The sequence below is a fragment of the Somniosus microcephalus genome, chromosome 8 (genome assembly GCF_052327205.1).
Source record: "Somniosus microcephalus isolate GS21.2 chromosome 8, FLI_Smic_1.0, whole genome shotgun sequence".
NCBI lineage: Eukaryota > Metazoa > Chordata > Chondrichthyes > Squaliformes > Somniosidae > Somniosus > Somniosus microcephalus.
Window position 1 is genome coordinate 157,463,874 of NC_140994.1, and position 266,004 is coordinate 157,729,877.

General features: G+C 45.5%; 3 protein-coding genes and 2 long non-coding RNA genes across 9 annotated transcripts; 2 read left to right on the forward strand and 3 right to left on the reverse strand.

Annotated features, from left to right (window-relative positions):
• Positions 1-14,335: 14,335 nt before the first annotated feature.
• On the reverse strand, positions 14,336-35,202 carry LOC147113879 (eukaryotic translation initiation factor 4E-1A-like). 3 transcript variants are annotated; one of them, XM_085995263.1, is made up of 7 exons: positions 35,104-35,202; positions 30,779-30,879; positions 22,090-22,185; positions 19,385-19,448; positions 18,253-18,366; positions 17,198-17,337; positions 14,336-15,117 (listed from the first exon to the last, which is right to left on the reverse strand). In XM_085995263.1, the coding sequence occupies exons 1-7, from the start codon at positions 35,152-35,154 to the stop codon at positions 15,003-15,005; spliced, it is 681 nt and encodes a 226-aa protein (XP_085851389.1). In that variant the 5' UTR covers positions 35,155-35,202; the 3' UTR covers positions 14,336-15,002. The 3 variants fall into 3 exon arrangements, with proteins under 3 accessions (XP_085851389.1, XP_085851390.1, XP_085851391.1); XM_085995264.1 differs by lacking the exon at positions 35,104-35,202 and adding an exon at positions 32,734-32,838; XM_085995265.1 differs by lacking the exon at positions 35,104-35,202 and adding an exon at positions 31,623-31,789.
• Positions 35,203-42,711: 7,509 nt separating this feature from the next.
• On the forward strand, positions 42,712-165,042 carry sncb (synuclein, beta). Of its 2 annotated transcripts, none has more exons than XM_085995267.1 (6): positions 42,712-42,919; positions 43,160-43,303; positions 43,835-43,873; positions 46,003-46,154; positions 104,640-104,741; positions 161,216-165,042. In XM_085995267.1, the coding sequence occupies exons 2-6, from the start codon at positions 43,183-43,185 to the stop codon at positions 161,246-161,248; spliced, it is 447 nt and encodes a 148-aa protein (XP_085851393.1). In that variant the 5' UTR covers positions 42,712-42,919; positions 43,160-43,182; the 3' UTR covers positions 161,249-165,042. The 2 variants fall into 2 exon arrangements, with proteins under 2 accessions (XP_085851393.1, XP_085851392.1); XM_085995266.1 differs by having other exon boundaries at positions 42,713-43,042; positions 161,216-165,041.
• Positions 105,160-119,108, reverse strand: LOC147113881 (uncharacterized). Its single transcript, XR_015079300.1, has 2 exons — positions 118,829-119,108; positions 105,160-105,806 (listed from the first exon to the last, which is right to left on the reverse strand). It is a non-coding gene; the product is annotated as an uncharacterized LOC147113881 (long non-coding RNA).
• Positions 143,610-243,490, reverse strand: LOC147113882 (uncharacterized). 2 transcript variants are annotated; one of them, XR_015079299.1, is made up of 3 exons: positions 243,283-243,490; positions 207,167-207,257; positions 143,610-143,687 (listed from the first exon to the last, which is right to left on the reverse strand). It is a non-coding gene; the product is annotated as an uncharacterized LOC147113882 (long non-coding RNA). The 2 variants fall into 2 exon arrangements; XR_015079298.1 differs by lacking the exon at positions 243,283-243,490 and adding an exon at positions 209,546-209,828.
• adirf (adipogenesis regulatory factor) lies at positions 173,480-177,658 on the forward strand. The gene is made up of 3 exons (XM_085994046.1): positions 173,480-173,711; positions 173,816-173,878; positions 175,736-177,658. Exons 1-3 carry the CDS (start codon positions 173,633-173,635, stop codon positions 175,837-175,839), a joined length of 246 nt encoding a protein of 81 aa, XP_085850172.1. The 5' UTR covers positions 173,480-173,632; the 3' UTR covers positions 175,840-177,658.
• Positions 243,491-266,004: the final 22,514 nt, after the last annotated feature.

Genomic DNA, 266,004 nt, shown 5'->3' on the forward strand with positions numbered 1-266,004 from the left:
TCCTTCCCACACCCGTAACAACTGCTGTTGGCTTGGGGAGGGCGATTCCCCTCCTGATGCCATTCCTTTTTAGCAGAAGCTGCGGGCCTTGCCTCATGTACCTTTCCTTTTAAAACAGGCATTTTCCTACCCTTGTTGTTCCTGTAACTGATCGTGAGCTGATCAAGTACTAGTTCCTCCGTGGAGCGGGCGTTAGTGGGGTCAAACCATGCTTTGGCCTGCTCCCTCACTATTGGCAAGCAACCTGCTACCAGGCACCGGAGCCAATGCGCCCTTTGTTCATCATTTAGCGCGTTCCGTTCCGGTCCTCCCGGGCAGCTGCGCCGATACACGGGCCACAACCTTCCGGCGAAAACCCGTGGGGGTTCTCCCTCTAGCTGCACTGTCTTTTCTAAACGGAGGAACGGAGTTCCGTCACCCTCTCCTATAATCTCCAGGATCTCGTCCCGTAACAACTCATATTCCCTGTGCCCTCTCTTGCTCTCGTCAGGGAGACACTGGAGGAGCGAGCTGTCCAGGGAGAACAGCAGCATCTTAGACTGTTCAACCCCGTCGCAGTCATTAACTGCTGCGGTCTGCTCCACGTCCCTAAAATGGACGGAGGGATCTCCTGACTCGGAGAGTTTTGGGATGTGACTTATCATTGCCCTCAGCTGTTGTGCGCTGTGGGGCATTATGATCTGATTCACAAGGGGTCCGTCCTCGCCATTGTCTTCATTCGGACCGAGCCTCCGGTGTCGAGTTGGACACATCGGCGCCGGCCCCAACTCTACTATCTGGTGTTGCTCTACCTCAAGAATCTCTTCATCTACCGTCTCCGTTTCCTTCCCCGGAGTCCAAGACTCATCATAAGCAGGAGGCACAGAGGGTTCGGGGGTTGGTTCCTGAACTATCTCTTGTGGAATCGGTCTTTTGGATTCCTTGGCTAGCAATAGCTGGCTCGCTGGTGGGTTTATGAGACACACCAACCCGTTTGCCTTGGCTAGGGCCGTTCTCAGGTCCTCTTGCTCCCGGCGGCAAGCGCTGTGGTCGGTGCTCTCAGATCTATCCTCCATGGCCACCTTATATGCTGCCCTGGCTCCCAGAAGTTTTTCCTCTTGGGTCTCTATTTGCTTAGCTAGACGGAAACACCTCTCTCTCATTCTACCTTCACAGGCCTTGGCTTCAATGACCTGACATTTTAAATACTCTACCCGGGTTTCGTGGCAGCGAGTTGTGGAATGGCGTTCCTGATTCAGCGCGTTAAGCGATTCAATCAGTTTTTGACCTCCCGCAACCTTTTCCTCTACGTCTGCAAGCAACCCTTTGATCTGGGCTGTTTGTGCTGCAATGACTTGGTCCAAAAGCTGGACTTGCTTCTTGTAGCACATCAGCCAGACCGCCTTTTCTACAGATTTCTTATGCTCTTTACCCTCTGTCCACTTGATGGCTGCGTCTAGCGGGCGCCTATCCCTTAATAGGTCAGATATCCATTGTTTTGTGAGGTTGACTTTTCCAAAAACATAATCCGCTATTCTTTCATCCATCACATTTCATTTATTCAGACCTGGATCTAACACACTACTTTCCTGCTGCCAAGGTCCTGCCGCGGTCGCCATTTCTGTAGGGGGTTTCTCTTGCTCGTTCTGGTCTCCTGCCAGGCTTTGTGCAATAATTACCCTTGAGTGGTTCGACCCACTCTCCCCTACGGTTCTAGACCTTGGACTTAGATGCAGAGAAAGGACTCAATAGGCCAGGTTGAATAGCACGAAATGGATGCTTTTATTTTTAAACAGTTTGAAGCATTACAAAATACATGTCATAGGCACAGATTAAAGTAACTACAATCATGCACAAATTTATGAACTTGACTCTATGGAAATGGGGAACACACGGCACGTCGTAAAAGGGGAAACACATTACGATTTAACCTTACTCCCTCCCCTAAATACCTAAACTAAGTTTCGATTTGAGGAACTCGGGATCATGCTCACCACTATCAGAATCGCAAAAAGGGGTTCGCAATCTTTTAGCACAGCTTTCCGTCGTCACGTGGATCTGGAAACTTCTGGCGCAGTCGATATTCTCTCTCTCTCTCTCTCGGTGGCAGGGTAGACATAGCCTCGATGAGCGCTCGTCAAGGTTGAGATCCACTAGATCTGTTGTGGATTTGGGTTCATGGAACAGAACAACACCTCAATGGGATGTTGAGGCACGGAAGTGTCAGGCCCGGAATGTCCTTTCTCTCCGGCCTGGATCGTCGGTTTTCCTGAGGGTGTCTTCTTCTTCGGCCTGGGTCGTCGATGATCTCCCGACAACGGTACCCGGGCCACCCTCGTTGTCTTCTTGTCGCGGCCGAGCCTTGTCTGGCTGAACACCGACCACGTTGTCCCTTCCGAAATGTCCGTCCGAAACTTCCTGATCGAATTCCGAAGCTACCGAGGTAGAAGAAGCGCTGATGGACTTTTCAAAATCCATATTTATACCCTTTTGGGACAGTCTTATCTCCCGCCAAATCATAGTCCTGTCTTTGTATTAATTTTGGCGGGCAGAAATCTCTGCAGGGGCGCTTTGTCTTGTAACGGAAGCCGGTGATAACTTAACTGGCCTTCCTGGCCGATAATGTCTTTTACATTGTCACCGTGACTCGGTTCGCATATTGATCGGTCTGGAGATTTCCCTTGATGGCTGTTAAATGGTTTCTCCTTTGTACATTAAATGGGTATAAGTGTTCATGCATTGTCCGCCCATATCTTGATGGGCCCCATCCTGTTTGCCTGAAACCGTCCTGTACTTAGAATCCATTGAATATGTATGCTGTTTCCCTGAGTTTCGGTTTCCCGATACTGGCTTTCGCGGGCTTACTGTTTTCAATCCACAAGCCTGTCTGGCTTGCAGTAACAGAAATCAAATGGTCCAGAAACTGATCACGAGGCCCGGCGGCCATTTTGTATGCCCTTTTAGCAAAGGTTTTTCTGTGCAAGCTTACTTTGGTCAATAAACTGTCTTATTTTATCCTGTTTTCTTGCGTGATTATTGCTGAAAATATCGAATCTTACACCTTGAAGGCGCCGAACACTTCGAGTCTCTTCACCGGGAGCAAGCGGAAGCCAAGCACAGGCAGCGCAAGGAGCGCACGTCAACCCAAACACCCCACCCACTCGCCTCTTCAACCACGGTCTGCCCCTCATGTGACAAGAGACTGTAGGTCCCGCATTGGACTCATCAGTCACCTGCGAACTCATTTTTAATGTGAAAGCAAATCATCCTCGGTTCCGAGGAACTGCCTAAGAAGAGTAGAATTGGTGGTATTGATTTCATTTAATTTAATTTGAATTAATTAAATGGTAATTCATGACAGCACAGCTCGGCCCCGTGGCATGCTCCTCCTGCACTATGTGGGAAATCAGGGACACTTCCCGTGTCCCTGACGACCATATGTGCGGGAAGTGTATCCTGCTGCAGCTACTGGCAGACCGCATTGCAGCGCTGGAGCTGCGAATGGATACATACTGGAGCATTCACGATGCTGAGGACATCGTGGATAGCACGTTTAATTAGTTGGTCACACTGCAGGTAAAGGCTGCACAGGCAGGAAGGGAATGGGTGACTACCAGGCAGAGTAGTAGGCACAGGCAGGTAGTGCAGGGGTCCCCTGTGGCCATCCCCCTCTCAAATAGATATACCACTTTGGATATTGTTGAGGGAGATGGCTTATCAGGGGAAGGCAGCAACAGCCAACTTCTTGGCACCATGGGTGGTCCTGCTGCACAGGACGGGAGGAAAAAGAGCAGGAGAGCTATAGTGATAGGGGATTCTATTGTAAGGGGAATAGATAGGCATTCTGCGGCCGCAAATGAGACTCCAGGATGGTTGTTGCCTCCCCAGTGCAAGGGTCAAGGATGTCTCGGGGTGGCTGCAGGGCATTCTGGAGGGGGAGGGTGAACAGCCAGTTGTCGTGGTGCATATAGGTACCAACGATATAGATAAAAAACGGGATGAGGTCCTAAAAGCTGAATATAGGGAGTTAGGAGGTAAATTAAAAAATAGGACCTCAAAAGGTAGCAATGTCAGGATTGTTGACCAGTGCCACATGCTAGTCAGAGTAGAAATAGAAAGATATTTCAGATGAATATGTGGCTAGAGGAATGGTGCAAGGGGGAGGGATTCAAATTCCTGGGACATTGGAACCGGTTCTGGGGAGGTGGGACCAGTACAAACTGGACGGTTTGCACCTGGGCGGGACTGCCACCGATGTCCTAGGGGGAGTGTTTGCTAGTGCTGTTGGGGAGGGTTTCAACTAAAATGGCAGGGGGTTGGGAACCTGTGCAGGGAGACAGAGGAAAGGGAAGCAAGGATAGAAACAAAAGACAGGACGGAGAAAAGCAAAAGTGGAAGGCAGAGAAATCAAGGGTGTAAATCAAACAGGGCTACAGTAAAAATTAATTCTAAAAGGACTAAGTGTGTTAAAAAATCAAGCCTGAAGGCTTTGTGTCTTAATGCGAGGAGCATTCATAATAAGGTGCATGAATTAGCTGCGCAAATAGATGTAAATGGATATGATATAATTGGGATTACGGAGACATGGCTCCAGGGTGACCAAGGCTGGGAATTCAACATTCAAGGGTATTCAATATTCAGGAAGGACAGGAAAAAAGTAAAAGGAGGTGGGGTAGCATTGCTGGTTAAAGAGGAGATTGACACAATAGTAAGGAAGGATATTAGCTCTGATGATGTGGAATCTGTATGGGCAGAGCTGAAAAATACCAAGGGGCAGAAAACGTTACTGGGAGTTGTATACAGACCCCCAAACAGTAATGCTGAGGTTGGGGAAGGCATTAAACGGGAAATTAGAGATGTGTGCAATAATGGCACAGCAGTTATCATGGGTGACTTTAATCTACATATAAATTGGGCTAACCAAATTAGTAACAACACTGTGGAGGAGGAATTCCTAGAGTGTATACGGGATGGTTTCCTGGACCAATATATCGAGGAACCAGCTAGAGATCAGGCCATCTTAGACTGGGTATTATGTAATGCGAAAGGATTAATTAGCAATCTTGTTGTGCGAGGCCCCTTGGGGAGGAGCAATCATAATATGATAGAATTCTTCATTAAGATGGAGAGTGAAGTAGTTGACTCAGAGACTAGGGTCCTGAATTTAAATAAAAGAAACTACGATTGCATGAGGCACGAGTTGGCTAGGATGGATGGGGAACATTACTTAAAGGGTTCACAATGGATAGGAAATGGCAAACATTTAAAGATCGCATGGATGAACTACAGAATTTGTTCATCACTGTTTGATATAAAAATGAAACAAAAAAGGTGACTCAACCGTGGCTAACAAGGGAAATTGGGGATAGCATAAGATTCAAGGAGAGGACATATAATTTGGCCAGAAAAAGCAGCAAACCTGAGGATTGGGAGCAGTTTAGGATTCAGCAAAGGAGGACAAAGGGATTAATTAAGAGGGGGGAAATAAATTGAGAGAGTAAGCTTGCAGGGAACATTAGAACTGACTGTAAAAGCTTCTATAAATATGTGAAGAGAAGAAGATTGGTGAAGTCAAGCGTAGGTCCCTTGCAGTCAGAATCAGGGGAATTTATAATGGGGAACAAAGAAATGGCTGACCAACTAAATACATACTTTGGTTCTGTCTTCACAAAAGAGGACACAAATAACCTCCCAGAAATGTCGGGGAACATAGGGTCTAATGAGAGGGAGGAATTGAATGAAATCAGTATTTGTAGGGAAATGGTGTTAGGGAAATTGACGGGATTGAAGGCCGATAAATCCCAGGGCCTGATAATCTACATCCTAGGGTACTTAAGGAAGTGGCCCTAGAAATAGCAGATGCATTGCTGGTCATCTTCTAAAATTCTATAGACTCTGGAACAGTTCCCATGGATTGGAGGATAGCTAATGTAACCACACTACTTAAAAAAGGTGGTAGAGAGAAAACGGGGAATTATAGACCGGTAAGCCTGACATCGGTAGTGGGGAAAGTGCTCGCATCCATTATAAAAGAAGTAATAGCAGAGCACTTGGAAAACAGTGATGGGATCAGACAAAGTCAACATGGATTTGACTAATCTACTGGAATTTTTCAGGATGTAACTGGTAGAATAGATAAGGGAGAACTAGTGGATGTGGTGTATTTGGACTTTCAGAAGGCTTTCGATAAGGTCCCGCATAAGAGATTAGCGTGCAAAGTTAAAGCACGTGGGATTGGGGGGTAAGGCACTGACTTGGATAGAGAACTGGTTGGCAGACAGGAAGCAAAGAGTTGGAATAAACGGGTCTTTTTCAGAGTGGCAGGCAGTGACTAGTGGGGTACCGCAGGGATCGGTGCTAGGACCCCAGCTATTCATAATATATATTAATGATCTAGACGAGGGAACTAGATGCAATATCTCCAAGTTTGCAGATGTCACAAAGCTGGGTGGGCATGTGTGCTGTGAGGAGGATGCAAAGAAACTCCAGTATGATTTGGACAGGTTGGGTGATTGGGCAGATGCAGTGTAATGTGGATAAATGCGAGGTTATCCACTTCGGTGGCAAAAACAGGAAGACAGATTATTATCTGAACGGCAATAGATTGGGAGAAGGGGAAGTGCAACGAGACCTGGGTGTCCTTGTGCACCAGTCGCTGAAGGTAAGCATGCAGGTGCAGCAGGTGGTTAAGAAGGCAAATGGTATGTTGGCCTTCGTAGCGAGAGGATTTGAGTACAGGAGCAAGGATGTCTTGCTGCAGTTGTACAGGGCCTTGGTGAGACCACATCTTGAGTATTGTGTGCAGTTTTGGTCACCTTATCTGAGGAAGGATGTTCTTGCCATGGAGGGAGTGCAGCGAAGATTCACGAGACTTGATACCTGGGATGGCAGGAATGACGTATGAGGAGAGATTGGTTCGATTAGGCTTATATTCACTAGAGTTTAGAAGAATGAGAGGGGATCTCATTGAAACTTATAAAATTCTAACAGGACTAGACAGACTAGATGCAGGAAGGATGTTCCCGATGGCGGGGGAGTCCAGAACCAGAGGTCACAGTCTAAGGATAAGGGGTAAGCCATTTAGGACAGAGATGAGGAGGAATTTCTTCACCCAAAGAGTGGTGAACCTGTGGAATTCTCTACCACAGAAGGCAGTTGAGGCCAATTCATTAAATATATTCAAGAAGGAGTTAGATATATTTCTTAAGGCTAAAGGGATCAAGGGATATGGGTACTGAATTTGGATGATCAGCCATGATCTCATTAAATGGTGGAACAGGCTCGAGGGGCCAAATGGCCTACTCCTATCTTCAATGTTTCTATGCATCACCTCACTTCTCTGCATTAAATTCCATCTGCCACTTGTCTGCCCATTCTGCTAGCCTTTCTATGCCCTGTTGCAGTTGATTGATATCATCATCACTGTTTGCCACACCCCCAAGTTTGGTGTCATCGGCAAATTTAGAAATACTACTCAGTATTCCAATATCCATGTCATTTATATGTATCAGAAAAAGCAGTGGCCCCAGCACTGACCCTTGGGGAACACCACTGTCTACCATCCTCCAGTCTGAAAAACAGCCATTTACCACAACCTGCTGTTTTCTGTCCTTAAGCCAATTCCTTATCCAAGCTGCCACTGACCCATCTATTCCAAGAGCCTCAATTTTGTTAACCAGCCTTCTATGTGGTACTTTGTCAAATGCCTTGCGAAAATCCATGTAGACAACATCCATTGCATTCCCTTCGTCAATCCTCCCGGTTACTTCATCAAAAAATTAAATTAGATTAGTCAAACACTATTTGCCTTTTACAAATCTGTGTTGACTCTCCTTAATTAGCTTAAACCTCTCCAAGTGCCTGTTAATTTTTTCCTTGATTATGGTTTCTAAAACTTTACCCACCACTGATGTTAAACTGACCGGCCTGTAGTTACTAGGATTGTCCTTACACCCTTTCTTGAACACTGGTGTCACATTTGCCACTTTCCAATCCTCAGGCACCTCCCCCACATCTAGGGAAGATTGGAAAATTATGGCAAGCCCTTCCGCTATCTTCTCCCCCAATTCCCTTAGCAACCTGGGATGCAAACCATCTGGACCAGGCGACTTGTCCATTCTAAGTATACCCAGCCTTTTTAGTACATCCTGTCTATCAATTTTTGCCCCTTCCATTGCTTCTGCCTTTTCCACTTCTACTGATATTTTGTCAGCATCCACCTCCTCATTAAACACCGATACAAAGTACTCATTGTGTATTCTAGCCTTGCCCTGCGCCTCTAAGCATATGTCACCTTATTTGTCTCCAATAGGCCGCACCCCGCCTCTTACTACCCGCTTTCTGTTTACATGCCGGTAGAAGATTTTTGGGTTCCCTTTTATGTTAACCGCCATTCTACTCTCATATTCTCTCTTTGCCAATCTTATTTTCATCTTCACATTCCCTCTCAACTGGTTCTCCCTTGAAGAATTCACCTGACATGCATCATACACCCTTTTTTTTTGTTTCATCATCTTCTCTATCTCCCTCGTCATCCTTGCTTTGGTTCCCTTACCCTTCCCTCTTGTTGGAATGTACCTAGCCTGTATTTGTAACATCTCCTCCTTAAAGATCACCCATTGTTCCATTACAGTTTTTCCTGTCAGTCTTTGGTTCCATTTTACCCTGGCTAGATCCTTTTGCATCCCATTGAAGTTAGCCCTTTTCCAGTTTAGAAGTTCCACTCTGGATTGTTCCTTGCTCTTCTCCATTGCTAATCTAAATCTTATGATACGATGATCACTCATACCCAAGTGTTCTTCCACAGACACTTGGTCGACCTGGCCCACCTCATTCCCCAGCACCTGATCCAGCAATGCCTCCTTCCTAGTTGGACCAAGAACATATTGGTCAAGGAAATTCTCCAGAACACATTTCAGAAATTCCACCCCTCCTTTCCCTTTACCCTAGCATTATCCCAATCAATATTTGGGGTAATTAAAGTCCCCCAATATCACCACTCTATAGCTCTTGCATATCTCTGCGATTTCCCTGCCTATAGAATAGCCCCAATAGCGTGATCATACCCTTTTTGCTCCTCAACTCTAACCAAATGGATTCTGTCCTTGTCCCTTCAAGAACATCCTCCCTTTCCAACACTACGACGTTTTCCTTAATCAGCACCGCCACCCCACCTCCCTTTTTTCCTTCCCTATCTTTTCTGAACACCTTGTACCCTTGAATATTAGGTGCCCAGTCCTCACTGTTTTTAAGCCACTTTTCCGTTATTGCCACAACATCATATTGCCACACGGCTAATTGTGCTTGTAGCTCATCAACCTTATTCAGCACACTTTGAGTGTTTACGTACATGCATTCTAAACCCATTTTTCGTAGTCTTTCTTAGTCTGCTCCTATCTAATGTGGTACTACTTCTGCCTCTAGTACTATCTTCCCTAGTATTATCCAACACATTTACTCTTTTATTCCTCTTTTCTACTCCTATATGCTGGTGCCCATCCCCCTGCCAAGCTAATTTAAACCCTCCTCAACAGCCCTAACAAACCTCCCCGTGAGAATATTAGTCCCGGCTCTGTTGAGGTGCAACCTGTCCAGAAATGGTCCCAATGCCTCAGGAATCTAAAGCCCTCCCTCCTGCGCCATCCCTCCAGCCGCACATTCATCTGTTCTATCCTTCTATATCTGTACTCACTAGCACGTGGCACCGTGAGTAATCCGGAGATTACTACCTTTGAGGTCCTGCTTTTTAATCTTTCTTCTAGCTCCCTAAACTTTGCCTGAAGGACCTCATCCCTCTTTCTGCCTATGTCATTGATACCGATAGGAACAACGACCTCTGGCTGTTCACCCTCCCCCCTCAGAGTGTCCTGCAGCCACTCAGTGACATCCTTGACCCTGGCACCAGGGAGGCAACATATCATCCTGGAGTCACATCTACGGCTGCAGAAATGCCTGTCTGCTCCCCTAACTATCGAATCCCCTACCACTATCGCTCTTCCACTATTTTTCCTCCCCCCTTGTGCAGCTGAGCCACCCGTGGTCTTGACTCTGGCTACACTCCCCAGAGAAACCATTGCCTTCACCAGTACTTAGATCAGAATACTGGTTGGAGAGCACAATGCATTCCAGGGACACCTGCACTACCTGCCTGCTCCTCCTCTTCTGTCTGGCGGTCACCCATTCCCTCTCTGCCTGCATAAACGTGCTATCCACGTAACTCTCAGCCTCGCAGATGCACCGCAGTGACTCAAGCTCCGAAACTAGCTGGCGACACTTACTGCACATGTGGACGTCCAGGCTACACGAGGCAGCCAGGACTTCCCACATGGCACAGGATGTGCACACCACAGGACTGAGCTGCCCTGTCATGCCTCTATTTAATATACAAAGAACTAACCCAGCTGAAATAAATGTATAAACTTAAAAAAAAAATACACTCACCAATCAGCTCCTTCACTTGTGCCGACGTCACTTTTTCAAAAACTGCCTCTGTTGAGTTGCTGCTGCTCGGGACTGCTCCTTCTAACTGCTCTGCGCTCCCTCCAGGTCCGCTCCTTCCGGTCTCAGGCTCCTGCTGCTTGGGATTGCTCCTTTTAACTGCTCCGCTCTGGCTGTGCTCCCTCCAGGTGCGCTCCTTCCAGTCTCCTGCTAGAAGGTGTGTGTATAATTAAATAAAAATTGGTGCAGTACAAACTTTGAGCAGTAGACAACAAGGCATGTTTTTCAGTGAGGGAAGCAGTGTAAATCAAAGGCAGCAGTGATACCTCTTCAATACCACTGGAACCTTCCACATTCCCAAAGGGTAGCATGATTTTTTTTTAACCATCTCTCAGCACCCCCCCCCCCAAATAATTTCTTAACGAGTAAATGTTTCCCCAATCCTAAATTATTTAATTTAAATCCTTTGGTTTATTTACAACTATTTTAAATACTTGTGCTCAGTTTCATTTTGTTATCACTTGTGAAAACCTTAATTTAATCAAACAACAAAAGAAGCGAATGCCATATTACAGTATCTCTAGATAATACAAATATTACATCCGCACACACAATTCCGGTTGATAAAACGTTACTTGTTATGATTTTGTCACACTTTTGTGTCACCGTTTTCCATCATGCATTCCAGAGAATTGTAACAAAAATTGGCAAAGTTATCACACTGCAATTACACTCCCTCACCTGTGTAGAATCCAAGTTTTGTTTCATCCACCTCTATCCCTGTGCAGAGAAATTCCGATGCTCCAACCAACTGTACTTCTCTGGTTCCCAAATTGCTACAAGATTTACAATTTCATTATAAATTGCAATATAGAATTAAAGTATTGCATAAAAATAAGGAGAATGGTAGTTACATGTGTGCATCCTGGTCTAATTATCCCTGCGACACTTGCCCCTGTCGCTGTAATTACATGCTCCGGCCTCTAGGTGACACTGTTCCCCTCCATAAAGTACAAAGCTTTGAAAATTTTTGATCAGCCATTTTCCCCCAGTAATAAACTCTGGCAGATTGATTTCAACTCAGGTATGTGTGAGGTCATCCATTTTGGACCAAAAAAAAGGATAGATCCGAGTATTTTTTTAAATGCTGCACAGCTAGGAACAGTGGCAGTCCAAAGAGATTTAGGAGTTCATTAGGGTTTCCAACCCTCCTAGCATGACAGGGAGCCTCCCGAAATGGGACATGGGTTTCCAGGAAGCTGCCGCTCCCTGGGAGATCATTGGATTTTTATGGAAATTATTTACATGGTGATGATCACTTTAAAGTTCCCACCGCAGTGAGTCGTCTCTCCCTCCCCCCAATTCCATGAGGTCCCTCTTCACCCAGTGACCAGTTGCTGCTCAGAGAAGCCTCCGGCTCGGTGGTATCACACGACCACCATCGCAGAGACGGGAGGCGCCTAGAGAGGTGGTTGTAGAGAGACGGGAGGGACCTAGGGAGGTGGGCGTAGAGAGACGGGAGGGACCTAGGCGTAGAGAGGGGAAGGACCTAGAGAGACGGGAGGGGCCTAGAGAGGTGGTTGTAGAGAGACAGGAGGGGCCTAGGGAGGTCGGCATAGAGGTGGGAGGGGCCTAGAGGTGGGAATTTGGGGGGAGGCGGTACAACCTTCAGGGGTGCCTCAGCAAGCGGGAAGGGTCTCGGCGTTCAAGGATGCTCTGAAATGCGGGGGGGGGCAGAGCCAGGAGCGTCAGCAACAACATGGAGTGGGAGTAGCAATGAGAGAGGAGCAGTCATTAAAGTAGAAGAACCAGGGGCAGGGGTAGGGGGAAAGAAAGGGAAGAGAAAAGGAAGATTCTTGAATGGAGGGCTATTCGACTATGGGATCCTTCGCCCCATGTGGTTATTGAGGTAGAGATTCAAATTTAATATGAAAGGAAAGGGGATAAATATCTGAAAAGGAAGACTGTACAAAGGTCTGGGGCTTAAAAGGAGAGCACATTAGCACCAGGGGCTGAAGGCCTCTTCCTGTGCTGTAATTTCTATGTTTCCTCTCTTCAAATGTGACCTCCTAGATCCGAGAACTTCTAATATAACAGCTGCTGGCACAAAACCAGAGCAAAGATACTCAAAAGCAGGGGAACTCAACCTTAAAGTAAATGCAATAATATTTGTAATACAGGTAGACTATCCTTTATCCGCACTTCTGAAAACCAAAAACCTCTGAAAACTGAAAGTTTTTTTGTGGAGCGTAAGTCGTGCGCACGACATAACCCGAGTGGCGCCAAACATGACCAGACGCGGCCGATGCTTTTCTGACCTGATTTGCGGGCCAGCTTAGCATAGGAGTCAGCCGATATCCGGCTTTGCCACAACTGGCGGCGGCAGTCGAGCCCCAGACCCCCGCTAAGTCAAGGAATTGAGATACGGAGCAGGGGGAGCTGTAAACAGACTGGGAGCGGCAGCAGAGAGAAGCAGGAAGGGGAATGAGACACGCAACAGTCGCAAGAGGTAGCCTGAACTTTTAAAATTTATATTAAATACAAATACTAATTACCAAATTAATGTCGAGTTTCCCAGTCTGAAATAATACCTTCTGAAATCCGAAAATTCCCAAAAACCGGAACAGAGCTGGTCCCAAGGTTTTCGGATAAGGGATAGTCAACCTGTAGTTGTGTGATCAGAACATCCTGTGATTAAACCTCCAACCAGACTTGGGAACCCGAGGGTTCATGTGCACAGATCAATAAAAGTAGCTGTCAGGTATAAAAGAATAATCTAAAGGCGAATGGAATGTTAGCCTTTATATCATGAGGGCTAGAATAGATTACATAAACTAGGCTTGTATTCCCTAAAATACTGAAGGTTAAGGGGGTTTATTAGAGGTTCTTAGGATTAGGTAGGGTGGAGAGAAACCTTTCCCACTGGTGGGTCAAGTCTAGGACAATCAGAGCCAGACCATTCAGGAGAGAAGTTAGGAAACACTTCATGCAAAAGGTGGTGAAAGTGTGGAACACTCCCACTAAAATCAGTAGATGTTAGCTCAATTAATATGTTCTCCCAAATAGCTGGGCACAGTCTAATTTGTGCCCAGAGCTGCACCACCATTAGCTGAATTCAAATTGTGTGGTCTGAACTGCTGCAATGTACCAAAGTTCACAGAATGCATCAGTACTGGTCCGACAGATATACCCTTAGCTTCTAGCAGTTCTTGCTTAGTTGTTTTGCCAATTTATTTGGTATATTTTCAATCTTTATGCAGGTAAAAAAAGCTAATCCTTGAAGTTCTGTCCCCAAGCCTGCTTTCTAACTTTCATTTCCAAGATTTCAGGCCTTTCCTTTCTCATATCAGTGGTTATCAACCGTAATGACTGACTGCCCTCCTTCCCCTTCCATAATCTTCCAATCTTTGCAAAAATGTCCCCTATCCTAGTCCAGATATTGTCTCAACTGCAAAAGATAAAGGTGATCACTTTCAAATTTGCAACCTGGGTAGTAACATGCAAGAGCAGATCACCTGTCCATCATCAAACTTGTCCAATTTTAATCCCAGTCTCCTATTGCCACTGCATTTCTAATGTAATTGCTAATCTCCTCCCACCTCCTGAGCCATCTCTTTATTTGGGTGTGAACATATTATTCAAAGCAGTCACATGCCAAGAGAAGCACCAGAATCAGAATAACTCACATCCACTTTGCACAATTGTAGCACAGCTGCAATTCAAAACATCCCTTCAAATTTAACTAAAATGGTTCTCTACAGTTACACAGTCAGAGGGGAAAAAAATAGGCAAAACATTCAGGGATCATGCAATTAGTTTGTCTTTTGTGCTCAAGTCATCAGCTCCATTGTTACTTGGATTGTATTTCATCAGCCACCAATCTAGTTAGTAAATTTATGCAAAAGATTTTAAAAAAAGATCAGAGAAGTAATGCTTTAATTCAACAAAATTTGTTTACATCTTTTAGAAATAGAATGCAGCACTTAAATACTATACATTGTCAATGATTCACATTCCCACCCATACATTATTCAGTTAAAGCAAACAAAATTGCATTCAAAATGGAAGAGTCGTCACTAGCAATTGTTAGAATTACCATGGAATTTAAGAGGGGAAAGATTAAGCTTCCATTGTATTACGGAATAGCAGGAACTCCCAAGACCAAAAATAATTTCTCAGACAGGAGTTAAAACACAATGTTCCATTTATAGAGGATACTAAATTTGACCAACATAAGAAAGCACAATTAATTGATTGATGTCTATTTGTTGAACATTGAATATTCAACAGAAGCAGGTATAATCAATTCATTATGAAAATTTTGAAATCCCATGATTTAAACAAATAATCATGCACAAATTATTTTGGACAAAAACTAAAGTGAAAAAAGTCATACACTCAAATGTAAACATTGAGACAATTGTTAAATATTTAACAAAAGCAGAAGATTGCAACAGCTGCATTGCAAAAATGCACATCCTCCCAGATTATTTGCAGAAAGTAAAGTGCGATATGGATTAAAGTGCTGCACAGGTTCAGTTTGTCCAGCGTTAAAGTTTGATCCAATTCAACAGGTTTACGTCTTCTCAAACAACAAATTTGTTTTTAACTCCTAATCCACTCTTTGTCGCCGTGTCTGCATGTGCTTGATAACCAATCACGATCTTTACAGGAAGACCAAGCCTTTCTTTGTAGGTTTTTCTAATGCAAAAGGAAAAATTAACTTGTTAAAAAGCTTTAGCCAAATTTAAAGTGCATTCAATATTCCTCCTTTTTGGCAGTCATGTTCCGAACAATGCTGCTTCATCATGGGGACAGTTAGTCTACAATCCATTCATAGTCTGATTAAAGTTACATGTCTAATTGGCGAATCATTTAAATTAACTTAATTCTGAATGTCGGAGTATTTTCCCAATTTGAGAAATATGTACTATTTAAAATAAGCTGCTAAGCAATTCTGAAAGCTGTATTTAACATGAATGGTAATAAACACCTCAATGCTTCCAAGGCAACTAATTTTGCAGTTAATTCTGAATCATTTTTCAATGTAAAAAATTAAAGTTGTTCAAGTTAAAGTTAAGCATTACTTCTGATTTTTTGTCCTTTCTCCCCACCCCACCACCATCCTCCTCCTCAAACACCTCTCCATCATGCAGTTGAGTGGAACTGCCCTTGCCTGGTTCCATTCTTACCTATCCAGTTGTAGCCAGAGAATCACCAGCAATGGATTCGCTTTCCACTCCCACCACCATTACCTCTGGTGTCCCCCAAGGATCTATCGTTTGTCCCAGATTTCTCATCTGCATACTTCCCCTCAGTATCATCCAAAAACACCACATTCCACACATACACTAATGATACTCAGCATCATCTCACCACCACCTCTCTGGACCCTTCCACTGTCTGACTTGTCAGACTGCTTGTCCAACATCCAGTATTGGATGAGCAGAAATTTGCACCAGCTAAGTATTGGGAAGACTGAAGCCATTGCCTTTGATTCCCACTACAAACTCCATCCCTCTCCCTGGCAACCATCGGAAACTGAGCCAGACTGTTCGCAACCTTTGGGTTGTATTTGGCCGAGAGAGGAGCTTCTGACCACATATCCAAGATTACCTACTTCCACCTCCATAACAATCGCCCGACTCCGACCCTACCTGAGCTCATCTGCTGCTGAAACCCTCATCCATGCCTTTGTTACTTCTAGACGTCACTATTCCAATGCTCTCCTAACCCACCTCCCATCTTCCACCCTACATAAACTTACAAGGCTCTGCTGCCCATATCTTAACTCGCACCAAGTCCCATTCACCCATCACCCCTGTGCTTGCTGACCTACACTTGCTCCCGGTCTGGCAATGACTCCGCTTTTAAAATTTTCACCCTCGTCTACAAATCCCTCCATGGCCTCACCCCCTCTATCTCTAACAGCCTCCAGCCCTACAAGCCTTTGATAGCTCTGTGCTTCTCCAATTCTGGCATCTTGCGCATCCCCGATTTTAATCGTTCCACTATTGGCAACTGTGCCTTCAGCTGCCTTGGCCCCAAGCTCTGGAATTCTCTCCACATCTCCACCATCCCGAGATGCTCCTTAAAACCTACCTTTGACCAAGCTTTTGGTCATCTGCCCCAATATCTCCTTCAGTGTCAAATTTTGATCGATAACACTAGTCAAGCACATTGGGACATTTTGCTACATTAAAAAGGAACTATTTAAATGCAAGATTTTTTTCTTTTGCACAAATTCCAATTATTTAAAAAAATATTTAAATAAGTTCAATTACAAAGGATGAAGAGAACAGCTACTGTGCAACAGTTCATTTAACAGATCTACAGTTGAAATGTCACAAATCTCTGAAATTAATCGGATTATGGATCATGCACAAAAATGGTTAACTTAGCTCTCACCCTCAGGTTTGACAATGTTATCCTAGCAAGTGTCTCAATATCAAGCTTTCAAAAAAAAATGCAACTAAGAAATTAAAAGCTAAGGTTACAAATAGTGATACCACCTCAAAACAGGGGAGGGAAATGGAAGGAGTGCACACCACTCTTCAAGCAAGGTCTTAAACTGTGAGAGAGAGACCCACAAGTCAGCGAGATAAAATTGACAGTATGGGAGAGACAGCTAAATGGATACAAATGTTTTAGGCAATTGACTGAAAAAGTCAAACACACAAATCTTCCACAGTTCAATTTTCTAGGGAATGGCCCAAAACAGTGATCAGAAATGGAGACACAATTTTAACAGAGCAAATCCTTCAAAAAAGCATCAACTTACCCTATATGTAAAACTGCTTCTTGGTTTTCAGTGTCACGGGTCCAGATTGCTATTTTATCTCCTTTTGATCGGACATTAATTACTGCACCGCATACATCATTGCTATAGTCATCAAAAGCTTCTCCAATAAGGCACAGCAACTTGCAAAGATATTAATTGCAAAGATATTAATAAAGTCATTTTAAGTAGTTACCTGCACAGTAAAAAGAAATATTGGGAAAATAAAGTAACAGATTCCGAGTGCTTAATTGTTCCACCGACAACTACAGCATACATCTTCGCAGGCTAGAACTTAAGACCAAGTTTAAAGACTTAAGTTCAGTATAACTACAACACCCAGATAAAAATACTTGCATTTATATAGCACCTTTTACAACATCAGGATGTCCCAAATCACTTTACAGGCAATGAAGTATTTTTGAAGTGTAGTCACTGTTGTAATGTAGGAAACGTGGCAATTTGCACACAGCAAACAACTGTAATGTAATAATGACCAAATAATCTGTTTTAGTGATGTTGATTGAGGGATAAATATTGGCCAGGACATCAGGAATAACTCCCTTGCTCTTCTTCAAGTGCAATCTTTTACATCCACTTGAGATCAGACGGGGGCTTGGTTTAACATCTCATCCGAAAGACGGCACCTCAGACAGTGCAGCACTGGACTGTCAGCCTAGATTTGTGTGCTCAAATCACTGGTATGGGACTTAAACCTACAACTTTCCGACTTGAGGAGAGAGTGCTACCCACTGAGCCACAGCTGACAGTGAAAGAGACTCCACAAATGCTGTAAATTGTCACAAAGATTTAAACTCAAGCAACTCTGATATGAAGCAGATTTTACCACAAACATTTCAAATATAACTACAGGTGCAACAACTCATACCACTCTGCATTAGAAAATTAAATGGGGTTTGTCTAGAAGGGCTGCTGCAGTTTGTAACAGTTAGATGAAGCCTTACAAGTATTTTGAAACAGCCTGTAGACTCAACATCACTTGGCTGCACTGCCCAAATCACATACATACTGTAATTGGCTATACTGTATTAACTCACTGTTTCTAGCCAGAATTTATCTAGTTCAAGCATCCTTTGCTGCTTGGACAGCGTGATTAACCATCTTCCACCACACTTGTTTCTGTTGTCCTCCCACATGGGTTCAATACCATCCTACGCAACAGTACAAAATCAAAATTACTAAAAATAAAGTTACAACAAATCCAATTTAAAAGCATTTCAAATCTTAAACCTCTAGAATTCTGTAAAGACTTAAGGTAGTGGAACTATCTTAACTCCTTCCCTAAATCAAGGGAAACCGATGAGGATTTTAAGCTAAATATAAAAAAAGGACTGGTTTACTTTCACTATGTTACAAAAAACAAGAGGTAACGAACCTGCTCTCACTTAGGTCACATTCACACCACCAAGTGAGTGCAGTCCAAGTTTTATCCTACTGTACTATTTTCTTGACTTTGTTGCCCAAAAAGATATAATGTTTTTTTTTAAATAAAAAGGTCACCAATTTCCACAACCATCAGCTAACATGCAGCAAGTACCAAGTAGTAAGATGAGATTTGGCGAGGGAGATGCAGCAACGGAACTTCAAGTCACCCAATCAGGGGAATTTTCAAAACAAAAAAAAATTGAGGGCATCTGGAATTCCCACACCTTGCTCTGCAGATACGTGCTCCTTTTCCTCAGTCAGTTTTTCCAGCTTAAGCAAGAACGACAGCTGGGCTGAAACTTCATTTGGAAATTTTTGCTGCTAATTTGGAAAAAGTGGGGGGTTTTTTTGCAAAAGTTTTGCAACAGAACAGGGAAAAGTGTTTGCTCCAGATCAAAAGGTTTGTGATATTATGGCGTGAAATTCTAGTTTGGGCAATGAAATGTTAGGCACAGGCAGGGCTTTGGGCACTTTGTTCCCAAGTGTCCAATAGACTGAAAACCCTCATTAGCGAGTAAGTAATTCAAGTTTTTCCACACTTGTTCACTTTCACATTACTCCATGGGGCACTGTAGACAAGATCAATCACATTCAGCATTCATTCTTTCAATGAGGTCTTCAAGATTGTGACTATGGGTTACACCACGCAGTGTTTACACAACACAATGTTTAATTTACATGTAAACCCCACATTTTCCTTTGGAACAAATGCTAACTTTGCATAAAAATATCAAATGGACAAACCTTAAAGAGAGAGTAATCACAACCTGACATCAGCCTACTAGCAAGTTGAATGTGATTGTATAATCTATTGAAACAAAAAAAAAGCAAATTTCAGTTAGAGAATATCAATCACCCTTGGATACAAATTTAAAACTGCAACAGCAGCCCTATTTCAACATTGATCTCCAAAGTTGACTGCACAGTAAAGAAAAAAAGCAGTCACACCCAAATGCAGATCAAGTTGTCAAAGAACTGTTGAGGGCCACAGCAACCTGCCCTATCCTATCTGAGCGATCCATGAGCCCCAAGCAAAAGCCATGGCTGACAGACTCAGCAGACACTTTTTACATAGAATTTACAGCACAGAAACAGGCCATTCGGCCCAACAGAACTATGCAGGTCTTTATGCTCCACTCAAGCTTCCTCTCACCCAATCTGCATATCCATATTTTGCTTTTGTATATCCATCTATTCCTTTCTCCCTCATGTACTTATCTAGCTTCCCCTTAAAATGTATCTGTGCCATTTGCCTCAACTATTCCATGTGGTAGCAAGTTCCACATTCTCACTACTCTCAAGTCAGTGTCAGCTGTGGCTCAGTGGGCAGCACGCTCACTTCTGAGTCAGAAGGTTGTGGGTTCAAGTCCCACTCCAGGGAGTTGAGCACATAAAGCTAGGCTGACATGCTAGTGCAGTGCTGCACTGTCGGACGAGACTTTAAACTAAGGCCCCATCTGCTCACTCAGGTGGACGGAAAAGATCCCATGGCATGGGGAGTTATCCCCGGTGTCCTGGCCAATATTTATCCCTCAACCAACATAACAAAAACAGATTATTTGGTCATCATCACATTGCTATTTGTGGGATGCCAAGTGATGTGAGCGCAAATTGGCCACATTTCCTACATTACAACAGTGACTCCACTTCAAAAGTACTTCATTGCCTGTAAACTGCTTTGGAGACATCCAATGGTCATGAAAGGCGCTATATAAATGCAAGTCTTTCTTTTTCTGGATAAAGAAGTTTCATCTGAATTCCCTATTGCATTTATTAGTGACTATCTTATATTTATGGCCGCTAGTTTCCCCACATAGCAACACAAACACATGAACATTTGAACACAGCAGCCTTTCTGAAGTTAGAACAGAGAGTCCGGTACCACAAAGGATCTTCATTGTCGACAGGACAGAAAGAAAGTCTGATTATTACCAATATACAGAAAGGGCCCGGAAAAACCCTGTTGGTCCATCAGCCCTGTACATCCAGACGTGCAATCTCCACATACATTATCAGGCCCCACCACTCCCACAATCCCCTGGGAAAGGCAAATAGCCAAGCAGGAAATCTTACACCAAAATCAGGGAAAAAAAACTGGGAAATTCCACTCTGATTCCACAGGCTGTCAAGCAAGTTCCAAGAGATGGCAGCCACTGATAAACACTCATCCCGGTTAACCCCCACCTTCTGCATTAATGTAATGCTAGATTTCTTGTCACAAGTTTTTCCTTTTATCCCATGGGCCAAGGCCGGGGTGGGAGGGGGGGGGGTGCTGTGGTTAAAATAAGGCACATCAGAAAAAAAATTCAGTCACCATAAATCAGGGACGTGGCCCGTTTCCAGTTGGTGGGAGGGGAAAATGTGCCAGCAGCCTCCTTTTACTGCTGTTCCTTCTCTCCAGTGCCAATGGAAGGGAGTTACTGTAAGGGCCCCAAGGCAGAATCATGGCATTACATCATGCTAGCCTTTGGCCCAGTTGGTAGTCCTCTTAGATACAGGGGGGTGGTGCCACTTTGGTTCAGTAAACTAAATAATAAAGGCGACAGGAAGAAGCAGTGCAAAACAGAAACTATAAAAAAAAGGGACACTGAAAAGGGAAGAGCATTAAAATAGCAAGTAGTAAAGAGTGCAGGAAACAAATCAGAGTGCCAAAGAGTTGAATAAATTGACAAAGGAGATCACTTAGCATCTTGGTGATGGGAGAGAGAGAGAGAGAGAGAGAGAGAGAGAGAGAGAGAGAGAGAGAGAGAGAGAGAGAGGGAGGGAGGGAGAGGGAGAGAGAACTAGCTACACAATCTAAATCTGGTCATTGACATGGAGCCTAAAAATTACAATTTACTGATTTAACTGACAGCTAAAAATAATCTGCATTTCCACATGGTGTACCAAACAATAGCCTTAAAAAAAGGGACAGGCCAGCTTAACAGCTAGACATCACAATTGTGCTCCAGAATAGCCATAAGCAACAACACAGGAGATCTGCCAGCAATTCCCAGGCTCCTTTGTTTTGCATATATAAACCAATATTAAAATAGCATAATTTTCACTATATTCTCTCTGCCAAAAAAATTTTCAGAGTCAAAATTTTATTACAAAAAATTCCCCCCTTCAATAAAAGCCCAATCTCAGTTGAGCAGAGGGAGATGAGGAAACAGTTAAAGTTTGCCCATTCCAAAGACTTCAGATGTTAGCCTTGCATTAATGGAGGTGCTGAGCAAGGCTAGCATCTGATTAGCCAACCAGGTCAGCTGCTAGCCAACAAGATCAGCTGTTGCTGCAACAACTAATCTGCCACACTCAGCTCACCACAGATGATTTCATCCCAAAGCAGATACCTGGCCCAAGAAGCCTATTGTTCAGAATTTTGAAAGATTTCAACTGAAGTTCAAAATTGAACCTCTCGAAATAAACTTATTCATATTCCGTTCATTTAAAATATTAATACTTACGCCCAAAAATCCTCCACCGTGTCAAATTTAGTAACAAGACGAAGATTTGCCTGCCAGGGTTTGCTTTTATCATTTTTGAAAAACCAGAGGGTCCACCTGTATTTGAAGCAAGAATAAAATATACAGAAAAAGGTGATACATTGGACAATTGAGAACCATTTTACAGTTACAAATTCATGATTAGTCAAAAATTATTATTCAGTTACATAAAAAATGCTGCTATCTAGTAACATCACCAATGCAATCTCCATTCCTATAAAATGTCAGAAGATTAAGTACTATTGAAAAAGAAAGTTACTTTAAATGGGCAAGACCATTTAGTTTTCACACAAAAATGGGCAGAATCACAAGATATGATCAACATAATAGAAACCCTGCATTCCAGGTAATAAAAATGAAATTTGACCTAATCAGTACTCCTCGTAGCAATTCTCTTCTCCAAAATTCAAAGCACACATACTACCCAGTGGCCCAGAAAAGATAAAATACTCACCATCTAAGTGTCATGTACAGTCATATTTCTAGGACAATTAAATATAGTACTAGATGTACAGTTCTTGACTTGTGCAAAGACTTGCTTTGGCTGCATCTAGAATACAGTTCCCAGTTTTGGTTTTCTCACATGGCAGGGAAGAGGGGCTCTGGAGATGGTCCAGAGGAGGGCCATTCAACTGATTCTTAGGGCTGGATTTTGCCAATGGGAAGCTATTGGAGGCGGGACTCCCTCTTGTCGGGTTTTAGCCCCGCCTCCATCAACTTCTGGCCAACCCATGCTATTTTCCTTTGATTGACCTCGTTAAGCCTGCCCAACAGGCTTAGCAGGCCAATTAAGGGAAAGCCAGTTAGAGAATGTCAATGTATGACATTTCATCTGCCAAAAATTTGACAGATGAATTGTCATCGTTTGACAGTTCTGTGAAGCTGTCAAACACTTGACATTCTCTGTAGTTTGACGAGTTCTTGAATTCAAGACTTATCAAACCTCTTAGTAGAAATTAGATGGTTGCTGCATTGGAGAATGCAACAGCCATCTGTCATCTCTGCCGCGGAGGTGCGAGACTCTCCGCATACCCACCGATTGAAGCCTGCAGGAAGAAACAAAGGTAAGTAAGCTTTTACTAACACTTTCCACTTACCTCACATACTCACCTCTCCACACTTGCACCTATCACTTACCTTCACAGCGCACTTTTGGACCCCTCCGACCCCCGCAGACCCACTACTCGCCTCGGTGACCCTGACGGGGTTCGCAGCCATCAGGAAGCCCACACTTGTGTGGGTAAAATGGGGATAATCCTCTTATCTGCCTGTTAACTATTTTGTTAACAGGCAGATAAGTGGCACTAATCCCCTTCCTGCCTCCAAGGAGACGGGACCCGGCTACCGCCGCCTGGCAAGATGGCATGGAGGTGAGTTGGGCACCCGCCCCCAGATTCTGCCATTTTCCCAGCAGTCCCGCCACCATAGGGCTGGCAAGATCACGCCCTTCGTTATCAGAGCAGGCTTAGGGAACTGGAGATTTTTACTCTGGAAAAGTATAGACTTCAAGGGAAAATGATTGAGATTTTTTTTTTTTTTTTTTTATAAAAGCATTATTTTCTGGCAAAGTGGACAGGTTATTTGAGTGGCTATGAAAAGTAGTCCTGGGGAGCATCAATACAAGGTACACAAGCACAGTTAGATTAGAGGCCAGGAAGTACTTGTTTATGCAGGAGAGTCATTGATCTCTGGAATAAGCTGCCAGGATTGGTTAACGGACAGAAAACAGAGAGTATGGATAAATGTGTAATTGGTAGGCTGTGGGGTGCCACAAGCTCAGTGCTTGGGCCTCAGCTATTTACAATCTATATTAAATGACTTAGATGAAGGGACCAAGTGCAATGTATCCAGATTTGCTGATGATACAAAACTAGGTGGGAATGTAAGCTGTGAGGAGGACACAGAGCCTGCAAAGGGATATAGACAGATTAAGTGAGTGGGCAATGAGGTGGCAGATGGAGTATAATGTGGGTTATTCACTTTTGTAGGAAGAATAGAAAAACAGAATATTTTTTGTTGGCGTTCAGAGATTTTGGTGTCCTCGTACAGGAAACACAGTAAGTTAGCATGCAGGTACAGCAAGTAATTAGGAAGGTAAATGGCATGCTGGCCTTTATTGCAAGGGGGTTGGAGTACAAGAGTAAGTAAGTCTCACTACAATTGTACAGCATTTGTGAGACCACACCTAGAGTACTGTACACAGTTTTTGTCCCTCATCCGAGGAAGAATATACTTGCCTTAGAGGCGGTGCAACAAAGGTTCACTAGGTTGATTCCTGGCATGAGAGGGCTGTCCCATGATGAGAGATTGTATAGAATGGGCCTATACTCTGGAGTTTAGAAGAATGAGGTGATCTCATTGAAACATGCAAGATTCTGAGGGGGATTGACAAGGTAGATGCCGAGAGGTTGTTTCCCCTGGCTGGTGAGTCTAGAACTAGGGGGGCATAGTCTCAGGATAAGGGAGTCAGCCATTTAAGACTGAGATGAGGAGGAATTTCTTCACTCAGGATTGTTAATATTTGGAATTCTCTACCACAAAGGGCTGTGGATGCTGAGTCGTTGAGTATATTCAAGGCGGAGATAGATACATTTTTGGACTCTAGGGGAATCAAGGGATATGGAGATCGGGCAGGAAAGTGAAGTTGAATTTGAAGATCAGCCATGATCTTATTGAATGGCAAAGCAGGCTCAAGGGGCCATATGGCCTACTCTTGCTATGTTCAGCAAGTGTATATCCACTGCAGACATGGGATGGGGAGAGGCTGAATGAATTTCTGTATGTTGAAGGCAGTTATAAAAAAGGTAGGCAAGCTAGTTGGAACCAGTTACAGTTACAGTCACCCTGCTCACCTGGAGCTTGCTGGATTGCCTTCAGGGGAAAGAGATGAATTTCCCCAGAAGACTGAGTGCTGAAGATGGCCGATGATGCATTAGGTGGCGCCATGTTGGGATAGGATGGGACAAGACAGGCTTGATGTGAGAGGGAATATGCCATATTTCAGAAAGATACATCATAATATGAACAGAATACTGATATTAAATGATATACCGGGTTTAAAAATCTAAAGCCTTGGAGACACAGGCTGTAAACAGAGAACAGGCTTCTGAGATAAAGATCAGTTGTTAAACAAAGTTGTAAAGAACAAAAACTTTGAAATGGGAATTAGTTAAATATACTAAAACAATTACCCCATTGAAATGGCAGTTTGGCACTTCCGAAAGTTCTACAGTTTGGAGGGAACACAATGAAAATGCCCAGTTTAAAGCGTTAAGAACTAACATGTAAAACAGAAACAAACATTAAAAGAACCATGTGCCTTTGAAAAGATGACATCAAGTAAAAGAAAGAAACACCTGCCGGTCAAATAGTTTTTATGTTAAACTTGGATGACAGGAAACACACGATTAAATATGCAGCCAATTGAGATAGCTAAAAATGCATGAAACACTCTAGTTGAAGTGTCTTTAATATATACACATAGTAAATATGATACCAACAAGAACACTTTGAAGATATGACTTCAATAGATACACCAAGCAATTACAATGTGTTTGTATTGAACTTGGAGCAGCACAGAGTCACAATGTCTGCTAAAAACCAGTAAAGCCAATATTAAGAATTGAATGAAAGAATCTTCGATAAGAATGGCATCAAACAGAAACCAAAGCTGTCATATTGTTTCTATGATGGTTTTTGAAACACCTAAAAAAGGTAGAGACATAATTATGCATGCAATAGTTGAATTGACAGTAAGATAGAAAGCATTCAAAAGAGAATCAATAAAGATAATTAGCTGACATCAGCAGAGAACTTCAAAGAATAAACCAATGCCAAAAGGGTATAAAAATAAGAGCTTTTCAAACAGAAAATCAGAACTCGCTGAACAGGCCAAGCGTTTCTCAACTTCATAGGCATGCTCTAAGTTTTTAACTATGAGTCTCAGGTAATCAAAGTAATTTATTTTGGTGGATAATCTGGATTTAGAAATAAGTAAGAAATATAGAAATGTAACAAAGTAAAGAATTGAGAATAAGGATCTCTGAGAAATAAGAAATGTAGGCTATCTGTATTTTGAATTGTTAATGTTGCAACTGATTCAACAGCTGTTAACTGAATGTCGGCTCTTAAATAAAACTATATATTTTTAGAATTGTCTCAGAGTAATTCTGTATAAACTCGCGAACCCAATTTCTGTACACTCTTTTGTAAGGAGTTGCAGAATTCTGGGGATATTCCAGACCCTCATAATATCCAGAAGGTTACAGTCTAGTTCAACTTATTAAAAATAAGCTACGAGACACCGCCAAACAAACAAGGCAATGGAACTACGCTACCTACATGCACACCAAGAACAGGAAGCTTGAGAAACTTGGCATCACCAGCAGCAGCAACCAAGCCTCCCCCGGTACCACGGTTGAAACCACAGGGAAATCCATCGTCAACCTGTCCGACCACACCCTTCAACCAGACGAAATTGAAGTTCTCAGCCGAGGGCTCAATTTCTGCCCCACCACCAAAATGGACCCCATCAGTCTCGCGGCAGACACAGAGGAATTCATCAGGAGAATGAGGCTCCAGGAATTCTTCCACAAATCCCAAGATGTCAGCAGCGAACCCAATGAGACAATCAATGATCCGGAACAGCAGACAGAGGGATCCGCAGTGCAGCAACCGAAGAAGAGTCAAATTGGACCCCTCCAGAGGGTCGATGCCCTAAGCTTGACATGTATGCTCAAGCTGTCAGGAGATGCATCAACGCCAGATTCATCAGCCGCACTCACAAGACAGTCCAGAATGTCACCCGAGCACAACGCAACGCCATCCACGCTCTCAAGACCAACCGCAACATCGTCATCAAACCAGCAGACAAAGGAGGTGCCATCGTCATACAGAACAGAACGGACTATTGCAAAGAAGTATACCGACAACTGGACAACCAGGAACACTACAGACAGTTACCCGCAGATCCGACCAAAGAACACACCCGCCAACTCAACAGACTGATCAAAACCTTCGATCCAGACCTTCAAAGCATCCTACATGCTCTCATCCCACGTACTCCCCACGTGGGAGACTTCTACTGCCTCCCAAAGATACACAAAGCCAACACACCTGGACGTCCTATCGCATCAGGCAGCGGAACCCTGTGTGAGAACCTCTCTGGATATGTCGAGGGCATCCTGAAACCCATCGTACAGGGAACCCCCAGCTTCTGTCGCAACACTACAGACTTCTTACAGAAGCTCAGCACCCACGGACCAGTTGAACCAGGAACACTCCTCGCCACGATGGACGTCTCGGCACTCTACACCAGTATCCCCCACGATGACGGCATCGCTGCGACAGCCTCAGTACTCAACACCAACAACAGCCAATCTCCAGACGCCATCCTACAACTCATCCGCTTCATCCTTGACCACAATGTCTTCACCTTCGACAACCAGTTCTTTACCCAAACACACGGAACAGCCATGGGGACCAAATTCGCACCCCAATACGCAAACATCTTCATGCACAAGTTCGAGCAAGACTTCTTCGCTGCACAGGATCTCCAACCAACGCTATACACCAGATACATCGACGACATTTTCTTCCTATGGACCCACGGCGAAGAATCACTGAAAAGACTACACGATAACATCAACAAGTTCCATCCCACCATCAAACTCACCATGGACTCCTCCTCAGAATCAGTCTCATTCCTGGACACACGAATCTCCATCAAAGACGGACACCTCAGCACTTCACTCTACCGCAAGCCCACGGACAACCTCACGATGCTTCACTTCTCCAGCTTCCACCCTAACCACGTTAAAGAAGCCATCCCCTATGGACAAGCCCTGCGAATACACAGGATCTGCTCAGACGAGGAGGAACGCGATGGACACCTACAGACACTGAAAGACGCCCTTGTAAGAACGGGATATGACGCTCGACTCGTCGATCGACAGTTCTGACGGGCCACAGCGAAAAATCGCATAGACCTCCTCAGAAGACAAACACGGGACACAACCAACAGAGTACCCTTCGTCGTCCAGTACTTCCCCGGAGCGGAGAAACTACGCCATGTTCTTCGCAGCCTTCAACATGTCATCGATGACGACGAACACCTCGCCAAGGCCATCCCCACGCCTCCACTACTCGCTTTCAAACAACCGCCTAACCTCAAACAGACCATCGTTCGCAGCAAATTACCCAGCTTTCAGGAGAACAGCGACCACGACACCACACAACCCTGCCACAGCAACCTCTGCAAGACATGCCAGATCATCAACACAGATACCATCATCACACGTGAGGACACCACCCACCAGGTACATGGTACATACTCATGTGACTCGGCCAACGTTGTCTACCTCATACGTTGCAGGAAAGGATGCCCCGGAGCATGGTACATTGGCGAGACCATGCAGACACTGCGACAACGGATGAATGGACACCGCGCAACAATCACCAGGCAGGAGTGTTCCCTCCCAGTCGGGGAACACTTCAGCAGTCAAGGACATTCAGCCTCCGATCTTCGGGTAAGCATTCTCCAAGGTGGCCTTCGAGACACACGACAACGCAAAATCGTCGAGCAGAAACTGATAGCCAAGTTCCGCACTCATGAGGACGGCCTCAACCGAGATCTTGGGTTCATGTCACGCTACATGTAACCCCACCTGATGCAGGGTCATCCAGACTCGAGTCGACATTGGCTTGTTCTCTCTACACAGATGCGGCCGGACCTGCTGTGATTTCCAGCCAAAAAAAATGTTTTTTGTCTGCTTTTTTGTTTTTCATACAGACCCCAGCATCTGCAATATTTGACCCCTTGTGACCCCACCTCATTGTTCTTTGATGTAATGTTTCCCTGACTGACCTGTTTGGACACCATTCACACCTTTGACTGCTGTGATTATCTCTCTGCCGAGGTGTGACAAATGGCAGTTGGAAAGGTTACCTGTAAACATCTGACATGATTCTCTGACTATATAAGCTGTGTCTTTATGCATTTCTCCACTTCACCTGAAGAAGGAGCAGCGCTCCGAAAGCTTGTGATTTCAAATAAAGCTGTTGGACTATAACCTGGTGTTGTGTGACTTCTTACATTTGTCCACCCCAGTCCAGCTCCGGCATCTCCACACCATTATTAAAAATACTATCTGGAGGACAGTAACATCTTCAGTCATTCCTTTCCTTTAGGGAGAGATAGCCTGAACCTTTAGACCCATTTAAGCATCTTATGGAATTCGGCTATCTCTAACTTAAGTTGAAGGTAAACGTCTGGGGAATACACCTGATCTGGGATAGCCTGGGAAGGGCTAGGACTTGTAATTACCCCTTCAGATGGACCAGTTGGTCATTTCCTTTTTCATATGTTCATAACTACAGACCCTTTCTTCAACTTAGTACATATAGGGACTGAGTCCATTTCTTTATGTACCTTCACAGTTTCTATATTTTCCAAAGAGATAAAACATTGCAATATCCAATTTCAGCCAACTGATATTTTGCTGTACTCAATGATCCACAAAAGGAAATATACAACAACATGCATTTTTTCTCGTTCCCTACTTTCTCTCCAACTGAAACTGCATAAAGTTTCTTCAGAAATTACTCAACCTTTTTTTTTTTTTTTTTTAAGTGCCACAATCTCAAGTTTCCATTTTTAATTACAATCACACCACAGAGCTGGCAAGTTACAGAAAAGGGTCCAAAGAAAGGAGCAGCTTGCCTGTGGAGGGCCAAAGACAACATGCCAAAATACCAAGTCAGCCTTGATCTTATTTGACTAGATAAATAGATCCCTCCGAGATCTCTGCACTCCTCCAATTCTGGCTTCTTGCACAGCCCCAATTACTATCACCCCACCATTGGTGACCGTGCCTTCAGCTGCCTAAGCCCCAAGTTCTGGAATTCCCTCCCTAAACCCCTCCACATCTCTCTCCTCTCAAGACACTCCTTTAAACCTACTTTGGCCAAGCTTTTGGTCACCTGTCCTAATATCTCTTTACGTGGCTCGCTATCACATTTTGTTTCAGAACGCTGCTGTGAAGCGCCTTGTGGCGGTTTGCTACATTAAAAAAAGTGTTATATAAATGCACATTGTTGTTGGATGTGGATCACAATTGGCCCCTAAGCCATATATGGGTAGCACTGGTTTAAAATGGTGGCAAATTTAGTCACTGTCTCAAGTTAGCATGATCAGAAAAGAGCTCATCTACATCATGCACTACAAAGCATTACAGACCAGAAGAGCACAAGTTCCATCCAATGCCATGTCACGACACCAGTTGATGCTACAATTGGCGTTAGCACCCCAGGATGGGGGGAGAAAGGGACAGAAATGCAAGTGCTCTTGATCACTGTTCAGTAACCCATGCTGAAAATCATACATCATGTGGATGTCTGGCAAGGACAAGATTGGGCTGAGCGGTGATGGCCTTCACAATGAACAGCATATTAGCACTCATTGTCTAGGTTTACACTTGAAGGCACCATTTGGTTTGCATTCGTGGAACTATGCCCAGTAAAAGTCCATGTTTAGTGAGAAACAGAAAAATATTCGTAACTGCATTTTATTTTTTTAAGTAACAAATAGCAAACCCCATTTTTCTCTTAAATATTTAAACAGGCAACAGCGTAGCAACTAGAAAGATTATACCTGTTCTGCAAAGGGTGCTTCATATATGGTCGAACAGTTAGATTTTCTTTCCTAGAGGACTTTGTAGTTTCTTCAGACTCTTGAAGAATTGCCAGGTAAACCTCAAGATGCCAATACATAAAAGTGAGTTAGCTACTATTTTGTTAGAATATGAATTGTATGTCTCAATTTATGTTACATTGCAATTATAAAATTGCTTCAAAACAAGATTTTTCTACTTTAAATCAAGCATCCAGGTCAAAATCCTGGAATGCCTTACACAACACCATTGTGGGAGCACCTTCAGCCCAAGCAGTTCAAGGAGGGCCATCACCATATTCTCCAGACAACTAGGAACAGGCAATGAAAACGTTACTTTACCAGCATCACCCATATCCGAGAACAAAGAAAAAATGTGTTCTTCAGACAGCAAGCAAGGATAAGATATAATTGGTGTGTGTGTTGGGGAGGGGAAGGCAAGAAAGGCAGAGCAGGCTCTGATCACTATTGTACATTTACACCATGGACCTGGAATTGAAGCAACAAGAATGATTTCTTTACAAAAAGTGTTTTTTGTTTTTAATTTTAGAGCCAAAACAGAACAGCCCCACATAATTTTGATATCTCACACCATGTGGATGAATAAGCTTTAGGGGAAAGGGGGAACCCATTCAAAGGGCAAATTTGGGACATATATCTTCAGATGGAGTGATAAAACATGACATGTACTTCTGGGTAGGATAACCAAGGCAAAAACCTGAAAACTATTTAATAAATGGAAGACTGGATGGACTGTAGGTTGAGATACATTACATGGCCATCCTCATTCATAGCTAGCTTAGGATATTGAACTAATTTAGCTTACCATCCTTTCCTTCTAGTCTGTGACATGCACTTTCTTCTACAAGCATCTAAATTCCAGCAAGTCTTCAATCTTTGAATTATCTGATACATTCTTCCTTCAGTTCAAGATGATTTCAGGCAAGGTGGTATTTAGAGACCATACAGAAGCCTTATCCAGCAGCTTTTTCATATCCTTGGGTTAGATGTTAAGACTAGTTATTTTTCTTCTGTTATGGTACTGCACGCCTTTCACGCCTTTCAGATCCGGGGTCTATAGTATCACCTGAAGGAAAAACATTTGCAGGGCTACTAGGAAGGGGGGTGGGGGCGGGAAGGAAGAGTGGGACTAGCTGAAGTGCTCTTGCAGAGAGCCGGCACGGACTCGACGGGCCGAATGGCCTCCTTCTGTGCGGTTCTGATTCTACTCTAAGCAAAGATTGAACAAACGCACTTTTCTTGCTTTCAGATCTCAACATTCCCTCAACGTTTTAAATTAGTTTGGGTTTACATTAAAAGTGTAACTACAAACGGAGCAAAATATTTGCTCCCAAGTGAATTAGTTGCATTTGTAACGAGTTTTTAAAACACCAAATGTACCACAAGTTACATGTAGATCGGTGTCTTGTTCTGGTCAACCACAGGAAATAATTTTATCTGTGTTGCTTAAAATCAACAGAAGATAAAGGACTAAAGGGTAAGTTTATTTCAGCGTACCCCATGTTAAATGAGGCCTTTCTATTCTCCAGCTCGCTCCATCAAAGGCTTGCTTTTAGGGAGTTTGAAAGGAGAAAAAGAGGGCGGCTTGGAGAAGCACCATAAAAAAAACCTTTAGTGTAAAATTACATTATCCTAACGAAAACTATGATACATTTGTCCAGTACTCCTTCGTGCATTTCTTCAGCAACGAAAGTTTGATGCAATTAAAATGTCGCGTTGAACAAAATCGTCCAACAAATACAAACGGAAGGGTACATTGCCACATTCTCGAGTGTTTTTCCATGTCGAGCAGGACGCTCATGCACAGCTACCTCCCATCCCACCACTATGCAGCAGCCGCTCGCTAACCAGGCTCTGCCGAACACATTCACCTCCAATTTTTTTCACCACATAACAAACAACGCAAACTCACTCACCGGCTGTGCTGCCGCCATAATGAAGTGTCCAGCCTCCAAATTACCTGATCAATCCCACATTTATGGGGTTAATTGATCACTTGTTAAAAGGTACCCGTTCCAACTGAGATTGCTGATTTGGGAACGACAATAGAATCCTCAAACTCATCTCTAATAAAATTATAGTAAATCCTATGAAGCTTCCATGTTTTTCTGGCTTAACCTGATTTTGCATGATTAACCTCATTTTCATAGTGTGGGAAATCTCCCACCTAAAATGGGCCTGATTTGGGAGTTTATCAAAGGGGGTAAGTTATTGGGGACTTGGCCTGGAGGGTGTTGCATGGGGCAGTCCCGTGCAATAAAGTTTTAAGTTGGATCACAGACTCCCAGGCCACCTGATTTTTTGCAGCCTGGAGGAATCCGTGTTCCACATATAGGTAGAGTGTGAGAGGTTGCAGTTCCTCTTCCATTATTTGAAGGGGCTGCTCCTCAAATTTTGGTTGCACTTCAGTCCCACGCTCTTGATCTACGGTCACCCGGTGCGGAGGGGAGCGGGCAGGTCGGAGGACCTCCTCGTGGGCCTGCTCCTGGGCCTGGCCAAGAAAGCCATTAATTGGTCCAGGCAGCGGGCGGCCGAGGGGGTCGTCCGGCCGGATTGCCTCCCTCTCTTCCGCGGCCATGTTCGCGGCCGGGTGGCCCTGGAGATGGAGCACGCGGTGTCCGCTGGCGAGCTCGAGCTCTTTCGTGACCGGTGGGCGCCGCGGGGACTGGAGTGCGTAATCGATTTAAGAGGCCAAATTTTAATTTGATTAATCGGGTCATTTAAAGGGTTTATTTGTTTAAGGGTTTATTTTTGGGTTTATAAAAAGAGGACAATAGAATCCTCAAACTCATCTCTAATAAAATTATAGTAAATCCTATGAAGCTTCCATGTTTTTCTGGCTTAACCTGATTTTGCATGATTAACCTCATTTTCATAGTGTGGGAAATCTCCCACCTAAAATGGGCCTGATTTGGGAGTTTATCAAAGGGGGTAAGTTATTGGGGACTTGGCCTGGAGGGTGTTGCATGGGGCAGTCCCGTGCAATAAAGTTTTAAGTTGGATCACAGACTCCCAGGCCACCTGATTTTTTGCAGCCTGGAGGAATCCGTGTTCCACATATAGGTAGAGTGTGAGAGGTTGCAGTTCCTCTTCCATTATTTGAAGGGGCTGCTCCTCAATTTTTGGTTGCACTTCAGTCCTACGCTCCTGATCTTTGGTCACCTGGTGCGGGAGGGAAGCAGGCAAGTCAGAGGACCTCCTCGTGGGACTGCTCCTGGGCCTGGCCAAGGTGGTCATTAACAGGTCCAGGCAGCAGACGGTCAAGTGAGTCATTCGGCCCAACTGCCTGTCTCTGCAGCTACATTTGCGCTCAGGTGTCCCTGGAGATGGAGCACGCAGTGTCCACCGGCACGCTCAAGGCCTTCCGCAATCGGTGGGCACCGGAGGGACTGGAGTGCATCATCACCCCGGGGAATAGTATTTTAATTTAATTTGTTAAGTTTCTTTTTAATTTTTGGTTGTTACAGTCCTTAATGGAGGGCACACACTTAACTTTAAATTGGCAATTGCCAGCAAGAAGAAGAAATTGCAAGTAAACAGTTACTTATAAAGGGTGATAGGTAAATTTAATGGGATAAGGTCACTTAAAGGTAAATGTATAAACAGTAATATTAGTTGACTTCACATAGGTTGCTAATATTTTTAATGTATATTTTAGTCTTCAGATTGTTTGGGTAACAAAATTCCTAGCAAAATACAATGATTGGTATAATAAATGTGCAGTCAAGAAACCAAGTCTTTGGCTAATTGTTGGAGCAGTGAGTGCATTTTTGCAGTCCCCATTAAGTGGCTGGCAAAGTGGAAATGGTTCAGATTAGAGATTGCAGCAAGGAGGGCTGCTACCACTCCAAGGCATGCACCCCATAGAACAGCTTTGCTGCATACATTTGAAGATGAGTGTTACTGCCATTGGCATTGCTGACCCTTTTTAGTGCATGATAGCTGCAGGTGTCCATTGGGCAGATTAGACATGCTTTGCATCTGGCTGTCTACTGACACAGAGCCCATGTAGATATTTCTAGTAGGAGGACACCAACAGAAAAACACAGTCTGTCTATAGTGCAGCCTGACCTGCCTGGCATCCCTCCATTGCTCCTCCTCTTCTTCCTCCAAAAAGCATAAGTAAAGGCAAATTCCCATTGAAACTCACTGTATCAGTTTCTTGGATGTTGTAAAACAATGGTAGTGCTAAAGTACTTGACATGAAGGCTCCTGACCAATAAAAAATCAAAATCAAAATCAAAAGTAATTCAGAAATAGGCTTAAAATGGTATTAAAATACTTACTCTGGGGCTCTTTAAAGGCTCTTGCATAAACACCACACATCCGGCAGCCATAGATGCTCATTTTATGTGGACAGGTATCACGACAGAGCACTCTACTGGCATAAACACCACAAAATGTGTGAATGTCAAAATAACAACATTGGAGGCTAATTTTAATATAACTGCAAACTGGTGAGTACTTCTAGAATCAAAACCTTTTTTCCTTGAGACGCGAGCAACACTAGTATTTATTACCCACTCCTAGTTCCGCTGAAGGCATGAAGGATAAACCATATAGGGCTGAATTGTGGCAATGCTCAGAGGGCGGGTTCGGAGGCTGGTCCGCTGTCAAAATCAAAAAGATTGACAGCGGGCCGGTATCCCGCTCTGAACCCGCCTCCTTGTGAGTTTCCCTAGTGCCGGCTCCGCCTGCGCTTTGCAGGCCTGACACTAAGCAATGGGTCATGCAATTGAAATAGTTAAGAGGGTCTTTAGAGCAATTGAATCAGCATTTTACCAGGTACAAAGCATTTTCCCAAGTTTTCCATGAGGTTCCCATCGCTCGGGGATCACGCCAGGTAAGTATGTTGGGTTCTGAACAACTCTCCATTTCTTTGAATAGGTGAAAGCTGCAAAAGTTTAAAATCTGCCATTTCACAGCTGGTCACTTTCCAATCTCAGAAGCTGGAGCATTAATTATTTGGAACCCACTTTTGAGCTTTATGCACTTTTGAAGTGTTTGGTGTAATCTCTCTATCCACTGTCACCTCCTTGGAACAAACTCTCTCACCATTGACAGATTATTTCTGTCATCTCAACCTCACCTGCCATCTATTGCATCAGCACCGGTGCCCTTGAAAAAATCTCACCTTGGTCCTGAGAATCCCAGCACAATCAGCCCCAACACCAGCATTACCGGGCACACCAGCAGCACCAACATCCACACCAACCTTCTCCGCAATCAACTGATGCTGCACTGGAAACAGGGCATCAGTACCCATGCATATTGCTGCCCGGGACGCCAGCAATGGCCTCACCATGTCCAGATTTGTTTCATTAACACGGCACACCCTGGCTGCCACATGGTGCACCAGGTTGGCACCGCCCCACACCAGCACCATAAAGCATTCCTACAATGTCCAAGCCATTCCTTTCACATTCATCACCATCGGAGGGGGCTGGGGGTGGGGGAACGTTATGTCTCACCATTCACTGCAACTCAGTAAGCCACTTCCAAAGGTGCACACAAATCTGTCCAAGAATGCAAAGTGTTGAAAATAAAGATTTCAATGTTTGACAGCACATTACCAGAAACATCACATGACCATTGGCTAAAGCACCCAAGCACCTACCCTTGTGTTTTGTTACTTGGTATGCTTGCAGTAAGATGAGGGTGAGTATGAGGGGTGGCTAGTGAGATGGGGAAGTGGGGTGGAGGTGCAAGGTAAGTTTGTGTGAGTAAAGATGTGCAGGAGTAGGGTAGGCAGAGTGATGGGGATGGGATGAGTGACACAGCAGGATGAGGTTGAGTGTGGCTTGGCAGTAACGTTTCGTGATCTAAGAATTATTGAAAGGTTTGCGCCACTGCAGCCTGGTCCTCCTGACGACATCCCTGCTTGTGCCCTCCTGTGCAATGTGCAACCAGGCTGCTTTGGTCTCCTGGGGAGGTGTCTTCTGCCCATTGGGAGGAAAGAGAACCTCCCTGCATGCTCTGACTCTCTCCATAAGCATATGGAGGGAGTCATGGGAGAGCCTGGGTGCAGCCGTGCACCTTTGTGCAGTGCTTATCAGTGTTTGCAGCACCTCAGTGCTTCAGAACACTGACAGCGCAACTGTCAAAATGAATGTGTACATGGCCCCTTTAAGGAAACTGGCTGATGATGCGTCATCAGATGGCATCGTCATCAGATGACATCATCAAACCGGCTTCCTTTTAATTGGCCGGGAACCTCACAAGCCCAATCAGGGCAAAATCACTTGGAGGAGGCAGGATGAAGACGGGAGTGGAGTTTGAGGCCGCTGTCTGCTCCAGCTGGCGAAATCGTGGCCTTAGTGTGGGACTTAGTCACATGCCGGTCACACCAGGTAGAGATAGTAAGTTTCCTTCCTTGAGGACATTAGTGAGCCACGTTCAGTATTTATGACAATAGCTCTTATAGTCATTTTCTGATGTTAGCCTATAAATTACCAGATGGAATTCAATTTCATAACTTGATGGTATGGTGGGATTTGAACTCCCAACCTTTCTGCGACAGCACCTCCCAAACCTAGAAGGACAAAGGCAGCAGGCGCATGGGAACACCATCACCTCCAAGTTCCCCTCCAAGTCACACGCTATCCTGACTTGGAAATATATCGCCATATCTTCATAGTCGCTGGGTCAAAATCCTGGAACTCCCTCCCTAACAGCACTGTGGAAGTACCTTCACTACACGGACTGCAGCGGTTCAAGAAGGCGGCTCACCACAACCTTATCGAGGGTAATTAGAGATGGGTAATAAATGCTGGTCAGGCCAGCGACGCCCACATCCCAGGAACGAATAAAAAAAACTCTGGCTTGCCTAGTCTAGTACCATATTCACTAGGCTATCATACCCTGTTCCAGTACAAACTCCAACTGAAAAATTGGTTGAGATGTTATAGAGCTCTGCCCATTTTTCCAGTTGGTTAGTTATGCCTACTTCACATGTGCTAATCAAGCATAATTGATTACAAACTCTTCCTCAACATGTCATGTAAGCTCCTTGATGCTTTAAGATAAAACAGAATACCAGCCATGGCTCAGTTGATAGCACTCTCATTTCTGAGTCAGAAGGTTCAAGCCCTACTCCAGAGACTTGAGCACATATTCTAGGCTGCCACTTTAGTGCATTACTGAGGGAATACTGCATTGTTGGAGATGCTGTCTTTCAGATGAGCTGTTAAACCAAGGCCTCATCTACCCTCTCATGTGGACATAAAAGATCCCGTGGCATTGTTTTAAAGAAGAGCAGGAGTGTCCTGGTCCCTCTTCTCTTATTTCAATTGTTTTAATGAGATGTCAAAACCAAAAATATAACCTTATCAATAAAATAATTAACTCTAGATTAAAATTTATAATAATTTTTTCCTACACTGGCATTCACTCCATCCCTCCCAAGCACCAGCACAGTAATTGGCACCACATGGTGAATCACAGAACACAAGTGAGCAAGAGCAGGTGCTCGTGGAGACAACTCACTGGAGAGCGAGTTCGGCTCCTAGCTCTGCTGAAGAGGACAGCAATGCCGACTTTAGGGACCCAGCCTTTAAAAGAAACCTTTCTGTGCACCTGTAATTGTACGAGGTACTGGAAAGTGTGCCTAGGAGCTGCCGCACCATGTCTGAGAGTATAGAGGACTCGGCTTTTAGCTTGTGTGGTGTTCTGTCACAAGACATCAACATTCTGCAATCATGGAGCATGTGGTCACCTCTAGGGATGCTGCAGCCAGCCCCTCACACCAGGAGTCTGTGTCACCTGTTCCTAATAGAACTCCTACAGTTCGCTCTCCCACAGGTCAGTGGGATTGATGAACCACAGCCCCGTGAGAGTGGCAGTGACGCAAAGAGTGGCACATGTTGTCCTTTCTCGCAATGACTGTAGGTCTGCTCCCTCATCAACCCTTCAACCAATGTCCACCATGGTGCCATAAAACCAGCTGGGCCAGACTGCCCTGGCTGCAGTTGAAGTGCTGCAGTCTGCAGCCAGACTCTCTCATGTCTGAGCTCCTAGCGGTCGCTGCCCATGAGCCTCTCAGTGATCCTCATCTGAGCATCAACACTCTTCCACCACCCTTGCTGAAGTCATGGGGGAGCACGTTATAGGAGTGTTAATATGGGCAAGAAATCACTTAAGAAATGCACTTTGGATTAACACTTTGGTGAAAATAGGGGGCCAGATTTTGCTGTCAAAACAATGGTGAGACGAATGGTACAAATGGCACAGCAACTATAGGCGATGGACAGATGCGCGATTAAACTCAAAAATCCAAAAGTTGCTGTCCGAGTTGCGCTACTCCACCATTAGCTTCATAAAAATAGCATCTTGCTGCTGCCTCATTTTTAATACGCATTGAAAGCCGTGAAGTTGCTGTATTTACACAATTGATACAAACTAAACTTACCACAGAAAGTTAAGTCAAGTCATTTCAAGTCTAAGTACCCTTTTAAAGATGTGATAAGTGTTAATTACTGCCAATCAACCTCTCTGACACCGAAAACTAACTATTAAAAATACGTAAGCTCAGCGTAAGTTCGAGGAACAGCACCTCATCTTCCGATTAGGCACTTTACAGCCTTCCGGACTCAATATTGAGTTCAACAATTTCAGATCATAACATCAGCCCCTATTACATTTTTACTTATATTTTTTATCCACTCCTTTGTTTTGGCCCTTTCCTCCCCCCCCCTTTTTTTCTCTCCCACATGGCAGCTGTCTCCCATTCTGCCAGCGCATTTCACACCTAATCTAGAGCCGTCTTTTGTCTCCATTAATCCTATCACCATCTTGTCTCGTTTTGAATACCTCTTAATGTCTCTTTACTTCTCTTTTGTTCTCTCCCAGCCCCCATACTGGCCTTTTAATCTATTTCATTTCCTGTGCTTCTTCAGTCATGACAAAGGGTTTTGACCCAAAACGTTGACTCTATTTTCTCTCCACGGATGTTGCCTGGCCTGCTGAGTTTTTCCAGCATTTTCTGTTGTTATTTCGGATTTCCAGCATCTGCAGTATTTTGCTATTGGATTAAAAATATGGAGTCTTATTCCTTCAGTTTTTAATTGTTATTGGAGATTTTAAAATTTTACATTTTATTTACTTTTCCTTTCTATCTCTTTTCTCACGTGCTCTTAATCCACTCTTTCTTTCCCTCTCTTTATTTCTTTTTCTGTGCTTGATTTGACATTGAATTCACCCACTCTAACTTACACTTCCTTCTCGGTCCTTGTGCTGTTAATTTCACAATCCTTCAATCTGATCGGTTAAGGAGATGCACAGTTGCTTTCCCTGTTCACTCAGGTCCCAGATGCCCCATTTCCCTCGCTGCGACGTTATCAGCTCGCACTTTCAGCAACTTGGCATGCAAAAAAATTGTCCGTCGGCTGAATGTCTAACTAACGGCAGATGCTGTTAGATGCCCTGCCACAGCAAATTATGGCCCATGATGTTATCCTGGTCAGCCATTAAAAAAAATCACAGCTTTTGACATTGTGATTTTGTCTACAGTGTGGTGCCATAGTAGCTACTGAGCCTGCAGTGTCAGATGTCACGTATATTCATGTTGGTCAGAGGTTGGAAGTTCTTTATTGCAGGCTGGAAGATGGTGTTGAGGAGTGTTAATGCTCAGAAGGCATTTGTCTTTTTAAAGCAGGACCTCAGGGATCTGGATCCACTGCCTGTACAGCTGCTGCCAGAGGTGTCCTTTCCCTTTTGCAAGAGGCCCCTTCTTTGCCTGCACCTCCTGCTCCTGCCCATCTGTGATCAGTGAATTCACCTCTGTTATTCTCCCATCAATATAAGATAGTCACCAAGAAATCCAAAAAGGAATTCAGAAGAAACTTCTTTACCCAGAGAGTGGTGAGAATGTGGAACTCGCTACCACAGGGAGTGGTTGAAGTGAATAGTATAGATGCATTTAAGGGGAGGCTGGACAAGCATATGAGGGAGAAGGGAATAGAGGGTTATGCTGATAGATTTAGATGAGGAAAGATGTGAGGAAGCTCGTGTGGAGCATAAACACCGGCATAGACTGGTTGGGCCGAATGGCCTGTTTCTGTGCCGTATATCCTGTGTAATCCTCTGTAATCCTTTGTATACTCTCTATCCAGGTGGAAGTAATGGGCTGCTGCATGCAGAAAGGGAAAATAAGACAGACACACATTACAAATATAAAGCTGTTTGTAAGCCCCTGGGCAACAACAATGTAATGCCCTCGATAATGAAAGCCAGCAGAATACTTGTAAATATCTAATGCATGAGAAACCCTTATGCTGTAGCACTAGCTATTTCACTGAAACTCCTTCTTAATACAAAGGGAGAGGTCTCAGCTACTGCTGGAAGTGTTCTGATCTTAAATATTCTGTCCGTATAAAGGCCTCATAATTTTCTGAAGGAGAAGGTGACTTTTAACAGAAGATAGGTCAATGCCATCAGAGTAGGACTGGGTCCTACTGTTAAGAAATGAATTAAGAAAGAATGATATTTTCTTAGCTCACAGCCAGCTGAGCTGAAGAAAAAAAAGAAAAGAATGTTCCAGCCTGCAGCTGATAACATGTCGAAAAGCCAGCTCAGCCAAAGAGAGAAAACAAATAAACTGGTCCCCACTTGCAACTTGTGGGCAGGCTGTCTGATGGCTGAAGAGAAAATGAAAATGGCCTCAAAGGGGCAAGCGTGCCGGTAGATGCAAAAACAGAGGTGGGTGGATGAGAGGTCACATGGGATGAATCAGCAAACTTAACTGGACCAGCCACATAAATACTGTGGCATCAAGAGCAGTTCAGAGGCTGGGTATTCTGTGGCGAGTGTCTCATCTCCTGACTTCCCAAAGCCTTTCCACCATCTACAAGGCACAAGTAAGGAGAGTGATGGAATACTCTTCACTTGCCTGGAAGAGTTCAGCTCCAACAACAACAAGCTCAACACCATCCAGGACAAAGCAGTCCGCTTGATTGGCACCCCATCCACCACCTTAAACATTCACTCCCTCCACCACCGGCGTACCGTGGCTGCAGTGTGTACCATCTACAAGATGCACTGCAGCAACTTGCCAAGGCTTCTTCAGCAGCACCTCCCAAACCCGCGACCTCTTCCACCTAGAAGGACAAGGGCAGCAGGTGCATGGGAACACCACCACCTCCAAGTTCCCCTCCAAGTCACACACCATCCTGACTTAGAAGTATATCGCCCATCCTTCATCGTCGCGGGGTCAAAATCCTGGAACTCCCGCCCTAACAGCACTGTGGGAGTACCTTCACCACATGGACTGCAGCGGTTCAAGAAGGCCGCTCACCACCACCTTCTCAAGGGCAATTAGGGATGGGCAATAAATGCTGGCCTTGCCAGCGATGCCCACATCCCATAAACGAATATTTTTTAAAAATCGAGTTAAGTTAAGTAGAAAGCTTCATTTAAAACTTTATCAGAGCATTACAAAACGTTACTCCTGGGCGTGAGAAAATGATATAAAAATCACGACACAGGTATAACAGCAGGAAGTGAGCACAATTGCAAAACTTTTAATTTTGGATAAGAAAGATGAATTTTGTAAGTTTCCATAATCACTAATAACCTGCTGTTATAGTGAGTTTCTAATGTGTTGTAAAGTGCCCCCAAATTAAACACATTCCAGAGGCATCTATTTAGCTAAGCAGGCACTATTGTTTTAGTTCTTAACATTGTTATCTATAATGCAAAGTTTATGGAACAGGCTCCGCTATTTCACTATCGTTTTCGTACGTTCTTATTATAATTTTTGTGTGTGTGTGTGTGGGGTGGGGGGGGGGGACCTGCTTAAATATGTTTGAAAAGAGCTGGAGATTCCTCCCTCCCACCATGACACTGAAAGCACTTCTGATATATTGAAAAAGGCAGAGAAGTCGGGGTAGCACAGAGGACAACCGATCACTAGCGAAAATAAAGTAACTTGTCTTCAGGGCATTGCATTCCACGAGGGGGGAGGATGTGCGAGTGTCCGTGTGTGATTGCACGCCACTTTGATGAAATCACACGCTCTTCCTTAAGAGGAATAGGTACAGAAGAGGAGGGAAAGAGCCTTGGAGAGAGCACACTCCAGACAGCACCACAACAGCTTCAGGCTGACAGGTCAGTTAATCGGTGGCATCGTCACTGCCGAACTGGATGATCTCCATTCTCGCTTAATCTGAACACCCCCACATGATGCTTTGATCAAATCTGTTCAATCCATTATTATCCAATTTGACAAAGGTCAGTACTGATGCTTGTCTAATTATCTGTCGGTGCCCGTTATCTTCTTTGCTGATGTTTGGCTGTTCGGGGGGGGGATGGTGAACAAATCAGATTTAGTAGATGTTTGTTCCACAGTGTTCCATTGATCGAGGACCAAAATGGATGTTTTCATGAAAGGATTGTCCAAAGCGAAGGAAGGAGTGGCTGCTGCCGCCGAGAAAACCAAGCAGGGTGTAGCAGAGGCGGCCGAGAAGACTAAAGAGGGAGTGCTATACGTTGGTATGTACAGATTGGGGAATTTAAAGCCGATGAATGTGTAATGTAAGGTCGTGTCGTTCCTTCCAGTTATACAATGAAACGTCCCTTTCGACCGTCACTAGATGGGTGACTTTTACAGTCGTGGCATTATAATGGGCTAAAGCGGCCTTTTTTAGTGAATATTCCAAATACAAATTAACTGTATCAGTTGCTAATAATAAAGGAAAGCCGTTTTATCTCGGGAGAACGACGTCTGGAGCTGCGTTCTGTGTTCGCTGGGGTCTGATTCAGTCTCAAAGGTCGTATTTCCGCTCAGCAGATGGACCAGCCATATGGCACTCTCTTCCAGCCCTGCGAAAAATATCCTCTTTCCAAGGATGTGGCATCCAACACATTCTCAGCCGCACGACTGCCTTTAAAAAAAGCAAAAAAAATAATGCTGGCATGTCGCAAGAAATGTTCAATTCTGAAGGGATCGCGAAATCGTTTGCAAAATTATGGTTACTGCCAATTGCCCTCGAATAATGATCTTTATATTTCACCTTTTCTTAGGGTCCAAAACCAAAGAAGGTGTTTCAAGTGTCGTTTCAGGTAAATTCACACATGTTAGAATAATGAAAATGTGTAGCGGTTCAAAAGTAACATTTTTGTACTTGTTTTAATCAATGGGCCGAAGTCAAACGCTTTCTATGGTTGAAGATGTTGGTTGTGCATTGGTTCGATCGTAAATGTTAATTTCAGAAAGTGATCAATCCATTAACATGTGTGGGGTATACCAGTAATTATAGTTCAACACAGCGTGTCGTGAAAAATGAGCGGATTTACCAGGAGTGTAGCTTACACTTACAGTGTACCTCTAGCTGAATAAAGAACTTGCCATCCTGTACATCCGTTAATTGTAACTGTGTGTTGCAAATGGCGAAGTTAAATGCACGAATTAGTTTCACTGCAATAAGGTAAAACGTTTCTTCGAAAGGTTGCCTTATAGATGAATGTATTGAGTTAACCTGGATTTTACAATGTGAAGTAATAAACACATATCGAAGTTTAGAATTACCATGTGCGATATTAGTGTATGAATACTTAATATATTCATATAACATTACTTTGTGCATTATTTTACGGGAAGTGTTACCCATTTAAAATAAACAGGTTAAAGTCTCCATTTTAAAAAGTGGACACCTTAATGTCACACTAATACTTTAACTGCACGTTTGCTAATAAAGCACACAATAATTTCTAGGCTATTGTCTTCAGGAACAATTTGAATTTGTTTAATATAAGGTTACCAAGAGGTCTGTTAATAATTTAAGGCTGCAGTTATACTGCACATACCGGTCTCAAAGCAGTCTGTGTTCAAATGGTTGTAGAGACCAGAGTTATGCATTAAATATTTCAGGGTTTCCATAGCCAATTCAGGGTGCATACTTGTGTGCATACTATGGATATCAGTGTGATTATGCACATAAGTGCAAAAGATACTAAAAACAAGTGAAAATGCAAAATCAAGGACGAAATTAATGCTATTAATACCAAAAAATAGAATGTTTTTAGTATACTTCATTGCTGAGATGCAGTTTTGGACTCTACGCCTGGAGACCAGAGTTATAATGCCTCCCGCGAACTAAAAAATGGGTTTGAGCCCAAAACTGCCTGGAATTTTACTTCTCCTACTTTAATGCACCATCGACTTAAATTGGACTCCGCAGCTTTGCTGCCACAGAGACATAAAAGTGTCAGTATAACTGCAGCCTAAAAAGACTATAAAGAAACTGCATTCATATAGTGCCTGCAATGTAGCAAAAATTCCCAAATGATCAATCTATTTACATCACTATTTAGCCAAACATCTTGAATAGTGTACCAAACACTGTCTTTAAAGGTATATGAGCTTTCTTTCAGAAATATTCTCATATATTTCTTTTTAAAAATCACAACATCTGTTCCATATCTCATGCTTACCATTTTGACCGGGGAGTAGTCACTCCTAGTCAGAGTGACCAAAAGGAAAGAGTGTGTGATTAAAAAATATGTATTTTTTTTAGAAGGAAGAGCACATGATGATATTGTCAAATAATTTAAGGGACAACAAACATATTCAGTGTACTGAGGAACTGCTAAGCTTTACTTAAAGAAGCATCATTTTCTGAAATTTTAGATTGCAAAATTCCTCTACTCAAACCACAACAGAATTGTTAGGATGATGATCACCTTGCTGTAGTAATATTTACAATCATGGTGTTTTTGAAAAGTTTGAAAGATGTCATATTGACCACCTTGAACTGTTCAAGCTATTGAATTGTTAAAGTTCTTCACATTATTCTAAAATTGATACAGATATGCACGTTCACAGTCCTATCTTTTATGCACTCACATTAATTGGTGTTTAAGGGTAGAACTTTCTGTCCTGCCAGCTAAAAATTATAGCACATAACAGTGGGAGGTCAAACAACTTGGTTAAAATGTTCCTGTCTTCATAAATTAATTCTATTTTTCTCCACACCAAAATTAATTTACATTGAAATGAAACACTTTTCAGTGAATCTAGACTTCTATTGAAGAGATGGATACAGGCTTATTAAAAAGTCCAAAGAAGCTATAGATTCAATTCAAGCAATTCATTTTAAATGGATCAGAAAAGAGGCATTGAGTATAAGGAACAGCAATAAGGAAAGCTCTCTCTGAATGAGAATCAAAGTATGTTGATGCTTGTTTTTTAGTGGCTGAAAAGACAAAGGAGCAGGCCTCTTTGGTGGGTGGTGCTGTTATCACTGGGGTCTCAGCTGTGGCTCAGAAGACAGTGGATGGAGCTGGGAACATCGCAGCAGCCACTGGTCTGGTGAAAAAGGAAGATTTCCCATCTGAAGTAAAGGTCAGCCTTCATCAAGCATGCACACCACACCCTCTGCTGCTGTAATTGTACATCAAACCATTCAGATTGAACTAATGCTGCGTTACATGCTTTAAAAAAATAATGAGGAACGCCCAGCATACAGTAGAGGAAACTAAAAATCTTAATTTTATTTGGACGCTAATACCTTCAAGCTGTTTTATATGTCTCAGGGTTTGAAATAAACTCTTACTAATAATTTCCATTATAGGCAGAAGTTAATGTAGAAATCCAATGGGGGCTAAATTTGGCTCTGTAGCGTCCATTTTTTAGGAACAATGCACCTGCCTAACGCTCGAAAATGGGGTCTGAGATGCACACGCACACTTCCGACAGGAAGTGCATAAGATGCCATCTTGGTAAAGGGGTTTGCACGTGCACGCCTAATGACCGCTAGCAGCATGCTGAACAGGCAAATTATGACATCAATCGGTGGGCAACGCTGATTTGACACCAGCACTGCCACTTTCGAACTCCACACTCCAGCCTACACCCTGTCTTAACTTCGCACAGCTGAACACGACGTTAAATGTAATGAAGGAACCCCCACCAGCGCTATTTAAAGGGATCATGAACTACTTACCAGTTAGTTGCTGGATTATTTGTTCTGGCTGCTGGTGCAATTGTATGTATTTTTGGAGCTTTCTTATACCTGGCTAAAGTTTGAATAGTCTAGAGGGTGCTGTATAGCCTTTGTGTATCTTAGTGCTCTGATGAGGTGCTGCAGCATGAGTGGTGAAAGGCTGCTGACCTTCAATTGAGGAAGCTGCAGATGGCCTTGGAGGGCAACCTCAAGCAGCTCTCCACTCAGAAGGTCCTACTTCAGACTGTACCATCTTGGCCTGGGCTGCAGCAGTCTGGGCTGGCTGGCTGACAGGCAACAGCAAGGGCACTGGTGGAGTGACAGGGATGGGAACAGAAATGCTGTCATCCTGAGAGACAACAACAGGTTTGTGCTCCATGGAGCCACCGCCACTCTCCCAGTGTGTGCCTCAGCAATCCTACTGATCTGTTGAAGAACAGATTGATGGAGTACTGTGATGCCCTGGAAGCCGCTTTGAACAGTGGTACCCAGACCCACGATGGCAGCAATCTGAGCTCGCAAGGCAGCAGTCTGAGCTTCCATTGCAGCACTCAGACCTTTGATGTTAGCTGTTTGCGTTGCAGTGGAAGCTGTTTGTGTTGCAATGCATGCTGAGACATCGGCCATCAGACGCTGCATCATGGTGGGTTCCACAATTGTATGGATAGAGGTGACCACCCGTTCCATGTTGGAAAGGATGGGCTCCAAGCTCTGCGCAAAGCCCTGTGCCAAGTTGGTGCTGCTCTGCTCCCTGCTCCTTGACATTGACCACAGGCTTTCTGGCAGGCTTTCCAATGCACCAAGCATTTGGTTGTGTACACCCATCAAGTACACCCATCAACTTTCATCTGTAGCCCAGCCCATCGAAGTCCTCATCTGACTCCTCTGCAGCAGAACTAGTGCGCGACTTCGCCCTCTGGCGAGCTGGTACCTGGGCTACCTTTCCTCCTGCCCTGGCTCCTGCAAACTTGGGCCTGATGTCTCATCACGTGCAGATCCCTCCTCTATCCTAGCCTCTAAAATATGCACAGTGTCAGTCTCTGAGCTGGTGGCTGTGAGTGTAAGATCAAGTGACGGTGTCTCTTCATCTTCACTCTCTTCTTCCTCTTCCTCCGCTGACTGGGAAGGTTCCAGTTCTTGGGTATCTGAAATGAAAAAGGGACATGGATAGGGTTGTGGTGAGGGAAGAGGAGATAGTAAGAAGTGCATGCTTACACCATCTGAAGCTTGTGAGTCAGAAGATGTTGTGGGATGAGGGAGAAGTGTGACAAGAGGAGAATTAGGTATGTAGGTACCCTCATCATCGATCCCTCCAGCCCTGCCAGTATCCACGGCCTCAGCAATGCCCCTTTCCATGATGGCCAGCACTGTCTCTTCCATGGGTGTTAAAACTTGCAGGCGTGCTTGTCCTCTTCCAGTTCTTTGCTGCTGCCTCCTGTTATGCGCCACCTTTTCCTGCAAGAAAGAGGGAAGTGTGTCAGTGAGTGTCCTGCAATATGTTTGGGTGATGTGGCTGTCATGGTTGAATAGCTGCCAGTGTGTGTGAGCTGTGAGTTGTGAATGTGAGGCTTGCAACAGTGCTAAGTGTGTGAGGGTGAGCTAAAGGATATGAATTTTAGGGTTGAATACTGATTGAGAGAGATTGTTGGTAGATGGGTTATGGGGACTAGTGAATTGAACAGTGGATGAAGCTCATGGTGCAGTTGGCCAGATATGACATTTGAAGATGAACTCACTCACCTTGGCAACTTGTGGGAGATCGTTAAACTTCTTCCTGCACTGCATTGATGTTCTTGGAGCAACACTCCTGGCATTGTCCTCCACCACTACTTCTTCCCACTGCCTCCTGAGCATATGTCTGGTGGGCCTCCTGCCCCCCTGCGGATACATAATGTCTCTCCTTTCCACCTCTTGCACCAAGATCTCCAGTGCATTGTCAGTAAACCTTGGTGCTTGCACTCTCGTATGTTCAGACATTCCTCAAAGTATCACAGCCTAGATTCACTTTTGAAAAAATATCCCACCACTTTTTGCAGCCACAATGCACCTCCCATTTAATACATGTAGGCTGCTTTTAAGTAGCACTAGACCCCTGCTGATGCGTGCAGCCAGTGAACAGCACGGGACTGCTGGGTGCATGCAGCAATCATTTAAAAGAGCAGGCAGCATGAATTTAATGTGCTCCCTGCAACGCAATGAACGGTTGCGGGTTAATCGTGTACCGCGATCCCCACATCCATTTTCTGGGGTTAGCCAATTTAACCCCAATTAGTTTTATTACTTCCTCCCTGAAACTTTTAGTTGCAAAATCTTATTTTAAGCCTAAGACTAGGTCTTTCTGAGTTTTAAATTTATGAAAAAATTATCTAATCTTCTTCAAATTGTGGACTCTAAGGACAGTCTGCTGCACAACACAGTGGTATTCAACATGCTGCACCACAGAGTAATAGAATGTAAGGTTGTGGGTCTGATTATTTACATTGTGGGTTCTCAGTCTTGGCTAGGCTGTCTGGAGATGGGATGAGTTCACACTTTCTAACAGCCGGTTACTGGATTGTGCTTTCTTAGCCAGGCAATGGTGTAAGTGAAAAAGGGGACCTAAAAGTAGGTAGAATTAATAATTTAAAAAATATAAGACTTTGTTAAAGTACACATTGTTACAATTGAAGGGCAACGTACAATGCACATATGCCTTTCCAGTTTATTGGCAACCCATGCAGGAAACAAAAGGACTTTTTAAAAATCTGTATTTGTAGAGTAGCAAGGTGGCCTGATGACCTAGGGTAAAAATAAGTGACTCAAGACCATATTTTAATTTGTCATAAAGAGTTTAAATGCCCTTTATTCATCATCATTCACAACCTACAAATGAAATGGCATATATGAAATGGAACATATGGTATTGAAACCTAAGACTTCATGAATGTCAGTCATGAGTCACCTGTAATTAGGTTCTTTAATCCTTCTCGAACTGTTAAAAGCCACTTAACCAGTTTAAATGATGAAAAGTTTGGTGACCTAATGGTGGGATGCACAACATGTGTGTGAAATGACAGGTCCTTGTTAACAAATGAGATTGAGGGTTATTAGAAATACACAAAGGGAATACTGGGGATAGGTGGGCTAGATCGCCAAAGTATTGCGATGTTATTATTACTACTATGTTAATATCTATCTGCCTGAGCAGAATTTGGAGTCATGTATTATCAGGGAACATGACCTGCCTCATACACTAATAAAATAACCTTTTTTTGTTGTTCAGCAGTGCATTTTGTGTTGACAGGATATCTGATCATTTTTACCTCTTAAAATTAGCATAACTATATAAGAATATCTGAACTACTAAAATGAACATCATTAAAAGAAAAAAAACCTTACAGTATATAGGAGTAGGCCGTCCAGCCTCCCAAGCCTATTCTGCCATTCTATTAGATCATGTCAATAGGTGATATTTCATCCCTCTTGCCTCTTCACAGTTAGTGACTAGGTCTGCCCTGAGGACAGATAAGGAAAAACCATTTATATTAACAGTAGTCCAGAGGCAAATATGTGTTAAATGCAAAACACATAAAATAGGTTTCTGATACCTATTTTAAATAAAATGCTGGTCAGATTATACCTGCATTTATGGAGCTGATCCTATCTGTTCCCACATCCATGAGAGCAACAATATGGGAGTTAGCTGTTTGTTATCTATAACCAACAAATCTATCCTTCAGAACAGGTATCAAAATCCCACAGTAACTGGCAACATTTTTGAGTATACGCTATGTTAGAAAGTCTGGCATATCTCCTCATTACTATACAATAGTGGGCACCTGAAGTGCACCTTCACTATGACACAGTTATTTTATGAGCAGAATAATGTGTTTGATTATACTGGATTTTTGGATTGAGGGGTGGAGTCTAAACTCTGGATTCCAGATCAAAATACAGTCTTTCACCAGCCATCCTTACAACTTGAGTCAGTTTCAAAACTTATATATGGGAAAGGTTGAGGCAGAACAAATGATTCATGACAGGAGTCAGGATGAATCAGCAACAGACACTGATAATATTTTTACAATCTACTGTGCCGAGGGCCTTAGGAAAACCATGAATATTACAAAAAGCCTATGGAGTTTGCTTTTGTTGCTCAGGGATCACAGGAACCAGACATAATGACCTGTAGAGTAGACTGCATCATGCCTATCGTATCATCTTTGAGGCTAATGAAACAATTAGTGGTCTAGAAGCTAAAAGCAGTTTTTACCTTCACGACTGCTGGAATAACTGTGCTAAGGACTGCCTCAAGTAGAAGCAGTTCAATATTGGAGCCTTTGGTGCTGTCGAGTCTGCCCTATTTGCAAGGGTATGGGAAAGAATTCCACAGCACTAATAGTAACAGACAAGGAACTGTGTATATGCAGTTGTTTAAAAGTTGCAATTGCAAATTCAAATTTACAGCTCTGGCTGTGGGCTACCCCAATGGCTGAAGAAACAGCCCAGGAAAACTATCTGGTGAGGTAGTGTGCTGCTCCCCCAACGGTTGTAATGCTATCTCAGTTTCTTTACAGCTCTACCACTGTAATGTGTATTGTGGCACTGTAATGTCTTCAATTCCATGATAAATCACCCATTGACTGCTAACTGCTTGTATCACTGCCAAGCTAAAAGAAAAGGCTTACACAAATGCAAGGACAAGTGGAAATCCAGCAGACAGGGAGAGCTATAAATAGCAACAAAGGGATACAAAGAAAGTAATGAGGTGCAAAAAGAGAATTTGCAAAAAACTTTGCAAGGAATATCAAACCTAACAGCAAATGTTTTTATACATATATTAAGGGAGTAAAGGAAAATATGGGCCCATTAAAGACAGATGCAGGAGAGACTATAATGGATGATAATGAAATGGTAGACTTGTTAAATGAGCACTTGTATCCGTGGTACAAGGGAACTTAAACATAAAACAAGGAGAGGAACTTAGTGGATTTAATATAAGTTAAAAAAGGTGATGGAGAAAATAATGAGACTTAAGACGAATCTGCAGGACTTGATGGTTTCCATCCCTGGGGATTAAAAAACACAGGTGTGGAAATTGTAGGTGCATTAGTCATAATTTTCCAAAGTTGTCGAGATTCAGAAATTGTGCTTTTAGATTGCAAAATTGAAAATGTCATTCTATTATTTAAGAAGGGAGGGAGGGAGTAATCTTATTAGGCCAAGTTTTTACAACATATGAAATGCAATCATATATCCCTCCTTTGGGAAATTATGTGGAAATAGTCTGTCCAAATATTGAGCTGCAACAGTGTTCCAGATTCTTTCAATAATAAGAGGGATATTGCTGAATTTGAATAAATCTGATAAACTAGATTTGATTAAAATCAGGAATGTAAACCTGGTGCTTCCAGGTTATTTGACTAACACGCCAGCAATTTCCTCACCAGTTTCTTTTAATCTCTGGGGGTGTTAACCATCAGCAGCCATTTTATAAATTCAGTATTTCCTTGAAACTTCTTCAACAGCCAGTTTAAAACAAAAAAGAAGAATAGCACCAAAACCTAGCAGATTTGGGGTGCCTAGGTTTTCTGATTACAACACCAATAATGACTCATTTGAATGGGTTATCATCAATGTCACAATCAAAAAACCTTTTTAATGGAGTTTGCCATTTTCTGCCTGTTACAGTGCGAGGATCTAATTTTTCAAATAAACGTGGGCATTTCTAGTTATAGGAGCATTGAATCAATTCTACCCATTCTGGGAGAAATTCATTATAGCCCTGCTTGTGGTGTTAAATTTTAAAAGTTGAGAAAATTAGCGCCATGCACTAATGTTTCAAAAAAAATTTAAATTGTGCCATTTGCACTCCAGGAAGGAAGTGGAGCACTAAATCAAGCGCGCCACTTCCTTCTTTGAGCGCAATCAGCAACAGGCGGGGCGGAGACTTCAGCAGCGCTGCACACTGGGCCGTGCAGCGCTGCCGCGTTCAAAGGCTCCTTCCCTCCCTTAAAGGGAAGGGCCATAGCTACAGGCTCTGCCATATGAAAAGCACCTACCTGGACCACCAAGGCAGTTGTGATCCCACGCGATGAGCCCGGCACTCTGCTTGAGTGCCATACTTGTTTTGGTCAGATTTTGAAAGACCTGAATCTACTACTCAGCTGCCAGGATAAGGAAACTGGATTAAGTGTAAACACAAGAAGCGAGCTGTTGAGTGTTGGTCTTCTGAAATCCACCCAAAACAAGCACCTATATCTAAATAGAGAAGGGGTGATACAGAAGGGAAAGTCACCCCTGACTACACTTACACACTTCCTAAGGTCAGCTCAAATGTGCCATTGGTTGAGGCCTATGATCAGGGAATCTGTCAGAAGATTGGATGGTGTTGAAAGAGCTAAAGAGAATGGAAAGAAAATTGATTGCATTATAAAAAGGAAGGCAGTCAAATACATTTCTGTTTGTAATGACTATTTCCCAGACTGACTGTGACTTGTCTGGACGGTCGCAGTGGCATTCAGTTGTATGAAGCAACAAGAAGACCATATTCACGAGGCAATTTTAATATATGAACAATTCTGAGGCCTATTTTGTTTGTGCCAATTAACATTTTGGCTACATAGGAAAAATAAAGATTAAAGCAATGAAGAAAGTATCTGTTTATTCAGCAACCTATTGCCAAACAGATTGGACCTACAATGCCCAAGCCATTCCTTTCACACTCATCACTATTGGAGGGTGGGGAAAGGTACCGTTATGTCTCACCATTCACTGCAACTCACTAAGCCACTTCCAAAGGTGCACACAAATCTGTCCAAGAATGCAAAGTCTTGAAACTAAAAATTTCAATGTTTGACAGCACATTAATAAAAACTTCACATGAACATTGGTGCCTACCCGTGTGTGCTGTTAGTTGGTATGATTGGACTAGGATGAGGGTGAGTGTGAGGGGTGGCTAGTGAGATGGGGAAGTGATAATAGAGAGGGCTGGTTGGAGGTGCAAGGTAAGTTGGTGTGAGTAAGGATGTGCAGGAGTAGGGTAGGGAAGGCAGAGTGATGGGGATGTGACGAGAAGCACAGCAGGATGAGGTTGAGTGTGGCTTTGCAGTAATGTTTCGTGATCTATTGAGATCATTGAAATGTTTGCGCCACTGCAGCCTGGCCCTCTTGACGACATCCTTGCTTCTGCCCTCCTGTGCAATGTGCAACCAGGCTGCGTTGATCTCCTGGGGAGATCTCTTCCACCCATTGGAAGGGAAGAGAACCTCCCTGCGTGCTGTGACTCCCTCCATAAGCATATGGAAGGAATCATGGGAGAGCCTGTGTGCAGCCGTGTAGTGCTTGTCAGTGTTTTCAGCACCTCAATGCTGTAGAGCACTAACAGCACAAATGTCAAAATGAATTTGCACATTGTCCCTTTAAGGCAACCGGCTGATGACGTGTCACCAAATGATGTCATCAGACCCACTTCCTTCAATTGGACCAGGAAATGCGCCCAATCAGGGGAAAGTCATGTCGGAGGCTGGGATGGAGTCAGCAGCAGGGCAGCGACCCGCCACCGACCTTGCCCGCCACTGACCCGCCAAGGTAGGGAAAATTGCAGCCTTAGAGTTGCAGGTTAACATGACATGATAGCCCAGTTAAAAGACACCTAGATATTGTAAACCAGTGCTTGAAAAGGCCAAGAACTTGGAAGAAGTAATAGAACAAAGAAATATGCTCTAACCATCTTACTTATAACAATGTTCACTACAAGATTAACAGAGAGTTTATACTGGTCTAAGCATTAATAAACATCTCATTACTCATTGTCTCAAACCTGCTTAATGAAGTCTCCTGACTCTTCTACCATTTGAATACATTTAGTATTCCAGCATCATTTTCGATGTCTTTTTGTGCTCCCAGCACCACCAGGACCAAATTTGTGAGATACCTGCTTCCAGTCGCATCCTCCTATGCCACATAGTATACCAAAAATAACCATATTTGCAACACATTTAAGTGGCATTGTGAATTAGTTTACTAGGTTTACATTAGGATACTGGGAAAAAACAGTTTAAGAATGGTAATATTCTATCAAATTACAGAAGCCAACTTTAAAGTTGTAATATTTCTACCTGGTATTTCTCCTGCAGTGTGAATGTGTTGATACCAGAAACATTTGCTGGATTATTATTGAAGTGAAAACTGCAGTGTTTTAATGGCATACAAATGTTTGGTCCAAGAACAAATGTTACAAGTTTTAATATTTATAAGTGTTATCCATAATCTTAACATAATAATTGAGTTTTCCTCACTGAAATAATTAGTATATTATACATATATATATATATTAAAAACAGCATAGATGAGAGCATGTGCAATATGATAAAAACACACCTCCATTTAATGGTTAAACGCAGTGACTGAAAATATATTTTTCATAGGCTCCTAGCATTTACTGAGTATTATATTCTCAGATGTATAATTTAAGACTCAATATATTGCATTTTAGATGTTTTACTTAAAATATACTTTATTAACATAATGTAAAACAAGATTAATATGCAGGAAGAAAAGAAGTGGTATCATGGTAGGTCTCCAAAGAAGCATTAGGAACTTATTAAATTGCTATGAAATCCACAGAAGCGGAATTACAGGCATCGTCCTTGCTAGTGCAGTGGGGACCCGAATCTGCATACTGCTCAACTAAAAGAAAATACAGCAGCCTAGAAATTCATCTCGGGATGTGGCGCAAAATGGGCAGTACCGGATCGGTCAATGGAACTGAATATCAGGTGCTGCGTAACAGGCGGCTGATCTGATACTGCCCGTTTTACATCACCGCCCGAGACGAATTTCTAGCCCATCATGTATAAACTAGAAATATAAACAGGCTGCAATCTATTACCAAAACAGGAATTTCATAGTTGGTAAAGTATGGGTCAGAATTTCCTGTGAATTTGTACCCAAAGACATGTGCAATTGTGTCATAAAAGTCAATTCGCGGCATTAAAGATTGAGGAAATGTGTGCATGTGTTACACACTGAGCCACAATGTGCCCAGGTGCAGGGCTTGATAAACAGGCAGAAAAAAATTTGAGGAAATTTGTGTGTGTGTTACACACTTACTTACGCTATCCAGAATTTTCTCTATTTTCACATTGTGGCTCAGAATAATGGCTCAGCCCCCAAGCTAAACAGCGGTGCATGCAAAATTCCTGCAATTACGCTGGTTCAGGGCGGGTATAAAATTAAGTCCAGAATTTCAGACACACAGGCACCTGATAGGAACATAGGAACAGGAGTAGGACATTCAACCCCTCGAGCTTGTGTCGATGAGATCATGGCTGACCTGTATCTTAACTCCATCCACCTGACTTGGCTCCATATTCTTTTATAACCGTGGCTAGCAAATAATCTATCAATCTCAGATTTAAAATTATTAACTGAGCTGGCATCTACTGCTTTTTGTAGGAGAAGATTCCACACTGTCTACCACCCTTTGCATGAAGAAATGTTTCCTAACTTCTCTCCTGAATGGCCTGGCTCTGATTTTAAGGTTATGCCCCCTTGTCCTAGACACCCCAGCGGAAATAGTTTCTCTCTACCTTATCAATTCCTTTCAAAAGCCTAAAAAACCGCAATCAAATCACCCCTTACCATCTATATTCCAGGGAATACAAGCCTAGTTTATGTAATCTCTCCTCATAATCTAACCCTTGGAGCCCTGGTAACATTCTGGTGAATATACCCTGCACTCCTTCCAAGGCCAATATATCCTTTCTAAGATGTGGTGCCCAGAACTGTACACAGTACTCCACATTTGGTCTAACTAGGGCTTTGTGTAGCTGCAGCAAAACATCCTCCTCTTTATATTCTAGCCCTCTAGTTATAAAGGCTAACATTCCATTCGCCTTTTTGATTTTTGTTTTGTACCTGACTAGGACATTTTAGTGATCATTGTACATGGACTCCTAAATCTCTTTGGACCACCACTGTTCCTAGCTTTTCACCATTTAAATATTACTCTGATCTATCCTTTTTTGGTCCTGAATGGATGACCTCACACTTACCTGTGTTGAAATCCACCTGCCACAGTTTTGCCCACTCACTTAATGTATCAATGTCTGTAATTTTATGCTCCTGTCTACACTACTTACTATGCCACCAATCTTGGTCTCATTGGCAAACTTGGATATATGGCTCTTTATTGTGTTATCTAAGTCATCAATAAATATAGTGAATAGTTGAGGTCTCGGCACAGATCCTTGTGGGACACCACTAGCCACTTTTTCCAATTCAAGTACATACCCATTATCCCTACTTTCTGTCTTCTACCGCCTAACCATTCTCCTAACCAGGTCAATAATTGACTTCAATTCCATGAGCTTTAATTTTAGCTAGCAGTCTCTTATATGGAACCTTATCGAATGCATTCTGTAAGTCCATATAAACTACATCCATAGACATTCCCCTATCTATTGCTTTAGTTACTTCCTCAAAAAATTCAATTAGGTTTGTTAGACATAACCTGCCCTTTAAAAATCTGTGTTGGCTCGCTCTAATCAGCTTAAATTTCTCTAAGAGCTCATCACTCTGTGCTTAATTATAGATTCCAATAACTTCCCCACAACAGATGTTAGCCTAACAGGGCTATAATTTCTTGGTTTCTCTCTCTCACCTTTCTTAAATAATGGAGTTACATTTGTAATTTTACAATCTAAAGGGACAATTCCTGACTCGAGAGAGCTTCAGAAGATTATGGCTAAATCATCTGCAATTTCCTCAGCTACTTCTTTTAAATCCCTGGGATGGAAGCCATCAGGTCCTGGGGATTTGTCAGTCTTCAGTGTCATTATTTTTCTAATACTGTTTTCTTGCTTACGTTAACCTTAGTGAGTTCCAGTCCTTGATTCATTATTAATTTCCCTGGAATGTCAGGTATATTATCCTTTTCCTCGACTGTGAAGTGCTTTGGGGCATCCTGAGGTCATGAAAGGCATTATGTAAATGCAAGTCTTCCTTCCTTTCTTCCTTCCCTCCTTCTTTCCTTCCTTCCTCCCTCCCTCCCTTCCTTCCTCCCTCCCTCCCTTCCTTCCTTCCCCTCCCTTCCTTCCTTCCCCTCCCTTCCTTCCCCTCCCTTCCTTCCTTCCCTCCCTTCCTTCCTTCCTTCCCCTCCCTTCCTTCCTCCCTTCCTTCCTCCCTTCCTTCCTTCCTTCCCCTCCCTTCCTTCCTTCCTTCCCCTCCCTTCCTTCCTTCCTTCCCCTCCCTTCCTTCCTTCCTTCCCCTCCCTTCCTTCTGTTCCCTTCCTTCCTTCCCCTCCCTTCCTTCCCCTCCCTTCCTTCCCCTCCCTTCCTTCCCCTCCCTTCCTTCCTTCCATCCCCTCCCTTCCTTCCTTCCCTTCCCTTCCTTCCTTCCTTCCCCTCCCTTCCTTCCCCTCCCTTCCTTCCTTCCCCTCCCTTCCTTCCTTCCCCTCCCTTCCTTCCTTCCTCCCCCTTCCTTCCTTCCCACCCATCCCTTCCCTCCTTCCTTCCTTCCTTCCTTCCCACCCCTCCCTTCCCTCCTTCCTTCCTTCCCACCACTCCCTTCCCTCCTTCCTTCCTTCCCACCCCTCCCTTCCCTCCTTCCTTCCTTCCTTTCCACCCCCCTTCCTACCTTCCCTCCCACGCCTCCCTTCCCTCCTTCCTTCCTTCCCACCCTTCCCTTCCTTCCTTCCCACCCCTCCATTCCCTCCTTCCTTCCTTCATTCCTTCCCACCCCTCCCCTCCTTCCTTCCTTCCCACCCCTCCCTTCCCTCCTTCCTTCCTTCCTTCTCACCCGTCCCTTCCCTCCTTCCTTCCCATCCCTCCCTTCCCTCCTTCCTTCCTTCCTTCCCAACTCTCCCTTCCCAACCCTCCCTTCCTTCCTTCCTTCCTTCCCACCCCCCCTTCCCTCCTTCCATCCTTCCTTCCCACCCCTCCCTTCCCTCCTTCCTTCCTTCCTTCCTACCCCTCCCTTCCCTCCTTCCTTCCTTCCCACCCCTTCCTTCCTTCCTTCCTTCCCACCCCTCCCTTCCCTTCTTCCTTCCTTCCTTCCTTTCCATCCCTCCCTTCCCTCCTTCCTTCCTTCCTTCCTCCCTTCCCATTCCTCCCTTCCCTCCTTCCTTCCTTCCTTCCTACCTTCCCGCCCCTCCCTTCCTTCCTTCCTTCCTTCCTTCCTCCCCACCCCTTCCTTCCTTCCTTCCCACCCCTCCCTTCCCTCCTTCCTTCCTTCCTTCCCACCCCTCCCTTCCCTCCTTCCTTCCTTCCTTCCCACCCCTCCCTTCGCTCCTTCCTTCCTTACCACCCCTCCCTTCCTTCCGTCCTTCCTTCCTTCCTTCCTTCCTTTCTTCCCAGCCCTCCCTTCCCTCCTTCCTTCCTTCCTTCCCATCCCTCTCTTCCCTCCTTCCTTCCTTCCCATTCCTCCCTTCCCTCCTTCCTTCCTTCCTTCCCACCCCTCCCTCCCTTCCTTCCTTCCCACCCTCCCTTCCTTCTTTCCTTCCTTACCACCCCTCCCTTCCTTCCCACCCTCCCTTCCCTCCTTCCTTCCTTCCTTCCTTCCCACCCCTCCCTTCCCTCCTTCCTTCCTTCCTTCCCACCCCTCCCTTCCTTCCTTCCTACCCCTTCCTTCCTTCCTTCCTTCCTTCCTTCCTTCCTTCCTTCGCACCCCTCCCTTCCCTCCTTCCTTCCTTCCTTCCTTCCTTCCCACACCTCTCTTCCCTCCCTTCCCTCCTTCCTTCCTTCCTTCCTTCCTTCCTTCCTTTCTTCCTTCCCACCCCTCCCTTCCCTCCCTTCCATCCAAGATGAACTGAGCCAAAACGTTCATCATGATGTACAAGGCCCCTTGGGTCGGAGCGATCATAATATGATAGAATTCTTCATTAAGATGGAGAATGAAGTAGTTGACTCAGAGACTAGGGTCCTGAATTTAAATAAAGGAAACCATGATGGTCTGAGGCGCGAGTTGGATAGGATTGATTGGGGAATGTCACTCAAAGGGTTGACGGTGGATAGGCAATGGCAAGCATTCAAAGACTGCATCGATGAACTACAGATATTGTTCATCCCAGTATGGCATAAAAATAAAACAAAAAAGGTGACTCAACCGTGGCTAACAAGGGAAATTAGGGATAGCATAAGATCCAAGGAGAGGTCATATAAATTGGCCAGAAAAAGCAGTAAACCTGAGGATTGGGAGCAGTTTAGGATTCAACAAAGGAGGACAAAGGGATTAATTAAGAAGGGGAAAATAGAATATGAGAGTAAGCTTGCAGGGAACATAAAAACTGACTGTAAAAGCTTTTATAGATATGTAAAGAGAAAAAGATTGGTGAAGTCAAACATAGGTCCCTTGCAGTCAGAATCAGGGGAATTTATAATGGGGAACAAAGAAATGGCAGACCAATTAAATACATATTTTGGTTCTGTCTTCACAAAGGAGGACACAAATAACCTCCCAGAGATGTCGGGGAACATAGGGTCTGATGAAGGGGAGGAACTGAAAGAAATCAGTATTTGTAAGGAAATGGTGTTAAGAAAATTGATGGGACTTGTAGTGTATGTACCCGTCTACCTTTAAGAGAACTATTTTAGGTGTGGCACTACTTTGTTTGGCTTCTGTATACTGTAATACCGACGGTGACCACACCAGTATATAAGTGTTGTGTCAGGATTTATTGGGCAGATTCGCCCTGACCTTCGAATAGTAAAGTCCTGTTTTAAGTTACTCTGGTAGTCTGTGTATTAATTAACTAAACAACCCACAGACTTTACAGTGGCGACGAGTCCGATCGTACCCTGCGGCAACAATACTTCCGAAGCAGTTAACGAGCGTCGAGAAGAGGCAACCGCCCTCGTCATTCTGCTGGGAGAAAACTCGAGTCTGCAGAGCTAGAAAGGAGGAAGAATTCAGAGACAAAGACTTCCATCAGCAACAGGCACTGACTGTCCCTTCTGCCACGGTGAGGAGTGAGCCGATCAGCACGAGAAGCAAGGCGGCCACGGTGACTGTGAGTAAGGGAAAGTAAAAAGAATAACCGGAGGATAAGGGCGGTGCACTCGACCACGGTCGAGGGGGAAAGGAGCCGGACAGAAGTCGGGTCCAGAGGCGCTGAGACTGGGGCAGCGTGGAGCAAGGAAGCCGCGGTACAGACAGGCTGTGGGACGCAACGGCGTCGTGAGACAGCTAGACCGCGACCGGCGAAAAAGGCCGGGCAGCGACCAAAGCCACGAAGCGCTGCGACCGGGAACGTAGGCGCGTGAAGAGATAAACTCAGCCGCAGCCGGGGAGGGAAGCACCGGACTGCGAGAGGGCTGGGAGGCGCGATTGGGAGCCGAGCGAGCGGGAGAGGCAGAGCCGACCAAGGGAGACTGAGCGAGAGCCAGTCCAGCGGCTGAAACTGTTCTCCGTCAACGGGGTGTACCCAGCGCCGGTAGAGCCGAGCGAGCGGGAGAGAGACAGAGCCCGAGCAAGGGAGACTGAGCGAGAGCCAGTCCAGCGGCTGAAACTGTTCTCCGTCAACGGGGGGTACCCAGCGCTGGTAGAGCCGAGCGAGCGGGAGAGAGACAGAGCCCAAGCAAGGGGAACTGAGCGAGAGCCAGCCCAGCGGCTGAAACTGTTCGCTGTCAATGGGGTGTACCCAGTGCTGGTTGCCCTGCCGAGAAAAGGGAAAGCACTGAAGCCGACGCGCAGGCTGTGAACCTGAAAGCCAACGGCCGTCGCCCATGGGGAAAGTGTACCCCTCCCGCCAGGGAAGAAACGCGGGAAGCCGCCATTAGGCGGGGAAGAAGACAGAAGCGGGAAACCGCCATTGAAGTGGGCGGGGAGAGAAGATAAGCGCGGGAAACTGCCATTTTCGCGGGAACCGCCATCTTGAAAAAAAAAAAAATTTTAAAGAAATAATTCGTGGTGTTTATCAGGAAGAGAGGAAGATGCCTAAGCGTGGTAACATCAACGATTTTAATTCCGAGGTAGAAGACTGGGCCACGTATGTGGAACACATTGAGATCTATTGTGAGGCCAATAAAATAGAAGGAGATGACAAAGCTATAACCTTGCTAAACTCGATGGGCGCAAAGACATACGGGCTCTTGAAGCATCTACTATCACCAGCTAAACCGGTGGATCAGACTTTCGATGATATTGTGGCTGTTCTGAAGGATCACTTGAACCCCACACAGTTGATGTTGGCGGAACGATTCAAATTCTATGCGAGAACGCAACGGAAAGATGAAAGCAACGCAGAATACTTGGTCGAACTGCGTAGACTAGCGAAATACTGCCAGTTTGGAGGGAATCTGACAGAGGCATTGCGAGACAAGTTTGTGTGCGGATTGGCAAAGGAAGGAACGCAAAAGCGACTACTCGAAGAGAACGACCTTACACTTGACAGGGCTGTCCTTATTGCAGCATCGCACGAAGCCGCAGCGAAGGGAACTGCGGAAATGCAGCTAAAGACAGCGGCACTCAGTGTGGATCAAATTACCTCGACAACAACAAAATGTTATCATTGTGGGAAGACAACACACGACCAGAGCCAATGCTGGTTTAAGAACCAGGAATGTAGGAAATGTGGCAAACTGGGTCACATAGCTAAGGTATGCCGGTCAGGGAAGAAGACCAACAACCAAAGGACCAACAACCAAAGGAAGCCATCACAGGAAAAGTACAACAAGGTACACAAGGTGGCTGAGAAGAGTTCAGACAAACAGAATTCGGACTCAGACCCAAACGGCCAGGAGCTGAGTAGTCTGAGAATTCACAATGTGAGTAAGGAAGCTGACCTACAAACTATCTGGGTCATGCTAAAAATAGCTGGAGTCCAAGTGAAAATGGAGTTGGACACTGGATCAGCTCTATCAGTCATAAATCGAAGGGATTACCACCAGCTATTCTCACATATACACTTAAGAGATACCAAGTTCATATTGCAGACATACACGGGGCATAAAGTATACCCCATGGGAAAGATAAGAGTCAAGGTGAGAGATAGGGGTAAAGAACACCCAAGAATGAACTTATACGTACTACCTGAGGGAGGACCACCACTTCTAGGATGGGAGTGGATCAAGAAAATAGACATGGAATGGCACTATCTAAAAGCCATAACGAGTGAGGACTCGGTGCAGACAATCAGCTCAGATTCTGAATCGGATGACGATAAGACCAACCCAAATGTGAAAGACAAGGCTAAAATGGACTTGCCGACTAAGGTTGGAAAAACGAAGGCATGCAGAAAGGCTTATGCTCCAGAGAAGAACAAAGTTTCAGAACAGATCTCCACCGAACAACGACAACATAGTTTGACAGAGAATTCTGAGTCTGTTCAGTTTAAGGACATATCCATGACGGAAGAACACCGAGCTCGGACTCAACTTTATTTCAAATTACGACAACAATTAGAACAATTGAGTTACCGTCTCGTACAAGAGACGAAAACAATGAAAAAGTTCTATGACACCGAATGGGAGAATCTGGAAAGACAACAGAAGCAGCTAGCTCAAGCAGAGAGCGACCATAGAGCCATCGTGACCAATCACCGATCACATCTCCCTTATGATGTTCAGGAGTTAGAATATTTGCACAAAGAAGCAAATGAAGAGGAATCTTCAGGAAGCCAGGATTTTATTCCAGTTCTTCTCTACGACTCCTTACAAGCAGAATTTGAGAAGTTGAAGGAACAGTATGAACAGGCCCAGGCTACAATCCTGGAGGGGGTTAACTCGGCAACCTCCGAAAAGCTAGTTTCAGTGGAAGCATATGAGCAACTAAAGGTTGAACATGAGCAAGAAGTCCAAAGGCTGCAGGAAATTCTTGATGAGCTCTAGGCCAAGACAGACTCATCGGTAGAAGTTCCATCCATAGATGAGAAATTAGAGGTGAAAGACATGGCAGAACATGAAAGTCAAGATGTCCAAGAACTCATAAAAATATTGAAGGAAACCCAAGACAAATATGAGGCGGCAATGACCGAGGTTCAACAACTTGAAGAACAGATTCAACTGGGAATTCTTTCAGTGAAAGATAAGGCAACTGTAAGAAACACAGAGACTGTAAGAATGGCCCCTGAACATGAGCGAGAGAGCATCAAGGCGCAACTTCTCCGAGCGCTTAAAGCCAAAGTACAAGAGGAAAAAAAGGTGAAAGCATTGGAGGAAAAGGTGGATGAAATGGAGAAGACTCTGATCCACAGGGTCCCCGTGGAAGAGTTAACGGTCAGCCAACTCCTTCATATGCTGAGAGACAAGACTCTGCAATGGGAACCATTTGAACACGAGCTTCAGTCTTCAAAGGGAAGGGGTTCGGAGCTCTCAAAAGTTTGGGGAATAGTTGAGGTTGCAACACAGATTTTACGGGGCTGCCGAAAGTACGCTGAATCACGTCAATGTGAACTACAGAATGTTGAAACAGCTGCTCCAGTAGAAGGATTGAATAGCCCGATCAATCAATCCCCGATGGAAGGGGAAGTATTGGAATCACAAATGAGGTCATTAGTGAAGGATTGGCAGGAAACCCAGGAAGAGCGGGATGAATATGAACGCATGAAGAAGTCTCTTCAGGAAAGATGTCTAGGGAGGGAACAACAGTCGGCTAACGTCCAGTTGGGTAAGGAAGAAGTAGCAGGCCCTCTCGCTAGACTAGCTCAGGACGACACCGAATATTACCATGACCTGTTGAGTGACACGGAATATTACGATGACTTGGTCTGCCCAGCTTGTGATGAAAACTCCCAAAGTGCAGAAATCAGGATGAAGCACTTAAAGTCTAAGGAACATAGGGAGATGGTGGCGCTACAGCTGGCAGCGGATAAGGGAGCCCCGAGAGTCTCCAAGAAGCAGAAAAGAAAAAGACGAAGCAGAAGACGATAACCATCTAAATCATTATCACTTCTATCAGATCATGCACGGGGGCCCTACGAAGGCGGCCAAATCAGTTGGAAAGTAGGAAAAATTACCAAGGCAGTCCAGCTGTTTGTAAAAGTCAGCACTGCTGGTTCAGCAGGACGGAAGTTCAAGCTGTTAAGCCAAGGGAAAGACTATTGGATGAGTCACACTCGAAATGTGAACCGGCTACACCACAGAGATGTTGTTCGGACCGAGTCAAGACCAGAGACTGAATCTGTGAACTGTTCCCGCAGAGACTGAATCTGTGAACTGTTTCCTGCAGAGACTATATCTGTGAATTGTTTTACATGAAGTTGATTGTATGTTATGTTTAATGGGGAATAAGTATGTTGTAAGCTAAAAAGGGAGGATTGTAGTGTATTTACCCGTCTACCTTTAAGAGAACTATTGTATGTAACCGTTCACCTTTAAGAGAACTATTTTAGGTGTGGCACTACTTTGTTTGGCTTCTGTATACTGTAATACCGACGGTGACCACACCAGTATATAAGTGTTGTGTCAGGATTTATTGGGCAGATTCGCCCTGACCTTCGAATAGTAAAGTCCTGTTTTAAGTTACTCTGGTAGTCTGCGTATTAATTAACTAAACAACCAACAGACTTTACAGGACTGAAGGCCGATAAATCCCCAGGGCCTGGTAATCTACATCCTAGGGTACTTAAGGAAGTGGCCCTAGAAATAGTAGATGCATTGCTGATCATCTTCCAACATTCGATGGAATCTGGAACAGTACCCATGGATTGGAGGGTAGCTAATGTTACCCCACTATTCAAAAAAGGTGTTAGGGAGAAAACGGGGAATTACAGACCGGTAAGCTTGACATCGGTAGTGGGGAAAATGCTATAGAGTCCATTATAAAGGATGTAATAGCTGAGCACTTGGAAAACAGTGACAGGATCGGACAAAGTCAACATGGATTTACAAAAGGTAAATCGTGCTTGACTAATCTACTGGAATTTTTTGAGGATGTAACTGTTAAAATAGATAAGGGAGAACCAGTGGATGTGGTATATTTGGACTTTCACAAGGCTTTCGATAAGGTCCCACATAAGAGGTTAGCGTGTAAAGTTAAGGCACATGGGATTGGGGGCAAGGTATTGACTTGGATAGAAAACTGGTTGGCAGACAGAAAGCAAAGAGTTGGAATAAATGGGTCTTTTTCCGAGTGGCAAGCATTGACTAGTGGGGTACCGCAGGGATCGGTCCTTGAACCCCAGCTATTCACAATATATATTAATGATCTAGACGAGGGAACTAGATGTAATATCTCCAAATTTGCAGATGACACAAAGCTAGGTGGGCATGTGTGCTGTGAGGAGGATGCCGAAAAACTCCAGGATGATTTGGACAGGTTGGGTGATTGGGCAGAAGCATGGCAGATGCAATATAACGTGGATAAATGTGAGGTTATCCACTTTGGTGGCAAAAACAGGAAGGCAGATTATTATCTGAATGGCAATAGATTGGGCGAAGGGGAAGTGCAACGAGACCTGGGTGTACTTGTGCACCAGTCGCTGAAGGTAAGCATGCAGGTGCAGCAGGCGGTTAAGAAGGCAAATGGCATGTTGGCCTTCGTAGCGAGAGGCTTTGAGTACAGGAACAAGGATGTCTTGCTGCAGTTGTACAGGGCCTTGGAGAGACCACATCTTGAGTATTGTGTGCAGTTTTGGTCGCCTTATCTGAGGAAGGATGTTCTTGCCATGGAAGGAGTTCAGCGAAGATTCACCAGGCTGATACCTGGGATGGCAGGAATGACGTATGAGGAGAGATTGGGTCGATTTGGCTTGTACTCACTGGAGTTTAGAAGAATGAGAGGGGATCTCATGGAAACATATAAAATTCTGACAGGACTGGACAGGCTAGATGCAGAAAGGATGTTCCCAATAGTCGGGGAGTCCAGAACCAGGGGTCACAATCTAAGGATAAAGGGTATGCCATTTAGGACAGAAATGAGGAGGAATTTCTTCACCCAGAGAGTGGTGAACCTGTGGAATTCTCTACCACAGAAGGCAGTAGAGGCCAATTCATTAAATATATTCAAGAAGGAGTTGGATATATTTCTTAAGGTTAAAGGGATCAAGGGGTATGGGGAGAAAGCAGGTACCAGGTACTGAATTTGGATGATCAACCATGATCACATTGAATGGCGGAGCAGTCTCGAGGGGCCGAATGGCCTACTCCTGCTCCTATCTTCTATGTTTCTATGCTTTTATGAGCCTTCATATTAACTTATCCAGTTATCAACTATATTTTATGATATAAAATGGCTTTATTTGTGTAAAGTCCGCGCCTCAATAATACACGGACTTCGGGAGAACAGTTTAACAGGTACTTTACTGAACAGGAGGCAACGTCAGACTGAAATACAGAAGCCTGCTAGGGCCTTTTATACAGGGGTGGTCACTGCCGGTACTGCAGTCTAAAACCAGTTATTCCCTTAAAGGTACATACACAACAATTCCTCCCCTTTTAGATAAACAGTACATAACATTCATTTAACAACTAAATAATAACTAATTACAATTACAATTTTCTCGGTACTAAATACATCAACTGAAATAATCATTTATAAGTTCAGTCTTTGAGGAGACTTCCTGATCCTGACTGGATAGCGCCTTTCTCGAGTATCCTGTTCTTGTGGTGGAGTTGATTCAGGCTCATTGTCATTGGTTGGTTCGTTAGCTTCCAATACCACTGCTTCTGAGGTAGACGAAATCTGTACTTCGGGCTCATTACCAGGTGCACATGCTTGTGGTATAGGTTTGGCTTGTTCCTGTGACTCTAGAATCTGGTCAGCATGGCGTCTCACGATGCTCTCTCCAACGTCCACTGTGTACATTAGTGGTCCCTGCTGTGTGCATATCGTTCCTGGCTGCCATTTTTCTGTTCGGTAGTCGCAGGCCAAGACTGGTTGCCCTATCTTGAAGCTCCTGGTTGGCTTCTCATTTATGTGCTGGAACTGCTTATCCTCAACATCTCATCTTATGTTTGGTTTGAGCAAATCCAAGTGACATCTTAGCCTTCGGTTGAAAAACAGTACAGCTGGAGTTTGGTTGGTTACTGCATGTGTCGCATTCCGGTAAGCAAACAAGAAATTATCCACCTTGTGTTGTAGTGGTATGTCGTCATTATACGTTGCCTTTATGGCCTTTTTAAAGGTCTGAACAAACCTCTCAGCCAATCCATTTGTGGCTGGATGATATGGGGCAGATGTGTAATGTTTCACCCCATTATTCTTCAGGAACCTCCGGAAATCCTCAGACACAAACTGTGGCCCATTGTCGGAGCAAATCTGTTCTGGCAACCCATTCCTGGCGAAGATGGTCCTTAGGACTGCAATAGTTTTCTCCGTGGTGGTGGAGTACATTTTAATGACCTCTGGCCATTTCGAATGGGCGTCCACAGCGATTAGAAACATTGAGTCCATAAATGGACCAGCAAAATAAATGTGTACCCGTTGCCATGGAGATGAGGGCCACTCCCATGGATGTAGCGGGGCCTGTGGTAGAGCGTTTTGGACCTTCTGGCATCCTGTGCATCTCTTGGTCATATCCTCGATTTCTTTATCGATTCCCGGCCACCACACAAACACCCTGGCTAGGCTCTTCATTTTTACCCCTCCCAGATGACCCTCATGAAGCTCATTGAGCACTCTATCTCTCAACTTGGGTGGAATTACCACTTGGGATCCACACATCAAGGTCCCCTGGCACACTGACAGTTGTTCTCTCCTTGGCGAGAATGCTGGCAACAGTGAGTCGCCATATGCTGGCCATCCCTTCACCGTCAAATCATAGACCTGAGAGAGTGTCGGGTCATTTCGGGTTTCCTTCTCAATACTTGCGTTTGTAACAGGAAACATTCGACCATGGTCGCATGGAATATCTCCACAGGGTCCACTGCAGGTGCTTCTTCCGCCGTGGGCAACGGTAGGCGCGACAGGCCATCAGCGTTCCCATGCTGTTTCGTACCCTTGCACTCTATGTCGTACTGATGTGCCCCTAGGAAAAGTGACCATCTTTGCAGCCGTTGCGCCATCATCACCGGAACGCCCTTCTTTGGGTTAAAAATGGAAACCAGGGGCTGATGATCAGTCAGTAGGGTGAATTTCTGCCTGTGCAGATAGTGGTTGAACTTCTTCACCCCCCACACCAGGCTGAGGGCCTCCCTGTCAATCTGGGCGTAGTTACGCTCAGCTGAGGTTAGCGAGCGCAATGCAAAGGTTATTGGCCTCTCTGAACCGTCACAGAATTTGTGTGACAGCACCGCTCCAATGCCGTAAGGTGACGCATCACATGCCAACCGAATCGCTAGTGTTGGGTTGTAGTGGGCCAATACTTCTTTTGAAGTGATTAGGCATTTACATTCCTGAGAGGCACGCTTACACTCATCACTCCATTTCCATGTTACTCCAGTTCGAAGCAGGGCGTTCAGTGGGTGCAGAATTGTAGATAAATTCGGCAAGAACTTATGGTAGTAGTTCACCAACCCGAGGAACGACCTCAGTTGCGACACATTTTCCAGTGCTGGAGCCTTGACTACAGCCTCAATCTTGTCCGGCGATTTATGCAACCCTTCCTCATCAATCATGTGGCCACAATACGCGATTTGTCTCCTGAAGAACTCGCATTTGGGGCGGTTGGCTCGTAGCCCATATTCCTGCAATCTCGTGAGCACCTGCTCCAGGTTAGCAAGGTGTTCATTGTCATCTTCGCCCGTAACCAGGATGTCGTCCAAATAACACTGGGTCCCCGGGATCCCTTGCAGGACTTGTTACATTGCCCTCTGCCAAATAGCCGGGGCCGATGCTACCCCGAATACCAGTCGATTGTACTGGTAAAGGCCTTTGTGAGTGTTTGTCGTGAGGTATTTCCTAGATGCTTCTTCCACCTCCATCTGTAGATATGCTTGAACCAGATCAATCTTTGTAAAATGTTTCCCTCCAGATAGTGAGGCGAAAATATCTTCTATCCGCGGAAGTGGATACTGTACTGTGTGCAGGACTGGGTTCACAGTCACCTTGAAGTCCCCACAGATGCGAACCTTCCTTGGCTCCCCAGGCGTGCTGCTCAATGCTTTCTTCATTACAGGAACGATGGGTGTGGCCCACTCGCTCCAGTCCACCTTGGACAGCACACCCGAACGCTCCAGACTCTCCAGTTCAGCTTCAACGGCTGGGCAGATCGCGTATGGCACTGGTATGGCCTTGAAAAATTTTGGGTTTGCGTTATCCTCAATCTTTATGGTTGCCTTTACTCCTTTTAGAGTCCCAAGTCCTTGTTGGAACACCTCTTCCGCGTCAGATAGAATTTGTGACAGACGTCCAGGTGCGACGTCATCATCCTTTTTGTCAGTCACAGTTAGCGCCAGAATGGAATGCCAATCCAATTGTATTTTTCGGATCCATTCACGTCCCAATAATGGTGGTCCTCCATCTCGTAGTATATACATATATAGTTTCTGTGTTTCCTTGCCGTTATATTTAACTGGCACCCTTATTTTTCCTCTGGGGTAGACCTTTTGCCCCGTGTATGTCTTCAATACAATGGACGTGTCCTTTAAGGGTATGTGTGAGAATAGCCGCTCATAGTCTCGTCGATTCATGACAGTTAGGGCTGATCCTGTGTCCAATTCCATCTTTAATGGGGACCCTGCTATCATGAGGGTGACCCAAATGGTTCGGTGATCTTCCTTTGCTATCACGTTGTGTAACTTTAAACAACTTAGTCTCCTGCTCCCGGAGTCCTTATCACTCTCCTGATCTTCCGAACTACTGTCTGTCAGTTTCTTTACTTTCCTGTACTGTTCCTTAGTAGTTCTTGTCGTGTTGGTTTTCTTTCCCGACCTGCAGACTCTTGCTTTATGTCCCATTTTTCTGCATTGCCTGCATACTTTGTCTTTAAACCAGCAGTCCTTCTGCTCATGGGTTGTACTGCCACAGCGATAGCACTTTTCTGCTCCATACGCCATTTCGTTAGCGCTGTATTCTTGTGGTTTCTGTTGTATTTCCGCAGCTCCCCGTGCTGCTGCTTCGTAGGATACTGCCACGCTAAAAGCCTGTTCTAGCATCAGGTCCTTTTTTGAAAGTAGTCGTTTCTGGGTTCCTTCACTCTGGAGCCCGCAGACAAACTTATCCCGTAAGGTGTCTGCCAGTCCTGCTCCGAACTGGCAGTGCTTCGATAACTTGCGTAGTTCCGTAAGATAGTCAGCATTGCTCTCATCTTTGTGCTGGTTTCTTTTATGGAACTTGAATCTTTCTGCTATCAGCAGTGGTGTAGGGCTTAGGTGTTCCTGTAAGATATGAACAATCTCCTCAAAACTTTTCTCCATTGGTTTAGCTGGGGTAATTAAATTCCGCAATAGGCCGTACGTACTCGCACCCATCAGATTTAATAATACCGACGCCCTCTTTCCATCGGCCACCTCATTTGCCTTGCAGTACACTTCAATTCTTTCCACATACATGGTCCAGTCTTCTACCTCGTTGTCGAAAGCAGTGATACTGCCACTTTTCGGCATCTTGGGTGATTTAAAATGGTGCCTCCCACGCTTTTGCTTCTTCCCCAATGGAATAAAATGGCGCCTCCCGCGCTTTTGCTTCTTCCCCAACGGGATAAGATGACGCCTCCCGCGCTTTTGCTTCTTCCCCTTGCTGCCACGCTGCTCCTAGCGTTCTACAGGGTAATGGCGGCGACCCACAGCTTCGGCGCGTCTCGCTTTCCTTCCCCCCATTTATTTTCTCTCCGCTGCCCTGTTCTTGAGCACCGACCGCACCCTGTGCGCTCCACCCTCTCTCTTTTCTTTTCCCGGCGACGCTGTGCGGCCCATTTTGTAGAGCCGCTTGATCGAGCTTGAGCCCGCCGCAGTCCGGAAGGGTCAGCGCGCTACCTGCTACCAGCACGATTTGCTGGATCACCTTAACTGGGGAGCCAAGCACAGCTCTCCACAGTCTCTCCCGCAATTCTCCGAACACCGATGAATTCTTTGGGCGGTTGCCCTCCGTCGACGCCCGTTGCTCAGACTACGACCTCCAAGAATCCTCCTCTCAGGGTGAGATCCCCGTGAGATGATGCCACACTGCAGGTGAGTTCGAACTTACTCATCGCCACTGTAATGTCCGCGCCTCAATAATACACGGACTTCGGGAGAACAGTTTAACAGGTACTTTACTGAACAGGAGGCAACGTCAGACTGAAATACAGAAGCCTGCTAGGGCCTTTTATACAGGGGTGGTCACTGCCGGTACTGCAGTCTAAAACCAGTTATTCCCTTAAAGGTACATACACAACAATTTGTATACAAGATGGCATAACTGTAGTCAGCAGTCAGAGACACTGTAACAGTGAAAATGAATGGCAGGGTGGCCACAGCAAAACGTGTGAGAAAAACATCCAAAATAAAACATTTGAAGAGAGTATAATGTTGATTATTATGTTAAAGTGGTGGCTTTGAGGGTAATGTACACCGTAATGTAATGGGTTGGATGTCTGGAGTCCACCCTCCCGGTATGGGTTGGACCTGGAAATGACACGAAAGTTGGCCGAGATGTTGAAAGGATGGGCAACAGCTCCATGACTGACTTCAGGATCAACATGACAACATGACTGGCCCAGTAATGGGTCCAGCTTACAATAGCATTTCCTGCTGAGTTTTTCCAGCATTTTCTGTTTTTATTATTAATGGCTTCAGCCTGATGCTTTCTCCACTTTCTGTAATTGATCTGAACTCCAGAACCCAGATTTTAATTTATTTTCTTTATTTCTCACCTTTTTACTGATACTATAATATTAGAGGGACAAGAAATAAAGTTAATGCTTTACTAATATTGGACAATGACAAAGTCACTACAAACTTCATAAAGAATGCAGTTAGCTGTAATAATGCTAGCAAGAGATAAATACAGTTTTTTTTTAAATGGATAGTGTTAAGTCTGAAATCTCAATAGGCAGTTAAGTAATGCTTGAATGGAGGAATAATATGTACCTTTCAGATTAAGGGTTAGTTCATTCCAATTAACTGACACCCTTTACTGAGCTGGGAACCCACCTTGAATATGGTAATGATCCTAAACAAGGAAAACAGATGATGTCAGAGCAGGGTCGTACCTGCCGGCAGAAATCCTGCACTGATGATCTTCTGGTGGAAGCACTGGCACAAAGGAAACGCTGGACTGTAGTGCTTAAAATCACCAATTGGGATTCATAATCTAAAACCTGTGGGTTACAAGATCTGAAATCACTTGGTCCTCTCCTTCTGTACACTCTGTGGGGTAGATTATCATCTTCGCCGACTGGGCAGTAATCTTGCAGAGCGATCACCTACCTGCTTAATTTTCATTCCGTTGAGATTAATGGATCTAAAGCAAGCGGGCGATCCGTTCCGCCAGATTACCACCCAAGTGGAAAAGTCGAAAACCTACCCCTGTATTTAACTAGACTTGCATGATGGGAGATACTCTTTTTCACAATGCCTCATTAGTCACTGATAGGTGATGTTGCAACAAAATAAAAATTAATTTTGCTATAGGGATCAATATCCATTTGTCAGAATTGAAATTAATATGCCATATTGAGAGATATAAATCTATGCTGAGGCAGTTAAAAATGAACAAATTGATGTTTGAGTACAGAGTACACTTATAACAGAGGCAAGAATGGGAGACTGAAAACCACACGTCAGGCATATTAGTGAAGGGTGGCCTAAGTATATTCAAGGTATCTCTGATTAATTGAGAAAATATGATACTGTAGGAGAACTCTCAGTAATGAATAACTTGTTACTGTGCTGGGATAGTTATCCCTGCCAAATCAAGGAGCAAGACTCTTGTCTGAATCTATGAAGGCCTTCAGGGTATTATGATATGCCAGGAACAGGCAAGCATGTCCTAGTTGTGGCCATGTTTCAACAAAGATATCTGAGAGGAAATGTCTTTGTGTGAGTTTGGCCACATTAATAAGCCACAACATTACTGCAACAACCTTGTCAGAAGATTGCAGGGGACAAAGGTACCGTGTAATTATTGACTAATAATCCAGATTTTTGGTGGCCAACTCCATCAGCACAATTGTGGACCCAACCATGCTGCAACGTCTGATGGCCAATGTCACAGCTTCCATTGCACAAGCAGTAGCCACCAAACGTCTGAGTGCTGCACTGCACGCTAAGATTCCTGTCATGCAAGGTCAGCTTGCTGCCATGCAAGCTCAGACTTCTGCCATCGTGGTTGTGGATTACAGTGTTCAAAGGGGCTTGCAGGGTGTCACAGCAGTCCAGCAATCTGTCCCCCAACAGATTACTAGAATTGCTGAGGTGCCACCCCGGGGGAGTGGCAGTGGCTCCATGGAACACAAACCTGTTCTCCTCTCTAAGAACAACAGCATTTGTCCTCCCACCACTGCCAGTCCGCCAGTGCCCTTGTTGCTGCCTGTCAGCCAGCCAGCCCAGACTACTGCCACCCATGCCAAGATGGTGTAGTCCGCAGGCAGCTCTTCTAGGCCCAGAGCTGCTCGAGGTCGTCCTTCAAGGCCATCTGTAGTCTCCTGCACTGAAAGTCAGCAGCCTTCCACCAGCCAAGCTGCAACCACTGGGGTAGTACTGCATAGGAGCACTCGGACAGGCAAAGGCACACGAAAGACAGGCACAAAGGGAATGCACAAGAGTGATTAGTTCACATTTGCGTGCAATATGGCATGATTTTATTTATAAATTTGGTTTGGAATGTTCATTTTGTGGTGGCTTTTATTTTTGCATTGTGCCAAGCAGACATTGAGTTGGTCAGTGATAGAGGGGAGGTAAGGTATGGGACTGTTGGTGAATGGGGAATTGGGGTTGCGGTTACTCGTATTGCACTCGGATGAGTTCATCATGGACAGCACGGGCAGAAAGTGGGTGTCTAGGTTTCCTCCTCCCTTCCACCTCCTCCTCCGCCTCAGCTGTTCGCTGTATAGCTGGTGGCAAGGTCTGTGCCCTCATGATGGCGAGGTTGTGCAGCATGCAGCAGACCACAACAAATCTTGACACCTGCTCTGCCGAATGCTGCAGGGCTCCTCCAGAGCGGTCCAGGCAGCAGGAACGTTATTTCAGCAAGCCAATGGTCTGCTCTATCACATTTTGTGTGACAGCATGGCTTTCATTGTATGCATGCTGCAACACGTGTGTTTGGGTTGCGCACTGGAGTCATGAGCCATGTCATCAGCAGATAGCCCTTGTCGCCCAGTAGCCACCCTCTGGTTTGCCATGGTGGCTGAAATGCAGCTGGCACCGTGGACTGGCATAGAATGAAGGCATCATGACTGCTGCCAGGGTACTGGGCATTGACCTGCATGATCCGCTGCCTATGGTCGCACACCAGCTGGACATTGATGGAGTAGAATCCCTTTCGGTTCCGGTATATGGCACAGTTGAGATGTGGTGCCCACAAAGCGATGTGTGTGCAGTCAATGGCACCCTGCACCATGGGGAAGCCTTCAATCCTAGAGAAGCCACATGCTCGCTCCGCCTGCTGGTCTCTGGCAAGAGAGAATGAAATGTAGTCAGCTCTCTTTGAATATAGAGCCTCAGTGACCTCCCTTACACAACAGTGGATGGCAAACTGCGAGATGTTGCAAATATCTCCAGCTCCAGCCTGGAAGGAGCCAGGCGCATAGAAGTTCATTGCCACGGTCACCTTCACAGCCATTGGCAATGCAGTCCTTGCCCTGCTCTGAGGTTGCAGGTGTGGCTGCAGCAGGTGGCAGATTTCAGTGAGGATGCCCTTACTGAAATACCTTACTCACAGTTCCTCACTGAGGTTCAGATAGGAGAATTGCTCACTGAACATCCTGGGTGGAAACGGCCTCCTGCTGAGAGCCCTTCTCCCCCCGCCTCACACCACCCCCTCCCCGCCACCCACCTCCTCCTCCTCCCTCTTCCAGCAGCTTGTCCTGCTCTGTGTGGCCTCTGTTCGTTCTCCAAGTTATGCTGTATTCCAAGGGAAATTCCTACTAGTGCACCCATGTCTGGCAGCAAGTGGTTTGTGCAGAAGCCTTGAAGTCAGCAAAATGTCCTTCAGCGCCAGCCACACCTCCTCCTGAGGTCTCCACCACCACAGAAGCCAGTCTTCAGCCAATTCGATTCACTCCATGTGATATCAAGAAACAGCTGAGCACATGGGATACAGCAAAGGCTATGGGCCCTGACAACATCCAGCTGTCGCACTGAAGACTTGTGATCCAGAATTAGCCGTGCCTCTAGCCAAGCTGTTCCAGTACAGCTGTAACACTGGCATCTATCCGACAATGTGGAAAACTGCCCAGGTATGCCCTGTCAATAAAAAGCAGGACAAATCCAATCTGGCCAATTACTGTCCCATCAGTCTACTCTGAATCATCAGAGGTTTCGTCGACAGTGCTATCCGCAGCACTTACACACCAATAACCTGCTCACTGATGCCCAGTTTGGGTTCTGCCAGGAACACTCGGCTCCAGACCCCATTACATCCTTGGTCCAAATATGGACAAAATAGTCGAATTCCAGAGGTGAGGTGAGAGTGACTGCCCTTGACATCAAGGCAGCATTTGACCAAGTGTGGCATCGAGGAGCCCCAGTAAAACTGAAGTCAATGGGAATCGGGGGTCAAACTCTCCACTGGCTGGAGTCATACCTAGCATAAAGGAAGATGGTTGTGGTGATTTCAGGTCAATCATCACAGCCCCAAGACATCGCTGCAGGAGTTCCTCAGGGCAGTGTCCTAGGTCCAACCAGCTTCAGCTGCTTCATCAATAATCTTCCCTCCATTATAAGGTGAGAAGTGGGGATGTTCCCTGATGACTGCACAGTGTTCAGTGCCATTCGCAACTCCTCAGATAATGAAGTAGTCCATGCCCGCATGCAGCAAGACCTGGAAGACATTCAGGCTTGGGCTGATAAGTGACAGGCAACATTTGCACCACATAAGTGCCAGACAATGACTATCTCCAACAAGCGAGCATCTAACCGCCATCCCTTGACATTCAATGGCATTACTATCGCCGAATCCCCCACCATCAACATCCTGGGGGTCACCATTGACCAGAAACTTAACTGGACCAGCAACATAAATACTGTGGCAACAAGACCAGGTCAGAAGCTGGGTATTCTGCGGCAAGTGTCTCACCTCCTGACTCCCCAAAGCCTTTCCACCATCTACAAGGCACAAGTAAGGAGTGTGATGGAATACTCTCCATTTGGCTGGATGAGTGCAGCTCCAATAACACTCAAGAAGCGCGACACCATCCAAGACAAAGCAGCCCGTTTGTTTGGCACCCATCCACCACCTTAAACATTCACTCCCTCCACCACCAGCGTACCGTGGCTGCAGTGTGTACCGTCTACAAGATGCACTGCAGCAACTCGCCAAGGCTTCTTCGGCAGCACCTCCCAAAGCCACAACCACTACCACCTAGAAGGACAAGGGTAACAGGCACATGGGAACACTACCACCTCCAAGTTCCCCTCCAAGTCACACACCATCCTGACTTGGAAGTATATTGCCGTTCCTTCATTGTTGCTGGGTCAAAATCCTGGAACTCCCTCCCTAACAGCACGGTGGGAGTAACTTCACCACATGGATTGCATGAATGAATAAATAAAAAACACTCCCTGTAGACTTTTGAAATTTGAAACAACTATAGACAGCACCAAACACTTGTAGAATCATAGCAACAGCCAGAAGAAATCAACCAGCAACTAACCTCTAAGTAGATTATGGTCCCTTTAAATAGCACTAGTGGGGGGCCCCTTCCTGCTGCTTAACGCATGTTGAACTGTGTGAGTTTAAGAGAGGGGTTAGCTGGAACGTTGAGCTCCAAAATGGCAGCACAGGCATCAAGTCAGTGTTGAACACTGATTGCCGTCATGATTTGCCTGCTCTGTATGCTGCGTGCCTCGTGCTGAAGCGCATGTTCACTATGCGTGCTCACTAACGCCCTCACCAATATGCAACCGGCACAATTCGCCCCACAACTGTGCACACGTGTCACGGAAGCCATTTTAGAACTCCAAGCGCCCTTGTAGCACTCAAAAAACGGTGCTAACAATCCCAATTTTGCACCCTTCAGCTTCAAAAACTGATGCCTCGCATTTGACAGCGCTGTCAGATGAAAGGCAACCTGCCCTTGCATTCAGTTTGGGTGTGCATGCTTCATTCGCCAAAAGAAGGACAAGGCAAAATATTTGTCAAATATAAAACTAACCAATCTCCTTAAGCATCAGGTTACATAAAAAAGAATTTCTTCGAGATGGTATATAAACTTTTCAAAATGGGGTGCAGTTAAGTTTGCAAGTAAGATTTAAATGTTGCAATAAAATGTGGTGAGTCTAAAAGCAAAACAAGTCTCTGTCCAGTTACATGACACATAGAAACATAGAAACATAGAAGATAGGAGCAGGAGTGGGCCATTCGGCCCCTCGAGCCTACTCCACCATTCAATGAGATCATGGCTGATCATCCAAATTCAGTACCCTGTCCATGCCTTCTCCCCATATCCCTTGATCCCTTTAGCCTTAAGAAATATATCTAACTCCTTCTTGAATATATTTAATGAATGGCCTCAACTGCCTTCTGTGGTAGAGAATTCCACAGGTTCACCACTTTCTGGGTGAAGAAATTCCTCCTCATCTCTGTCCTAAATGGCTTACCCGTTATCCTTAGACTGTGACCCCTGGTTCTGGACTCCCCGACCATCGGGAACATCCTTCCTGCATCTAGTCTGTCTAATCCTGTTAGAATTTTATAAGTTTCAATGAGATCCCCACTCATTCTTCTAAACTCCAGCGAGTATAATCCCAATTGTCCCAATCTCTCCTCATACATCATTCCTGCCATCCCAGGTATCAGTATTGTAGTGTCCGAGGATCAATAATGCTCAGACTGCAGGAGAACAATAAAACAGGTATTTACTGAACAGAGAGTAACTCAAGACTGAAGTACAGAAGCCTGCTATGGCTTTATATACAGGGGTGGTCACTGCTGGTACTGCAATATAGAATCAGTTCTTCTCTTAAAGGTACATACACAACAATTCCTCCCCTTTTAGATAAACAGTACATAACATTCATTTCACAACTAAATAATAACTAATTACAATTACAATTTTCTCTGTACTATATATATATCAACTGAAATAATCATTTATAAGTTCAGTCTTTGAGGAGGCTTCCTGATCCTGACTGGATAGCGCCTTTCTCGAGTATCCTGTTCTTGCGGCGGAGTTGATTCTGGCTCATTGTCATTGGTTGGTTCGTCAGCTTCCAATACCACTGCTTCTGAGGTAGACGCAATCTGTACTTCGGGTTGATTACCAGGTGCACATGCTCGTGGTATGGGTTTGGCTTGTTCCTGTGACTCTAGAATCTGGTCAGCATGGCGTCTCACGATGCTCTCTCCAACGTCCACTGTGTACATTAGTGGTCCCTGCTGTGTGCATATCGTTCCTGGCTGCCATTTTTCTGTTCGGTAGTCGCGGGCCAAGACTGGTTGCCCTATCTTGAAGCTCCTGGTTGGTTTCTCATTTATGTGCTGGAATTGCTTATCCTCAACATCTCATCTTATGTTTGGTTTGAGCAAATCCAGGCGACATCTTAGCCTTCAGTTGAAGAACATTATGGCTGGAGCTTGGTTGGTGACTGCATGTGTCGCATTCCGGTAAGCAAACAAGAAATTATCCACCTTGTGTTGTAGTCGTATGTCGTCGTTATACATTGCCTTTATTGCCTTTTTAAAGGTCTGAACAAACCTCTCAGCCAATCCATTTGTGGCTGGATGATATGGGGCAGATGTGTAATGTTTCATCCCATTATTCCTCAGAAACGTCCGGAAATCCTCGGACACAAACTGTGGCCCATTGTCGGAGCAAATCTGTTCTGGCAAGCCATTCCTGGCGAAGATGGTCCATAGGACTGCAATAGTTTTCTCCGTGGTGGTGGAGGACATTTTGAATACCTCTGGCCATTTCGAATGGGCGTCCACAGCAATTAGGAACATTGAGTCCATAAATGGACCAGCAAAATCAATGTGTACCCGTTGCCATGGAGATGAGGGACACTCCCATGGATGTAGCGGGGTCTGTGGTGGAGCGTTTTGGACCTTCTGGCATCCTGTGCATCTCTTGGTCATATCCTCGATTTCTTTATCGATTCCCGGCCACCACACAAACGCCCTGGCTAGGCTCTTCATTTTTACCCCTCCCAGATGACCGTCATGAAGCTCATTGAGCACTCTATCTCTCAACTTGGGTGGAATTACCACTCGGGATCCACACATCAAGGTCCCCCGGCACACTGACAACTGTTCTCTCCTTGGCGAGAATGCTGGCAACAGTGAGTCGCCATGTGCTGGCCATCCCTTCACCGTCAAATCATAGACCCGAGAGAGTGTCGGATCATTTCGGGTTTCCTTCTCTATACTTGAGTTTGTAACAGGTAGACACTCGACTATGGTCGCATGGAATATCTCAACAGGGTCCACTGCAGGTGCTTCCTCTACCATATGCTGTTTCGTACCCTTGTACTCTATGTCGTACTGATGTGCCCCTAGAAAAAGTGACCATCTTTGCAGCCGTTGCGCCGTCATCACCGGATCGCCCTTCTTCGGGTTAAAAATGGAGACCAGGGGCTGATGATCAGTCAGTAGGGTGAATTTCTGCCCGTGCAGATAGTGATTGAACTTCCTCACCCCCCACGCCAGGCTGAGGGCCTCCCTGTCAATCTGGGCGTAGTTACGCTCGGCTGAGGTTAACGAGCGCAACGCAAAGGCTATTGGCCTCTCTGAACCGTCAAGGAATTTGTGTGACAGCACCGCTCCGATGCCGTAGGGAGACAGATCACATGCTAACCGAATCGGTAGTGTTGGATTGTAGTGGGCCAATACTTCTTTTGAAGTGATTAGGCATTTACATTTCTGAAAGGCACGCTTACACTCATCACTCCCTTTCCATGTTACTCCAGTTTGCAGTAGGGCGTTCAGTGGGTGCAGAATTGTGGATAAATTCGGCAAGAACTTATGGTAGTAGTTCACCAACCCGAGGAACGACCTCAGTTGCGACACATTTTCCGGTGCTGGAGCCTTGACTATAGCCTCAATCTTGTCAGGTGACTTATGCAACCCTTCCTCATCAATCATGTGGCCACAATACGAGATTTGTCTCCTGAAGAACTCGCATTTGGGGCGGTTGGCTCGTAGCCCATATTCCTGTAATCTAGTGAGCACCTGCTCCAGGTTGGCAAGGTGTTCACTGTCATTTTCGCCCGTAACCAGGATGTCGTCCAAATAACACTGGGTCCCCGGGATCCCTTGCAGGACTTGTTCCATCGCCCTCTGCCAAATAGCCGGGGCTGATGCTACCCCGAATACCAGTCGATTGTACTGGTAAAGGCCTTTGTGAGTGTTTATCGTGAGGTATTTCCTAGATGCTTCTTCTACCTCCATTTGTAGATACGCTTGGGCCAGATCAATCTTTGTAAAGCGTTTCCCTCCAGATAGTGAGGCGAAAATATCTTCTATCCGTGGAAGTGTATATTGTATTGTGTGCAGGACTGGGTTCACAGTTACCTTGAAGTCCCCACAGATGCGAACCTTCTTTGGCTCCCCAGGCATGCTGCTCAATGATTTCTACATTACAGGAACGATGGGTGTGGCCCACTCGCTCCAGTCCACCTTGGACAGCACACCCGAACACTCCAGACTCTCCAGCTCTGCCTCAACGGCTGGGCGGATCACGTAAGGTACCGGTCTGGCCTTAAAAAAATTTGGGTTTGCGTTATCTTCGATTTTTATCGTTGCCGTTACTCCTTTTAGAGTCCCAAGTCCTTGTTGGAACACCTCTTTCACGTCAGTTAGAATTTTTGACAGTCGTCCAGGTGTGACGTCATCATCCTTTTTGTCAGTCACAGTTAGCGCCAGAATGGAATGCCAATCCAATTGTATTTTTCGGATCCATTCACATCCCAATAATGGTGGTCCTCCATCTGGTAGTATATATAGATACAGTTTCTGTGTTTCCTTGCCGTTGTATTCAACTGGCACCCTTATTTTTCCTCTGTGGTAGACTTTTTGCCCCGTGTATGTCTTCAATACAATGGACGTGTCCTTCAAGGGTATGTGTGAGAATAGCCGCTCATAGTCTCGTCGATTCATGACAGTTAGGGCTGATCCTGTGTCCAATTCCATATTTACTGGGGACCCTGCTATCGTGAGGGTGACCCAAATGGTTCGGTGATCCTCCTTTGCGATCATGTTGTGTAACTTTAGACAACTTAGTCTCCTGCTCCCGGAGTCCTTATCACTCTCCTGATCTTCCGAACTACTGTCTGTCAATTTCTTTACTTTCTTGTACTTTTCCTTAGTAGTTCTTGTAGTGTTGGTTTTCTTTCCTGACCTGCAGACGCTTCCTATGTGTCCCATTTTCCCACATTGCCTGCATACTTTGTCCTTTTATCCAGCAGTCCTTCTGATCATGTGTTGTTCTGCTGCAGCAATAGCACTTTTCTGCTCCATACGCCATTTCGTTAGCGCTGTATTCTTGTGGTTTCTGTTGTATTTCCGCAGCTCCCCGTGCTGCTGCTTCGTAGGATACTGCCACGCTGAAAGCCTATAAAAAACCTGCATCAGGTCCTTTTTTGAAAGTAGTCGTTTCTGGGTTCCTTCACTCTGGAGCCCGCAGACAAACTTATCCCGTAAGGTGTCTGCCAGTCCTGCTCCGAACTGGCAGTGCTTCGATAACTTGCGTAGTTCCGTAAGATAGTCAGCATTGCTCTCATCTTTGTGCTGGTTTCTTTTATGGAACTTGAATCTTTCTGCTATCAGCAGCGGTGTAGGGTTTAGGTGTTCCTGTAAGATATTAACAATCTCTTCAAAACTTTTCTCCATTGGTTTAGCTGGGGTAATTAAATTCCGCAATAGGCCATACGTTCTCGCGCCCTTCAAATTTAATAATACCAGCGCCTTCTTTCCATCGGCCACCTCATTTGCCTTGCAGTACACTTCAATTCTTTCCACATATGTGGTCCAGTCTTCTACCTCATTGTCGAAAGCAGTGATACTGTCACTCTTCGGCATCTTGAGTGATTTAAAATGGCGCCTCCCGCACTTTTTCTTCTTCCCCAATGGAATAAAATGGCGCCTCCCGCGCTTTTCCTTCTTACCCTTGTTGCCACGCTGCTCCTAGCGTTCTACAGGGTAATGGCGGCGACCCGCGGCTTCGGCGCGTATCACTTTTCCTTCCCCGTGTTCTATACTCTCCACGCTGCCCTGTTCTTGAGCACCGACCGCGCCCTGTGCGCTCCACCCTCTCTCTCTCTCTTCCTCCCGACAACGCTGCATGGCCCCTTTGCAGAGCCGCTCGATCGAGCCCGAGCCTGCCGTAATCCGGAAAGGTCACCGCACCTGCTACCAGCACGACTTGCTGGAACACCTCGACTGGGGAGCCAGGCCCAGCTCTCCACAGCCTCCCCTGCAACTCTCCGATGGATCCCTGGGCGGTTGCCCGCGGTCGACGCCCGCCGTTCTGACTTCGACCTCCAAGAAGCTTCTCTTCAGGTAAAAGATCCCCGTGAGGTGATGCAGTACTGCAGGTGAGTTCGAACCTGCCCGTCGCCAGTGTAGTGTCCGAGGATCAATAATACTCAGACTGCAGGAGAACAATAAAACAGGTATTTACTGAACAGAGAGTAACTCAAGACTGAAGTACAGAAGCCTGCTATGGCTTTTTATACAGGGGTGGTCACTGCCGGTACTGCAGTATAGAATCAGTTCTTCTCTTAAAGGTACATACACAACAATTATGGTGAATCTTCGCTGCATTCCCTCCATGGCAAGAACATCCTTCCTCAGATAAGACGACCAAAACTGCACACAATACTCAAGGTGTGGTCTCACCAAGGCCCTGTACAACTGCAGCAAGACATCCTTGTTCTTGTACTCGAACCCTCTCGCTACGAAGGCCAACATACCATTTGCCTTCTTAACCGCCTGCTGCACCTGCATGCTTACCTTCAGCGACTATTGCACAAGGACACCCAGGTCTCGTTGCACTTCCCCTTCTCCCAATCTATTGCCATTCAGATAATAATCTGCCTTCCTGTTTTTGCCACCAAAGTGGATAACCTCGCATTTATACACATTATACTGCATCTGCCATGCATCTGCCCAATCACCCTACCTGTCCAAATCATACTGGAGTTTCTCGGCATCCTCCTCACAGCGCACACGCCCACCCAACATTGTGTCAGCTGCAAACTTGGAGATATTACATCCAATTCCCTTGTCTAGATCATTAATATATATTGTGAATAGCTGGGGTCCTAGGACCGATCCCTGCGGTACCCCACTAGTCACTGCCTGCCACTCGGAAAAAGACCCGTTTATTCCAACTCTTTGCTTCCTGTCTGCCAACCAGTTCTCTGACCAAGTCAGTACCTTGCCCCCAATCACATGTGCCTTAACTTTACACGCTAATCTCTTATGCGGGACCATATCGAAAGCCTTCTGAAAGTCCAAATACATCACATCCACTGGTTCTCCCTTATCTATTTTACCAGTTATATCCTCAAAAAATTCCAGTAGATTAGTCAAGTACGATTTACCTTTTGTAAATCCATGTTGACTTTGTCTGATCCTGTCACTGTTTTCCAAGTGCTCTGCTACTACATCTTTTATAATGGACTCTAGCATTTTACCCACTACCGATGTCAGGCTTACCGGTCTATAATTCCCCATTTTCTCCCTACCACCTTTTTTGAATAGTGGGGTAACATTAGCTACCCTCCAATCCATGGGAACTGTTCCAGAGTCTATAGAATTTTGGAAGATGACCAGCAATGCATCTACTATTTCCAGGGCCACTTTCTTGAGTACCCTAGGATGTTGATTATCAAGCCCTGGGGATTTATCGGCCTTCAATCCCGTCAATTTCCCTAACACCATTTCCCTACAAATACTGATTTCTTTCAGTTCCTCCCTCTCATTAGATCCTATGTTCCCCGACATCTCTGGGAGGTTATTTGTGTCCTCCTTTGTGAAGACAGAACCAAAGTATGTAATTAATTGGTCTGCCATTTCTTTGTTCCCCATTATAATTTCCCCTGATTCTGACTGCAAGGGACCTACGCTTGACTTCACCAATCTTTTTCTCTTCACATGTCTATAGAAGCTTTTACAGTCAGTTTTTATGTTCCCTGCAAGCTTACTCTCATACTCTATTTCCCCCCTCTTAATTAATCCCTTTGTTCTCCTTTGTTGAATCCTAAACTGCTCCCAATCCCCACGTTTGCTGCTTTTTCTGGCCAATTTATATGTCCTCTCCTTGGATCTTATGCTATCCCTAATTTCCCTTGGTAGCCACGGTTGATTCACCTTTTTTGTCTTATTTTTATGCCAAACAGGGATGAACAAATTCTGTAGTTCATCCATGCGATCTTTAAATGTTTGCCATTGCCTATCCACCGTCAACTCTTTGAGTAACATTCCCCAATTAATCTGACCCAACTCACGCCTCATACCATCATAGTTTCCTTTATTTAAATTCAGGACCCTAGTCTCTGAGTCAAATACTTCACTCTCCATCTTAATGAAGAATTCTATCATATTATGATCGCTATGCCCCAAGGGGCTTCGCACAACAAGATTGTTAATTATTCCTTTCTCATTACATAATACCCAGTCTAAGATGGCCTGATCTCTAGTTGGTTCCTCAAAATATTGGTCCAGGAAACCATCCCGTATACACTCCAGGAATTCCTCCTCCACGGTATTGTTACTAATTTGGTTAGCCCAATCTATATACAGACACCTCAGACTGAACAATAAAATCAGTAAAGAAAGGGATCTAGAAAAAAACCAATTATAGACATTTTGTTGAAACATATTATCTGTCTTACAGACAATGAATTTCCCAGTAATCTGTCATGGGTCAAAACAGGTATTCTTCTACTGTCTGGTACATGATGCTACCACCTTGAGATCCTGTTGCACTATTTATTCATTGCCTTTGTCTGTTTGTCAAGCCTTTCATATAGGGGGGAATTTTTAATCCCAAAAAAACAGGTGGGTTGGGGTCAGGTGGGAGGTTAAAGAATTAAAATTCTGAACCCCGCCCCCAATGCCCCCCACTTCCGGTTTTAACGCAGGCGGGACGGGGGGCGGGCAGCCAATCCACTCGCAGGAGATGGGTTGGCACCATAAATATTATAATGAGGCTGCGTGCCTCATGTTGAAGCTCCATTTTAAATTTAACTCAGGGCAGCCGGGTTTTCCAGGCCACGGGGAACCCGCCAGCTAAAGAAAGGTGAGGACAGCTGGATCCAGGAGTTGTAAGTGTCTTTCCACTTAGCTGCAGGATCCAGCGTTCCAAGTTCGCCAAGTCCCCTGCGATTGGACACCCCTCCAACCCTTCTGATCTCTGCCCAACCTCCCCCGCGAGGTCTCCGACCCACCCACACGAGGCCTCCAGCCTCCAATCCCCCCTCCGGCCTTCATACCCCTGGCCCCCCGATCCCCACACCAGCCTTCTGACCTCCCCCCTCCAGCCTCCAATCCCCGCTCCGGCCTTCCGATCCTTGGCTCCCAATAACCCCTCCGGCCTTCTGATCACCCCCCCTCTGGCCTCTGATCCCCCTCAGGCCTTCCGACTTCACCCTCCAGCTCACGATTCCCCCTCCAGCCTTCCGAATTCTCTACTCTGGCCCCCGAGCTCCCCATCAGCCTTCCGAACTCCCCCCTCAGGCCCCTGCAACCCCCTCCGGCCTTCCCACCTCCTTGCACCGGCCCAAGCTACCCCCTCCGGCCTTCCGACTGAAGGGATATTTACTAGTCCTAGCCCCTTTAGGGCTACCCCGGATCAGACGCATTTCTCAGACGTTCACTTTCAACTAAAGTTTGAGGTAGTCGAATCCTAAAGACGCTTAATTGGGTCTAAAGGTCTGGACTATCTCTCCCTAAAGGAAAGGAACAAGACAGTAATGTTACTGTCCTCCAGATAGGGCTTTTTAATAAGTTTAGCTAGACTGTAACGTCACGGATATTATGAGGGTCTGGAAAACTCCCTCAGAATTCTGCAACACTTCACCAAAGAGTGTACAGAGATTGAGTTTGTGAATTTTTGATACAGAAGACTTATGCAAGACTTAATTCTAAAAATATATAGAGATTTATTAAGGAACCGACATGCAATTTACAGTTCTAAAAAGAGAAAACATATGATCTTATTAACAGAGAATCTTACTTTTAAATCTTAACTTTGCTAAAGTATTACAGTTCATAAAAGTTTCTTATACAGGATGTCCATCAATATCCAATACCTTTCATCCCCGAGGTACAAAGATTGGGAGACTACAGAGTTGCCTCTGAAGCCGAGAATCGCTTTGCCCGATTAAAGTGAGCGTGATGTCCCATAGAAACATAGAAACATAGAAACATAGAAGATAGGAGCAGGAGTAGGCCATTCGGCCCTTCGAGCCTGCTCTGCCATTCAATGAGATCATGGCTGATCATCCAAATTCAGTACCGTGTCCCTGCCTTCTCCCCATAGCCCTTGATCCCTTTAGCCTCAAGAAATATATCCAACTCTTTCTTGAATATATTTAATGAACTGGCCTCCACCGCCCTCTGTGGCAGAGAATTCCACAGGTTCACCACTCTCTGGGTGAAGATATTCCTCCTCATTTCAGTCCTAAATGGCTTACCCCTTATCCTTAGACTATGACCCCTGGTTCTGGACTCCCCGGCCATCAGAAACATCCTTTCTGCATCTAGTCTGTCCAGACCTGACAGAATTTTATAGGTTTCGATGAGATCCCCTCTCAATCTTCTAAACTCCAGTGAGTATAAGCCCAATTGACACAATCTCTCCTCATACGTCATTCCTGCCATCCCAGGTATCAGCCTGGTGAATCTTCGCTGCACTCCCTCCATGGCAAGAACGTCCTTCCTCAGGTAAGGTGACCAAAACTGCACACAATACTCAAGGTGCGGTCTCACCAAGGCCCTGTACAACTGCAGCAAGACATCCTTGTTCTTGTACACGAACCCTCTTGCTACGAAGGCCAACATACCCTTTGCCTTCTTAACCACCTGCTGCACCTGCATGCTTACCTTTAGCGACTGGTGCACAAGAACACCCAGGTCTCTTTGCACTTCCCCTTCTCCCAATCTTTGCCATTCAAATAATAATCTGCCTTCCTGTTTTTGCCACCAAAGTGGATAACCTCACATTTATCCACATTATAGTGCATTTGCCATGTTTCTGCCCAGTCACCCAACCTGTCCAAGTCGTACTGGAGTTTCATGACATCCTCACAGCATACCCTCCCACCCAGCTTTGTGTCGTCTGCAAATTTGGAGATATTACATCCAATTCCCTCGTCCAGATCATTAATATATATTGTGAACAGCTGAGGTCCTAGGACCGATCCTTGCGGTACCCTACTAGTCACTGCCTGCCACTCGGAAAACGAGCCGTTTATTCCAACTCTTTGCTTTCTGTCCGCCAACCAGTTCTCTATCCAAGTCAATACCTTGCCCCCAATCCCATGAGCCTTAATTTTGCACGCTAACCTCTTATGCGGGACCTTATCGAAAGCCTTCTGAAAGTCCAAATACACCACATCCACTGGTTCTCCCTTATCTATTTTACCAGTTACATCCTCAAAAAATTCCAGTAGATTAGTCAAGCATGATTTACCTTTTGTAAATCCATGTTGACTTTGTCCGATCCTGTCACTGCTTTCCAAGTGCTCTGCTATTACATCTTTTATAATGGACTCTAGCATTTCCCCCACTACCGATGTCAGGCTTAGCGGTCTATAATTCCCCGCTTTTTCTCTGCCACCTTTTTTAAATAGTGGGGTAACATTAGCTACCCTCCAATCCATGGGTACTGTTCCAGAGTCTATTGAGTTCTGGAAGATGACCAGCAATGCATCTACTATTTCTAGGGCTACTTCCTTAAGTACCCTGGGATGTAGATTATCAGGCCCTGGGGATTTATCAGCCTTCAGTCCCATCAATTTTCCTAACACCATTTCCCTACAAATACTGATTTCTTTTAGTTCCACCCTTTCATCAGACCCTATGTTCCGCGGTATTTCTGGGAGGTTATTTGTGTCCTCCTTTGTGAAGACAGAACCAAAATATGTATTTAGTTGGTCTGCCATTTCTTTGCTCCCCATTATAAATTCCCCCGATTCTGACTGCAAGGGACCTACACTTGACTTCACCAATCTTTTTCTCTTTACATATCTATAAAAGCTTTTACAGTCAGTTTTTATGTTCCCTGCAAGCTTACTCTCATATTCTATTTTCCCTTTCTTAATTAATTCCTTTCCTCAGGATTATTGCTTTTTCTGGCCAATGTGTATGTCCTCTCCTTGGATCTTATGCTATCCCTAATTTCCCTTGTTAGCCACGGTTGAGTCACCTTTTTTGTTTTATTTTTATGCCAAACTGGGATGAACAACTTCTGTAGTTCATCCATTCAGTCTTTGAATGTTTGCCATTGCCTATCCACCGTCAACCCTTTGAGTGCCATTCCCCAATCAATCCTACCCAACTCGCTCCTCAGACCATCATAATTTCCTTTATTTAAATTGAGGAGCCTAGTTTCTGAGTCAACTACTTCATTCTCCATCTTAATGAAGAATTTGATCATATTATGATCGCTCCGACCCAAGGGGCCTCGTACAACAAGATTGCTAATTAATCCTTTCTCATTATATAATACCCAGTCTAAGATGGCCTGATCTCTGGTTGGTTCCTCGACATATTCGTCCAGGAAACCATCCCGTAAACACTCCAGGAATTCCTCCTCCACAGTATTGTTACTAATTTGGTTGGCCCAATCTATATGTAGATTAAAGTCACCCATGATGACTGCTGTGCCCTTATTGCACGCTTCTTTAATTTCCCTTTTAATGCCATCCCCAACCTCCGCCTTACTGTTTGGAGGTCTATATACCACTCCCACTAATGTTTTTTTCCCCTTAGTATTTCTCAATTCTACCCATACAGATTCCACATCATCAGAGCTAATATCCTTCATTACAATTGTGTTAATCCCTTCTTTAACCAGTAGTGCTACCCCTCCTCCCTTTCCTTTTTGCCTATCTTTTCTGAATATCGAATACCCCTGGATGTTGAGTTCCCAGTCTTGGCCATCCTTGAGCCACGTTTTCGTAATCCCAACCAAATCATATTTGTTTACCTCTATTTGCGCAGCCAATTCATCCACCTTATTACAAATGCTCCTCGCATTAAGACACAAAGCCTTCAGGCTTGTTTTTTTAATGCTCTTAGACCTATTAGAATTATTATTTACTGTGGCCACGTTTGATTTAAACCGTTGATTTCTCTGACTGCCACTTTTGTTTTTCTCCTTCCTATCTTTTGCTTTTATCCTTGTTTCCCTTTCCTCTGTCTCCCTGCTCAGGTTCCCAACCCCCTTCCATTTTAGTTTAAACCCTCCCCCACAGCACTAGCAAACACTCCCCCTAGGACATTGGTTCCAGCCCTGCCCAGGTGCAGACCGTCCGGTTTGAACTGGTCCCACCTCCCCCAGAACCGGTTCCAATGTCCCAGGAACTTGAATCCCTCCCCCTGGCACCATTCCTCTAGCCACGTATTCATCTGAAGTATCCTTCTATTTCTACTCTGACTAGCACGTGGCACTGGTAGCAATCCTGAGATTGCTACCTTTGAGGTCCTGTTTTTTAATTTACCTCCTAACTCCCTATATTCTGCTTTTAGGACCTCATCCCGCTTTTTACCTGTATCGTTGGTGCCTATATGCACCACGACAACTGGCTGTTCACCCTCCCCTTCCAAGATGTTCTGCAGCCGCTCGGTGACATCCTTGACCCTTGCACCAGAGAGGCAACACACCATCCTGGAGTCTCATTTGCGGCCGCAGAAACACCTATCTATTCCCCTTACAATTGAATCCCCCGACCAGTTCGGGGGAGAGCAGCAGCGGAGGAGGTGAGCCCGGTATAAAAACCGGCGCCAAGGCAGAGGCCCGACCAGTTCGGGGGAGAGCAGCAGCGGAGGAGGTGAGCCCGGTATAAAAACCGGCGCCAAGGCAGAGGCCCGACCAGTTCGGGGGAGAGCAGCAGCGGAGGAGGTGAGCCCGGTATAAAAACCGGCGCCAAGGCAGAGGCCCGACCAGTTCGGGGGAGAGCAGCAGCGGAGGAGGTGAGCCCGGTATAAAAACCGGCGCGAAGGCAGAGGCCCGACCAGTTCGGGGGAGAGCAGCAGCGGAGGAGGTGAGCCCGGTATAAAAACCGGCGCCAAGGCAGAGGCCCGACCAGTTCGGGGGAGAGCAGCAGCGGAGGAGGTGAGCCCGGTATAAAAACCGGCGCCAAGGCAGAGGCCCGACCAGTTCGGGGGAGAGCAGCAGCGGAGGAGGTGAGCCCGGTATAAAAACCGGCGCCAAGGCAGAGGCCCGACCAGTTCGGGGGAGAGCAGCAGCGGAGGAGGTGAGCCCGGTATAAAAATCGGCGCCAAGGCAGAGGCCCGACCAGTTCGGGGGAGAGCAGCAGCGGAGGAGGTGAGCCCGGTATAAAAACCGGCGCCAAGGCAGAGGCCCGACCAGTTCGGGGGAGAGCAGCAGCGGAGGAGGTGAGCCCGGTATAAAAACCGGCGCCAAGGCAGAGGCCCGACCAGTTCGGGGGAGAGCAGCAGCGGAGGAGGTGAGCCCGGTATAAAAACCGGCGCCAAGGCAGAGGCCCGACCAGTTCGGGGGAGAGCAGCAGCGGAGGAGGTGAGCCCGGTATAAAAACCGGCGCCAAGGCAGAGGCCTACCAAATCAACAGCAGAGGAGAGAGGTAAAAAGTAATCAGTGTGTGACGTCACCAGGGAGCAGGTAAGTGATTGGTTGGTGAGTATTTCTCTCTTTTCAATACAAGCTTGACTTCTGTGGTGTTAAATTTCCAGGGTCTCTGGTGTAGTGGGGACAGTTGGTAAATAAAGCGCCCTAGAGTATACCTGTAACTGAGGTATTGAATAAATTTTTTAATTAATTAAAGGAGTAAGTCATGGGAGGAGAGCTCAGACCCGTGTTCTGCTCCTCTTGCTCCATGTGGGAAATCAGGGACGCTGCCAGTGTCCCTGACGACCATGTGTGCGGGAAATGCATCCAGCTGCAGCTACTTGCAGACCGCATTGCGGCGCTCGAGCTGCAGGTGGATGAATTTTGGAGCATGCGCGATGCTGAGAGGCTCGTGGATAGCACGTTTAGCGAGTTGTTCACGCCTCAGGGCAGGGCAGCACAGGGGGTGACCATCAGGCGGAGCAACAAAGGCAGGCAGGTAGTGCAGGGAACCCCTGCGGGCATCCCCCTTTCAAACAAGTATACCGCTTTGGATACTGTTGAGGGGGATGACTCACCAGGGGAAGGCAGCAGCAGCCAACTTCCTGGCACTGGGGGTGCTCCTGCTGCCCAGGAAGGGGGGAAAAAGAGTGGGAGAGCAATAGTGGTAGGGGATTCTATAGTAAGGGGAACAGATAGGCGTTTCTGTGGCCGTAGACGTGAATCCAGGATGGTTTGTTGCCTCCCTGGTGCCAGGGTCAAGGATGTCACTGAGCGGCTGCAGGGCATTCTGGAGGGGGAGGGTGAACAGCCAATGGTCGTGGTCCACATTGGTACCAACGACATAGGTAAAAAGAGGGATGAGGTCCTGCATCAAGAATTTAGGGAGCTAGGTAACAGATTAAAGAGCAGGACCTCAAAGGTTGTAATCTCTGGATTACTCCCAGTGCCACGTGCTAGTAAGTATAGGAATGGGAGGATAGAGCAGAGGAATGCGTGGCTAAAGAGTTGGTGTAGGGGGGAGGGTTTTACTTTCCTGGATCACTGGGCCTGCTTCTGGGAAAGGTGGGACTTGTACAAGTCGGACGGGTTGCACCTGAACCAGAGCGGGACAAATATTCTTGCGGGGAGGTTTGCTAGCACTGTTGGGGGGGGTTTAAACTAACTTGGCAGGGGGATGGGATACAGAGGGGAGCTGAAATAGGGGGGGATGTGCTGCCAATTATAGAGAAAAAAACAAGTCAGCTTGGTAGACAGGGCAAATATATAAGGGCAAGGCTGGATGGCATCTATTTTAATGCAAGGAGTCTTGCAAATAAGGTGGATGAACTGAAGGTGTTGATAAACACATGGGAGTATGATATTGTTGCTATCACGGAGACATGGTTGAGGGAAGGGCAAGACTGGCAGCTCAATATTCCGGGGTACAGAATCTTCAGGCGAGACAGAGGGGGAGGTATAAGAGGAGGGGGTGTCGCAATATTAATTAAGGAGTCAATTACTGCAGTAAGGAGGGATGATATATTAGCAGGGTCCTCTAATGAGGCCATATGGGTGGAGCTTAAAAACAAAAAGGGGGCAAGCACTTTGCTGGGAGTGTACTATAGGCCTCCAAACAGTCAGGGGGAGATAGAGGAACAGATATGTAGGCAAATCTCAGAGAAATGTGCAAATAATAGGGTAATAATAATGGGGGATTTCAACTTCCCCAATATTAACTGGGATAGTCAGAATGTGAAAGGCTCAGAGGGTGTAGAATTCTTAAAGTGCATCCAGGAGAGCTTTTTGAGCCAGCATGTAGAAAGTCCTACAAGAGAGGGGGCGGTACTGGACCTAATTCTAGGGAATGTGGCCGGCCAAGTGGAAAAAGTGCTAGTAGGTGAGCACTTTGGTGATAGTGACCATAATATGGTAAGATTTAAGGTGGCCATGGAAAAGGACAGGGATGGGCCGGAAATAAAGGTTCTAAATTGGGGGAAGGCCGATTTTAATAGGATAAGGCAGGATCTGGCCAAAATGGACTGGGATCAGCTACTTGTAGGAAAATCCGCATCGGAGCAATGGGAGGCTTTCAGAAGGGAGATTGAGATCATACAATGGCAACATGTTCCCGTAAAGGTCAAGGGTGGTTCCAAAAACCACAGGGAACCTTGGATGTCAGGGGATATACGAGAATGGATTAGGAAAAAAAGGAGGGCTTTTGGTAGATACAAAAGGCTAAAGACGGAGGAAGCCCTAGAGGAGTACAAAAAGTGCAGGGGGATACTTAAAAAAGAAATTAGGAGATCAAGGACGGGCCATGAAATAACACTGGCAAGCAAAATAAAGGAAAATCCGAAGATGTTTTATAAGTATATTAAGGGTAAGAGGATAACTAGGGAAAAAATAGGGCCCATTAGGGACAAAAGTGGCAATCTGTGTGTGGAGCCGGAAGATGTAGGAGGGGTTCTAAATGAATTTTTTGCATCTGTTTTCACTATGGAGAAGGACAATGTAGACATCGAAATAGGGCGGGGGGACTGTGATATGCTCGAACATATTAACATCGAGAGGGAGGAGGTATTGGCGGTTTTAGCTGGCCTAAAAATGGATAAATCCCCAGGCCCGGATGAAATGTATCCCAGGCTGCTGTGTGAGGCAAAGGAGGAGATTGCGGGGGCTCTAACACATATATTCAGGACCTCTCTGGCCACAGGGGATGTGCCAGAGGACTGGAGAACCGCTAATGTAGTACCATTATTCAAGAAGGGTAGTAGGGAAAAACCGGGGAACTACAGGCCAGTGAGCCTAACATCAGTGGTAGGAAAATTATTGGAAAAAATCCTGAGGGACAAAATTTGTCTCCACTTGGAGAGGCAAGGATTAATCAGGGATAGTCAACATGGCTTTGTCAAGGGAAGATCATGTCTGACTAATTTGATTGAATTTTTTGAGGGGGTGACTAGGTGTGTGGATGAGGGTAACGCAGTGGATGTGGTATACATGGATTTCAGTAAGGCCTTCGATAAAGTCCCGCACAGGAGACTGGTCAAGAAGGTAAGAGCCCATGGAATCCAGGGTGCCTTGGCACATTGGATACAAAACTGGCTTAGTGGCAGAAGGCAGAGGGTGATGGTCGAAGGTTGTTTTTGTGACTGGAAGCCTGTGGCCAGTGGGGTACCACAAGGATCGGTGCTGGGTCCCTTGCTGTTTGTGGTCTACATTAATGACTTGGATATGAATGTAAAGGGTATGATCAGTAAGTTCGCGGATGATACAAAAATTGGTAGGGTGGTAAATAGCGAGGAGGGTAGCCTCAGTCTGCAGGACGATATAGATGGGTTGGTCAGATGGGCGGAACAGTGGCAAATGGAATTTAACCCGGAAAAGTGCGAGGTGATGCACTTTGGGGGGACTAACAAGGCAAAGGAATACACAATGAATGGAAAGACCCTAGGCAAGACGGAGGGTCAGAGGGATCTGGGTGTGCAAGTACACAGATCCCTGAAGGCGGCGGAACAGGTGGATAAGGTGGTAAAAAAGGCAAATGGGATACTTGCCTTCATTAGCCGAGGCATTGAATATAAGAGCAAGGAGGTTATGATGGAGCTGTATAAAACACTGGTTAGGCCACAGCTGGAATATTGTGTGCAGTTCTGGTCGCCACACTACAGGAAGGATGTGATCGCGTTAGAGAGGGTGCAGAGGAGGTTCACCAGGATGTTACCAGGGCTGGAGCGCTTCAGCTATGAAGAGAGACTGGGCAGGTTGGGTTTGTTTTCCTTGGAGCTGAGGAGGCTGAGGGGGGACATGATTGAGGTGTACAAAATTATGAGGGGCATAGATAGGATGGATGCTGAGGAGCTTTTTCCCTTAGTAGAGGGGTCAATAACTAGGGGGCATAGATTCAAGGTAAAGGGCGGGAGGTTTAGAAGGGATTTGAGAAAGAACTTTTTCACCCAGAGGGTGGTTGGAGTCTGGAACTCACTGCCTGAAAGGGTTGTGGAGGCAGAAACCCTCACAACATTTAAGAAGCATTTGGATGTGCACTTGAAATGCCATAGCATACAAGGCTACGGGCCAAATGCTGGAATATGGGATTAGATTAGACAGGGCTTGATGGCCGGCGCGGACACGATGGGCCGAAGGGCCTCTATCCGTGCTGTATTACTCTATGACTCTATGACTCTACTATAGCTCTACCACTCTTTTTCCTCCCATTTTGTGCAGCAGAGCCACCCCTGGTGCCAGGAAGTTGGCTGCTGCTGCCTTCCTCTGATAAGCCCTCACCCCCAACAGTACTCAAAGTGGCATATCTGTTGGAGAGGGGGATGGCCACAGGGGACCACTGCACCACCTGCCTGCGCCTAGTACTCTGCCTGTTGGTCACCTGTTCCCTTTCTTCCTGTCCAACCTCTACCTGTGGTGTGTCCAACTCCCTAAACGTGCTATTCACAATGTCCTGAGCATCGTGAACGCACCAGTATGCATCCAATCGCAGCTCCAGTGCCGCAATGCGGTCTGTCAGTAGCTGCAGCTGGATGCACTTCCTGCACATGTAGTTGTCAGGGACACAGGAGGTGTCCCTGAGTTCCCACATCTCGCAGGAGGAGCAGATCACAGGGCCGGGCTGTCCTGCCATGACTTACCCTTTAATTAATTGAGTTTAAATTAAATCAATCAATCCCACTAATTACACTACAGTTAAATAGTTTACCAACAGTCCCCGCTACACCAGAGAGACCTTAGAAACTATAAAACAGAGTTAAAGTTTAAAAAAGAGAGAAATACTCACCACTTATCTGCTTCCTGCTGATGTCACACTTGGATTACCTTTTACCTCTCTCCCGGAACCTGGATTGGTATGCCTCTGGTGATCCCTCGCTGGTCCGCTGCCTCTCCGGTCTCGGGGCTCTGGCCTCGCTGCCTCGGGCTGCTGTTTAAGCACCTCCACCGCCTCTGGTGATCCCTCACTGGTCCGCTGCCTCTCCGGTCTCGGAGGTCTGGGCCTCGCTGCCTCGGGGCTCTGGGCCTCGCTGCCTCGGGCTGCTCTTTTTATCCTCCGCCGCCTCTGGTGATCCCTCGCAGGTCTGCTGCCTCTCCGGTCTCGGGGCTCTGGGCCTCGCTGCCTCGGGCTGCTCCTTTTATCCTCCGCCGCCTCTGGTGATCCCTCGCAGGTCCGCTGCCTCTCCGGTCTCGGGGCTCTGGGCCTCGCTGCCTCAGGCTGCTCCTTTTATCCTCCGCCGCCTCTGGTGATCCCTCGCAGGTCCGCTGCCTCTCCGGTCTCGGGGCTCTGGGCCTCGCTGCCTCAGGCTGCTCCTTTTATCCTCCGCCGCCTCTGGTGATCCCTCGCAGGTCCGCTGCCTCTCCGGTCTCGGGGCTCTGGGCCTCGCTGCCTCGGGCTGCTCCTTTTATCCTCCGCCGCCTCTGGTGATCCCTCGCAGGTCCACTGCCTCTCCGGTCTCGGGGCTCTGGGCCTCGCAGCCTCGGGCTGCTCCTTTTATCCTCCGCCGCCTCTGGTGCTCCCTCGCAGGTCCGCTGCCTCTCCGGTCTCGGGGCTCTGGGCCTCGCTGCCTCGGGCTGCTCCTTTTATCCTCCGCCGCCTCTGGTGATCCCTCACAGGTCCGCTGCCTCTCCGGTCTCGGAGAGTTCAATATTTATACCCTTCTCCAGTGGTATTTCCTTTAAGGTTTTCTGCTGATGCAAGTTAATTATCTCTATTATCTTTCTGCCGACCTCTGCAACTCTTACTGCCACATCAGCCAGAATCTTATCTCATCTCCAGGTGTTCTGGGTTGACCATATAAAAATGGTGTGATGGCAGGTGTTCCTTATTTTATGTCATCTTTACGAGGGCAGATGTTTCTTATCTTATGTGCCATCTTTACAAAGTTTAAATTAGAGCACTTTATCCAGGGTGAACCATTGTTTTGTTCCCAAAAGGTCAGCTTGTCGGAGCCATGAACCTTCTGTTTCAATAAGGTTATTTATTCAGGGTCAACAACTGTCTTATCTCAATAGCCAGAATGCTTTCACAGCTTTTTCATCGTTAGGTTTCTAAATTTCCAAACCCAGTTTGTCATGTTTTAATAAGGCCAGAACTCCTTCATAAGATAGTGTATTTTTCTGAATAAGTGATATGGCTTATTCCTTCACATGACCTCCCCCCTCTGCCCCCGATCCCCCCTCTGGCCTTCCTACCTCCCCCCTCTTGCCCTCGATCCTCCCTCTGGCCTTCCGTTCCCCCTCTCGCCTCCGATCCCCTCCCCACCACCCCCAGATCCCTCCCTCCTCCATCCAGCCTAGTGCTGCAGGCTTACCTGCCCAACAGCCAGCCTTTCCACCTGGTTGGCTGCAGGTGGGAAACAGAGATTCAAAACATTAATCAGGCCCTGCTGTTAAATTCGGCATAGCCTGAGGGAAACCCATTCTCCTGGGTTTCCTGACCGCGTTGCAGCCCACCTCCCCACCACTCCCCCCTCCAAGTTAAAATTCCGGCCATAGTCTCTGTTAGGCAATGGTAAGAAAAGTAAAAATGGAAATTTATTATAATAAATTAAATCTAAATTGTCCATTTAAACAGAATCTAGTGTTTTCAGGTAGCTAGTCCACGTGCCCCAACATGTATGGTATTGTGCTTATGCAGTGCTTTCATCATTAAAGGCTCTGTCTTATATATCTCTATGTATAAACTTTATTTGGTTGTTTATTTGATTAAAAAGAGTGGCGTTAGTTACCAGAATTTTGTATTGTCTGGGAAATGTTTTAAATGATCAGCTGTAGGTTTGAGAAGTTCTTTCTCTATATAGTCTATTCTCTAGCCAGTCAACAAATGCTGTGTTGTGAAGTAAAAATATAACTGCTACAATACTGAGTTATATTTAAAGAAGATTTGCATTTAATGTACAAAAAAACCACTATTCTGGCCTTCAATGCCCTTTGTGCCCGAGAGAATAATTTCCTCAGGTTAGCAGAGGATGTGCCTGAGAGAATACGGACCACTAACTGTTCAACCAGCTGAATTAGAAGCAGTTCTTGCTGTAGACTAATACTTGCTTTTAACTAGATAGAGGCTGCCAAAATATGCCAATGAATATTATTCACTAGTGGTTCCATTGCCAGGACTGGATTTGAATCCACCATTCTGAGGAAAACAAGGATGACTTAAATAAGTGTCTCAGATGATTATCACCATCTGCTCCCACTAATCACTTCAAATTGTTTCTACGTCATGTCAACCTCAACTCCATGGAAACAAATCCATGTTAACCCTTTTGAGTATTGAGCTTCCTTATAATCTTTCCAACACAAACATGTTTCCGTCAAGTAGCTTCAATCAGTGTTCAGAAAGTGAAATGAGAATAAAGCACTGAACTTAAAAGACATTTGTCATTGCATTACATTAACATTTTATTAACGTGCAAAGCACTACCAGAATGCTGTGAAGTTTAGCTGTCATTGTGATTTTTTAAGGGTTCTCGAGAAATAGCCCAATATAAAATAAATCACATTTAAGCATATAATAGTACTAATTCACAACTCTCTTCTGTATATTGAATAAAATATTGACAGTGTGCTGCCAGAGGCAACTGAAAAAGAGATGACATACATAAATCAACCCTCATGCCTACTGATAGCACAGAAAGACTTTAACCAAAAAAAACCTTCTTTTGGGGGTTACATGCAAATACAGTATTTAGTAATTTAATTGGCACCCATTATTATGGCACAGTAATACAATAGGTATCTCTCACATTAGCAGGACCAGCAGACTCGAGTTACAGCTCTTACATCCCTTTCTGACCAGGGACAACAGAGTTCTGCTCACATTAAAAGATTTAAAATTAAGTTTAGTGAGCGGTCCATTTGGGAACTTTTTAAACTTTGCTTCACACACTAGACTGCAGTTAGACTCCTACTACTGTGAAACCCAAGCAGTGTGAAACTTTATCAATCAGAGTTGGCTTTGTACCACTTGTCTAGAGTGACCACCTACTCAGTTTTGAACTGGACAGTTTGGTTTTAGGACTGAAAAAGCAGGTGGAAATAGGCTGGCTTATGATTGCTGCCTGTTTTTGTTTATTAAAAGAACTGCACAATAGGAACATAGGAATTACTAGACAAAAAACGACCAAGGTCCTTCTAGTTCGTCTTCTACTATCCTGGTAGTCGCATAATACAATGATAATGGAATTGTTGACTAGTCATAGCAATCAATCTGTCTACAACAGATCCAGACAGGAGGCAAGGAAGACCACAGTAGTGGAAAGGTTTGGGAACCATAGGTCTATAGTCATCTCTTACTCCCAAGTATCCCCCCTACCATGTCATGTCTCAAATTACTCATATATTGTCACCTAAAAAATAACTTTCCATACGAAATATACCTAATTTACATTTGAATGAATCAATACTATATGCTTCCACCATCTTCCTAGGCTGCCTGTTCTAATACATTTTTAATTTGCTCTACTTCCCCACCCCATCCAGATTTGGGGCAGGCCAAAGGTTATCACCCTTATCTTTTCATAATGCGATTCACAGATCACTGAGCTCCCTCTTGAGTTATACCACCATTTTTGGATTGATACACATTTAAAACCACTTGGCATTAAAATTAACTGTTAGTATAACTGGTCCACTACATCAGGATATGCAAAATGGTGCAGCGTGTTTTAGTACCTACATGTGTTTCCTGCTTTAAACTCACATATACATCTTTCCTATAGGTAGTAAATGGAAAAAATACAGCCTTGGGTTTTCAATTAAATTTACATACCCCTCCTAGCTAGTGTAAGAAGTCACACAACACCAGGTTATAGTCCAACAGTTTTATTTGAAATCACAAGCATTCGGAGCGCTGCTCCTTCATCAGGCGAAGTGGAGAGATGCATAAAGACACAGCTTATATAGTCAGAGAATAATGCCAGATGATTACAGGTAATCTTTCTAACTGCCATTTATCACACCTCGGCAGAAAGATAATCACAGCAATCAAAGGTGTGAATGGTGTCCAAACAGGTTAGTCAGGAACACATTACATCAAAGAACAATGAGGTGGGGTCACAAGGGTCAAATGTTGCAGATGCTGGGGTCTGTATGAAAAACAAAAAACAGACAAAAAAACATTTTTTTTGCTGGAAATCACAGCAGGTCCGGCCGCATCTGTGTAGAGAGAACAAGCCAATGGTGACTCGAGTCTGGATGACCCTACGTCAGGTGGGGTTACATGTAGTGTGACATGAACCCAAGATCCCGGTTGAGGCCGTCCTCATGAGTGCAGAACTTGGCTATCAGTTTCTGCTCTACGATTTTGCGTTGTCGTGTGTCTCGAAGGCCGCCTTGGAGAATGCTTACCCGAAGATCGCAGGCTGAATGTCCTTGACTGCTGAAGCGTTCCCCGACTGGGAGGGAACATTCCTGCCTGGCGATTGTTGCGCGGTGTCCGTTCATCCGTTGTCGCAGTGTCTGCATGGTCTCGCCGATGTACCATGCTCCGAGGGCATCCTTTCCTGCAATGTATGAGGTAGACAACATTGGCCGAGTCATATGAGTATGTACCATATACCTGGTGGGTGGTGTCCTCATGTGTGATGATGGTATCTGTGTTGATGATCTGGCATGTCTTGCAGAGGTTGCCGTGGCAGGGTTGTGAGGTGTCATGGTCGCTGTTCTCCTGAAAGCTGGGTAATTTGCTGCGAACGATGGTCTGTTTGAGGTTAGGCGGCTGTTTGAAGGCGAGTAGTGGAGGCGTGGGGATGGCCTTAGCGAGGTCTTCGTCGTCATCGATGACATGTTGAAGGCTGCGAAGAACATGGCGTAGTTTCTCCACCTAACCTCAAACAGACCATCGTTTGTAGCAAATTACCCAGCTTTCAGGAGTACAGCGACCATGACACCACACAACCCTGCCACGGCAACCTCTGCAAAACATGCCAGATCATCAACACAGATACCATCATCACACGTGAGGACACCACCCACCAGGTACATGGTACATACTCATGTGACTCGGCCAATGTTGTCTACCTCATACGTTGCAGGAAAGGATGCCCCGGAGCATGGTACATTGGCGAGACCATGCAGACACTGCGACAACGGATGAACGGACACCGCGCAACAATCACCAGGCAGGAGTGTTCCCTCCCAGTTGGGGAACACTTCAGCAGTCAAGGATATTCAGCCTCCGATCTTCGGGTAAGCATTCTCCAAGGCGGCCTTCGAGACACACGACAACGCAAAATCGTAGAGCAGAAACTGATAGCCAAGTTCTGCACTCATGAGGACGGCCTCAACCGGGATCTTGGGTTCATGTCACGCTATATGTAACCCCACCTGACATCGGGTCATCCAGACTCAAGTCGTCGTTGGCTTGTTCTCTCTACACAGATGCAGCCGGACCTGCTGTGATTTCCAGCAAAAAAAATGTTTTTTTGTCTGTTTTTTGTTTTTCATACAGACCCCAGCATCTGCAACATTTGACCCCTTGTGACCCCACCTCATTGTTCTTTGATGTAATGTTTTCCTGACTGACCTGTTTGGACACCATTCACACCTTTGATTGCTGTGATTATCTCTCTGCCGAGGTGTGATAAATGGCAGTTAGAAAGATTACCTGTAATCACCTGGCATTATTCTCTGACTATATAAGCTGTGTCTTTATGCATCTCTCCACTTCACCTGATGAAGGAGCAGTGCTCCAAAAGCTTGTGATTTCAAATAAAACTGTTGGACTATAACCTGGCGTTGTGTGACTTCTTACATTTGTCCACCCCAGTCCAACACCGGCATCTCCACACCATGCCTCCTAGCTAGAATCAGCTTTGAAACTGTAAGTACTCAGCGAGACAATGTGATGTGACAGGAAGAGAAAGTGAAAGCCTGTTTCAGTGGTTTAAAGAAAAGTACATTTGCCTATGTTAAGTTTGGTATCTAATGGATATATCGCAGTGAATAATTATCAGTTTGCATGATATTATGTCCACCGTTCCTTTTTATTGTGCTGTAATGACTGTCAGGGCTGAATCTGTGTGTACAAATTAGCATAAACAGATTTTATTTTAACACAGTTCTGTGTTTAAAACCATAATCCCAGGCCACAGTTTAGAAGAGGATTAAAGAAACATCATGATTCATATATTTAACAGGAGCTCTGAAAAACATTGATATATGTATATTAAGGTTAATCATGAAAGCACAGCATTCACTTTAACATTAAACTGCATTGGGACCTGACACTACAAACTTCTACCTTCAAGTTGCATTATCAACTTGAATAAAGGCATTTTTTCTCATTGAGAATAATCATTAATTAATTGTTATCTATCATTCTATGATTAAAAGTGCAAAACTAATAACATCCAATGATTTTAACACAAAATTAATAACCTGCTTGCTATCTTAATGAAAAATCACAACAGGTCCAAAGCAGTCCCACGCAGAATTTCATTCATCACTGTTCCCCAGATAAAGGCTTTAACCATTCATCAATGCCTTTTGCTTTCAATTGTTAAACCAGTTTTTTAAATTCATCTAGTTCATTGTAATTAATCCCATCAATATTTACCCTCTTTAAAAGTCTTGCATGTGGACCATTATGAAGTGCCTTTTGAAAATCCAAATAAATGTTATCCTCTGGATAATCCTCATCAAGTAGTTTAGTTAGCTCCTGAATGAATTCTAGCTGATCAGTGACATACAACATCACTTCTTGCTTCTAAATCGGCACTGGCCACTCCCAATGGACTCTTTTGCTCCTTAGATAGTACTGATAGTATTATGTATGAATCTTTCAAGCATAGGCTCAAATTTCCCTAAACCGTCAATACAATATTCAAAATTAAATGTCTTTTAGTCTATTTTAATGGAAAGTATTTGAATCTTTCAAAAGTGGCAAAGGAAATTTAGTTGTCAGAATGATTAATTAATAAAAAAAAGAGACTTAAAAATCCTTTGTCACTGATTTTCAGCTCTGGAAGCCTCATGGATGAAGATTGAAGTAATTCTTAAAGCAGACACAAGCAAACTGAGTTTTTAAATTAACAGGCAAGACTATTGAAAATATCTTGTCCTAATTATAAAAATAATAAAAAAAGGTTTTATAAATAGGAGCTAGAAAACCAAAGGGAAGAACCAAAGATACACACAGCTGCCAATCTAAAAACAAATGCCCTTCTGCACAACAGGTGTCCTCTAATTGACTTCAGGATGTGCCTATTCCCTTTCGCACAGGGAATACATTTTGTGGTCTTAAAGTGACAGACCCAATTGAATACTGCTCTATATTAGCATCAGAATCTATGCTCCAGTTGTCTCTTTAAAGTTATTATAAAATAAAAATTAAGATGTAAGCCTGGCCTACATATACAGAGCAAAATGTGCAGAGGGAAATTTGCCCACCTCACCCTCAGCCCATTAGAAATACCGTGGGATAGGGATATATATACCTTGCAAAATGAGTCCTCCCTTTTGATAAAGATTTGGAAGACATTATAGCCGTGATTTGAACTTGAAACGGGAGTCGGATGGGCAGGAGCCGAGGCTGGCAACAAACCATCTCTCACTTGGCAGCAGGAGAATTAAACACCTGGGCGTTTTCTGCATAGTCTCTGTCAGCCCCTCGCCCAAAGTCAGCGAAAAGCGGCAGCAGGCCAGTGGGCGAGAAGCCACTGCTGGGAACCAAAGGAATGGTCCCCGGCACACTGGTACATCACGGGGATGAAGGCAAGCCAGGGCACGGGAGGTCTAAACTTTCCTTGTGGGGCTCGGAGGAACACTCCTACTTCCCCAGGTCCCACAAGGAAAGTTAAAAAAATTATTTTATAAAATCTTAACTGTTTGGGCCTCGTCCGACCCAATTCCTCTTCCCACCATGTTGGCCTGGGGAGAAAGCCACAAAATAGCTTCCCCAGCTGGTATCTGGTAAAGTAATAGTCGGGTCCCAATGCTGTCAGCGGAGCCCGATCAGCATATTTAAAGAAGGACCCCAGTGGTTTCCAGCAGATGCCCTTCTCACCTGCTCAGAAGAGCAGGTTAAAATTGGAACATGTGAGATCGGTGTGGGAGTCCCAGGGGTGATTTTAACTGCCAGTTTCCGCAAAGTGGGCAGCGTTAAAATTGCCCCTTATGGCTATAATCGTATCTTCAAGTGATGTTATTTTGTGTGTAAATTTGTGAGTATATATTTATTTTCTTCTCTTATTGACAGCCTGAAGAGGTTGGGGAAGAAGCTGTTGAAGAAACCATAGGGGAAAATACAGTGGAACCAGAAGGTGAAGTTGAACCTGAAGCTTATGAAGAGGCTCCACAGGTAAAATAGTCACATATTTCACTATAGATGACTGATGTAAACATGTAAAGTAATTATTCTATTGGAACAACTGGCATTGAAAACTTAGGGCAGCTTTTCACTCTTTGAGGAGAAACAGGGTATAACTTGAATCTACATCACATAACACTGCTTTGAGGAGTATCTTTAGCCAAAAGCCCATAGAAAATGATTGATCAGACAAAAGATACTTTGTGGATATTTATGAAACACTATTTATAGCTCTAATAACTGATGATTGACAAGAAGTGACAAAGTCACAACTGATTTAGAAAATCTGCTTCATGAGGGAACTAATAGAAAAATTCCCCAAAAAGTAATTCTGTATTCTACACACAAAAATATAATTAGAATATGAGTAATCAATATATTGTTACTTAAGTGAATGAAAATATGAAAATTCAAGGCATGTAAACAGCTTTATTATGATTATACAATGAAACTAGAGCATAAGACCAGTTGTAATGATATTATACAACAACAGATATATCATAAAGTACTGAAGAATTATACCGCGTGTGTGGTGTTAAATACAGTCGATTATTTGTAGTTGAACATCGTTAACACTGGAAGTAGTATTAGTGGTAACATATGATCTACAGTCAAGTGCATCATTGTCATTTCTAACTATAAAATAATCATTTTAGTATTGCCCTGCACAGAATAAAATTAATACTTTGGAACTAGTTGTATATTCACATTCAGTGTGCAAGTTATACTTATTTTGCTTCACCCTAGAGTTCTTTTAGTAATTATGTACTTATCAAATAGAGGGAAGAAAGAAACAAGCTGCGTTTATATAATGTCGAAACATATCTGTCAGTGCACCCCACGGTGCTTCACAAACAATTACTTTGAATTGCAGTTATTGTTCTGATGTAGGCAAACACGGCAGCCATTTTGCACACAGCAGGGCAGTGCCATGCAATCTTGAATGTTCACTTGATAGGGCCTTGGTCCAAAGGTCAACTTCTCTGACAATGCAGCAGTCCCTTAGTACTGTACTGAAGTGACAGTTCAGATGTTGCGCTGAAGTGGGGTTTGAATCTGTGGATAAATCGAGAAAGTAAAACAAAACGGTAATTTAGAAGAGAGCCATATGATAAGTTAAGGCTAACAATACCAAAGATAATCATGATTACTATTACTCGAGAGCAATTAGGGATGGGCAATAAATGCTGGCCTTGCCAGCGACGCCCACATCCCATAAACGAACTAAAAAAAAGTGTAGTGGGGAGTTGAAGAGGGAGATCAGACGGGATAAAAGGGAATATGAGAAAAAGGCAAGCAGATAATATAAAAGGAAACAAGGGATTTTATTAGCATATAAAAAGTAAAAGAATAGTTAAAGAGAGGGTAGGATCATTCAAGGATGAAGAGGTAGTCTAATTGTGGATGATGGAGATATTAAATAAATATTTTGGTGTGGCAGGACCACTGAATGACTCTGGATAACTGTATATAATTCTCTTTAACGATGTTCTAACACCAGCCTAAACCTGTACCATTGTGTTAGGCATTACTGTGTTTTGTATATAGAGTTTGCATGTACGGGGCGTGGCCCCTTTAAGAGCGCGGGAAAACGCGGGCAAATGCGATGACGTCACGTCGCAAACCACGGGGCTGCCCAGGCAGCCCCTGTGGCATCTCCTTTGAGTAAAGACCTGTTTAATTGCTCTCCTGTGTCGATCTCAGTTATTCGTAGGAATTCGTTAATTCCTACATTGGTGACCCCATTTTTGTGAACGTTTTCACAAAAGAAGAGCACAGCATGGAAGCAAACACCGTTTCACTAAAGCTACCGCAGTTCTGGGAGCAGCAAGCGCCCTCATGGTTTATTCAGGTCGAGGCCCAGTTCGCCCTGAGGAACATCGATGCAGATCAGGCCAAATATCTTTATGTGGTCTCCGCACTCGACAGCTCTACCGCCTCTCGGATCGTCAGCCTCCTCGAAAACCCCCCAACGGAGCGCAAGTATGAAACCCTCAAAGCGCGGTTACTGCAGGTTTTCGGGCTCACAAAATCGGAGCGCGCCCGTCGATTACTCGCTATGCCCGGGCTCGGGGACTCCAAGCCTTCAGAGTTGATGAGCCAAATGCTCACACTCCTGGGCTCAGAATGGGAATGTTTCCTATTCCGCGAGATTTTCCTCAGCCAACTGCCTGAACAGGTACAAGCTGCCCTGGCCAGATCTGAAATAGAAGACTGCGCAACACTCACTGTGGAGGCTGACAAAATTTTCGCTGTAACTCGGCAGTACTGCGCCGCCACGAGGCACCCATCCCCCGCAGACGCCACCCCAGCTCATCAGCCTGCTGGGCTGCATGTCTACCATGCGCAGTTTGGCGCGAAGGCGAAGCGTTGCCGCCCTCCCTGCAGTTTTCCCCAAAAAAAACAACATCTGACACTGCGACCACGGAGGGATGGGTCTAACGGGCACCCCGCTGCCGCGATGGTGGTCGGCAACGCGGGAAAATTGCTGTTCATCACCGATACTCTCTCCGGTTGTCGTTTTCTGTGCGACACCGGAGTGCAGTGCAGCACTTTACCCGCGTCCGCACTCGATGTGCAGACGGGGAATCACGGCCCCGCCCTTGAAGCGGCCAATGGCGGAACTATTCGGACCTTCGGCAGACGGCGAGTGGAATTGTGCCTCGGGGGGCAACATTTTCACTGGGAGTTTGTTGCGGCCAAAGTTTCCCAGCCCCTCCTCGGTGCGGATTTCCTGTGCGCCAACAGCCTCCTGGTCGACGTTAGGAACCGACGGCTGATCAACGCAGCAACTTTTAATTCTCTTCCGTGTTACCGCAGTAACACTACGTCACGCACTGTCTCCTGTGCGTTCCCGACTCCTGATGAGTTCTCTCGCCTGCTCAGCGAATTCCCCGACCTGAGAAGACCCACGTTCTCCTCCACAGCCACGAAACATGGTGTGGAACACCACATCACCACCAACGGCCCCCCAGTCTACGCGCGGGCCCGGCGCCTGGAACCTGGCAAGCTGGCGGTCGCAAAGCCGGTGTTCGCAACCATGGAACGGTTAGGGATTATTCGCCAGTCAAATAGTCCCTGGTCTTCGCCCCTCCATATCGTCCCGAAGCCTGGCGGCGGATGGTGGCCATGTGGCGACTATCGACGCCTAAACGATGCCACCACTCCTGATCGGTACCCGATACCCCATATCCAGGATTTCTCTGCCCATTTGGCAGGGAACAACGTGGTGTTCTCTAAAGTCGACCTCATCCGGGGCTACCACCAGGTCCCAGTTCATCCAGAAGATGTCCAGAAGACCGCAGTCATCACCCCATTTGGCCTCTTCGAGTTTCTACAAATGCCGTTTGGATTAAAGAACGCTACCCAGGCTTTCCAACGCCTGATGGACTCCGTGCTGCGGGACCTCAAGTTCCTCTTCATCTACTTAGATGACATTCTAATTGCCAGTCCTACTAAGGAAGAAGATACCTGTCACCTACGCACCCTTTTTCGATGCCTCAGCCAACACGGCCTGATTATCAACCCGGCCAAGTGTCAGTTTGACCTGCACCAAATTGATTTCCTGGGGAATCGCATCACCTCAGAGGGAGCGGTTCCTGAACCTTCGAAAGTAGAGGCAGTGACATCCTTTCCACGCCCACAGAACATAAAGGCCCTGCAGGAATTCCTAGGCATGGTAAACTTTTACCACCGTTTCGTGCCTAAGACGGCACTACTCATGCAGCCCCTGTACGAGGCCCTCAAGGGCAAGACTGGCGAGAACCTGGTAGACTGGATGGATGACATGGCCCGAGCGTTCGCCGACACCAAAAGCGCCTTAGCCAGCGCGACTATGCTGGCGACCCACTGCCAGGAGCCACCATCGCCCTCGCCACCGACACGTCGGACTATGCAGTCGGTCCCATGCAACAGCAGTGGGTGAACAGGACGTGGCAGCCATTGGCATTCTTCAGCCGTCAACTACGGCAGAACGAGAGAGCATACAGCACATTCAACCGGGAGTTGCTCGACCTTTTTCTGGCCATCCGCCATTTTCGTTTCCTTCTGGAAGGACGCCCTTTCACCGCCTTTGTGGACCATAAGCCGCTGACCTTTGCCATGTCCAAGACCGCCGAACCGTGGTCAGCCCAACAGCAGCGTCAACTGACCTACATATCCGAATTCACCACGGATATACGGCACGTGGCCGGTAAGGACAAACTGGTGGCAGACTGCCTCTCCCGCGCGATCGTCAATACGGTTCATTTGGGCATCGACTACGCCCTCATGACAGCGGACCAAGCCTCAGACCCGGAAGTCCAGGCTTACAGAACGGCCATCACTGGCCTCCAGTTGGCCAACGTCAAGTTCCATTTGGCAGGTACCACGCTGTTGTGTGACGTCTCCGTACAGGATCCTCGCCCTGTCGTGCTGGTCGTCTGGCGCCGCAAAGTGTTCGACGCCATACATGGGTTGTCACACCCTGGAATGAAGGCCTCTCAGAAACTGATGTCAGCGAAATTCGTATGGCATGGCATGCACAAAGATGTCCGCGACTGGGCCAACACCTGCGTGGTCTGCCAAAAGGCTAAGGTACAGCGCCACATCAAAGCTCCGTTGGCCACCTTCACAGTTCCAGAGCAACGTTTTGACCATGTCAACATGGACCTGGTAGGACCACTCCCACCCTCCCATGGTTTTTCACACATCCTGACCATGGTTGACCGCACCACCAGATGGCCAGAGGCGGTCCCCCTATCATCCACTACTTCGGCGGACGTGGCCAGGGCGTTCATTTCCTCCTGGATTGCCCATTTCAGAGTGCCCGCAGATATTTCGTTGGACAGGGGACCGCAGTTCTCCTCCGAACTCTGGAATGCAGTGGCCCAAGGACTCGGTGTCAAATTACACTGCACCACAGCCTACCACCCACAGGCGAATGGCCTCTGCGAACGCTTCCACCGTTCAATGAAAGCCGCCATGAGGGCCAGCCTCCAGGACGCTGGATGGGCAGACAAACTACCGTGGGTCCTGTTGGGCCTTCGCACGCCCCCCAAAGAAGACCTTCGCTCTTCATCAGCGGAGCTTGTCTATGGTCAGCCGCTGTGAGTCCCAGGGGACTTCCTACCAACATCGACAGAGCCATGGTCCACGTCTGCCCAGCTTGCTAGTCACCAAGAGGCGGCCAGATGTTTCGCACCGGTGCCCACTTCGCACCACGGGCCGCAGAGGTCACACGTTCCCACGGAGCTTAACAAGGCGGAGTACATTTTTATTCGCCATGATGCACGTAGGGATCCGCTCAAGGCCCCATATACCGGACCCTTCCGCATGTTGGAAGCAGGGGACAAAACCTTCACGGTAGATGTCGGTGGTAAACCGGACCACATTTCGGTCGACCGCTTAAAACCAATGCATTTAGACCTCGACCGCCCCGTTGAGACAGCACAACCGCCGAGACGGGGTCGGCCACCCATCGTCGTTACGGCAGATCAAGTGCGACCGCCCGCCAAACCGCCAGCCGCCCAGCAGCCTTTGTCTCGAGAGTACAGGAGTCGTTCTGACAGGCTTGTCAGACCCCCTCACCGTTTGACTTTGTCCGTTAAAGCGAATTCTGGGGGGGCACATGTGGCAGAACCACTGAATGACTCTGGATAACTGTATATAATTCTCTTTAACGATATTCTAACACCAGCCTAAACCTGTACCATTGTGTTAGGCATTACTGTGTTTTGTATATAGAGTTTGCATGTACGGGGCGTGGCCCCTTTAAGACCGCGGGAAAACGCGGGCAAACGCGATGACGTCGCGTCGCAAACCACGGGGCTGCCCAGGCAGTCCCTGTGGCATCTCCTTTGAGTAAAGACCTGTTTAATTGCTCTCCTGTGTCGATCTCAGTTGTTCGTAGGAATTCGTTAATTCCTACATTGGAATAGTTTTTATAAATGGTGGTGCAAGTGTGAATGTAGGTGCACTAGAGGAGAATGTAGAACAATTGTTAAACATGACTGTAGAAAAGGAATTGGCTCTGAAATAATTACCAAAAGGCAAGGTGGTTAAGTCATCAGGCTTTGATGCTGTTCATAGAAATCATAGAAGAATTTAAAAAGTCTGGCCACAATTTTTCAATCCTTATAAATATGCAATTGTGCTGTTGTACTGGAGAGGAGTCAATGTAATAATACCTTTATTCAAGGACAGAAAAAATAATAAACTGGATAACTATAGACCAATTACAGGAAACTTTTGATTTACCGGCACCTAAATAACCGGAAATCTCGGTTAACCGGCAAAATTCAGGAGTAGGTTCAGGTAAGTTTAATTACTTGTCTTCCTCGATCTGTTGCTGTGCAAGGGTGTGGCTGCAGCTGTTGCTAAGCTACAGAGATGCTTGGAACTTATGGCCATTGTTCTGAACCTGTTGCTAAGCAACAGGGTTTGTTGCGTTATACGGAGCTCTCAGCTCCGTATCTTTTACTGTAGCTTTCGGTTATCTGGAATTTTTGATGAACCGGCACCACGTCGGTCCCGTCGGTGCCGGATAATAAAAAGTTTCCTGTAGTCTAGCATCAGTTGTGGGCAAACCCTTGGAATTCATAACGTTAGATAAAATGAGTGAACATTTAGAAATGCATAAATTAATCAAGGAGCATGGATCTATAAAAACAAGTTGTATTTGACAAACCTAATAAAACAATTTGAATAAGTGACTGGTTAGATCAAGGGTGGGCAATTATTTGGGCTGGAGTGCCACTTAAAAATGTTCCCCCTAAGGTGGGCGGCCACGCACCAATCGTGAGGTCCCAGCCCCTGCTGCTGGAAGAGATACTGCGCATGTGCTGCCGTGCAGCAAATTTAAAGGGACCGCGCATGGAAAAAAATTAGAGGGAACATTGCATAAACATTACCAAAACTTAAACATAAATTCAGATAGTAGTCAGATACTATCTTAAATACACAAAATGTAGTGTAAAATAGTAAAATCTTCTGTTATTAAATAAATGAAATGATTGATCGATCAATTACATGTTGTACTGAAAGTCGACGTGGCTCGAGTCTACGGGGTCTCCGACGCAAGAGGTGTTCTCTTTTTAGTGTGCTGAGCACGGGAACCTGAGGCTTCGCAAGGCCTGAGCAACAAGCGCGTTACCTGGAGTTCTTATGCTCCGGGATCCACTTCTGTGTCTAAGGCGGCGATGAGAACTCCCCTGTCGTCGTACTCTGAGTACCAGGAGAGGAAAGAATCAGTGCTGGTCTCTTTCTTCGGTAAAAGGTTCGTGGAGATGAGCAGCCATGACTCGACGGAGGAGGAGCGCCCCCACCAGCCAGCGATGAGCGGTGGATTTGGCGGGTTTTAGAAAAGTGGTTCACGGAGCCAGAGCGGGAGCGAGCCGCAGGCAGATGTTAGGCCGGCTCCGAGACACAAAAGGGAAGCAGATCTGCAGCAGACATATGGCAGCAGCCCTGGCAGTTTTATTTTTTTAATTGTCCTGGTTCAGGGTCGCATCCTACTCCCAGGCCGCAGTCACCCTGAGCAAGCACTCCTAGGAGCCCCCCTCACAAGACTCAGACGAATATGCAGCTCGAGGTCAAGTGGGCCGGATAGAATGAACTGGTGGGCCGAATATGGCCCACGGACTGTATTTTGCCCACCGCTGGGTTAGATAGATACAAGGACTGCAGTAGATGTAGGAATTGTTCAAAGGCATTCAATAAGTGGTCTCACATGAGGCTAGTTAGAAAATTCAGGCATACATTATGAAAAAATGTAGCAGCTTGGATCGCAAGTTGATTGTCAGACAAAATAAAGATTTAGGGTCAGTGGGTGTTGCCTGGATTGGAGAAGGGTTAGAAGGGATGACCCCAGGGTCAGTACTGGGCCCACTTTTGTTCTCAGTATATATAGATGATTTGGACTTGGCCAACTAGAGCACATTCTTGAAGTTTGCTGGCAACACAAAACAGCAGTGAGGATGGTGAAATACTTCACAGGCAGACAGGTTAGTAGAATGGGCAGTTGGGGCAGGTGCAATTTAATCTGGGAGGGAAAACAAGAAATGAGAGTATATACTTGACAAAGACATTGAAGGATATGGATGAACAGAGAGACCTTGGTATTCAAATATATAATTCCCTGAGAGTGCAAGTACAGATAGAAAAAGCCTTAAAAAATGGCAACAGCATTTTGGATTTTCTAAATGGGGCATATAGTAGAAATAAATATAATGAAATAATAACACTGTCACATTTGAGAGTTTTGACTATGCAACTAAGGGGCTCCTTAGTGTAATATATGTTAAAAATGCTACTATTGAGCTAAACTTAGCTTGCCAGGGTTAAATTCACAGGACAGCATGGCCAGGAAATGTAGACTTTGATTCACACAGGACTTCTAAACCAAGTTGCTGGAGATAAGATAGTTTAACATTCCAGTGACTGTTCACACTTACTGTTACTACAATTCTATTAATTTTAACTCAGCAGATGTCATTGCCATTTTAATCAGCTGGATTCTGCTCTTGGGTCGGGCGGATCATCAGTTGGACTAAAAGCTGACACTGGAATTTGGCTTCAGACAGGCTCTGGAGATCAGAAATACTGGAGGAACAGTTAGAAAATCTCTTCTTTAAGTCAAGCAAGATAATCCACTGATGTGAGGAAGCATTGGCATGGTCTGTTTGTATCATTGTGCGAAATTAAGTTGCACTGATTGGACTAAGTGAATCTGATCATAACTAATACTCTGTATATTCACTCACTGTGAAATAAAGGAATTTATTGATTCATATTAAGCCTCACATCACAAAATGGTAACTCGGTCTGTCGCTAAATTGAAGAAGCAGACATGCGAAAGACACAAATATCTGATTTTGATCACAAGAGGATGTTACTGTTACATCCCTGAGTTACAATATTGTACAATTAGATATAGGATAGTGTGAGTTAACTCCCGTAAAAGTAAGATGTGCAGATTACAAATGGGAACGACTGACACGACTGAAGCCGAGAAGCTATCTACGGCAAAGCCCAATTTGTAACAGATACATTTGTACAAAACATTGCATTAGGCTATAGCTAGAGCACTTTAGGTATTTTAGGTGCCCTATTATAGAAAGAATATGAAAGTCACAAGGCATCTACAGTGTAGATTCACCAGAATGATGTCAAGAATGGGAAGCTATAGTTATGATGATAGATTTAAAAGAAAGCTAAGAGGAGAGTTCATGGAGGTTTTTAAAGTTATGAAGAGTTTATGAGAGAGTGAATATGTAAAGGCTATTTCCTCTGGTTGTGGAGTCAGTGATGAGGGGTCATCAATTTTAAATTGTAACAGAGAGAGCAAGGAGCTTTGGAGAAATGTCTAAAGTGGCAGGGGGTTGGGAACCTGAGCAGGGAGACAGAGGAAAGGGAAACAAGGAAAAAAGCAAAAGACAGGAAGGAGAAAAACAAAATTAGAAGGCAAAGAACTCAACGGTTTAAATCAAACATGGTCACAGTAAATAATAATTCATGTAGGTCTGAGAGCGTTAAAAAAACAAGCCTGAAGGCTTTGTGTCTTAATGCAAGGAGCATTCGGAACAAGGTGGATTAATTAGCTGCGCAAATAGAGGTAAACGAATATGATTTGATTGGGATTACAGAAACATGGCTCCAGGATGGCCAAGGCTGGGAACTCAACATCCAGGGGTATTCAATATTTAGGAAGGATAGGCAAAAAAGAAAGGGAGGTGGGGTAGCATTGCTGGTTAAAGAGGGGATTAACACAATTGAAAGGAAGGATATCAACTCTGATGATGCGGAATCTGTATGGGTAGAACGGAGAAATATCAAGGGGCAGAAAACGTTAGTGGGAGTGGTATATAGACCTCCAAATAGTAATGCCGAGGTTGGGGATGGCATTAAACGGGAAATTAAAGACGAGTGCAATAAGGGCACAGCAGTCATCATGGGTGACTTTAATTTTCATATAGATTGGGCTAACCAAATTAGTAAAAATACTGTGGAGGAGGAATTCCTAGAATGTTTATGGGATGGTTTTCTGGAACAATATGTCGAGGAACCAACCAGAGATCAGGCCATCTTAGACTGGGTATTATGTAATGAGAGAGGATTAATTAGCAATCTTGTTGTACGAGGCCCATTGGGTCAGAGCGATCATAATATGATAGAATTCTTCATTAGGATGGAGAATGAAGTAGTTGACTCGGAGACTAGGGTCCTGAATTTAAATAAAGGAAACTACGATGGTATGAGGCACGAATTGGGTAGGATTGATTGGGGAATGTCACTCAAAGGGTTGATGGTGGATAGGCAATGGCAAACATTCAAACACCGCATGGATGAACAACAGAAGTTGTTCATCCCAGTTTGGGATAAGAATAAAACAAAAAGGGAGACTCAACCATGGCTAACAAGGGAAATTAGGGATAGCATAAGTTCCAAGGAGAGGGCATATAAATTGGCCAGAAAAAGCAGTAACCCTGAGGATTGGGAGCAGTTTAGGATTCAACAAAGGAGGACAAAGGGATTAATTAAGAAGGGGAAAATAGAATATGAAAGTAAGCTTGCAGGGAACATAAACATTGACTGTTAGAGCTTTTATAGATATGTGAAGAGAAAAAGATTAGTGAAATCAAGTGTAGGTCCCTTGCAGTCAGAAGCAGTTGCAGTCAGAAGCAGGGGAAGTTATAATGGGGAACAAAGAAATGGCAGACCAATTAAATGCATATTTTGGTTCTGTCTTCACAAAGGAGGACACAAATAACCTCCCAGAGATGTTGGAGAGCATAGGATCTGATGAGAGGGAGGAACTGAAAGAAATCAGCATTTGTAGGGAAATGGTGTTGGGGAAATTGATGGGATTGAAGGCCGATAAATCCCCAGGGCCTGATAATCTACATCCTAGGGTACTTAAGGAAGTGGCCCTAGAAATAGTAGATGCATTGCTGATCATCTCCCAACATTCGCTGGAATCTGGAACTGTACCCATGGATTGGAGGGTAGCTCATGTTACCCCACTATTCAAAAAGGGTGGTAGAGAGAAAACGGGGAATTACAGACCGGTAAGCCTGACATCGGTAGTGGGGAAAATGCTAGAGTCCATTATAAAGGATGTAATAGCTGAGCACTTGGAAAACAGTGACAGGATCGGACAAAGTCAACATGGATTTACAAAAGGTAAATCGTGCTTGACTAATCTACTGGAATTTTTTGAGGATGTAACTGGGAAAATAGATAAGGGAGAACCAGTAGATGTGGTGTATTTGGACTTTCAAAAGGCTTTCGATAAGGTCCCGCATAAGAGATTAGCGTGTAAAGTTAAGGCACATGGGATTGGGGGCAAGGTATTGACTTGGATAGAGAACTGGTTGGTGGACAGAAAGCAGAGAGTAGGAATTAACGGGTCTTTTTCCGAGTGGCAGGCAGTGACTAGTGGGGTACCGTAGGGATCGGTCCTTGGACCCCAGCTATTCACAATATACATTAATGATCTAGATAAGGGAACTAGATGTAATATCTCCAAGTTTGCAGATGACACAAAGCTGGGTGGGCGTGTGTGCTGCGAGGAGGATACCGAGAAACTCCAGGATGATCTGGACAGGTTGGGTGATTGGGCAGAAGCGTGGCAGATGCAATATAACGTGGATAAATGCGAGGTTATCCACTTTGGTGTCAAAAACAGAAAGGCAGACTATTATTTGAATGGCAATAGATTGGGAGAAGGGGAAGTGCAATGAGACCTGGGTGTCCTTGTGCACCAGTCGCTGAAGGTAAGCATGCAGGTGCAGCAGGCGGTGAAGAAGGCAAATGGTATGTTGGCCTTCATAGCAAAAGGGTTTGAGTACAGGAGCAAGGATGACCTGCTGCAGTTGTACAGGGCCTTGGTGAGACCACACCTTGAGTACTGTGTGCAGTTTTGGTCACCTTATCTGAGGAAGGATGTTCTTGCCATGGAAGGAGTTCAGCGAAGATTCACAAGGCTGATCCCTGGGATGGCAGGAATGACGTACGAGGAGAGATTGGGTCGATTGGGCTTATACTCGCTGGAGTTTAGAAGAATGAGAGGGGATCTCATCGAAACTTATACAATTCTGACAGGTCTGGACAAACTAGATGCAGGTAGAATGTTCCTGATGGTCGGAGAGTCCAGAACCAGGGGTCATAGTCTAAGGATAAGGGGTAAGCCATTTAGGACAGAGATGAGGAAGAATTTCTTCACCCAGAGAGTGGTTAACCTGTGGAATTCTCTACCACAGAAGGCGGTTGAGACCAAGTCTTTAAATATATTCAAGAAGGAGTTAGATATATTTCTTAGAGCTAAAGGTATCAAGGGATATGGGGAGAAGGCAGGTACGGGGTACTGAGTTTGGATGATCAGCCATGATCTCATCGAATGGCGGAGCAGGCTCGAGGGGCCGAATGGCCTACTCCTGCTCCTATCTTCTATGTTTCTATGTTTCTATGTTTCTGCAGCAGATTGTTGGAATATGGAATGCTTTGCCACATGAACTGATTGAGACAGAGACCATTGCATCTTTTAAGGAAAACAATTGAATAAATATTTGAAGCAGAAGATACAGAGCTATGAAGAGAGAGTGGGGCAGTGGAATTGGTTTTGGATTTCTCTTGCAAAGAGCCAGCACAAACATGGTGGGCCGAATGGCCTCCTTCTGTGGTATAAACTTTTATGGTCTATCCACAACCTTTTGTTGGATCTTGCTATATCTTAGCCATATCATCTTCTGGCTAAATCTGTGTGCTTTATATCAAGGATGTATATTATTAATAAATGTTAAGGATTTTTTCAAATTATACTGATCCTTCTCTGATATATTCCAGTTTAAATAGAGAGAGAGAGAGTGAGACAGACACAGATAGACAAATACAGACAGCGTAGAAGACACTTAGGGCTGGATTTTGCCGATGGGGAGCTTTTGAAGGCGGGACTCCGACTTGTCGGGTTTCAGTCTCGCCTCCATCAACTTTTGGTCAACCCATGCTATTTTCCCTTGATTGGCCAGCGGGCTTAGCAGGCCATTTAAGGGAAAGCCGGTTACAGAGAACTTTTTGACAGATGAATTGTCATCGGTTGACAGCTCTGTTTAGCTGTCAAACACTGACATTATATGTAGTTTGATGAGTTCTTGAATTCAAGACCTTTTGTAGAAATTAGATGGTTGTTGCATTGGAGAATGCAACGGCCATCTGTCATCTCTGCCGCGGAGGTGCGAAACTCTCTGCATCCCCACTGACTGAAGCCTGCAGGAAGAAACAAAGGTAAGTAAACTTTTAATGTCACTTTCTACTTACCTCAGATACTCACCTCTCCACACTTGCACCCATCACTCACCTTCACAGCGCACTTTTGCACCCCACAGACCCCCACAGACCCACTGCTCACCTCGGTGACCCTGGCAGGGTTTGGAGCCTTCGGAAAGCCCGCACTTGTGTGGGTAAAATGGGGATAATCCTCTTATCTGTCTGTTTACTATTTGTTAACAGGCAGATAAGGGACACTAATCCCCTTCCCGCCTCCAAAGAGACGGGACCCGACGCGGGTCGGCTACCCGCCTCCTGGCAAGATGGCATGAAGGCAGGTTGGGGGCAGGTTGGGCACCTGCCCCCAGATTCTGCCATTTTCCCGGCAGTCCCGCCTCCACACTCGCCTCCTCAGGGCTGGCAAGATCGCGCCCTATGTATACAAAGCCACAGTCCAATATCAGCTGTATATTGCCATATGGACATTTTATTATATTGTTCAAATAGACCAAAAATGTAAAATGTTGAGCACTGAAGTCAGTGCCATTACAGTGACATCATCACATTATAATATCATCTGTTTTCTTGCTTGCAAACATGAAAGTAGATAGCAAAAGGGGCTTTAAACCCATTAATATCTCTGGGGACAAAGATTTATTCTTAAGCATTGCATGAGGTCTGGTTACTCTAACCCCCCAAATCTTGTCCAATTGCCAGATAAGAAATGGGCAAAGTTCTCCTTTTAATGTGGTCTTCTGGACCGCCTCCAAGTGAATGACATTGCATACAAATAACCTTAAAAAATTTACATTATGACACAAATCAAGGAGACGTACAGGAGGGAGATGGAGAAATTACACATCGGAAAGGGTGGGTTGATTAGGTCTTCAGAAAGAATTCAGTAGTAATAAATAAGGGAAGCAGACAGATCACGGGGGTGGGACTTTACAGGTAAGCTTGTTGGGCCTGCTGGAAACACTGCTGCTCCTCCTGGCCCGCAAGCAGTGCTGTAAAGGCTTATGGATCCAGCCCTTCTCACCTCCCCAGGTCCAGGAAATCCAAGGTCCAGGAAACCCGGCCAACTGTGGTGAAAAATAGAAAAAACATTAAATTGAAGGTCCACAGCCTCCTTAAAAGATTCAAACATACGACCCGCCTCCTGCGAACGGATCGGTCGCCCGACCCTCATCCCTCCTCTGTTAAAACCAAAAGTGGGCAGGATCAAGGTGGGTTGGGTTCCTGTTTCAGATTTTTAACTTTTTAACCGCTCACCCGAACCAAACCCACCCGTTTTGGGGGATTATAATTAACCCCATAATGTCATGACTCTGAAGGAAATTATAATGCAGGTTACATTTGAGCAACTGAAAAGAGATCTGTACCTGCAAGCAACTGAAGGTTTTGCATCCCATATTTCTTCTATTACCGAGTACACCTCTACTCCAAAATTACAGTCCCCGATTTTAATTCTGTGACGCGCTCGGAGCGTAGTGTCCGATAGCGCGCGGGAAAACGGAAGCGCAGCACGCCTGTCAGTAGCTTTTTAACTCAGCCACCGCATTATAATTTTACTTCTGGGTTTCCCTTTCAATCAACGGCAGTGAGCGTGATGTGATCCCACATGATGCAATCTCAAGTCCAGTATTTAAAGGGACACTCCAAATATACAATTTGAAGTAGTTTGGAGTTGGTAACCAAAGAGAAGGAAGTGCCAGAATGGAGTCCAGACAGGTAACGGCTGCACCTCGTTCCAGTGACACCTCCTTGGATGTGCTGCTGTGGAGCTGTGAGGAGTCAGAGAGAATGATTTCTTTGCTAGCAACGGGAGGAAATAGCCAACTCTGGAGACCAAGAAGGCGTGGTTGGAGGTAGCGGAGGAGATCAGCAGAAGAAGCGTGGTGCCACACTCCTAGATTCAGTGCAAAAAACGCTTTAATGACCTAAACAGGTCAGGAAAAATGACTGCAGTAGCACGTTAACCTACATCCTGCTGTGCACATCACCCCACCCCCTCACTCTGCCTTGTCAAGCCTACTCCAGTACATCACTCCTCACACCTACTTACCTTGCAGGTGCAACCCTCCTTCTCTTTCTATCCCCATCTATCCATCCACCACTTCCACTCACTCTCCTCCTTATGCAATGTCATGCCTCTCCCTCATAGTCACCCTCAATAAATACACTCCATCCGCTGGATGAGCACATGCCATTACACTCATACGTATCTTCTTTCCCTCCTTCCAGGAGAAGAGAGCATGGAACACCAGGGAGAGAGAGAGAACTGGAGGTGGTCCTCCAAACATCTCGCAGCTGACAAGCGCAGAGGATGAGGTGCTGGAAATCAGTGGAGTTTTGGCATCCCTGGCCATTGGAGATGGGGAGATGGGGAGCTCCCACCTGGTGACGCAAATAAATCAAAGCCGCCCACATGTCATACAGCACTTGATTTCAACAGCGAGTGAACTATGATCAGCTTCATATTAATAACTTGCAACATATTCTTACCTTGACTAATTCATGTCTTTTATCTCCCACAGGGTCTTCACGCGTGCAGCAATGGTCGGTGGAGGTTGCTGAGGACAATTCCTCAGAGGAGCTGAGTCCTTCTGGGGATGCACTATCCCAGGACTCATGCAGACCATGCACCAGCTCAGATACTCGCACTTCGGTGGGACCAGTAAGGCAGATATTTGGGTTTCCATCTGGTGACTCACACTTCACAAGTGAACAAGAACAGATGGTGGAGACAGGGACAGTTGTGGAGAGTCTGCATTGGAGGGCACAGCCCTCTCCAAGCTCTGCTCAGCTGGTCACAGATGCTGTACCTCAGGGACCGTCAATGAAAAGGAGAATCAGTGAGGAGCAGCAGAGAATATGCGAAGCACTGACAGACCTTCAAAGTGCAATTCACACAATTGCAGAGAAATTGGAGGAGTCCACCTTAAGCATAAGGGGGGTGATGTCACAGGCCACTGAGAGGATGTGTTCTTCCATGGATAGATTGGCCTGCGGCATGGACTGCCATACGCTCCAATCAAATGAGTCGATGCACGCCTTCAACACCACTGTGCAGACTCCGGATGCCAACATGTCTGCTACCTTAAAAAGGTTGACAGATAACCTAGGCTTGTCCTTACAGGGCTGCTCTGATCTGCACCCAAGTGTTCTCCAGCACAGTGGTAACAATGAAGGGCGGCGGGGCCATGAGAGGGATGATGACGAAAGTGGTCACAGAAGTGGGGACTTCGCTCAAAGTGCTTCCACTTCTCACCCACAGCCCACCTCTCAGTCAGCAGCCCACATGCTGCCTCGTCTCCCGATGGCCGAGTCCATCCCTGCACAGGTGCAGGTGGAGTAGTCTTTGGCGGGGCCCTCATGGGCTCCAAAATGCAGAGGACATCGGCCAAGAGCATCTCAGTGGTCAGAGCAGGGATGTGAGCAGCTGCCTCTACCTCTGCTGAAGCCACACAGGTTGCACCATGTAGGAGTAGCAGAAAAAGGTAGAGTAAGGCTTTGTACTTGCACAAGGGCATGCATATGGGTATCTGATAAAATGTTGTGCTGCTAAGGTTTTGTTATTTATTCAGATCACATAAATGTTATTCTTTTTCACCACTTTCCCGTCTTGTCCATTCTTGGGTGCTTGGTGGTAAGTGGCCTTCTAACTTGTTTGATGATGAATGTGAGAACATGAATTGATGGGGACCAATGGGGAATATTGAAGGGGTGGTTGGTTGGTTGCAGGACAGCGTTGTGTCAGTGACATGGGGGGGTGGGGGGAGAGCGGAAGAGTGGTCGTTGCATTTTCTGGTGACATGGATGCATTGGTACAACCTAAGTGAACCTTGTATTAATAAGGGCATCCCTGGCATCCTGGGCAGCAATGTGAGCAGCAATGTGCATTGCCATCATCCCCCTCCTCCTTTTCTTCTTCTTCCTCCCCCTCCAAATCGCCCGAGGAGGATCTGAGCTCTTCGCCTTGTTCCTCCTGCAGGTCCAAGCCTCACTGTTATGCAATGTTGTGCAGAGCCAGCAAACCACAACCATTCTGGAGACCCTGGCTGGTGCATACTGAAGGGTGCCTTCAGATCTGTCCAGGCACCTGAAGCGCATCTTCAGCATGCCGATGGCCTGTTCAATCACAGATCTGGTGGTGATATGACATTCATTGTAGCGCTGTTAGCCTCAGTGGTCATATTTCTGATGGGTGTCATGAGCCAAGTTTGTAGTGGGTATCCTTTGTCACCTAGCAGCCATCCATTAAATCTGCTTCCAGGTGCGAAGAAATCAGGGAGCTTGGACTGCCGCAGAACAAAAGCATCATGGCAGCTGTCCGGGAATCTTATGCATACCTGACAGGACACCCTTAGCCTCCCAAGACACTGGTGTTCAGACATGTCAAGGAAACTGAGCCTCTGCCTGTAGACCCTGTTTCATGGGTAGTGCCTCCTGCAAGCTGCACCTCTCTGCTGGTCCCCTCTCTGCTGGTCCCCTCTCTGCTGTGCAGTTACAGTTCTGTGAGCAGCAGGCTGCCGCGGGTGCTGTTGCTGGTGCTGTTCATCTTGGTACCCATCTGAGGTCCAATCTAAGGCAGCATAAGCAGCACCCATCCTTATGTGATAGAGCAAACCTCTAAATTGTAAAAAGTAACCTCTCAGCAAAAGTACTGTGAACAAACCCCTTTCCCACTAACAGGTAAGAAAGCAGTTGTGAGTACTGAGTATTTATTGCCATCTTTGAGTGAGATTGCTTCAGCCCCCTCAATTGCTGTTGTGTTCTCACCTTGGTTTCACTGGCAAGTTTCAGGAAGCCCAGGAAACCTGTGGACCTGACGTTAAAGTGAAATCAGTGTGTCAATATCACTCTAATTGAGAGATTAGCATATGGAAATTAACAATGCATCTCTCCCGAGGGGGTTGCATGCAGGCAGCCTAATGCGCTGGAGTCAAATGCGGAAGTTGGCAGGTTGGAGCCGGCTTCGTGACATGCTGTCAATTTCGCCGGTTTTAATCCCCCAACTGCACCCAAGCCCACGCGCTCTTCCACATTAAAATGTGCTAACAGCAAATATGAGAAATCCACATAACATGTTGTTATATTTCACATGTTCTGCTGCGAATTGAATTAGAGCCACAACAGTAATCATTGAGATCCATAAACTACAAATTTAACGAGAACCCGAATTAACAGGAAGTCAGCAGGATTTGATTTCAGTGATAATGACAGCTCTGTGGAATGTTCAGGAGTTTTCCGTGAGGTATACAAAATGGTCTGGGGTAGAATAATATATTTCATATCAAAAAGATTAAAGATTACAAAAGAAAATGCTCCCTACTCCAACAATAAGGATTTAGCAGGATTTACACAACAAAATCTGAGTATAAATCTTGTCAGATTTGACACAGGCTCACAATGATTTTTCACAGATGAGGCAGGATGTGCCTCTCGGGTCTGTTAGATTCCCCAATGTACAGCATGCTTACATTAATTTACTTAATGTGAATTTCAGTTTCCTGTTTTGTGGGGCTGAATCACAGAATCACAGAATCACAGAAACCCCACAGTACAGATAGAGGCCATTTCGGCCCATCGAGCCTGCACCGACACATATCTCACCCGATCCCCGTAACCCCTACACCAACAAATATCCCACCCTATCCTTGTAACCCCACGAATTTAATCCCCCTAACACTAAGGGTCAATTTATCATAGCCAATCAACCTAACCCGCACATCTTTGGATGAAAGGTTTGCAAAGTTTCAATGTGAAATGAAGTCAATATGACAGAAGCCCTGTTTTATGTTATTCCAATAGTCTAGTGATTTTAATTGACTTGCTTCCTTTTTAGTTTATTCTATATATTTTCCAGACTAAGCTGACAGGTGATCTGTTTTTAATCCTCTACTACGCCGCCCAATTCCTGATGGAAAGTGGAGTTGAGGTTGAAGATCAGCCATGATCTTATTGAATGGTGGAGCAGGCTTGAGGGGCCGTATGGCCTAATCCTGATCCTAATTCTTATGTTCTTATGTTAACTGCTCCTTAGATGCAGTATGAGAGCAACTTTGGTTATTTAGATGTCAATCGTCCCTCTCCCCATGGGTGAAATTATGTGGCACCTGGCCCTCAACTCCTGAAACAATACATAATTTGCAAGCTAAGGTCTGCAACTTGCAGGGTAAGAAAAGATGCAAAACTGTAGTATAACATTCCATGATCCATCAACTCATCACTATACTCAGAGCAGGAAGCTCCAGAGAGGATATGAATGGGTCCTGTGGGGTGACAGGAGTGGTGGGAATAGCCTGCAGAATCAATGTGAGAAAAATGCTCAAGTTTCATGAATCATTTACTTAAATATAGAAAGGGGTGAACTAATGGAAGGAAAGTGAAAAAATTGTGAGTAGTTTTTACAAACTTAGTGTTACCCAGCAGGAATGTTACAAAGTTTGGCAGTGCCCTGGAGCTGTGATGTGGCTGTCTGAATAGTGGATGCTATAGGTATAGATATGAGGATGTGCAACTTCTGGAGTTCATGAAGCGCCATCTAGATGTAGAAATAAGTACCTGCAGATTGACTGAGTCACAGGCCGGGATTTTGCTCACCCAGGTGGGACTGGTGCGAGCAATGTCGATGGCGATTTGTAGCCCCGCTGTTGGCTCCAGCCCGCTCTGGAAAATGAACTTACGTTGATTGGGCTTGTTAAGCCCGCCCAGCGCGTTTCCCGGTCCAATTAGTTGAAGCAGGTCTGGTGACGTCAGTCATGACACGTTGCAGCTGGTTTCTTCAAAGGGACCATGGCCAACTTTCTTTTGACATTTGTGCTGTCAGTGTTCTACAACATTGAAATGCTGAAAACACTGACAAGCACTGCACAGAGGCGCAGGGCTGCACCCAGGCTGTCCCATGACTCCCTCCATATGCTTATGGAGGGAGTCAGATCACGCAGGGAGGTCCTCTTCCCTTCTGATAGGTGGAAGACATCCTAGTTGCACATTGCAGATGCGGTCACAAGCAGGGGTGTCATCAGGAGGACCTGCATGCAGTGGTGCAAACCTTTCAATTACCTCATTAGAGCACAAAATGTTTGTACAAAGCCACACTCACCTTCATCCTCCTGTGCCTCTCATCACATCCCCATCACTCTGCCTTCCCTACCCTACTCCTGTACATCCTTACTCACACCAACTTACCTTGCACCTCCACCCATCCCTCTCTATCTACATTATCATATCCCCATCTCACTAGCCACTCCTCACACTCACCCTCATCCTAGTGCAATCATACCAACTTACAACACATAAGGGTAGCCACTTGGGTGCTTTAGCCAATGTTCATGTAAAGTTTCTGGTAATGTGCTGTCAAATATTGAAACCTTTACTTTCAACACTTTGCACTCTTGGACAGATTTGTGTGCACCTTTGGAAGTGGCTTAGTGAGATGCAGTGAATGGTGAGACATAACGGTACCCCCCGCAATGGTGAGGAGTGTGAAAGGAATGGCTTGGACATTGTAGAGATGCTTTATGGTGTTGGTGTAGGGTGATGCCAACCTGGCGCATCATGTGGCAGCCAGGGTATGCAGTGTCAAGTGAAGTAATTCTGGTTATGGTGAGGCCATCCTTGGCCTCCCAGGCAGCAATGTGGTCGGGTGCTGATGCCCTCTGTCCAGTGCAGCATCAGGTGATTGCGGAGAAGGTTGGTGTTGTTGTTGGTGTTGCTGGTGTGCCTGATGCTGCTGGTATTGGGTCTGAACGTGGTTGGATACTGAGGACCAAGGTGAAACAGTATAAAGGGCACCCATGTTGATGGAATAGATGGCAGTTCAGGTGGAGATGACAGAAGCATTGTCAATGGTGAGAGAGCTCTTCCAATGAGGTGACATTGGATGGAGACTTTGCTGGAAACACTTGCAGCCTGCAGAATCTGTGCTGGAAATGGGCTGAGCAACAGCTTCTGCCTGAGGAAAATGATGATCTGTCAAGTCGGAATTTTTACTGTACATTTGATGCTGTCAAGTATTCAGCTGAAGCAATGGCCATTCAACTCCCACCTCAGGTTCACAGATGTGGTCCTAGAGCACCGTGGACCTCGTGGGCAAGCAGTTAAAGTTAAAAGGTAAGGTTAAAAACATTTTTAAGTGTCTGTCAACAACCCAATAATTGGTTTAATTGGGTCACCTGCCTCTGCAGTTCAGGTCGGATCAGAGATCACGCACACGCCATTGGGAAAGTTGTGCTGCAGCGGCTTGTCAGCGGGATCCTGACCCGCTGTCAAAAAAATCAAATTTCCCACCCAACCTGCCACTGATCCCTCAGAAAATTCCAGCCATAGTGTTGATGTCCAAATAAAGATTGTGTGATATACATAGCAAATTTGATATCTTGCTCAAGATCAAGTGTAGTCTTCAGATGGTGGAGGATAATTGGCCCAAGGTATGCAGATTTATTTCATGCATTCTAAAATCATGAATTCTGCCCTTATTTTATGTAATACTTTGAGTTATATATGCAATTACAGCCTAGTGTTTGAGTGGCCAACAATGATCATGGGGAAGGAGTGAAGGAAAAAGAGTGGAGGGTATATGGCTGGACGAGATCACTTAAGATAGGGTGAAGCCATGCAAGCATTTGCAATTGAGGATGAAGCTGCCTCAATTTGCTGGAGCATGGGGAATGAGTGAAGCTTGGAAAGGTGTGATGGGAGTACAGGTCTTTGTGTGGGCAATGATGCAAACCGCAGCATTTTGAATGAGTTGCAATTTAACAAAACTGGAGGCTGGCTAGCAGAGCCTTTGAGCAATCGAGCCTCAAGATAAAAGCGTGGACTAGGATTTTGGTGGTGGGGCAGAGGCACAAGGCAGCAGACTTGGAAACATAAAGAACATAGGGAAGGGACCTTGACTTGACAGTATGCTGAAGTTTTGTGCCTTTTCACCTGGCCTGAGCTGACAACCAAGGAGGTTGATACACATGGGTGATGGGAAATGAAAAAGATAGCTTTGGTTTTGTCAACCTTAAGGCATGCCATACAAAAGCAAGGAAGTTATGGTAAACTTTTATAAATCACTGGTTCGGCCTCAGCTAGAGTATTGTGGTGCCCAGAATTGGACACACTTTAGGAAGGATGTCAAAGCTTTGGAGAGGGCGCAGAGGAGATTTACTAGAATGGTACCAGGGATGAGAGACTTCAGTTATGTGGAGAGATTAGAGAAACTTTATTTTTTCTCCTTTAAAGCAGGGAAGGTTAAGGGGAAATTTTATAGAGTTGTTCAAAATGATGAGGGGTTGTGATAGTAGATAGGGATTTCCAATGGCAGGAGGATCAGTAACCAATGAACACAGACTTAAGATAATTGGCCAAAAATTCAGGGTGGAAATGTGGAGCATTTTTTTTAATGTATCTGGACTGGTCTACCTGAACAGGTGGTGAAAGCAGATCCAATAGTAACTTTCAAAAGTGAACTGGATATATACTTGAAAAGGAGAATTTTGCTGGACTACAGGGAAAGAGCAGGGGTGTGGGACTTCTTGGATAGCTCGTTCAAAGAGATGGCACAGGCACAATGGGCCGAATGGCCTCCTGTGCTGTATGATTCTATGATTAAAGCTTCAGGAATTGCTGGCCTTAATGTCAGACAGGCAACCTGAGGAATATACTCGCAGGTTTTGCATTGATGGAAAAGTCAGTGATATAGAGCTGACTGGCATCAGTCAATGTGTGAAAACTGACCCTGTACTTCTGCATGATATGGCCAAGCGAGGAAGAGAATGGGGCCAAGGAAAGAGCCATGGCATCTCTTCTTTCTGGAGGTTATCTTGGAGGCAGAGGAGGAGAAGCCATTGGGAGCATTATGTCTTTGTTGTGACAGGTATAGCAAAACCAGAAGAGTGTAATGCAATGGAGGTAGACTGCAGAGGAGAGATGTTGGACTCAAAGTAGTGTCAAAGTTGATGAGGTAGATGATAAAGAGAGACAGTGATCCATGGACACAGTGGAATAGTACATATTGAAGATAGTTTTATATTAATGGATGCAGAGCTTATTCATTAATGTTCTTTAGGGGAGGAAATCTGTCATCCTTACCCAATCTGGTCTATGTGTGACTTGAGCCCCACACTAATATGGTTGACTCTTAACTGTCCTCTGAAGTGGTGTAACAAGCCACTCAATCGTATCAAGCCTTGACAGAAGGACCACCACCACCTTCTCAAGGGCAATTACAGATGGGCATTCAATGCTGGCCTTGCCAACTGTGCCCACATACTGAGAATTAATTTTTTTAAAGATTTCGTCAGGTCTCCTGCTTACTATCTAGTGAACTCTGAAGGACAGTGCAATTGGGTGGGCTACAGCTGAGGACAGGATAAGGCTGCCGCAATCAATAGGTTGAAAGCCTGTCAGTACTCTCTGTCTAGGCTGATACATGAAGCGTGAAGACTTGGATGATGCGTTGGAGGTAGACCAGCACCCATAGAGCTGTATCCAACAGGAGACAACTGACCAAACAAGTACTGCTGAATATATACATATGGGCATAGTTTACTTTTTTTTAAATCTAGAGACGGGTGATGGTGAATAGAATTGAAGCATCTCCCAAAAGGAGAGGGGAATTGATAGGCAAGTTGATGTTCATTGATTTCACTCGCCATCTAAACAGAACTGAACTAAATAGATGAATAAAGAATTAAGGGCAAAATTGAAACTAAGGAAAAAAGCATACACTAAATACATAGACAACAAAGGAGAGGATGCCAAAAGGGAATACGAAAAGGTTAGGAAAGAAGTCAAAAAAGCAATTAGGAAGGCAAAGAGGAACTACTAAATTAAATTATCAAGGAATATAAAAATAAATAGTAAAGTATTCTACAGACACATAAATAACAAGAGAAAAATCAGGACAGGGATAGGGCCACTGTAGTGTATGTACCTTTAAGACAGAACTACTATTACAACTCCTGTATACTGTAGTACCGGCAGTGACCACACCTGTATATAAGCCTTGCGCATGCCTCTGTACCCCCAGTCTTGAGACTACCCTCCTCCAGTAAATACCTGTTGATTGTTAAGTTACAGCATCCATGTGGTTATTGAAAAACATCATACTCTCAGAATCACGGATCTAACAGTGGCGACGAGTGTCAATTCGAATCTACCTACAACTCTGCATTTCCCTTCGAGGATTCGCTCCGGGAGGGCGGTGGAAGAAAGCCGAGGCCAGAAACACGGGCGTCGACCACGAGCAACCGCCCAGTCATCAGGCAGAGAGTGAACATCGCAGGGGAGGCTTGGTTCCCCAGCCACGACGATCAGCAAGAGACTGATGACAGGTACAGCGCAGACCCTTCCCGGACAGCGGCGGCTGGAGCCGACCGACGGCGGAGAGAAAGCCGCACAGCATCGACGGGGTAAGATAGAGGGTGAAGCGCACAGGGCGCAGCCGGGGGTTGAAAACCGAGCGGCGTCGAGAAAAAAAAACAAAAAAAAACGGAGAGAGAGAGGGTAAAGCAACAGCCGGGTTCAGGACCGAGCGGCGGAAACGGAAAAAAAAAAAATGCGCAGAGCATGGCCAGGGCTCAAGGGCTCAACAGTGTCCGCGGGGAGAAGAAGGGAGAGCACGGGAGAAGCCATTGAGCCGCGGAGAAGAAGGAAGAGCGCAGGAGACGCCATTTTTAGAAGCCGTAGCAGAGAAGAAGGGCGAGCGTGGGAAGGAAGGAAAGCGCGGGAGACGCCATTTTGTGCAAGCGGAGAAGAAGGGGAAGCATGGGAGACGCCATTTTTGACAGTTAAATCACACCCAGGGATGCCGAAGAGTGGCAGTATCTCTACGTTTGACAATGAAGTCGAAGATTGGGCAACATATGTGGAACGTATTGAGGTGTACTGCAGGGCGAATGAAGTGCCAGATGCTAGGAAAGCACTGGTTTCATTAAATTCCATGGGTGCAAAAACTTATGGGTTACTGCGAAACCTAATAACCCCAGAGAAGCCTGTGAACAAGAATTTCGAAAGCATAGTAGAAATCCTACAGGACCACTTAAACCCCACACCGCTGCTGATAGCAGAACGATTTAAGTTCCATAAAAGGAACCAACACAAAGACGAAAGCAATGCTGAGTACCTAACGGAACTGCGCAAGCTATCGAAACACTGCCAGTTTGGAGCGGGACTAGCAGATACGTTAAGGGACAAGTTTGTGTGTGGGCTGCAAAGTGAAGGAACCCAGAAACGGCTTCTATCAGAAAAGGATCTTACGCTGGACAAGGCTTTCAGTATGGCAGTATCACACGAAGCAGCCACAAGGGGCGCTGCAGAGATACAACGGAGACCGCAAGAATATGGCACCAATGAAATGTCCTATGGAACAGGGAAGTGCTATTGCTGCGGCAGAACAACACATGACCAGAAGGATTGTTGGTTCAAGGACCAAGTGTGCAGACAGTGTGGAAAAGCAGGACACATAGCAAGAGTCTGCAGGTCTGGGAAGAAAACCAACAGTAAGAAATCTCCACAGGAGAAGTACAAAAAGGTACACCAGGTGATGGACAGTAGTTCAGACGAACAGAAAAGTGACACAGACTCTGGAAGCAAGGAGCTGGGTTGTCTGAAACTACATAAGGTAACCAAAATGGAGGATCACCAGACTATCTGGGTTACACGGAGTCCAAGTGAAAATGGAATTGGACATAGGATCAGCCCTAACAGTCATAAACCAAAGGGACTACAAGCGGCTATTTTCACATATACCCTTGAAAGCTACAGAGATTGTCTTGAAGACATACACAGGGCAAAAAGTCTACCCCAAAGGAAAAATAAGGGTGAAAGTGATATATAAAGGCCAGGAAATACCTAAAATGGATATATATGTATTGCCAGCTGGAGGACCACCACTGCTAGGACGTGAATGGATCCGGAAGATACAATTAGATTGGCATTCCATACAGACACTGAAGGTTGAGGCCAAAAAGGATGATGACGTCACACCTGGACGACTGTCAAAAATGCTAACTGACGCAAAAGAAGTGTTCCAGGAGGGACTCGGAACACTAAAAGGCATAACAGCAACAATTAAAATAGAGGAAAATGAAAGCCCAAAGTTTCTTAAGACCAGACCAGTGCCTTATGCAATCAGACCAGCTGTTGAAGCAGAGCTGGAAGGGTTGGAACGTTCAGGAGTACTGTCCAAAGTAGACTGGAGCAAGTGGGCTACACCCATCGTTCCTGTAATAAAGAGGTCGTTGAGTAATACGCCTGGGGAACCAAAGAAGGTCCGCATCTGTGGGGATTTTAAGGTGACAGTGAACCCAGTCCTTCACACGGTACAATATCCGCTTCCACGAATTGAGGATATTTTCGCCTCGCTATCTGGAGGTAAACGCTTCACCAAAATTGATCTAGCCCAGGCGTACTTGCAAATGGAGGTAGAAGAAGCTTCGAAACAATACCTTACAACTAACACTCATAAAGGTCTCTATCAATACAACCGGCTGGTGTTCGGGGTAGCATCGGCTCCGGCTATTTGGCAAAGGGCAATGGATCAAGTCCTGCAAGGGATTCCAGGGACCCAGTGTTATTTGGACGACATCCTGGTCACAGGCGAAAATGACAGTGATCACCTCACCAACTTGGAGAAGGTGCTCACCAGATTAAAGGAGTATGGGCTACGAGCTAATCGCCACAAGTGCGAGATTTTCCAGAAACAGATCTCATATTATGGCCCGTCATCGATGAAGAGGGGTTACATAAGTCCCCTGATAAGATTGAGGCAGTAGTCAAGGCTCCAGCACCGGAAAATGTGTCACAACTGAGGTCGTTCCTCGGGCTGGTAAACTACTGCCACAAGTTCTTACCAAATTTGTCGACGGTATTACACCCACTGAACACCCTACTGCAAACAGGGGTACCATGGAAGTGGAATGACGAACGTAGACGAGCTTTCCAGAAGTGTAAAGAATTGATCACATCAAAAGAGGTGTTGGCCCATTTCAACCCAGCACTACCAATTCATTTGGCATGTGATGCATCACCCTATGGTATTGGAGCGGTGCTGTCACACAAATTCCCAGATGGGTTGGAGAGGCCAGTAGCCTTTGCGTCTCGGTCACTAACCTCAGCCGAACGCAACTACGCCCAGATTGACAGGGAGGCCCTCAGCCTAGTATGGGGAGTAAAAAAATTCAACCACTATCTGCATGGGCAGAAGTTCACCTTGCTGACTGACCACCAACCACTTGTCTCCACCTTTAATCCTAAGAAGGGCGTTCCAGTGATGACTGCACAACGGTTACAAAGATGGTCCCTGTTTCTAGGGGCGAATCAATATGAAATAGAATATAAAGGCACGAAACAGCATGGAAACGCTGATGGGCTATCGCGCCTGCCACTGCCTACTGTGGAGGAAGAACCAGCAGTGGACCCTATCGAGATAGTTTATTCGTCAATAATTGAACGATTGCCAGTAACGAACGCGGATATAGAGAAGGAGACCCGCAATGATCCGACGCTGTCTCGGGTATATGATTTGACGGTGAGGGGATGGCCAACACATGGCGACTCACTGTTGCCAGCATTCTCATCCAGAAGAGAACAGCTGTCAGTATGCCAGGGGACAGTGATGTGTGGATCCAGAGTGGTGATTCCACCCAAGTTAAGGGAGAGAGTGCTAAATGAGCTACATGAAGGTCATCTGGGGGGAGTGAAAATGAAAAGCCTTGCTAGGGCTTATGTGTGGTGGCCGGGAATCGATCAACAAATCGAAGACCTAACCAAGAGCTGCTCAGGATGCCAGAAGGTCCAAAATGCACCACCACATGCCCCTCTACACCCATGGGAGTGGCCCTCCTCTCCATGGCAACGGGTGCATATTGATTTCGCTGGTCCATTCATGGACTCAATGTTCTTAATAGCAGTGGATGCTCATTCAAAATGGCCTGAGGTGATAAAAATGTCCTCAACCACTACAGAGAAAACGATTGCAGTCCTACAGACCATATTTGCCAGAAACGGCTTGCCAGAGCAGATTTGCTCTGATAATGGACCACAGTTTATGTCCGAAGAGTTTCGAAAATTTATGAGAAGGAATGGGGTAAGGCATTACACATCCACCCCGTATCATCCAGCCACAAATGGATTGGCTGAGAGGTTCGTACAAACCTTTAAGAAGGCGATAAAGGCCATGGGTGACGATGAAATTCCACTACAGCATAAGGTGGACAATTTCTTATTAGCCTACTGAAACGCGACATATGCCGTTACCAACCAGACCCCCGCCATGATGTTCTTTAACCGAAGGTTGAGATCTCGTCTGGACTTGCTCAGACCAAATGTGCGAAGAAATGTTGAGGATAAACAATTCCAGCACATCAATGAGAAGCCGACAAGGAGCTTCAATGTAGGACAACCAGTCTTGGCCCGCGACTACCGAACAGAGAAATGGCAACCCGGAACGATATGCACAAGGCAGGGGCCATTAATGTACACAGTGGATGTCGGGGAGAACATTGTGAGACGCCACATCGATCAGATCTTAGCGTCACAGGAACGAGTCAACCCCATGTCTTGAGTACCTGGGGATGAACTCTACATACCAGTAGCATCTACCTCAGAACCAGTAGCAGTGGAAACCGATGAACTACCCAATGAAAAGGGGCCAGAATCACCTCCACACCAAGAACAAGTACCTCAGGAAAGGCGCTATCCCGAAAGGATCAGGAAGCCGCCCCGAAGACTGAATCTATAAATGGACTATTGTTGTTTAATGTACATGTTAAAGTGTTAATTGTTATTTGAATATTAGGGGTACTACTAATCTAAAAGGGGAGGAATTGTAGTGTATGTACCTTTAAGACAGAACTACTTTTACAGCTCCTGTATACTGTAGTACCGGCAGTGACCACACCTGTATATAAGCCTTGCGCATGCCTCTGTACCCCCAGTCTTGAGACTACCCTCCTGCAGTAAATACCTGTTGATTGTTAAGTTACAGCATCCGTGTGGTTATTGAAAAACATCATACTCTCAGAATCACGGATCTAACAGCCACCAAGATAAACACACAGGTAATGACAGCGAAATGGCAGAAATATTAAATAATTATTTTGCCTCGGTATTTACCAGGGAAACTAACATGGTGGACATGACAGTAGAAGAAGAGCTCAAAAAGGATAATGAGACATTTAAGATAGGAAGGGGGTGATAATTGGTAAACTAATCAAACTTAGAGAGGATAAAACCCCTGGTCCAGGTGGAGTGCATCCACAAAATTTAAGAGAGGTTAGGGAAGAGATAGCAGAGGCACTAATGCATATATATAAAAATTTACTAGAAAAAGGAATAGTGCCAGAGAACTGGCAGACAAATAAAGTGATTCCTATATATAAAAAGGGAGATAGGACAAGGCCAGGGACCAATTAGCTTAATGCCACTGGTAGGAAAGATAATGGAATCCTTAATCAAAGATGTAATAGAAAAACATCTAGAAACTGAAAATACAATAAAGAGCAGTCAGCATAGAGTCCAAAAGGGAAGGCCATGCTTGACCAACCTTATTGAATTCTTTGAATATGTACCAGAAATGTAGATAAGGGTAATTCAGTAAACATAATATATTTGGATTTCCAAAAAGCCATTGAAAAGGGGTGACCTGATATAGGTCTTCCTTTCTCCCTCCTGTGCTTGTCTAGCTTCCCCTTGAATGCATCTGTGCTGTTCACCTCGACTACTCCCTGTGGTAGGACGTTCCACATTCTGGCCACTCTCTGGGTGGAGAAGTTTCTCCCGAATTCCCTATTGGATTTATTAGTGACTATCATATATGTATGGTCCCTAGTTCTGGTCTTTACCGCAAGTGGAAACATTTTCTCTATGGCCTAGAAATTCGGTATAGCCGCGTTTGGGGCACTAGTCCTGGCGATGCGCAAAGTTTAGCGCCAGGCGCAATTTAGCGCCACCTAGCGTGATATTGGGTTGCAGCGCTCCTAAAGGTGATTGCGGTGCTAAATCAGGTGCTGCACGCTACTCTTAAGGCGCTAACCCGGCGGCGCAACCCAATTTCGCGGCAGCGGGGCGCAGCGAGGGTGCTGTCAATAATCACTTTCCCTGAGACACACTGGCGCCGGCCAGCTCTTAAAGAGGCAGGTCAATTGGCATCACCAGACACACTCACTGCCTTGTAGGCCTTCAAAGCGGTGGGAGCCTACCTGTGGCGCACCAGCCTAGCAAGACATGGAAAGGGTGAGGCAGAGGGCGGAACGCCTCACTGATGGGGCATTGGATGCTTTGGTTGGCGCAGTGGAATCAAGGCCAAGGAAGACGGTCGGAATGTGATTTATATTTTGGACAGTCTCCCGGGTGTGAGAGGCAGTTATGTGTCAGTGTATTAGTCTTGCTTTCTGTTGCCATAGCTTTCTCATGTTTGAAGGAACCACATTTTGTGTAATGAAACACTTTCTTCATTTACAATGGCCATGTCTGCTATTTACATGCATCTTGCCCTTCACAGGCTTGGGGGTATCAGACCGGTTCCATTCCTGGTCTTGGAATGGCAGCAAGCATTCCGTGAGAGGGGCCTAGAAGCTACTTCTGATCAGCCTCTGATGTGCAGCCTGAGAAGAGCCGCTCGCGTAGAAGTTCAGGCCAGCAGGCATCTTCTCAGCTACCGACAGAGATGTCCTGCACCTTATCTGAGGCTGCAGATCTGGCTGAAGCAGCTGGCACAGCTCAGTCACCACCTCCTTTCTAAATCACAGCCTTCTGACACACTGCTCCTCCGGCATGTTCATGTAGGAAAACTGCTGTCAGAAAACCCTGCCAGCGTAAGGTCTGCTGTGGTGACGTCTGCTGGCCCTCCTCCATCTGGCCATGCCCACCCCATCTCCCAGCGTCTCAGTGCCCTTTCCAGATGATTCAGCAGCAGGACATTCCCCTCCAATGCAGCCCCCATAATAAGTGCCCACAGGAAGGTTCCCCGTTGTCAAGGCTCACCAACAGCAAGGTGATGGTCAGAAGGCTGAAGATCGTCTGCCTGCGCTGGCTCAGTGGTCAAATGGCTCTCAGTGTGCAGCTCAGCAACTCTTTGTAGCTCTTGAGGAAGTTGTGCTCCAAAAATGGCTGCCGCTTTTAAACCACACCAGTCCCCTTTAAATAACGCTCTTCCAGGCCGAGAGCGACTTGGTAAGGTCCAGGTAAGCTGTCACTATTAGCGCCAGGCGTTACGGAGGGGGGCGCCACTGAATTTCCGGTCCGGGGCGCCCAAAAGGCGTTGCACACTCAAATGACGTCATAATCAGCCTGCGCCCATGAGCGGGCGCTAAGATTTAGCACCGGCGCTAAATGCATGCTCAATATGGGGTGAGGAGCTAGGCGCCCTGCGCCCGCCCGGAAATTGGCTAGCGCCCCACTTCTCGGCCTCTTTAGGCATTAATCGGTGGCGCTAACAACCGAATTTCTCCCCCTATGTCTACCATATCAAACCTTTCATAATCTTTAAGACCTCTATCAGGTCACCCCTCAGTCTTCTATTTTCTAGAGAAAAGATCCCCAGCCTGTTCAGTCTTTCCTGATAGGTAAAACATTCTCAGTTCTGGTATCATTCTAGTAAAGGTTTATTGCACCTTCTCCAGTGCCTTTATATCCTTTTTACCCTGCGACAAAATACAGGAAGACATTAATAAACTTGCAGAATGGGCGTGCAATTGGCAATAAACTTCAATATGTTGTGAAGTGGTACATTTTGGCTGGAAGAATAAGGAGGCCACATACTCCCTGGAAAATGGTCTAAATGGGGTAGAGGAATAGAGGGATCTGGGGGTACAGATACACAGATCACTAAAAGTAGCAATGCAGATTAATAAGACTGGGGTTCATTTCTAGAGGGATAGAATTGAAAAGCAGAGAAGTTATGTTAAACTAGTCTAGAACCTTGGTTAGACCACACTCGGAGTACTGTGAACAGTTCTGGTCTCCATATTATAAAAAGGATATAGAGGCACTGGAGAAGGTCCAAAAAAACATTTACTAGAATGATACCAGAACTGAGAGGTTATATCTATCTGGAAAGATTGAACAGGCTGGGGCTCTTTTCTCTAGGCAAGAGAAGACTGAGGTGTTCAAGATCATGCAACAGTTTGATAGGGTAGACGTAGAGAAGATGTTTCCACTTGTGGGCGAGACCAGAACTAGGGGCCATAAATATAAGGTAGTCACTAATAAATCCAGTAAGGAATTCAGGAGAAAATTCTTTGTCTAGAGAGTGTGGAACTCGCTACCACAGGGAGTGGTTGAGGTGAGGAGCATGGATGCATTCAAAGGGAAGTTAGATAAACACATGAGGGAGAAATCATAGAAGGATATGTTGGTGGAGTTAGATGAAGAGGGTGAGAGGAGGATCGTGTGGAGCATAAACACCGGCATGGACCTGTTGGGCCGAATGGCCTGTTTCTGTGCTGTAAATAATTTGTAATACTTTGTATATTGCACCAATTAAAACATTTAAATAAAAAGCTTTGTATGCAGAAGGTTACGAACCTCAATTGACTATTGTTGAGATAGTGGGACTAATTGAATACGCATTTGACTGTACGTCTTGAAAACAAAGTTTATCATAAGGTACATAGGAACAATATGACATAGGAACAAAAGTAGGCCATTCAGCCCCTGAAGCTCATTACGACAGTTGCATGGTGAATTTTATGCTAGGGAGAATATTGTCAAGAAAAATCAAGACATTGCATGAACTGGTCTCGCTGTAGGGTCACATTACCCACATAACTATGTTAGACTTAGCTTTGGAAGATGCTTGAAAGTCTTCCTTAAAAATGTCTAGGAGGAGAGCGACAAAGAGAATCCATTTTTGCACCTTCAATTTACTAAAAGGACTTTCATTGCACTCTAGGCAAAGGAGATATTGTCAGCTCTTACATCTAGGTAGAGTTCAATCCTTTGGTGTATAGTGCAATTCATTTTTCGGGAATTCGACTCAACACCAATTGGACACGTGATACTTTATTTAAGACTTGCAAAACTTAACACATTACAGTACATGAGCGACAGTTTACAGAACCATGCAGAAAGCATATCACCCGCTCTGTCCTAGATAGAAGTGTGCCTCTTGATGTTATGCAATAGGCCTGTTCCCTTCCGTCTTGGATGCTTCCATCACCTCGTGCCTCAAAATCTTCGACACTGCATATAGACTGAAGCACTGTCCTATACACACAGCCTAAACCAATCAGCACATGCCACACTTACTTCCCTTGTTTTCACATCATATGCCTGCACCAGTCAGATTCCTGTACATGTCCTAGCATTGTAACTGAGGTTTGTTCCGGCTTCAATAACAGGATACAACTTGCTGACTCTGCTGTTTTCTACACAATAGCTGCTAACTAAGTTAGTTAGTTACTTATAAATGTTATCGCCAACCTTTAGAGCAAATTAACCCTTTCTTGCATTTTTTTCAAGAGAAAGGGAGGCATTCAAGTGGAGAAGGCATCTACATCTAAGTTAACTAATAAAACCTCAGAACTTTATTTCAATTTCCCAGTAAATTTTAAGGCAGTCAATCAAACAATTAGAATTCCAGAAAGGAGATTATCTGTTTGCTGATGATGTAATAAACAATGAAGAAAGATTATTAAAAGACACTATGGGGGTGATTTTGCCAGTGGGGACTTGTCGGGTTTTAGTCCTGCCTCCATCGACTTGTGGCCAACCCACGCCACTTTCCCTTGATTGACTTTGTTAAGCCCGCCCAGCGGGTTTAGCAGGCCAATTAAGTGAAAGCCAGTGACAGAGAATGTCAGCATATGACGTTTCATCTGTCAAAAAATTGGAGAAAGTCCCACCTCCAAACCCACCTCCCTGGGGCTGGCAAAATCGCCCCGCATGGCTTTAAAAAAATCTGGAAGCTTCCACTGCAAATAATTAATATGCCATTCAAGGAAGCAAGAGCAGTGCTCCTCAGTATTTTCTGAAGGACAATATAATATTGCATTAACAGCTGTGTGGGAACTTACATCATGACAGTAAGATTAATGTAATAAATTACTCATATTTGCTCTGATATGCAAAGCACACACTGATGCTCTGGGGTTTGGACATTCCTTTCAGGGAAATGTTAGTATGCTGAAACTGATCAGAATAGAATTATTCTCATATGTTGTTTCTTTTCAAATTAAAGCCACAACATTAATTTTCAAACAGTGTAAAATGCACAAATTGATATTTGACCCAATTTATCTGTACTTGTTTTTATTAATTTTTATGTCTCTTTGTTTATCAGAAAATCATTGTTTGGTTTGAGGTGATAGTTGCAATAATCCTGTAGCTTTCAACAGAAATAATTTTTATAGACTAAATTTAACTTGCTTATATTTTTCAAATGCACTCAGGCATACTGGGATTTTTCCTTAACTGCTAAGCAAGCTTCTGCCTTGGATATTGTGGTGTATGTAACCGTTCCACCTTTAAGAGAACTATTTTAAGAGATGCACTACTTTATCTTGGCTGCTGTATACTGTAATACCGGTGGTGACCACACCGGTATATAAGTGCTGTGTAATGATTTATTGGGCAGTTCAGCCTGACCTTCGACTAGTAAAGACCTGTTGAATTTATTCTTGTGGTCTGTGTGCAGTGATTCTTATTAACAATAACTAGAACACACAGACTTAACAGATATGTTCATTTCACTATGGGCTACCAGGGAGCTGGAAAAAGGAGGAGTTATTTAAACCAGCCTGATTTGAATTCCTTTATATAGGAAACAGTTTTTAAATGAAAAAGGAAAGACAGAAAGACTTGTATTTATATAGCACTTTTCACAATCTCAGGATGTCCCAAAGCACCTTACAACCAGTGAAGTACTTTTGCAGTGTAGTCACTGTTGTAATGCAGGTAATGTCACAGCCAATTTGGACACAGCAAGCCCCCACAAACAGCAATGAAATAAATGACCAGACAATCAGCTTTAGTTTAGTGATGTTGGTTGAGGGATAAATGTTGGCCATGACACTGGGAGAATTTCCCTGTCTTCTTTGAATAGTGCTATGGGATTGTTTGTATCTATCTGAGAGGACAGTCGTGGCCGCAGTTTAAAGTCTCATTCAAAAGACAACACCTCTCCCTCAGTAGTGCACTGAAGTGTCAGCCTAGGCTATATGCTCATGTCTCTGAAATGGGCTTTGAACCCATAACCTTTCGACTGAGAGGCGAATGTGCCACCACTAAGCCATGGCTAAGGTGGCATATTGCACTTGCCTTCCATTAGCACTTCTTGGGGGAAAAATTTGGTTGCTTTGCGCCTCCCATTAGTGCCCTCTTAGGGCGCTAATGGGGCACAAAGCAACTAGCTCCCGGGCACGGCACCGCCAACGCCTCCCGCAAAATTCAGCGGGAGGTTAGCAGCAGCGGTAACCGTTAACGCCCCGTGGCGCTGCAGGCAATGACATCATCGCCGTGCACAGTGCCCCGCTCGCGTCCCGGCTCCGATCTTCGGTAGCGCCCCCTGACTTACCGCTGGGCACTATGTCCGACGGGGTCAGGGGGGCCTACCTGCGGCCGGGGCAGCGCTAATTAAAGGCAACGTGCCGGGCGGCCATTTTTGTTGCTGGCCGCCTGCCAGCACCTGCCCCCATTGCTGTCCCCAGCCTCCTCTGCAGCCCCCCCCATGGAGTGCCGGCTGCGCTCCGTGAGCCCGGCACTTCTCTTGAGTGCTGGGCTCTTTTGCTGGCACTCTGATCCCTGGTGGCCCAGCTGGGCCCCGGGTTACGCTGCACTAGGCCCCTCCCCTTTAAGAAGGGGAGGAAGGCCTGCAGTACCACGGCGCAACGCACGTAGCACCGCGATATTCCCTCACAGTGCCCCATGAGGGAGGCAGAGCGCTTCCAGTAGCGCCCTGCTTCCCTCTTGGGGCGCTACTGATGAATTTCGGCCGTGTTGGTGCTAATTTTTTGGGGGCGCTAAAAGTAGCGCACCAGTGAAGTTAGCGCCCCAAAGGACGCCCGACTCAATTTTTCCCCCCTTAACTTCACAGTGAAAGTACATTAATGGCAATGTCAGTGAATTCTATGTGTACAACCTAATAGTATTGTCTTCAAAACAGCAAAAAAAACAGCCATCTACTTGACCTTATCATGCTCTCAAGTCAATTTGATTTATAAATAGTACTGTACCATATTCAGAAAGTGCTGTTAATGGTTCATTCTTCTTTATTTGTTATTCACTGGGCTATTATTCAATAGTTGTGGAAAGCATAACTTTATAGCCTAATACTGACATACTTCACAAGCGGAATAGAAGCACGCTCACAAAAGGGAGAGCAAAATAATAAGGCAGTACATGTTCTCCACTTTCAGATGTATCCAATATAGATTATTCCATGGGGATGAGTGCCTGCTGCCAAAGGTGACTTCCCTACCTTGCCGGATCACATTGTTGAGATCACGCACTCACTGTGCAGGAAATTACAAGCCCAAATTCACATTTTACAATTTTATCATAGACCTCCTTTCATCTTTGTTTCATATGAACATACGAAAATGATAGGCAGGAAAAGACCGGCTGGTCCATCAAGCCTACCCCACACTACGATGGCTGGGCCATCATGGCTAAACACACCTTCCCTCCCTTGAAACTCCCTCCCCCCACCTCACACCCACCCCCGCAGCCATGTAATCTCTGGGAAGAAGCAAAAAAAACAGAAAAAACCCAGGCCAATAAGAGAAGAAATACTCTGTAAAATTCCTCTCCGACCCCCTCAGGCGATCAAAAACATTCCAAGAGATCACATGGACCAAGTGTTACTTTCTATACAACGCAATCTCCGCCCCAGTCAGGAACTGGCCCAGCTCCCTGTTTAAGACATGCAGAGAGTCAGCACCCATCACACCAGCCGGCAATGTATTCCAGAGGCTCACTGCTCTCTGGCAAAAGAAAAACCACCTAATATCCAGTCTATTCATTCTCTTACATAGTTTAAACGCACGACCCCTGATCCTCCCCAATCTGTTAAACTGGAATAATCTAACAATAGGGACATGATTCGGACCTTTAATTATTTTATAGACCTCTATTAGGTCACCTCTATGCTGCTGTAAAGTAGATAGGCTGAGATCTTTGCACCTATCTGAGTAGCTGAGGCTCTTTAAGCTAGGAATCATTATTGTAGCTCTCCTCTGGACCTTTTCCATGGCCACTTTTTGGGGGACCGAAACTGGGTACAGTATTCCAGAGATGGTCTGACCAGCGACCTGTACAGTGTCAAAATGGTGTCCTTTGATTTATACTGAATGGTTCTATTAATACAACCCAACATCTACCGTTTCTCTACATTGGTCATGAGCCTTCAGTGATCTAGGCACAATAACATCAAGATATTTTTCTCTCTCGATCTCTCTCCGTATTGTTCCCTGCAAATGATACGTGCATTCTGTGTTGGCCCGACCAACATGCATGACACTACATTTACCTAAATTAAATGCCATTTGCCAATGTGTGGCCCACTTCCCTAGCATATCTAAATCTTTCTAGATTTGATTGCACTCTTCTACCGACTTAACCCTTGCACAGATTTTGATGTCATCCGCAAGCTTACTTACCATACTCCCAACACCGCTGTCCAGGTCATTAATAAAGACCATGAAGAGTAGCAGGCCTATGACCAATCCCTGGGGGACCCCCACTAGTAACATGTCTCCAAGCTGAACCACATCCGTTTACATCTTTTTGGCATCGGGGTGAAGCCAATTCCTAATCCAGTTTTTCAAATTTCTACTCATTTCACAAGATTCCATCTTGTGAAATAACCTAGTGCGAGGTACCTTCTCAAAGGCTTTCTGAAAGTCCAGGTAGACAATGTCTACCAAATTTCTCTCATCCACTACCCTAGTGACTTCCTCAAAAAACTCTATCAAACTTGTTAGGCACAGCCTATTTTTTTGGAAGCCATGTTATGAATTTCTAATGTCCCCTTCCCTTTCCCAGTGATCATAAAGGGACATCTCTTATGATCCCTTCTAGCATCTTCCCAATAATGGATGTCAGGCTGCTAGGCCTGTAGTTCCCTGGCTCTTAATTTATTTCAGACGTTTCTATTTTCTTTCTTTCACCCTGTAGGTCTGTTTGTTCCTAGTTTTATCTGCTTATGTTGCTGTGCTTCTTCTTCTTTGTAGCCCTTTATCCCTTCCTCTATACTTCTTTAGCTTCATAATTGTTTATTTCGCAGTCCCTCTGGCATTTTTCTTTCTCTCTTACTGTTTCCTTTACTTCACAACCTTTTGTTTCTACCTGTGTTGTTCTATGTGTAAGATCTCCTGGACTGGTTTGGATCACCTGGAGAGGAATTTTACAGAGTATTTATTCCCTTGTTGGACCTAGGATTTTTCTGATTTTTTGCCTTTCCCAGGAGATTACAGGGCTTTGAGGGTGGGTTTGATGTGATGGGGGGTGGCGGGGGGGCTAGGGAAAGGATTGATTAGCCATGATGGTCCAGCCATCGTGGTGGGGTGTACTTATATATCATGATTATCACCTTATTTCAAGTAGAAGTTCACACTGACTCTGCCAGAACATCCAAAAGATCACACAGAAAAGAATTAAAAAAGAAAAAGAAAGACTTGCATTTATATTGCGCCTTTCACGACCACCGGACGTCCCAAAGCGCTTTGCAGCCAATGAAGTACTTTTGAAGTGTAGTCACTGTTGTAATGTAGGAAATGAAAATGTAGGAAATGAAAAAAATGGTACCATATACTTGCTCTACACTACATGAACGCAACAATGATGCAGCTTATCAACCAGCTCATTCATCGATTGATATCATTCATAAAACTGTGTCATACCACAAATTATGATTTATGGTACTTTATACATTCCTTCATAAATGTTAGTCTGCTGAACAGCTTCAAATGTTGGGCTATGAGCTATCTAACCACATATCAGCCATGATCTTATTGAATGGCAGAGCAGGCTCGAGGGGCCGAGTGGCCTACTCCTGCTCCTAATTCGTATGTTCGTACGTATGTATATCTAATATTCACAGCTAAATAACTGACACAATTTCTCCAAAGCATTTTACAGAAGTAAAGAGAAGCCCTCCTCTAGCGTGTAATTTTTTTGTCAGGTTTCCAGTTAGTGATATTTTCATGGTGTATGTTATAATGTCTCTTGAGATTACATTCTTTCAGCACAACAGTAATATGACAAAAGGAACACAGATTTCACAAAAAATAGTACTTTAGTTCCTATTTATCTTGAGAGGTCTGCCATTCAGAGTCAACATTTCTTTTTGTTGCTGGATAACATGTTTGGGAAGTTTGCTTCATGTTGCACTATGCACATCTAGTATTTCCTAATACCTCAGTCGTCTTATTTAGGGGATAATACATTACAGGTAATGCAGAGGAAGGACATAGCAGGCTGATGAAGTAGGAGTGATTTTCTGAGGTTAGACCGAAGGATTAATTTGTATGACATCCGAGCGCTTTAAACTGTTGCTGGATGGAGATGGGAAATATTCTGTTCTCTAGAATTGCTATCGTCACCATCATATACACATGAAATTAATATGCCATTTCTAATTGAAATACTAATCCATGGTTTGAAACTGATGGAAATGGAACTCAGGCAAAAATTTTCCCTAAAATAGACATTGTCATTTTAAACACGGAGAGAATGCCAAGTCTAATACTATGATCTTAGTTGGAACTGGATAAATGTGCAATAAAACAAACATCTGCATCAGTCTTTTCTGTTCCTCACAGCCGCACAATTACATACGCCGGCATTAAGTGCCATGGCTATTAAACAAGCGCTGACAGCCAATAATCTTCTTTCTGGATATCATCCCCTTTGTATTGCCAAACATATTTTCCAGTATCAATGATGATGGTGCGCAAGATCTTAAAATTACAGTGGTGCACTCCATGCTTTTCAGTACTGTGGAGATTAACAGTATTTCGATTAAAGACACTGGCAAAAAAATGAGTGCTGTGAGAAGTACAGCCCTGCCCCTGCTCAAATTTAGCTGACCTACTTTCAGAAAACTGATTTGTGTGCACGTACTTTGATCATAAAATGCTATTCAATGTTTGTTGTGAAAAATGGGGCAAAGCCACAGTTCGAGATAAGGCTGCTGTTTTATTTTAGGTACCTTATCTGCTTGTTAAGAGACGATAATGTTGTAACAGCGAATTGAGAATGTAGAGATGCCACAACATATTATGGATATTACAATCGCCAGTGGGTAACAAAGAATACAACCAAATGTGGCTTTGTCTCATTTTCAAGTGAACCCCCATATCTGTGTTAATTGAAGATCTGTGTGTATTAGTCAGAGATTGTATAAAGCAGAATCTGAAACGTGATCCCTGCCTTCCTCTCTCCACTTGTACTTAATTCAGTGCGCCTGTATAACTGCCATTTTATTACTGGCACTTAAATCTGTTTTTGTTAATTCTTTGAAGCTTGAAGCACAAGGTCAATCAGAATTTCTCTAATCCCAATGGAGCAGTGAATGCAATAAATTGATAAGAAAGCAAAAGAACAAGCATTTGCATACATGCCCATGTCACAGCAAGTGTACATCAAAACATATTCAGAAGAACATAAGGAAAATCCAGGATGATAAAAGGCAATTCTTCCCATTGAAGCTTATCCCTCTGGTACCCAAACTCGCCTATTATAGCATCCAGCTGTATTCTGAACCTCCCTGATATTTCTGTCTCTCTATGGCACATTCGGAACCCTCCCATTCTAAAGACATACCATTCTTTTAGTAAATAAATTCTCCTAATATTCCTTTCCTGGGTTTAGCCATATCTGGACCTATTTTTTCTATACCTCAATGAGGTCTCCCACCACCTAGTCCCCCCCCACCCACCGCCACCACCCCCTACCCACTTAATCAATGTATCTCAGCCTTGGCTCAGTGGTAGTACTCTTACCTCTGAGTCAGAAGGCCATAAGTTCAAGCACCACTCCAGGACTTGAATACATAATCTAGGTTAATATTGCAGGAGTGTACCACATTGTAGGAGGTGCTATCTTTCAGGTGAAATATTAAACCAAGGGTCTGTCTTCCTGCTTATGTAGATCGGTAGCACTATTCAAAGAGCAGGGGTGTTCTCCTGGTGCCCCAGCCAACATGTATCCCTCAACCAACAGCAGCAAAAACAGTTTACTTGGTCATTATATTGGATCTTGCTGTGCACTCATTTGCCAACAAACAAGCTAGTGTTATATTCTTCAAAAATTATACTTTGAATAGAGTTTCCAATAAAACTAGGTTGAAAAAGTGAGGGTGACACAAAGGCAACTTAACAAAGGCAGTTTGAGTTGCAATTCAAAACTAATGAAATAAAACATTTTGAGCAGCTTAGTGGCACAGCATGTTGGTATTTTATTATGTTGCACTTTGTAGTAGCAAGTTGAGAGTTCACGAAAGGAAAAAGTAGTCAGAGGGAGTCAAACTGTGTAACCCATCAAAGACTAAGGGGTGATTTTAACTTGCTGGAATCAGTGGTAACGGGGTGGTAACGGCTTCAAAATGGGGTCGGTAGACTTAGCGCTCTGCTTATGCTGATGCTGTGCCCGCTGCCATTTTTAAAATATGTAAATCAGGGTCCTCTGATGTACCTGCTTGTCATTATAGGACAGAACTGGTTAGAGTGTGCAGTGTGCACTCTCCACCAAGTTTCATTGGTAATGCAGCTGAAGAACCCCCAGAAATGTAAGTTTTATATTGGGGCAGAATTTGCAGTTGGTATGACGGCATACTCTCAGACTATGCCATCATACCACCTTTGAAATTGACTGCAGGTTCGGGATTATAGCACATGCGCTAAATCACGAACTTGCGATCTGTCATGTTCCGACTTGTCAGATCATCTGCTGCGACTGTAAAATTATAATTGCTGGCACAGATTTGGGCTAATTGCCCATCAACTGCCCAGCAATTACACAAGAAAATTTTACGGCTAGTGCAAGCAGGCTCAGGAGTCTGTGTGCACAATGTAAGGGGAGGGGGGAAACATATAAGATTCTGAGGGGGATTGACAGGGTAAGTGCTGGGAGGTTGTTTCGCCTGGCTGGAGAGTCTAGAACTAGGGGGCACAGTCTCAGGATAAGGGATCGGCCATTTAAGACTGAGATGAGGAGGAATTTTTTCACTCAGAAGTTTGTGACTCTTTGGAATTCTCTACCCCAAAGGGCTGTGAATGCTGAGTCATTGAGTATATTCAAGGCTGAGAGCGATAGATTTTTGGACACTAGGGAAATCAAAGGATATGGGGATAGTGCAGGAAGATGAAGTTCAGGTAGCAGATCAGCCATGATCTTATTGAATGGTGGAGCAGGCTCAAAGGGCCGTATGGCCTACTCCTGCTCCTAATTCTTATGTTCTTATATGCAGCAGCTTGAAATATACACCCGTCATGAAAAAAAAATCTTCAAAATAAATATCTATATCCACCTAACTATTTCCTGATCCCAACACAACTTACAGAGACAAATAGGCAAAGGATGAAAACAATCTATCAAGAATGAGAGATTTATTTATTAGTATAACTGGGGTGAGTGACTGATTTATTTATAACTGGGATGAGAGAGAGACTGATTTATTATGTAATATAACTGGGGTGAGTGAGAGACCGATTTATTTATTAATATAGCTGGGGTGAGTAAGACAAAAAAATCATGAATATACATTGGAGATTTCTGTTTCCTGATTGGAGCACCGCCCCACGTGATCCCAGGTACGCTTAGGCACATGGTGCGCCCCGGGATCCATGGGCCAGTACGCTGCGCTCAACTCCGCAGTGAAACAACACAAGTATTCGAACGGGGCCTCGCACCAGGTAAGTGCAGATTACTTTTGGAGGTCGGTGGCGTATTAGTTACGCCACCGACTGCAATTTTAGGGCCATTATTTTTGCAGGACCACCAAAGCCCCACCAAAATAATCTAGGCCGCTGCTGCCTCAGGCTCCCATTTTTTTGAGAGATCGCGACCACCCCTCCACCACCACTCCCCCCGCACCCTTCACTCTCCCCCTGGACTTACCTTGCTGCCATCTGGATGGCTTCTGGGCTGCCTGATATTGCGCTGGCCTTCCTGATATTGTGCTGGCCTTAATCCAGCAAGTTGCTCCCTGGTTCTATTTTAACGAGGCCCGGGCCTCTAAATGGCTCCGGCCTTTTTGCTGCAGTGGGAGGATGGCCAGCATGCTGTGCCAGTCAGCCGCACAAAAGGTACAGTTGCCTGCTAAAAGTAAAGCTGTAAAACATATGAACATACAAAATTGGCGGGCAGGAAAAGACCAGCTGGTCCATCAAGCCTACCCCACACCGTGATGGCCAGAACATCATAACTAAACACTCTCTTCTTCCCCCCAGCCATGGAATCTCCTGCGAGAGGGCTGGAAAAGACTTGAGACAGGTTACTTGCCCATTTGCTGAGTCAAAGAATGGCATGGGTATTAAAATGCAGATGAAAGATAAAATTAAGAAAATAACAAATAAAGAACTAAGACATCACCTTGGAGAAGCGATTTTGCACTTTTAATGGATGCATGTGACAGTCTTTGATACATCCTGTCATGGGGTGGAAAAAAAACACTGACGCAACTGAAAGGTTGACTGATTCTAAAGAACAAAATAAAAAGCCAAAAAAAAAAGTGTGGATTAAGAGGATTATTGTAAATCAACAGTGAAAGATTGTTAATTGATCTGTAATGGGAATCAAATCCCTGAATGGTAGGTTAAAAAGCTACAGCACAGATCAGTCGGCACTGGCTGAGGAAATAAAATATTTCTATTTCAGATTTCAAAGCATGGACACCTCATTAATTGTCTGTTACTCTTCCTGATGTTTTGATGAAATAATATTTGAAGAACAATACTCAATCTGTTGGCTTTTCGACTAAATTTTAAGAACCCAGGTAAAAACAATTGATCACACCCTGCAATGCTTCACCTAGCAGTGTTTTGGTTTTAACACTACAGCTCCAAGATAACGTATGAGTACCCAAATCATGAAATTGTCAAACACCACAAGAACCCAAAATCCCAATTCTAATAGGCTTTTGTGGCATCACTTAACTTTCCTACAGTCCCTTAAATGTTAAATATTGATATGACGCTAACTAAAGTCACAAATGGCATCCTCTCTCTGTTTGTGGTGCATTATCCCTCATTTCTGCAGCTTTTGACATGGCCAATTGCACATTCCTCCTCCAACGTCTTTCTGCTGTTCAAATCAGTGGGATTGCTCTTTCGTGGTTCTGCTTTTACCTACACGATCGTAGTGAAAATATCTCCAGTCATGTCTTCTCTTCCTATCCACATCGGTACTTCTACTGCCACCCACCCCACCCACCCAAGAATCTATCCTTGGCCCCCTCCTCTTCATTTACATCATCCACAGACATAGGGTCAGCTTCCACATGCATGAAGAAGAAACATAACTCTACCTCAACTCCTCCACTGCCTCTGTTATCAGAGCACTGCAATTTCCAGAAGAAACTCTTATCTATGCCTTTGTCACATCAGACTTGACTCTCCTAATTCTCTCCTGGCCGGCATGCCATCTTCCATGCTCTGTAAATTTCAGTTCATCCAAAATTTCCCTTCCCATATCCCATCCTGCACACCAGCCTCCCATGCTCTGCAATTCCCTACATAAACCCTCCTGTTCTCCACCTCTGTCTTTTCTTTAAGACCCTCCTTAAATCCCACCTCTTTGACCGATCTATTAGTTACCCTTCTTTGACTTGGCATCCATTTTTGTCTGATTACACCTCTGTGAAGCACCTTGGGCTTTTTTCTACATTAAAGGTGTTATACAAGTACAAGTTTCTTTTTATTATTCATTCACGGGATGTGGCCATCACCGGCAAGGCCAGCATTTATTGCCCATCCCTAATTGCCCTCGAGAAGATGGCCACCTTCTTGAATACAACTGAGTGGCTTGCTAGGCCATTTCAGAGGGCAGCTTAAGTCAACAGCTCAGGGTCTAGAATCACAATATGCCAGACTGGGTAAGGATGGCAGTGGCCGAACCAGATGGGTTTTTACAACAATCCGGTAGTTTCACGGTCACCATTACTGATACTAGCTTTTTATTCCAGATTTATTTAATTGAATTTAAATTTAGTGGTGGAATTTTAACTCATGTCTCTGGATCATTAGTCCAGGCCTCTGGATTACTAGTCCAGTAACATAATCATTATGCTACCATACCTGTTGTTGCTATTTTTCAAATGGAAACCTTCACCTCCATTTCTCTACACAGAAGTCCATTCACTACATTGTTCATTCTGTGTAAAGAAAACTTTGTGACATCAGTCCTAAATTTGCCTTTTACTAATTTGAACCTATGTTCCCTCATACAACTCTCAATTTGGTTTGACGTAATTCTGCCCTACAATTTATTATCTTAAATATCTCTACATAATCACCTCTTTCAAGACTGAAAAGCCTAAAGTTCTCCAGGTTTTCCTCATACTTTAGACCTTTAATACAAGGGAACAGCCTCATGGCCTTTTCTGAACTCCCTTCAGGGCTTCCTCTTGTCTCGGTGACCAGAATTGGACACAGTACTTAAGTTATGGTCTGACCAGAGGACTATACAGTTTGAGCATGACTTCCTTATTGTTCCTTATATTTGCTTTGATTTAGCACCTTTTACCTTTCAATTACAAAACAAACATAGTAAAAAATTATTAACATTATGTGGCATAAAATTTGTGACATTAGTTGTACTTCATTTTTTGCAGTGGAGATGCATTTTTCTGTGGTTATAGAATCTTTTACAACTCTGCATTTGCTTTACATGAAGGAGACAAAGTAATGACTGAAATTACATTTAATTTTTGGAGACCTATTTATCAGACATTGTGAAACAAAGTGTTCCATAGTGAAGGTAATGTTTTGTGTGTGATGCAAAGCCAGTTCGGCCATGATGTCTCACTGAAACTCTGCACACGGCATTAAGAACATAAAAACATAAGAAATAGGAGCAGGAATAGGCCACTTGGCCCCTCGAGCCTGATCCGCCATTCAATAAGGTCATGGCTGATCTTGGGCTCAAAGCCACCTCCCCGCCCGCTCCCCATAACCCTTCACTTCCTTATCTTGCAAAAATGTGTCTATCTCCACCTTAAATGTATTTAATGACCCAGCCTCCACAGCTCTCTGGGGCAGAGAATCCCACAGATTTACGACCCTCTGAGAGAAGAAATTCCTCCTCATCTCAGTTCTAAAAGGGCGACCCTTTATTCTAAAACTGTGCCCCTGCATTCTAGATTTCCCCACGAGGGGAAACATCCTCTCTGCATCTACCTTGTCGAGCCCCCTCAGTATCTTATATGTTTCAATAAGATCGCCTCTCATTCTTCTAAATTCCAATGAGTATAGGCCCAGCCTGCTCAACCTTTCCTCATAAGTCAACCCCCTCATCTCTGGAATTAACCTCGTGAATCATCTCTGAACTGCCTCCAATGCAAGTATATCCTTCCTTAAATAAGGAGACCAAAACTGTACGCAGTACTCAAGGTGTGGTCTCACCAATACGCTGTACAGTTGTAGCAGGACTTCCCTGCTTTTATACTCCAACCCCTTTGAAATAAAGGCCAACATTCCATTTGCCCTTTTGATTACTTGCTGTACCTACATGCTAACTTTTTGTGTTTCATGCACAAGGACCCCCAGGTCCCTTTGAACTGTAGCATTTTGTAATCTCCATTTAAATAATAATTTGCTTTTTTATTTTTCCTGCCAAAGTGGATAATCTCTCACTTTCCCACATTATACTCCATCTGCCAAATGTTTGCCCACTCACTTAGCCTGCCTATATCCCTTTGCAGTTTCTTTGAGTCCTCTGCACAACTTGCTTTCCCACCCATCTTTGTATCATCTGCAAACTTGGCTACATTACACTCGGTCCCTTCATCCAAGTCATTAATGTAGATTGTAAATAGTTGAGGCCCCAGCGCCGATCCCCATGGCACCCCACTAGCTACCGTTTGCTAACCGGAAAATGACCCATTTATCCCGACTCTCTGCTTTCTGTTAGTTAGCCAATTCTCTATCCATGCTAATATATTACCCCAATTCCGTGAGCTCTTATCTTATGCAGTAACCTTTTATGTGGCACCTTACCGAATGCCTTCTGGAAATCCAAATAAACCACATCCACTGGTTCACCTTTGTCCACCCCACTCGTTACCTCCTCAAAGAACTCCAGCAAATTTGTTAAACATGATTTCCCTTTCATAAAACCATGCTGACTCTGCTTGACTGCATTATGATTTTCCAAATGCCCTGCTACTGCTTCCTTAATAAAGGACTCCAGCATTGTCCCCAACGACAGATGTTAGGCTAACTGGGCTATAGTTTCCTGCTTTCTGTCTCCCTCCTTTCTTAAATAGGGGTGTTACATTTGCGGTTTTCCAATCCGTTGGGGCCTCTCCAGAGTCCAGGGAATTTTGGTATATTGCAACCAATGCATCCACTATCTCTGCAGCCACTTCTTTTAAGACCCTGGGATGCAGGCCATCTGGTCCAGGGGACTTGTCATCTTTTAGTCCCATTATTTTACCAAGTACTATTTCCTTAGTGATAGTGATTGTCTTTAGTTCCCCCCTCCCTGTGGCCCCTTGATTATCCATTATTGGGATGTTGTTACTGTCTTCTACCCTGAAGACAGATACAAAATATTTGTTCAGAGTCTCTGCCATTTCCCTGTTCCCCATTATTAATTCCCCAGTCTCATCCTCTAAGGGACCAATGTTTACTTTAGTTACCCTCTTCCTTTTTATATACCTGTAGAAGCCCTTACTATCTGTTTTAATGTTTCTTGCCAGTTTACTCTCGTAATTGATCCCTCTATTTTTTTTCAGTCATCCTTTGCTAGTTTTTAAAAGTTTTCCAAACCTCTGGTCTCCCACCAATCTTGGCAACATTGTATGCCTTCATTTTCAATTTGATACCATCCTTTACTTCCTTAGTTAGCCACGGATGGTGCTCCCTTCTGTTAAAATCTTTCTCACTGGAATATATTTTTGTTGAGCGTTATGAAATATCTCCTTAAATGTCCGCCACTGCATTTCAACTGTCTTACCCTTTAATTTATTTTTCCAGTCCACTTTAGCCAGTTCTGCCCTCATGCCATTAATTGCCTTTGTTTAAGATCAGGACACTGGTTTGAGATACAACTTTCTCATCCTCCAACTGAATTTGAAATTCAACCATGGTATGATCACTCTTTCCTAGAGGATCCTTTACTATGAGATCATTTATTAATTCTGTCTTATTACACAGTACCAGATCCAAGATCGCCTGCTCCCTGGTTGGTTCCATTACATACTGTTCTTGGAAACCATCCCAGATGCACTCATATGAACTCCTCCTCAAGGCTACCATGGCCAATTTAATTTGTCCAATCAATATGGAGATTAAAATCACCCAAGATTATTACTGTACCTTTTTTACAGGCCTCCATTATTTGTTGATTTATACTCTGTCCAACAGTATTGCTACTGTTCGGGGGCCTGTAGACTATGCCCACCAGAGACTTTTTCATTTTATTATTTATTATCTCCAACCAAACCGATTCTACATCTTAATCTTCTGAGCCAATATCACTTCTCACCACTGCACTGATCCCATCCTTTACCAACAAAGCCACCCCACCTCCCTTTCCTTTCTGTCTATCCTTCCGAATTATCAAATACCCTGGAATATTCAGTTCCCAGCCCTGATCACCTTGCAACCACGTCTCTGTAATGACGATCAGATCATACCCATTTGTATCTATTTGTACCGTCAACTCATCTATCTTGTTATGAATGCTGCGTGCATTCAGATATAGAGCTTTTAACTTTGTCTTTTTACCATTTCTCCTTGCTTTGGCCCCATTTTCTCTTGCAGTCTTATTTTTAAACATTCTGCCCCTTCCTGTCACACTCTAGTTATTATTTCCCCCATCTCTATCCTGCTCTATTGCTTTCTCATTTCTCATTGACTTTTGAAATTCCCACTCACCTGGATCCTCACCCCCACTATTCAGTTTAAAGCCCTAGTTATTCGATTCATCAGGACTCTAGCCCCAGCATGGTTCAAGTGAAGCCCGTCCAAATGGAACAGCTCCCTCATATCCCAGTACCCCACAAATCGAAACCCATTTCTCCCACATGCCAGAAATGCCAGAAGTAAATTCAAGTCACCTCTGAAATATTTATTCAATCATAAAGCAACATTTCATAAAAATTGATAAATCAAAACTTCAAGGCAAGGGAGACTGCAGTGGCATGGACATCAACACACTTCTCACAAATTAAATTCAGTGCTGTAGTGATTACTTCATGACTTTCACATACTTTCATTTGATGAGTTTTTTATTCTACTATATGCAAAGTCATCCATTAAAGTTAACATTTTTGGCTCACTACAGTTCTCAGTGCACAGCTGGAGGATTATTTAAAGGAAATATTTGCTCAGATGCCAATTAATTTTTGTGCATTCTAGTGTTCACTCAGCAGCAGCTGCGAAAAAAGGCATAATTTTGTTCACACGGCAACGTTCCGAGGCTTCCATTGTAGCACAATTTCAGGGAGTGTTTATAAATGATGCACATTTCAAATTTTGTTTTTACTGTTTGTCGAGTACTGTCATTGGATCTTTTACCTCCACCTGAGAAGGCAGATTGGGCTGTGGTATAATGTCCCATCCTAAAGACGACACTTCCAACAGTGCAGCACTCTCTCAGTACTGCACTGAGGTGTCAGCCTAGATTTTAGTGCTTGTGTCTCTAGAGTGGGGCTTCGACCCACAACCTTCTGATGCCAAGGCAAAAGTACTACCATTGAGCCACAGCTGACACTATGGGGGGGAGGGGGATTTTCCCAGCCCTGGGAAGGCAGGTATGGAGGTGGGACTACCGGGAAAATGGCAGAAACTAGGAGCGGGTACCGACCCCGCTCCCAACCCGTCTCTGTGCAATCTTCCCAGGAGGCGGGTCTCCGAGTCACGCAGGGACCCATCTCCTTGAGGCGGGAAGGGGATTAGAGCCAATTAACTGCCTGTTAACAGGTAGTTAACGGGCAGTTTTGAGGCTTTTCCCCATTTTACGCCTGCAATTGCGTGCTTCTCGACAGCTGTGAACCTCGCCAGGGTCAGTGAGGCGGCCTGTGGGTCTGCAGGGGTGAGAGGGGTCAAATGTCAGCTGTAGAGGTGAGTGATGGGTGCAAGTGTGGAGAGGTAAGTATGAGAGGTGAGTGTAAAGTATTGGGAAAAAATTCCTTAGCTTTGCTTCTTTCTGCAGGCTTCAACCTTTGAGGATCCAGAGATGCCTCATCTCAACGGCAGAGATGACAAAATGGCTGCTGCATTCTCAGATGCAACAATTCATGTGTCAAAAAGTTTGACAGCTAAACGTCATACGCTGACGTCATCAGTCACCGGCTTTCCCTTAATTGGCAGGTAAGCCTGCAGGGCGGGCTTAACAAGGCCAATCAAGGGAAAATAGCGTGGGTTAGTCAGATGTCGCTGGGGGCAGGACTGAAACCCAGAAACCAGAAGTCCTGCCTCCAGCATGTCTCCATTGAGAAAATCCAGCCCTAAGGCCGCGATTTTATTAATGGAGGCAGGTTGAGTGCGGGACAGTTGGTTTCTGGCTTCCAGTCCCGCCCCCAGCGGCATCCGCTTCACAGACGTGATTTTACCTTGATTGACTTTGTTAAGCCCACCCTGCAGGCTTACCGGCCAATTAACAGGAAGCGGGTCTGATGAAACGTCATCTGCCGGTTTCCTTAAAGGGACCACACACAATTTTATTTTGACAGTTGATTTCTCAGTGTTTGACAGCATTGAGGTGCTGAAAACACTGACAATCATTGCACAAAGGTGACCTCTTGCACACAGACTCTCCAATGACACCCTCCATATGCTAGAATAGATGGCAGCTGCAGGTAAGGTGACAGAAGTGAACTGTCACTGGTGAGAGTGGTTCTCCCAATGAGGTGGATTTAAAAACTTGTAAGCTAAAGAAATTTGTAAATGTATTAAAAATGCAGTACCCCACATTTTCTTTGCTCTGAAACTTACCATGTGCAACATTGGATCCTTCTCACCACTTCTGCAGCTGTCATCATTCCACAAACATTACAGCAGACTCACAGCACGCCACACTTACCTGGCGTGGTGTTCAGACGTCGGGAAACCTGAGCCAGAAGCGGGAAAATCCCAAAACAGGCTGAAAACTACTGGCAAGTGCCTGTTAATAGGCAGGTAATTGCCTTTAATCCGCTTCCCACTGTTAGGTGTCGGGTCCATTCGCAAATCGGGGACTCGATACTTGGGAAAGCTGTTTGGAGGTGGGTTGATGGTGGGATCGGAACCTGCCGTCAATCAAAATGAATTTAACCTCTGACCCGCCTCCAAACCCACCCTCTGAGCAAAATCGCGGCCTAACATTCCCAATTCAATGTCATACATGAGTGATATGATTTCTAAGTCAACCTCATGGAATTTAAGTACACAAGCAACCTGAACTAAAGTTGAGCAGCTAGAGCAATGTTTTGTAATGCCAAATGAAGAACTCTTTCATGTCACAGCTGTCAGTGTTGAGACATTAATTATCTTCTTAAAGATGACCTTAGATGGGTATATCACCAGAGGCAATGAATTAATACATCCCCCTCACACCCCCCCAAGTTAGTAGATTCACACATATTAGGCTGGAATTTGCAGTCAGAGATGTACCTCCAGAGTATGCCTCCAACCCGATAAAAAAATCCGCACCTACCTGCTGGCTCCCGGGCTTCGGAGACTTCGGCTCCTGGTTCTGCAGGCGTGTGCCTGCGATTACAGTATGCAGACGATGCTTGCGTCTGCGCTCACTCGGAGGTCGAACTCCAAACCATCGTAAACACCTTCACCGAAGCATACGAGAGCATGGGCCTTACACTAAACATCCGTAAGACAAAGGTCCTCTTCCAACCTGCCCCCACCACACAGTGCTGCCCCCCGATTATCAAAATCCACGACAAGGCCTTGGACAACGTGGACCACTTTCCATACCTCGGGAGCCTACTGTCAACAAGGGCAGACGTCGACAACGAAGTCCAACACCGCCTTCAGTGTGCCAGTGCAGCCTTCGGTCGCCTGAGGAAGAGAGTGTTTGAAGACCAGGACCTCAAAGCCGGCACTAAGCTCATGGTCTACAGGGCAGCAGTGATACCTGCCCTGCTGTATGCCTCAGAGACATGGACCATGTACAGCAGGCACCTCAAAGCACTGGAGAGGCACTACCAACGCTGCCTCCGCAAGATCCTGCAAATCCATTGGCAGGATAGGCACACCAATGTCAGTGTTCTTGCTCAGGCCAACATCCCCAGCATCGAAGCTCTGGCCACGCTCAATCAGCTCCGATGGACGGGTCACATTGTCCGCATGCCCAATACAAGACTCCCAAAACAAGCGCTCTACTCGGAGCTCTGGCACGGCAAGAGAGCCCCAGGTGGGCAGAGGAAACGCTTCAAGGACACCCTCAAAGCCTCCTTGAAAAAGTGTAACATCCCCACCGACACCTGGGAATCCCTGGCCCAAGACCGCACAAAGTGGAGGAGAAGCATCCGGGAAGGTGCCAAACACCTCGAGTCTCTTCACCGGGAGCAAGCGGAAGCCAAGCGCAGGCAGCGCAAGGAGCGCACGTCAACCCAAGCACCCCACCCACCCGCCCCTTCAACCGCCGTCTGCCCCACCTGTGACAGAGACTGTAGGTCCCGCATTGGACTCATCAGTCACCTGCGCGTTCATTTTTAATGTGGAAGCAAGTCATCCTCGGTTCCAAGGGGCTGCCTAAGAGGAAGAAGAAGAAAGGCCCACAGATCCCAGGGACGCAGGTGGTTCAGAAGCATCCCTGGGATCATGTGGGCCAGGTCCTTCTATCAGAAAGGAGAATTCCTCTTATGCTTATGGGGATTCCATTTATGAACGGAATCCCCATAAGCATAAACCCAATCCCCAAATAATTAAATAATTTACACAACTGGAATAAAAATAAATGTCTCCATTTTCAAATTTAATCAAAAGTCCCTTTAATGAAGCATTTACAATAAAAATTACATTTTTTGAAAAATAATTTTAAACATTTTAATCCGGGCCAAAATTTACATAAACAAATTTTAAATGTTTCTGTATGATTTTTAATTTTTTAATTTTTAATTTAACAGTTCCTTATGCTGGTGAAAACAGGCCCTACGCCGGCTTTTACAGGTAGACTACCCTTTATCCGAACTTCCGAAAACCGAAACCCTCTAAAAACCGAAGGTTTTTCGGTCAGCGTAAGTCGTGCGCATGACATGACCAGAGTGGCGCACGACCCCCCGCGGACCCCCCCGCGGACCCCCGCCGACCCCCCCGCCGACCCCGACCCCCGCCGACCCCCCCGCGGACCCCCCCGCGGACCCCCGCCGACCCCGACCCCCGCCGACCCCCCCACGGACCCCCGCCGACCCCGACCCCTGCCGACTTACGCTGAGCAGAGGGTCAGCGTAAGTCGTGCGCACGACCCCCCGCCGACCCCCCCGCGGAACCACCTGACTCTCTTCCAAAGGCTCGAAAGCAACGAGAGCTCTGAGCCCACGGCGGTGCCAGCCCCTGTTCCGACCGAGCACGACGACCTGTTGGTGGAAATGCGGAACCTCATTGCATTCCAGGCTAGCAGCGACGGACAAGCCACGACTGCGGACCCCCCCGCGGACCCCCGCCGACCCCCCCGCGGACCCCCGCCGACCCCGACCCCTGCCGACCCCCCCGCGGACCCCCGCGGACCCCGACCCCTGCCGACCCCCCCGTGGACCCCCGCCGACCCCCCGCGGACCCCCGCCGACCCACCTTCCGAAATCCGAAATTTTCCGAAAACCGAAACACGGCTGGTCCCGAGGTTTTCGGATAAAGGATAGTCTACCTGTTCCAGGTGTAAGGGTTTCGTGGGCATTTGCTGGGCAGTAGTTGGGCAAATAGCCCAACTCTGCACCAGCGAAGATGATTTTTGGGTTGGCATGGATGATCTGTCAAGGCAAACCTTGACAGATTGCACGTTCCGGGTTTTCGCACTTGCAGGGCCTTTTACAAGGTTTATGATGGCGTACGCTGTGCGTACATAATCATGGGGAACAAAAAATCTAGGCCAATAACATAAAGAGACATATCCAGCCATTTCAAGTCAATGGAAATGAAAATGGGGCGGAGTGCTAAACGGGCTGACGATTCACTTTTCGCGTCACAGGTCTACCTTTTCTGTCCTTTGGCCTCTAATCCTGGTCTACCTTGCCCCCAACCTCTAACCCTCTTCTACCTTTCCAACCCTTGCCCTAGCTTCCAACCCTCCTTTGCTTACCCCTGGCCTGTAACCCCATCCTCCTCCCCCAACTCTGCTCTACCTTCACCTTTTGTGTCCCGACATTGTCATTCTCCCTTGGCTATAGTATAATTATTCCCCACTCTAGCCCTGCTTAACCTGAAGACAACACTTGATCTCAACACCCCATGTGCAATGCCACAGGAAATCAGCTGGTAATGTAATAAAAACAGTGGGGCAGGAATTCCACTTCTGCACTCACCAGCCTGAGATTTTCTGCCAACCCATTCAAATGGATGGAAAATTGCTGGCTGGTGAGCATGTAAATGGAGTTTCTACCCCAGTATGTCCAGCATGCGTTTCCTGTCCATCACACTTCAATGTCACACTGCAAATTTCTGTGTCAGATTTTAAAGGAATAAAGAAACAAAAAGCTGTCATTTGGAATGTACAAAGTGCCCAGTTAACTGAAAACACCTTAATTAATATAAGAAACAAAAATTCTAAATTCCGTTGGACATTCTGCTGCTACGCTGCCATAAATTCGTTCGGAGTGTGACAGAAATCCTGTTTACTTTCTGGCTTTAAAGGGACAACTCACTTTAAAAGGGTCCATGTTAGCAGCAGAATAATATATTGTTCACTGTGTAGTATAATACTCCTGTCACTGTAAAACAGCAAAACAGCGTATCATCTAGTTTACCATTGGCAATGCAACAGGTGACTTATTGGTTGATAGCATGTCTAGTGCGTGTTTCTCAGTCACTCCTGTCCAGATGCAAATAGTATTCTTAAAAGACAAAGAAAGCAACCATCCTCCATGTACTGCAAGGCCAATAACAGCAGTCATTTAAATGATCCATTAAAAGATGCATATTCACAATGATTATTTTTTTGCCACCCTCACAACAAGTCAATCTTTCAGAAAGGCTTCAAGCATTTGATCAGGCAGCTGCATTTTAGCTGTCAAACATTAAAGGCATGCCATAAAATAGCAAATATAAAACCAGGCGGGACTTACAGACAAATGTTATGCTAATTAAAGCAAATGACATAAGATTAAATTTGAGATCTGTCATTTGTGTATTTTGTATTTATTCCGTAATTGGTTTTCTACTGAAAAATTGACCCTATTTAAATTAATTTATTATAATTAATAGAATATTTTTATACTTGGTGTCAACATAAAGGTAAAGCATGGGTTGGTGTGAGGTTAAACTTCTTCTGTTATTCCCCACAAATTCACCAGAGAACTCATGGTACAAGCATCTTATTTCCATTTCTTGCACCAGCCACCTGCCAGTGTGACTACAACTAATGCAGAATTATGGAGAATTTTAGGCTTTCAGCTTGAGTCTACTTCAAATGGGGTTGAGACAGCCCATATAGTTAATGTAGGACCTTTAATCAACAAAGAGAGAAGACTTTCATCCTATTAGCCTTGAGAGCAAAAAACTAGATCCAAGCAATGAAATGTTTCCCAAACCGCTGTGCCACTCAGTACCGTTTTAAAATTAATTTTGTTTTGAGAAAAGTACCGATTAGGCCAGTGATCTAAAAATATCTCCAATCTCAGTAAAAATCAATTCAGTTTATTTTACTTGGATCGTGTTGCTTTAATATAAAAACAATTGGGTGGACGTTTCAGGTCACAGTTAATTTTAAAGTGAACTATCCCATTTTTGTATGGAGGTCTTCTTCACAACACATATCTGTGTCTAATTGGCTTGGAGCATTGACCAAGGGAAATTTTGGTCAGCTGCTGAACAAATTCAAACAATTAATAATGGCAGTATCAACTTTTGAGAACCCATAGTTCATAAACTTTTGGGAACAATGGATAATTTTTGTTTTTTATATTCTAGGGGGAGTATCAGGAATACGAACCAGAGGCATGAAGCACAATGTGACCAACAAGATAAAACAAAATATTTGGTATAAAAAGATTACTGTAACTGTCTTCTATTGATCCAATGATTCCTTAACTTTTGTTATTTTGTTATACAGTGTAAAAGGACCGTTTGTTAGCCATACTGTTGTTATACAATTTGATCTGCCATGGCTCAATTCACTGAATCCCTCCCACTGAAATGAGACCACTTTGTAGAGATGGAATTGTTTGTGAACTGTTTCTATGTGTGATTTTATGTATTGAAAAAGGACCAATGTTATTGCTAACTTCAAGTTTAAACTTCAAGTTGGATAGCTATCTAGCTGTACATTGCTTGTATGTGACTAGGTGTTTCATATTGACTGATTTTTTATACATTGTTTTACTTCAATATTGTTTGTTGTAACCACCAAATGGGAACTGAGTAAAATGTTTATTATACTGAACTGTGGCATAAAAGTGTCCAGGTGAGTCCCAAGTCAAGCAAATTGAACAGGGATGTGTCTTTGTGCTGATAAGAATGTCTACCTGTAAATAAAGTGATAGAACCACAATGCGTTGGTTTCTGTAATTTTGCTAGACTTTTACAAGTATGGGATAGAAATGGAAGGAAATGAGGAAGCTGCTTGTCAATTACTTAACAACTCCCTTTTGTTACACTTCACTCATCATTTGCTACATTTCTTCATAGTAACAGTGAGTGTTGATTGATCTCTCAAATCAAACTTTATACTACCAGTAATTTCTGTGGTGCATCACTGTAACTTCAGTGGGAGATTGGCGGAAACCTCAGAGAAACAGGAAAAACAAAGGAAGATCAGGGAACCCCTGCTGAAATTCTACCCCCTTGACGTTAGGAGGTTTCCTTGGGATTGGTCTTAAAGACTGATTAGTGGCCATCTGTTTTATTTTCCCGCCTCTACCACAAAATATTTGGCATGTTAAAACATTAATTGTAAGTGGCTCCTGCTCCTCCTGGCTCCACATTCAGGTAACTTACCTGCTTTGTTGGCAGGCGTTCCATAGGGCTGGTTTCCCTGAGATCAGTCTACGATGGAGCTGGCTGCCTCCAGGCAAACCAATGTTGGAGTGGGGAACTGAAGCAGGCGTTAGACCCCATGGCCGCGAATTTAATTCTGGAGGCGGGATGGGGACGGGTCAGCTGGTTTACGGGTTCTGGTCCCGCCCCCAGCTGCAGATGTGATTTTCCCTTGATTAGCCTTGTTAAGCCCTCCACCGGCCAATTAACAGGAAGCGGGTCTGATGATGTCATTTGATGACGCGTCATCTGCCGGTTTCCTTAAAGGGACCACGCACAATTTTATTTTGACAGTTGATCTGTCCGTGTTTGATTGCATTGAGGTGCTGCAAACACTGGCAATCACTGCACAAAGGTGAACACTTGTACCCAAGCTCTCCCATGACTCCCTCCATATGCTTATGGAGGGAGTCACTGCACTCAGGGAGGTTCTCTTCCCTTTGGAAGGGCAGAAGAGACCTCCCCAGGACACCAACTTACCTTGCACCTCCACCCATCTCTCTCTATTTACATTATCACTTCCCCATCTGACTAGCCATGCCTCACACTCACCCTCATCCTACTGCAAGCATACCAACTAACAACACACAAGGGTAGACACTTGAGAGGTTTAGCCAATGTGAAGTTTCTGGTAATGTGTTGTTATACAGTGTAATATCTTTTTCCAAAAGTGCCCCTTATTGGACAGATCTGAGCATACATTGAGAAGTATCTTACTGAGTTCCAGTGATTGTTCAGTCATAACCCTGCCCCCCCCCCGCCCCCGCCCCCAGCCCCGCTATAGTGATGTGCGTGAATGGAAGGGCTTGACATTAAAGGGATGCTTCATGGTGCTGGTGTGGGATGGTGTCAACCTGGCACATCATGTGGCAGCCAGGGTTTACAGCATCAAGTGAAGAACATCTGGCCATGGTGATGCCATCGCTGGCCTCCTGGCCAGCAATTTTTTCAGGGGCTGCTGCTCTGTGTCCAGTGCAGCATCAGGTGGGTGAGGAGGAGTTTGGCGCTCCTGGTGCTGTTGTGGCGCTGCCATGACTGCTCTTCTTCCGAATCTGATGACCAGGATGAGAGGATGTAAATGGTTCCCATCCCGTTCCTATAGATTTCAGTTGAGGCAAGAAGCTTGCAAGCGCACACTCAAAGTGGCCTGAAATTATTCCAATCAGGAAACACTGCAGATGGCTGTCAGTTTGAATAGTCACAAGGTCATTAGATTTGCAAAATCTAATCCCAAACCTACAACAACAAAGTTGTTGCATTTGAATGTCAGCCATGTTACAGGAGCGCTTTTAAAGTGCTGCAGCAATGACTACAAATCATGCCCTTGAGAAACTCATCTCCTTGCAGCTGCCGTGTTTCTGACAAGACGGGAAACAGGAGCCAGAAGCATGAAAATGGGAAACCACTATAAAAATAGGATTAGCAAGGCAGTTAATAGGCTCTTAACTGCCTCAACTATCTGTCCCACCAGTTCCAGTCGGGTCAGTTTGGGAGCGGCTGACCCGACACTCACGAAAATCGCGTGGGGGCAAGATAGAGGCGGGTTGGCAGTCTGAAGCCATTTTTTTCCTCGCTGCCCACCCGCCTCCTCAGGGCTATTAAATCGAGCCCCATATATGCAAAGAGCCTACCGCCTGCTTCTGGTGTGGGTAAAGGACACCTTGTTTGTCCTTACCCAATATGGTGGTCACCACACTTCTGGCTTGGCATTTTGAGGCCTTAGTTGGCCGTATAGCCAAGGGTTGCAGAAGGAAATTGTTGTGTATGTACCTTTAAGAGAATAACTGGTCTCAGACTGCAGTACCGGCAGTGACCACCCCTGTATAAAAGGCGCTAGTGAGCCTCTGTGTTTTTAGTTTCACTATTGACTTCCACCAGTAAAGACTTATTTTGTTCACTCCTGCTGTCTGAGTCTCAATTATTCACGGACGTAACACTGGCGACGAGTAAGAAACTAACTTACCTGCAACTCGGCAGCACCTCAGATGACGTTATTGAAGGTTGAAGCCAGAAGAAAGAAAAAAATAAAAATAATAAATAAATAAAATCCAAAGAAACTCGAGAAATGTAAATAAAATCCAAAGAAACTCGAGAAATGGGCGTCGACCGTGGGCAACCGCCCTCCAAATCGTCGGATTGAAAACTTGCAGGAGAGACTGTCCAGAGCCAGGCTTGGTTCCTCGGTCTGTGGTTTCCCAGCTAATCGGGCTGGTGGCAGGTAGTGCACTGATCCTTCCTGGGCTGCGGCGGGCTAGAGCGCGATCGGGTGGCTTTTCAACGGGGCCGGGCAGCGAGTCGGGAAGCAAAGAGAGAGAGAGAGGGTGGAGCACACAGGGCGCAACCGGTTCTTCGAAGCCGGGCAGCGTTCGGACCTAAGAAGAGGGAGGGAAGTGTCCCAGAGGGTCCGCTCCACAATGGGAAAATAATAAAAGAAAAAAAAAATCAATATTAAACGCGCAAGAAACCGTGGAAAGCAGCGCTAACAACAGCGGGGAAGAAGGCAAAGCGCGGGAGGCGCCATTTTGTTAAATCGGGGAAGAAGGCAAAGCGCGGGAGGCGCCATTTTAGATTTGCAACATGCTGAAGACTGGCTGTATCACTGCTTTTGATAATACAATAGAGGACTGGACCACGTATGTGGAAAGAGTCGAGGTATATTTCGAGGCAAACGAAATAGCGGAGGGGAAAAAGGCATCGATATTGCTAAACTTAATGGGCGCTAGAATGTACGGCCTATTGTGGGACCTGATTACTCCAGCCAAACTGAAGGCGAAGAGTTTTAACGAAATTGTTGCTGTCCTACAGGAACACTTAAACCCTGCACCGCTGTTGATAGCAGAAAGATTTAAATTCCACAGTAGAACTCAGCACAAAGATGAGAGCAATGCTGAGTATCTTACGGAACTACGCAAGCTATCAAAGCACTGCCAGTTTGGAGCAGGACTGGCAGATACCCTACGGGACAAATTTGCCTGTGGACTCCTGAGTGAAGGAACACAGAAGAAGTTACTCTCAGAGAAAGAGCTGACACTAGATAAGGCTTTCAGCGTGGCAGTATCGTATGAAGCAGCAGCCAGGGGAGCTGCAGAAATTCAACAAAAACCACAGGAATACGGCACCCACAAAATGACACGGGGATTTGCAAAATGTTATCGCTGCGGCAGAACTAACCATGACCAGAAGGACTGCTGGTCCAAAGACAAAATATGCAGGCAATGCGGGAAGATGGGACACATTGCACGAGTTTGCAGGTCTGGGAAGAAGACCAGCGACAACAAAAAGGCTACTAAGGAACCATACAAGAAAGTACAAAAGATGACAGACAGTAGTTGCGAAGACCAGATGAACGATAGTGAATCCGGGAACAGGAGACTAAGCTGTCTCAAACTTCACAATGTAATCGCAAAAGAGGATCACCGAACCATTTGGGTCACCCTCACGATAGCAGGGTCCCAAGTTAAAATGGAATTGGATACAGGATCAGTGCTAACCGTCATGAATCGACGAGACTACGAGCGGCTATTTTCACACATACCCTTGAGAGAGACATCCATTGTCTTGACGACGTATATGGGGCAAAAAGTATACCCCAGAGGAAAAATAAGGGTACCTGTCGAATACAATGGCAAGAAAATACGGAAATTGTATCTCTACATACTGCCAAATGGTGGACCACCGTTATTGGGATGGGAATGGATCAGGAAGATATACTTAGATTGGCATTCCATTCATGCAATGACGGTGGACGGTAAAACAGATGAAGACGTCACTCCTGGACGATTGTCAACAATCTTAGCTAACACCAAAGAGGTATTTCAACAAGAACTGGGCACGCTTAAAGGCGTAACCGCCTCGATAAAAATAGAAGAGAATGCAGTTCCCAAGTTTTTCAAAGCAAGACCGGTACCATATGTAATTCGCCCAGCCGTCGAGGCAGAGCTGGAGAATCTGGAGAAGGCGGGCGTATTGTCTAAGGTCGACTGGAGCGAGTGGGTGTCACCCATCGTTCCTGTCATGAAAAAAACGTTAAGCAATAAGTCCGGGGAGCCAAGGAAGATTCGCATCTGTGGGGATTTCAAGGTGACGGTGAACCCAGTCCTTCACACAGTACAATATCCTCTTCCAAGGATAGAAGACATCTTCGCCTCACTGTCTGGAGGGAAGCGTTTTACAAAAATTGACCTAGCATAAGCATATTTGCAGATGGAGGTTGAAGAGTCCTCTAGGAAGTATCTCACGATAAACACTCACAAAGGTCTTTACCAGTATCATCGATTGGTATTCGGAGTAGCATCGGCTCCGGCGATATGGCAAAGAGCGATGGAACAAGTCCTGCAAGGGATTCCGGGGACTCAGTGTTACTTGGACGACATCCTTGTAACAGGTGAAGATGACAGTGAACACCTTAACAACCTAGAACAGGTGCTCACTAGACTACAGGAACATGGGCTGCGAGCCAACCGCCCCAAGTGCGAATTTTTTAAGAAACAGATATCGTATTGTGGCCACGTGATTAATGATACATAAGTCCCCTGACAAAATTGAAGCAGTTGTTAAGGCCCCAGCGCCTGAAAATGTGTCGCAACTGAGGTCATTCCTAGGATTGGTGAATTACTATCATAAATTTTTGCCGAATTTGTCGACAATTCTGCACCCATTGAACGCCCTGCTACGAACGGGGGTAGCATGGAAATGGAGCGATGATTGTAAGCGTGCTTTTCAGAAGAGTAAGGACTTAATCACTTCAAGGGAAGTTTTGGCTCACTACAACCCAGCACTGCCAATCAGGCTGGCGTGTGATGCGTCTCCCTACGGCATTGGGGCAGTACTGTCACATAAATTCCTTGATGGTTTAGAGAGGCCGATAGCTTTTGCGTCACGCTCGTTAACTTCTGCCGAGCGTAACTACGCCCAGATTGACAGAGAGGCCCTCAGCCTAGTGTGGGGGGTGAAGAAGTTCAATCACTACCTGCACGGTCAAAAATTTACTCTACTAAACGATCATCAACCTTTTGTCTCCATTTTCAACCCTCAGAAGGGCGTACCGATAATGACAGCACAATGGCTGCAGAGATGGTCCCTTTTCCTAGGGGCACACCAATATGACATCGAGTACAAAGGAACTAAACAGCATGGAAATGCTGATGGATTGTCACGTCTACCGTTGCCGACGGTGGAAGAAGAAGACCTTGCAGTGGATCCAATGGAGTTATTCCACTCGACCATAGTCGAATGTCTCCCTGTGACGAATGCAAACATAGAAAAGGAAACACGGAATGACCCGACACTATCACGGGTCTATGATTTAACGGTGAAGGGATGGCCAGCACATGGCGAACCACTGCTGCCAGCATTCTCGCTGAGAAGAGAACAGCTGTCAGTGTGCAGAGGAACCTTGATGTGTGGATCCAGAGTAGTAATTCCACCTAAGTTGACGGATAGAGTGCTCAATGAGCTTCATGAGGGTCACCTGGGTGGGGTAAAAATGAAGAACTTAGCCAGAGCGTTTGTGTGGTGGCCGGGAATCGATAGAGAAATCGAAGAGATGACCAAGAGCTGTGCAGGATGCCAGAAGGTCCAAAACGCCCCACCACCAGCTCCTCTGCATCCATGGGAGTGGCCCTCATCTCCATGGCAAAGGGTGCACATTGATTTTGCTGGTCCCTTCATGGACTCGATGTTTTTAATTGCGGTGGATGCACATTCAAAGTGGCCAGAGGTAATAAAAATGTCCTCAACCACCACGGAAAAAACTATCACAGTTTTACAAACCATATTTGCCAGGAATGGGCTGCCTGAACAGATTTGCTCTGACAATGGACCACAGTTTGTGTCTGAAGAGTTCCGGAGGTTCTTAAAGAACAATGGTGTTAAGCATTACACATCTGCCCCATATCATCCAGCCACTAATGGATTGGCCGAGAGGTTCGTCCAAACATTCAAGAAGGCTATCAAGGCAATGTGTAATGAAGATATACCCCTACAACACAAGGTGGACAACTTCTTGTTTGCCTACCGGAATGCGACACATGCGGTTACCAACCAAACTCCAGCCATGATGTTCTTCAATCGAAGACTACGATGCCGCTTGGATTTGGTTAAGCCAAATGTCCGAAGAGATGTGGAGAACAGGCAGTTTCAGAATATGAATGAAAGGCCGACCAGGAGTTTTAAGATAGGTCAACCAGTTTTGGCCCGGGACTACCGCACTGAGAAATGGCAGCCAGGAATGATTTGTACACGACAAGGACCTCTCATGTATACCGTGGACGTTGGGGAGAGCATTGTAAGACGCCATGCTGACCAGATTCTAGAGTCACTGGAAAACGTCAACTCCACACCACGATCTGATACACCTGGTAATGAAATCGACGTTCCAATTGCAGCTACCACAGAACCGGTAATATTGGAAGCAGATGAACCAAACAACGACATTGATCCCGACTCAACATTGCCAGAAGAACCTGATACCCCAAAGAGGCGTTATCCAGACAGAATCAGGAAGCCTCCTCAAAGACTGAACTTATAATTGCTTAAACTTAACCAATGTATCTAGCAACAGTAATTGTGATTGTAATTAGTTATCATTTAGTTGCTAAATGAATGTTATGTACTGTTTATCTAAAAGGGGAGGAATTGTGTATGTACCTTTAAGAGAATAACTGGTCTCAGACTGCAGTACCGGCAGTGACCACCCCTGTATAAAAGGCGCTAGTGAGCCTCTGTGTTTTTAGTTTCACTATTGACTTCCACCAGTAAAGACTTATTTTGTTCACTCCTGCTGTCCGTGTCTCAATTATTCACGGACGTAACAGAAATTACTTATTGTTTTACAGTAATCAGCATAATGTCACTGCAATAATACTGCAAACAGTTACTTTCATATATTCCAGTGTACATCTTGCTGTTCAACCACATATATACTTCATTAAGATCTTTCAGTTTTCATTTCCTGCTGAGACGAGCTTAATTATAAATCAGTGAGTTAGCTAAATATTCAGGGAAGTGTTTTAGTTTGTGTCCAAAAGATTGTTTGTAGACTTTCTTGCTGTTCCTGATATAATTATGTATTACAACATACATTTTTTAATGTTCTAAGACTAATTTTTAGAATTTACGGTACTCACCAGATGGTTTCTGTTGAGATCAGACTTTCACATTGCTGGAGATTGAGACAGGAGTGGTACCACGCAACAGCACAATGAGCACACTAACCCAGTGTCTCACTGGCTGAGACTAATTTGTTACATTACTGATACATTTGTACTTGGTTAATGACAGTTGCTATTTATTCCCAAGATATCTAAAATCTGCTACAGCGACTTGCTAATTCCAACTGTTATTCAGAAGTCTGAAAAAAAGTAAGTGCTGCGAAACATAAAATACAAAATATATTGTGGGTTAGAAATGGGCCAAGAAAACTATGTACAGATTTTTTTTTCAACTATGAAGTTCAGTATGGAAACAGTTTTATCAGAACATTCTGGGGGAAAAATTCCATGCCAAGTCGAACTAAAATGATGACTTTAGAGAATTAATCACAAATAGTTGGAAAGGGAACTGCATGACACGAATAAAATGCTATAAAACCTGTCATTTTACAATTGGTTGATAATTGTGTGGCTATTATTAGGTTGTATCCTTTAAATAAAATAGCTATAAAAATGGTTAAAATGATGAATACTTGAGGATGTGGGGAAGTGGAGATACGCAATACATGGCACTGGCACCAGAGTGCCACAGTAGTCACAGTTCTAGTGTAAATTTCTGTCACTCACTGGTATTGCTAATGTTTAAAATTAGCAGCCTGAAATGCAACTGAAGTGGATAGCATGGGCTCGATTTTCATTGGGCCGTTGAGGCGAGCTTGGAGGCGTATGGGGGGTTAAAATCGCAAAATCGGGAGGCACAAACCCATCCCGCCCCCAATCCGCCTCCATGCCAGTTTCAAAGGAGGCAGATACCCGACCTGTGCTGGGACCCACCTCCACGAGGTGGGAAGGGGATTAGCGCCAATTAACTGCCTGTTAACAGGTAGTTAACAGGCAGATTTTAGCCTAATCCCTATTTTTAGCCCTGAAGTGTGGGATTCCCGACGGCTCCAAACCACGCCAAGTTAGCAAGGCGGACCATCGGGCTGAAGGGCTTGGAGGGTTCGAGATGTCCGGTGTTCAGGTGAGTGATGTGTGCATGAGTGCAGAGGTAAGTGTGTTTGGTGTGTGTAAAGTGTTTAAATAAGTTTTACTTGCCTTTACTTACCTTTACAGCCTTCCTTCAGGTCTCGGGAGTTCCTCATCTCACCGGCACAGAAAGCAGAATGGCCGCAAGCTGTCAAAAGTTGCAGCATTCAGCTTTCTGTTCTGGAGAGATCTCTAAATCAGCTTGAGAGGAAGGAATTAACTTAGTGTACAGATTGTCAGTGTTTGACAGCTTCAAAGGGCTGTCAAACTCTGATATTTCATCTGTCAAAAGCTCTTGACAGATGAAATGTCAATCTGTGACGTCACCTGTTGCCAGGTGCCCCTTAATTGGCCTGCTGAGTCCACTGGGTGGGCTCAACAAGGTCAATCAAGTGAAAATCGCATGGGTTGGCCACAACTCGATGGAGGTGGGACTACAACCCCAAAAGTTGTAGTCCCACCTCCTACACGCCTCCAGTATCAAAATCCAGTCCCATGTCTCTGTTATTGGCAATTAAGACTATATGTTGGTACCAATTAATTACATTTATATTTTTGTTGAATATTAGTGTCAATGAGTCAAGAATCATGACACCAACTAGTAATGAGTTATTAAAGGCTAATTTGTTTAACTAATTGGGTTTCTAAAATACTAAACCAAATCTTCAGCTTTGAAATAACCAGCTCAATCAAGAAAAACTGACTGTGATGATACCAACCTCACGTGTGTGTACCTGAGTAGCAGTAAACAGATGGAACTGAAGAAGAAGCACAAGTTACTTGGAAAAATTATACTGGGTTATCAACAGGTTGAATACCATGCAGTCCAGTAGATTAGATGAGGATTACTCCATGACAAGAGTCTATGCTCTACAATGTCAGAGAACTGTGACCAGCCCATCAGCCCTCCATTATGTCATGACAGGTTTAGCACCACAAAAGCTGCTAGTCTTTAAACAAGTCTCCCATGTTTATGCCAGGAATGCAGGAGCTGCTGCAGCTGCACCTCAACATTTTGTATTGATCCAAAATAATACACACACAATACCAGAAATAAAGTGCTGCTCCTGCCTATGAAAGTATCTCCCAAACAGTATAATCACCCGGGACTCTGTCCCTTCTGTGTAGAAGCCAAAATGCACAGTTAACTAACACTTTAGAGCCAGGGCTGTTGAAGTATCCACCAAGAAGTCCAATTTCCCCAGTTGTGCTCTAGTACAACTTTCTAGGTTGTTCTCCGTGTTCCCAAAAATCAAAAACAAATTGCATTTCTATCATACTCCTCAGGTGCAGGAAGATTCACAAAGGGTTTTATATTAAGGGGCACAAAACAGTGGATGCTGAGCATTGAGGGAAAAGGACAAAATGAAGAGGGCTAGTTTGGGGGAACCAAAGGCATGGTCAAACGGAAGGGTTTTGAGAAGATTTTTGAAAGCATGGAGGGAGGTAGCAAAGTAGAGGTGACTTGGCAGGAAGCAGGTAGGGGGTAGAGTGGCTAAATGAGTGATTATCAATGGTGAGGCAGCAGACAAGGGGAAGCATGGTGTTACAGGAGCACAGGGCATGTAAAAGGGCACAAGACAAAGGAGCTCTCTAAGATAGAGTGGGCTGCAACAATGGAGAGGTCTGAAAGCCAGGACAAAAATGATGAAGTCAATTCCCTGGGGTACTGGGAGCCAGTGAAGTTTGGGGGGGATAGGGTGATGGAAGGACAGGACTTAGTGCAGGTGAAGATGTGGGCTGCAGCAAGGAGAGGGTGATGGAAGGACAGGACTCAGTGCAGGGGAAGATGTAGGCTGCAGCAAGGAAAGGGTGATGGAAGGACAGGACTCAGTGCAGGTGAAGATGTGGGCTGCAGCAAGGAGAGGATGATGGAAGGACAGGACTCAGTGCAGGTGAAGATGTGGGCTGCAGCAAGGAGAGGGTGATGGAGGGACAGGACTCAGTGCAGGTGAAGATGTGGGCTGCAGCAAGGAGAGGATGATGGAAGGACAGGACTCAGTGCAGGTGAAGATGTGGGCTGCAGCAAGGAGAGGGTGATGGAGGGACAGGACTCAGTGCAGGTGAAGATGTGGGCTGCAGCAAGGAGAGGGTGATGGAAGGACAGGACTCAGTGCAGGTGAAGATGTGGGCTGCAGCATGTTGGATAAGCTGAAGCTTGTGGAGGAATGAGGCAGGGAGGCTGCTGGGAAAGTGTTAACTAAGTCAAACCTTGAAGCGATGAAGACACAGCCTCAGGTTTTGTCAGCAGAGGAGAGTAATGAGGGGTGGGGGTAAGCAATCTTGCCGAGGAGGAAGGCACTGCTTTTGGTAACGAAGCTAATATGGAGAGCAAGCTGAGCTCAGGGTCAATTAATAGGCCAAGGTTCTGCACCTTGTGGCTCAGCTTGAGGTTCCCAGCCTGACGTGGCAGGGACAATCAGCTTGCAACCCAGTCAGAGCCTGACAAAACACGTCAGATATCCTGACTGCAAACTCTGAGCACCAGCCAGTGATGAAACATGAATCCATAGAAGAAAACATTAGAAAGTAAACAATTTTGCTGCTATGCACAGACCACCCAATAGTACAAGTATTCAAGACTAAAAGTTTATATTAATATCTAGCTTCCAATACTACATAGAGATATCAAAGACCAGGTCTGAGAAAAACATGCAAAATCATTTATAAAAAGGCCAAGCCATTAACCTGTGTCACTTTTCCAAACAGGCTTACCAATTAGTGTAGTTCCCAACTAGCCCAACCCAGATGGTACTCACTGTTACTGAGCTAGTGTGAACAGCTCAACTAGATCCAGCAATTGCACCAGCTGTCGTTTTCAGACTGAGCCATTTAGGAATCAGATGATGCCACTTTCATTGGCACCGAGCTGTGAGCCATGAGCTCAAACTGCACTGTAAAATGCTAAATCAGCAACCCCATTTAAAAATGCATTCGTTTGCAAATGGAGATAAACAAAACACACGCCTAAGCTGCCTTTACTGAACACTCTATTAATCTCATCCTTTTCAAAGAAAACTGCACCACTAATCATGATTTGTGTAGCCGTGTCAAATTTCTGTCTTGGGGCATTCACAGCAAAACTATTAAACCGCTTTCACCAGCGCTGATCGCCCATGTGAAGTTGCTGCTAGTTCACTTACTGCAATCGAGCAGGGAAGAGCAGAATAATATGGCATCGATGAAAAAATCATTTGAAGAGCTGAAGAGCACAACACAGACAGCTGCAAAGGGAATGGCAGAAACAACAGGTTAGTAACTGGACAAATGAGATGGAGGGGGGTTCATATGGAGCATCAGAAGAGTATAGTCATGTTACTTCTTTTTAAAGTTAAACTTTTCCCTCACCTTTTAGTGCAGGCAGCTCAAGAAGCAGTTCAACAGGTGGCTGAATCATCCAAGGACACTACTAAAACAGGTATCTCAGTGAACTGAGCTCTCCACTGCTTGACAACTCAATCTTTCACAAACATTGAAAAGCAGCATTGCAGGGTGAAATGTTCTTTGAAATATTCTGCTTCTCCATTAAAAGTAATAAGATATGAAAGGAATTAAATGGCAGAAAATTGGTCAGAAACACTATTTTAATATAGTAAAATTATGAAATATACATTTGCTTTTGCAAGGCAAGCTTTGAAGCATAATGTTCTGCTGTAACATATAGCACACAACTGCTATCATTTAAATGTTAAAGCCAGTTCATTGTAGAATTAAAACAGACAATGCTGGAAATACTCAGCAGGTCAGGCAGCATCTGTGGAGAGAAACACAGAGTTAACTTTTCAGACCGATGGCATTTCGTCAGAGTTCTGATGAAAGGTCATCGAACGGAAACGTTAACTCTGTTCCTCTCTCCACAGATGCTACCTGACCTGCTGAGTACAGTAAACTCTTGTTTAAATGGCACTTAATCATCCGGAATACTTTAATAACCGGCAAAATGGATAGCCGGTAATCTTGCCGAATCCATCCAGCACTCGTTTTGCCGAGTCCGAGTCTCCCGCGGTGGCCGAGTTAGTCAGTGGTTTTTATTTTTGTTTGTGTTAAAAATTGCCTTGGTAGGTATACCTCTCTGTTATCCAGAATTTTTCATCAACCGGCACCATCCTGGCCCCATAGGTGCTGGATAAGAAAGAGTTTACTGTATTTCCAGCATTTTCTGTTTTTATTTCAGAATTCCAGCATCTGCAGTATTTTGATTTTGCATCATTGTAGAATTACTTAGCTTAATGGAATAGCATAACTTACAATGCTAACAATGATTTAACTTTTAATTTTTTGTCTGGTCTGTTAACCATAACAATCCAGTTGCCATACAGAATCCTAATATTCATTTTTTTGGCTTCTAATTCAGAGATGTAAACAATTTTTAATTTTATAAATATAGAACTGTAATGTTATAATTTTAAATGGGAAGGGGAATGGGGAGTGGCGGTGCTCCTAAAATCAGCCTGAGCCTCGTCATTGAAATTCTGGGAACGTTGTTTAATTGAATGACCTTTGTTATGTTTTGGATCATGATGTACATCTCAACTTTTGATGTAATATTCTTAAATGAAGTTATTCTTTTAAATAAAAATAAAAAGTGCTGTATAAGGACAGCAGATCGACTAGCATCTGAAAGAGAAAGCTCGATATAAATATAAACCCCCAAATCATTAACTTTTTCACTGTTTTTTCTGACCATACTTTTATATTGGCTTTTCCCATATATCTTCAAGTTTAGATTATGTCATTAGACTTTCTCTGAACCCATGTTGGATTCCTAGTATTGCTACCTTTTGGACTATTGGTGCATCCGACAAATGTATAGTTATTGGGAGAAAGGAAAAATGGATTAAAATTAAAGTTAATTCCACTGTAAATGGGCTATCAATTTCCAAACCTGGACTAAGTAATATGATAGACTGGCATCACAACAAGGGCTGATCCTGTCCTCACCCAACATCACATGCACTTCCATCAATGATCACTGGATAGTAGTTAGCAGTGGGAATCCTGGTCAATTTTCTCCTGCGTAATCCAGGAGCCCTTAGGCAAATTGTAGCACTACAGCTGCCACCCTGGCTGTGGTCACCTAATTTAGCACATACCTGGGAGCTTTGCTCATCTTTCTGGCTCAGCCAGTCACTGGATAAACTCAGGGAGCTATCATGGGAGCCCTGACTTAGCTGTTTCGGAACTGTAAGCAAATATAGGAGGACGGGGGCTTATAGTGACTGTGTAGAGGTACTGAATGCTACTCACCTATTTTTGTTTCCATGTATGTCCATAGCGACTGAAGAAGCATCAAAACAAACACAAACTGCTATCAACTCTGTTGCTTCCAAAGCACAGGACAGCATCAAAGGTCTCGGGCAGAGGCTTGTGCAGAAATGAACTTTTGTTTGCCTTGCACTAATCTGAGAATTTTCATACATATTACCATGCAATTCTGCACAATGAATTATATTAGATATAATAGAACTGCAAAAATGAATATAAAATATAATACAATTTCTAATGAAGCCCTAATTCAGGACTCGTGTTTTTCCCCCTTTGGAAGTTAAAATGTGAATACAGCTTTGCCTTCCATCTTATTCTGGATCATTACTGGCACAAGTGTTTTTATGTACTAAAATAATGCAGTATTTTTGGAGTTGTACCGTATTTGCCATTCAGCAGGTTAAAACAAACTTCCAAGTTTGAAGGCAGCACTTTACATGTGAAACTAAGGGAAACCATAAAAAAGCCAAATGTCTGACAGAAGAGTAGCAATGTCAAAACAGCATGAACATAAAAACAAACGGTAGAGCTTCAGAATTTAAAATATGAACCCAACTTCTAGATAAACAGAAAACTTTTTTAATTACATGAACATATCCCTTGACCCAGCACAAAGTCTTCCTTGCAGCTGTATGTATAGTTCTCTAACGTTTCAGAGAAAGAAACAGCACAAAAGAATATAATCAAATACAAAAAAAGTCTTTCATGCTAAGCTATTGAAGGCCCCAATAGGTGTTCAATTATGCCCAAAACTACTAGACCAGAATATTGTAAGATCATCAGCATTTACGGTAGAAAGACAGATATTTCATCATTCCTGCATATGACTTCCCTTTGTTCTGATTTGGCAAAAAATAATTTTACAAAAATATGCACTGAAAAGATCTGCTGATGAATGCCTTGCCAAAATCGTTACTCAAAGTTTACCAGCTCATATTGCTAGGATTTTATCATAGTGTTTCACTGATGTGTATCCATAGTTTTCCTCGGGTACTTTGATGAACAGTTTCCTCCTTCTCAGCACTAATTGTTAAAATAGTAACTTTAACTTAAAATTTATCATTGATTATTCATAGCTGTGACTATTTCTCATAACACAATTTAATACTGAAATTAGATAAATCTATTTGTAAATTACTGATCCATATATTACTAGTTGTAATAGATTTTCAATCAAACATATTTCACCGAGTGTGCTTCTAAACATTAGTTTCAATTTAAGAATCCTAATGGATATATGTTAGAGGGCATCTCATCCTTATTGCTACATTTAAAACAGTTAAAAAGATTTAGGATTAACAGAAGCATCGTTTTTTGTCTTTTTTGTGTATTTTTGTTATTTTTTTATATATTTCTGTATAAACAGTGAGTGCTGATAATATTATTTGTGGATTTGATGGCGAGGGGTGGGTGGGGGAGGTTTACTAAGCCTGTACATTAACATACTCTTACTAATGGTGCCAACAATCAGTCATGGAAGTGTCTTCTTCAGAACATCCATCTGCTCCAGACAAGAAACAGTGAAAGCTGGAAAACAACATGAAAACCTGAAACGGAATTCAAAAAGGCCGTGTTTACAAAAATGTTAAATCTGGCAGTGATGACTTTCAGTACTGTACAATCTATTTTGATTCTGTGATAAGGAAGATTGGGTTTTGTTTTGTTTCCGGGGTGGGTTTTAATAATATGGTGAGCTTACCGTTACGTTTTGGTTTAGAGTCTTGTATAAATGTTGTAGGTTAAAACTGACTAACATTCTTGGGTTCAAGGCTGACGTAAGACTTTTAATTATAAAATCATAATGTGGTCACTAGTATACTGAAAGCAATCAATATAATTCGGGATATATTTAATTTCTGTGCATTTGATATGTAATTTCCTTGCATCAATTTCTAGTTGACTACTGCTCAGATGATATTAAACCTTTTTAATACATCACATTGAATTGTTTGAAAGCACATTTTATCCAGATTGACAACAGCTAATTGCGGATGGATTTCCAGGATGGCCACGCTATATTATAAATGCTGGAAGTGGAAAGTAATCTATTGAAACATACCGGCCTAGAAATTCACTGGCCTTAGCGCCGCTTTTGAGGCGCTAGAGGGCCTAGCGCCGAAGTTATGGCCAGTTTAGAAATTGACAGGGGCCCTAAATCGGCGTTAGGCCGGTAGCGCTGCGCCGGCACCGATGACGTCATCGGTGTGCGCAGCGTCCCGGTTGCCATGGTAACCCGCCCGAACTCGGAAATTGAGTTGCGGCCGCCTCGCCCGTGGCAGCCGCAAGCAACGTTCTGGCAGAGGTGCCTTACAGAACTTTGCGCCGGCGCATTAAAGGCCCCGCGGCAGCCGGCCGCTTTCCCGCCAGCCGCCTGGCCGCAGCTCCCTCCCTGGACTTCCCCCCCCCCCCCCCGGAACAGAAGCAAGCCCGGCACTTGTCCGAGGTGCCGGGCTCATTTTTAAAAAGATTATCGCGGGCCGCGGCCGGGTGCAGGCAGCTCCTCCTTAACGGAAGGAGGAGGCCTGCACTTCCCGAGCCTGCCGCACCGCAGCGGGCGCCGCAGCGCCGGAATAGCGCCGCAATGCGGCGCGTGGCGCCAGTTTTGAGGCGCTGAGACCCCTCAGTAGCGCCGGCAGCCGTTTGGGCGAGGCGCTACTGAATTTTTGGCGCGCGCAGGGGGACTTAGCGCCGGCACTAACTTCCGGCGCTAAAGCCCTCGCTGCGCCAAAACCGAATTTCTAGGCCACCATATACAAGTTTGTGACCATCTATCTGCTTGGAAGAAGAGCACCAATAGAATAATGTTTGTAAGTATTATAGGAGCAAAGGTGTGGAAAATTTGAAAAGAAATATTTGAAAATTTGGAGGCAACAGTTGTTAAAAATTTTGGGGCGATTTTTAACATTGAAACTATTACATAGGCCCAGAACTTGGTGTCGGGGGCTTGCCGCGCGTGCAAGCCCCCGATGTGCACTTACCCGGCGCGCCGACATCTGAAACCTGGCCCGCAGTGGATTTCCTGTCAGTGGCCCGGTTCTGATGTCGGCGCGCTGTGCTAACCTGACCCAGCGGCGTAGTTAGTGCGATGTGCCGGCTGGGATCAGGTGAGCACTGTTCAGCCAATCGGGAGGGGAAACTTCATTCATAAGTTTGAGAGTAAGAACTGTCAAACTCATGAAAAGTACTGCACCCCAAAACACTACTTAAACTTTAAATAACATTTTTAAAAACATCCCAATCATTAAATTAAGTATAAATAAGTTAAAAAAAATAATTTAAACAATAATTTTTTTTTTTGAAAAAAATAAATTTTTAATAAAAAGGGTCTAAAACTAAACTTACCTTATTGTAGATTCTTTCAAATAATAAATCTGTGGAAAAAAAAATTCTAAATTGCACTAAAACACCACTTACCTGTAAAAATAAATACTTACGTGTGCTTTTTACAAGCGTAAAGACCGGAGGCCTTTACACATGCGCAAATCCCCCAAAACAGAGGAAATCCAAGATGCACGCACTGCCGCCTACAGCGCACGCGCTAGCCTCTTCACCTCTTGGGTTAGAGGAGAGAAAATGCCGGTTTTCAGCGCATGCGCTGTGCATGCTGAAAACCGGCATTTCCTCCGGCCAGACGTGTGAGTACCCCTTCCGTACTCACGCGTTTGGGGAGGAATTACTGCCCCATAGAATATACAGCACAGAAATAGGCCATTCAGCCCAATCAATCCATGCCGGCGATTATGCTCCACTTGAGCATCCTCCCGTATTTTCCTTATCTAACACTATCAGCATATCCCTCTATTCCCTTCTCCCTCATATGCTTATTTAGCCTCCCTGTAAATGCATCGATACTCTTCGCCTCACCCACTCTGTGTGGTAGCGAGTTCCACATTCTCACCACCCTCTGGGTAAAGAATTTTCTTCTGAATTCTCTATTTGATTTCTTGGTGACTATCTTCTATTGATGGCCTCTAGATTTGCTCTTCCCCACAAGTGGAAACGCTCTGTGCCTACTCTATCAAAATCTTTCATAATTTTAAAGACCTCCATTATGTCACCCCTCAGCCTCTCTTTTCAAGAGAATAGAGATCCAGCTTGTCTATCCTTTCCTGATAGGTATAACCTCGCAGTTCTGGTATCATCCTTGTAAATCTTTTTTGCACCCTCTCATAGAAACATAGAAACATAGAAGATAGGAGCAGAAGTAGGCCATTCGGCCCCTCGAACCTGCTCCACCATTCAATGCGTCATGGCTGATCATCCAACTTCAGTACCCGGCCCCTGCTTTCTCTGCATACCCCGTGATCCCTTTAGCCTTAAGAAATATATCCAACTCCTTCTTGAATATATTTAATGTATTGGCCTCTACTGCCTTCTGTGGTAGAGAATTCCACAGGTTCACCACTCTCTGGGTGAAGAAATTCCTCCTCATTTCTGTCCTAAAAGGCCTACCCCTTATCCTTAGACTGTGACCCCTGGTTCTGGACTCCCCAACCATCGAGAATATCCTCCCTGCATCTAGTCTGTCCAGTCCTGCCAGAATTCTATAAATTTCAATGAGATCCCCTCTCATTCTTCTAAACTGCAGCGAGTGAAAGCCCAATCATCCCAATCTCTCCTCATACGTCATTCCTGCCATCCCAGGTATCAGCCTGGTGAATCTTCGCTGAACTCCCTCCATGGCAAGAATAGAAACATAGAAACATAGAAGATAGGAGCAGGAGTAGGCCATTCGGCCCTTCGAGCCTGCTCCGCCATTCAACGAGATCATGGCTGATCATCCAAACCCTAGCACCCGGTCCCTACACCGACAGCCATCCCACACAAGCCCTATACCCGTAACCCCACGTATTTAATCCCCCCTAACACTAAGGGCCAATTTTTATCATGGCCAATCAACCTAACCCGCACATCTTTGGACTGTGGGAGGAAACCGGAGCACCCGGAGGAAACCCACGCAAACACCGGGAGAATGTGCAAACTCCACACAGACAGTGTATCCTTCCTCAGATAAGGCGACCAAAACTGCACACAATACTCAAGATGTGGTCTCACCAAGGTCCTGTACAACTGCAGCAAGGCATCCTTGTTCCTGTACTCAAACCCTCTCGCTATGAAGGCCAGCATACCATTTGCCTTCTTAACCGCCTGCTGCACCTGCATGCTTACCTTCAGCGATTGGTGCACAAGGACACCCAGGTCTCGTTGCACTTCCCCTTCTCCCAATCTATTGCCATTCAGATAATAATCTGCCTTCCTGTTTTTGCCACCAAAGTGGATAACCTCACATTTATCCACGTTATATTGCATCTGCCATGCTTCTGCCCAATCACCCAACCTGTCCAAATCATCCTATAGTTTCTCGGCATCCTCCTCACAGCACACACGCCCACCCAGCTTTGTGTCGTCTGCAAATTTGGAGATATTACATCTAGTGCCCTTGTCTAGATCATTAATATATATTGTGAATAGCTGGGGTCCAAGGAAAAAGACCCGTTTATTCCAACTCTTTGTTTTCTATCTGCCAACCAGTTCTCTATCCAAGTCAATACCTTGCCCCCAATCCCATGTGCCTTAACTTTACACGCTAATCTCTTATGCGGGACCTTATCGAAAGCCTTCTGAAAGTCCACATACACCACATCCACTGGTTCTCCCTTATCTATTTTACTAGTTACATCCTCAAAAAATTCCAGTAGATTAGTCAAGCACGATTTACCTTTTGTAAATCCATGTTGACTTTGTCCGATCCTGTCACTGTTTTCCAAGTGCTCTGCTATTACATCTTTTATAATGGACTCTAGCATTTTCCCCACTACCGATATCAGGCTTACTGATCTGTAATTCCCTGTTTTCTCTCTACCACCTTTTTGAATAGTGGGGTAACATTAGCTACCCTCCAATCCATAGGTACTGTTCCAGATTCCATCGAATGTTGGAAGATGATCAGCAATGCATCCACTATTTCTACGGCCACTTCCTTAAGTAACCTAAGATGTAGATTATCAGGCCCTGGGGATTTATCGGCCTTCAATCCCATCAATTTCCCGAACACCATTTCCCTACAAATACTGATTTCTTTCAGTTCCTCCCTTTCATCAGACCCTATGTTCCCCGACATCTCTGGGAGGTTATTTGTGTCCTCCTTTGTGAAGACAGAACCAAAATATGTATTTAATTGGTCTGCCATTTCTTTGTTCCCCATTATAAATTCCCCTGATTCTGACTGCAAGGGACCTACGCTTGACTTCACCAATCTTTTTCTCTTCACATATCTATAAAAGCTTTTACAGTCAGTTTTTATGTTCCTTGCAAGCTTACTCTCATATTCTATTTTCCCTTTCTTAATTAATCCCTTTGTCCTCCTTTGTTGACTCCTAAACTGTTCCCAATCGTCTGGATTACTGCTTTTTCTGGCCAATTTATATGTCGTCTCCTTGGATCTTATGCAATCCCTAATTTCCCTCATTAGCCACGGTTGAGTCACCTTTTTGTTTTATTTTTATGCCAAACTGGGATGAACAAATTCTGTAGTTCATCCGTGCGGTCTTTGAATGTTTGCCATTGCCTATCCACCATTAACCTTTTGAGTGACATTCCCCAATCAATCCTACCCAACTCGTGCCTCAGACCATCGTAGTTTCCTTTATTTAAATTCAGGACCCTAGTCTTTGAGTCAACTACTTCATTCTCCATCTTAATGAAGAATTCAATCATATTATGATCGCTCCAACCCAAGGGGCCTTGTACAACATGATTGCTAATTAATCCTTTCTCGTTACATAATACCCAGTCTAAGATGGTCTGACGTCTGGTTGGTTCCTCGACATATTGGTCCAGGAAACCATCCCGTAAACACTCCAGGAATTCCTCCTCCATAGTATTGTTACCAATTTGGTTAGCCCAATCTATATGTAGATTAAAGTCACCCATGATGACTACTGTGCCCTTATTGCACACTTCTCTCCAGTGCCTCTATATCCTTTTTAAATATGGTGACCAGAATTGTACACAGCACTCTAACTGCAGTCTAAGTAAGGTTCAATACAAGTTTAGCATAACTTCTGTACTTTTCAATTCAATTGCTCTAGAAATAAACACTAGTGCTTGGTTTGCTTTTTTTATGGCCTTATTAACCTGCGTCGCTACTTTCATTGATTTGTGTATTTGTACTCCGTGATCTCTTTGCTCCTCTACCCCATCCAGATTCTTATTTTCCAAGTAAAATGTAACCTCATAGCAAAATACTACGGATGCTGGAAATCTGAAATAACAACAGAAAATGCTGGAAATACTCAGCAGGCCAGGCAGCATCCGTGGAGAGAGAAACAGAGTTAACGTTTCAGGTCTGGGACCCTTCATCAGAACTGGAAAAAGCTGGAAATGTAACAGATATTAAGCAGGTGCAGAGACAGTGGGGGAGGGGTTTAGGAGGGGAGGAAGGAATTGAAAGAACATGCTGTGAAAATGTTGCAAATGGGAATGGCAAAATCATACTGCATGAGAAATGGGGGCAGGGATTATTATCTGAAATTGTTGAACTCCATGTTGAGTCTGGCAGGCTGTAAAGTGCCCAATCGAAAGATGAGGTGCTGTTCCCCGACACCGGTGACAAAATCGCGGCCTGGGTCTCTTGAAAACAAATTATTTTTAATGTTTTCCTTATTATCAGCAGAGAGAGGAGCCTTTAATCCAACAGTGTGCACAGGTTCCAGTGATGAAAGGATAGACTATTGACCCACTGCGCCATTCAACCTCTCCACCTTGCCCCAGCCCCTGCTTCTGCACCACCACCACCACCCCCCCCCACCCCCCCGCCAACGATATGGCTGTAATTTTAATTTTAGTTAGTTAATGAGGCCCATGCTCTACTGCTCCCTTTCATTTTAATGCAGCTTCGGACCATCATGGAAGTAGTATGCATTAGGAAGAATGAAATGTACTTAAACGGCCTCCTTGACAATTAGAAAATACTACCGTGCACCATCTAGTTACTGTGAATGAAGCAAATTTCCATTATGCATGATGCAGCATCCAAGTCTAATTAATGAAGTCCTGAGATAGTCTGTAAGATTTGCAAAATTTCTGCACTTCCCCGAAGGCTGTTATTAATAAACGGGACCCTGCGTGGACTTTTTAAATCAAAAAGGGTACCCAAGATGGCGTCCGTGCCTCGTGGCAGAAAGCCTGTGAATTTTAAAATGGACTCTGCAACGCAGACAGCTTGTGGATCGAAACCCAAGCTGCAGGCTTCTGTGAAGAGAGACTTTGTATTTTGGAACCAGACAGGACTCTGAATTATGCATTAGACCGAATTGGAGACAAATCTAAATTCAGTTTAGGCCTATAGTTAAGGCCATCAAGCAGTCTACATGTATTATCGGAAACAGACTAACGGAGCCATCGAGGCCGGACAGGCCCATCAAGGAACTTTCAGGACAATACAATTCAATCATCGGGCCGGTAGATGCGATTACTGGCCATCTAAAACCAGTTAGTATGGATTGCTACCATTATTTAAAATAGCCCGCCAAGATTAAAACAAAGAACTAACCTGATTTGGCGCGCAGATAAGGGTTTTCGACAAAGGTATAATTGAAGGCCCTCGGGTAGCAATTGGTGTGTTCTGTGTTCTGTGGTTTGTTCTTTGTTGGTTGGTGTGCTGGTGCTGCTGCTCTTCGGCCCCTCGCCCTCGTGGCTGCCGCTCTTTCCCGTCCCACGCTTACCCCCTGGCCTTTGCCCATGCCTTTTTCCCACTCCATCTGGAACTAGCCCCGGCACCGGGTCGGGCAGACACGGAAAATTCAGGCCAGGCGAAGCGGGACGCGACGAGGGGAGGAGGGAAGACCACCGGAGGGAAGGCCACCTGAGGAAGACCGGCTGAAGAAGACCAACTGAGGAGACGAACTGAGGGGAGGCTTCGAATCATCGGGCCTTCAGCCTCAGCCGACCTTTGAATATCTGCACACCAACTCCATCTGGCGGCTGTCGACGAAGAATCATCCCTGCAAGGTAAAGTACCCAAACAGAGACTTTAACTTTGGGGTACTCGAACCTGGACAATGCCCTTGCAGCGCTCAGAGGCCACGTGACAACGGCAGGCTCCAGAGAGCACCAAGAGTGAACCCCGAACCCAACCGCTGTTTTGAGCCTAACAAACCTTTTGATTGGTGAGCATGAAGTTCTGACCCCTCATAGCTTAATCTAGTTAGGTATAGGGGGTGGGATAAGGATAAGGGGATTGTTAAGATAGTTGTTTTCCCTTGAGGTGCCGTGTGTTCCCCATTCCCTGTATAAGTATAGTTATTATTATTCTTTCGTATTCTTCGCCTATAGAAGTGTACGCTAGTAATTTTTCCATGAGATTGTATCAAGTTTTTCCTCTTCAATAAAATCTTGGTTTTTGTTTACATCCAACCACCTGTCTACTCGAGTCTTCTCTGTACTGCCGCCTTGTACCTAAGTCTGGTGTCTAGAACCCAGAGACGTGGGAGCGATTCGAACCACTCCCGAAACAGTCAGTGGCATAACTGACTGGGCGTATGCGCCAAACAAGCACCACCACACGCCACCCCCTACAGTCCTATGGGGTAAATATGTCATTAATGTTCAGCCATACATTTGCTCCCACCACAAAGCATTCGGTTTGTTTGCCTCTTTTTCTCCTGCAGCAGGAATTAAAAGATCATACTCTGTCTCCAAGATAGTTCTGTCATATGATTCTGCTTTGGGCAATCCAATTACTGGGTCACATTGCAAGGAGTATCCAAATAATATATATCTTTAGCTCCATCATCAAAAATGAGTTCTTTTGGAAATTCAGTCTCTGGCCATTCAAAAATGTCATAAGTAAATTGCTAGTTTTGCCATTTTTACTGAATTCATAGTTCACTTTAGTAGAATACAGTCAGTTTATATAACAGGTCACTTACCCTTTGCATAAGCAGAAATCGATTGCTGTAATTTTATTCACTCCTATTACTCAGGAAAAATGTGCAAATGTTAGTTAATATGAGTCAGTATGCCCAAAACTTGAAAATCTGAAGCAGCCTTTCCACTCTCAAAAATCAGAATCAGAGGAATTTATAATGGGGAACAAAGAAATGCATACTTTAGTCCTGTCTTCACAAAGGAGGACACAAATAACCTCCCAGAGATGTCAGGGAATATAGGGTCTAATGAGAGGGAGGAACTGAATGAAATCAGTATTTGTAGGGAAATGGTGTTAGGGAAATTGATGGGATTGAAGGCCGATAAACCCCCAGGGCCTGATAATCTACATCCTAGGGTAATTAAGGAAGTGGACCTAGAATCAGTAGATGCATTGCTGGTCATCTTCCAAAATTCTATAGACTCTGGAACAGTTCCCATGGATTGGAGGGTAGCTAATGTTACCCCACTATTTAAAAAAGGTGGTAGAGAGAAAACGGGGAATTATAGACCAGTAAGCCTGACATCGGTAGTGGGGAAAATGCTAGAGTCCATTATAAAAGATGTAATAGCAGAGCACTTGGAAAACAGTGACAGGATCAGACAAAGTCAACATGGATTTACAAAAGGTATATCATGCTTGACTAATCTACTGGAATTTTATGAGGATGTGACTGGTAGAATAGATAAGGGAGAACCAGTGGATGTGGTGTATTTGGACTTTCACAAGGCTTTCGAGAAGGTCCCGCATAAGAGATTAGCGTGTAAAGTTAAGGCACATGGGATTGGGGGCAAGGTACTGACTTGGATAGAGAACTGGTTGGCAGACAGGAAGCAAAGTGTTGGAAAAAACAGGTCTTTTTCTGAGTGGCAGGCAGTGACTAGTGAGGTACCGCAGAGATCGGTGCTAGGACCCCAGCTATTCACAATATATATTAATGATCTAGACGATGGAACTAGATGTAATATCTCCAAGTTTGCAGACGACACAAAACTGGGTGGGCGTGTGTGCTGTGAGGAAGATGCAGAGAAACTCCAGTATGATTTGGATAGGTTGGGTGATTGGGCAGATGCATGGCAGATGCAGTATAATGTGGATAAATGCGAGGTTATCCACTTTGGTGGCAAAAACAGGAAGGCAGATTATTATCTGAATGGCAATAGATTGGGAAAAGGGGAAGTGCAACGAGACCTGGGTGTCCTTGTGCACCAGTTGCTGAAGGTAAGCATGCAGGTGCAGCAGGTGGTTAAGGAGGCAAATGGTATGTTGGCCTTCATAGCGAGAGGATTCGAGTACAGGAGCAAGGATGTCTTTCTGTAGTTGTACAGGGCCTTGGTGAGACCACACCTTGAGTATTGTGTGCAGTTTTGGTTGCCTTATCTGAGGAAGGATGTTCTTGCCATGGAGGGAGTGCAGCGAAGATTCAGCAGACTGATACCTGGGATGGCAGGAATGACGTATGAAGAGAGGTTGGATCGATTAGGCTTATATTCGCTAGAGTTCAGAAGAATGAGAGGGGATCTCATTGAAACTTATAAAATTCTAACAGGACTAGACAGACTAGATGCAGAAAGGATGTTCCCGATGGCGGGAGAGTCCACAACCAGGGTTCACAGGCTAAGGATAAGGGGTAAGCCATTTAGGAATGAGATGAGGAGGAATTTCTTCACCCAGAGAGTGGTGAACCTGTGGAAATCTCTACCACAGAAGGCAGTTGAGGCCAATTCATTAAATATATTCAAGAAGGAGTTAGATATATTTCTTAAGGCTAAAGGGATCAAAGGATATGGGGAGAAAGCAGGGACAGGGTACTGAATTTGGATGATCAGCCATGATCGCATTAAATGGCGGAGCAGGCTCGAGGGGCCGAATGGCCTACTCCTGCTCCTATCTTCTATGTTTCTATGTTTCTAAATATTACATCTTTATGTGCAAATATAATTTTTAAAAATACCTTTCTGTAATGATTAATAAAGTCACGTTAGATTTGAAGTTTAATCTAACATAGTGCTGTCAGTGCACTACAGCATTGGAATGCTGCAAACATTGATCGGAGCACTGTACAGTCCTGACAGTATCGTGACATGTCAATTTTAAATTTAGTAAATGTCAGAGATAGTTTCATAGTTTTGCTGCAGTTTGAATTTAAAAACAAAAAAGTCACGATTGATAGCTTCATGGGTTGAGTGCTTGACACCAGGTCCACCTGTCATTTAAGCTTGCTTATCTCAGTTTAGTACATTTCATTTATTCATCACTGAATTACTGAATGGTGTTCTATCTCAAGGGAGAAAAAAATAAGCTGATATCTCCTGTGCACCTTCCTTGAATCTTGGTTTATTGTGGGCTAACATTCATAGAGAAATGAATAGCCCACCCCACCCTGGCTGTAGTGGGGTGCAGACAGCAACATTTCATTAAGGTGTGACTCAGTGAAGTACTTTCGGTCAAGTCAGATGCAAAGTAAGGCTCTCACCTCTTTGCCCTAACAATGAGCCTTATCACCAACTGTAGACACCCCTACTACACCATTGTTACATTTTTTCATAGTCCACATCAATCTTTCTTAAAGTTGCTCTAAATTAGACAGACCAGTGGAGAATTAAGGGCAGTTCTGCATCATGGGCCGGAATTTTCCTTACCTTGGCGGGTCCGGTGTGGCCGGTGTCTGTGGGTGGGTCACGACCCCGCTGCTGGTTCCATTCCGCTGTTGAAAATGAACTTACCTTAATAGGGCCCACCCAGCGCATTACCCAACCCAATGAGATGGAGCGGGTCTGGTGACATCATTCATGATGCGTTTTCAGCCGGGATCTTTAAAATGACCACAGCCACATAACATTTGAAGTTTAATGTAGCATAGTGCTGTCAGTGCTCTACAGCATTGGAGTGCTGCAAACGCGGACAATGGGCCCGATTTTGTGGATTGTGTGGGAAATGGTCGGATTCCCCCGTATGTGGGGTTCTGACACACAAAAAAATGGGTCAGCCAGCTGCACGCAATTTTCCCTCAAGTGGCCAATTAATTCCCAGCATGTGGGAAGCCTTGCTAATTGTCCATTTCCAGTCAGGAAGCCCCACAGTATGATGTCATCATTCGTGGTGCTTTCAAGGTCCACAGCAAGCATTGCTTCCTCTGTTGGCTTCCAAACGAACCATACAGGATGGCAGAGGAGCCTGCAGCAGCTGTGGCCAGTGCCAGACCCCGAGCTGCCTCCAAATTTGACGAAGCTTCACTGCAGGCATTATTGGATGGGGTTAGGGCCCACAGGGAGGTCCTCTTCCCTAGGTCAGGCAGGAAGAGGCCTCCTATTGAGACCAAGGCTGCATGGATGCAGGTGTCAGCAGATGTCAACTCGAATGTGCATGTAACCTTGGCATCACGTCTCTAACTCCTTCGTCTACTCCCCCACAGGACCATCCAGAGCCCCCGTCCCCACTGTGGAGGAGGAAGAGGCTGTGCAGCCAGACTCCTCAGAGGAAGCTCCATCCTCTGAGGGCGCTGCGTCAGCAGAAGTAAGCGCACCCAGCACCAGCGCAGACACTCACACTTCGGGGGGACCTTCGGGGCATAGAGTAGTGTTGTTACCTGGTGTTTCACAGCTCACAAGTGAGCCTCAGCAGATTCTGGAGACAGGGACAGCAGTGGAGAGTCCTCGTCTGAGGGCGCAGGACTCTGCCAGCTCAGCTCAGCTGCGCTGCATGTCGACCCTCTGCCTCTGGGTCCATCCGCAAGAGAAATGGTGATGGATCTCCATGCTCAGATGTAAGAGTCTCTGGCAGGTTTTGTCTCCAGGGTCGCTGCGAGTGTGGAGCAAATGGAGGAGTCCATAGCAACCATGAGCAGAGCCTTTGTGGAGTCATTGGCGCAGGAACGCATCACCATGGAAAGGTTGGCAACCTCCATGGAGGAGATAACTTGCCAGGGTACGAAAAACATGGTGAGTGCTCATAAGAGAATGACCTCTCTTGAGGAGCGTTGGCCATCTATTGAACAGAGAAACCAGACCTTCATGGAAGTCCTTCTGAGTAGGACTGCCAGTGCAGATACGGGTCCCCATGGCCCCCTAAAGCGCAGCAAGGTGCTCTCAAGCCACTTCCAAGCATTGGCCCCTTCTGGCCTGTGCAGCTTCAGGTGAGTGAGCAGCAGCCTGGCTCTCCTGGTGCTCATCCTGCTGTTCCTAGTTCTGCTGCTGCCGCCTCTGCTGCTGGAGGTCCTCTAATGGCAAGATGGGAAGGAAAAAAAGGCGTCCCATGCTTCTCGTAGATGCCTTCGCTGAGGAAGCGCTGAGTGAGGGTACTGAGCGGTGCTTCCCAGGAGATCACATTGGAGAAGTGTGTGAGGCTCCAACCTTCCACAGCTGTGCCTAAGCCTTGAAGAAGTAGCCCCAAGCCTGCAACAACAAGGTCCTTCAACATACAAATGCTGTCCCTTTAAATCGCAGCTTTCCCGAATGACCTGCAGCTGAGAGCAAGCAAGCCGGCAAGCTTCACGCCAGGTTTCATCAGCGAGGTTCCCCGCAGGCGTGTTTAGCATGGGGAACCCCTGAAAATTGCAAGGGCACCCTAAAATAGCATTAAACATGCCAATAATTGGTGATCAGGGTCCCGACGGCCAGTCCCGCCAGCGGCGGGCGGGACTGATTAGGGTCGCGGAGAAATGGCGGTCCGAAAGTCGGACGGGGCGGGGAATCAGGCGGGGGGGTCACGACCCCCTATTTCGGCAATTTTCGGCCCCCGCCCGCATGAAAACCCGCCCGACGGCTGGCAGAAAATCGGGGCCAATGTCTGCACAAAGGCAGAGGGCTGCACCTAGGCTCTCCCATGACTCCCTTCATATCGATGGGCGGAAGAGACCTCCCCAGGAGACCAAGACTGGTTGGAGATTGCAGAGGAGGTCACAAGCAGGGATGAGCTCAAGTGGACCTGGGTGCAGTGCTGCAAACGTTTCAATGATCTCATTAGATCAGGAAAGGTTAGTACAAAGCCACACTCAACTGCATCCTGCTGTGCCTCTCATCACATCCCCATCACTCTGCCTTCTCTACTCTACTCCTGCACATCCTTACTCACACCAACTTACCTTACACCTCCGCCCATCCCTCTCTATCTACATTATCACATCCCCATCTCACTAGCCACCCCGCACACTCACCCTCATCCTAGTGCAATCATACTAACTAACAACACACAAGGGTAGCCACTTGGGTGTTTTATCCAATGTTTATGTAAAGTTTCTGTTAATGTGGTGTCAAATATAAAATCTTTATTTTCAACACTTTCCAGTCTTGGACAGATTTGTGTGCATCTTTGGAAGTGGCTTAGTGAGTTGCAGTGAATGGTGAGACATAACGGTACCACACCGCAATGGTGATGAGTGTGAAAGGAATGGCTTGGGCATTGTAGGGATGCTTTATGGTGTTGGTGTGGGGTGGTACCAATCTGGCACATCATGTGGCAGCCATATGGGTGTACAGTGTAAAGCTAATTAAATCTGGCCATGATGAGTCCATCTCTGGCCTCCCAGGCAGCAATGTGCTCGGTGCTGATGTCCTCTGTCCTGTGCAGCATCAGGTGATTGCGGAGAAGGTTGGTGTTGTTGTTGTTGGTGCTGCTGGTGTGCCTGGTGCTGCTGGTGTTGGGGGTCATCATGGTCCAATTCTGAGGACCAAGGTGAGACAGTATAAATTGCACCCATGTTGATGGAATAGATGGCAGGTGAAGTACAGTTGACAGAAGCATTCTGCCAATGGTGAGAGAGTTCTTCCAATGAGGTGACAGTGGATGGAGACTTTGTTGGAAACACTTGCAGCCTGCCGAATCCGTGTTGGAAATGGACTGAGCAACAGCTTCTGCCTGAGGAAAGTGATCACCTGTCAGGTCGGAGTTTTTACTGTACATTGGATGCTGTTACATAATCAGCTGGAGCAATGGCCACTGAACTCCCACCTCAGGTTGACAGACATGTTTCCCGAGCTGCATGAATCCCCTGGCCATGCAGGGAAATTTAAAAAGTAAGTGAATAAAGGATCTTAGGTGCCTGTAAACTACCTGATAATCATCTCAATTGAGTCCCCCGCTGCTGCCAGTTGGGTCAGGGGAAAGGCGGGTGGGAGCGAGATAACAACAGGCTCCCAACCTGCTGTCAAAAATAACAACTTTCCCACCTGACCAGCCACCGATCGCGCCCGCTACCACCCCGGAAAATTCCGGCCATGGAGTTGCATCGATTAAGAACTAGGTACACCAAATGCATTGCACATAGAGCTTTACAGTAAGTCAAGAGAGATTTTTTACCCTGGCCATGAATTGAACTAGACCCCAGAGGTGAAAGGACTTTGTCTATTTTATCCATTTTTCATTAGCTACTTTAAATATCTAGCTCAGTTACTCTTCTAAATATTAGTAAAAATGCAACTAATGTAAAATATCACGGGACTGTAATCTAATTTTACAGTTTACCATTCTTCTCCAGTTCAATGAAAGAACTTATATGCAGACATTAGTAGAATGATCTTGCTGCCCTGAAATGGCAGAGCAGGGCCATAAGTGTTATATAGTATTTACAGCACAGAAACAGGCCATTCGGCCCAACTGGTCTATGCTGGTTTTTATGCTTCACATGAGCCTCCTCCCACCTTTCTTTATCTAACCCCATCAACATATCCTTCGATTCTTTTCTCCTTCATATACTTATCTCTGAATTCACCCTATCGAACCACTTCATAACTTTAAACACAGCTCCAGCCTGTTCAGTCTTTCCTGATAGGTATAACCTCTCAGTTCTGGCATCATCATTGTAAATCTTTTTTGCACCTTCTCCAGTGCCTCTATATCCTTTTTTTTATATAAGATCTGAACTGTGCAAAGTACTCCAAGTGTGGCCTAACCAAGGTTCCATACAAGTTTAACATGACTTCGCTGCTTTTGAATCCTATTCCTCTAGAAATGTTATTTGTCTTGGCAATATTTATGAGTGCACAGTCTTTAACTTGAATTCAATTTTTTTTTACATAAGTCATGGAGTCATAGATTTTAACTAGCTCCATAACAAATAGGTTAACTATGGTAAACTAAAAGCAAAAATCTAAAAAATGCTGGAAATCAAAACGAAAAACATAAAATGTTGAAAACACTCAGCAGGTAATGCAGCATCTGTGGAAAGAACAGATTAATTAACGTTTCGGGTACTGGCCCTTTGAGATCAAAATTGGACAGGTTCTACAATGGACAGATGATTTGCTCCACCAGATTATTATCCAGACGGTTAAGATTAAAATTATCTCCACCGATGTCTACAACTGTATCTTTTTTCTTGACTAGTACATGACACAAAATGTGATCACATTTTGAACAAAAACATCAAACTATGCCCCTCTTAGCTGAGCTTCCTATTGGTATTGTTTCAGACAGGATGAATGTGTCCCTCAGAAAAACTTTTTTTTAATCTCTCCTGCAGTTCACCATGTCTTACCACAGACCGAGAAAGGCAGGAGAAGCTCCAAGCAGAATGTTAATTGATCATGTTGCATAGGAGAGAAGCAGGAGTAAGAGTCATATCCTGCAAATATACCACTCTTTTCATAAACTCTATTATAAATGTATGTCTAAGTTTTTTTTGAACAGCAGATAAAACGGACAACATTGCGATCAATGTTCTTTTAGACAAGATGCAAGACTATTCTAATTGGTTGTGGAAAACATGAAGACTTCATTTTCTTCGACATGTAACAATTGATATACTTCCTGAATTACCCAAGACATCATTTTTCATGTTTTGGGATATGAGGGAATATTATTGCTTGCTTAAGTTAAGGTGAAAATGGTAATTTTGGAAGCAATTGTAATTTTTGATGAAATTATTGCTACACCAATACAGCAGTTAGTGATTACCATTCCTTAACTTCAAATCACCAATTTAACCAATTATCTGAGACAATCTTTTAATTTAGTTAATCTGTAATTTTCCCCATTTTGAAGTTCTTTGCTCCAAAAGTGCTTTAAGTATAGATACAATTAGGTTTTAATATCCTTCATGGTATTAATCTTATAGGCCTGAAATTTAAGGTCAGCGGCGAAGCGACGGCGCTCGCCTTTGACGCCGATGAAAGCTGCCACAAAGATTTAGTGATCTCTGTGGCATGAATTTCAGCTCTCCTGACCTTAGTTTGAATCTGATGTCAAATTAAGCGAATCTCCAGTGTCCAGCAACAGTGATGTCATCAAGCAGGTTAAGCAGCTAATCATATTGAAGAATTCTCACAGAGATAGAGAGTAAGATGAAGCAGAACAAGGAGGCATACAACAGATGTCAGGTTGAGAATACAAGTGAGAACCAGGCTGAATATAGAAAGTTCAGAGGGGAAGTAAAAAAGGAAAGAAGAGAGGCAAAGAGAGAGTATGAGAACAGACTGGCAGCTAACATAAAAGGGAATCCAAAAGTCTTCTATAGGCATATAAATAATAAACGGGTAGTAAGAGGAGGGGTGGAGCCAATAGGGGCCAAAAAGGAGACCTATGCATGGTGGCAGAAGGAATGGCTGAGGTACTAAATGAGTACTTTGCATCTGTCTTTACCAAGGAAGAAGATGCTGCCAAAGTCATAGTGAAAGAGGAGGTAATTGAGATACTGGATGGGATAAAAATTGATAAAGAGGAGTTACTAGAAAGGCTGGCTGTACTTAAAGTAGATAAGTCATCAGGACCAGATGGGATGCATCCTAGGTTGCTGAGGGAGGTAAGGGTGGAAATTGGGGAGGTACTGGCCATAATCTTCCAATCCTCCTTAAATATGGGGGTGGTGCCAGAGGACTGGAGAATTGCAAATGTTACACTGTAGGAGTCTCTGCACTCCTAACAAAGAATCTATAACTTACTGGAAGTTAACAAACTGAATTTATTGTCTAAGAACTTTACAAAACAAGAAACTACAGGAGAAGCTCAAAACAGGTCTTTTCTCTTTCAATCCACACAAGGACTGGCTGGTCCTGCCCTCTACCTCTGATGTCATGACGTCATCACGTTTCCCGCCGAAGGGGACGTCACGTAACCCACGTGATGACGTCATCGCGTCAGATCGCGATGTTGTCGATCTAGCTCTGTTTAACCAGAGCCAACTTGAAAGGTAATAACATTGGTTACAGACAATTAATGCTAGAGGTAATAACATTGGTTACAGACAATTATGTAAGTCACTTAGTCGTTTTGTCACAACACCCTTGTTCAAAAAAGGGTGTAAAGATAAACCCAGCAACTACAGGCCAGTCAGTTTAACCTCGGTAGTGGGGAAGTTTTTAGAAATGCTAATCAGGGACAAAATTAACAGTCACTTGGACAAGCGTGGATTAGTTAAGGAAAGTCAGCATGGATTTGTTAAAGGCAAGTCATATTTAAGTGACTTGATTGAGTTTTTTGCTGAGGTAACAGAAAGGGTTGATGAGGGCAATGCGGTTGATGTGGTGTACATGGACTTCCAAAAGGCGTTTGATAAAGTGCCACATAATAGGCTTGCCAGCAAAGTTGAAGCCCATGGAATAAAAGGGACAGTGGCAGCATGGATACAAAATTGGCTAAGTGACAGGAAACAGAGAGTAGTGGTGAACGGTTGTTTTTCAGACTGGAGGAAGGTATACAATGTTGTTCCCCAGGGGTCGGTACTAGGACCACTGCTTTTCTTGATATATATTGATGACTTGGACTTGGGTGTACAGGGCACAATTTCAAAATTTGCAGATGACACAAAACTTGGAAATATAGTGAACAGTGAGGAGGATAGTGATAGACTTCAAGAGGACATAGACAGGCTGGTGGAATGGGCAGACATGTGGCAGATGAAATTTAATGCAGAAAAGTGCAAAGTGATACATTTTGGTAGGAAGAACGGGGAGAGGCAATATAAACTAAAGGGTACAATCCTAAAGTGGTTACATGAACAGAGAGACCTGGGGGTATATGTGCACAAATCATTGAAGGTGGCAGGGCAGGTTGAGAAAGCAGTTAAAAAGCATATGAGATACTGGGCTTCATAAATAGAGGCATAGAGTACAAGAGCAAGGAAGTTATGATGAACCTTTATAAAACACTTGTTTGGCCTCAACTGGATTATTGTGTCCAATTCTGGACACCGCACTTTAGGAAGGATGTGAAGGCCTTAGAGAGGGTACAAAAAAGATGGTTCCAGGGATGAGGGACTTCAGTTACACAGATAGACTGGAGAAGCTGGGGTTGTTCTCCTTAGAGCAGAGAAGGTTGAGAGATTTGATCGAGGTGTTCAAAATCATGAGGGGTCTAGACAGAGTAGTTAGAGATAAATTGTTATCATTGGTGGAAAGATCTAGAACCAGAGGACACAGATTTAAGGTGATTGGCAGAAGAACCAAAGGCGACATGAGGAAAAACCTTTTTGCACAGCGAGTGGTTATGATCTGGAATGCACTGCCTGAAAGGGTGGTGGAGGCAGATTCAATCGTGCCTTTCAAAAAGGAATTGGATAAGTACCTGAAGGAAAAAAAATTGCAGGGCTACGGGAAAAGGGTGGGGGAGTGGGACTAGCTAAAGTGCTCTTGCAGAGAGCCGGCATGAGCTCGATGGGCCAAATGGCCTCTGTCTGTGCTGTAACCATTCTATGATTTTATGACAGCAAACCAGGAAGTAAAATGCACAAATTATAATTAACGTTTTATAAATTTTACAGGGAGCGAAATAAAGAGTAGGACAAACAAATAGGATTAAGGTAAAAGCTGAAATATCATAAACAAACTTTTTCAAAAAATTATTTTAAAAGCCATGTAATTCTTTATCATATTAATAGAAAACATTGATATTCCACAAATAATAGATTCGTTTTTCAGGACCAGAATGGTTGAGTGATTATCAACCATTGGTGGCCGTGCCTTCTGTTGCCTAGGCCCTAAGCTCTGGAATTCCCTGCCTAAACTTCTCCGCCTTGCTACCTCTCTTTCTTCCTTTAAGACGCTCCTTAAGGCCTACCTCTTTGACCTGCCCTAATTTATCCTTATGTGGATTGGTGTCAAATTTTTTGCCTTAAAATACTCCTGTGCAGCGCCTTGGGATGTTTCACTACGTTAAAGGCGCTATATAAATACAAGTTATTGTTGTTGTTGTTCAGCAGTCAATACGCCGTTAAAAACCCAGTTAAACCTCTTTCAACAAGGCTTAACTTTTCAAGGCGGGTTTAACAGCGATATTCCAGTGTAAGCAAGGAAGTTTTGGGCAGGAACTGTGATTTGAATTCATTGTCAATTCTGGGGAGTTCCAGAGCACAACCTGTGGAGGAGCAGGGAATGACTGACAGTGACTTCTGGATTTCCACATTTATGTGCTCACACGCTGATTCCAGAGCTGGCTGTCACTTTCAGAGGAGTAATGACAGCGAACACTGACAGTTTTGCCGTCATTGCCACCACAAAATCCAGGCCATAAGCTCTCTATTTTAAAAAATGGCAGACTTATCAGTATACCTGTGTCTATGATGGCCCATAAGAATATAAGAAAAATCAGAGATAAGAAAATTTACCAACTGAAGCTCAACTCTCTGGTACATTAATTCACCCATCATGCCATATAAATATGTGCTGAATAACTGATTATTGTGCCTCTAGTAGCATACTTGAAAAAATTATTCCAAACACTTATCACTGAATAAAGAACCTTTCTGTGACATCCAAAGATAGATTTTACAAATTTTCTTCCAAAAGATGGAAAATCCTTTGATATGCTTTCCTGTCAGGCAAGCCTCTGTGTTTTGGCTACATATCTTAGCATTCCATTGCTTTCTTTAAATTGCTTCACCACCTTATCAGGACATTGAAAATAATGCATCGATTATCACTCCACGATTCTAAACAGATCACTTTCAGGGAGTACAATTGGCCTTAACACCATCAACTGGGGAAGAGACAATTGAGAATTGAGCTAATTTAACTATTTCTGATTGCAATCTAGTGATCCCTGTTAAAAGGCTGCTTGTCATGTGAGGACACAATTGGACCCATCCATGTCAAATAACCTAACAGCACTCAGGGCTAGAAATTCCCCTGAGCCCCATTTGGGGCGCTAAATCAGAAAAGCTGGAAAAGTTAGCGCCAGGCGCTAACCTCTTCCAGCCTTTCTAAAATTCCCACTTTTTGCTCCAAGAGGGAAGTGGAGCACTAAATAAAGCGCTTCACTTCCTTCTTGGAGCGCAAGAGGTGGGGAAGCTCACGACCCGGGGCACACGGCTCAACAGTGGCATGCACTGGGCCGTGTGGCACTGACGCAGTGCAGGGGCTCTTCCCTGAATTAAAGGGAAGGGCCCCACGCTGCAAACTCTGCAGTTTTTGTTTTAAACTTACCTGCAGCACCGGGGAGTGGAGGTGCCGTGCGATCAGCCCAGCACTCAAGCAGAATGCTGGGCTGACCGATTGCAGCATGGAATCTGCGTCCGAAGCAAAAAAAACATTTTTCAAAAAAGGCGACATTTTTTTTTAGGGTGGCCGGCCACCTCACCTTTAACTTCCACCCCGCTAACGGCTGGCTGCCCTGCTCGCGTCCCCTGCAGCAGTCTCTGCCATCACCTGGTGCTGCTGCAGGGGGCGAAGAGGAATTTTTCTGCTGGGGCGCTACCGGGGCGATGCACCCAGAGATGATGTCATGCTCTCTGGGTGCAGGAGATCGGGGCGCAACCCGGTAGCGCTGCCGCTAACGTCCCGCGGAATTTGGCAGGAGGCGCGGTCAGCGCCACGGCCGGGCGAAAAGGCCTTTGCATCCCGTTAGCGCCCCCCACGGGAGGCCAAAGGAGGGGAATTTCTCCCCCTCACTGTCAAGGCTCATACACAAAGAATGGCCACTCAAGTGAGGCAGTGGAGGGCCTTTGGTGCCAGTGGAACTGTAGCCCGGCAAAGAATCAACATCTTCACAAGAGAAAGAGTGAGAAGAAAATTAGTGAGAAAACATAAATATTCTCAAACAAGTCAAGGACATTTGTCAGACAGTATCTTGCCATTCTAAATCTTGACAGCTGCATTTTAAGCATCATATTATGCCCAGTGGCATTGATGTGTATCAGGAGCCAGGATGGTTCCCTTTCGCTAATGCTCATATCTGCACCAGGAAGCTCAGTCTGTGTGCTTGACTAATAAGCAAATAAGTGTTTATAGTGATATAATTATGTTGCCTTTACATAATCAATGTAACACTTTAAAAATGAAGACCACTGGAGGGTTTACATTCCAGATGGAATATTGTAGAACTAATTAATTTATTCAGAGAATGCTAAAGTCTATTTCTGGACTTATGCATTCTGATACTTAGCATTGCAAACATAAAGAACCCCATTTGAATTGAAGTTAGCTGAAAGAATGTTTTGTTGATAAAGAAATCCATACTTAATAGCTAATGTTTAATATCCTGAGTACTAAGAAAATCATCTCACTAATTGTCAAGTTACTGAGTGAAAAACTAATGAAAAAAGGTAAATTTCAAACTTGCTGGTTCATACATAATTGTGCATGTTTTTATTTGTGAAGTGAATATCAGATACTGTAACATTGTAACATCTACTACTTGTAAAGGTATCAAGCTCTGTGCTAGCTATCCTTTATGACTAGCTCAGTAAGGATATGTTTTGCTTAATTAAGATTAGCTAAGGAAAATTCATCAAGTAAAGAAAGCACATGAAGAGCTAAATATGAATGCCGTGGGAGATCAACTAGTCCCAGACATTACATTAACCAACACAAGAATACTAATTTAACATCAAGGTATGAAGAAATATGTGTAGAGATAGTATGGCTCAGCTGTAATAGCTGCAGACATCTCAGGAAACGTCATTCTTTTGTGGCCATGACTGAGGCTTGTCTTGCCAAAGTGCTTAATTCCAGCTTGGGATCCAACTCTTACTCTAGAAGAAGAGCAAGTTCAATACTCAAAGTCTCACTCCTAGGAGAAGGCTGGTAATCACCTCTTGTTTTCATCCCTCGGCACAACGCAGTGCTTGGATTTCTGCCATTCAAACTTATTTGTTCCAGTACTTACTCTGCAAACAAGTTCTCAGAACAAGATTAATGTGACACTTTGCAACATAAGAGCCAAAGGATTCACACTGAGCTCCTTGGATTCCCCAAATAGCAACATCCTGACAAGAGGGAAATGCTGAGCAAGAAGTCTGTCCACAAGGAGAGAGGAAAAATTGGATAAGAGTCACTCACTCACACACATCTTCTAGAAATCAGATCAACAGAAGCATTGGCAAAGGACCTGCAGTTCACATAATGGTGCAAGGAAACCTAAAGGAAAGAAATTGGCCTAGAAATTCAGTGGGCGGCACCACCCGTTAGCGCCTTAAGAGGGCGCTAAGTGGGTCGGTAGCCACTGGCCATGCCTCCCGCTAAATTTAGCGGGACGCTAATGGTGGCGCTAGCCGTTAGCGCTGCGCCGCTACCGATGACGTCATCGGTGTGCGCAGCGCCCCACTACCGCCCCTGTAATGTATGTACCTTTAAGAGGAGAACTACTTTTTACAGCTCCTGTATACTGTAGTACCGGCAGTGACCACACCTGTATATAAACCCTGAGTAGTGATCTGTACACTTAGTTCTAGAGTAACCCTCATTCAGTAAACACCTGTTGAATCGTTCCCTGCAGTCTGTTGTCTAATTATTGAAGGACATAACATTAAGATACACGGATCTAACATTGGCGACGAGGTAGATTCAAACCTACCTGCAACTCTGCATCACCTCCCAGGGATTCGCTCCTGGAGAACAGTGGAAGAAGGTCGCGTCCAGAAGCATGGGCGTCGACCACGGGCAACCGCCCAGTCATCCAGCGGAGATTTGAGCATTGCAGGGGAGGCTGTCGAGAGCCAGGCTTAGCTTTCCAGTCACAGTGGTCCAGCAAAACGGGCTGGCAACAGGTACTGCGCAGACCCTTCCCGGACAGCGACGGGCTAGAGCCCGACCGAGCGGCACAGAAAAAGGCCGAGCAGCGTCGACGGGGGAGAGAGAGAGGGCAGAGCGCACAGGGCGCAGCCGGTGTTCAGGACCGAGCGGCGTCAACGGGGGAGAGAGACGAGAGAGAGCAGAGCGCAGCCGGTGTTCAAGGGCCGAGCAGCGTCAACAGGGGAGAGAGGCGCGCAGGAAAACGCGAGGCGCTGCCATTGCCACGAGAACCGCAGAGAGCGGCGTTGGCAGCAGTGCAGGAGCAGCGCACGAAACCCACAGGGTGTCGCCGTTTGCCACAAGGACCGCCGAGAGCGGCATTGGCAGCAGCGCGGGAGACGCCATTTTAAGCCGCAGCGGGGAAGAAAGGAAAGTGCGGGTGACGCCATTTTAAGCCGCAGCGGGGAAGAAAGGAAAGCGCGGGAGACGCCATTTTAAGCCAGTCTAAACACACCCAAAAATGCCGAAGAGTGGCAGTATCACAGCGTTCGACAATGAAGTCGAGGATTGGACGACATAGGTCGAACGCATTGAAGTATACTGCAAGCGAATGAAGTGCCAGATGACAAGAAAGCGATGGTATTGTTGAATTCAATGGGTGCAAAAACGTATGGCTTACTACGAAACCTAGTAACCCCAGAGAAGCAAGTGGAAAAGGATTTTGAAAACATAGTGTCAATCCTACAGGACCACTTAAACCCCACACCGCTGCTGATAGCAGAAAGATTTAAGTTTCACAAAAGGAACCAGCATAAAGATGAAAGTAATGCTGAGTATTTAACGGAACTGCGCAAACTGTCGAAACACTGCCAGTTTGGAACGGGACTAGCAGATACTTTAAGGGACAAGTTTGTGTGTGGGCTTCAAAGTGAAGGAACCCAGAAACGGCTTCTATCAGAAAAGTATCTTACGCTGGACAAGGCTCTCAGCATTGCAGTATCACACAAAGCAGCAGCATGGGGCGCTGCAGAGATACAACGGAGACCGCAAGAATATGGCACAAATGAAATGTCATACGCAACAGTGAAGTGCTGTCGCTGCGGCAGAACAACACACGACCATAATGATTGCTGGTTCAAGGACAAAGTGTGCAGACAGTGTGGAAAAGTAGGACACATAGCAAGAGTCTGCAGGTCGGGAAAGAAAACCAGCAGCAAGAAATCTCCACAGGAGAAGTACAAGAAGGTACATAAGGTGACGGAGAGTAGTTCAGACGAACAGAAGAGTGATACAGACTCCGGAAGCAAGGAGCTGGGTTGTCTGAAACTACATAATGTGATCAAAACGGAGGATCACCAAACTATCTGGGTCACGCTCAAGATAGCAGGAGTCCAAGTGAAAATGGAATTGGACACAGGATCAGCCCTAACAGTCATAAACCGAAGGGGCGACAAGCGGCTATTCTCACATATACCCTTGAGAGGTACAAAGATTGTCTTGAAGACATACACGGGGCAAAAAGTCTACCCCAATGGAAAAATAAGGGTGAACGTTATATATAACAGCAAGGAAACACCAAAAATGGACCTATATGTATTGCCAGATGGAGGACCACCGCTACTAGGATGTGAATGGATCCGGAAGATACAGCTAGATTGGCATTCCATACAGGCACTGACTGTGGCTGACAAAAAGGATGACGACGTCACACCTGGGCGACTGTCAAAGATCCTAACTGACACGAAAGAAGTGTTCCAGCAAGGACTCGGAACACTAAAAGGCATGACAACGATGATTAAAATTGAAGAAAACGCAAGCCCAAAATTTTTTAAGGCCAGACCTTATGCGATCCGCCAGCCGTCGAAGCAAAGCTGGAGAGTCTGGAACGTTCAGGTGTACTGTCCAAGGTAGGCTGGAGCGAGTGGGCTACACCCATCATTCCTGTGATGAAAAAGTCGTTGAGCAGCACGCCTGGGGAACCAAGGAAGGTTCGCATCTGTGGGGACTTTAAGGTAACAGTGAACCCGGTCCTTCACACCGTACAATATCCACTTCCGCGGATTGAAGATATTTTCGCCTCGCTATCTGGAGGGAAACGCTTCACTAAGATTGAGCTGGCCCAGGCGTATCTGCATATGGAGGTAGAAGAAGCATCAAAAAAATACCTCACAATCAACACCCATAAAGGTCTCTACCAATACAACCGGCTGGTATTCGGGGTAGCATCAGCTCCGGCTATTTGGCAGAGGGCAATGGAACAAGTCCTGCAAGGGATCCCAGGGACCCAGTGTTATTTGGACGACATCCTGGTCACGGGCGAAAATGACAGTGATCACATTGCCAACCTGGAGCAGGTGCTCACTAGATTGCAGGAATATGGGCTCCGAGCTAACCGCCCCAAATGCGAGTTTTTTGGAAAACAGATCTCGTATTATGGCCACGTTATCGATAAAGAGGGGTTACATAAGCCCCAGAGAAGATTGAGGCAGTAGTCAAGGCTCCAGCACCGGAAAATGTGTCACAACTGAGGTCGTTCCTCGGGCTGGTAAACTACTACCATAAGTTCTTGCCAAATTTGTCTACAATACTACACCCACTGAACACCCTACTGCAAACTGGGGTGCCATGGAAGTGGAGTGACGAAGGTAGGCGAGCTTTCCAGAAGAGCAAAACACTAATCACATCGAAAGAGGTATTGGCCCATTACAACCCGGCATTATCAATTCGGTTGGCATGTGATGCGTCACCCTATGTCATTGGAGCGTTGCTGTCGCACAAATACTCGGACGGCTCAGAGAGGCCAATAGCCTTTGCGTCACGATCACTAACCTCAGCCGAGCGTAACTACGCCCAGATTGACAGGGAGGCCCTCAGCCTAGTGTGGGGAGTGAAAAAGTTCAATCACTATCTGCACGGGCAGAAGTTCACCTTGCTGACTGACCACCAACCACTTGTCTCCATCTTTAATCCAAAGAAGGGCGTTCCGGTGATGACTGCGCAACGGCTACAAAGATGGTCCCTTTTTCTAGGGGCGCACCAATATGAAATCGAGTATAAGGGCACGAAACAGCATGGAAACGCTGATGGGCTATCACGCCTGCTACTGCCTACTGTGGAGGAAGCACCAGCAGTGGATCCTGTTGAAATATTTCATTCGACTATAATTGAATGCTTGCCAGTAACTAACGCTGGTATAGAGAAGGAGACCCGAAATGACCCGACACTGTCTCGGGTATGTGATTTGACGGTGAAGGGATGGCCAGCACATGGCGACTCACTGTTGCCAGCATTCTCATCCAGAAGAGAACAGCTGTCAGTATGCCAGGGGACCTTGATGTGTGGATCCCGAGTGGTAATTCCACCCAAGTTAAGGGAGAGATTGCTCAATGAGCTTCATGAAGGTCATCTGGGAGGGGTGAAAATGAAAAGCCTTGCTAGGGCTTATGTGTGGTGGCCGGGGATCGATCAGCAAATCGAGGACCTGAAAAAGAGCTGCTCAGGATGCCAGAAGGTCCAAAATGCACCACCACTTGCCCCTCTACACCCATGGGAGTGGCCCTCATCTCCATGGCAACGAGTGCATATTGATTTTGCTGGTCCATTCATGGACTCAATGTTTTTAATAGCCGTGGATGCGCAATCGAAATGGCCTGAGGTGATCAAAATGTCCTCCACCACCACGGAGAAAACTATTGCAGTCCATTGGACCATTTTTGCCAGGAAGGGCTTGCCAGAGCAGATTTGCTCTGATAACGGACCACAGTTTGTGTCCGAAGAGTTCCGAAGATTTATGAAAAGGAATGGGGTAAGGCATTACACATCCGCCTCGTATCATCCAGCCACAAATGGATTGGCTGAGAGGTTCGTACAAACCTTTAAGAAGGCAATAAAGGCTATGTACAATGACAACATTCCGCTGCAGCTCAAGGTGGACAATTTCCTGTTCGCCTACCGGAATGCGACACATGCAGTCACCAACCAGGCCCCAGCCATGATGTTCTTTAACCGAAGGTTAAGATCTCGCCTGGATTTGCTCAGACCAAACGTACGAAGAGATGTTGAGAGTAAGCAATTCCAGCACATCCATGAGAAGCCAACAAGGAGCTTCAATGTAGGGCAACCAGTCTTGGCCCGCGACTACCGAACAGAAAAATGGCAGCCAGAAACGATATGCACACGGCAGGGCCCACTAATGTACACAGTGGACGTTGGGGAGAGCATCGTGAGACGCCATGCTGACCAGATCCTAGAGTCACAGGAACAAGTCAACCCCATGCCTCGCCCATACGTACCTGGTGATGAACCCCACGTACAGGTCGCATCTACCCCAGAAACAGTAGCATCGGAAGCTGATGAACCAACCGACGACAGGGGGCCAGAATCGCCTCCGCACCAAGAGCAAGACACTCGGGAAAGGCGCTATCCAGAAAGGATCAGGAAGCCTCCCCAAAGACTGAATTTATAAATAGACTATTTTCAGCTAATGTTGCATGTTAAAAGTGTTAATTGTAATTAGTTGATATTTAATTGTTAAATGAGTGTTATGGTACTGTTAATCTAAAAGGGGAGGAATTGTAATGTATGTACCTTTAAGGGAGAGAACTACTTTTTACAGCTCCTGTATACTGTAGTACCGGCAGTGACCACACCTGTATATAAACCCTGAGTAGGGATCTGTATAGTTAGTTCTAGAGTAACCCTCATTCAGTAAACACCTGTTGAATCGTTCCCTGCAGTCTGTTGTCTAATTATTGAAGGACACAACATTAAGATACACGGATCTAACAGCCCCGATCGCGATATTTAGTTGCGCCCCCTGCTTTAACGCCGGACGCTATTTGCGAACGGTTCAGGGGGCCTACCTGCGGCGGTAGAGGCGCTAATTAAAGGAGAGGTGCGGGGTGGCCGTTTTTTTTGCTGGCTGCCTGCCAGCGCCTCTCTGCGCTGCTGTCCCCGGCCTCCTGAGCACCCCCCCAGCGGAGTGCCGACTGCGTTCCAAGAGCCCGGCACTTCTCCTCGGTGCCGGGCTCTGTTGCCGGCACTCGCGATCCTCGATCGCGCTGCGCAAGGCCCCTCCCCTTTAAGAAGGGGAGGAAGGCCTGCAGTACCACAGCACATCATGCCGCAGCGTGTGGCGCTGCGGCACGTTGCACAGCGATCTTCAGCTGCAGCACCCCAAGAGGGATGCGGGGCGCCTCCAGTAGCGCCGCGCTTCCCTCTGGGGCGCGCAAAGTGAATTTCCGGCGGGCGGCCGCGACTACTTCCGGGGCGCTACTTTTGGCGCCCTGGCGAGGCTGGCGCCCCAAACAGGGCACTACTGAATTTCTAGGCCATTATATTTTAAAAGTTACTTTCTAGGAATTAACATTAATAAAACTGAATTCATTAATACCCTATTATATTAACAGTGACATGGCAAAAAAGTCACTTAATTTTAGCACACAATGAGGTAATAACAAATGCCATCAAAATGTTCTAGGTAAAAAACTCTTATTCCAGGTTCAAGAATAAGCTCATATATGAAAACACAGAACCTGGAGAGAAGCATTAAAGTAAGTGATAAATTGCTACAACTAGTGCGGCTCGTTACCTATGCAATGAACCCGCAGAAGGCTTTTTTGAATATAAGATGCTGCCCCCAAAATTTAAAACAAAGTTCATAAAAGGTAAATCTAAGACAGAGGCAGTATACATAATTGCACAAAGGATATGTACTTTCTTTTGTTAAGTTCAGAAAATCTCATTGTGAATATACAAAAATCTGTATTCCTTGTACTGAATACAAGGGCCCTAACTAACTTATTTGTTATTCTACTGACAGGTGCACAAGCTGAACCCTGCACTAAACCAATGACTACTGGATTAAGTGGGGGGAATTTCAACCCCAAAAAATGGGTGGGTTGGAGTCGGGTGGGAAGATAAAATATAAAAGATGTGAATCCCGACCCCAACCCACCTCCATCCCACCCACCTCCGGGTTTACCGGAGGCGGGACGAAGGACGGGCAGCCAACCCACTCCCAGGAGGCGGGTTAGCACTTTAAATATTATAATGAGGCTGCAAGCCTCGGATTTAACCTGCTGTGCATGTTTAACTGTGGCCGGCCGGGTTTCCCGGCAGCTGCAACGAGGCAAGGACAGCCTTGGGGAGCAATCCTCATGGGCCAGGAGGAGCAGGAGTGCTTCCTACCAGCTCCCCAAGCTCCCTCACCATCAGTTGCCCCCACCCCTACACTGGGTCGGTGATCTGCCCAACCCCGCCCCCCTGCCCCCCCGGTCAGGAAATAGCATGTCAACGCATCAATAATGGCAATTTGAACAAGGCATCAGTGGGCTACCAGAGACATAGAACCATGTTGAGAATCATAAGGGAGAAAATTGGGGGGGAAAGAGAGGACTACAATGGAAATAAAAATCAGGAGATATGTAAAACGGGCTGCCGTTTTGCTATCACCCATTTTACACTATTGCACAAAGTGAAAATGATCCCCCATATGTGATTATTTATAACACACTCAATGAAACCTAACAGTGTGCAAGTAACATAATTGTTTTTTTTACTGTATTCAGTCATTATTATTTTCCTAACTTCTATGCTACTGTACTTAGAATTAGAACTAATGTTTGCTTACCAGCTTGATCTTGTATATTAAGGCCCTTATTGATTAATACGTCAGTATTCAGTTGCAAAAGCAGTCTTCTGATGCTGTGCTGTCCTGAAAACTGAATTAAAATTAAAATACATTTTTGAGTATTAAAATGAAATGAAACATTTTGGCCGGAAATTTTATCTAGGCAGTCCTATAGGCTTACTGCTAGTGGTATAATGTATTTGAATGTAGAAGAATATGGCAAAGTCTAATACCACCCCTTGCGGCACTATCAGAGGTGGCTTCTCTACAATGCAGAGCATTGAGGAGTGAGTGACAGCTCCAGGAACCCAGAACACACCTGACACATAACTCCATAACTTATCTTCCCAGAAAAATATAGAGTCAAATAGCACAACAGTTGAAAAAGACTACAAGAAAGAAAGACTTGCATTTATATAGAGCCTTTCATGACCACCAGACATCTCAAAGCCAATGAAGTACTTTTTGAAGTGTAGTCACTGTTGTAATGTGGGAAGCGCAGCAGCCAATTTGCACACAGCAAGCTCCCACAAACAGCAATGTGATAATGATCAGATAACCTGTTTTTGTTATGTTGATTGAGGGATAAATATTGGCCAGGACATTGGGGATAACTCCCCTGCTCTTCCTTGAAATAGTACCATGGGATCTTTTACATCCACCTGAGAGAGCAGACAGGGCCTTGGTTTCATGTCTCATCCGAAAGACAGCACCGTCTGACAATGTAGCCCTCCCTCAGCACTGCACTGGAGTGTCAGCCTAGATTTATGTGTTCAAGCCCCTGGAGTGGGAACTTGAACCCACAACCTTCTGACTCAGGTGAGTGTGCTACCCACTGAGCCACAGCTGACACAGGAAGAATCTTGTTCCCTAAAAGCACAATAAATGATGTATATCACTTTGTTTACTCAGGTCCAGAAAAGACAAAACAATGGGGTCGAGGAGCACTGCATCAGGAGGTTGCGCTTCAGCAGACAGACGGTCACTGATCTCTACAGCTTTCTCCTGGCCCAGGTGGTCATGCTTTGCCAGTGGCTGTCAAAGTTACCACCGCCCTTAACATTTTTGCCTGAGGTTCCTTCCAAGCTGTTGCAGGGGATATTACACATATCTTCCAGCCTGCAGTGCACAGTTGCATCAAGCAGGTCACCAATGCCTCTTCAACAAAAAGTAAAAGCGGGTGGGGTGCAAAACCGATGGCTGGTCCGATCGTTCCCGTTAGGTTAAAGTGACCCCTTTATTGTTTAGCAAACGGAGCGGAGGGGATTCCCACTCACATTTAAATAGAGGTCTGGTTGGTTAGAAAGTGTCTGGGGATCCAACAGATCCCTTGAGCAGTTTGCAAACCAGATGTGACGTCGCACTGGATTTACACTCCGTGCAATGTCAAATTGGAGTGGTGGGAGACTGCCCTCTCCAGAGATTCACACTCCACTTCATCAGATCCTGATTCCAGACTTGAACAGTAAAGAAATAACTTGTATTTATATAGCACCTTTCATGTCCTCAGGAAATCCTAATGTGCTTTGCAGCCTTCTGAGTCAGAGAAAAGAAGGCCACCACTGGGCCAAGTTAACACCTGCGAGCGTAGCATTGGTGCAAAGTGGAAACTGCTTTGTACCAGTGCCAAATTTACAGTGCAGATGCACTCTAAACACTTCTAAAAGAAAATAAAGACAGCTCAAGTTTGGGAAAACTGGACCCTGAACGTGTATGGGAAAATAAACATCTAATGTAGAGCTTGGCCTGCCAGAGAGGAGCACGTCCATAGTGTCGATGCTTCTTCTGAAACCACACAGTAAGTGTGAAAAGGACACAATCACATCCAGCAAGGTCATGACCAGGACTGTGTATAGAGCACCAGATACAAATTACAACAGAAGAAACAATAAAAGCTTTGTAAAGATATAAAGAGAAGAGCTACAATTTCCAAATAAAGGCAGTCTTGAAAAATAAAGATGAAGCATAATTTCTTCAAATAGGGACAGTTTTGTTTCTATACTGTCTGTGGCTTTATAAATCATCATTGCTGTCCATCCTTGGTCTATGGTAATGAGCCAGCTGTTCACCCACAAGCCCTAGTGGGTTAGCAAGTGCACTACTGTCATGGCACCACAAGATGTAATTAGTACTCTGAAGATTAATCCAGATTCTCATTAGAGCTGCTCCTACAATTATTCAGGACCATTTACATATCACCACTGGGACAAAACTTTTACTTCAGCATACAAAAGTTTAGAGCTGGAACATACGTGTTGGCAAAAAAGATAAAGCAGATTTTGTTTAATTGCAAAAATCTGGCTCATTCCCAAAATCTGGGGCTATCCTCCAATAATACTAATATTCAGTATCTGGCAGCGAGACATTCTTTAAACTCACTTTTTTCTCCATGACTGTGTGTTGTCTTAAACAAAGTTCTTTTTATTCACTTGAGTAGCAACGAATTCAGTCTTCTGGTTATAATCACTTTATTCTTTAACTTCAGCATAAAACGCAATTTACAAGCGGAGTATAGTCACAGATAGAGCACGCGTACCTAGGCATGGGTCTTTCCGTGCTCCTTGAACAAAGGAAAAAGCTTACATTCTTACACTACTTTCTTATCAAACTGGAGCAGGCATTGCCCGGTATGTTAGTCTCTGGCTACTGCATAGTCCAGAGACACAAGTCTGTATTTTCTTCAACATGCATCAACAACATTAGAAGCACATAAAAACATTGTGGCCTTGCTATGGTAAAAAAATATCCAAGGCCAGTTGGTTGCAAACACCAGCTGTTGCTAAGTGAAATCCGTGTCTCGCTCTCTCTCTCCCGCTCCACAATGATACCAACCACATTTTTTTCCCTATATCGAATGAACTAAACATGAACACCTTTCAAAAGCTGAATTAACCGAGTTCCATATGCCAACACTGTGCCTTGAGGAGCTTTTCCCATAATTAAAGTTTATGGCTTAAAGTCCTGAGAATTCAGATATTAAGCCATGCAAGAGCATTCTCAAGGGAGGCACTGAAGTCATTTGCAAATCTCCAATAAGTGTAGAGTCTTTCTCATCTCCAATTCTTTATACCATCTGGTTCATCGGCTTATCATTCCAATAGTGAAATGAATGGAAAGCAATATCTTGTAATTTAATGCCTAACATTTTAGCAATAACTAGGCGGCAATTGAGACATTGATATTTGTCTTCAATTACGGATTTTGGTTCTAAAGCAAATTACTGTTTAATGGAACCAATATATATGGACGTGTAAAGATAAAGGCAATGATTTCCAACTATGGTGCAAATCGGGTGCTGAGTGGGCAGGGCATCCTTTATGCCCATCCGATGACGCTGGTGTGAGGCCTGTTGTGTATGTACCTTTAAGAGAATAACTGGTCTCAGACTGCAATACCGGCAGTGACCACACCTGTATAAAAGGCGCTAGAGAGCCTCTGTTTTGTTAGATTCGTTTATGCCTTTCACCAGTAAAGTTCTGTTTGTTTCTCTCCTGCTAGTCCGTGTCTCAATCATTCACGGACTTAACACTGGTGACGAGGTAGAAAGAACTTACCTGCAACTCAGCAGCAGCTCCGACGGCGTTGAAGGTCGGAAGAAAAAAAAAGAATCCATTGAAACTCGAGGAACGGGCGTCGACCGTCAATCATCGGGTTCAAGGCTTTGCAGGAGCGACTTTCCAGAGCCAGGCTGGGTTCCTCAGTCCGTGGTTTCCCAGCTAATCGGGCTGGTGGCAGGTAGTGCTCTGATCCTTCCTGGGCTGCAACGGGGCCGGGCAGCGAGTCGGGAAGCAAGGAGAGAGAGAGAGGGTGGAGCATACAGGGCGCGGCCGGTGTTTCGAAGCTGGGCAGCGTTCGGACCTCAGAAGAGGGAGGGAAGTGTTCCAGAGGGTCCGCTCCACGACGGGAAGATAATAAAAGAAAACGAATGAATATTTAACGCGCAGGAAACCGTGGAAAGCAGCGCTAACAACAGCGGGGAAGAAGGAAAAGCGCGGGAGGTGCCATTTTGTTAAATCGGAGAAGAAGGCAAAGCACGGGAGGCGCCATTTTAGATTTGCAAGATGCCGAAGACTGGCTGTATCACTGCTTTTGATAATACATTAGAGGACTGGACCACGTATGTGGAAAGAGTAGAGGTATATTTCGAGGCAAATGATATAGCGGAGGGGAAAAAGGCATTGGTATTGTTAAACTTAATGGGCGCTAGAACGTACGGCCTATTGCGGGACCTGATTACTCCAGCCAAACCGAAGGCGAAGAGTTTTAACGAAATTGTTGCTGTTCTACAGGAGCACTTAAACCCTGCACCGCTGTTGATAGCAGAAAGATTTAAATTCCACAGGAGAACTCAGCACAAAGATGAGAGCAATGCTGAGTATCTTACGGAACTACGCAAGCTATCAAAGCACTGCCAGTTCGGAGCAGGGATGGTGCAGGGGGGAGGGCTTTAGTTTCCTGGATCACTGGGTCTGCTTCTGGGAAAGGTGGGACTTGTACAAGTCAGACGGTTTACACCTGAACCAGAGGGGAACCAATATCCTTGCGGGGAGGTTTGCTAGCACTGCTGGGGGGGGTTTAAACTAACTTGGCAGGGGGATGGGGTACAGAGTGGAGCTATAGTAGGGGGTGATTTACAGCCAAATACAGAGGGAAAAACAAGTCAGCTGGGAAGGCAGAGCAAATATGTGAAGGCAAAAGAGAATATGGCAGGGCTGGAAGGCATTTATTTTAATGCAAGGAGTCTTGCAAATAAGGTGGATGAACTGAAGTTATTGTTGAACACATGGGAGTACGATATTGTTGCTATCACGGAGACATGGTTGAGGGAGGGTCAGGACTGGCAGCTCAATATTACGGGGTATAGAATCTTCAGGCGAGACAGAGGGGGGTGTAAAAGGGGAGGGGGTGTTGCAATATTAATTAAGGAGTCAATTACTGCTGTAAGGAGGGATGATATATTAGCGGGTTCCTCTAATGAGGCCATATGGGTAGAACTTAAAAACAAAAAGGGGGCAAGCACTTTGCTGGGAGTGTACTATAGGCCCCCAAACAGTCAGGGGGAGATAGAGGAACAGATATGTAGGCAAATCTCAGAAAAGTGCAAAAATAATAGGGTAATAATAGTGGGGGATTTCAACTTCCCCAATATAAATTGGGATAGTCAGAGTGTGAAAGGCTTAGAGGGTGCAGAATTCTTAAACTGAATCCAGGAGAGCTTTTTGAGCCAACATGTAGAAAGTCCTACAAGAGAGGGGGCGGTACTGGACCTAATTCTGGCGAATGTAGCCGGGCAAGTTGTGGAAGTGTCAGTAGGAGAGCATTTTGGCGACAGTGACCATAATTCGGTGAGATTTAAGGTGGTCATGGAAAAAGACAAAGACGGCCCGGAAATAAGGGTTCTAAATTGGGGGAAGGCCGATTTTAATATGATAAGGCAGGATCTGGCCAAATTGGACTGGGAGCAGCTACTTATAGGAAAATCCACATCAAAACAGTGGGAGACTTTCAGAAGAGAAATAGAGAGAGTACAACGTCAACATGTTCCTGTAAAGGTCAAGGGTGGGACCAACAAGCAAAGGGAACCTTGGATGACAAGGGATATACAAAAATGCATTAGAAATAAAAGGGGGGCTTTTGGCAGTTACAAAAGACTAAAGACGGAAGAAGCCCTAGAGGAGTATAAAAAGTGCAGGGGCATACTTAAAAAAGAAATTAGGAGGGCGAGGAGGGGTCATGAAATAACACTGGCGAGCAAAATAAAGGAAAATCCTAAGATGTTTTATAAGTATATTAAGGGCAAGAGGATAACCAGGGAAAGGGTAGGGCCCATTAGGGACCAAAGTGGCAATCTGTGTGTAGAGCCAGATGATGTAGGCGGGGTTTTAAATGAATTTTTTGCATCTGTGTTCACTATGGAGAAAGACGATGCAGACATAGAAATCGGGCAAGGGGACTGTGACATACTTGAACATATTAGCATCGAGAGGGAGGAGGTGCTAGCGGTTTTAGCAGGCCAAAAAGTGGATAAATCCCCAGGCCCGGACGAGATGTATCCCAGGCTGCTGAGGGAGGCAAAGGAGGAGATTGCAGGGGCTCTGACACAAATTTTCAGAACCTCTCTGGCCACAGGGGATGTACCAGAGGACTGGAGAACAGCTAACGTAGTACCATTATTCAAGAAGGGTAGCAGGGATAAACCAGGGAATTATAGGCCAGTGAGCCTAACATCTGTGGTAGGGAAATTATTGGAAAAAATTCTGAGGGACAAAATTAGTCTCCACTTGGAGAGGCAAGGATTAATCGGGGATAGTCAGCATGGCTTTGTCAAGGGTAAATCATGTCTGACAAATCTGATTGAATTTTTCGAGGGGGTGACTAGGGGGGGCGGATGAGGGAAATGCTGTGGATGTGGTTTACATGGACTTCAGTAAAGCTTTTGACAAAGTCCCGCATAGGAGACTGGTCAAGAAGGTAAGAGCTCATGGGATCCAGGGTGCCTTGGCGCGTTGGATCCTAAACTGGCTGAGTGGCAGGAGGCAGAGGGTGATGGTCGAAGGTTGCTTTTGTGACTGGAAGCCTGTGTCCAGTGGGGTACCTCAGGGATCGGTGCTGGGTCCCTTGTTGTTTGTGATCTACATAAATGATTGGGATGAGAATGTAAAAGGTATGATCAGTAAGTTCGCAGATGACACGAAAATTGGTGGGGTGGTAAATTGCGAGGAGGAAAGCCTCAGGCTACAGGACGATATAAACGGGTTGGCCAGATGGGCGGAAAAGTGGCAAATGGAATTTAACCCTGAAAAGTGCGAGGTGATGCATTTTGGACGGACAAATAAGGTAAGGGAATACACAATGAGTGGTAGGACCCTAGGAAGTACAGAGGGTCAGAGGGACCTTGGTGTACATGTACATAGATCCCTGAAGGCAGCGGAACAGGTAGATAAGGTGGTTAAAAAGGCATATGGGATACTTGCCTTCATTAGCCGAGGCATAGAATATAAGAGCAGGGAGGTTATGATGGAGCTGTACAAAACGCTGGTGAGGCCACAGCTGGAGTACTGTGTGCAGTTCTGGTCGCCTCACTATAGGAAGGATGTGATTGCTTTGGAGAGGGTGCAGAGAAGATTCACCAGGATGTTACCTGGGATGGAGCGCCTCAGCTATGAAGAGAGGCTGGACAGGCTGGGGTTGTTTTCCTTGGAGCAAAGAAGGCTGAGGGGGGACCTGATTGAGGTGTACAAAATGATGAGGGGCATAGATAGGGTAGATAAAGAGGAACTTTTCCCCTTAGTAGGGGGGTCAATAACAAGGGGGCATAGATTCAGGGTAAGGGGCAGGAGATTTAGAGGGGATTTGAGGAGGAACTTTTTCACCCAGAGGGTGGTTGGAATGTGGAACTCAATGCCTGAAAGGGTGGTAGAGGCAGGAACCCTCACAACATTCAAGAAGCATTTGGATGAGCACTTGAAATGCCATTGCATACAAGGCTATGGACCAAATGCTGGAAAATGGGATTAGACTGGACAGGGATGGATGGGCGGCACGGGCACGATGGGCCGAAGAGCCTCTTTCTGTGCTGTAAAACTCTATGACTCTATGACTCTATGATACCCTACGGGACAAATTTGTCTGTGGACTCCTGAGTGAAGGAACACAGAAGAAGTTACTCACAGAAAAAGAGCTGACACTAGATAAGGCTTTCAGTGTGGCAGTATCGTATGAAGCAGCAGCCAGGGGAGCTGCAGAAATTCAACAAAAACCACAGGAATACGGCACCCACAAAATGACACGGGGATTTGCAAAATGTTATCGCTGCGGCAGAACTAACCATGACCAGAAGGACTGCTGGTCCAAAGACAAAATATGCAGACAATGCGGGAAGATTGGACACATTGCACGAGTTTGTAGGTCTGGGAAGAAGACCAGCGACAATAAAAAGGCTACTAAGGAACCGTACAAGAAAGTACAAAAGATGACAGACAGTAGTTCCGAAGGCCAGATGAGCGATAGTGAATCTGAGAACAGGAGATTAAGCTGTCTCAAACTTCACAATGTAATCGCAAAAGAGGATCACCGAACCATTTGGGTCACCCTCACGATAGCAGGGTCCCAAGTTAAAATGGAATTGGATACAGGAGCAGCGCTAACTGTCATGAATCGACGAGACTATGAGCGGCTATTTTCACACATACCCTTGAGAGAGACATCCATCGTCTTGACGATGTATACGGGGCAAAAAGTATACCCCAGAGGAAAAATAAGGGTGCCTGTCGAATACAATGGCAAGAAAATACGGAAATTGTATCTCTACATACTGCCAAATGGTGGACCACCGTTATTGGGACGGGAATGGATCAGGAAGATAAACTTAGATTGGCATTCCATTCATGCAATGACGGTGGATGGTAAAAAGGATGAAGACGTCACTCCTGGACGATTGTCAACAATCTTAGCTAACGCCAAAGAGGTATTTCAACAAGAACTGGGCACGCTTAAAGGCGTAACCGCCTCGTTAAAAATAGAAGAGAATGCAGTTCCCAAGTTTTTCAAAGCGAGACCGGTACCATATGCAATTCGTCCAGCCGTCGAGGCAGAGCTGGAGAATCTGGAGAAGGCGGGCGTGTTGTCTAAGGTCGACTGGAGCGAGTGGGCGACACCCATCGTTCCTGTCATGAAAAAAACGTTAAGCAATAAGTCCGGAGAGCCAAGGAAGATTCGCATCTGTGGGGATTTCAAGGTGACGGTGAACCCTGTCCTTCACACAGTACAATATCCTCTTCCAAGGATAGAAGACATCTTCGCCTCACTGTATGGAGGGAAGCGTTTTACAAAAATTGACCTAGCACAAGCATATTTGCAGATGGAGGTTGAAGAGTCCTCTAGGAAGTATCTCACGATAAACACTCACAAAGGTCTTTACCAATATCATCGATTGGTATTCGGAGTAGCATCGGCTCCGGCGATATGGCAAAGAGCGATGGAACAAGTCCTGCAAGGGATTCCGGGGACTCAGTGTTACTTGGACGACATCCTTGTAACAGGTGAAGATGACAGTGAACACCTTAACAACCTCGAACAGGTGCTCACTAGACTACGGGAACATGGGCTGCGAGCCAACCGCCCCAAGTGCGAATTTTTTAAGAAACAGATATCGTATTGTGGCCACGTGATTGATGAAGAGGGGTTACATAAGTCCCCTGACAAAATTGAAGCGGTTGTTAAGGCCCCAGCGCCTGAAAATGTGTCGCAACTGAGGTAATTCCTCGGGTTGGTGAATTACTATCATAAGTTTTTACCGAATTTGTCGACAATTCTGCATCCACTGAATGCCCTGCTACGAACGGGGGTAGCATGGAAATGGAGCGATGATTGTAAACGTGCTTTTCAGAAGAGTAAGGACTTAATCACTTCGAAGGAAGTATTGGCTCACTACAACCCAGCACTGCCAATCAGGCTGGCGTGTGATGCGTCTCCCTACGGCATTGGGGCCGGTACTGTCACATAAATTCCTTAATGGTTTGGAGAGGCCGATAGCTTTTGCGTCACGCTCGTTAACTTCTGCCGAGCGTAACTACGCCCAGATTGACAGAGAGGCCCTCAGCCTAGTGTGGGTGGTGAAGAAGTTCAATCACTATCTGCACGGTCAAAAATTTACTCTACTAACCGATCATCAACCTCTTGTCTCCATTTTCAACCCTCAGAAAGGCGTACCAATAATGACAGCACAACAGCTGCAGAGATGGTTCCTTTTCCTAGGGGCACACCAATATGACATCGAGTACAGGGGAACTAAACAGCATGGAAATGCTGATGGATTGTCACGTCTACCGTTGCCGATGGTGGAAGAAGAAGACCTTGCAGTGGATCCAATGGAGTTATTCCACTCGACCATAGTCGAATGTCTCCCTGTGACGAATGCAAACATAGAAAAGGAAACACGGAATGACCCGACACTATCACGGGTCTATGATTTAACGGTGAAGGGATGGCCAGCACATGGCGAACCACTGCTGCCAGCATTTTCGTCAAGAAGAGAACAGCTGTCAGTGTGCAGAGGAACCTTGATGTGTGGATCCAGAGTAGTAATTCCACCTAAGTTGATGGATAGAGTGCTCAATGAGCTTCATGAGGGTCATCTGGGTGGGGTAAAAATGAAGAGCTTAGCCAGAGCGTTTGTGTGGTGGCCGGGAATCGATAGAGAAATCGAAGAGATGACCAAGAGCTGTGCAGGATGCCAGAAGGTCCAAAATGCCCCACCACAAGCTCCTCTGCATCCATGGGAGTGGCCCTCATCCCCATGGCAAAGGGTGCACATTGATTTTGCTGGTCCCTTCATGGACTCGATGTTTTTAATTGCGGTGGATGCACATTCAAAGTGGCCAGAGGTAATAAAAATGTCCTCAACCACCACGGAAAAAACTATCGCAGTTTTACGAACCATATTCGCCAGGAATGGGCTGCCTGAACAGATTTGCTCTGACAATGGACCACAGTTTGTGTCTGAAGAGTTCCGGAGGTTCTTAAAGAACAATGGTGTTAAGCATTACACATCTGCCCCATATCATCCAGCCACTAATGGATTGGCCGAGAGGTTTGTCCAAACATTCAAGAAGGCTATCAAGGCAATGTGTAATGAAGATATACCCCTACAACACAAGGTGGACAACTTCTTGTTTGCCTACCGGAATGCGACACATGCGGTTACCAACCAAACTCCAGCCATGATGTTCTTCAATCGGAGACTACGATGCCGCTTGGATTTGGTTAAGCCAAACGTCCGAAGAGATGTGGAGAACAGGCAGTTTCAGAATATGAATGAAAGGCCGACCAGGAGTTTTAAGGTAGGTCAACCAGTTTTGGCCCGGGACTACCGCACTGAGAAATGGCAGCCAGGAACGATTTGTACACGACAAGGACCTCTCATGTATACCATGGACGTTGGGGAGAGCATTGTAAGACGCCATGCTGACCAGATTCTAGAGTCACTGGAAAACGTCAACTCCACACCACGATCTGATACACCTGGTAATGAAATCGACGTTCCAATTGCAGCTACCGCAGAACCGGTAATATTGGAAGCAGATGAACCAAACAACGACATTGATTTCGACTCAACATTGCCAGAAGAACCTGATACTCCAAAGAGGCGTTATCCAGACAGAATCAGGAAGCCTCCTCAAAGACTGAACTTATAATTGCTTAAACTTAACCAATGTATCTAGCAACAGTAATTGTGATTGTAATTCATTATCATTAGTGTTAAATGAATGTTATGTACTGTTTATCTAAAAGGGGAGGAATTGTTGTGTGTGTACCTTTAAGAGAATAACTGGTCTCAGACTGCAATACCGGCAGTGACCACCCCTGTATAAAAGGCGCTAGAGAGCCTCTGTTTTGTTAGATTCGTTTATGCCTTTCACCAGTAAAGTTCTGTTTGTTTCTCTCCTGCTAGTCCGTGTCTCAATCATTCACGGACTTAACAAGGCCTGGTCCATTTTAATGGTTGGACCATGTTTTAATATTCAGGGAAAGCTGTCAGCTCAATTCATGCTTCCTGTAGACAGCTCGCCCATTAGGAGGGAGGGAAATCCAGTGGGGTAGCATTTCATACATAGATTGCCTACTACTTTAGCGCCTAAAGTTGTTGGCATTAACTACTGCAAGTAATCAAGAGAAATGATTAGCACATAAGTGTCTTACTTACAATGTTATTAAGAATGAATAAGTACAGATATATTTCTGAGGGTTTAAGGGTGTATCACAGATAACACGAAGACTGATGTCGAGAGAGTCTGATGTTCAGTCGCAGCCATCGTATTGGATTCAAAGGAGAATTCACACAGCTCCAAACCTTAGGCAGTTCATTATTGTAATGAAAAGAGCAGACAGAAGTAATGTTTCTAGCATAAGATGAAAAAGACTAAACATCATTTTCTAATGATCCCAAGAGCCCGGGTCACTTTTAAAATGAGGCTTCCCAGCGGCGTGGAGTTATATTCCACCCAGGGTAATTCCAAGTGGTGAGAGACGACCTACCCAGGTCGGTCTCACTCCTCTTGCTTTATTGTGCCGGGGAAGTCAGGTCATTGACCTGTTTCCCAACTTATACTGCCACTTTCATATCAGTGCGTACCTGAAACTGCTTTTTATTGGCATGGAACTGGCAGTATAGCTGCACTGTAATATGATAAATCAGTAAATAAACAGAATGTCTCAGCAAAGGAAATGTTTTATAAACTATTATATTCTCAGAACACAATTTTTGTAATGATTTGGTGTGTGAACAGCATTGATGCTTATTTGAAAATATCCATTTTGAAGCATATCATCATTTTCCATTCTGAAATAGCTCTTGTTGTGGCTCTTTTGGGGTAATTTTGACTTAAGGTTATAATGTAAAACACACAATATCAGCACTGTCACCCGTTAAATACATTCTCCCGATTTGCGTTTCCATGGAAGCGATGCAAATCGGCCAGCAACTTGTGGAGATTCGCAATTCACAGAGTTTCTCTTCCTCACCATAAGTTGCTGGACGATTTACACAGTTATAACAGTGAGCGCCATTAAACTCAATGTTATTTTGGCAGCAGGTTCTGGCCCATTATTTTGTTAATAATAGATTATCATAATTTACGATTCCCTATTGCAGTTTTCAGTCCAGTCAAGTGTATTTTCTGTCATATTATAGCATGCACATCAGAAAATATTTACATAAATATACGCCGCAATTTCCCCTACCTGGGTGGGTCGTTAGTGGGTTGCAGCCTCGCTGCTGGCTCCAGCCCGCTGTCCAACATGACTTTTCCCTGATTGGGCTTGTTAAGCCACACAGTGCGTTTCCCGGCCAATTGAAGGAAGCGGATTTGATGATGCCTTATCAGCCAGATTCCTTAAAGGGACCATGCGGAAATTTATTTTCACATTTGTGCTGTCAGTGTTCTACAGCATTGAGGTGCTGCAAACACTGACAAGCACTGTACAGAGGTGCCTATTACACCCAGGCTCTCCCATAAGCATATGGAGGGAGTCACAGCACACAGGGAGGTTCTCTTCCCTTCCAATGGGTGAAAGAGACCTCCCCAGGAGACCAACGCAGCCTGGTTGCACATCGCACAGGAGGACCAGGCTGCAGTGGCGCAAACTTTTCAATGATCTCAGTAGATCAAGAACCGTTACTGCAAAGCCACACTCACCTTCATCCTGCTGTGCCTCTCATCACATCCCCATCACTCTGCCTTCCCTACCCTACTCCTGCACATCCTTACTCACACCAACTTACCTTGCACCTCCACCCAACCCTCTCTATCTACATTATCACTTCCCTATCTCACTAGCCACCCCTCACACTCACCCTCATCCTAGTCCAAGCATACCAACTAACAACACACAAGGGTAGGCATTTGTGTGCTTTAGCCAATATTCATGTGAAGTTTCTGTTAATGTGGTGTCAAACATTGAAATCTTTATTTTCAATACTTTCCGTTCTTGGACAGATTTGTGTGCACCTTTGGTAGTGGCTTAGTGAGTTGCAGTGAATGGTGAGACATAACGGTACCCCCCACAATGCTGATGAGTGTGAAAGGAATGACTTGGGCATTGTAGGGATACTTTATGTTGTTGGTGTGGGGTGGTGCCAACCTGGCGCATCATGTGGCAGCCAGGGTGTACAATGTTCAGTGATGTAAATGTGACCATGGTGAGGCCATCCCTGGCATCCTGGGCAGCAATGTGGTCGGGTGCTGATGCCCTGTGTCCTGTGCAGCACCAGCTGATTGCGGAGAAGGTTGGTGTGGTTGTTGGTGCTGCTGGTGTGCCTGGTGATGCTGATGCTGGGGCTGATCGTGGTCAGATTCTGAGGACCAAGGTGAGAGAGTATAAACCATACCCATGCTGATGGAATAGATGGCAGGTGAACTTGAAATGACAGAAGCAATCTGTCAGTGGTGAGAGAGGTTGTTCCAATGAGGTGACATGTATAGAGAGTTTGCTCCAAACACTTGCATAAAGCTCAATCTGTCTTCCAAATGCAGTAATCAACAACTTCTGAACTTGGAAAGTGAACAGCTCTGAGGTGGGAACTTTTATAGCACATTTCCAGCTGTCAAGTAATGAGATGATTCCATGGCCATTCAACTCCTGCCCTGCTTACCTGAATTGATCCCCAAGCAGAGTGGACCCCTTGGGCGACTTGGTACACTCTGAAGGTGAGCTGAAAATAGTTCTTAATGCTCTGTTAACAAAGTCATAATGACCTGAATTGCCTCCCCAGCCACTGCGTGTCGGGTCTGCTCAGCGCTGACAGACCCGACATTTGGAAAGGTGCGTGGTGGCGGGTTGACAGCGGAGTCCCGACCCGCTGTCAAAAATGTTTTTTTCCCACCGACCCGCCACCAAACACGCCCGCTGACCCCCTGGAAAATTCCCCCCATAAAAAGTCTACTTCAAAAAGCATTTAATCCTTATTTATAACATAGTTTCCAGAAAAATAAGAAGTGACTATACCCAATATGCCCATCGTTACAGGTTGTCAATAGGCAGGCATATTTTTGCCATCAAAAATAAACAGTTTTTATACCATTTAATACATCTCTAATAGTAAGCCACTGATAACAAGACCTTAATCTGCAACACACTGACCCCTGGTGGTGAATAATTATTTTTCCAGCATTTTGTTTGACTCCGTTTACTTTTCATACGCAACATCACACATCAGACATTCCATGGTTCACGTGAACAACTCCCAACATGAAGCTACTCCCTCATGCTAGTCACGGATTAGGTATTCTTTTATCCTGACAGCTACCAGGAAATATTTGAAAGTGGATTATGTCTGGATCAAGATGTTGACAGACTGAATACACCAAATAGCCACTTTAAGCATTTGAAGATAATTCAAATGATTTATTCAGCTATCTTTACATTTTTGCTGCTGTAAATTTTTTTTTTAGAGCATACAAGAAGGCTTTAGGGGGCAAAATTGGGTCACGCCCCCTTTGGGGCGCTAATTTCGGCGATACGCTACTTTTAGCGCCCTGAAAAAGTTAGCGTCCTCGCACCCGAAGTTCACTGGTAGCATCCCAAGAGGGAGGCGGGCCGCTACTGGAAGCACCCCATCTCCCTCTTGGGGCGCTACGAGTGAATATCGCGGCGCTACGTGCAGCACCGCCACAGGCTGCGGCACGTTGTGTCGCGGTACTGCAGGCCTTCCTCCCCTTATTAAAGGAGAGGGCCCTAGCACAGCGTGACCCGGGGCCCAGCTGGACCACCAGGGAACGCAGTGCCGGCAAAAGAACCCAGCACTCAAGAGAAGTGCCAGTCTCACAGAGCGCTGCTGGCACTCCATGGGGGGGCTGCGCAGGAGGCCAAGGACAGCAACGAAGGCAGGTGCTTGCAGGTGGCCAGCATCAAAAATGGCCGCCCGGCACCTCCCTTTTAATTTGTGCCGCCCCGGTCGCAGGTAGGACCCCCTGACCCTGTTGGACATAGTGTCCGGTAGTGTCGGGGGGCTACTGAAGATCGCGGCTGGGGCGCGAGCGGGGCGCTGCGCACAGCAATGACGTCATCGCCGGAGGCGCAGTGCTGTGAGGCGCTAACGGTTACCGCCACCACTAACCTTCCACTGAATTTTGCAGGAGGCATTAGCGGCGCCGTGCCCGGGAGCTAGTTGCTTTGCGCCCCATTAGCGCCCTCTTAGGGTGCTAACGGGAGGTGCAAATCAACCGAAATTTTCCCCCTTAATGTTCAAATTTGTTGGTGCTGTTAGGGGAAATCAGATAATTAATTCACAAAATGAAGCACAGATATGGCAGATTGTTCAGCCCATCTAGCTCAACCTTCCAGAATTATGGTTCAAGTTATGCATAAAAACAAATTAATGTTGCCAAGAAAATGCCTACCACAGTTAACTCTTGATTGATCCACTGGATCGATTTGAGCACCAAATCAAGCACTGTGGCAATATTTTTATTAGGATTTTGCAGTCCATTTTTGTTGTTAATTCTCTGCTCTGCTCAAAGTGGTGACTTATGTTGGCATATGGCTCTGGGTGTTTCCTATGTGAGTGTTAACAAGTTATTTGACCTCTGGATCTTCGAATTCAAACCTGCTCCTATCCTCATCTACAATCCACACATAGATATTTTCCTGAAGGATCAATCGATAAATTGAGCATGGGAATCCTGACTGATATTTCCCCTCACTATCCCAAACCAGTTATAGCACATTGACTGCCATCCCAGCTAAGTCGGCACAGTCTAGCGACAGAAACATGGATGTTCCTGATCTGTATGGCCCAGTATCACATTGGAATGTGCATTTAACCACGAAATTAGAGTCAACTTAACAAGAAGATTGCTTAGTAAGATGCACACTGCAATAGGACCTTGAGTATTTTTGTGCCTTCCATAAATAAGTGTATATCCTTGTATATTCCACTAGACATCTGTGAAGTAAAACTCTCAGAGGACTGGGTCAAGTTCTGGGAGATTTTGTAAAACTCTATAGCCATCTATATATAGCTATATCTATATATATAACCTTATTGGCCACCTCTGTTTCCTCAATAGATATTGGAATGTCCACCATATCTCTATCCAAGCTTTCTAACTGCAGCATCAGGAAATCCTGCAAATGGGTACAAATCTCTTCTGAAAGTTTTCTTTTTCATAGATTAAAGTCCAACAAATTCCTGACCAAGTCTCTTGTTCTCAAGTTATAGGCTAGAGATGTTCATGATATGCATCTGTGATAAACCTCAGGAGGCTCCCAGTGTTGGCTGTCAGAAGGCTAATATATAACATTTCATTTGAACTATTCCACAGAAGAATAAGTAAACTATCTGGTGTGACTATGCCAATGAGAGCACAATAGTTGCCTGAAAAGAAGGCAGTTGGGAGTTGCCATCAGTGATGTATTTAGTCACCAAGCCATTGTGCAGCATGACAAATTTTTGACAGATATTTCTCACAACCACATTGGGAGACAGTTGATTACACCAAGAAGCCATCTATTGTGGGACTAAGTGGAATTAAATTTGGCCCTGATGGTATTATAAAAAGAAGTATTATTAAATAAGTGGGTAGTCAAAAGCAGGCAAATTCCATATTCCATATTCAGTAAAGTAAGTATTTTAATGCACGTATCTTTCTTTTTTTTAATTGTGTCTGTAACATCTGTAATTTTTTTCATTCTGATTAGTTAAGTATGTATTTTCTGCCTTCAGATTGATTAATTCAAATCAGATTCAATAAAAACAACCAGTCAGATTCTACAAAGAAACACGATACAGCCACCATGACAGTTCCCTGCTCAACTCAGCCTCAGCCCCACCTTCCCATCTTTTTAAATAGTGTTGTCATGACACCTCCTGAGCCTTGAAGTTGCACGCTCTCACAAAGCTGAGTATTGGAGACCAGAGGTAGGATATAGGCCCTTCATCAGAAGTGGAAAAAAATCAGATGAACCACATTTAAAAAGAACCAGAACATGTGGAAGGAGAGGCATAAAAACACACACAAACACTCATACAAGAGAGGAAGTAGAATGATTTGGAAAGTGCTTAAAAGAAAAACAGGAGATGATTAAATGAGTGTTTACTGCATTTTCTGTTTTGGTTTCAGATTTCCAGTATTTGCAGCACTTTGCTTTGTATTTATATCATTTAATTTACTGCCACATCTGTTAGATCCGTGTATCTTAATGTTGTGTCCTTCAATAATCAGACAACAGACTGCAGGAATGATTCAACAGGTGTTTACTGAATGAGGATTACTCTAGAACTAACTGTACAAATCACTACTCAGGGTTTATATACAGGTGTGGTCACTGCCGGTACTACAGTATACAGGAGCTGTAAAAAGTAGTTCTCTCCCTTAAAGGTACATACATTACAATTCCTCCCCTTTTAGATTAACAGTACCATAACACTCATTTAACAATTAAATATCAAACTAATTACAATTAACACTTTTAACATGCAACATTAGCTGAAAATAGTCTATTTATAAATTCAGTCTTTGGGGAGGCTTCCTGATCCTTCCTGGATAGTGCCTTTCCCGAGTGTCTTGCTCTTGGTGCGGAGGCGATTCTGGCCCCCTGTCGTCGGTTGGTTCATCAGCTTCCGATGCTACTGTTTCTGGGGTAGATGCGACCTGTACGTCAGGTTCATCACCAGGTACGTATGGGCGAGGCATGGGGTTGACTTGTTCCTATGACTCTAGGATCTGGTCAGCATGGCGTCTCACGATGCTCTCCCCAACGTCCACTGTGTACATTAGTGGGCCCTGCCGTGTGCATATCGTTCCTGGCTGCCATTTTTCTGTTCGGTAGTCGCGGGCCAAGACTGGTTGCCCAACATTGAAGCTCCTTGTTGGCTTCTCATGGATGTGCTGGAATTGCTTACTCTCAACATCTCTTCGTATGTTTGGTCTGAGCAAATCCAGGCGAGATCTTAACCTTCGGTTAAAGAACATCATGGCTGGGGCCTGGTTGGTGACTGCATGTGTCGCATTCCGGTAGGCGAACAGGAAATTGTCCACCTTGTGCTGCAGCGGAATGTTGTCATTGTACATAGCCTTTATAGCCTTCTTAAAGGTTTGTACGAACATCTGAGCCAATCCATTTGTGGCTGGATGATACGGGGCGGATGTGTAATGCCTTACCCCATTCTTTTTCAAGAACCTCCAGAACTCTTCGGACACAAACTGTGGTCAGTTGTCGGAGCAAATCTGTTCTGGCAAAACATTCCTGGCAAAAATGGTCCGTAGGACTGCAATAGTTTTCTCCGTGGTGGTGGAGGACATTTTGATGACCTCAGGCCATTTCGAGTGCACATCCACGGCTATTAAAAACATTGAGTCCATGAATGGACCAGCAAAATCAATATGCACCTGTTGCCATGGAGATGAGGGCCACTCCCATGGGTGTAGAGGGGCATGTGGTGGTGCATTTTGGACCTTCTGGCATCCTGAGCAGCTCTTTGTCAGGTCCACGATTTGCTGATCGATCCCCGGCCACCACACATAAGCCCTAGCAAGGCTTTTCATTTTCACCCCTCCCAGATGACCTTCGTGAAGCTCATTGAGCACTCTCTCCCTTAACTTGGGTGGAATTACCACTCGGGATCCACACATCAAGGTCCCCTGGCATACTGACAGCTGTTCTGTTCTGGATGAGAATGCTGGCAACAGTGAGTCGCCATGTGTTGGCCATCCCCTCACCGTCAGATCATATACCCGAGACAGTGTCGGGTCATTGCGGGTCTCCTTCTCTATATCCGCATTAGTTACTGGCAATCATTCAATTATTGACGAATAAAATATCTCGATAGGGTCCACTGCTGGTGCTTCCTCCACAGTAGGCAGTGGCAAGCGTGATAGCCCATCAGCGTTTCCATGCTGTTTCATGCCTTTATATTCTATTTCATATTGGTTCGCCCCTAGAAAAAGGGACCATCTTTGTAACCGTAGTGCAGTCATCACTGGAACGCCCTTCTTTGGATTAAAGATGGAGACAAGTGGTTGGTGGTCAGTCAGCAAGGTAAACTTCTGTCCATGCAGATAGTGGTTGAATTTTTTTACTCCCCATACTAGGCTGAGGGCCTCCCTGTCGATCTGGGCGTAGTTGCGCTCGGCTGAGGTTAGTGACCGAGACGCAAAGGCTACTGGCCTCTCCAACCCGGCTGGGAATTTGTGCGACAGCACCGCTCCATACCATAGGGTGATGCATCACATGCCAACCGAATTGGTAGTGCTGGGTTGAAATGGGCCAACACCTCTTTTGATGTGATCAATTCTTTGCACTTCTGGAAAGCTCGTTTACATTCGTCATTCCACTTCCATGGTACCCCCGTTTGCAGTAGGGTATTCAGTGGGTGTACTACTGTAGACAAGTTTGGTAAGAACTTATGGTAGTAGTTTACCAGCCCGAGGAACGACCTCAGTTGTGACACATTTTCCGGTGCTGGAGCCTTGACTACTGCCTCAATCTTTTCAGGAGACTTATGTAACCCTTCTTCATCAATAATGTGGCCACAATACGAGATCTGCTTCTGGAAAAACTCGCACTTGTGGCGATTAGCTTGTAGCCCATATTTCTTTAATCTAGTGAGCACCTTCTCCAGGTTGGCGAGGTGATCACTGTCATTTTCGCCCGTGACCAGGATGTCGTCCAAATAACACTGGGTCCCTGGAATCCCTTGCAGGACTTGATCCATTGCCCTTAGCCAAATAGCTGGAGCTGATGCTACCCCGAACACCAGTCGGTTGTATTGATAGAGACCTTTATGAGTGTTGATCGTGAGGTATTGTTTCGAGGCTTCTTCTACCTCCATTTGCAAGTACGCCTGGGCCAGATCAATTTTGGTGAAGCGTTTACCTCCAGATAGCGAGGCGAAAATATCCTCAATCCGTTTAAGCGGATATTGTACCGTGTGAAGGACTGGGCTCACTGTCACCTTAAAATCCCCACAGATGCGGACCTTCTTTGGTTCCCCAGGTGTATTACTCAATGACCTCTTCATTACAGGGACGATGGGTGTAGCCCACTCACTCCAGTCTACTTTGGACAGTACTCCTGAACATTCCAACCCTTCCAGCTCTGCTTCAACAGCTGGTCGGATCGCATAAGGCACCGGTCTGGCCTTAAAAAACTTTGGACTTGCATTTTCCTCTATTTTAATCATTGCTGTTATGCCTTTTAGTGTTCCGAGTCCCTCCTGGAACACTTCTTGTGCGTCAGTTAGCATTTTTGACAGTTGTCCAGGTGTGGCGTCGTCATCCTTTTTGGCCTCAACCTTCAGTGCCTGTATGGAATGCCAATCTAATTGTATCTTCCGGATCCATTCACATCCTAGTAGTGGTGGTCCTCCATCTGGCAATATATATAGGTCCATTTTAGGTATTTCCTGGCCTTTGTATATCACTTTCACCCTTATTTTTCCTTTGGGGTAGACTTTTTACCCCGTGTACATCTTCAAGATAATCTCTGTAGCTTTCAAGGGTATATGTGGAAATTGCCGCTTGTAGTCCCTTTGCTTTAAGACTGTTAGGGCTGATCCAGTGTCCAATTCCATTTTCACTTGGACTCCGTCTATCTTGAGTGTGACCCAGATAGTCTGGTGATCCTCCATTTTGGTTACCTTATGTAGTTTCAGACAACCCAGCTCCTTGCTTCCGGAATCTGTATCATTTCCCTGTTCGCCTGAACTACTCTCCATCACCTTATGTACCTTTTTGTGCTTCTCCTGTGGAGATTTCTTGCTGTTGGTTTTCTTCCCTGACCTGCAGACTCTTGCTATGTGTCCTGTTTTTCCACACTGTCTACACACTTGGTCCTTGAACCAACAATCCTTCTGATCGTGTGTTGTTCTGCTGCAGCGATAACACTTCCCTGCTCCATATGACATTTCATTGGTGCCGTATTCTTGCGGTCTCCATTGTATCTCTGCAGCGCCCCGTGCGGCTGCTTCGTGTGATACTGCCATGCTGAAAGCCTTGTCCAGCGTAAGATCCTTTTCTGATAAAAGCCGTTTCTGGGTTCCTTCGCTTTGAAGCCCACACACAAACTTGTCCCTTAATGCATCTGATAGTCCCGCTCCAAACTAGCAGTGTTTCAATAACTTGCGCAGTTCCGTTAAGTACTCAGCATTACTTTCATCTTTATGCTGGTTCCTTTTGTGGAACTTAAATCTTTCTGCTATCAGCAGCAGTGTGGGGCTTAAGTGGTCCTGTAGGATTTCTACTATGCTTTCGAAATTCTTCTCCACGGGCTTCTCTGGGGTTATCAGGTTTCGCAGTAAGCCATAAGTTTTTGCACCCATGGAATTTAACAAAACCAGTGCTTTCCTAGCATCTGGCACTTCATTCGCCCTGCAGTACACCTCAATGCATTCCACATATGTCGCCCAATCTTCGACTTCATTGTCGAATGCCATGATACTGCCATTCTTCGCCATCCCTGGGTGTAATTTAACTGTCTAAATGGCATCTCCTGCACTCTCCCTTCTTCTCCGCTGGAACAAAATGGCATCTCCCGCGCTTTCCTTCCTTCCTGCGCTTGCCCTTCTTCTCCGCTGCAGCTTTGAAAAAAATGGCGTCTCCCGCGCTCTCCCTTCTTCTCCGCGGCTCAATGGCATCTCCCGCGCTCTCCCTTCTTCTCCCCGCAGACGCGGCTCAGCCCTTGAGCCCTGGCTGTGCTCTGCGCGTTCTCCTGTGCGCCTTTCCTGTTGCCGTCGCTCGCTCCTGAACCCAGCTGCTGCTTTACCCACTCTCTCTCTCTCTGCTTGTTTTTCCTCGACGCCGCTCGGTTCTTTAACCCCCGGCCGCGCCCTGTGCGCTTCACCCTCTCTCTTACCCCGTCGACGCTGCTCGGCTTTTCTACGCCGTCGGTCGGCTCCCGCCGCCGCTGTCCGGGAAGGGTGTGCGCTCCACCTGTTGCCAGTCTGTTGCTGGATCGTCGTGGCTCTCAACAGCCACTCCTGCGATGTTCACTTGCTGCCGGATGACTGGGTGGTTGCTCGTGGTCGACGCCCGTGCTTCTGGCCTCGACTTTCTTCCACCGTCCTCCCGGAGCTACTCCTTAACGGGAAATGCAGAGTTGCAGGCAGATTCGAATCAACCTCGTCGCCACTGTTAGATCCGTGATTCTTTAAATAGGATGTTTCCCCAAGAACTACACGGAGGCTGTAACTTAACAATCAACAGGTGTTTACTAGAGTAGAGTAGTCTCAAGACTGAAGTACAGAAGCCTGCTCCAGCTTTATATACAGTTGTGGTCACTGCCGGTACTACAGTATACAGGAGCTGTAAACAGTTCTCTCTTAAAGGTACATACACAACAGCTGCTCGGCCTTTTTCTATGCCTCTCAGTTGGGCTCTAGCCCGCCGCTGTCCATCCGGGAAGGGTCTGCGCAGTACCTGTTGCCAGCCTGTTTCGCTGGACCACCGTGACTGGAAAGCCAAGCCTGGCTCTCGACAGCCTCCCCTGCGATGCTCAAATCTCCGCTGGATGACTGGGCGGTTGCCCGTGGTCGACGCCCGTGCTTCTGGACTCGACCTTCTTCCACTGTTCTCCAGGAGCGAATCCCTGGGAGGTGATGCGGAGTTGCAGGTAGGTTCGAACTTGCTCGTCGCCAATGTTAGATCCGTGTATCTTGATGTTGTGTCCTTCAATAATCAGACAACAGACTGCAGGAACGATTCAACAGGTGTTTACTGAATGAGGGTTACTCTAGAACAACTGTACAGATCACTACTCAGGGTTTATATACAGGTGTGGTCACTGCCGGTACTGCAGTATACAGGAGCTATAAAAAGTAGTTCTCTCCCTTAAAGGTACATACATTACAACATCTTTTCCAGGAATTCCTGCCTTGAAGTAGTTCAGTTCCTCTCCTTGACATGATCTCCATTTGTCTCTTTTACCCTGTTCATTTCCTTTGCTATCCCTTCCTTGCCCTTCTTGATTTTGATCGTGTTAAGAAACACCCTTACAGCCACATCTCATTTCTTAGTTCCTATCTCCAGCACCGACACATTCTAGCTCAAATTTCACCCTTCCTCTCTCAAGAGAAGACAGACATTTTGTTTTCAGACATCTTGTTCCAAATACATTCTCTGAAGATATGCAAATGTTCTCCGGCTTGCACAAATTCTGACTTACAATGAGCAACACCACAGGAGATCTGCCATCATACATTATAAACTATGCATCTGCACATGTTGCATTCACTGCAAATGTTACAAATTATTTACAGATAGAAAACATACTTAAAATTCTGAGAGCATCTCAGCTGCATCTCAGAATTTATGAGCATATTTCATTTAACTTGAACAAACAACAGTTCATCTCTGAATGACCTGAAGTTTGTCAGTAATTAGATTTCTGTGACCATATTTGTATTTCCTCAAGCAAGGCAGCATTCTAGTGACCCCTGGCATCCCTGGCAGCTCGCCAAAGAAGAGGCCTTGAACATCGGGCTGCTGTGTCACCGGCAGTGGCCTTCAGGTAAGTCCTTAAAGCAGAATGGGAGAGAGGGGCGATCGAAAGGAGAGCCATCACGAGAGGGGAACAACTAGTAAGGGGGTGATCGGGAGGGGGGGATCCAGTAGGGGGGTGATCGGGGGGAGGGCTATAGGGAGAGGGGAGCGACCAGTAAGGGGGTGATCGGGGGTGGGGGCCATTGGGAGAGGGGAACAACCAGTAGGGGGTGATCGGGGGAAGGGCCATCGGGAGAGGGGAGCAACCAGTAGGGGGGTGATCAGGAGGGGGGGTGATCGGGAGGGGGGGACCAGTAGGGGGGTGATCGGGAGGGGGGGGACCAGTAGGGGGGTGACCGGGACGGGGGGGACTAGTAGGGGTGTGATCGGGAGGGGGGGGACCAGTAGGGGGGTGATGGGGAGGGTAGGGGACCAGTAGGGGGGTGATCGGGAGGGGGGGGGAACCAGTAGGGGGTGATCGGGAGGGGGGTCCAGTAGGGGGGTGATCAGGAGGGGGGGCCAGTAGGGGGTGATCGGGAGGGGGGGACCAGTAGGGGTGTGATCGGGAGGGGGGGGACCAGTAGGGGGGTGATGGGGAGGGTAGGGGACCAGTAGGGGGGTGATCGGGGGGGGGGAACCAGTAGGGGGTGATCGGGAGGGGGGGACCAGTAGGGGGGTGATCAGGAGGGGGGGACCAGTAGGGGGGTGATCGGGAAGGGGGGGGACCAGTAGGGGGGTGATCGGGAGGAGGTTACCAGTAGGGGGGTGATCGGGAGTGGGGGGGATCAGTAGGGGGGTGATCGGGAGGGGGGGGACCAGTAGGGGGGTGATCGGGAGGGGGTTACCAGTAGGGGGGTGATCGGGAGTGGGGGGGACCAGTAGGGGGGTGATCGGGAGTGGGGGGGACCAGTAGAGGGGTGATCGGGAGGGGGGTACCAGTAGGGGGGTGATCGGGAGTGGGGGGGACCAGTAGGGGGGTGATCGGGAGGGGGGGACCAGTAGGGGGGTGATCAGGAGGGGGGGGACCAGTAGGGGGGTGACCGGGAGGGGGCGGACCAGTAGGGGGCTGATCGGGAGGGGGGGGGAACTGTAGGGGGGTGATCGGGAGGGGGGGACCAGTAGGGGGTGATCGGGGGTGGGGGGGGGGACCAGTAGAGGGTGATTGGGAGGGGGGGACCAGTAGGGGCGTGATCGGGAGGGGGGGACCAGTAGGGGTGTTCAGGGGTTGGGGGGGGGTACCAGTAAGGGGTGATCGGGAGGGGGGGACCAGTAGGGGGGTGATCGGGAGGGGGGCCAGCATGTGGGGTGATCAGGAGGGGGGGACCAGTAGGGGTGTGATCAGGAGGCGGGGGGACCAGTAGGGGGTGATCGGGAGGGGGGTGTTGACCAGTAGGGGGTGATCAGGAGGAAGGGTAGTGGTGGCCGGGAGGGAGGGATTCAGCAATTTAGTGGGGGGAGGAGGGCGGTGGCGGGGGGAGGGTGGTGCTGGCAATCGGATGGCCGAGATCACAATCACTGTGGGTGGGGGACAGTGGGGGGGAGTGGTGGCAGGCAGCGGTTTCATGTGGTGTCAGGAGGAGCACTCTTGCTCCTCCCAGCTCCACATTCAGATCAGTATTTTAGAACAAATTTACCTTTTCGGTGGCAGCCTGCAGTGATCCCTTAAGGACTTTCTGTTAGATCACATGTAGATCTGGTTTTCCTGAATGCAACTGGTGCTGCCTCAGGGTAAAGCAATATTGCAGAAGGGGCCTCAAACAGGCGGTAGTCCCTTTACACATGCAAATAAAGGACCTAACACCTGTACCAGGCATGGGCCCTGGACGCATGATCTTTTGCCTACACCAATGCAGCAGGTAACGCATTTCCAGCACGTAATAAGCATGCACAGCCTGACTGCCATATTGGAGGCTTAGGCGCCCATTAAATGCCTGCAAAACGGGTGCTGTGCCATCCAATTTCTAGGCCTATTTTTCTTTCTCACACAAATTTCTGAATTTCTGAACTAGCTGCAGCTAAACTGCAGTTCCATCCTCCTGAGTGGCAGGGCACCAGTCAGGAGCAAGAATCCTCCTTTAAACCTGTAATTGTCCCACTTCTCTCCAACATTATCACTACTTGCACAGCTATACCTAAGTTTGAAACACTTAAGAAAATGATTGCCTAAAAAAAATAAAAGATCTCTGCCATTTCCAATGGTATTTGGGTATGAAGAAAAATGAGGATCGCTACTATATGCTGCTGGAAGGCAGTAAACTGTAATTTTACAGTTGAAGAGGTCTAAGGATTATGTTGGTCCCTCAGATCCATTACTGACCTGAGGAGCATCCCAACACCCCCCCAGACTCTTCAGCTGTTATTAAAAATGGAACCAAATTGAATTTTTAAAACCCACCTGAGCCTCCTGAATGTTCATAGACTGACGAAAGCTGATCTGATTAAACCCAGCAGCCGGGCAAAAGGATTTTTTTTCCTTTTAAAGTATTTTAGAAAATTGTGCGCATTTTGCAGGAATGCTTACAGAAGATCTGAAGTGAATTAGTATTTCAGACATTTACAAAACGTCAGATACAGCTTACATCACATTTACTGTGGCGGCTGGGTAATCACTCATAGAAACATAGACACATAGAAGATAGGAGCAGGAGTAGGCCATTCGGCCCCTCGAACCTGTTCCACCATTTAATGAGATCATGGCTGATCATCCAAATTCAGTACCCTGTCCCTGCCTTCTCCCCATATCCTTTGATCCCTTTAGCCTTAAGAAATATATCTAACTCCTTCTTGAATATATTTAATGAATTGGCCTCAACTGCCTTCTGTGGTAGAGAATTCCACAGGTTCACCAGTCTCTGGGTGAAGAAATTCCTCCTCATCTCAGTCCTAAATGGCCTACCCCTTATCCTTAGACTGTGACCCCTGGTTCTGGACTCCCCGGCCATTGGGAACATCCTTCCTGCATCTGGTCTGTCTAGTCCTGTTAGAATTTTATAAGTTTCAATGAGATCCCCTCTCATTCTTCTAAACTCCAGCGAGCATGAGCCCAATCGACCCAATCTCTCCTCATACGTCATTCCTGCCATCCCAGGTATCAGTCTGGTGAATCTTTACTGCACTCCTTCCATGGCAAGAATATCCTTCCTGAGATAAGGCGACCAAAACTGCACACAATACTCAAGATGTGGTCTCACCAAGGCCCTGTACAACTGTAGCAAGACATCCTTGTTCCTGTACTGAAACCCTCTCGCTACGAAGGCCAACATATCATGTGCCTTCTTAACCACCTGCTGCACCTGCATGCTTACCTTCAGCGACTGGTGCTCAAGGACACCCAGGTTTCGTTGCACTTCCCCTTCTCCCAATCTATTGCCGTTCAGATAATAATCTGCCTTCCTATTTTTGCCACCAAAGTGGATAACCTCGCATTTATCCACATTATACTGCATCTGCCATGCATCTGCCCAATCACCCAACCTGTCCAAATCATACTGGAGTTTCTCGGCATCCTTCTCACAGCACACACGCCCACCTAGCTTTGTGTCATCTGCAAACTTGGAGATATTACATCTAGTTCCCTCATTAATATACATTGTGAATAGCTGGGGTCCTAGGACCAATCCCTGCGGTACCCCACTAGTCACTGCCTGCCACTCGGAAAAAGACCCGTTTATTCCAACTCTTTGCTTCCTGTCTGCCAACCAGTTCTCTATCCAAGTCTGTACCTTGCCCCCAATCCCATGTGCCTTAACTTTACACACTAATCTCTTATGCGGGACTTTATCGAAAGCCTTCTGAAAATCCAAATACAGCGCATCCACTGGTTCTCCCTTATCTATTTTACCAGTTACATCCTCAAAAAATTCCAGTAGATTAGTCAAGCACGATTTACCTTTTGTAAATCCATGTTGACTTTGTCCGATCCTGTCACTGTTTTCCAAGTTGTAATGTATGTACCTTTAAGGGGAGAACTACTTTTTACAGCTCCTGTATACTGTAGTACCGGCAATGATCACACCTGTATATAAACCCTGAGTAGTGATCTGTACAGTTAGTTCTAGAGTAACCCTCATTCAGTAAACACCTGTTGAATCGTTCCCTGCAGTCTGGTGTCTGATTATGGAAGGACACAACATTAAGATACACGGATCTAACAGTGGCGAAGAGCAAGTTCGAACCTACCTGCAACTCTGCATCACCTCCCAGGGATTCGCTCCTGGAGAACAGTGGAAGAAGGTCGAGTCCAGAAGCACGGGCGTCGACCACAGGCAACCGCCCAGTCATCCAGCGGAGATTTGAGCATAGCAGGGGAGGCTGTCGAGAGCCAGGCATGGCTTTCCAGTCACGGTGGTCCAGCGAAACGGGCTGGAAACAGGTACTGCACAGACCCTTCCCGGACAGCGACGGGCTAGAGCCCGACCGAGCGGCACAGAAAAAAGCCGAGCAGCGTCGACGGGGGAGAGAGAGAGGGCAGAGTGCACAGGGCGCAGCCGGTGTTCAGGACCGAGCGGCGTCAACGGGGGAGAGAGACGAGAGAGAGCAGAGCGCAGCTGGTGTTCAAGGGTCGAGCAGCGTCAACGGGGGAGAGAGGCGTGCAGGAAAACGCGAGGCACTGCCATTTGCCATGAGAACCGCCGAGAGCGGCATTGGCAGCAGCGCGGGAGACGCCATTTTAAGCCGCAGCGGGGAAGAAAGGAAAGCGCGGGAGACACCATTTTTAGCCGCAGCGGGGAAGAAAGGAAAGCGCGGGAGACGCCATTTTAAGCCAGTCTAAGCACACCCAACAATGCCGAAGAATGGCAGTATCACAGCGTTCGACAATGAAGTCGAAGGTTGGATGACATATGTCAAACGCATAGAAGTATACTGCAAGGCGAATGAAGTGCCAGATGACAAGAAAGCGCTGGTATTGTTGAATTCAATGGGTGCAAAAACATATGGCTTACTACGAAACCTAGTAACCCCAGAGAAGCCAGTAGAAAAGGATTTTGAAAACATAGTGTCAATCCTACAGGACCACTTAAACCCCACACCGCTGCTGATAGCAGAAAGATTTAAGTTTCACAAAAGGAACCAGCATAAAGATGAAAGTAATGCTGAGTACTTAACGGAACTGCACAAGCTATCGAAACACTGCCAGTTTGGAACGGGACTAGCAGATACTTTAAGGGACAAGTTTGTATGTGGGCTTCAAAGTGAAGGAACCCAGAAATGGCTTCTATCAGAAAAGGATCTTACGCTGGACAAGGCTTTCAGCATTGCAGTATCACACGAAGCAGCAGCACGGGGCGCTGCAGAGATACAACGGAGACCGCAAGAATATGGCACAAATGAAATGTCATACGGAACAGTGAAGTGCTATCGCTGTGGCAGAACAACAAACGGCCATAATGATTGCTGGTTCAAGGACAAAGTGTGCAGACAGTGTGGAAAAGTAGTACACATAGCAAGAGTCTGCAGGTCGGGAAAGAAATCCAGCAGCAAGAAATCTCCACAGGAGAAGTACAAGAAGGTACATAAGGTGACGGAGAGTAGTTCAGACAATAGAAGAGTGATACAGACTCCGGAAGCAAGGAGCTGGGTTGTCTGAAACTACATAATGTGATCAAAATGGAGGATCACCAAACTATCTGGGTCACGCTCAAGATAGCAGGAGTCCAAGTGAAAATGGAATGGGACACAGGATCAGCCCTAACAGTCATAAACCGAAGGGACTACAAGCGGCTATTCTCACATATACCCTTGAGAGATACAAAGATTGTCTTGAAGACGTACACGGGGCAAAAAGTCTACCCCAAAGGAAAAATAAGGGTGAACGTTATATATAACGGCAAGGAAACACCAAAAATGGACTTAGATGTATTGCCAGATGGAGGACCACCACTACTAGGACGTGAATGGATCCGGAAGATACAGCTAGATTGGCATTCCATACAGGCACTGCCTGTGGCTGACGAAAAGGATGACGACGTCACACCTGGGCGACTGTCAAAGATCCTAACTGACGCGAAAGAAGTGTTCCAGCAAGGACTCAGAAAACTAAAAGGCATGACAGCGATGATTAAAATTGAAGAAAACGCAAGCCCAAAATTTTTTAAAGCCAGACCAGTACCTTATGCTATCCGCCCAGCCATCGAAGCTGAGCTGGAGAGTCTGGAACATTCAGGTGTACTGTCCAAGGTAGACTGGAGCGAGTGGGCTACACCCATCATTCCTGTGATGAAAAAGTCGTTGAGCAGCACGCCTGGGGAACCAAGGAAGGTTCGCACCTGTGGGGACTTTAAGGTAACAGTGAACCCGATCCTTCACACCGTACAATATCCACTTCCGCGGATTGAAGATATTTTCGCCTCGCTATCTGGACGGAAACGCTTCACTAAGATTGATCTGGCCCAGGCGTATCTGCAAATGGAGGTAGAAGAAGCATCAAAAAAATACCTCACAATCAACACCCATAAAGGTCTCTACCAATACAACCGGCTGGTATTCGGGGTAGCATCAGCTCTGGCTATTTGGCAGAGGGCAATGGAACAAGTCCTGCAAGGGATCCCAGGGACGCAGTGTTATTTGGACGACATCCTGGTCACGGGCGAAAACGACAGTGATCACCTTGCCAACCTGGAGCAGGTGCTCACTAGATTGCAGGAATATGGGCTCCGAGCTAACCGCCCCAAATGTGTTTTTTAGAAAACAGATCTCGTATTGTGGCCACGTTATCGATAAAGAGGGGTTACATAAGTCCCCAGAGAAGATTGAGGCAGTAGTCAAGGCTCCAGCACCGGAAAATGTGTCACAACTGAGGTCGTTCCTTGGGCTGGTAAACTACTACCATAAGTTCTTGCCAAATTTGTCTACAATACTACACCCACTGAACACCCTACTGCAAAGTGGGATGCCATGGAAGTGGAGCGACGAATGTAGACGAGCTTTCCAGAAGAGCAAAACACTAATCACATCGAAAGAGGTATTGGCCCATTACAACCCGGCATTACCAATTCGGTTGGCATGTGATGCGTCACCCTACGGCATTGGAGCGGTGCTGTCGCACAAATTCTCTGACGGCTCAGAGAGGCCAATAGCCTTTGCGTCACGATCACTAACCTCAGCTGAGCGTAACTACGCCCAGATTGACAGGGAGACCCTCAGCCTAGTGTGGGGAGTGAAAAAGTTCAATCACTATCTGCACGGGCAGAAGTTCACCTTGCTGACTGACCACCAACCACTTGTCTCCATCTTTAATCCAAAGAAGGGCGTTCCGGTGATGACTGCGCAACGGCTACAAAGATGGTCCCTTTTTCTAGGGGCGCACCAATATGAAATCAAGTATAAGGGCATGAAACAGCATGGAAACGCTGATGGGCTATCACGCCTGCCACTGCCTACTGTGGAGGAAGCACCAGCAGTGGATCCTGTCGAAATATTTCATTCGACTATAATTGAATGCTTGCCAGTAACTAACACTGGTATAGAGAAGGAGACCCGAAATGACCCGACACTGTCTCGGGTATATGATTTGACGGTGAAGGGATGGCCAGCACATGGCGACTCACTGTTGCCAGCATTCTCATCCAGAAGAGAACAGCTGTCAGTATGCCAGGGGACCTTGATGTGTGGATCCCGAGTGGTAATTCCACCCAAGTTAAGGGAGAGAGTGCTCAATGAGCTTCACGAAGGTCATCTGGGAGGGCTGAAAATGAAAAGCCTTGCTAGGGCTTATGTGTGGTGGCCGGGGATCGATCAGCATATCGAGGACCTGAAAAGAGTTGCTCAGGATGCCAGAAGGTCCAAAATGCACCACCACATGACCCTCTACACCCATTGGAGTGGCCCTCATCTCCATGGCAACGGGTGCATATTGATTTTGCTGGTCCATTCATGGACTCAATGTTTTTAATAGCCGTGGATGCACACTCGAAATGGCCTGAGGTGATCAAAATGTCCTCCACCACCACGGAGAAAACTATTGCAGTCCTACGGACCATTTTTGCCAGGAATGGCTTGCCAGAGCAGATTTGCTCTGATAACGGACCACAGTTTGTGTCCGAAGCGTTTCGAAGATTTATGAAAAGGAATGGGGTAAGGCATTACACATCCGCCCCGTATCATCCAGCCACAAATGGATTGGCTGAGAGGTTCGTACAAACCTTTAAGAAGGCAATAAAGGCTATGTACAATGACAACATTCCGCTGCAGCACAAGGTGGACAATTTCCTGTTCGCCTACCAGAATGCGACACATGCAGTCACCAACCAGGCCCCAGCCATGATGTTCTTTAACCGAAGGTTAAGATTTCGCCTGGATTTGGTCAGACCAAACGTACGAAGAGATGTTGAGAGTAAGCAATTCCAGCACGTCCATGAGAAGCCAACAAGGAGCTTCAATGTAGGGCAACCAGTCTTGGCCTGCGACTACCGAACAGAAAAATGGCAGCCAGGAACGATATGCACACGACAGGGCCCACTAATATACACAGTGGACGTTGGGGAGAGCATCGTGAGACGCCATGCTGACCAGATCCTAGAGTCACAGGAACAAGTCAACCCCATGCCTCGCCCATACGTACCTGGTGATGAACCCAACGTACAGGTAGCATCTACCCCAGAAACAGTAGCATCGGAAGCTGATGAACCAACCGACGACAGGGGGCCAGAATCGCCTCCGCACCAAGAGCAAGACACTCGGGAAAGGCGCTATCCAGAAAGGATCAGGAAGCCTCCCCAAAGACTGAATTTATAAATAGACTATTTTCAGCTAATGTTGCATGTTAAAAGTGTTAATTGTAATTAGTTTGACATTTAATTGTTAAATGAGTGTTATGGTACTATTAATCTAAAAGGGGAGGAATTGTAATGTATGTACCTTTAAGGGGAGAACTACTTTTTACAGCTCCTGTATACTGTAGTACCGGCAGTGACCACACCTGTATATAAACCCTGAGTAGTGATCTGTACAGTTAGTTCTAGAGTATCCCTCATTCAGTAAACACCTGTTGAATCGTTCTCTGCAGCCTGTTGTCTGATTATTGAAGGACACAACATTAAGATACACGGATCTAACACAAGTGCTCTGCTATTACATCTTTTTTAATGGACTCTAGCATTTTCCCCACTACCGATGTCAGGCTTACCGGTCTATCATTCCCCGTTTTCTCTCTTCCACCTTTTTTGAATAGTGGGGTAACATTAGCTACCCTCCAATCCATGGGAACTGTTCCAGAGTCTATAGAATTTTGGAAGATCACCAGCAATGCATCTACTATTTCTAGGGCCACTTCCTTAAGTACCCTAGGATGTAGATTATCAGGCCCTGGGGATTTATCGGCCTTCAATCCCGTCAATTTCCCTATCAGCATTTCCCTACAAATACTGATTTCTTTCAGTTCCTCCCTCTCATTAGATCCTATGTTCCCCGACATCTCTGAGGGGTTATTTGTGTCCTCCTTTGTGAGGACAGTAGCTTTCAAAGGTCATTAATATGTTTGAACTTACCAGTGCCACAGTTATTTGGTTACACATTGACCAAAGGCTACAGTAATAATTTTTCATTGCTGCTCTGCTTTACTTTGACTTTTTTGTGTGCAGAAAATTCAGAGGGTTTGTTGAAACATTTCAAAATCTAAACGCACGATGCCTGAGATGGCATTTATGCTTTCAATCTTACTAAATAGTTTAAAAGTATGGATGCATCTTCCACAGCTCAGTGCCAGAACAAGCTGATTTTGTGAGCAGTGCATCCCCTTCCCGAATTATTTTGAGGTTAGGGTTAACAATTTACCCAAGACCTATACTGTAACATGGAGGCAGTGATGTGTTGACAATGTACGATTATTTAAAGGAATACCGTCTTCATGAAAAAAATTGCTAATTTTTTTTCATTTGTGAAAGTAGAAGACCCATGATATCTAACATACTGTCAGTTTGTGGAGCCCAGCTTAATAAGGTCGTCTACAGTAGTGAGGGCACTTGCCTCAAACTGCTGCTGACATTGGGGGGGGGGGGGGCGTTGATGTTTAAAACCTTTCACACATTGTTCAACAGATTTCAGCTGGTCCATACAGTGAATCCTTGTAATTAGGAGAAAGCTGAATGATGAAAATGCTGGCTGTTCCACAGAATGACTTGGAGACTATAGGGCAGTACACAGTTATTCATTATAGGACTATGGTGGGAATCCCACTGCAACTTCATTTCCAATGACCTTCCATTGCTAAGAGAGGGTTTTGTTGGTTCACAGCTTGGCCTCCAAATGAAGTAGTGAACAGAAAAGTAGGTCAGCTCAGTTTGTAAGTGCAGCTGCTATTGGTCAATCATAGATTGTATTAACCACAGTGATGCAGAGGTCTGTGGTCGAGACTGCGCTTGTGAAAAGCAATCTGTGCAGTAGCAAGTGTCTCCTGTGGAGAAACTGAAGGGTGAGAAATACCAGAACAGCCCAAAGGATAATTAGATATGTCCGCATACAGGCAGAACTAGAATGATTGCAAAATGTGTAAACTGGACAAAAGGAAAATTTACAACTAAAATCATCTAGTGTTTTGGTTACTAGTTAACATATCTTGTGATTACTGAAATATAAATGAATATGTTTCAGCCACAGTAAAGCTAACAGATAATTGTATAAAATCTTGATAAGACTTTCAGTTAGAGTACTGTGTGCAGTGTTTGGATCCGCATGAGAAGAAAGACATTAGAGAGGCTACAAGACAGATTCACGGGGATGCTGCCTGGTATGAAGAACTACAAATACAAATAAAGACTAGAAAAATAGGGGGGAATTTTCCCAGCCCTGGGGAGGCAGGTATGGAGGCGGGACTGCTGGGAAAATGGCAGAAACTGGGAGCGGGTGCCAACCCCGCTCCCAACCTGCCTCCGTGCCATCATCCCAGGAGGCGGGTCCCCAAGCCACGGGAAGGGGATTACAGCCATTTACCTGCCTGTTAACAGGTAGTTAACAGGCAGTTAAGAGGCTTATCCCCATTTTACCCCGCAAGTGTGGGCTTCCCGACGGCTGCGAACCTCGCCAGGGTCAGCGAGGCGAGCAGTGGGTCTGCGGGGGTGAGAGGGATCGAAAAGTGCACTGTGGAGGTGAGTGATGGGTGCAAGTGTGGAGAGGTAAGTATGAGAGGTAAGTGTAAAGTGTAATAAAAAGTTTACTTACCTTTGCTTCTTCCTGCAGGTTTTAACCCTTGGGGATCCGGAGGCTCCTTATCTCAATGGCAGAGATGACAGAATGGCTGCTGCATTCTCAGATGCAGCAGCCATCTGATTTCTGCTGAGGAAAGATGTTTGGTGAGTCTTCAGTACAAGGGCTCACCTTAGAACAGAGATTGTCAGTTTTGACAGCTTCTCAAAGCTGTCAAACGCTGACAATTTTTTGACAGATGAAACATCGTATGCAGACGTCCTCTGTCACCGGCTTTTCCTTAATTGGCCGGCTAAGCCCGCAGGGCGGGTTTAACAAGGCCAATCAAGGGAAAATAGCGTGGGTTGGCTAAAACCTGCCCCCAACGCACCCCCATTGACAAAATCCAGCCCAAAGAGTCTTTTTTCATTCAAACAATATAGATTACGGTGCAATATAAGAGAAATCTTTAAAATTATGAAAGGATAGGAAAGGGTAGATAGAAATAGACTTGTTCCAGCAGTTGAGGGGCCAAAAACGAGGGAACAAAGATACCAGATTAAATGTAACAGATTTTGAACAGTGTGTCAGAGAAACACCTTCACACAGAGAGTTGTGAGGCTGTGAAATTCATTTCCAAAGATTATGGTTGAGGCAGAAGTTATGTCAACATTCCAAGTTGGATTGTATAGGTGGATGAAGGAAAAGGGGTTGAAGGGATATGGGAACAGGATGGGTAAATGTGATAAGAACTATTTTGCTTGCATGGAGGGTAAACACCAACACGGACTGGTTGGGCCAAATGGACTGTTTCCATATTGTAACTTCTATGTATTAATTAAAGTAGGAATAACTGCACATTTTCAAATCCCATTGCATATTCCTTTCAGTTAATTCATGCAAGCATTCCTGTCTTAGTGTCCCATTAGTCCTAACCACAGATCACGAGAGTTCCAGGGGGCCAAACGCTTGAACATATTTTGTGTTGTTTCATTTAATTCAAGCACCATTTTAACTCACCTGCTCTTTCTAGCTTGCCTTTCCTGTTCTTCGGTGAGTCAGTACGTCGAGCACTGTGCAGGCAAGTGAGCACTCCATCTCAGAGTGAAGGAGGTTAGTCATCAACCATTGAAGTTCACCCCTCACCAGTTATTTATTACCTGTCATTGGCTGCAAAGAAAAAGTGGACAAAATAAGTAATGCAATTGTTTTTAAATGTGCGGCATTGCTTTCCATAGCTGGATCAAAATGATGTGAAATGCAGATGACTGTTGCTCCACTAGGTGGCAAAGCGTTCCAGCAGTCTACAGCCATGTTACTTTGTACGCCTCTCAGTGATTACTGGCATTCACGGCATTCATCTACACGGCACCTTTCATTATTAGGCATGGACAATGGGCAGTAATTCATTTTAAACATACACATACATGTTCTCTTTTTACAGAATAATATGAAATGAAATAAATGTGGAAAATGTATTATTGTTCGAAGAATCAAATAACTAGTATCATGTTGATATAAAAAATATTTTGAACATTTTTACATAAAAAGGAATGCACCAACATTCTTGTTGTTAGAATTTAATTTTACTCTTTAATTGATAAAATATACTGGCTCCATTTCTAAAGCCTATGTGATGGTGGATAATGAACACTGGGAAATTCCTTATTTCTAGACAGCTTGATGTATGAGGAAGCTGAGAAGAGGCATGACATGGCCCAAAGAGGGGTGATGGGAATAAGAGGACAAGCTAATCAGGACGTATCTCCCTCAGCCCCAGCAAACAAGTAGAAAACTTCTCAGACAATGATATAACTATTCTTATTACTGAAATTAGGCATGGGGAGGTGGGAGAGAATGCAACAGTGGCAGTGAGGGGCAAGGGACCTGTCCATGTGGCAGCTAGAACCATGTGGAAGGAAGTGGTACAGATAGTGAGTGGCAACTCCCGAACCCTCAGGACACCTCTCCAATGCAAGACAATATTTAAGATCCCACATGGTTAAAAAAGGTAAGTTTTATGGCCGAAAGCTGCCATTAAGGTATATATAGAGCAGACTTATATTTATGCCAAAATTCATTCATAAATTTAAGGGTATCATTCTGAGCACTAAATGTACTTAGTGACACCTGCACATGGAAGACTTCAATTAAACATCAAAAATATTAATTAACTGCATGTGTGTCTGTTGACGCCTCACTATCTCTGTGAAAATTCCTTCGGAGAAGTGATGGGAATTCTCAAACAGTTGTCAAATTCAACAGTCTCCGACTGACAACAACAAGCATTCTTTTGTCATGTAACAAATGATTGCACACAATTCCCGAGAAGGACAGGCTACAGGAGGAGGCAATGCAAATCTTGGGAACTCACTCAGCTAATGCTGTAGGGGATGGAGATGTGGGAGGAACTGTGCCCATGGTGGGGAAACATTTTGCAGGCTTCCCCATCATTTTAAAGAAAATTCCCCAAACAAGAAACTGTCTTGAGGGAGACTGTCTAAATGAAGCTGGGAACCTCAATAATCAAGTGCAAATATTTTTCCCCAAAAAAACACTCTAAAGTAATGACTCTATACAACACCACAATAAAACACGAGAATTTACCTTTAAGATTCCAGTATCAGACTTCCTCAGCTGCTGTTCTAAGTTGCCCCCATGTTGCAGTGGCGTACGTTAAGTGTACAGATTCTAGGGTGGAAATGACAGAATTTAGAACTGATGATGCAATTTTTCAGGCCAGCTTATTTTCTGCTGGAAGTGACAGCAGACAGGCAAATTCACATAAGATAATAATGATGGCGTGACATTTTACATCTTTGGATAAAGTGCTTTATTACAGCCACTTTACTCGACAGAGAGCGGGCTGAGGGAGATATCCTAATTGCAGCAAAGCCTGCTCTTCGGTGGATTGAAAACTGCTGCCTGGTCCTCTAAAGTGCTGTAGGCATTGAACTCCTGTAGCAGCCCTTTCCCGTTCCCCAGAGCAACGAGTTACTAAGTGCAGGTGGAAACAAGGCCAAGGAGCCTGCTGAAAAAATGTAAATAACGCTGACCCTGGAAACTTTGGCAGGGTTAGCAGCAGCCTGGTCAGTTGGGCAGGTACAAAGCCCGCTCTGTCACTCCAACACCACAAATTGGGCAGAAGGAAATCATGGCTAACATTTCTTCACTTGTACTGGAGGGAAAAAATGTAAGTCCCTGAAAGCCTGAAGGGGAAATTCAAATGCTTAAACTACAAAATTGGTGCCTTTCTAGGGGCATCAGCCCCACACTGGCCCCTCACCCCTCACCGCAATAATTACTGTTAAAAAGCTGTAACTGTGCTGTGCAATGTTAGTTTTTACCTTTTCCTGCAATCATTTACCATTTCACGAATATGTATATTGGACTGGATCTTAAAGGAGGTGGCAATAAATAATCCGTACTAGTTGACTGTAGCCTATTTTCTTTGAGCAACATCATTAAACCAAACCGAATGATCTTTGATTGTGGCATTCTGATGTTTAAGACTGACTATTTCTCTGTCTGCAATTTTAATGTAAGTGGAACCATAATGGGTTAATGCCTTTGTTAAAATAGCTGACAAAGGGATTTGATGGGAACGTGTTAGGATTCAGGTGATACGATCATCTAATCCTTTATTTTATATTGTAGGATTTAATTTATGGACAGCATATATAACAAATGATCAGCATTCACAGATAACACATCTGCACATTGGACTTTGTACATTTTCAAATGGATACAGTGAATTACTTATCCTTTTTGATCTCTTTGCCATCAGAAAACAATGAGTCAATTCCTCCCAGAATACTCCAAGCTCTTTCACAGGCCAGCTTCTGAGATGCACATCTGCTGTTGGTGTTAACGCTCTAACAGGCTAGAGTTTATCTCTTCAAGGTCAAAAATATGAAAGGATTCAACTTTCAGCTCGCTGACTGGAGTGAGCTGGCAAATGGGTGTTAGACCAAGAATGAATGGCGATTAAATGAACCATGCAATCCCACTGCTGCGAAGAAGGTAAATTGAAGCCCATAAAGATGAGAAATGCGGTGTTTAGCCGTCTTTAAAGCAGTATCTGATTCTTGGCAATGATTTTTAGTTTGCTAATAGTCTGGGCTTTTAGTTCTTTTCTTAGTAATACAATAATCTGGTCACAATTAATAAAGGCAAGTTGCAGCTTCTGTTACTATCTAGTGATTTTTGGAAATATTATTTTATATTAATTTATAATGCTACATATTTTTGAGAAGAATAATAGAAATATAAGGAATATCAATCATTTGTATCTGTAAGAGTCAGGAACATTGTTCAATAACATTTGCAGAGTCCTCAAAAAATGAATAATGCAGTTGGGTTACAGTTAGAAATATAAAGCTGTGGAGACATTTTCAAAGTACAGTAGTAGCTACCCCTATTTTTCTATTACATCAAAATGTTCTGTTCACCATTATTTTTACACTTTCTAATTTTATAATATATTTTCGTCAATTTTCTCCTCTCTATTGGCTATTTGCATTCTCTGGTACCTCACCCATTTACGTGTCAACGTTCACCATGAGTGTTGGCAGACTATTTAACTGCAGAAGGCATCGCCGCTGAACTCGATACTCTCCTTGCCCAGCATCCACACGTAGCAGAAGTCCTGACATGATTGGAAGCAATGGTCTGGACTTCTGGTGATGTCATGTCCTAGGCAGCTATGTGACGCCAAGCACCCTGGAGCCATCAACAAATTCTACTAGAAAGTACACCCACAGAGGTTTAAAAAAACAGCAGGAATAATGAAGACTTAGCCTCTCACATGCCTTGGAAAGCACCGCCCCCCACCCCACCGCCCCTCCACAAGCCAGCCCTCCATGTAAGTCAGCAGGATCAGCAATCAGAATAAAAGTTGATCTGCTGGCTTCTCGCACCTCAATCTGCCTCCCCCAGTTGTGTCAACAGGAGTTCTGACTGAAGCGCTAATCCTGTCAGCTAACCTGCCCGCTGCAGCCTGCCTGAATACTTCCGCTCTGGCTCAGCACAGAAGACCCCAAGTGAGATGAACACTTGTGTTGAAATGTCTTTACCTCTCAGGATCCTGCTAGGAGCTCCGGCAACATTTTCACCAATGCAGCTGCTGACCTGCTTTCCCTCTCGACCAGAAACATTGATAAATATAATGAAAAGCTGCGGTCCAAGTACAGATCCCTGGGGAACACCACTTGTCACATCCCACCTATCAAAGGACGTACCCTTTATTCCCTACTCTCTGTCTCCTACCTCCCAACCAATTCACTACCCATGTTCCAAGGTTGCCTCCAATTCCGTGCGTTTTCATTTTTGCTAATAATCTCAAAAAGAGAAACAGCCAATGCATTTAGCTTTAGCAAGATATACTTGAGAATAAATTAGCAGAGCTCCAAAGTCCATACTAGAAAAGCATTACGTTTGTGTATCCAAAACATGCTTTTCTCTTTTCAGGTGCTGACAGGCCTGTTATGAATTTACAACATTTTTTTTGTTGTTATTTCAGAGTTCAGAACTCACTTTTTTTCCTTTATCTTTATCTTCACATCACACAGTTTCTATTTTTTATACTTTGGGCAACATTTAACACAAAAAGGGATATATCTTCCTCTGTGTGCAAAATTAGAGAAAAAACTTAACTGGTTTAATAAAATATTTGTTTCTTTAATGTTATAAACCAATTAAGAGGGAATCAAGCATGAATGTTTCACAGTTTGAACAGCAGGCTGCAGCCCTCGGATGCTTAATATTTGTGACTAATATAGTCCTTGAAACCTTGTCTAGGAATACATCTGACAATAAAGAAATAGGCCCAAAAATTCCAGTGGGAAACTGGTGGAAACGCCAGGGAAACAACAGAGACCCAGTTGTGCTGGGCCTTCACCAGTTGCAGGAGTTTCCTGGTGGCCTTGTAAAACACAGAACCTTTGTCCATACAACGCAAATGCTGGCAAGGGAGGTGGAGCCAAGGGCACAGACTCTCTGAACCAGGAGTTTTCGCTCCTTAGGTTCGACTGCGATTCTGTGCATCAGTGCAGGCCTCCACTCAGGTGGATCTGAGCCCCACCAGCGAAGTCCTAGCCAGACAAGCAACATAAACCCTTGAAGAAAATATATTTCAAATAAAACAATTTAGCAGATCAACTCCTTTGCTCAGGGGCTATGGAGATTATAGCTGGCATTGGGGGAGGGGGCCCGGGCAACTCCCCCCCCCAGCCATGAACAGGCGGAGGCCAAAGTTTCCAGGTGCATGCAGCAGACAACTGCCAGAGATGCGGCCAAAGTGATGCTTGACCCGCCTAACCCATGCTAATTAGGTGCCATCCCACTAAACTCGCAAACTTCTGCGGTGTCAGTGATGAAAGGTTGGCGTGATCCCAGTGTAACCACCGGGTTCGCGACCTGCAGATTTTTGGTCCTGCAAACACTAACTGAGAATTACAGTATAACTCCTATTTCACAGACCACAGTCTTGATGGTAATCCTGACATCTGTTTCAAGAGATCCAAAATCATTGGAGATCTCACCCTGTCCAAGCTGATTTCCATATTAGGTCTCAACAAATATATTCCTAGAATCAGAGCATATCCACTCAACAACAGCAACAACTTGCATTTGTATAGCGCCTTTAACTTGGTAAAACATCTCTAAGCGCTTCACAGGAGCGTTATCAGATAAAATTTGAAACCGAGCCATAGAAGGAGATTTTAGAACAAGTGACCAAAAGCTTGGTCAAAGTGGTAGGTTTTAAGGAGCGTCTTAAAGGAGGAAAGAGAGGTAGAGAGGCAGGGGTGTTTAGGGAGAGAATTACAGTGCTTACGGCCAAGGCAACTGAAGGCACTACTGCCAATGGTGGGGTGAAGGAAATCTGGGATGCATAAGAAGCCAGGACTGGAAGAATGCAGAGTTTACGGAGGGCTGTAGGGCTGGAAGAGGTTACAGAGATAGGAAGAGGTGGGGCCATGGAGGGATTTGAACACATGGATGAGAATTTTAATTTTGATGCATTATTGGACCTGGAGCCAATGTAGGTCATTGAGCACAGACTTAATGGGACAACAGGACTGGGTGTAAGTTAGGATATAGACAGCAGAGTTTTGAATGTGCTCACGTTTACCGCAGGTGGAAGATGGGAGGCCGGCCAGGAGAGCATTGGAATCATCGAGTCTAGAGGTAACAATGGCACGGAGGAAGGTTTCAGCAGCAGGTGAGCTGAGGCAGGAGAGGAGACAGACGATGTTACGGAGGTGGAAGTAGGCGGTCTTGGTGATGGAGTGGATATGTGGTCGGAAGCTCAGCTCAGGGTCAAATAGGACACGAAGGTTGTGAATGGTTTGGTTCAGCCTCAGACAGTGGCCAGGGAGGGGGATGGAATTGGTGGCAAGGGAATGGAGTTTGTGGCAGGGGCCGAAGGCAATGGCTTTGGTCTTCTCAATATTTAATTGAAAGAAATTTTGGCTCATCCAAAACTGGATGTCAGACAAGCAGTGTGACAAATCATAGGCAGTGGAGGGGTCAAGAGAGGTGGTGGTGAGGTAGGGCTGGGTGCTCTTAGCATCCATGTGGAATCTGATATGTTTTTGGATGACGTCACCAAAGGGCAGCATGTAGATGAGAAATAGGAGGGAGCCAAGGATAGATCCTTGGGGGACTCCAGAGGTAATGGTGTGGGAGCGGGAAGAGAAGCCATTGCAGGAGATTCTATGGCTACAACTGGAGAGATAAGAATGGAACCAGGTGAGGGCAGTCCCACCCAGCTGGCCAATGGAGAAGGAAGAGGAGGAATAGTGGACCATGGTCACAGTCACATAGGATGTCACTCTTCTGGTAAGAAATATAGGCTGAAGGCTTTAATCGTGTGTTTCAGGTTTTGAGGATGTGTCCATGCTCATTGTAGAACTTCAGTGTCAAGGCAGGAAAGGTGGGACCAAGTAATTCCTGTTGAAAAGAATGAAGTATAAGTGAAGATGGGTGGAAAAAGAAACCAAGAAATGTTTTAACTTTGACACCACAGACCACAGACAGTGAGTCAATTTTCTAAGTTTCAAAGTAGAAAAACCTCAGATGACTCAGACAGGGTGGAGGGATGACCATGTGCATGTTAATAACAGGGATTAGAACATTGCACTCCCCATGCAGCTTGCTGCCTGCTTGTTCTTAAGGGGATTATCTCTCTGCACTGCAGCCTCTGAAAAGCACAATAGAATGAGAGAATGTTACAGCACAGAAAAAAACTGGAAACAATCTATCACTATTGACTATCATAACCCCTCATAATCTTGAAGACCTGGATCAGTTCACCCCTTAACCTTCTCAGCTCTAGTGTAAAAAGCCCCAACTTCTCAAGTGTCTCTGCATAACTACAATCTATTATCCCTGGTAACATTCTGGTGAATCTCTTGGTCACCATCATCTTTCTCATCTATTTCCTGGCTTGCAGTCTGTGGAGGGAAAAATCACTACAGATTCATTGGATCTGCTTGAGCATCGTGCTATCTTAAACAGCTACTATATGGATCTTTTATAAAGAAACTGGTAACTGATGGAGAAATTGAAGAATACATAGAAGCATTATGTAAGAAAAGGAATAGAGTTCACAAACCAACTGGAGGCACGTTGGGGTGGAAATTCATTTTGGTCTGTTATCGGGGCTGAAATAGGCAGTGGGCTGGAAGCATGCAGCAGAAGCCGGAGGCTCACCCGCAATTGGATGTCGGGCCTCAACAGTATATTTCCAGCAAGCTGAAGATGCAAATCGAACGTCCAACTCGCAGATTCCATGAAGGCGAAGTTGGACCAGCTGCCTCCCCAACAACGGCCCTCAGGTAGATCCTGGGAGGGAGGGGGTCCCTTTAAAGCCGCTAGCTAGGTCACATGTAGGCATGGCTATCCTGAATGCAGCAGGCTGCAGCGATGATAACTGTGCAGCACCAAGGAGAGAAAATTACGAGTACCAGACCTACGTTTTCAAAAATCCATCGCAATGAGTAGAATCATTTCGGCCTCCTCCAGAGGTCCCCACCACGACAGAAGACAGTCTTCAGCCAAATCGATTCACTCCACGTGATATCAAGAAATGGCTGAGCGCACTGGATACAGCAAAGGCTGTGGGCCCCGACAGCATCCCGGCTGTCGTGCTGAAGACTTGTGCTCCATAACTAGCTGCGCCTCTAGCCAAGCTGTTCCAGAAGAGCTACAACACTGGCATCTACCCGACAATGTGGAAAACTGCCCAGGTATGTCCTGTCCACAAAAAGCAAGACAAATCCAATCCGGCCAATTGCTACCCCATCAGTCTACACTCAATCATCAGCAAAGTGATGGAAGGTGTCGTTGACAGTGCTATCAAGCAGCACTTACTCACCTATAACCTGCTCACTGATGCCCAGTTTGGGTTCTGCCAGGACCACTCGGCTCCAGACCTCATTGCAGCCTTGGTCCAAACATGGACAAAAGAACTGAATTCCAGAAGTGAGGTGAGAGTGAAATAAAAACAGAAAATGCTGGAGATACCCAGCAGGTCAGGCAGCATCTGTGAAGAGAGAAACAGAGTTAACATTTCAGGTCGATGACCCTTCATCAGAACTGGAAAAAAACAGAAAATGGACCAGATTTTAAAACAAGTGTAGGAGCTGGGAAAGGGGGGAGGGGATGAAAGAACAAAATGGAAGGCCTGTGATAGGATAGAAGGCAGGAGAGGTTAAGAGACATTAAGAGATAGTCAAGGCAAAAGGAGATGGTAATGGGACAGGTTAAGAAACAAAAGTTGGCTCTTGATGAAGTGTAAATTGCGCTGGCAGAATGAAAGACAGCTGCCATGTGGGAGAGAAGAAAAGAAAACACAAACAAAAAAAAAGTGTGTAAAAAAATATATATATTAGGGGCTGAGGTTATGATCTGAAATTGTTGAAATCTATATTGAGTCTAGAAGGCTGTAAAGTGCCTAATCGAAAGATGAGGTGCTGTTCCTCAAGCTTCCGCTGAGCTTCAGTGGAAGCAAGAGGCCGAGGACGGTGAGGTCTGAGTGGGAATGGAGCGGTGAATTAAAGTGACAGGCGACCGGAAGCTCAGGGTCCCCCTTACGGACTGAACGGAAGTGTTCCGCAAAGTGGTCACCCAATCTGCGTTTGGTCTCCCCAGTGTAGAGGAGCCCGCATCGTGAGCAGCGAATACAGTATACTAAATTGCAAAAAGTACAAGTAAATCGCTGTTTCCCCTGGAAGGGGTGTTTGGGGCACTGGACAGTGGGAAGGGGGGAGGTATAAGGGCATGTGTTGCATCTCCTGCGCTTGCATGGGAAGGTGCCAGGTGAAGGCGAAGGGGGGTTGGGGGTGATAGAGGAGTGGCCAGGGTGTCGCGGAGGGAGCGGTCCCTTCGGAATGCTGAAAGGGGAGGTGAGGGGAAGATGTGTTTGGTGGTGGGACCACGCTGGAGGTGGCAGAAATGGCGGAGGATGATCCGTTGAATGTGGAGGCTGGAGGAATGAAAGGTGAGGACAAGGGGAACCCTATCATGGTTCCGGGAGGAAGGGGCAGGGGTGAGGGCAGAAGTGATGGAGATAGCATGGACACGGTCAAGGGACGTGTCAACCACGGTAGAGGGGAATCCTCGGTTGAGGAAAAAGGAAGACATGTCGGAAGCACTGGTCATAGAGTCATAGAGTCATAGAGTTTTACAGCACAGAAAGAGGCCCTTCGGCCCATCGTGTCTGCGCCGCCCATCCATCCCTGTCCAGTCTAATCCCATTTTCCAGCATTTGGTCCATAGCCTTGTATGCAATGGCATTTCAAGTGCTCATCCAAATGCTTCTTGAATGTTGTGAGGGTTCCTGCCTCCACCACCCTTTCAGGCATTGAGTTCCACATTCCAACCACCCTCTGGGTGAAAAAGTTCCTCCTCAAATCCCCTCTAAATCTCCTGCCCCTTACCCTGAATCTATGCCCCCTTGTTATTGACCCCCCCACTAAGGGGAAAAGTTCCTCTTTATCTACCCTATCTATGCCCCTCATTATTTTGTACACCTCAATCAGGTCCCCCCTCAGCCTTCTCTGCTCCAAGGAAAACAACTCCAGCCTGTCCAGCCTCTCTTCATAGCTGAGGCGCTCCATCCCAGTAACATCCTGGTGAATCTTCTCTGCACCCTCTCCAAAGCAATCACATCCTTCCTATAGTGAGGCGACCAGAACTGCACACAGTACTCCAGCTGTGGCCTCACCAGCGTTTTGTACAGCTCCATCATAACCTCCCTGCTCTTATATTCTATGCCTCGGCTAATGAAGGCAAGTATCCCATATGCCTTTTTAACCACCTTATCTACCTGCTCCGCTGCCTTCAGGGATCTATGTACATGTACACCAAGGTCCCTCTGACCCTCTGTACTTCCTAGGGTCCTACCACTCATTGTGTATTCCCTTGCCTTATTTGTCCGTCCAAAATGCATCACCTCGCACTTTTCAGGGTTAAATTCCATTTGCCACTTTTCCGCCCATCTGACCAACCCGTTTATATCGTCCTGTAGCCGGAGGCTTTCCTCCTCGCAATTTACCACCCCACCAATTTTCGTGTCATCTGCGAACTTACTGATCATACCTTTTACATTTTCATCCAAATCATTTATGTAGATCACAAACAATAAGGGACCCAGCACCGATCCCTGAGGTACCCCACTGGACACAGGCTTCCAGTCACAAAAGCAACCTTCGACCATCACCCTCTGCCTCCTGCCACTCAGCCAGTTTAGGATCCAACGCGCCAAGGCACCCTGGATCCCATGGGCTCTTACCTTCTTGACCAGTCTCCTATGCGGGACTTTGTCAAAAGCTTTACTGAAGTCCATGTACACCACATCCACAGCATTTCCCTCATCCACCCCACTAGTCACCCCCTCGAAAAATTCGATCAGATTTGTTAGACATGATTTACCCTTGACAAAGCCATGCTGACTATCCCCGATTAATCCTTGCCTCTCCAAGTGGAGATTAATTTTGTCCCTCAGAATTTTTTCCAATAATTTCCCCACCACAGATGTTAGACTCACTGGCCTGTAATTCCCTGGTTTATCCCTGCTACCCTTCTTGAATAATGGTACTACGTTAGCTGTTCTCCAGTCCTCTGGTACATCCCCTGTGGCCAGAGAGGTTCTGAAAATTAGTGTCAGAGCCCCTGCAATCTCCTCCCTTGCCTCCCACAGCAGCCTGGGATACATCTCGTCCGGGCCTGGGGATTTATCCACTTTTTGGACCGCTAAAACCGCTAGCACCTCCTCCCTCTCGATGCTAATATGTTCAAGTATGTCACAGTCCCCTTGCCCGATTTCTATGTCTGCATCGTCTTTCTCCATAGTGAACACAGATGCAAAAAATTCATTTAAAACCCCGCCTACATCCTCTGGCTCTACACACAGATTGCCACTTTGGTCCCTAATGGGCCCTACCCTTTCCCTGGTTATCCTCTTGCCCTTAATATACTTATAAAACATCTTAGGATTTTCCTTTATTTTGCTCGCCAGTGTTATTTCATGGCCCCTCCTCGCCCTCCTAATTTCTTTTTTAAGTATGCCCCTGCACTTTTTATACTCCTCTAGGGCTTCTTCTGTCTTTAGTCTTTTGTAACTGCCAAAAGCCCCCCTCTTATTTCTAATGCATTTTTGTATATCCCTTGTCATCCAAGGTTCCCTTTGCTTGTTGGTCCCACCCTTGACCTTTACAGGAACATGTTGGCGTTGTACTCTCTCTATTTCCCTTCTGAAAGTCTCCCACTGTTTTGATGTGGATTTCCCTATAAGCAGCTGCTCCCAGTCCACTTTGGCCAGATCCTGCCTTATCATATTAAAATCGGCCTTCCCCCAATTTAGAACCCTTATTTCCGGGCCGTCTTTGTCTTTTTCCATGACCACCTTAAATCTCACCGAATTATGGTCACTGTCGCCAAAATGCTCTCCTACTGACACTTCCACCACTTGCCCGGCTACATTCCCCAGAATTAGGTCCAGTACCACCCCCTCTCTTGTAGGACTTTCTACATGTTGGCTCAAAAAGCTCTCCTGGATGCACTTTAAGAATTCTGCACCCTCTAAGCCTTTCACACTCTGACTATCCCAATTTATATTGGGGAAGTTGAAATCCCCCACTATTATTACCCTATTATTTTCGCACTTCTCGGTGATTTGCCTACATATCTGTTCCTCTATCTCCCCCTGACTGTTTGGGGGCCTATAGTACACTCCCAGCAAAGTGCTTGCCCCCTTTTTGTTTTTAAGTTCTACCCATATGGCCTCATTAGAGGAACCCGCTAATATATCATCCCTCCTTACAGCAGTAATTGACTCCTTAATTAATATTGCAACACCCCCTCCCCTTTTACACCCTCCTCTGTCTCGCCTGAAGATTCTATACCCCGGAATATTGAGCTGCCAGTCCTGACCCTCCCTCAACCATGTCTCCATGATCGCAACAATATCGTACTCCCATGTGTTCAACAACAACTTCAGTTCATCCACCTTATTTGCAAGACTCCTTGCATTAAAATAAATGCCTTCCAGCCCTGCCATATTCTCTTTTGCCTTCACATATTTGCTCTGCCTTCCCAGCTGACTTGTTTTTCCCTCTGTATTTGGCCATAAATCACCCCCTACTATAGCTCCACTCTGTACCCCAACCCCCTGCCAAGTTAGTTTAAACCCTCCCCAGCAGTGCTAGCAAACCTCCCCACAAGGATATTGGTTCCCCCCTGGTTCAGGTGTAAACCATCCGACTTGTACAAGTCCCACCTTTCCCAGAAGCAGACCCAGTGATCCAGGAAACTAAAGCCCTCCCCCTTGCACCATCCCTTTAGCCACGCATTCATCTGTTCTATCTTCCTATTCCTATACTTACTAGCACGTGGCACCGGGAGTAATCCAGAGATTACAACCTTTGAGGTCCTGCTCCTTAATCCTTCACCTAGCTCCCTAAATTCTTGCTGCAGGACCTCATCCCTCTTTTTACCTATGTCGTTGGTACCAATGTGGACCACGACCACTGGCTGTTCTCCCTCCCCCTCCAGAATGCCCTGCAGCCGCTCAGTGACATCCTTGACCCTGGCACCAGGGAGGCAACAAACCATCCTGGATTCACGTCTACGGCCACAGAAACGCCTATCTGTTCCCCTTACTATAGAATCCCCTACCACTATTGCTCTCCCACTCTTTTTCCCCCCTTCCTGGGCAGCAGGAGCACCCCCAGTGCCAGGAAGTTGGCCGCTGCTGCCTTCCCCTGGTGAGTCATCCCCCTCAACAGTATCCAAAGCGGTATACTTGTTTGAAAGGGGGATGTCCGCAGGGGTTCCCTGCACTACCTGCCTGCCTTTGTTGCTCCGCCTGATGGTCACCCCCTGTGCTGCCCTACCCTGAGGCGTGCACAACTCGCTAAACGTGTTATCCACGAGCCTTTCAGCATCGCGCATGCTCCAAAATTCATCCACCCGCAGCTCGAGCGCCGCAATGCGGTCTACAAGTAGCTGCAGCTGGATGCATTTCCTGCACACATGGTCATCAGGGACACTGGCAGCATCCCTGACTTCCCACATAGAGCAGGAGGAGCAGAGCACGGGTATGGAAGGTGGCATCATCAGAGCAGATGCGGCAGAGACGGAGAAACTGGGAGAATGGGATAGAGTCCTTACAGGAAGCGGGGTGGGAGGAAGTGTAGTCCAGGTAGCTGTGGGAGTCAGTGGGCTTGTAGTGAATGTTTGTCAATAACCTATCCCCAGAGATGGAGATGGGGAAATCGAGGAAGGGAAGGGAAGAGTCGGAGATTGACCATGTGAAGGTGAGGGAAGGGTGGAAATTGGAAGCAAAGTGAATGAAATTTTTAGTTTAGGGCGAGAGATGGAAACGGCACCGATACAGTCATCAATGTACCGGAAAAAGAGGTGAGGGAGGGGACCTGAGTAGGACTGGAACAAAGAATGTTTCACATATCCCACGAAAAGGCATGCATAGCTAGGACCCATGCGGGTTCCCATAGCAACACCTTTGATTTGGAGGAAGTGAGTGGAGTCAAAGAAGAAGTTGTTCAATGCAAGAACAAGTTCAGCCAGGCAGAGGAGGGTGGTGGTAGGTGGGGATTGGTTGAGCCTATGTTCAAGGAAGAAGCGGAGCGCTCTCAGGCCATCCTGGTGGGGGATGGCGGTGTGGAGGGATTGTACATCCATAGTGAAAAGGAGGCGGTTGGGGCCAGTGATGTGCCTCAATAATTCCGAGACTCGATGTTAGCGAAACAAAACAAGGCTTTTATTAACTTAGAAAGTAACACGTAAGAGAGAGAGGTATCTTCCTTCTGGAGACTGAGGCCAGACTGAGCTAGCTTACAAAAGGGGCCAGGTATGGGCGGAGCCCTACACACACAGCACATTCCAGCACATTCCAATAAACAATACAATGAGGACTGGGGGAAGGGAAATGACACTGAAACCGACTACAGTCACAGGCAGTGATGAATGGAATATTTCATCACATTCACCCCTTCTATAGATTTAGTCTGTTCGGGGGTTTGATAGTCCTCTGCGACCGACGTGGCTGTTGTGGTGCCGCGGGTGTCGGCTGGGTGTCCCCGGTAGTCTCCTGGGTCTCTGTCGGGGGTGCCGCCAGGGTTGTTGAAGGGGTAGTTGGTGGGGGTGCCGTTGGTCGATGTTCTTCCGGGGGTGATGAAAGAGTAGTGGGTGGGTAAGAGTTGCTGTGATCGTTGTTGCTGCTATTGCCGTGGTTGTTGTCGATGCCGGCTGGGGCGACGTCTTTTATGGACACGGTGTCCTCCCTTCTGTCGGCGTGCCGGACATATGCGTATTGGGGGTTGGCGTGGAGTAGGTGTACTGGCTCCACGAGAGGGTCCGTCTTGTGGCCCCTCACATGCCTTCGCACGAGTACCGGACCTGGGGTGGAGAGCCATGACGGCATGGATACGCCTGAGGTGGATTTTCGGGGAAAGACAAACATTCGTTCATGAGGCGTGGCATTAGTGGCCGTACACAATAGCGACCGTATTGAATGGAGCACATCCGAGAGGACTTCCTGCCAGCGGGAGATAGGGAGGCCCTTGGTCCTTAGAGCTAGAGTGACTGCTTTCCATACTGTCCCGTTCTCTCGCTCCACTTGGCCGTTACCCCGGGGGTTGTAGCTGGTGGTACGGCTCGTGGCGATCCCCTTGGACAGCATGTACTGGCGTAGCTCTTCACTCATGAAGGACGCCCCCCTATCCGTATGGATGTAGCTCGGCATACCGAACAGGCAGAACAGGCTGTTGAGGCATTTAATGACCGTGGCGCTGGTCATGTCTGGGCAGGGGAAGGCGAATGGGAACCGGGAGTATTCGTCCACAATGTTCAGGAAGTAAACATTGCGGTCGACGGATGGGAGGGGGCCCTTGAAATCTAAGCTGAGCCGCTCAAAGGGCCGTGTAGCTTTGATTAAGTGGGCTCTATCTGGGCGGTAGAACCGAGGCTTGCACTCAGCGCAAGTGCGGCAGTTCCTGGTCAGAGACCGAACTTCCTCAATCGAGTAGGGTAAGTTACGGGACTTTATGAAGTGGAACAGCCGCGTGACCCCTGGGTGGCAGAGGTCGTTGTGGAGGGTCTGTAGCCGATCCCCGGTGGCGCTGGCACACATCCCTCGTGAGAGGGCGTCAGGGGATTCGTTAAGGGCCCCTGGCCGGTAAATGATGTCGTACTCGAAGGTGGAGAGCTCGATCCGCCACCTAAGTATCTTATCATTTTTAATCTTCCCCCTCTGTTTATTATTGAACATAAACGCTACCGACCGCTGGTCGGTAAGTAGGGTGAAGCGTTTGCGGGCTAGGTAGTGGCGCCAGTGGCGCACTGCCTCCACGATGGCTTGGGCCTCCTTTTCCACGGAGGAGTGTCTGATCTCGGGCCCTTGGAGGGTCCTCGAGAAGAAAGCTACGGGCCGCCCCGCCTGGTTGAGGGTGGCCGCCAAGGCGAAGTCAGACGCATCACTTTCCACTTGAAATGGAGTGTTCTCGTCCACTGCCTGTAGCGTGGCCTGCTCAATATCCTGCTTAATGCTTTTGAAGGCGGCGTGGGCCTCAGCAGAGAGCGGAAAAGAGGATGCTTTCAAGAGGGGGCGGGCTTTGTCGGAGTAGTTGGGGACCCATTGGGAATAATAAGAAAATAACCCCAGGCACCTTTTCAGGGCTTTGGGAGTGTTGGGCAGGGGCAGCTCCCGTAGGGGGCGCAATCGGTCGGGGTCTGGTCTGATTTCCCCATTCTCCACCACGCTGCCTAGTATGCAGAGGCGCGTGGTGTTGAAAACGCACTTGTCCTCGTTGTAGGTGAGGTTGAGTTTTTGTGCGGTTCCCAGGAACCTCTCGAGGTTCGAGTCGTGATCCTGCTGATTGTGGCCGCAGATGGTGACGTTGTCGAGGTAGGGGAAGGTTGCCTGCAAGTGGTGGTCATCGACCATGCGGTCCATCTCCCTCTGAAAAACCGAGACCCCATTCGTCACCCCAAAGGGGACCCTGAGGAATTGGTAGAGGCGTCCGTTCGTCTCGAAGGCGGTGTACGGGCGGTCCTCTGGTCTGATAGGGAGCTGGTGGTACGCTGACTTGAGGTCGATGGTGGAGAACACCCGGTATTGGGCGATTTGGTTCACCATTTCTGATATGCGGGGTAGCGGGTAGGCGTCTAGTTGGGTGTACCTGTTGATCGTTTGACTATAGTCGATCACCATCCGTTTCTTCTCGCTACCCCTTGCCACTACCACTTGGGCGCGCCACGGGCTGTTGCTGCATTCAATAATGCGCTCTTTCAGGAGCCTGTCTACCTCGGTCGCGATAAACCGCCTGTCCTCCCAGCTGTACCTCCTGCTTTTGGTCGCTATTGGCCGGCAGTTAGGGGTAAGGTTCGCGAATAGTGAAGGCAGCTTTACCTTCAGGGTAGCCAGACCACACACTGTGAGGGGCGGCTGGGACCCACCGTACTTGAGCGTGATGCTTTGGTGGTTGCACTGGAAATCCAGGCCCAAGATCACGCTCGCACATAGGTTCTTCATGATTAATACTTTAAAATTATCGTATACAGTTCCGTTAACGCCCAATTGTACCGTGCAGTAACCCAGAATGGTCGATGTCTGGGTTTTATCAGACATAGAGATGGTACCCTGAGCAGGGACCACCTTTAGGGAGAGTTGCTGTGCCAGTTCAGGGTGGATAAAACTCTCCGTGCTTCCACGGTCAATTAAACATTTAACCCGGCACCCGTTTACCTCGATGTCCACCATTGATTTGGATAGCGGGTGCGGCCTGGTCTGGTCCACTGTGACCGATGCCACTGTAGGGCCCTGATCGATACAAGATGGCGTCCACGCTGTCTGCTCATAAGATGGCGGACCCCACGAGGTCGGGCAAGATGGCGTCCAAGATGGCCGCTCCCACGGCGCACACGCGGCGGTGGCAGGTTTTCCGGCGGTTGGTTTTCCGGCGGGGTTCCCTCTGCACACCTTCCCGAAGTGCCCCTTCTTACCGCACTTAAAGCAGGTGGTGCCTTTCGCCGAGCACAGGTTTCTGGTGTGTTTTGGCTGCCCGCAGAAGTAGCAGTTGGGTCCCTGACGCGTCGCGGCTGTCGTAGGGCTTCTGGGGGGAGAGCGGGGCCCCGCCGGTGTCGGGCTGCCGGGCGGGGAAGATGCCTTCCAAGATGGCGGTGCCCTCGGTGCACGCGTGGCGGCGTGGACGGCGCGGGCTGAAGAGTAGGCGTCCGAGTTTCTCTGGGCCACATCCAGGGATCGCGCGGTGTCCGCAGCCTGTTTCAGGTCCAACCCCGTTTTTTCCAGCAGTCTTTGCCGGATGTAAGTGGAGCTGAGGCCTGTGATAAAGGCATCGCGAACAAGCTCGTCAGTGTACACTGCGGCTTTTACATCTCGGCACTTGCAGTCTTTGCCAAGCATTTTCAGGGTGCTTAGGAACTCCTCCACCGATTCCCCAGGTCGCTGTGCGCGAGTAGCGAGCAGATGCCTAGCATACACCTCATTCGTAGGCTGCTGGTAATGCGCCTTTAAGATGTCGCAGGCGGCCAGGTACGTATCGGCGTCTTGGATGAGGGGGTAAACCCGGTGGCTTACCCAATTCCACAGAATTCCGAGTCTCATCCTCGCAGCGTCCGTAGCGTCTTTGACGGCTGCAGAATTGTCCAGGAAGAATTCCATACACTCAAACCAGTGTCCGAAGCGTGCTGATGCGTCCGGAGCATGTTGATCCAAATCCAAACGTTCGGGTTTCAGGAGTTGGTCCATAGTGTTGAAAAATAAGTTAATAAAATTGATGTGCCTCAATAATTCCGAGACTCGATGTTAGCGAAACAAAACAAGGCTTTTATTAACTTAGAAAGTAACACGTAAGAGAGAGAGGTATCTTCCTTCTGGAGACTGAGGCCAGACTGAGCTAGCTTACAAAAGGGGCCAGGTATGGGCAGAGCCCTACACACACAGCACATTCCAGCACATTCCAATAAACAATACAATGAGGACTGGGGGAAGGGAAATGACACTGAAACCGACCACAGTCACAGGCAGTGATGAATGGAATATTTCATCACAGCCAGGAAAGTGTAAACTGTTAAAGTGGCGGAGGGCGTCAGAAGAGTCGCGGATCTAAGTGGGAAGAGACTGGACAAGAGGAGAAAAAATAGAGTTGAGATAGGAAGAGATAAGACCGTGTCCGTTCTATCTCCCGCACTTTTGCCCGCACCCCTGCCCCTTCCACCCGGAACCATGATAGAGTTCCCCTTGTCCTCACCTTTCACCCCACCAGCCTCCACATTCAACGGATCATCCTCCGTCATTTCCGCCACCTCCAGCGTGATCCCACCACCAAACACATCTTCCCCTCACCTCCCCTTTCAGCATTCCGTAGGGACCGCTCCCTCCGCGACACCCTTGTCCACTCCGCTATTACCCCCAACACCCCTTCCCCTTCGCCTGGCACCTTCCCGTGCAAGCACAGGAGATGCAACACATGCCTTCCCAATGTCCAGGGCCCCAAACACCCCTTCCAGGTGAAACAGCGATTTACTTGTACTTCTTGCAATTTAGTATGCTGTATTCGCTGCTCACGATGTGGGCTCCTCTATATTAGGGAGCCCAAACGCAGATTGGGTGACCACTTTGCGGAACACCTCCGTTCAGTCCGTAAGGGGGACCCCGAGCTTCCGGTCGTCTGTCACTTTAATTCTCCACTCCACTTCCACTCAGACCTCACCGTCCTAGGCCTCTTACGTTGTTCCACTGAAGCTCAATGTAAGCTCGAGGAACAGCACCTCATCTTTCGATTAGGTACTTTACAGCCTTCTGGACTCAACATAGATTTCAACAATTTCAGACCATAACCTCGGCCCCTAATATATATAATTTTTTACACACTTTTTTTTGTGCCTTCTGTTCATCTCTCCCACATGGCAGCCATCTTTCATTCTGCCAGCGCAATTTACACTTCATCTGGAGCCATCTTTTGTTTCTTAACCTATCATGTTACCATCTCCTTTTGCCTTGAACATCTCTTAATGTCTCTTAATGTCTCTTAACCTCTCCTGCCTTCTATCCTATCACAGACCATCCCTTTTGTTCTTTCATCCCCTCCCCGCTTTCCCAGCTCCTACACTTGCTTAAAAATCTGTTCCATTTCCTGCTTTTTTCCAGTTCTGATGAAAGGTCATCGACCTGAAGCATTAACTCTGTTTCTCTCTTCACAGATGCTGCCTGACCTGCTGAGTATCTCCAGCATTTTCTGTTTTTATTTCAGATTTCCAGCATCTGCAGTATTTTCTTTTTGTATTTGTGAGGTGAGAGTGACTGCCCTTGACATCAAGACAGCATTTAACTGAGTGTGGCATCAAGGAGCCCTAGTAAAACTGAAGTCAATGGGAATCAGGGCTGGAGTCACCTAGCACAAAGGAAGATGATTGTGGTTGTTGGAGGTCAATCATCACAGCCCCAGGACATCACTGCAGGTGTTCCTCAGGACAGTGTCCTAGGGCCAAACATCTTCAGCTGACCTTCCCGCTATTATAAGGTCAGAAGTGGGGATGTTCGCTGATGACTGCACAGTATTCAGTGCCATTTGCAACTCCTCAGATAATGAAGCAATCCATGCCTGCATGCAGCAAGACCTGGATGACATTCAGGCTTAGGCTGATAAGTTGCAGGTAACATTCGCGCCACACAAGTGCCATGCAATGGCTATCTCCAACAAACGAGCTTCTAGCCACCGCCCCTTGACATTCAATGGCATCATCATCGTCAAATCCCCCACCATCAATATCCTGGGGGTCACCATTGACTAGAAACTTAACTGGACCAGCCACAGAAATACTGTGGCAACAAGAGCAGGTCAGAGGCTAGATATTCTGCGGCAAGTGTCTCACCTCCTGACTCCCCAAAGCCTTTCCACCATTTACAAGGCACAAGTAAGGAGTGTGATGGAATACTCTCCACTTGCCTGGATGAGTGCAGCTCCAACAACACTCAAGAAGCGCGACACCATCCAGGAAAAAGCAGCCTGCTTGATTGGCACCCCATCCACCACCTTAAACAGTCACTCCCTCCACCACCGGTGTACCGTGGCTGCAGTGGGTACCATCTACAAGATGCACTGCAGCAACTCATCAAGGCTCCTTCGGCAGCACCTCAAAAACCTGCGCCCTCTGCCACCTGGAAAGACAAGGGCAGCAGGCGCATGGGAACACCACCACCTCCAAGTTCCCCTCCAAGTCACACACCATCCTGACTTGGAAGTATATCGCCGATCCTTCATCGTCGCTGGGTCAAAATCCTAGAACTCCCTCCCTAACAGCACTGTGGGAGTACCTTCACAACATGGACTGCTTCGGTTCAAGAAGGCGGCTCACCACCACCTTCTCAAGGGCAATTAGGGATGGGCAATAAATGCTGGCCTTGCCAATGACGCCCACATCCCATGAACGAATAAAAAAAACCAGCCAATTGGTTGTTGACTCAATTGGAATAAGAGCTTTTTCTGGGAGAATAAAATGGAAATTGAGTTGTCTCATAGAATAAAAAGTTATTTTGATCAAGAGTTGATCCTGCTTTTCTCAAATTCCCTTAGTTCTTAACCCATGAATATTCCAGAATTCCTCAGAAAATACAGTAAGGAATCTGCCAGGAATTGATAGAATAATTCAAACACTCTGTGCACTTTAACATTCTGAAATATTGGATTTCTTATCATTTACATTCTATCTGGCCCACTACACACACAAGGGGAGAAAAACACTGTGAAAATCAATAATTTTAGTGTCATTCTGATTAACTGCATGTATCGATTTGTATGTGGGTTTAATGACGATACATTCATGAAAGAGAATGACTTTTTATCTAAAAGCGAAACTAAAACTAAACTGCTTGTCTCTGTCACATGCCCTCTGCTGGTCAGGCATAAGTAATCAATACATGCAAATATGCTGGTAAGGCATCATAATCAAACAGGCAAATACCATCACTATTTGCTGATATCATTACACTGCATTTGTATACACTAACTAAGCCCGACCAGTCTTGTGTACAATATCAACCATCAGCATTTGAATGAATCTGTATGATATTAACATCAGTTCTGTAATGGAGAATTCTTCCTGCTGACATCTTGGGGTCTCTAAAGCAAAGTTAAAAAAAATGAAAGGTCCATCAAGAGGGTCATCTGCAATCTTTGCCATCTTGACATTATAAAGAGCAATTGTCACATGTTCCTTCCCAGCCCAAAGAGTACTTGAATAAATATATATTTTTATAGTTCCTTTCTGATTTCCTTTCTTTTTAAACATCCTTACTGCAGTATCTTTCCTTCTCCATTTGAAATTAAGCCAGCTCACTTCTATCAGCTGCATAGTAACCAAGCTCAGGATGGATCTCCATCTCAAATCCTGTGTCTGCCCTTCAGTCTCTTCCTTTGTGCCTTTATCTCAACTTCTCAACTTATCACTTCCTCCATCTCTCATGTTGTGTCTTTATTAAAAGTCTATTTATTCTTTCAGCTCATGAAGCAAGAGTTCAGAAACTAGGAATGCTGAACCAACCCTCAAGTTTTTCCCACAATGTCAGGCAATATTCACAATCAGCAAATTCAGCTGTGCAGGTATTTCTGGAGCCATCAATTATTTTGAAAGTTCTGCAGCGGTCATATAAGTCATTATGGCCCAGAAATTCGGGTCGGAGGCTTCCCGCGGGTGCAAGCCTCCGACCTTTACTTACCTTGCGCGCCGGCCGTTGAGCTGTGGGCCCGCGTGGGATTCCGATCCTGGGCCTCCTCCAACTGCCGGCGCGCAGTGCTTGCGTATCCCAGGGGCGCAGTTAGTTCGAAGCGTCCCCTGGGATCACGTGGGCCATGGAGAGCCAATGGTAGCAGGGAATGCCCATTCATAAATTTGACAGGAAGAGCTGTCAAAACTATAAATACAAATCAGCCCCAAAACATAACTAAAACTTCAAAATTTTTTTTTTAAATCACATTTTTAAAATAACTATAAAGTACATAAAATAACTATTTTAAACAATAATTTAAATTTTTGAAAAAATTAACTACAGTTTCTAACGGGACTAAAAATAAACTTACCTTTCTTTAAAGTATTTAAAAATAATAAACCTGTGGAAAAAATATTTAAATTTTACTTAATTCACCACTTACCTTGTTAAAAGCAGGCCTTGCGACTGCTTTTTAAAAGTGTAACTCT

Bases quoted from the DNA above. Each gene is read 5' to 3' on its own strand.
- sncb (XM_085995267.1), top strand. From the start codon at position 43,183: ATGGATGTTTTCATGAAAGGATTGTCCAAAGCGAAGGAAGGAGTGGCT. The intron at 46,155-104,639 runs GTCAGCCTTCAT...TCTTATTGACAG, and splicing joins ATTTCCCATCTGAAGTAAAG to CCTGAAGAGGTTGGGGAAGA. The intron at 104,742-161,215 runs GTAAAATAGTCA...TTTATATTCTAG, and splicing joins CTTATGAAGAGGCTCCACAG to GGGGAGTATCAGGAATACGA.
- LOC147113879 (XM_085995263.1), bottom strand. From the start codon at position 35,154: ATGGCTGCCGGATGTGTGGTGTTTATGCAAGAGCCTTTAAAGAGCCCC. The intron at 22,186-30,778 runs GTATAATCTTTC...CTTCAAATACAG, and splicing joins AAGCACCCTTTGCAGAACAG to GTGGACCCTCTGGTTTTTCA. The intron at 18,367-19,384 runs GTTTGTCCATTT...ACTGTTGCGTAG, and splicing joins GTGATTACTCTCTCTTTAAG to GATGGTATTGAACCCATGTG.
- adirf (XM_085994046.1), top strand. From the start codon at position 173,633: ATGGCATCGATGAAAAAATCATTTGAAGAGCTGAAGAGCACAACACAG. The intron at 173,712-173,815 runs GTTAGTAACTGG...CTCACCTTTTAG, and splicing joins GGGAATGGCAGAAACAACAG to TGCAGGCAGCTCAAGAAGCA. The intron at 173,879-175,735 runs GTATCTCAGTGA...GTATGTCCATAG, and splicing joins CAAGGACACTACTAAAACAG to CGACTGAAGAAGCATCAAAA.